This window comes from Oncorhynchus mykiss, chromosome 9, assembly GCF_057628025.1.
Source record: "Oncorhynchus mykiss isolate SJ-2025 chromosome 9, ASM5762802v1, whole genome shotgun sequence".
Lineage (NCBI taxonomy): Eukaryota > Metazoa > Chordata > Actinopteri > Salmoniformes > Salmonidae > Oncorhynchus > Oncorhynchus mykiss.
The window spans coordinates 51,144,521-51,432,878 of NC_143030.1; the positions used below are offsets into that span (position 1 = coordinate 51,144,521).

At 41.4% G+C, this 288,358-nt stretch overlaps 7 protein-coding genes and 1 non-coding gene across 11 annotated transcripts; 6 read left to right on the top strand and 2 right to left on the bottom strand.

Moving 5' to 3' along the window:
• The first annotated feature begins 2,780 nt into the window (after positions 1-2,780).
• LOC118966055 (tetratricopeptide repeat protein 34) lies at positions 2,781-6,897 on the top strand. Its single transcript, XM_090185802.1, has 4 exons — positions 2,781-2,858; positions 3,701-3,968; positions 5,896-6,101; positions 6,526-6,897. Exons 1-4 carry the CDS (start codon positions 2,781-2,783, stop codon positions 6,895-6,897), a joined length of 924 nt encoding a protein of 307 aa, XP_090041928.1.
• A 948-nt stretch (positions 6,898-7,845) lies between these two features.
• alas2 (5'-aminolevulinate synthase 2) lies at positions 7,846-20,664 on the bottom strand. Of its 2 annotated transcripts, XM_021615925.3 has the most exons (10): positions 19,942-20,664; positions 18,148-18,512; positions 16,450-16,542; positions 15,484-15,706; positions 13,055-13,239; positions 12,494-12,673; positions 12,009-12,173; positions 9,945-10,213; positions 8,874-9,036; positions 7,846-8,542 (listed from the first exon to the last, which is right to left on the bottom strand). In XM_021615925.3, the coding sequence occupies exons 2-10, from the start codon at positions 18,488-18,490 to the stop codon at positions 8,379-8,381; spliced, it is 1,785 nt and encodes a 594-aa protein (XP_021471600.3). In that variant the 5' UTR covers positions 18,491-18,512; positions 19,942-20,664; the 3' UTR covers positions 7,846-8,378. The 2 variants fall into 2 exon arrangements, with proteins under 2 accessions (XP_021471600.3, XP_090040581.1); XM_090184455.1 differs by lacking the exons at positions 7,846-8,542; positions 8,874-9,036; positions 9,945-10,213 and adding an exon at positions 11,456-11,583.
• Positions 20,665-20,673: 9 nt separating this feature from the next.
• On the top strand, positions 20,674-56,636 carry LOC110532219 (N-terminal EF-hand calcium-binding protein 1). The gene is made up of 13 exons (XM_021615926.3): positions 20,674-21,016; positions 27,230-27,254; positions 38,332-38,440; positions 39,655-39,680; positions 39,845-39,942; positions 46,981-47,117; positions 47,984-48,105; positions 48,492-48,574; positions 53,061-53,114; positions 53,522-53,634; positions 53,977-54,054; positions 54,487-54,578; positions 54,816-56,636. Exons 1-13 carry the CDS (start codon positions 20,897-20,899, stop codon positions 54,842-54,844), a joined length of 1,086 nt encoding a protein of 361 aa, XP_021471601.2. The 5' UTR covers positions 20,674-20,896; the 3' UTR covers positions 54,845-56,636.
• A 5,762-nt stretch (positions 56,637-62,398) lies between these two features.
• On the top strand, positions 62,399-62,653 carry LOC149981246 (RNase MRP). Its single transcript, XR_016483562.1, has one exon.
• A 436-nt stretch (positions 62,654-63,089) lies between these two features.
• LOC110532220 (large neutral amino acids transporter small subunit 1) lies at positions 63,090-73,710 on the top strand. The gene is made up of 12 exons (XM_021615927.3): positions 63,090-63,725; positions 64,163-64,548; positions 64,717-64,888; positions 65,282-65,407; positions 67,258-67,363; positions 67,748-67,792; positions 68,310-68,433; positions 68,628-68,731; positions 68,881-68,977; positions 69,342-69,491; positions 70,173-70,347; positions 70,870-73,710. The coding sequence occupies exons 1-12, from the start codon at positions 63,647-63,649 to the stop codon at positions 70,977-70,979; spliced, it is 1,674 nt and encodes a 557-aa protein (XP_021471602.3). The 5' UTR covers positions 63,090-63,646; the 3' UTR covers positions 70,980-73,710.
• Positions 73,711-89,145: 15,435 nt separating this feature from the next.
• On the top strand, positions 89,146-93,979 carry LOC110532221 (E3 ubiquitin-protein ligase TRIM35). The gene has a single exon (XM_021615928.3). It carries the CDS (start codon positions 89,366-89,368, stop codon positions 90,644-90,646), a length of 1,281 nt encoding a protein of 426 aa, XP_021471603.2. The 5' UTR covers positions 89,146-89,365; the 3' UTR covers positions 90,647-93,979.
• Positions 93,980-95,545: 1,566 nt separating this feature from the next.
• On the bottom strand, positions 95,546-216,986 carry LOC110532223 (TOX high mobility group box family member 2). 3 transcript variants are annotated; one of them, XM_021615929.3, is made up of 9 exons: positions 216,342-216,986; positions 160,465-160,560; positions 140,529-140,588; positions 122,453-122,713; positions 102,261-102,488; positions 99,844-99,924; positions 97,959-98,330; positions 97,458-97,594; positions 95,546-97,033 (listed from the first exon to the last, which is right to left on the bottom strand). In XM_021615929.3, exons 1-9 carry the CDS (start codon positions 216,429-216,431, stop codon positions 96,991-96,993), a joined length of 1,368 nt encoding a protein of 455 aa, XP_021471604.2. In that variant the 5' UTR covers positions 216,432-216,986; the 3' UTR covers positions 95,546-96,990. The 3 variants fall into 3 exon arrangements, with proteins under 3 accessions (XP_021471604.2, XP_021471606.2, XP_021471605.2); XM_021615931.3 differs by lacking the exon at positions 160,465-160,560 and adding an exon at positions 215,337-215,438 and having other exon boundaries at positions 216,342-216,933; XM_021615930.3 differs by lacking the exon at positions 160,465-160,560 and having other exon boundaries at positions 216,342-216,966.
• Positions 216,987-283,359: 66,373 nt separating this feature from the next.
• On the top strand, positions 283,360-288,220 carry LOC149981247 (uncharacterized). The gene is made up of 8 exons (XM_090185803.1): positions 283,360-283,456; positions 284,310-284,447; positions 285,114-285,251; positions 285,930-286,076; positions 286,375-286,512; positions 287,167-287,313; positions 287,608-287,745; positions 288,171-288,220. Exons 1-8 carry the CDS (start codon positions 283,360-283,362, stop codon positions 288,218-288,220), a joined length of 993 nt encoding a protein of 330 aa, XP_090041929.1.
• The last annotated feature ends 138 nt before the right edge of the window (positions 288,221-288,358 follow it).

The following is a 288,358-nucleotide window of genomic DNA, read 5'->3' on the forward strand; positions in this document are numbered from 1 at the left end:
AACCCATGTCACTCTGCGCTTTGGTCTGAATTTTCTTACGACGATCGTGACAGCCAGCTAAGCTATGTAGCTAGCCAGCAAGCTAGCAAGCAACGCTAAAGGGATTGCAAACAGTTTAGCATAATTCTAGCCCAAAAAATGTGTTTCTAAATATTGGCTAGCATTTATGAGTCCCACAAACACGTTCCTCGCACGCTAGGAACGTATTTCCTCCAACGTTATAATGAAACGGTGCCTCTCTGTCCCAAAAGACATGTTTTCTGGAGACTTGTGAGAGGAATGCTGATGTCACCCCTACTGTGTGCGCTTTTGGTAGCATGATTGCATCCAGACTGAGGAGAAATACGCACTCAATGCATCCCTGACCACCTCCTGAAGTGGTCAGACAAATCTGAAACACAATTAGAATACAAAGTGTCTTTTGTGCTTCTAGACCCATCTTGTCAATGCGACCTTCGTGTTCTGAAAGCAGAAGTGTAGACTCGACCTGAGAGCACTTTTTGTCTATGATGCCATATCCTGTCTAACGGGTTGCAAAAGTTTTTAAAATGTCAGTTTGTAAAAAGTTGGATTTTTTAAATTTTTATTACTAAACAACTGTATCGTTAGATTGGTGTCATATTTATTTGATTGATTTCAGATTTGAATAGCAGAGCAATAAAGGAAGATTTCATACTCTAACTTTTTATTTAACTTGTTGGGAAAGTTGTCAAAGTAGGTGATTTGTGTCAAAAGTTGCATTGTTGCATTCATAGTGAATGAAATGTTGGAAGTCATGATGTTACAATGGAAGCTTTAGAACATTGAAGAAATCCCATGAAAGTGGATGAGGTTTAATAAGTTAAAAAAATATAAATAGCAGTTGTGTAAAGTACTTAAGTAAAAATACTTGAAAGTACTAAAGTTTTTTTTGCTATCTGTACTTCACTTTAGCTAACTAGCTAGCTACTAGTAGCTGCTAAGTGTGCTACCTAGCTACTACCATGGAACTATAACCTCCCACCTCAAACAAGCAACAAAAGAACAACCGAAACAGCTCCGTCAGGTGCAAAACATACTAAACAGAAAACAACTACCCACAAACACAGGTGGGAACAGGCTACCTAAGTATGGTTCTCAATCAGAGACAACGATAGACAGCTGCCTCTGATTGGGAACCATACCAGGCCAAACACAGAAATACAAAACATAGAACAAAAACATAGAATGCTCACGCCCTGACCAAACCAAAAATAGAGACATAAAAAAGGAACTAAGGTGACAACTGCACTGTCGGAACTAGAAGCACAAGCATTGCACTACACTCACTTTATTATCTGCTAACCATGTGTATGTGACCAATGACATTTCATTTGATTTGAAAGGGTGGCTACTTTCAGAAACTCAAATATCAAATTTGTTTAACCTGTGTGCAGCTGCTTGGCAGTGGAAACCCATTTCATTAAGCTCCCACCGAACAGTTATTGTGCTGATGTTGCTTCCAGAGGCAGTTTGTAACTCATTGCACATGGTGATCTTAGGCTTGTGTGCTGCTGCTCGGCAGTGGAAACCCATTTCATAAAGCTCCCGCCGAACAGTTCTTGTGCTGACGTTGCTTCCAGAGGCAGTTTGGATCTAGGTAATGAGTGTTGCAGACAATTTCTACGCGCTACGCTCTTCAGCACTCAGCGGTCCCATTCTGTGAGCTTGTGTGGCCTACCTCTTAGTGGCTGAGCCGTTGTTGCTCCTAGAAGTTTCAACTTCACAATAACAGCACTTAAAGTTGACCAGGGCAGCTCTAGCAGGGCAAAAATTTAACTAACTGACTTGTTGGAAAGGTGGCACCCTATGACGGTGCCACGTTGGAAGTTACTGAGCTCTTCAGTATGGGCCATTCTACTGTCAATGTATGTCTATGGAGATTGCATGGCTGTGTTCTCAATGTTATATACCTGTCAGCAACGGGTGTAGCTGAAAAAGTCGAATCCACTAATTTCAAGGGATGTCCTTTCTTCTCTTCTACTTCTCCCAAATGTGCCATGATAAACTAATAAGCTAATAACTGTTATCAATCAATCAATCAATCAAATTTATTTTATATAGCCCTTCGTACATCAGCTGATATCTCAAAGTGCTGTACAGAAACCCAGCCTAAAACCCCAAACAGCAAGCAATGCAGGTGAAGAAGCACGGTGGCTAGGAAAAACTCCCTAGAAAGGCCAAAACCTAGGAAGAAACCTAGAGAGGAACCAGGCTATGTGGGGTGGCCAGTCCTCTTCTGGCTGTGCCGGGTGGAGATTATAACAAAACATGGTCAAGATGTTCAAATGTTCATAAATGACCAGCATGGTCGAATAATAATAAGGCAGAATAGTTGAAACTGGAGCAGCAGCACAGTCAGGTGGACTGGGGACAGCAAAGAGTCATCATGTCAGGTATTCCTGGGGCATGGTCCTAGGGCTCAGGTCCTCCGAGAGAGAGAAAGAAAGAGAGAATTAGAGAGAGCATATGTGGGATGGCCAGTCCTCTTCTGGCTGTGCCGGGTGGAGATTATAACAGAACATGGCCAAGATGTTCAAATGTTCATAAATGATCAGCATGGTTTTCAACTCTGTGCTCAGGACCTTTCTATTCTGTTCTCTCTCCGACTGCTGAAGAAGCTGATCCAGTGTGGCGATACAAGCTGCTTGCACCCTCTGCTGGCCTTAGTGTCTCCCAAGGACCGGCTGCTGCTGCAGGGCCACTGCACATGAGACGAGAGCGCACTGAGGGAACCCGTGGCCTATCTGTTCATCACCATCATGGCCTCTGTTGACCATGACCATGTACAGGTCCTCTGTGGACGAGGCTTCACCTACCTCATACTAAACCAGCAGAAGGTACTAGGACCCAAAAATGGGAGATTGTTGTCTGACTGTAAATGCAGTGCTAATACGAATTTAGAATTAGAATCAGAATGACAGCAATTGGTTTAAGGCTGCTATATCCACATAGACAGCTTCTCATTGACACATGATCTTGATGGGCCAAATTGAGGTCATGATAGGGGCAGCACCAAATGTTTGATGTATTATAATAATTTATTACAATATGTTGTATTAATAGAAGGGGAGGGGCTATGGGACCCCTCCTCCACTACATTTATAGGGTACTAGACTACAGATTAACAATATATATATTCATTGTAAAGTTTTAGAATTGTTCCACAGTCTTTTCTAAGCCTCTGTCTCATAAAGGTAATGGTCTGTGAGAAAGCATTTCAAAGATAAACATAGAGCCCTGCGGGGGAGTAGAAGAGATAAGAGGCTAGTCAGACATACCACTATAAATCAACTTGGGGGAGTAGACATTTACTGCTGAGGCCTTATAAAACACTGGAACTATTGTATATTTTGCAAGGTTGTATAGCTTGGTATAGCTGCATGGGCTTGGTCTGAGGAGTAGCAGGTAATGACGTATGCAGTGACATCACAGGGGGTTGACTACAAGCAGGATAAAAGCAACTTGGACTTTTCCTAGGGGGCAGAACTCATGAGAGACATCAGTTATATGTGTGATGTTTGATCTTTGACTTCTGTCTACAGCTGTATTTTGATAAAAATTGTTATGATTTATAAGTGCACATTTTGAGTGTTCCTTATTTGTTAAGTAAATAAAACAGAGCACAGAAATACGGAACCAACCATCTCAACATGATTGTAAACATTTCTTTGGTTTCCAGGAATGTACTCAGGATATACTGTCCGAGCATCAAATAAGCGCCAACGCCATCACCAAAGACATCCTGTCGCTCAAAGACAAGACCAGGAAACTGGTCTGTGATTGGCTGCAGCAATACTGCAGGACCTATCTGACGGAGATCCTGGCGACTAAGGCCGCCACCTGCCAGGAAGAAGAGCTCCGAGAGGCCTGTCATGACGGGCCTTTTCGGGTCAGGTTACCGTGGATCATAATCCTACAGAGATATCTCTCACACCCACCAGCGAGAGGTATGGAATGGGGAGTTTTATGACAACTCCCGCTCATTGTAAATCTTAAGGCAGCAGACAAAATCCCTTTTGTCCTGTCAGTATGGAGGGAGGGAATGTATGATGGACCTATGGAGAACCTACCTCTGAACATTAACATGCAATAAATGGACTTTGGGACAATATGTTTCGTCAGCCAAAATGGTAGTAGTGACGATAGATGGAATATGAAAATGAATGTCCTTTTTGTTATGTTATTAAAAGTTAAATGACGACGTTATAACGAAAACATTGTAACTTGAAGAGTTTTCACAAGATATGCCTGATGTTTGCATATTGTACGTCGTGTGGAAAATGTCCAGATCAAAGATCATGTTTTTGTAAAGATGAAATGTTAGAAGTTAGTTGTCTAAATTGGATCTGAGTAAAATCCAGACCTTGCCTCGTCGTAACTAGTTACGCCCAGAGAACTTGCCCTAAAGACAGAAACGCCCATTTCTGACCCAAGGGTATAAAACATGTGAGTTAAGAAGTAACATCAGACTAAGTGACCACGAGCTGCAGCCAAGGTTCAAATTAGTTGTAACCCAAAATTCAACACGAGGTTGAAGAAGACAAAGGAACCTTTTCACAATCTATGCTACAGATGAGTAGCTGTGTCTAAGAGGGTGAATTCAAGCAGGACCACCCGGTTACCACTCTCCAAGGAATCAGGTGGCTACACTGCTTTCATTCCCACGCTGGAACCATGTACACGGCTGATTAGCCGTCCTCCGAAGAACCCTTTTCAGAGCAAAGGCGAGGAAACAGACCCCTAATAGAAAGGACACTGACATTGTGTAGACAAACAGAGAGTTACACCCGGTAACCGAAGACGTGCCGTCATCAGAGAAGTCGGAACCGAGTCCACGAAGAGAAACCCCATCGGAGACCTTCAACACGTAATTACATCATTGTATTCTGACCCATAAGAGCGGAAGTTCGGGGCAAGGTTAGGGTTAAAATAAGCATAGTTGACAAATGTACCCAAGTGTGTTTCTCTCGTGCACTCTCTCTCTTTCTCCCTCTTTCGAAATCCCCATTTTGTGTAACACATGTCATATTCTGTTGGCCCGCTAGGGGCCTGTTTCATTGTACTAAGTTCTAATCAATAGACTCAACTGTGTGTTTGTGTATGTATATCTTATATTATCAATTTAGCTTGTTAGTAAATGAATAATCAACTCAATTGGTGTGGTACGGACTTATTTAGTGAGACTCAGGTTTGTGCAGATTCCCGGATTAAGCGACGTTCAGAATGAGACTGTAGAGGAAATTAATCAATTAGTGACTGTTGTAAAATCGATATTCTGATATTCTTTGAGTTAATTTGGGAAATAGAAACTCAATAAAGCCCAAACTTTCCCATGGTGCCCCAGGTTAATGAATTAATAATTCATTACTGATTAATTTAATCACGTAATTATAAACCGTTAATCATTCGATGAGCAGCAGTTGCCACATTAATCAATACAACGTTACGACAGCTCTTTCTAATTGGAGGAGCCCTGATGAGGACAGACTGCCGAGACTCCAGATGGCATTGTCTCTATGTGGATATACTACTGACCAAAGGTGAGATCATTGGCACTTGGCCAAAGGATGCTCCCTTATCTATCATCAGCGGATACTTTCTTTAAATTCATTTGCCATATTCCCTAGACCATATGCCCTATGATTACACCTTAAGCCTGTCAAGTTATCTCAGATCTCCAGAAGTGCATAGGGCTCAGGTTTTATGGGTCGATTTGGGATTGGGCCTTTGTCCTGTTCTGCTCTGCAGATGACACAGTACGGGCACCACTTTCTAAGCAGATTAACCTTTATGAAGGTTTTGTTCAAAACGTCTGCTGGACTGTGCACAGTTAGTACGTGCAACTGTTTTGTAATATCTGCCTCTGTGTACCAGGTGAGATGAAAGCAGCAAGAGCTCACCTGACTCAGGTGTTTAGCCAGGAACCCTGGGAGGCTGCAGCTCAGGCCAGGATAGACGTGGTGGAGTCCTGGCAACAGAAGTACCGCAGGGCAGCTGGCAGGCTGGCCGAAAAAGAACCCTCCACTTTCGACTTCCTGCTGAGCCTCATTCCCCCGAGTCACAGGAAACGCATGGCACAAGTAAAACCAAATACATGACAACTATTTAACTAGTTACAAGACGAAACATGTAAGGACAAACAATAAGGACAACTAACACCTACCGACCAATCAGATTGCTTGGTCTGAACTAAACGTTTTATCTCACGCAAGACAAAGTTATCAACTCTTATTACAAGACAAAACAATAAACTCTTATTGCAAGACAAAACAATAAACTCTTATGACAAGACAAAACAATAAACTCTTATGACAAGACAAAACAATAAACTCTTATTACAAGACAAAGTAATCAACTCTTATTACAAGACATGGTAATAAACTCTTATTGCAAGACAAAGCAATCAACTCTTACTACAAGAAAACACAATTAACTCTTATTACGAGACAAAACAGTCAACTCTCATCATAATACGTACTAAAACAACTGTCTGTGTTACTGTAGGCAGCAGCCCAGGAAGCAGGGAGTGCCCTTGCTCTCATGACCGTGGCTGTGAGAGGGGCGGGCAAGCTCCAACCACAGTACCTGTGTCAAAGGGCCTCTTGCTTCACCCAGCTTGAATTGCATGAACAGGCCGTGGCTGACCTGGATTGGGTCATCCAGAGCCATGGGGGCCCCTCCGACGCTGCTTGCCGAGCCTCAGAGGAGCCGCAAATCTGGATCGAGGACCTGTGCCAGCGAGGCCGCAGCCTGGTGCTGTGCTCCTGTGAGGGGCCTGCCCCTGATGACTTCACCCGGGCCCTGGCACTCCATCGTTGCAAGGCCCTGCAGTGTGTGGAGGCCGGGCTTGTGACTTTCAATGCGGCACCGTCATAGGATGCCACCTTTCCAACAAGTCAGTTCTTCAAATTTCTGCCCTGCTCGAGCTGCCCCGTTCAACTGTAAGTGCTGTTATTGTGAATTTCGAAACGTCTAGGTGCAACTACGGCTCAGCCGTGAAGGCCACACAAGCTCACAGAATGTGACCGCCAAGTATTGAGGCGCTTCTTCGGTTGCAACATTCACAACCAAGTTCCAAACTGCCTCTGGAAGCAAAGTCAGCACAAGAACAGTTTGTTGGGAGCTTCATGAAATTGATTTCCATGGCCGAGCAGCCTCACACAAGCCTAAGATCACCATGCGCAATGCCAAGCGTTGGATGGAGTGCTCCAAAGCTCGCCGCTATTGGACTCTGGAGCAATGGAAACGCTTTCTCTGAAGTAATGAATCAAGCTTCACCATCTGACGGACGAATCTGAGTTTGGCGGATGCCAGGAGAACGCTACCTGCCCCAATGCACAGTGCCAACTCTAAAGTTTGGTGGAGGAGGAATAATGGTCTGGAGCTGTTTTTCATGGTTCGGGCTAGAACCCTTAGTTCCAGTTAAGGGAAATCTTAATGCTATAACATACAATGACATTCTAGACGATTCTGTGCTTCCAACTTTGTGGCAACAGTTTGGGGAAGGCTCTATCCTGTTTCAGCATGACAATGCCCCCATGCACAAAGCGAGGTCCATATGTGACTATTCTGTTACTTATATTGTTCCTGGTATTTAATAGAAAATTACGTGGAAACAATGGGTATCCCTTGGTGCTTACAAAGAACAATACTTCAACACAATATTGATACCTGGTACCATTTGTTACCATGTGGTGCTTGTTTGAAAGAATGCCAAAGGAACAAACAAGTAACATAAATTATTGCTGTGCAATTACATTTAGCTATTTTACTACATAACTAGTAAGATGGTAAACTATTTTCAAAAAATGTAACTACACACACTTTTTGTTTTATTTCAATTTATTTTTTTGTATTTTTGAATTCCTGTGTAATAAACCAAATCGCTTCTACAGCAGTATTTTTATTTTTACATTCAATTTGTTACATTCAAGTTGAATAGTGATTCTATTTCATATTTTCAGTTTCAATGACATTTCAGTGAGACAACTCATGATTGTGGTCTTTCACTATTACGGGTGACCAAAGCACAAGACAATTGATACAGAAATCTATACAATCCAAAATATCACCTTGAGATTAAATTGTTATTTTAGAAAGTGCCCACGTGCAGGTTTTACGTTTTAAGTCACTATGTGAAAGGGGCACACATTTTAGTTCACGGAATTATGAATGTAATCTTAAATATTTTGGGGATAGCAAGTTACTTTAGAAACAATAAACACAGAAAATAAATACTGAATGAGATAAGATTAAAATGTGTAGTCTACATAATATGTACGTTGTTTGAATGAAACCTGGTATGAAATAAGAGCAATGATGTGATGATAATGATGTATAATGAATGGAGTTTTGTACTATGCGGACACAGTGATGTATTGAGGCTCCATGTTGCCAAAGTAGGATTTCTCCCACTCACTCATCAGGTCAAAGTGCAGTGGGCGATCACAGAAGGTGCAGGAGACAGTCGCCGGCCCGTTCAGAAGGAGCCCCGTTTCTTGCCACACCTCCACGAGCCTCTCTGTCAATCAAAGTGAAATGGGTCAAACGCAAAGAAACTTGAGTCACGGCTAACACAGCTAGTAGTATTGGCTGGAGTATCTTATTTTAAGATTATTCAGAGATTATTCAGGGATCACATTTTTATGAATACACTGAGGAAGGATACTATTGGTAGTTGAAGTTCTCTTTCTCCGGACCCCCTGATGTGTCGACCATTGACCATTAATGGGTTGAACACCACTGGACGTATTCACAAAGAGTCTCATCTCCTACTCGGAGATGCTTGAACACAGGCCAGTTCTACGTGAAACCCTGTCAGAGCAGTAGCAGCAAGTGGCTTGGTCACTCACCCACAAAGTACTCCATCATTGCAGGGTTGTGGTGAGGGGAGGGAGCCAGACGCAGCAGCTCCTCGCCTCGGGCTACTGTCGGGTAATTGATGGCCTGGACGTAGATGTTGTGTCGCTCCAGCAAGATGTCACACACCTTGGAGTTGAGCTCCGCGTTACCAACCTGAGAGATGACAATGCATGCACACACACATAAATACAGTCTATCATCTCGATAATGAACTTAGTGTGCTGTGCTCAAACAGGTTCAAAGTACATCCTTGCATCACTGCTCTCTTGCCAACTCCGTATGTAATACAATAAGGGTTTGCAAGAGAGCATACAGTAAACAGACTGGCACTCAGGCTACAGAGGTAGTTTGAGTGGTCAAATATTTTGATAATAGATTACATGTTGTTTCTGGGGTAGGTATACCAGTAAGTCTTATACCTGTGGAATAACAAAGCTGGTATGATACAGTACCTCCTGCACACAGTAGTAATGACTAGGGCCTTTTTCTCCACTACCTGGCCTACTATGACATCTTCGACCTACAACTATACTCAAGGTGTCACTGCAGGCTTTTTCAGGCACTTCCACAACCTTCTTACTCATTAGATAATTAACACATCAGACAATTAAGTCAGATAATTAATCTCTAGAAATGTTATATCCCTTTAGTCATGGAAATTACCCAGTTAAATGAGAGGTGCACAGACAATCCAAATGCTTAGAAGCTTAATTTGTGGCAACTAGATCCTTATTTGAGATGATTCAACTATCAAGATGTGATGATAAAAATTGAAAAAAGTTTAAAAGGTGTCAGTAGAAGGAACTATCTATGTCTTGGTGCAGGAGGACAAAACTACCAGAGAAACAAGAAGCTGAGAAAAGGGCAGGGCCCTAGTAATGACACAGTAACTCTCATAACTGGAGTGACATAGCTAGGGTATCCACTGCCCTTAACGCTGTAGTAGTAATAGAACATGCACTACAGTACCCATAATTCTCCGCTCAACATATCCAATCGTCTTCGTCCTGTCTCCTTATCATCGCAAATGATGTAGTAGCAGTGTAAATTTCTTACAGTACCTTTATTGGGATGATGTGGCTGGGGCAGTTGACCACAGGCAGTCCCTTCTCCAGGAGCAGCTGTCTCATGTGTTTGACATTCCTCTGGTGGGCCCTGCGCAGCGCCTGGCCCTCGGAGCTCTTCAGGACTCTCACAGACTCCAGGGCCCCAGCCAGCACCATGGGGGGCAGCGAAGTAGTGAAGATGAAACCTGCAGCGAAGGAACGCACCGTGTCCACCAGGGAAGCGCTACTGGCAATGTAGCCCCCCACGCAGCCAAAGGCTTTACCTGCAGCAATGGTGAAGAAGAAGAAGAAGTAACAGAAAAAGAAGAAACAGAAGAAACAGAAGAAGAATAAATAATTATCAAATGGAATGATTTGTCTACGGTGCCAGTCATAAGTTTGGACACACCTACTCAATTCAAGTGTTTTTCTTTATTTTCACTATTTTCTACATTGTAGAATAATAGTGAATACATCAACACTATGAAATAACACATATGGAATCATGTAGTAACCGAAAAGTGTTAAACAAATCAAAATACATTTTATATTTGAGATTCTTCAAAGTAGCCACCCTTTTCCTTGATGACAGCTTTGCACACTCTTGGCATTCTCTCAACCAGCTTCATGAGGTAGTCACCTGGAATGCATTTCAATTAACAGGTGTGCCTTGTTGAAAGTTCATTATTCTACACTGGGGAAAATAGTACAAATAAAGAAAAACCCTGGAATGAGTAGGTGTGTCCACACTTTTCACTGGTACTGTATATACAATAAAAGGCATATACAATATCTATAACTTATTATCTGTTATTATATATTATAACAAACACACCTCAAATCACAATGAACCATTATGCTTATTGGAGTTAGTGTACACTATTACTGGATTTTGCAAGCGATGGAGTATTCCTAGTTCAAACAGTGTTGATCAAGTTTGAATGTGACCCCAATGTGACCTAGCTAGATTGACAACCACATACTCTGAAATAAGTAGGGCTAAGACTAGATTTACTTAATACCACCTTGTCATCTAAGGTTGCCTTTATAAGCGCTGATCTGAAGTAACATTGAGTTCTAACTTCAAATGGTAACGGTTAGGATTGAAAGAAGGTAAGCTGACCTTAGATCTGTGCATAAGATGCAACTTTTCACAGAAACTGCTCCTAGAGAGACTTATCAGTATGACCAGACTGGGTGTGTGGGAGCACTTCCACAGCTGATATGTATATCCCCTGGCCTGTAGCCTCTGCCGTTCCCTCCATTAGCCAACACCAGAGCATGATGAAAGCTGTTACTGCGATGTCAGCGATATAAATGTCAGTTTGTGCCTGATGACAGCAGGTAGCCTAGTGGTTAGAGCGTTGGGATAGTAATTGAAAGGTTGCTGGATCAAATCTTTGAGCTGACAAGGTAAAAATCTGTTGTTCTGCCCCTGAACAAGGCAGTAATCCACTGTTCCCCGGTAGGCTGTCATTGTAAATAAGAATTTGTTCTTAACTGACTTGCCTAGTTAAATAAAGATTGAATTAAAAATGTATTTAATAAATGACCGGCATTAATTGGTTAAATGTGACCTCTTCCAGGGGAGACTCACTTGGCTCAATCAAATCTCTCTCTGCTGTGAGGGGCATTTCCCTAGCTCTGTGACAAGCTAAGACAGACAGAGACCAAATGGTTATAGCCATGATGGAACCTGCTTCATTGCAAGTGTGTATAATTAAATTAATTCATAAACACATATTACTACTTCAGTTTGTGGTAGCAAATCCAGGATTTTTTAGATCCTTGAAATAAAACAAATGAAATAAGTGGGAATCAACTGGTGTCCCTCGTTGGCCTAGTCAAGAACTATCCTTGTTACAGCAGACACATCTGTTAATTTTAATTATTTACATTTTATTAAACCAGATTACCATTGATATATTCATCTCTTTTTTAGGTGAGCCATGGGCAAGAGGAAGCACCAATAAATAGTACAGAATAAAATGCAATACAACATGGTACAAAATACACTTATAAAAACAACAACAAATCCATAAAACATAGACACTCTTATCAAACCTGTTTATTTCTTACCCAAGGTTCCAGAGACAATGTCAATCTTGTGCATGATGTTGTCTCTCTCTCCCACACCGGCCCCGTGGGCTCCATACAGGCCCACAGCATGGACCTCATCAACAAACGTCAAGGCCCCATAGCGATGGGCCACATCACATAGCTCCTCCAGGGGACATATAGCACCTGAGAGCGAGTGAGATGAAATAGGATGTACCACCTTTTACTGTAAATAACTGAGAGACCGTTGATATTATTACTGAGGCACTAAGCAATACAGAATTATGAAATGTGTAGCACTCAAAATCAACACTGACTGGGATATTATGTTTTTAGAACTAGAATATGAGAGGACGTAACATAAAATATTAGCAACAAATAAATAATACTGCTTGCTTATCACATGTTAAACCACCACAAACCCCTAGCAAAATATATATTATGAAAGACAACCAAAGACGAACTAACATGCAACCTGACTGTGTAGCCCGTTTCGTGACACTTACCATCCATGGAGTGCACGGTCTCAAAGGCCACGATTTTGGGTGTCTTGGGGTCGGAGCCACTCAGCAGTTCCTCCAGGTGTTGGCTGTCATTATGGCGGAAGATGAAGCGCTTGGCGCCGCTGTTCCTTATGCCCTGGATCATTGAAGCGTGGTTCCCCATGTCAGAGTATATCTCACAGCCTGTATTTCAAAGCAGAGAGCCCACAAGGCAGAATGAGCTTCTAACTCTATGTCTTCCAGAAGTGATAGAGTGTGTGCGTTATAGTACAAATAACTTATTTTGGAATATAGATTGGTGCCACTAATGTAACCACATTGCCCTTGAAAGCAATGCTGAAGTTCTGATTAGAATGAAATGCTATAAGTATTGACTATTCTTCTCATTGCTACCTCTCACCTAGCCTGGTCCCAGATCTGTTTTGCCATCTTGTCAACTCCTATGGTCAATGTCACAAGTTAGCAAGATAGCACAAACAGATCCTGGATCATGCTACCTCTCATCCTCTGTCAATGTTTGACTTTCAGCTTGGAGACCCGGGAGGGCCCTGGATTTAGGCTAACCTGGCAGCATTTTGGCCAGGGTGAAGAGGGTGGAGTCGTTGGCCACGAAGCAGGATGAGAAGACCAAAGCTCCGTCTTTCTGGTGGAGCTGGGACAGTTCTTTTTCCAGCAGCACATGGAAGTTACTGGTGCCAGAGATGTTCCTGGTACCTCCGGCACCTGCGCCATGCCTCTTCAGGGCATCCCTGAGATAATACAAGAAGAATCACAGTCAAACATCACATCTTACCTCAGCTCCAACACATCAAAGAAGGTATGTTTTGAATATTTTGTTTTCTTCCCCATAACAATTATAAGGACAAATTGGTTTTAATTGTATAAATATACCAAATACCAAATAGCAGCTGGTACAATTATCATCAGAAAATGCAGTTCATGTGTAGTTAGCATTAAAACTTGGTGACAAATAGCAGCAGATACAATTTCATAAAACATTTATATTTTCAGAGTTTTTTAGATAAACAAGTACAATTATTATTTTTATCGCCCGATTCTTTGGAGGTAAAAGGTAGCTAAATTGAGCATCAGTCTGAACCCATGGTGTCTGTCCAAAGTCCAAGGCATCAAATTGCGAGTTTGGGCTGACCAATAATGAAAACCTTGATTCATTTATTTTTTTAATAAAACAAAAAAAAGTAAACGGTAAATAACAGGTCAACATTTAAAATAAATAATTACATCTGGAAAGACAATTCAGCTTGATTAGGTTTTTTCTTCCAATCATAGTTACTGGGAGACTGGACCAACAAATCAGGTCTTCATTCATTTAGATAATTATTTAGAACTGGGGTAACATTTATTCCCAAATAGTTTAATCCATTTTGTTTCCAAGAAAAGGGACAGACCAAACTCAACTCATCTGTTAGCTGGCTATTTAGCAAACAGGCATTAGATTTGATAAGATTAGCCTTGTATCCAGAGAATTTACCAAATTAGGCATTAGTATCAACGATATGTGGAAGGAGTTCACTGGATTGACAACATACAATAAATACAATATAATCTGCATATAAAGATAGCTTATGTTCCTGATCTGCATTAGGGGGACCTGTGGTACTCTCATTAGAACGTATGGACTCTGCCAGCGGTTCTACGGCCATGGTGAAGAGAAGGGGAGACAGAGGACAGCCTCACCGGGTCCCTCTACTCAGGGGAAATTCTTGTGACCTTAAACCATTGGTAGAGACCATAGCTCTGGAAATTGTATAAATCGCTTTGACCCATTTGATGAAATTAGCAACCATATGACATTTTTGCAAAACAGAGAATAGGATATTCTATTCAAATCTGTTGAACGGCTTCTCAGCATCTAATGACAACAATATAGGAGGAGTCTTACGCTCATTTAAATGGTTGATAACATCAAACAGTCGTCTAACATTGTCCGGTGAATACCAGTTTTTTATAAATCCCATTTGATCGGGGTAAGCGAGGGTAATAGAGCCTCTACCTCTGGCTATCAATTTAGTTATCACTTCGGAATCAAAATTCAACAAACTTATCGGTCTGAAAGAAAAGCATTCTAATGAGCCCTTCCCACTTTTAACCAAGACACTCATAGAAGCTACTGGTATATTCATAGAATAAGGCAAAATTCCCTTAACACAAAAGTAATCTATCATGTAAATATAGGACAGGGTTCTGGCCAGAACTGCTTGTAAAATTCACCTGGGAAGCCGTCTGGGCCTGGGAATTTATTATTAGGCATAGATTTAATTGCTGCAAACACTTCCTCAAGGGTAAAAGGATCATTGAGAAACAGAAGCTCTGGTTAGGATAGTTTTGGGAGAGAACTGCTGTCTAAATATGATTTTAATTCATGAGGTGAATAGTTGGATTGCAAAAATTGGGTCATAGGTGACTGAGTTATTCTGTAAGCTAATAACATTAATCTTGCGTTCGGATTTTTCCTTTTTCAATTGATAGGCAAGGAGCTTGGTTTATTACCATACTCGTAATGCTTTTGTCTAATGCAGAACATTTTGTCATGAATACAGCGAATTTGTTCAATATTCAGTTTAGCCCTTGCTACGGTCAACTGCTTTGAACTTTATAATACAGTACTTGAACTTTCTTGAACATTCTAATACAGTATGAACATTGAACTGGTCGGTTTCTAGACGAAGCTTTTCTTCTGGGGGTAGCGTAAGAATATAATGTACGAGCCATACATTTAAGCAGAATACCTAATTGAATATCTAAGGAATTGATTCGGTTGAATTTAGTCTTTGGTCTTTTTGCACTACATCATGGGCTCAATCTGTATTTGTCTTTCTGTGATTCCTTGCATCCTATCTCCTTGCCTTCTTCTCAACCATATTGGAAGAGAAGGTTCAAACTCCCTCCCCTTCTCCAATGCACTTTGAGGAGAGAGGATGTGAGGGATCAAGGAAAGATGAATTGAGAAAGAATCTTGATGTCTGGCTTACTGAATTCCGTTGAGGACCCGGGGGTGGCTACCCATGCCCAGGTAGTCGTTACTGCACCAGACAGACACCTGGGAGCCTTCCCGCCCAGCCATGGAGTAGTCTTCGGCAAAGGGAAAGACGTCAGCTCGCCGATTCACTGTCTTAAAGATGCGGTAGGTGTGGTCGTTCTTCTTCTCAGAGATCGTCCTGTCGAAGAAGCCATCGTAGTCGAAACTGGGGCCCACTGTAGGGGTTAAAAGTATAATAGTGTCAGCAAATGATTTGGTGAAAGACTTAAAATTATTCAAGAGACATTCATATAGTTTCTCAAGTTACATGTGATTCTAGATCCAATAACTTGTTTAATATGATAAAGAATGAATCATCATGTATCCATTGAATGAAAATAAAATTGGGTCCCACTTTACATACCAGTAGTGATACCTGAATGTGGCAAATTCTTATTTACATTGACGGCCTACCCCAGCCAAACCCAGACGACACTGGGCCAATTGTACGCCGCCCTATGGGACTCCCAATCACAGCAAGATGTGATACAGCCTGGATTCAAACCATGGACTGTAGTGACACCTCTTGCACCAAAATGCAGTGCCTTAGACTGCTGCGCCACTCGGGAGCCCATTTACAAATCAACTCAAATTGCTTGCGTTTAAACCTCATTTTGCTGTGCATAATTACTGCATGAGATTACGCGATTGTAAGTAGGCCTATACTTGGTAATCCGTTCCCTTTAAAAGCTGTGCAAACAGATAAGTTGCATGTAATACAACTTGTGTAAATGTATTTACACAGTACCTGCCAATGCAATAATCATTAAACTGGTATCAAATTACCACTTAATATAACGTGTGACTGAAAACAGTTCTGTTATGCACTGTATCATGTCAATATAATTTCTTGTAGAATTACAGTGCAACTTCTCCTCTGATTGAGTGAATGCAAACGAGTCACACTGGTCTGATTCACCTATATTGTCCTTCAGGAGGTGGGACACGCTGGGGGTTTGGACCTTCGGCATGACGGAGTCCTCGAGTTCCTTCAAAAGAGATCTTTTCAAACCTGTGACAGAGAGCAGGGGTATAACAGTCTGTACTATACTGTAAAGTATTTCTCATTTATGCTATGCTCGTCCATTTTTACCCCAGTTTGTTTCTTTGTCTTCAGTGATGCTGGTTTTGATAGGTTTTTGTGGCAACTGTACATTTTTTCACTGTGTTTAGAACTTGGACTTGTTGTTTGTGTCTACCAAAGTGTGTCTGCTGTGTTTGCACTGGTGTTTGTGTGTCCATTGAGCAAGTTTTGGAAGCTAAACTCCTAGGTATAGATGGTAGATGGTCAATTATCATGGTCAAGTCATATTGACAAAGTTTTTGTGAAGATGGGAAAGGGTATGTCTGTTATAAAAATATATTTTTTAAATAACACAAAACTCAACCGTACTAGTTGTTCAGGATCTGGTATTGTCTCATCTTGATTACTGTCCGGTAATAGGGTCAAGTGCAGCAAAGAAATATCTAGCAAAGCTGCAGCTGGCTCAACACAGAGCAGCACACCTTGTCCTTAACTGCAGACACAGAACTAACATCAACAACATGCATGCCAGTCTTTCCTGTTTGAGGGTTGATGAGAGATTTTTATGTTTTTATTTATAACATTTATTTATCTAGGCAAGTCAGTTAAGAACAAATTCTTATTCTTGTCAAATTCTTATTTACAATGACGGCCTACAGATGAAGTGAGACAGGTTTAGACCAGGTTAGATGAGGTGAGACAGGTTTAGACCAGGTTAGATGAGGTGAGACAGGGTTAGACCAGATTAGATGAGGTGAGACAGGGTTAGACCAGGTTAGGTGAAACAGGGTTAGACCAGGTTAGGTGAGGTGAGACAGGTTTAGACCAGGTTAGATGAGGTGAGATAGATTTAGACCAGGTTAGGGGAGACAGGTTTAGACCAGGTTAGGTGAGGTGAGACATTTTTAGACCAGGTTAGATGAGGTGAGATAGATTTAGACCAGGTTAGGTGAGACAGGTTTAGACCAGGTTAGGTGAGGTGAGACAGGTTTAGACCAGGTTAGGTGAGGTGAGAAAGGTTTAGACCAGGTTAGATGAGGTGAGACAGGGTTAGACCAGGTTAGGTGAAACAGGGTTAGACCAGGTTAGGTGAGGTGAGACAGGTTTAGACCAGGTTAGATGAGGTGAGATAGATTTAGACCAGGTTAGGGGAGACAGGTTTAGACCAGGTTAGGTGAGGTGAGACATTTTTATAGTATATACATTTATACTAGTACATTTATATAGTTTTTTGAGACACAACCTTTTGCTTTCAACGTAACTCTTGAAGTATTAATCTGAGTTAACTGCTTTAAATTAACTTCTTTAAAAAACATACCATGGAACGGCAGGGAATGTGAGGGGACACACACACAGACACACTCTAACACACTAATTTATTTTGTTGTTGTATTGTTTGTATTCTTTTTTAGTTGTATTGTTTGTATATCATTGTATTTTAATTGTGTGTATCTGCCCTTGTCTATCAGTGTATCAGTGTTTTGTTATTTGTCATGTTTTTTTTTTGTTGACCCCATGAACAGTAGCTGCAGCTTCTGCAAAAGCCAATGAGGATTCAAATAAACAAATAAACTACCATTGTGTTGTCTTTACCTGGGTTAGACTCCGTCGGGACGTCCTCCTGAACCTCAGGGCTCGCTCTTACCATGCCAATCTGATTGGAGACAAAGGGACATCCCTTGGACATGGAGACAGCCACCTGGGTTGCTGATTGGGCAAAATGACGCTTTGAGTCCACACTCAGGGGCAGGATGCCTGCTGACTGGGTAGAATGGATGGTTGTCTTCCTCTCCTTGGGGATTGAGGCACAAACAGTGATCTGGCGGGCGATCATGGGGCATCGGTCGGCCATAGAGAGGAGTGCGGCCCCAGTTTTCAGCAAAACAGGCTTGGGGGCCGACTTCAGGAAGGGGCAGTGGTGAAGGAAAGCGGCCATGGCTCTTGAAGCAGTTTTGAATCTGGATCAACACATGAGACATAGGACATAAGACCTTTAAAACATAACATTCTGACACTTTGTTATAGTTGTAGTTTCTATGCTAAATGCTATTTACACTAGTTTAGACCTACAGTACTTTTCAACAGACAGCAACAGCAAGTTTAAGGTCACTGTAGGCTAATGTACAATAGTCCTGAAGTAGCCTATGTAATGCTATTGCCACCATCTTCCAGAATCTTTCATAACCTAACATTTTAAAGAGGAAATTAAAACGAAATATAGGACTATGTCTACTATGTTCAAGAGAGAGGGGAACACACTTTGAATCAAACTTTCAGCAATATAAGGTTTTAGTGATTTGAAATTGTTTCCGAAATGTGTGAACAGTGTGGCCCATTATTTACGTTTGAAGAAAATAAAGAGAGTTGATGGAATAGGTGCGCCTGCGGGCGCGGCTTATCTTGTCTGTGCAGGCGCGCTTTTCATGCTCTGCAAGGTGCTGAAGCAAGATTCCGACAAAAAGACGTCATTGCGCAGGGACTGTGGACGATTATTAGTGAGCGTCGGTGTATTTAAAAATCGAATCTCATGAGACGACGTGAATGTCTTTTAGTTTTTGATGGCAAAACACAGACATATTTGGCCTATACTATTTCTGTCACCGTGACCAAACTAGTTTCTAAATCCTAATTAATTCAAAGTCCAAGCCAGCCATTTCGGATTATAATAATAATCAGAAGAATAATGGTTTCCGCACTCATTGTTTTAATGGTTGTTTTGTTTGGAACTAAATAATCCTTAGCTTGATCGAGCATTTCATGTAAAGAATAGAACCCCTATGGCTACTCAGCTGGTCTGCGGTTAGGGGATAAGAAGACAATTCTCAGGATCTGTAGTTTATTCTTGTGGTATGAGGTTATCTGACCTCCAAGTTAGTCTATCTAGATCCACAGCAGCTGAGCATTATGAGACCGTTATTCGGTCAAACGTCCCAGGGAACTAAACCATTGACACTAATGCTTGAGGAGTAACGACCAAACACAGTTTACGTTTATTCACATTTCAAGTGACACGCTATGTGCATTCCTGTAGTCCATCTATGGTTTTAGGGTTATCTTCTTCATGTATTGTTTATAGCTTTCTTTACATCTTTGTTGTTGTTGTTGTTTTTTCTTTTGCAATTAGAGATGATACAATGAGGAGCACGACATAAAATGTATTTGACTGTTATATATTATTTAGGTAACAGTCAAAACTCTTATCTTAACATTCCTGAACTTGAAATGCAGGCTAGCTGTCAACGACCCTATAGACACACAGCCTGCCTACTTATGGGTTCCTTTAGTATATAAGTGCAAAATTGCCTAATTTGCAGTATCATACGCAATAATATAATGCTAGCTAAATTGCATAGGGCCAAACAAATAGAATAATTCTGAACATCTTACCTGTTGACCTGCACTGAGGACGAACTTCAAAACAGTAATAGACAGAGATGAATCTGTCGTCAAAAGTTCGGGCAGTGACGTTGTCAGCAATTCTTCGAAAATTATTATTGTTCACACCCATACGTTGTCACGTAGGGGGCCAGGCAGGGGACTGGGAGCAACCAAGTTGTAAAAAGACATGATGCATTTGAGGATAGGCTAGCCCAAATGCTTTTTTGTCTAATTGCTACGGTTTGTGATCTAATTAATAAAGGTGTAATTACTGTTAAATATAGGCATACAAAAACAAACACTTCTGTGCAATTTATATTTAACCTTAACCTTAATATACCGTATGAATAATATACAGCTTCAGACCAGCCTATAGTGGTATCTGAATGTTACATTTGTGTTGAACATCTTGTCATACCAACGACACAAAGTGCTCTATATTTTTCATCTCTCTCTCTCTCTCTCTCTCTCTCTCTCTCTCTCTCTCTCTCTCTCTCTCTCTCTATCACTCACACACATCAGTATCATACAATTAAATAGAACACTTTTATGTAATTATATAGATGTGGTAATATAATGTATCTCTACGATCATCATAACCTGCTTAAATATGTCCTCCTTTTCAATTGCAGTTTATTCAAAAACTCTCGTTAATTAGACAGGTCGGGTGGCATGGCCTTAAAAACTGTAAGCTACACAAGAGCTCGCCGGCAGATGGTGCATTCCACATATATTTTCATCAATAGCAATTCGAACGTGACAGTGGAAAGGCGGGTCCGGAGTTTCTTATGTTGTCAAATCAAATTGATGTGCAAACTGGAGATCAGCCTCCTCGAACAGAAAGCGAGGCGATAGCCTATCGTCATATGAGCAGCATCAGAGGATAGACCACGGACATCATAACCAGGACCAAGGATTGTCATTCATTCAGAGTTAATACATTGCATCCAAAAATATTTTCAAGATGCTGGCATGCACAGAAATGATCACCATATGTCTTCAGTCTGCGAAACATGACCACCACAGGAAACAGCAGCAGCTCCAGCAGAAGAACCAAAATCAAGGAATCTCTATCTTTCAAGATGTAAGTAGCCCAGTCTGCATCCATCGTCAATATAAAAAAAAAAATGGAAGCGTTTTTACTGAGTATGTCGCATCATTTGACATAATTTGTTATCATGTGGTCAAAGTGCATAATGTGGTCATTATGCACTTTGATATTACATGCCAGGCAGCTGTCAAAGCGTCCAAAGATGCTGCAGGTCGACATATTCGAGTAGTCTATTTTAATCTAGGGCTACCTTTAATCTGTTGAACCAACAAAAAAAGACATTAGACATGATATCAAATAATGCTATACTGATTTTAAATTGCCTTTGTTGCACTCTTGCATGTTATTATATGATAACAAGGTGAGGGGTGTTTAAAGATCATTGGTGTGTGAAAATCATCTGACGTTAACAATACCACGAAATCTCACATCTAATTAACACATCTGCTCGATGTGTTATTTATGACCCATAACAAAAAACGGCTATAGGCTCTGTTATGTATATATATATAGCATATAATTTTGCCTACCGTTGGATCTCACATGGTCATAAGGGTCATGACATTGGTGATAGAATGAATGAATGGATGATCAAAGGAATACGTTAAATAATGAATTAATAAAATATTAGCCAATTCACTAATTCAAGATCATCGTTGACATAATGCTTTTTTTCTTTGTTTAGTTTTCCTTTTTGTCGTTTTTGTAAAAAAAAAAAATGTATGTGATATGTTTTTATAGTAGATCACAGGAATGAGGAGGACTATGGAAACCTTGCATGTCTGAAGTGTTTGGATTTTACCACCATTAACTTGTCCTAGATTGACAATGGTCTGTTGAGGCATCTTGCCCAGACTTTGGCTTGGATTGGTCATGCTTGCCCCAGCAGCATAAAAATGCTCATTATTAATGTTACTAATGATCTAAATGAAAAAAAAAGAGTCGCCTGTTCTGATAGGCCTGTAGCAAGAATTATTGGTCATGAATCATGTACATAATAGCCAGCCTACAGTACACCATTGCCTTCATGTCCCTTTTCCGCAGTAAAACCAGTTCAATCTCTTTATAGAGTTCATGCTGAGGGGAATGTAGCCTACACTGTTCTGGTTAGTAACAGTTAGGTGATGGAGAGCTTTTGCATTCGCATTTTGATTCTATATTTGCCTTTAGGAAGGTTATTACATAATAAATACACCTATAATGAGTGAAAGGCATGATATTGTAACCAATGGAGGACTTTTGCGTGTGCATTTTAATTGTTAGCCTAAAGGTAGACTATTACGTAATAAGCATATGATGAAGAGAAGATGACACTGTAAGTAACCAATGACCCTCAACAGCATCACTGTCTTGTTGCCTCAGCCAGATATCCCTCCAATCGGATACAAAGATTAGCATTTTCCACATTTCATTGAGGCAGGTACTTGGCCAATAACAGGAGCAGTAAGTGCAGTAATGGAGGACTTTTGCGTGTGCATTTGAATTGTTAGCGTAAAGGTAGACTATTACGTAATGAGCATGTGATGAAGAGAAGATGACACTGTAAGTAACCAATGATAAGTGCACATTAAAGGACGAAATGCAATCGACTCGCATTCAGTGAGTCCACTGTAATGTATGAGACGGCATCTCCAAAAATAAGCAACATTTCCTAAAGGCCTTCTCTATGGGTGGGTAGTGGATGTTCATCTATCCTGCAGTACTGTGTCCTAATGAGTGCACATTGAGCAGTTTGCATGCATAGAACAATCTGTGCTTGCCGTCTAACCATATAAACCCGACAGGGTTGCTAATTTAATGTTCTCCAGCTTGACGAAGACCAAACCATTTAAAGCACAGTTGGCAGAACTAACAATTCACTTGAATGACACATGGTGTTATTGCTTTATCAACACATGCATTGTTTTCCAGCTAGATTAAGCAGTTGAAGCCGAAAAAACCATCACAGTAATGCAAAACGCAAAACTGTCTCACCTCAGTTTATGTGGTCTGGATAATTCTGTCACCACCACAGGAGATGTTTACAATCTGGCTATGTCATGACAGCGACAGTAAGAGTAAAATAATAAAACCAAGCCCAACAAATAGCCTACCATGGCGGGGCATTAATGATATCTTACGGTTTGTGGGCAATAAGTTCAAAGTGCCTAGTGAAAGTCTTCACAACTCTTTCACAGTTGTCACATTTTGCTGCTTCAACCTTCAACCTTTACCAATCGCATTACAGTTGCATTTGATAGTTTGTTGAACGTTTAAACATGTAGACTAGAGACAATCTATATGGGACTATCCAATACATTGGGGTTTAGGGTTCCGCTAATGAGGATACTTAATGACTAATAAAAAGTGAACAAAGGGTTAGTAGCTGTGTAAAAACCAGTAAGTATGAATATGTTAAAGATAAATAGTACTGTAGGCTAGGTCTGCACATGAAAGATGTAGCAACGAGTTTATTCACTTTTCCATGTTTAAAACGATTTTCACTGCACATGGGGATGGGATTGTATACAGACATTTTGGCTACAGTAAAGAGCCTTCTTCAGTGTGTAAGCCTTTGTACTTCTACGTGTAAGCGTTCATGCATCTGTGTATGATCCCCTCCCCTACGTGCAATTGGCAGAACAATAGTTCAGTTGAATGGCACATGCTGTCATTGCTTCATAAACTACACCCCCCCCCCCCCCCCAGTGAATGTGTGAACTCTTTATGCCTGATGCTTTCAGTGGTTGTTTTCCCCCTCGTTGAGTTTTCCCTCTGATTTAATGTGGGAACGACTCTGCACTCTCAGTACAGTGTTGCAGGGAAATGTTCCTACTTATTTATTCTGCCTTCTTCTCAAAGGACTCATTAGAGTTGATTAAGGGGTTCTATTCAATCTCTGTCGCTGAAGCGTTACAGATTGCGTGATGAAAATGTAAAAGTCTTTCTGATTGAGCCGACATGCAGCATTTACCTGAAATGCAGCCTCCGCAAACTCTGAGACATTGCATTTACATTTCAATCACGCTGTAACTCTGAACTTCCGCAATACGGATTGAATAGTTTCCTCTGCCTCTCTCTATGATTTTATTGGCGGTGATGCACATTGCGCTGAAGGTTTCCAGGTTGGCTCACTAAATGTTGCTGAGTAGGCTAATAAGAGTTTATGATAAACAAGCTTCAAGACATGTTGCGCAACACAATTTTCGTTTGGAGCTTAATATTTCCATCTGAAAGACTGTTGTGTGAGCGGTTAAAACCCTAAATTGGGGTGTCATCTGTTGACCTGGATAAGAATCAGCAGGACAGGCTCACAGTTTGTCACCATGTGGAATGTCCGAGGGTCAGTTGGTAGATAGCATATCAGCCCCTCATGACATGGACAAAAATGTCCGCAGGAGGTTTCTGAGACCTGCACTGTGCGATGCTTAGACAACCTTTTATAGGACGGTTCAGATGTAATTTACATAGATATGTACCAGGGTTGGGGTCAACTCCACTTCAAGTCATGAAGCAAACTGAAATTCTACTTACAATTACAATATTCCTCATTGAAAAGCAATGGCAATTGGATTTGGGATTTCAGTTTACTTCCTGAATGGACTGAATTGAAATTAAACTCAACTCTTATAGCAGGGGTGTCAAACTCATTCCATAGAGGGCCGAGTGTCTGTGGGTTTTTGGTTTTTCCTTTCAATTAAGACCTAGACAACCAGGTGAGGGGAGTTCCTTACTAATGAGTGGCCTTAATTCATCAATCAAGTACAAGGGTGGAGCAAAAACCACAGACACTCAGCCCTCCACAGAATGAGTTTGACATATTCTTTATAGGCACCCCAAAATAGCTAGCAGGACATATCAACCATTAGAACTTACCCACTGGGCACAGCCTTCAATTCAATGTTTATTCCACGTTGGTTCAGTCATTTCATTAAAATGATGTGGAAACAACATTGATTCAACCAGTGTGTGCCCAGTGGGTACCAGCCATTAAGCTAGAGTTGAACAATGTTGGGAGTTAAGGAGCTGGTCTTAGGTGTTTTCTGAGACAGTTATTTACTATGGGATGCTCAGTAGATCTCACTTGAATGAAGGTATAATGTTGTTTTAAATGGACACCCAGCAGTGCATGTCTTGGCTCCACAGCCGAGTGTGTTTGATAGGTAGCCATTATGAACCTGTGTGCAAAGCTCAATACTGCACTCAGCCAACCATTGGACTTGTAACAGCTTTCTTCCGTCGAAGGAGAGGAGGACCAAAATGCAGCGTGGTTATTGTTCAACATCGACGATAAACGAGAACGCTACAAAATTCATAAACAACAAAAGTGAAAACCCAAACAGTCCTATCTGGTGCAATGACAGAAGACAATCACCCACAAGGTACCCACAGAATATGGCTGCCTAAATATGGTTCCCAATCAGAGACAACGATAGACAGCTGCCTCTAATTGAGAACCAATCTAGGCAACCATAGACATACAAAACTACCTAGACAGGACACCACCCCATAAACATACAAAACCCCTAGACCAGACAAAACACATAAATCCCCCATGTCACACCCTGACCTAACCAAAATAATAAAGAAAACAAAGATAACTAAGGCCAGGGCTTGACAGGACTAGTTCTTTTAGTGGATTTTGCTCTGACTTAAATACACATAGGAGTTTCAATGGCTATAGAGCTGATTTAATTGTACAAAGTGTCACTAACGTAACACTTGATGAAGGGCCTGATTGGACTAGAAGTGCAAACACAACATTCGGCCCTCATTTGTGCAAATATGTTCCCTGCGGTGCTTCAGCCTGGTCTCCGAGTGAAAAGTATTGTATTTGACAAAATCAGCGCCTCTCCATTTAGTGTCATTTTTTACTTTACATTAGGTTACGTTACATTGGCCGACATAAATCCTGGACACTCTTAATTAATATGATTTGTTACGTTTGGTATAACAATAGGTTACTTAATGGTGAAAACAAAAAGAAGGGTGGTTGGTCAGGGTGGATGGGTACAACGCAAATGTCTAGCAACCCAAAGGTTGCGGATTTGAATCTCATCACGGACAACTTTAGCAACTTTGGAAATGCTTTACAAATACTTAGCATGTTAACTAGCTCTTTAACTCCTAACCCAAAACCTAACGTAGCATATCATACTACAACAGTCAAACGTAATGTATCATACTAAAGCAGTCAAATGTCATATATCATACTAAAGCAGTGAAATGTCATATATTATGCTAAATCAGTTGAACGTAATATATCAAACTAAATCAGTCGAACGTAATATATCATACTAAAGCAGTCGAACGTAATATATCATACTAAATGTGTCAAAGCAAACTGGTGCGATCAAGACGTAGGATACTATACATCCTACAATTCGTATCATATTGTACGACTGCTATTACATTGGTAGGGCAATGTAATGTAACCAGACGTAAAGTGCATATCATACTAAATGGAATGGCACAGATTTGAGTCAAATCTAATACGTTTTGCTCTGAGACCAGGTTGAGTGCTTAGGCAACCTTTCCGGAACAGCTCGATTACAGTGTTGCTGTCACGCCCTGGCCATAGATAGGTTTTTATTCTCTATTTTGGTTAGGCCAGGGTATGACTAGGGTGGGCATTCTATGTTCATTTTCTATGTTTTCTGTTTAGTGTTTTTCACCTTTCAGGACTGTTTCGGTTATTCCCTTTGTTATTTTTGTATTTAGTGTTCAGAGTCAATAAAGAAACATGAACACGTACCACGCTGCACCTTGGTCCTCACCTTCTTCCACCAACAGTCGTTACAGTTGCCTGGTAAAAGACCAATGTTCCTCAAATGACCAAGAATCATTTGCCTAGCAAATGACCAACTTTCATCCAGAGCTGCATCCTGCTAAACATTTAACATCATCATTTCCTGAGATGACATCTCTCTCAGATATATATAAAAAAAAATGCTTGCAGATATTATAGTTAATCTTTAATGTTTTCTTGTGCACAAATGCAGCATACCAAAACATGTATCATGATATTATACATGGTCTATGAATCATACATACATTATCTTCCTAACGTGCCTCAGTTCTTTTCCATCCTGGTTTATTTGTCAAGGTAGAATCTCACCCTTATATTTTGTGTATAATTATCCACACAATGCAGTTTTCCAGATTTTTTGTGCCACTTTTACTGCATGTTTCACCGTATTGTTATTTGCTTTAAACATTAATTATGTCGATTGTTTGATTTAATGTTTGTTGTTTTTTCATTTCCAGATATTTCGCCGTGCAGACAAAAATGGTGAGTACAATTTATGCTATTAATAAGATGGTCACACAAAGGATTTGCTTTCATGGTTTTTCAAATGGCCTCCTTGCAAAAACTGTATATGTCTACAACCTGGTCTCAGAGCATTTGGTATTATTCTGTAAATCCGAGACTCTCCATTTAGTATGATATGTTACGTTTCATATGTATGTATTAATTTGTGGATGTCCATCATCCATTTCGTATGATATGTTACGAATTCCAATTTCTTGTGGCTAACGTTAGCTTGGTGTCCAACGGTAGCTAGGCTAGGGTTTATGGGTTAAGGTTAGGGTTACGGTTAAGGCCAGGGTTAAGGTTAGGGTTAGGTTAAAGGGTTAAGGTTAGGGTTATGGTTAAGGCCAGGGTTAAGGTTAGGGTTAGGGTTAGGTTTAGGTTAAAGGGTTAAGGTCAGGGTGAAGGTTCGGGTTAGGAGTTAGGTTAAATTAAGGTTAGGGGAAGAGTTAGCTAAGTAGTTGCAAAGTAGCACCTTCCTTTAGTTTTTTCCTTAAGTAGGCTTCTGTCTTATGTAACCATACCAAACGTAACATATCATACTAATTTGATTGTCCCAGGTTTACGGTTACTACAGTATGTTACATCTAATCTATGAGACCAGTCTGGTGACTGTAGTCTGACGCTCTTCTTGATATTACCAATCATTAAAAACATCCTTCATTGTTTGGGGCTCTTAAAGGAGCAATTTTAGTTTATTGTAGGCACAGAAAATGAGGGACTGTGATAACTTCATTTTGAGAGACTGGTTAGATTAAAATCTAAAGCCTAGGGTAATGTTCATCGGGTAATGTTCATTCTTGTTCATCAGATACAAAAGCAGCAGAGCCTTATCTATCTACTTTGCTGATATCTTTCTCAGACTTGGGAGCAAAATCTTGCAGCGATGGCAAAGGGGCGGTTGGTTGTATATATGAAACATGAGGATTGACAGGGCAGGCCTTGTGGAGATTCAGAGATTCGGTGGATCCCCTTGACTGAGCCTATCCACCATGCAATGCTCAAGTCAGGCATGTAGTCTGTTGTATAAATTGTCAGTGTTTTTTGGACTGTAATTGTTATCGGAAAACCCCAGACAGATCATTTGCTCTTGCTTTGTCATATCTTGTGCAAACATGGAAAAAAGAAACATGGTTGGACCTGAAAATGTTATTGAGTGAAATGCAGCACAAACCAATAGCATACTAGACTATAGCATCCATGTTCCAACACCTTTAAACAAAATGTTTTCTCTGGTTTTAGATTTGTTTTAACTTGATTTATTTGTGATTCAAACATAAAGTCTTTAAGTGAGTGCCGTCCCTAAACTCCACGGGGAAAAACACATTGAAACGTTTGGCTTTGGGAAATTACAGTGACAAATAGGCATTTGTGTTTCCTTCTCATGTTTTATTCATGCCTTGCATTAGAGCGTAATGGGATGTGAAATGTAATAAGGATGGTGATTAATGCATGTATGAACGCAGGACAGCTTTAGCTGGAGAGCGTTGTTATATAACAGAGTGTTAATGATGCAATACATACTCCCTTGAGCAAAGGTAATCCAAGGACACTCCTGGATTCCTCGCAACGGCTCTCCTCGCCTCCTTCTCAAAATGCATTATAGCATTTTGGGCCGAGGGACCTTGGATCTTCTCCTCCAATATGGACAGAAGGAGGCAAATAGGATGCGAGGAATCACAGAAACAAACCCATTGGTCGATCATGTCATTCAAGACATGCAGCCCTAAAATATGCCCTTTTGCTGGTCAGTGAGATGGGCTGTTGTGTATAGGAGAGGCAGAGAATGTACAATACTGACGTTCAGGAGAAAAGACGGACTCTTTCCTTATTATAGATTTGACCCGTCTCTGCCAGAGAGTGACTCTTTGGCTCTGTAGGATAACAGAAGAGCAGCATATTGTAGCAAGTGGTGAACTAAACCTGTGACTTGGGTTGGACATTGGTATGGAATACATTGCAGTAATGAGCCTAGCATTTAACATTAACATGTCGGATGCTGTCTAGCTCCTTAACAACCTGGATTTTTATCCTCCCCTGAAAAAACATAAATGAGTTGCTTTTTTCACTTTGCTGTGAAAACAGAACTTGAGTGTGTGTGTGTGTTGCACTAGTTATCTTCAAATTGCAGTAAAAAAAAAAAGCCTTCCATGGTTTTCATCTAACTCGCTGAGCCGCGCACCCTGGAGGAAAATGTATGCTTCTGAGCAACACTAAGTGGGCTGCCATGATACGCCGTGAGCACTGCAGATTTACCACATTATGAGAGCTGGCTACTTGCCAAAGCAAGTCCTTCTCCCTATGCTATTGTAATGAATAATGGACTTTCTTAAGGAGCTCAACAATCCGCCATTTTCTCGGTTTGATCCAATGCAATATCATAATGTGTTTAAACAGGATGAGGTCCACTTTTTCAGGATAGTTAAATTGGGCTATGATAAAGTGAACAGTTAAAGTGATCTGCTCATCAAATGAAGGGCTTTAACGAAATGCCTTAAGTGCCTTAGACATGATTTTCTGAGGGCCAACTGAGGGCCAATGGAGGCCATAACTCTGGCATGTTTCCTAGGTTCTGACCCAAATGGCACCTTAGTCCCTATATATAGTGCAGTTATTTTGGTCAAAACTAGTGCACTATGTAGGGACTTGCCATTTGAGACACATATTATCGAGTCTGAAGACAAAGAGAGAGACTTAGCTATGGACAAATCCTAACTTGAAATACTTGTGCATATTTGCATGAAAAATCCACTTATGAGCATAAAAATAGATGTCTAATGAAATGACAATGCCCTTAAATACAAACTTACATACATTTGTTCACTTATTGTACTTGGCTGTGGTCAAATCCCTAAGACAGTGTATGGATATGTATTTTTGCTTTCTTAGGTATTTGACTTTATTGCTGTTTAATCCACTTTTGAATTGTTTTATGATACATCAAAACATTAAATTCTCTGTCGGAGTCTGGTCTAGTGGTCTAGTGTAGTGCTGCTGCCTCTGGACCACACATTGCCCCTTATGGTATGGGTTCAACCACTGCCTGCGACTTCATATCTATGTCTACCCCTCTCACTCATGACTTTCTATCTCAGTACATAGAAAAACACTTAAAAACCTTAACATCTGAAAGTGATTAGTTGTATTGCTGTGTTTTTTTAAAGGTGTTTTCAGGATGAATGGGACTCTATGGTGATACTGACAACACACAAAATGACTATCAAATATTATTTATGTTTGAAATAAAAATGTATTCAAAAAAAGTATTGGGGATTCGACTACAGCCATGGTAAGTGGAGAAATAAACTAAGGTTGTATTTTGGTTGGAAGATATCTTTCAAATTATAAGTTGCTATATAAAATGTATTAAAGGATTAACTTCATATGACCTGGACAGGCAGAAACTCTGGTCGTGGCCCAGTATTCATAATACATTCCACACGGCACGGCATATTCTCTTGAATCATGCTTAATGTCACTAAGTGTTGTCATAGCCAATGGATGTATTTGCATACCAGGTGTATGTTGTCTATCACATGAGTTGATGGGCAGTATCAATTTACAGGTGTGTGGGTGAGGGCATGGTTGTGGGTATAAGTCAGTGTGTGGGTGAGGGTGTGTTGTCTGTACTCAAGCCAGACAAGAAGAGAACTTCATCCATTCAGGTTTGTTCATTTTGGCTCTGACTTAGTTTTTTATGTAAGAAACAATGAGAAACAGTGCAATATTTGTTGAATTGATTCATTTCAATAGATGTGCACTAATAATTTGATATTAAACTGATTATGGCAAGAATAGGCTGAGTATGGCATTAGTCATGTAAACGCCTTATTCTGATTATCTTAATCGACTTGAGGTCATAATCAAAGTAAGCATACAGCGATTACAACACCTAGATTTGTTTATCAATCATTCGAATAATAGGACATGTAAACACCTTAATCATAATTCCTGCTGTGCATTCAACCTGGTCTCATAGACTAGGACGTACTATAGTAAATGTACATTTAAGGACACTCAAATTAGTATGATATGTTACGTTTGGATACTAAGGCAGAAGGTTATTTAAGGCAAAAACAAAAGGCGAGTGGCTGGTCAGGATGGATGGGTGGGTATAGGAATGTCTAGCAACCCAAAGGTTGTGTGTTTGAATGTCATCATGGACAATTTTAGCTAATTAGTCAACCTTGCAACTAATTACAACTTTTTAGCTACTTTACAAGTACTTAACATGTTAGTTAACCCTAACCCTAACCTTAACCCTTTAACCTAACTCCTAACCTTAACCCCTAGACTAGCTAACATTAGCAACCTAGCTAACGTTAGCATTTGCCACCTAGCTAACTTTAGTGTTAGTCACCTAGCCACTAGCTATAGTTAGCAACAACAAATTGGAAATGGTCGCTGTGATAGAACGTTTATTTTGATGATTTTCTGTATTTTTCAGTCCCATCAGGTAGCCTGATTATCAGATGTGTTCATGCAAACAGGATTATTAAGGAGATCGTTCTTCTTGCAAAAGCATGTAAACATTTTAATCAAACTGTTACATTCATTTGAGTATTCACAATAGTTGTGTGCATGTAAATGTAGTTATTGAGTGACAGTAACACATAGCATGTTGTGCCAATATTGATGCATGTCTTGAATTGACTGACTTCAAATGGAATTGAACCCTGGTTAATTTGATTGTCTGATTTACTGTGCTGTTGCAACAGGAAATAATCAGAATGACAACTCTTTATCGTTGAAGAATATCGACGCTCACACACCAGTACAGAAGGGGAAGACATGAATATCTCAAAGACAAACAGCTCTTCAGCAGCTGATCGTTTAGAACACATCTACACTGCCTCCTGTGCAATCAACATCATCCTGGGTCTCCCCACCAATGTGTGTGTCCTGTGGCTAATAGTGACCGGAACGGGAGGAACGGTGGCCTCACAGTTCTTCACTCTCAACCTGACCGTGTCTGAAATCCTCTACTGCCTGTTTTATCTTGTCAGATTTCTCTGCAAGCTCATCCAAACAACTGCAGTTACATATATTGAGGCATTTTCAATTGGTTTATTGCACACTGGCCGACCTCTGTTTCAATGCTGCATCTGTGTGGAGCGCTACCTGGCTGTAGTCCGACCTGTTTTCTTCCTGAAATACAAACCCCTCAGATACAGGGTGGGGTGTTGTGGTGTTGCCTGGCTGATTGTGCTTGGCTCCTCTTTGTTCTGTATGGTTCCTCTTAAATTGTCTTTACTCACAAGCCTATTCAACTATGCTATCTTGGTTCAGGACCTCATCCTGATGTTTGTGGTATCATTCTGCTGCCTGTCAGTTGTCAGGGCTCTGAAACAGCCTGGGCTGGGAGACAGGGACAGAGAGAGGGAGAGGACAAACAGCATGAAGATGAGGGCGTTTAAGATCATTTGGATTATCCTGGTGGCTATGATGGTGAATTACCTCCCTGAGATGGTAATTATGACTTTGTACGATGTCCTCGATGAGGCTGTGCGACTTTTTTCATTCGTTATTTCTGACTCCATCACTATGATTTTTGGGATTGTGCAGCCCCTCCTCTACCTCCACAGAGTTGGAAAACTTCCCTGTATCAGTGGTCTCTGAGAAAGAGGTGAAAATCTAGTATGGGTTGCTCACACAACTCACAGTGGCCAAGCTACCTAAAATGTATAATTTTCTATTGGAGGAGACTCAATGAGTCATTCAGCAGTTTAACCGTTGGTGACTAGATAGCTTGTGACCAAAGTTGAAAGTTCAAACTTTAGGTCAAGTGATCAGTGATTTTGGTTGTATTGTTTATCACAAATGCATTCACTGTATTTTAAAAAACTATAATGGCATGTTAGTAGTTATTACTCTGTAGATTACCCTTCCGATTTCTATTTTCCAATAAAGGTTCAAGATGAACTACACATGCTTGTCTTTCTTCATAGATTACAATACATGCATCATTTTAAAGGGTTGTGAGTATTTTATGGAACCAACATTTATACTGTACATTGAAACTATGGAAAATGACTAGCCTCTTCATGTAAATATGACTCATCTTTATAATGGATTCTTATTGGAGACATTGTTAATTAACTAATAAGGATGGATTAGTGCAGCTTTTTCATGATGGTCGCTGATCAGTTGGTGTGGGAAGGACAATTGAGTTGCCAATGCCACCAATTCCAGTTGACAGTTTGAGTATACTGGGACATGAGATGCTTTAAGCTTTCTGGCTATGATACTCATATATCCAGTGTCCCCTTAAAACTAGGCTGGGGATGGGGCTTATGAATTATTGAATGTGCTGCTTTGGTCCAGACTCTGAGAATCCGTTTTTGTCTGCCTTACTTTAGCAGACCCTCAAAGAAATATGTTTCTAGTAGGATTTGGTTAGAGAGACAGTGTTGTAGTGGTAGATTGCTTTGATTTATGCCAGGGCTTTCCAACCCTGTTGCTGTAGAGCTACCTTCCTGTAGGTTTTCACTCCAACCCTAATCTAGCACACCTGATTCTAATAGTTAGCTGGTTAATAAGCTGAATCAGGTAAATTGCAACTGGGGTTGGAGTGAAAACCTTCAGGAGAATAGCTCTCCAGGAACTCTTACCAGCAGTGGTTTAATATAAACTTTTCAGCCACAAAATGTTTTGAAGGAAAGTAAATGTAATTAATGTATTCCTTACTATTATAGGTTGCCATGGTGCCGTGAGGCCAGCTAGGCAGAGAGCTCCTGTAAATGTGTAAATATTTGACTATTTTACTGTTTTTTTATAAAAAAATATTGAATATTATTTTTATTTCGTTAGCTTAGTAATGATTGATTATTTATATATTGATTCAACGGTATATTGAATACAGTACAATATTGACAATTCTAGCTAGCGTTTGTTTTTATTTGAAACTGGAGATGGCACATGCTTGGAGAACACAGAGGATTGTTGTAATTTTGAGTGCATCGCTCACTCCAGAAAGGACTATCCCAACTATTGATGTGTACCCCCTAGCAAAATCAAATGGGCACAGGCTTCAACCAGTTGGGTGCTACATGTTGTTTGAGGTGTATCTACCCATGAAGTCGGCAGAGAAGCTGGGAATGACAAGGGGTGGCCTGATGATTTTACTGCTGGGTGCGACCACTGATTGCCCCCTACTCAAGCCTGCTTCAGGGCATCAGAGGAGCTGAGAATGGTGTGGCGGGGAGGGGGCTTAGGATGGAAAGTGAAGGCTCTTCTTGATTGACTTTCAGGAGACTGTTGTAGCCAGGCTAGACCTTTGTGCAGCCCACCAGAGTTGGATGTAACCTGGACAGCCCAAGAACTACATGTGCTTTTGTTTTTTTTTCATCTTTGAAATTATCTGTATAATGAAAAGGATAATAATATTATTATTATTATTATCAATAATAATCACAATTCAATTTCTGACAGATGAGTGATGGTAGTTTTTCTCAAAGAGCTTGTTTGGTCAGTTAGCAGAAACCTGGCAGATTGAAATATGGGCAGTGCCTAACTTGGGCCGGTCCACGCCGGTACAGAGTATGGGCACCACTAATGTTCTTCTGCTTCTGTAACAGTACTGGTGCCTCTTTTAGAATATTCATTTTAAAATATGAACACTGGTAATGTACAGTATATTTAAAGTGAGTACAAACACCTTTTACTTCCACTTCCAAGCACTGAATAGCGTTTTTCTTCTTCACTACCCTTGGTGATGGGACAGTAAACCTAAAATGTGCAGTGTAGCTTGGCCGACTTGATTTGAGGGCGAAAATAACAGTAGTCGTCACCTAATCATGCTAGCAGTATTAGCCCATCACTATTGGGAACATGCTTGGATATTGTGCAATCTGGATTATGTTGTCTGATTACACATTTAGGTATGTAATTGGGTGTGAAACTAGAACAAAGAGATTGAAGCATATAGTAGTGAAACTACTTTAGCATTCTCCCTAAGCAGTTACTGTACATCTATGAATGAAATAGAGCAGGCTTTGCGTTTGGAATACTAAGGAAGTTTGAAGAAATTGGTTTGGTCCTTTATTTGTCCGTTACTTTATTCTTACAATTTGAGGTCAAGCCAGATGAAAAATTCTAGTAGGAGTTGTGTCAAACCTTTTTCCTCTCCCAGAGCTAAAATATCTTTCATCCTCATATGCTCTAAAAGCAGCATTTTCAAAAGTTGTCGTGCATAAGAAATTAAGATTAACAATATAATTTCATAAATGAAGCCCACTTGGATGACATTATGGTTGCTTAAAATGACTTGCCCTCATGAATTAAATTCATGACATGGCATTAGGCCAGAATGATGGCAAATTTCCTCACATATGTAATTATTTACTGTAGGCCTAGCTGTCTGATGTCTGTTGACTGGTGGATCTCTATCTCTCATAGCTCAGTCTCTAGTGGTAGTCGGAGTTTGTGGAGCAGAGCTGGGATAGATCTCATTAATCCACAGTCAGCCTGTCAGTGAGCCCAGACCACTCTAATCACCCCACACTCTGCCTGCCTGTCCCCCAGGGCCTCCACAGGCTCTCTGCAGAGCCACCAGCATGACTTACCATAGGAATACACTGTACTTAACTTTGTTTTACAGACAAGTGTTTGTGACATGGTTACATGGCTGCATATTCATTACCTTAAATGGATAGCTCACTTATTTACATTTATTTGATTTTGACAGGCAATAAATGTGAACAACCTCTTTAAGACTATATGTCACGCCTGTTCCCGCTTCCCCTCCTTGGCACTCGAAAGTGCCAGGCTCCCCAGCATTACGCACTCCTGCCACCATCAGTACGCACACCTGTCTTCCCCCGTCACGCGTATCAGCGTATTATTGGACTCACCTGTTTTTTACCTCCCCTATATTTGTTAGTTCCTCATCTCTGTTCCCCGTTGCTGCATTGATTGTCGTTTGTCGTTGTGTGCTGACGCTGTTCCTGTCTTGCTCTTTGTCTGTTCCTCATTAAATGTCAACTCCCCGTACCTGCTTCTCGACCCCAGCGTCGGTCTTTACACTTTAAGAGAATGTTGAAATATTAGAAGATGAAGAGAATCAAAGGGATTGTCAAATGTAAATCATAATTAAATTGATGATCAAGTTATTCCTTCCATATCATTGGAGAAGATGAGAGACACTGATGTACTGTAAAGTAAGAAAGGGGAAGACAAAGAATCTGAATTCTGCATACTTCAGTTTCAAGAGGGAAAACTCTTTAAATCAAATATTGCCTTGAGAAAGGGTTGCCATTGACAACAGTGGTTTTGTCTTCTGAATATTTTGTTTCAGCATAGGGAGTTATGTGAAATAATTGGAATTTATACAACGGGTGGGTCTAATCCTGGATGCTGATTGGTTAAAACCGCATTTCAGAGGATGTCTATTCCACACGTTACCCCCGGCTAAATCTATGATGTTGAAATGCCCATTTACTCTGTTCCATCCCGCTGTCTCATCAGCTCAGACAGGCAATTGATATACTATATAGATCTACACTGTAAAAAGCAGTGTAGACATTATCTCCCATTTCTTTTAGACTAACATTTAGTTTTCAACAGTGGAGATTTGTACAAACCTTGCTGTCTGTCTCTCTGACATTTGCAACATTGTTTCAAAATTGAAATTTGAACTCCAGCTGTCATATGGTAATGAACTCATGATTCAGCATCATTTGTATTGATTTACAAAGAAATGTCCATATAAAAAAACGAAATGCAGCAAGTTTGCAAGTCATTCCAGCTTCAGTTTATAGTGATTGTGTTAGCTGTGTAGTTGGCTCTCTGAACAGTTGCTTGGTGAGAGAACAAATGTTCTATGCCAGGCGAAATTCGCTCATTAGCTCATTTTTATGGATGTATCCTAAAAAAACAATCACAAGAAAACAGCTTAAACAAATGCAAATGCAGCTACTTTGCTGTTATTCTGGCCTCACTGTTTGACATGACTGTATTAGTCAAAGTTGGCTAGCTAGCAAGCAAGGGATAATAACGTTGCCAGCCATCATGGCAACGGAACACTTAGAATGTACGACTGGGTCGTGTCCATAGATTTAGAATAAAAATACGTAACGACCAGCTGGCTTGTGGCTTGGGTAGCAACCCTAGATTTGTGTCGGGACTATATCTCGAGGAAGGTTGAAATAGCATGAATAATTTCATCAAAATAAAGTTTTTAAAGAAAATATGTCAATCATTATTTGAATATGTTCATAACCCATTGTATAAAAGTGATAATGCTCTTTATTCACGCCTGGCTTTATCTCAATTAAGTGATAATCCCCTCAAAGCTGGTGTTTGTCGGATATATTGGTACAGTTTGTTGGCCCGAGACAAATACCCATGCAAATATATCCTCCAAACACCAGCTTCTTGGGCATTATCACTTAATTGAGAAAGCCAGGCGTGAAGAAAGATATTCCTGTACTTAATTTATATAGTGCACTCGACTCACTGAGACAGTGTTAGGTACTAATTCTCAGAGAAAATAAACTCTACGGACACTATGAAAGCTCAACCAAGTTTATTTTCCCAGAGGAGCAATACAGCTGCATTAGACAACATTTCACCCAAGCACTGATATTTAACCCTTCCTCCTGAGTCTCCTCCTACACATCGGTACAAACATTGTTCTTTACTGCTAGGCAGGACACTAAATGATACGGGCCATAAACTTTTATTTCTCCCTTAACATGACCTGACCTGATCTCGACCCCCCTCCATCACTAATCCATGGCTCTCTCCCGTTATCATTGCCTGCCACATGTGATCGCTTCCCTGCACTCAACACAAGGCTGTGTCTCTTCTCCTCCCAGAGGATCCCTCCCATAGGATCCCTAATGGCTAACAATAACATATCCTGACATAATGTAAACGTTATACGTTACCCTCTCTCCCTCAGTGACATGAATAAGTATATTTCCTATTCTCAGAACCCAACACAGTTATTTAGTTCCAGTAACTTGAGTCTTGAACAAACTGAGTCATGAATACTCCTTTATCGTCTTCTCTGTTTCAGTAGGTAGTTAATATGTCCCTGGTTTCCCTCTCTCAGACGATGGCAAGCTATCCCTGGAGGAGTTCCAGTCGTACTTTGCCGACGGTATCCTCACCCCAGAGCAGATGCAGGAGCTGTTCTACTCAATTGACAGGCAGCAGACTGAGTGAGTGCGTCTTATTTGCCTCTGGGAATCCTATTCAGTCACTGCCACACAGGCGGGACGTAACTGCCACACAGGCGGGACGTAACTGCCACACAGGCGGGACGTAACTGCCACACAGGCGGGACGTAACTGCCACACAGGCGGGACGTAACTGCCACACAGGCGGGACGTAACTGCCACACAGGTGGGACGTTTACACTTCAATGAGGATGTGTCAATATTTCATCAAGGGAGCTTAGAATCTGTACCCACTGGGCACAAAAAATGTCAACCTGTCATTGGATTTAGGTTCAAGGAGGACTTTTTGCAAATCCAATCAGTTTTCCACGTTGACTCAATGTCGCCACATTTAATTATTTTGTTAAAATGAGGTGGAAACAATGTTGATTGAACCCGTTTTTACCCAGTGGGTATTTTTAGTGGTCTATTGAAGGCTCCAGGAGGGGTGAGGAGTGAAGCTTGAAGCTGAGGGTGTCCTAAAAATGTACACCTGTACCCCAGCATGTTTATACACAATAGGTTATAAAGACAGAGGGGAAAAAATGAAAGACAATGTAGTCAAACGATGTCCTCATAATTGATACCGTTGGTCAGGAAAAGTAGAGGTATAAGGCTTTCTTTGAAGACAATGTGTGCATTATAAAAGAAGATACACATACTATGTAATAGACTTTTACACAATCCTTTGTTTTCTTTCTTTTTGCTCCTTTGTATCTCTAGGGAATGTATCACAGGATAACAATAGCGGCTTTTCTCATGGAAATGTCTTGACCTGTTGTCCTTACCTGCAGTCAAAGGACCTAGTGGCCTCATGGGTGGAATATTATTCATATTATTTGTGATAAACATACATTTAAAAAAACACGCAGAAAATCCGGTGTTTCTATGTCAAACGGTTTTGTTATATTTCATTCTTTTGTGATCTATATAAAATGTAATATTGGGATCCAATCTCAAAATTGAATACATATCAACTCTATATCTGGCATGGTATAGGTAGGTGTCTTCTTTGTTTACGCCCATAACCATGTGTGTGAAGTGTATACTTTTGTTTCAAAGTAGATTTGTTTTAGACTACCAAGAAATACCTTGTGTGATCCTGATTTAGCCCACTACAGTAAAAGGTTAAAGTGGTTTGATGAGATTTCTGGTCTTCCCTGATTCCATTAATGTTTTTGTCATCTTCTTCCTCTGCCAATTTTCATACCTCTCAGCAACCTCGACACAGACAAACTCTCAGGTATTTCTCTCTGACTCTTCTCTGTTTTTATTGACTGTTTGCTGTCGAAATGCTCTCTCAAGGCCTTTACCATAATCTAATCTCGTCTTTTACAGGATTTTAAATTACAAAGGCTATGAATATTCAATATTGTACCTGACAGCTCTTTGTATATCCACCCCCAGAATACTTCTCTCCACACCTGGGGGAATATCTGAACGTCCTTTCTGCTCTGGAGAAGCTGAACGTCGCCATCCTGAAGGCCATGGATAAAACTAAAGAGGTTTGTGGCCAATACAGCATGTTTAAAAGGATAGTTCCGTGAAATGACATATTTAGATATGTGTTTCCTTACCTCGAAAATAGTCTCTGCACAAAGTGTGACTGAGATCCACACTTTGCTTTTGTTAAACTAGCCACTGCCAATAAACGCTAATATTGCTGAATTATCTCTTTAACATTACAACCAACTGTCTGGGATTCTTAACTGCAGAACTCATTTGGTAAAAGAAACTCACTTGACCATCTCTTTCCATTACATTTCGCTGTTGTTACCGTTCGCCATTACATATGTTTCAAGCAACATATTGTTGATGTCTACTGAGAATATTAAGTGAGCAGCAAGACAATAGCCAGTTGATCCGCCCCTTTCCCCAGTAGGATTTTGCATAGGCTTTTGTTACCTTTTGAAGCGTCTCAGATTTCTCAGCTGTGACAGTGATATGACAGTATGGAAAGTAGATCTGCACAACTGAGTCCTCTTCCTCTTTCACACTGATGCTGCATTTGAAAACATTGGGCTGTAACCTGCAGGGACCCTTCCCTAACACTTCAGCTTCAACCATGGTGGTATAGATATTTTTATTGTGAACTGTGGTGTCTGTATGAGGACCAACATATCTCTAGTTGGACAGGTGCTGTAAATTCGGAAGAATCCCCTCCAAACACAGCAAAGAACTTCTGGTTGGTAATTTCTGGCCTATCTTGGGTCACACCCTTTAGTTAGTATTTCAACAGTTTAAACTACTATCAGGGTCCAAGCATGAAGTAAAGCATATAAAACCATGGCTGCCTTCTCTGTCGGGCAAAGGTGGCTGGTGGCAACTTAATTGGGGAGGATGGGCTCAGAGTAATAACTGGAACAGAATAAATGGAATGGTATCAAACACATCAAACACATGGTTTCCATTTCCATTCCACTCCATTCCAGCCATTATTATGAGTCGTCCGCCCCTCACCAGCCTCCTGGGTTAACTGGGCATTGCTTCCCAAAACTAGACACTTCAAAGAATCATGCTTGGTTATGAAGAAACAAACTAAAAAGAGAATTTTTAATAATATTTTTGAAGACATGAAGCAGAACGGTGTTAATTTGGTGCAATCTATATAGGATTTCTGCTCAGAGCTCATACGGAGGAAGCCTGGAGCCCTGGGTGAGCTTAGTAAAATGATGATTCTAATAAGCACTGCGTTCAGATCAACATCAAAGAACCCCCGATAAGACTTAATCGATACCACTGCGTACACTTCATCAGTCTCATCTAATTCTTGATATTGGGATCAGGCTAAGCTTTATCGTTCTTCAATTTCAAAAATGATAAGCGGATTGTGCTGTGAAAAGATTAAGGCAACTTGTGTGAACGGATGCAGATGTACATTATTGATTGGTCCTTGGTACAATATGCTGTGTCTACCCATCCCCACTTTGTGCCATTTGTGTCGGTATTGCTATAGTGACACAGCAGTGTGTATGGGTGGGTTAAGCCATTATTTCCAAAACTCAGTCCTGACCCCCCCCCCCGGGGTGCACATTTAGTTTTTTTCCCCTAACACTACACAGCTGATTCAACTAATCAAAGCTTGATGATGAGTTGGTTATTCGAATCAGCTGTGTAGTTCAAGGGCAAAAAACAAAACGTTCACCCAGGGGGGACCCCAGGACCGAGTTTGGGAAACCCTGGGTTAAGGGACAGCAGTATATACAGTGCATTCGGAAAGTATTCAGACCCCTTGACTTTTTCCACATTTTGTTATGTTACAGCCTTATTTTTTTTAAAGTATTACAGTATATTGTCCCCCCCCCCCCCCCCCCCCTCATCAATCTACACACAATACCCCATAATGACAAAGCAAAGCCTCAAGTCTTCTTGGGTATGACACTACAAGCTTGGCACACATATATTTGGGGAATTTCTCCCATTCAGATCCTCTCAAGCTCTGTCAGGTTGGATGTGGAGCATCGTGTACAGCTATTTTCAGGTCTATCCAGAGATGTTAGATCAGGCTCTGGCTGGGCCACTCAAGGACATTCAGAGACTTGTCTGGAAGCCACTCCTGCGTTGCCTTGGCTTTGTGCTTAGGGTCGTTATCCTGTTGGAAGGTGAACCCTCACTCTGGTTAAAGGGTCTGAAAACTTATGGAAATGTGATATTTCTGTTTTTATTTTTTCCAAAAGTGCATCCACAAAGTACTGAGTAAAATACGAATTAACATTTTTTTCCAAAGGTGCTTCAACAAAGTACTGATTATTAAAGGGTCTGAATATTTATGTTAATATAATATTTATATATTTTTATTTGTAATACATTTGCAAACATTTCTAAAAAATGGTTTTTGCTTTGTCATTATGTGATATTGTGTGTAGATTGATGAGGGAAATGTTTGATTTAATCCATTTTAGAATAAGGCTGTAACGTAACAAAATCTGGAAAAAGGGAAGAGGTCTGAATACTTTCTGAATGCACTGTATTTGTGCTATGTAATGGTTTTGAGGGCTGTGACCATGGTAACAATAAAGATTGTGATAAAGATTGTGATCTCATCTGTGAACGGAGAATGACGTGACAATAACCAATGCTGACATGAACCCCCCCAGCACTCCTACTGTCTGACGTCAAACATACTCTAGAGATAGATCTGCACCAGAGCTACAAAGCTGGTTATCGTCTTTCTTTCTCTCCCTCTCTCTATCTACCTCTTTCTCCCTCCACCCCTCACTATATATCTATCTCCCTATCTCTTTCACCCTCCCTACCCCTACCTTTCCCCATCTATCCCTCTTTCTCTCTATGTAGCTATTTCTTTCTCCCACCCTCCCTATTCCCCCCCCCCCCCTCTCTCTCTCACACAGTCCTCCTTTGCCTTTTCCATTCCGTCATTATTCTGCCCAATGTCTGTTTTGATTCACTGCAAGGAGAAGTTATTGCCTTGAGGGCTATACTGGGATCAACCTTGCCCTCCCCCAGTCCTAGCTTGACTGACTTCAGGACAAACCCTATCAACACTCCTCTTTATATATCAGTACTAGTTAATATGTCTCTTCTTGGAACACTAAAGTGGGGGTGAACACTAAAGTGTGTCTCTACAGCCATGGTGTTGATAACATTCAATCAAATGCTTTCCACAGCGCTGGTCCCATATTCTCAGAGTAGAAATGCTGATATATCAGGTCCCGCCTATCCATACAATCGTATTCAGTATGATCTAAAAGGCAAAACTGGTCTTACAGTATATCAGCCATCCTATTAGGAGACACAGAATGTATTTTATTGATTTTATAGAAAGAGCAGCATGGATTTTATCCATGAGGAGTTACAACTGAATACTGTAGAATTGTTTTCTTTCTTTCAGTGCAGTGCTGAGATAAAAAGATAAAAAGAATAAATCACCCATTTTCAACAGAAAATCTGCAACTCTGAGAGAAAGAGAGATTTAGTAAAACATTTCAAATTCTTCCTTACTCCTGAAGTATACAGGATGCTGGGAGGGAGAAAGAAAACATTGGAAAGGAATGGGAAAGGGGGATACCTAGTCAATTGTACAACTGAATGCATTCAGAATAGGGAAGGAAGAGATACAAAACAATGTTTCCATAGGTTGCAATTTTGGCACACCTTCAAGGCACTGCACACTCAATTTCGATAACTCCATTTCATAGCGCCATGGGGCATTTTCAGTACCTACAAAAATAAAACCAATAGAATCATACAGAGATCGGTGAGAACACAGCAGGCTTTCTCAGCTAGTGAAGTGATAAAAAAACAAAAGTATAATGAAAAATAGTTTTACGATGTTACTTGTCACACACCGTTACACATGACACCTGGCACCCCGTAACATTTTCACATTAAGCACATTTAAGATCAATTTAGCTCATTTTTGGTGTGTGAAATTCCTCAAAAACGACACAGGCCGGGATTCGATTAAGTGCCGATAGTAGATTTCCAGATAGTGCTGTCAGAAGTGAATGCAAAATAATGTATTCAAGGTTTGCAATTTCCACTTTGTCAGACTTAATTTGCCCTGATGAAAAGTGTATTAATCTCTACAAAAAAAATTATACAAATTTCCTGTTGCTGCAGGACTATTTTCCTGCTGTAGCAAACTTCCTCAAATTAAGATCCGACATCTGTATATATACAGTACCAGTCAAAAGTTTGGACACACCTATTCATTCCAGGGGTTTTCTTTATTTTTACTATATTCTACAAATGGGAAGACCCTTTTGCGACCAAGCTTTAACTTCCTGACTGATGTCTTGAGATGTTGCTTCAATATATCCACATAATTTCCCCCCCTCATGATGGCATCTATTTTGTGAAGTGCACCAGTCCCTCCTGCAGCAAAGCGCTCCCACAACATGATGCTGCCACCCCTGTGCTTCACGGTTGGGATGGTGTTCTTTGGCTTACAAGCCTCCCCTTTTTCATCCAAACATAACGATGGTCATTATGGCCAAACAATTCTATTTTTGTTTCATCAAACCAAAGGACATTTCTCCAAAATTGTCCCCATGTGCAGTTGCAACCTGTAGTCTGGCTTTGTTTTATGGCGGTTTTGGAGCAGTGGCTTCTTCCTTGTTGAGCGGCCTTTCAGGTTATGTCAATATAGGACTCGTTTTACTGTGGATATAGATACTTTTGTACCTGTTTCCTCCAGCATCTTCACAGGGTCCTTTGCTGTTGTTCTGGGATTGATTTGCACGGCTGTGTGGTCCCATGGTGTTTATATTTGCGTACTATTGTTTGTACAGATGATCGTGGTACCTTCAGGCATTTGGAAATTACTCCTAAGGGTGAACCAGACTTCTGAAGGTCTACAATTTTTATTCTGAGGTCTTGGCTGATTTATTTTGATTTTCCAAGGATGTCAAGCAAAGAAGCATTGACTTTGAAGGTAGGCCTTGAAATACATCCACAGGTACACCTCCAATTGACTCGAATGATGTCAATTAGCCTAACAGAAGCTTCTGAAGCCATGACATCATTTCCTGGAATTTTCCAAGCTGTTTAAAGACACAGTCAACTTAGTGTATGTAAACTTCTGACCCACTGGAATTGTGATACAGTGAATTATAAGTGAAATAATCTGTCTGTAAACAATTCTTGGAAAAAGTACTTGTGTCATTGCACAAAGTAGATGTCCTAACCGACTTGCCAAAACTATAGTTTGTTAACAAGAAATTTGTGGAGTGGTTGAAAAAAGAGTTTTAATGACTCCAACCTAAGTGTATGTAAACTTCCGACTTCAACTGTACAGTCGTGGCCAAAAGTTTTGAAAATGACACAAATATTAATTTTCACAAAGTCTGCTGCCTCAGTTTGTATGATGGACATTTGCATATACTCCAGAATGTTATGAAGAGTGATCAGATGTATTGCAATTAATTGCAAAGTCCCTCTTTGCCATGAAAATGTTCTGAATCCCCCAAAAAACATTTCCACTGCATTTCAGCCCTGCCACAAAAGGACCAGCTGACATCATGTCAGTGATTCTCTCGTTAACACAGGTGTGAGTGTTGACGAGGACAAGGCTGGAGATCACTCTGTCATGCTGATTGAGTTCGAATAACAGACTAACAGCTTCAAAAGGAGGGTGGTGCTTGGAATCCTTGTTCTTCCTCTGTCAATCATGGTTACCTGCAAGGAAACACGTGCCGTCATCATTGTTTTGCACAAAAAGGGCTTCACGGGCAAGGATATTGTTGCCAGTAAGATTGCACCTAAAACAACGATTTATCGGATCATCAAGAACTTCAAGGAGAGCGGTTCAATTGTTGTGAAGAAGGCTTCAGGGCACCCAAGAAAGTCCAGCAAGCGCCAGGACTGTCTCCTAAAGTTGATTCAGCTGCGGGATCGGGGCACCACCAGTACAGAGCTTGCTCAGGAATGGCAGCAGGCAGGTGTGAGTGCATTTTCAAACACAGTGAGGTGAAGACTTTTGGAGGATGGCCTGGTGTCAAGAAGGGCAGCAAAGAAGCTACTTCTCTCCAGGAAAAACATCAGGGACAGACTGATATTCTGCAAAAGGTACAGGGATTGGACTGCTGAGGACTGGGATAAAGTCATTTTCTCTGATGAATCCCCTTTGTTTGGGGCATCTGGAAAAAAGCTTGTCCGGAGAAGACAAGGTGAGCGCTACCATCAGTCGTGTGTCATGCCAACAGTAAAGCATCCTGAGACCATTCATGTGTGGGGTTGCTTCTCAAGATTTTCCTAGAGCTGGCCGCCCGGCCAAACTGAGCAATCGGGGGAGAAGGGCCTTCGTCAGGGAGGTGACCAAGAACCGATGGTCACTCCGAAAGAGCTCCAGAGTTCCTCTGCACTGATGGGAGAACCTTCCAGAAGGACACCCATATCTGCAGCACTCCACCAATCAGGCCTTTATGGTAGAGTGGCCAGACGGAAGACACTCCTCAGTAAAAGGCACATGACAACCCACTTGGAGTTTGCCAAAAGCCACCTAAACGACTCTCACACCATGAGAAACAAGATTCTCTGGTCTGATGAAACCAAGATTGAACTCTGGCCTGAATGGCAAGCGTCACATCTGGAGGAAACCTGGCATCATCCCTAAGGTGAAGCATGGTGGTGGCAGCATCATACTGTGGGGATGTTTTTCAGCGACAGGGACTGGGAGACTAGTCAGGATTGAGGGAAAGATGAATGGAGCAAAGTACAAAGAGATCCTTGATGAAAACCTGCTCCAGAGCACTCAGGACCTAAGACTGGGGCGAAGGTTCACCTCCCAACAGGACAACGACCCTAAGCAACGCAGAAGTGGCTACGGGACAAATCTCTGAATATCCTTGAGTGGCCCAGCCAGAGCCCGGACTTGAACCTGAACTAACATTTCTTGAGAGACCTGAAAAAAGCTGTGCAGTGACGCTACCCATCCAACAGAGCTTGAGAAAATCTGCAAGGAAGAATGTGTATATATTTATTATTATTATTAATAATCATTAAAATTACCATTGAATAGGATTTCTTTCATTGAAGCTTTCTTCCCACTCTACCCCACCCCTCACCCCCTCCCTGTTCAGGAGTACCAGGGCTCATCGGTGTTGGGACAGTTTGTGACACGTTTCCTTCTGCGAGAGACCAACACCCAGCTGCAGTCCCTGCAGTCGTCATTAGACTGCGCTATGGAGGCCGTGGATGAGCAGAGCTGCACTGGCAGGTAGAGTAGCACCGCAACGACTATCTATGATACTCTGCGTTCTCCCTTAATCACTCTCTCACTGTGCACTGCTACTGTATTTCAGTTGGTAAAGCATAGCGCAAGCTTTGGAGTTTGCAACTCCAGGATTTTTTTGGTCTGTAAAGCTAATTATGTGAGAAATGAAAATGGAAACGCTTTTATGTGCAAATATTGATATAATAACCATAATTTCAAAGTCAATTTGATATGTTGTGTGGTCCTCCCACACAAAGCATGCAGTTTAGGCTACAGATTAAATAAATTATGAACTTCAAAGGGTGCTGAAACTGCACAGTGATGAGCTTGATGCTCCTTTCCAATAAGATATTGAGGGTCTTATTCTGGTGACGTGATGATCAACGTTTGGCTACCGTTTGACAAATAAAAATAATCGTTCTCTTTTGTCCATAATATTCTCATCATATAGGCGATACCCGCACTGTATCTGCGAGCTGTTGGCACGTGCCAAGACCAGAGTGGGCACATTCGCTATATAATGCAACTGTTGTTGTGACAAGATCATCATTAGTGTTGAAAATGCATTGGAAACCCATTTAGCTTGTATCTTTTATTTCGTACATGGGAATTTAACCGCAAAAGTTATGTGCACTACGTCATCACACACAGCCTTTTATCTGACCCAAGTCAATATGATGGAAATACATATCTGGTGGGAAAATGTGCATATTGTTTTTATGCAGATTTGTTAATATTCGCATGAAAATCTGTTGCCAATTGGATAGTAACCTAGCTAGTAACAATGATAAGGATGATACTGCTGTTGATGATGATAACAATGTTGTTGTTGATCAGGATGACGTTGATGATGATTGTGTCCACTGCAGGAAGATGATAAAGAAGCCAGAGGATCTTTCCCTCCAGAAAATCGCCAAACGCCCAGGCCGTCGCATCCAAAAGAACCTGTGTCTCTCCCCCACAGACCCTTACTCTGGCATGCTCACTACAGGTACACATTGACACCTGTGTTTTGCCTCATTCTAAGGGTCTGTTTCAATTTAAAGGTAGCAACATGTTTTTGATTGCAATTACGCATATGGCCTATAGATCTATGGCAATTTAGGAAAATATATTTAGTGCCGTTTTGAAATATGAAATTATACGATTTAATTGTTTGCCACATGGACCAAAGGTTAGGTTCCCCGAAAACATAAAGATCACCTTCAGCACTTAGAGCATCTTAAGTGCATTGGTAGGCAATGGACAAACAATGATCTTATTGGTTAAGATTATCTTCATTTTTTGGGGGAAATTCACCCGGGATCAGTTATTTTTCACTTCATGGCACAAGCCATGTGTGTAGTGGTGATCTGACATTCTGTTTCCTTGGTTAAGGTGTCAGTGTGGAGCCAGACAACCACCACTGGAGCTCCCAGGTCAATCGCCTGCAGCAGCTGATAGACAAGCTGGAGTATGAGGTATGAGGTTCAGTGGTTAGCTGGAGTATGTGATACAAAGTTCACTATTTGTTAGCTGGATCATGGGGAAGGAAGTTCACTATTTCTTAGCTGGAGTATGGGGAAGGAAGTTCACTATTTGTTAGCTGGGGTATGGGGAACTAAGCTCACTATTTGTTAGCTGGAGTATGACGAACAATATTCAGGAGGCCGTGTAAGGGCTATTTGACATAGAAGGAGAGTGATGGAGTGCTGCATCAGTTGATCTGGCCTCCACAATCACCCGACCTCAACCCAATAGAGATGGTTTGGGATGAGTTGGACCGCAGAGTGAAGGAAAAGCAGCCAACAAGTGCTCAGCATATGTGGGAACTCCTTCAAAACTGTAGAATGTAGAAAATAGTAAAAATAAAGAAAAACCCTTCAAGGCTTTTTCTTTATTTTTACTGTTTTCTCCATTGTAGAATAAGGCTGTTTTCATCTCATCCAGAGGTTAACAAATCATCGGCCATAGCGTCAAGTGTGCGCTCTGAACGCAAGGAGATGGGTGGGGCTAAAGCTTAAGAGGGTGTGAACGATGCTGAATGGGTGTAGACAAAGAAGAGCTCTCTCTCACCGAAACACTAAAATGCCATGTTCTCAAAAGTGAGTATACAAGTTTATCAACTTTCAAAGTAGAATTACTTTTCCCATTGTTCCTAAAATGCAGTGTATAACATACCATTTTGTAGCTTTGAGTCTTTACTTTTATCCAATGTAAAAAACAGAAATTCTAATTTCGCTACATAAGACCGAATCCAGGGTGTGAGTCGCAAACTAACTTTTAACTTTTAACAAGGCACACCTGTTAATTGAAATGCATTCCAGGTGACTACAGTACCTCATAAACTGGTTGAGAGAATGCCAAGAGTGTGCCAAGCTGTCATCAAGGCAAAGGGTGGCTACTTGGAAGAATCTCAAATATAAAACATATGTGACACTTTTTGGTTACTACATGATTCCATATGTGTTATTTCATAGTTTTGATGGCTTCACTATTATTCTACAATGTAGAAAATAGTTAAATTAAAGAAAAACCCTTGAATGAGTAGGTGTGTCCAAACTTTTGACTGGTGTTGTGGAAATTTCCTCTATTTACCAAATCATGGGAGCAAACCACACACACAAGTCAGAGTTAGTTATCAACGTCCATTTTTAATTATATAAGCTCTATAGCATTTTGACTTTCAACAGTTCAGTATCTCTAATGAAAAGTTGAGAGTCCCCACACAATGGCAAAATGGGATCCTTTATAGCAAAGATCACACATAGTCAGACAGCATAGACATAATTCATCGTTCAGCTTTGTTTCCTTTCCCTAACCCCAGAACCATAAACCAATCCTCCAAATCAACAGGCATATATCAAACTGTCATTTAGATACAACAAACTCAAAATACAACCAAACCTGGACAAGCTTACGGAGAGGAGAGTGAGGCTATAGGTTAAGATAAAAGGGAGCATGAGAATGATTCCAGACACTGCCACCCTCCTTTCCCCACAAGAAAAAGGTAGGGAGTAAAAGATATGTTTACACATGATGACACTTTGACCTCTCCCCTCTCAGCGGACCATGCAACTTAGTCTTGACATAGAACAGATAACTGCAACCTCGCCACAGTATTAAACAAAAATACCATTCTGATGAGAAGTAACTTACACCCATTTGATAAATATACAACATCTTACATATGTTACAAACAAATTCTGAATCTTCCACGACACTGGTACTGTATATATACACGTGTTTTTTTTTTACAATTATTTGATTAAATATTGAATTGGGTCTTTACTAATATAGCGAAATAGAAACGCACCGGATAACACATTCATTCATGAATTTTTTTTAAATTTATTTATTTTACCTTTATTTAACCAGGTAGGCAAGTTGAGAACAAGTTCTCATTTACAATTGCGACCTGGCCAAGATAATGGCAAAAAAGACAATAAAAAAATAAACCACAAGGAATAAGGTTTTGACGTGTCTGTCCTATGTCGAAGAGATATATGAAATATTTTTGTTTTTTGGACACATTTAACCCCTTATATTTGATGGCACAAAACTACCTCCACACTTCCATTAATTTGTATGGGTTATCTTCAGACGAGTCCCGTGACACTTGTGCAAAAAGGAGACCACCATCTTGCACTGCATCGCAGTGCTAGAGGAATCACTACAGACCCGGGTTTGACCCAGGGCTGTATCACAACCGGCCGTGATCGGGAGTACCAATTGACCCAATTGACCCAGCGTCATCCGGTTTAGGGGAGGGTTTGGCTGGGATAGGCCATCATTGTAAATAAGAATTTGTTCTTAACTGACTTGCCTAGTTAAATTTTATTTTTTAAAATACATGTTTCCATAGAGTGGTCATCATTTTTTGTCATGGTCTGACAAACACCACTGTTGCTCTGCCACCTTCCACCGCAGATGCGGAAGACCGACATAGGCGGAGGGGTGGATTGAGACGCAGCCCATGCAAAAAATATATCTCTAGCTTAAACGGGTGGATTTTGATGGGGATTTTTTTATTATGTTACTTAGACTGACACACACGGGTGTGTCAATAGACTTAAGGATTTATTAACTGTTTGTCACAAGTAAAAGTCCTGGGTGGCGAGTTGATACAATTCCATGTCTGGAAGGTTAAACCACCCTCAGACGTAGGAAAATGTAAAGCCTTCCTTTTTATTCTATGACTTTTATTTGCCCATATAAAGTCTGTTATGACCGAGTATACTTTTTTAAAAGAATGTCTTCGGTGAGGTAGTTGGTAATATCGAGAATAAATATAACAACTTTGAAAGTCATGCCATTCTGAGGAGGTTTATTCCACCTGTAAGATTTATGGGCAGATTGTTCCATTTAATTAGATCCTCATATTGTTCAGTAATGGGATAAAGTGATCTTTATGTTTGTAACTTATTAACTATCTTAAATATTTTATATTTTTGTGGTCCACTTAAAAGATTGCTGAAGATCATGAGTTGTTATTTGAATTTTTCTTCTTGCCATTATTGTATGTTATTTATATATCCTGAGATTTCTGAGTATTCTGAAAACATTTTTAGCAAGGTTCAGTGGTGATTAGCTGGAGTTTGAGTACAAGGTTAAGTTATTATACATAGATCATTCCATTTAGTCTTAATGATGTGTTGTGAGTCTCTAGTCAAACACTACCCTCGCTGATCAGTGCCCACTGACTCATTTATGCTTAGTCGACAATTAGCTTAAGTCACAACATCGCCCCTCCTGCTGGGAAATACTAATATTTGATAGACAATGACAACTAGCGAAAGTGCTAACTGCCAAATTCTCATCTTATTACCCAAGCTCTCAAAGCTCAATTCAACCTGCTAAAGGCCGATACAAGCTTCACTCCGTACAAGTAAGCGTCTGTGCGCTTGTGCGGTCCATGCATTTCTAGACCCCAGAATAGCAACAATCACAAGGCTATATAGCAGTGATTTTCTTGTTGTCTTCCCATTTGTGGTAAAAGCGAAGAATCATGTTGAAAACATCATCACCACTGTTACCTAATTTCAAATAATCCATTGCATATTTGAGTAAATGCTGCATGTATGACATTTTAGGTTTGTTTGACATTACCTTGTTTTATGCCTTCCAGTTGGCTGTAGGCTACTCGACTAGCAGCTTGCTAGCTAGCTGCCTAAAAACATCAAGCATGCTAGCCTTTTAGCTTCCCACATCTTCCCCATGTGAAATAATCAGATTTATAATGAAATATTATGCCCTGGCAAGTATTCTTATACTTACCGGTGTAACATACTATAATTATCCCAGTTTGACATGCTGCTTCAATGTATTCGCTCCCATATCAGTTAAAAATAGAATGTCATCATTTTTGCTCACGGCAGCAGCTGTTTTTACCGTTTCAAAATAGCCTAGAATCACATAGTTATTACTTCGAAACAAAATACCTTTTGGGATGATTATAATAAGGCTACAATGTTGATTGGTTTATTGTTTAAACACTCCGATATTATATTTGGTTATCAAGGCAGAAGAGACTGCTTATTTGACACAGCCTATAGTTCAGATCAAGGAACCAGGCATGTTTGGCTCAGCTTCATTGCCTACACAGCACTGTACCCACGGTAGCGTATGGAATGATATGTTACGTTTCAATATTTGAGCAGAGTAATTCTGCGTAGCAGGCATCGTAGGAGCTGCCCATTGTACTAAAAGGAGCCGCCCATTTTGTGACGAAAAACGACATTACAACACTGTGCTATGCTCCAAATTGTCAGTTTGCTTAGGGTCTGTTTCTCGCTTTAGGGAAATATAATATACATACAGTATATCAATCCATTCCATATCAAAGGCAATGCTCTGTGACGTACTGTTACTAGAAGTTCATACTTGAGCTTGATTTGGTCAGGCTCGTTCTGTTGTTACAGCATTTCTTTTCATGACTGACTGAAATATTTATGCCTCCATTTGCAGAGTCCACATCTGGAACCACTCAAAGAGGACACTTTAGCCGGAACATATAACTCGGTGAGTCCAACTCGGATGGCCACTTCCTTTTAGATTTGGAAAAGTAAGGTTTCAATGTCTATCAAAAGGTGTACCCTAGATTTCAATGACAACATGGTGTGATACATCTACTGTATCTGTCAAACTATATAATTCTCTGCTACAGCATTGTTAATTTGTCTTTCAAAAATACTAGAATGACAAAACCAATGCACTACTGTGGTCCTCCAGATCCCCAGTGTTGGCTGCTTTTCTCTTACCCATGTCCCTCTAATACTTACAGTAGTAGAGGATCGTGTTTATTAGAGCATGCAACAGAGAACAAGTGTCTTATTGGACCAGACCAGGTTTTCTTCTGTCTGGTGCCCAATGAACATAACCCAGATGCCACTGGCCTGAACCATTTCCCCCTCTTTCCTTCTCAACAGAACATCCTGCTGGTGCAGAGACAGATGTCTGTGAAGGACAAAGACGCAGAGGAGTTCCAGCAGGCTCTGAAGATCTACACAGAAGCCACAGCCTGCCAGACTAACAATCTGCAGTAGGTCTCTCTTCTACATTGAATACATTGCCCATTGTTTTCAATTAGGATTTTACCTATTGTGAATGTAGCCGCTTTTCCTGGCTAGTCACCCTAATCCTGTAGCTACTCTGGATTTTGTGAACACACTTTGGCTGTATTTCAATACTAAAAGGGACTTTCTTTCCATTATAACTATTGTTTTGGAATACTGTCAAATAGGTGACAATAGTTCAGACTTTTGTGATGAAGAGTACAGACCCTACTACAAGGAACTATGGCACTACTACAGGGAACTACAAATGTTTGTCATCAAAATGCCAATTTCATTAGCAATATACTTGTGACTTCCTTATCCCACAGTGTGTCTGTCCAGACTCTTCCAGAGAGATCCTGCTTCATCATGTACGAGTTCTGGCAAGACCGTCTCTCCTGGATGAGGTACATAAATAGAAAAATATGTTTATTTTGGCTGTCCCCATAGAATAACCCTTTGAATAACCCTTTTTGGTTCTAGGAAGAACCATTTTGGTTATGGGTTCAATGTAGAACCCTTTCCACAGAGGGTTCTACCTGGAACCAAAAAGGGTTCTCCTATGGGGACAGCCGAAGAAACCCTTTTTTCTGAGAGTGTAGTCCCAACAGTTTCAAATGAATTGACTGAATGAAAATGGATTTGCACCCAGATATAGCCATTCAGAATTCTTCCAAATTCAGTTTTCCTACAAAATGCCTTGATTAAGATGGGATGTTGCAATGCTGTTGGACTTAAAGACATTCTACAAAGCCTTATTGACGGTATGACAAAGCACTGACAGTCCAGGGCCACCCATTGACTCCTCTGTCCCCGCTCTCCATCCCTTCCTCCTACAGTTACCTGCAGTCCCCCATCAGCAAGACATTCCAGCGCTGTATCATTGACGTGCTGGAGGACCCTGAAATGGTTGCCACCATGCTCCTCCCAGGTAAGTGTCATATGGGGGATGGATTTTTGGGAGTGGATGAGGTAGGGATGGGTGAAAGGAGAGATATGGAATGCCTCTGGGAGCTCAGAGGGACAAAGACTCAAACCCACTGGAGAGGATGTGGTAATGCATACCGTTTTTTGATGTTCATACAGTATATTGTTGTCAATAGATTATAAATATGATGCTCATATGTAAACGATCAGTCTATTTATTTTGTTAATTTGTTTTTTTCAGCATCTTGGTGGATTATGAATAACAACTGACAGAAGTAAAGTTCCCATTGAAACCATGATATTCAAAACAATAAGAGGAGGAGAAAGTGTTTTATTCTTACATTTGACTGTTTCTACTGATATGCTTTGCTTCCTTTGTTTACCGCAGCATACTAATGACTATTTCCTAGACAATATGCTGTGTGTTTGCTGTATTGTCAGAATTTGAGATGAACTTATGCACGACTTAACTATGCCTGTTCAGTTAAATCAGTCCAAAAACATAATGCGTTAGAGAGAAAGCGTTTTGAAATATTGCAATAACTATTGTGTTATTGAAATCCATATCATTATAATAAGTATTTTTTGCTGTGCATCTTTCGATACATTGGCATGTCTTGTATGAGTTTAGATGTAGAAATAGATGTACAAGAACAAAAATATTTGCATGAATTTGAATGATTTCCCAATGCTACTTTGTTACTAGCTTCGAAATAGACATTGTTTACTAGTAAGCTAATTGATACCACATTGCTTTAGCATTCCATGATGTACTTTGTTAGTTACCTCAAATGTGTATACATATTGATCATTCAATATGGTCATTCAGTACTCACATTCCTACTAAAATAACAGCAGATTACTAACTACAGAGGTAGAGTTTACCAGTGTCCAATTGTTCTACCTGTTGTATTGTGCAATGTTGAACCCTAGCTCATAAAAAAAAGGTAAAATAACAAAGTACCACTACAGTGATTTCCAATGTGCTTCTTAGATATAATGTTGTCACAGAACCCTGAATTGGATATCGTATTTATACTTACTGTATGTCACTCATGCACTTTAGTTGTGAATGGAGCTATATTTTACAGATGCTATGGATATGGATGGATAAGTATGTGGACGGATAACATGGTAGGTTTTCAGTAACTTTACTACATTTGTAATATTAATAATGTAATCATATTTAATGTCGCACTCCAGTATCCGATTCATCTCGTTTATCACCTGATTTACTCAACAAAGGCACATCTCAATAGGTGGTCCAGATATCCTCATTACATGGTACAAGTGAGGGGGTGGGGCTTTCTTCTTTTGTTCTCTATTGCCCCCTATTGTTCCCGTAAGCAAGGGGGGAGGCCGATGACATTAGAAGGCGCCATAAGACCAACTCCTTGAATGGCCTACTTAATGAAGTTTGCACATGTATCTGAAAAACACTATTTTGCTCAAAACACATTTTTCGACCCTTACGTGTGTCTACATTACTGTGTTCATATGTGGGATATTGGTTTTCAACAGGAAATGTTAAAACATTTGGAGTGGATCTTTAATATGCTATATTAAATCTTTAATATTATTGAAATATCAATTCCAATGGCTGAACCTGCACTGCTATCCCTCAGCTTAAACAAATCAATGCCATCAACATTATTATCCAGCATTATTTATGGGATTGTTTGTTTTCTGTGGTGAAAAAAAAAAATGCAACCAACATTATGTGTGCAGAACAAAACAAACCCACATTGTATTTTTTGAATAGTTTATCCCTGTTAGTATGAGAGTAATCATTTATGGATAGAATACAAGTCTGAGAATCTTAATGAAACTGAAGGTAATTCACATATTGTTAATGATTATTAGTAGATATTTTGTGATTTGACGGTTGATCATGTCAAATGGGGATGAATTAGTCATGTCCAATTGAGGATGAATGAATATGTCCCTGCTATTCTGTACTGTAGTTGTTCTTCAGTCATCCAACATTTGAAATCAATGTTACAATAAATATGTGGATGCTATGTTTTTTTTTTGTTGGCATGAATTAAAGCTAATGACTTGACCATTTCACATCATTATTGATTCACACCAATACAGCTAAGTGCATGCACAGTGCTATGGGTATATGGTGCAATTCACAGACAACTCTAACTAGAATTTATAATAATGTGTCATATGATATCACATGATCATGATATCATCATGATATGATATCACATGTCACATGATATCAAATATGTCATGAGGTGAAAACCAGTATTTGACCTCATTGATTTGTTTAGCATACAGTGATGGTTTACATTATGGGCTCGACTCAATCCATATTGTGGATGTTTAGTGCTATAGTGTGATTGAAATGTAAAGATAATGCTCCCGTGTTCGCGGAGATGCCTTCATATGCAGTAAACGCTGCATATGTGGGTTCAATTCAAAATTATCTTTACATTTAAATTGATCTATAACACTGAACTTCCGCAGTACTGAGCCCTATATCCCTGTCTGGAGGACTGAAGTATGACAACAAGAGATGCATTAAACCCTGTACATACCATTATTCCACAACAACAGATCAATTCCTCAGTAACTAATCCGAGAGGTTTCAAAAATGGTGCTTTACCTCCAGCTGTCTCAGAATCCTATTTAGAATAGCTTTTTGAAAATAAAAATGTATATACTATAAACCTAATAATAGGTCTATAGTATAAGCAGCTGCAGACTTTGATTTTAAGAGCTCCGAGTTGAATATGGAGCAGTTAGTGGACTTGGTTCCATGCTTCTGGATTTCTACTGATGTTTAAGCCTATTAGGGAGCCCAATTCTGATATTTTGACCAATTATTGGCAAAAGATCAGATCTGATTGGTCAAAAGACCAGTTAGTGACAAATGAAACCATTTGTCTTGCTCGTCTCTCATATCTTAGTTCAGCATTTGGCTATAAATCCAGAACCATGAGTCAGTCACGTAGACAAAGGGGACGTTTTCTGGCAGAGGGAGCAAGTCTCATTAGTACATTATATGACTTTAGTTAAATGGCTAGATACACTGGATAAACAATATAACAGCAATTTTCCACCACAGACAATAATCATTTACAATATGTTAATCTGTTTGTCCAAAGCATTAGAAAAGACTCAAGTTATCCAATACTTGTAGGATTGATGGGTTCTCTTATGTTTCGTATCAAAGATAACAATGAATCATTCCACTATGACAGAACCAGTGGAAATTCAAGATTGCAGAGGCGGGCAGAGGCAGAACAACAGTCTGATACAGCAGCAGCAGGCATCCACTGAGATACAGTAAATCCTTCCTCTGTCCCTAATCCCATCCCTCTACTATCTTATCTGACAAGTTTTCTATATCAGCCAATGTAAGGAACTGCTAGCTTCATAGGCTATTCACAGTATGCCCATAACTATAATAAGGTGATTATTGCGTGTGTGAGAGAGAGAAAGAGAGAGAGAGATCTGGGAAGATGAGATGCATCAACATAAACAGAAGGGGAACAATCCTCCTGGTTCCCTACTGGATAAGCCACAAAACAGCTGAAATCTGGAAAACTACAGAGGAAGGATTTGTCAGGGAAAGTACTTAACCCCTTATTTGGAGGTCATTGCCATTTGAGTTTGAATTTTAGATTTGGCTATGTCATCATAGGTACACTTCAACTATGACAGACAAAATGAGAAAAAAAAATCCAGAAAATCACATTGTAGGATTTTTAATGAATTTATTTGCAAATTAAATTCCTAATTAGTGACCTTAATTCATCAATCAAGTACAAGGGTGGAGCGTAAACCTGTAGACACTCGGCCCTCTGTGGAATGAGTTTGACACGTGATCTAGCTGATCTAGTATGTAATTATTAGTCCAAAATTTCAAATGAGAGGATTCTATTGGACGAATTCAGGTATGTTTATCCCCGTTTCGTTCCGTTTACTTGAGTTTGTGTTAGAGTTTTTTTTAAAAAATTTTACAGGAACATTGCACATTAATTAACGTTTCAGTAAAAGTGCTGGTTTTAGCCAGCCAGCTAATTTTCAACCGCAGTCCCTGGGAAGGTTATTAAAAACAATTACAATAACAATACAGACAATCATTGTGCAGTGAGCACACGCAGAGCAACATAGAACAAGCAAGACGTAGAATGCAGACAGAGCAACATAGGACAAGCAAGACGTAGCATGCAGACAGAGAAACATAGCACAAAAAACAACAAGACAAAATATATAAAAGCAACTAAATGTTTCTAAACCTCACAAGCTACAGACAACATGGAAAGCGACAATACACAACTAGGGATTATGTTCACAAATCTGATTGGCCTTTAGCCATGTCTTCATGTTTTTTGTGAAAGTGTGATGGGTGGTGCAGTTACAGTATGTGTGTCTGATGGCAGTGTATTCCAAACATGTGAAGCTCTCACAGAGAAAGCAGATTGACTAAAGGTGCTTTTGCTTAAGGGAACTATACAGTCACCTCTCATGGCAGACCTTGTGGATCTGCTGCTATATGTTTGGGTTTTCTGTTTAACAAAAGTACTGAGTGGAGGGGGAGCCAGGCCATTTAGGATCTTGAATACAAGACATGTGTCGGTGTATTGCACAATCATTTTCCTACTTAAGAGCTCATGCTTCCTGAGGATGTAACAGTGATGATGGCTATTGGGCTTCCTATCAACCACTTTGAGAGTCTGTTTGTAGACAGACTGAATGGGTTTTAATGCTGTACAGCAAGCTTAGGCCCAACTAGTCAAGCAGTATGTTAAGCGAGGGAGTATCATAGATTTGAAGTACAGTTTTGCTACCTCTGTAGTCAAACAATTTCGTATAAATTGGAAATTAGCTAGGTTGAATTTGGTTATTTGAATTACCTTTTTCACCTGCTTTTTAAAAGAGAGGTTGGAATCAAGTACGATGCCAAGGTACTTCAAATCAGATACCACCTGGAGCTTCTCCCCTGACACATAGACATCTGGCTCAGTAGCATCAGTTGCTCTCTTTGTGAAGAACATGCAGACAGTTTTTTTCACATTGAGATGCAAACATGAGTCACTGAGCCACTTTGTAACCTGGACTATTACAGAAGTGAGTTCTTGTGCAGCTTGTTGTTTGCTCTTTGCATGCACATATATCACTGTATCATCTGCATACATTTGAACTTCAGACCCAGTACAGACAGAAGGCAGATCATTAATGGACAGGCTGAACAGAAGGGTCCCCAGTATTGACCCTTGGGGCACACCCACATCATAGCTAAGAGTGGGCGACAGCTCATTGCTCACTCTGACACACTGAGTTCTGCCTTCAAGGTATGATTTCATCCATCTCAAGGCATCGGGGGAAAAATTGAACTTGGACAAATTGGTGATAAGAACAGTATCAAAAGCCTTCCTTAGGTCCAGAAACACAGCCCCAGCAACGCCCCCCCCCCCCTTGTTATTATGGCCGACATGCATACCCTTGGAAACATCCTCCATACCCTTGGAAACACCCCCTAGTTTTTAGGAAAAGTAGAGTCCAGCCCAAACACATCTTTGGCTTTAATGTTCTTTAGTGGGCTAATCATCTTGTTCACCTCTTACTCAGAAACCTCCCTTATGATGAAGACAGGTTGAGTGTCATTCACTAGCCCTGAGCCCAAGAAACCAGTGGAGGTGTTCTGTGTCAGTACCCTGACAGAGTCAATAAAGTAGTAATTGAAGGCTATTGCTATTTCGACTGCATCCTGTGTAAGATTGTCATTCACCATGATTTCTAGTCTTTTTGCGGTGTTACTATGGTCTTTCCCTCTTTTTTAGGAATCTCCCAGATCAATATAGAATTTCCCTTTCCTTCACCAACTATGTCAATAAAAAAGTTTGCCTTGGCCTGTCTGATTTCTTTCATCACTTTATTTCTCAACATGGTAAACCTACGTCTGTCATGATCTAATTTGGACTTTAGGGCTGTTTTTAGAGCATGATCTCGTTCTTTTATCAGTTTCCAGATTTCTCCATTTAGCCAAGGAAGAGTGCTTGTTTGGCCAGGTTTGGATTTGATTTTCTTTAGGAAGACATTTATTGTAGTCTGGATTGTGGATAGAAAAACCTGACTATCAGTTTACATCACATCATTATAGGACAAGATATCATTCCAGTTAATTCCCTTAATTCTGTTCAAGAAACGTTTTTCAACAGAATCGGTGGAATGAATACACCCTTGATCACACACAAACACAGTTCACTTTCATAGCAGCCACATACAAACAACATGATTACTTCTCTAGTTAATTCCTTCTCGCATCTACGCACTCCTCCTCTCACCTTTTCCCTTTGCTTCAGTGCACAACACTTCAGCTGTCTGTGACCAGGCGAAAAAACCTTTCCAAGCCAAACCTTCCTATCATAACCACTACACACAGCCTACATAGTTGTCACCATATTAGCTAACATCAGTCAACATAGCTAATAGAACTAACACATTAGTAAACCTGCTACAATCATGCAGTACAGTGTACAGTTAGCAAGCAGTTTAGCAGTTACACCAGCAGGCCCCGGTGGCAATAAATTAATAAAACCAAAAGCTTTCCTTGACTTGGAAAAATTCCAGTGTTGGATAGCCATAGCCAGCTAGCTAACATAGCATCCCTCTCTGTTTGAGCTGGGTGTTTCAGTAGGCTAAACTAGCTAGCAGCATTCGCTAGCTAAGTGAAAGTTTAATCAACTATTGTCTTTCTCTGTGTCAACTACTCAACACATTTTATGCACTGCAGTGCTAACTAGCTGTAGTGTGTGCTTTCAGTTCTAGATTCATTCTCTGATCCTTTGATTGGGTGGACAACATGTCAGTTCATGCTGCAAGATTTCTGATAGGTTGGAGGACATCCTCCAGAAGTTGTCAAAATTACTGTGTAAGTCTATGAAAGGGGGTGAGAACCATTATAACTTTTTAAAAGATTCACTGTTTCAAATTCACTGAGGACGATGGTCCTCCTCTTCCTCCTCTGAGGAGCATCCATTGGTGGTGGTGGTGGTGGTGGTGGTGGTGTGTGTGTGTGTGTGTGTGTGTGCGTGTGTGTGTGTGTGTGTGTGTGTGTGTGTGTGTGTGTGTGTGTGTGTGTGTGTGTGTGTGTGTGTGTGTGTGTGTGTGTGTGTGTGTGAGAGAGAGAGAGACAGAGAGAGAGAGATTTATGAAAATATTAAATATCCTCTGTATAATGGAGTGGCCAGTCTCTCTTTTAATTAATTTTACTGACCGAGTTAATGGCAGGAGAAAATACAGTTGTTATGATCGTCAGATATGACTGTACAGACACTGGGAAACATGGATCAAGTTACCCCGTGCTTTAGTAGATGTGGAGAAGGGAGGGAGGATGAGGTGCAGCGTGTAATTCCAAATGGAAAACAAGATCAAGGCATGGGAGCATTGCAATTGGGGTTTGAACAAACTCTAATTATAATCAATTAATCATAATACTCAGAAAAATTGATTAACTTGAATCAAAACAAATGAGGTGATTGTTGCTTGAGTAACAATCATCAAAAAGGTGTTGAGAAATTGACTTAATATGTTAGTTTAAAGACGACTGTTCTTTTTCCTATAGGCGCTGTCTCTTTAAATTTACCCATGATCCTTTTAGAATTTTTGTCTGGATTTTAGAAGTAATTTTAGTATTACAACTCTTACAATATTATTTGTGAGTAAGTCTTTGCAATGAATGATCAATGTTGCAAAAGGGGATCCTATGCCCCCAAAAATTCTACTTCGATAGTTATACACCGTTAGTTAAACCTATGTTACTACTTCAACCTTTATAAACGTTTTAGTCGCTTGTTAACATACGGGCATTCAGAAGGCTTGTTGACTAGGCTACTCGCTGAGAACGACGTTTCTCCATTCTCGCCTAGGGGAAAGTCCCCGGACACATGGCAGAAAGTGCCCTGCGTTGGTTCGCAGTTACTCGGCTTGTGCGTTACCATTTGTGGCTAAGATGTTCCATGGGACGGAGCTTGGTTCTCACGAGTCTCATTTGTCAGTGCGATAGAAATGCAAGTAATACTAGCGCATGAACAGAACGGGGCTCATTCTCAGAATGCACTTTTATGAAATTGGTGAAAACATACTTATGCGGCCAGCTTGGATGTAGCAAAACAGAAATGACCAGCAAGCACAACCATAATCAGGTTATCTAGGTGAATGCATATTAGACTGCCATCTAGTGGAGATAAGTAAAACACACACAGTGTGGTGGTATATATGGTGATGACTCAGAATATGACAGCCAAGGTTTCAATGTCATATTCAATCATCACACGTATCCATATATTATTAGGGGTTAAAATGTTTGGTTACCTCCATATTCATAGTCATTGGTTAGGTGGGTCAAAGAGTAAGAAGCAAGGATTGTACCCCAAGGGAAATACAGTAGCTCCCTGTATGTATTTAGACAGTGCTTTCTTAAGCTTTATACTCCATCAAATAAATGTTCATCCTCTCTATTTGACCCATTCTATTTCCCCCATTAATCTTTCAGCAAGGGAGAGAGAACAAAGACATTGGATTTTCCCATCATGGCCACTAGATGGAGTGCCGGAGCTTTTGCATCCTTTGTCCATGTGTCACGCTCGCATCAAAGTACATAGCCACACGCACGCACGCACACACACACACACACACACAGCCCAAAAGCTGACAATGACCTAGTTCCACCCTCTCTGAGCTGAGCTCTCTATCTCTCCCATCATTCATCATAAGTGGGCGTAGGCTAGGTAGCAGCATCACTATCACCACATCAAGCACCACACTAGGTCTGCTGCCTCCTCTCCTGCACTACAGTATCACACTGGCGAGAGGGAGAGAAAGGGGATGAGAGATAGAGATAGAGGGAGAGAGCGAGAGCGAGAGAGAGACAGAGTGTATGAGAGAGAGAGCGTGTGAGGGTAAAAGAAGGAGGTAGACATCGGAGGAGAGAAAGAGAGAGGTGTGAGGAAGACAGAGAGAGAGAGAGACAGTTGAGGGGAAGCGTAGGGAGGACGAAGAGAGCAAAAATAAAGGAAGGAAAAGGAGAGAAGGGGGCTAAAGGAAGACAGGATGGCAGAGCCAGAGCTGAAATCACAGAGCAGCCTGGAGAGCTTGAAGAAGGCAGCCGAGGGCCAGGAGAAGATGGAGGGTAGGTACACCGCTACAGAATAACACACACACACACAAACACACACACTGTAGCCTAGCCTAGACACCACATGGTGCAGGGTTGCATCAGTCGCTCATAGGCTGCTGCATGATCTGGTGCAGCAATGGAAGCATGCATTTATGGATATATATATGTATTTGTCATGCACAGCTATCAGGCTATTACTCAGGGAGGTGGTTTGGGGGTCAGCTAGGGTTTTCTAATATAATGTGATTCCTTGCAGGGATATGTTATGACCCCCCCATGCTGCTTGCATCCTCTTACTTTCCCTTTATGGCATAGCCTTCAGTCTATTTACAATACAGGGGCATGTAAAGTCCATGTGCTACTCCTGGACTATCAGTGTGCCAACAATCCCTTCTCGTGAACTCTCCTCTGTTCCCACTTCCTCCTACACCCTGTTCCTCCACCTGCAGCTGAGGCGGTTCCCGACAACCCAGACAAGCCTCCTTCACCGGACAAGCATCCATCCAAGCCTCCGTCCCAATCCACCATTACCGACACCGTGGCAGCCACCACCCCTACTGCAGATGCCTCCTCCCCAGCCAAGGCAGCAGGCGGCAAGATCGAGCTGAAGCGCAGCATCACGCTCTTCAATGGCGTGGGCATGATCATCGGCACCATCATCGGCTCGGGCATCTTCATCACGCCCACAGGGGTGGTAAAGGAGGCTGGCTCGGCCGGTCTGTCGCTGGTGGTGTGGGCCGTGTGCGGTGTGGTGTCCACCATGGGCGCCCTGTGCTACGCCGAGCTGGGCACCACCATCACCAAGTCGGGTGGAGACTACACCTACATCCTGGAGGTACATGTGTGTGGGGGGTTGTGTGTGTGTGTGTGTGTGTGTGTGTGTGTGTGTGTGTGTGTGTGTGTGATGTGTGCTACTGCATCTGGAGCGGTTGAGATATGAGCAGAAGCCAAATCTCTGTTGTTCACAAATGGATTAAAAAAGTTGTACTGTATTGTATTGTAGGTGTACGGCGAGCTGGCCGCCTTCCTCAAGCTGTGGGTGGAGATGCTGATCATCAGGCCGTCCTCCCAGTACGTGGTGTCACTGGTGTTTGCCACCTACCTGCTCAAGCCCCTCTACCCAAACTGCAGTGTGCCCGACAGCGCCGCCAAGCTCATCGCTTGCCTCTGCCTCAGTGAGTATAACCAGCACTGCCACCAGAATCGGGTGGCCTGTACATTGCAGAGATAATACTTTTTTATATATAGTGAACTATATACAAATACTGACACAAACTGTAACACACATTGACCAATCAGGTCTTTCTCAGCCAGCTGCTTGAGTAGATATTTGTTACAGCTACATCTGTATTCGCTACAGTATTATTGCTGCAATACACAGGCCTCCTTTTTGTCTTATTTTGGACTCTCCCTGCTGTAAAGGGACCTTTTTCCCCCACTGATCTTCTCTCACTTCTATTTATTTTCTAAAATAACAAATGACACGAATGAAACAAAATAAATAAAAACGTATGCAATTTAGCTTTAAGAGGTGCAATGATGTTCTCCCTTGCGCTTCCCTCTCTCAGCATCATTGACCTTTGTGAACTGCATCAGCGTGCGGGCTGCCACCAAGGTCCAGGACTTGTTCACTGCGTCAAAGCTCCTGGCCCTGATCATAATCATCGTTTTCGGTTTCATTCAGATCGGTACAGGTAAGGTCAACACCCAGTTCACACATGTACTGGTGTATGTGTGGGTACGTCTGACACGCGTTTGACACACACTCTCCTCCTGTCTATAGGTTAGTGCTTGTGAAAGGTATTTTGCCACGGCTTAGCTAGTTACATGTACTTTAATCATCTGGGTTTTCACCAACAATGTCTTTATAAAATACCAAAGTAAAGCTAAAATTGATTTGGATATTTCTATTGTAATATGTTCATAGACCTATTTGCTATAAAGGTACGCTATCTGCACCCACCTCATGAATTCATAGCAAAATACCTTTATATGTAAAGACAACCCACCCGTCCCAGAGATATAATGTGCAGCCATCTTTTTCTTCGCACTACATCTGGTCCCGCTGCCACGCCGGCTAACATGGTGCTGCATGTAGGGTTGCTATGGAAACTAGGCGGTGAGCTTGTCGTGCTGTGCTTTTTAGATTCTGAAGTCTAGAGAGGAGGACAGGGGGAAAATATCATTCATGATTATTTTTTTAAACTCGGAGTAGGAAAGATAGGACCAGAATTGGTCCAAAATCTTGATGAGATTGCCATTTTGCTGTGTTGTAACACCCTTTTCATCTTATTTTAACTGTGCCTTTGATGTAGGATGACCACGAATATACACAACTCATAAGAGTCTCATTGTTTGCCTCTACAGATGATGTTAATATATTCCAACATGGACAATAAGGACCAAATGCTTCATTGGTATGCGCCCTCCTGCTTGTTCAGGGACAAGAGAGAGAGCGAGACAGAGACAGAGAGAGAGAGAGCGAGAGAGAGAGAGACAGAGAGAGAGAGAGAGAGAGAGAGAGAGAGAGAGAGAGAGAGAGCAATATGGCAATATGTACATTGTTACGTCATGCCAATAAAGCGAATTGAATTGAATTGAATTGAAATTGAGAGAGAGAGAGGGAGCGAAACATATGTACAGTATGCAAAGCAGATTCTCTGAGTTGATATAACACATGGACCATGCAATGCTCCAAATCTATTCCAAGTAATGGAAGCCATGCAATTTACACCTGAAATGAAGCGGTAGACAAGACAGTGGAGTAGAAAACAACCTTCTTCTTTATCACAAAATAAAGTCAATCCTGACAGCATCTTCCCTCTCTGATGTAGGCCTCTATAGTAGGCTTAACACTGGACTGGACATTGTGTGAATAATTGAGTGGATAGATGTTTCTTATCATCGAAAAGGTCTCCCTCCTCATGTTGAAATGTCAACTGCCAAACATTATGTTTTCAGTGCATCAATGGCAGACGGACTAACCCAGGGTTAGGTGTTTGGAGGGTGCAGCCTGTGTCAAAGAAAATATATTTTCTTTCATTTATTTCTCAAAATGTCATGTCTTTCAGTCAAACATAGTCACACATACAGTCTTAGGGGGGGGGGGGGGGAGATGCTATTTGGAACCTGAAATGGTTCATCAGCTGTCCCCATAGGAGAACCATTTGAAGAACCCTTTTTGGTTCCATGTAGAACCCTTTTGGTTCCAGGAAGAACCCTTTTGGGTACCATGTAGAACTCTTTTCACAGAGGGTTCTACCTGGAACTAAAAAGGGACAGCCGAAGAACCCTTTTTTCTAAGAGTGTAGCAGGTGTGCAACGGCAAAATATATTGGGCCAAATCACTGCAACAATTGTGATTTTTTTTGTTGATGTTTTTGTGTGTGTGTGGACATGTGTGTGTGTGTGTGTATCTACCATATTCCATGCAGCAAACATTCATGCATGTGATATACTGTACTGTTGATATTCTCAGTTTGTTGGAGTCAGTCCCTTTTGCCAAGCAGTGACATCAATGCTCCTCTCTTGTCTGTCTAAACAGGTGATGTGCCATACCTGACACCAGAACTGGCGTTTGAAGGCAGCAAATGGGGAGTCGACAACATTGTGTTGGCTCTATACAGTGGACTCTTTGCTTTTGGTGGCTGGTAAGGCCTTTGCAACACAACTTAGGGCATGTTTACACCCAAGTCGTATTAGGTTACAACATAGTAAAATGTTTCAAAATGTTATGCAATGGAAAGCGTAAACAAGCGCTTCTTATTGGATAATTTTTAATAGTGTGCTTCCGTTTTCTTCTGTTTTGTGCCCAGTGAATACGACCCCGGTTTTGTCATCTGACTTTCATCAACCAATAAAGATTATCTGATCATATAGGATGCTTCTTACATACTATGAATGTAATTCCAGTTTTGCAGACTGTAGAAGGTTGATGTTATGCTACTAATCTGATTTAATAATCTAATATTATACTTTTTTATACAATGTTGTTGTACTATATAATGCGTCCTATTCTGTTTCCTCTCCTTTAGGAATTACCTGAATTACGTGACAGAGGAAATGATCAATCCAGAGAGGTGACTTCCCACTGGGCACAGACGTCAATTCTCAATGTCTATTCCACGTTGGTTTAATGTAATTTAATTGAAATGACGTGGAAACAACGTTGATTCAACCAGTGTGTGCTCAGTGGGTTATGTGTTGTGAAGGTTTTATTGAGGATTGTACAGAGTTACCACAACTACCCTGTAAATATGTCTATCACTATGTGTAACATGTGTCCTAACATTTTGATTGTGCTTAATTGCCCTCGATTGACTGCATGAGGGTGTTTTTCAATGTGATAATGACAGATCATGACATTTCAGATAGCAGGAAATTCACAGTACTAGTAATCTTATATACAATATTTTTCAAATATCACATTCATACAATTTAACAATAGAATAATCACATTGAATACAGTCATGAAATTGCATGAAATGAAACACAAATTCAGTTGGCTCAAATAACCTCAAATTGGATTGGCTGACACATTATGAGTGCTTCTCCATGACATCATCTGTCATTGTTGACCTTTGACCTTGATTCCAGAAACCTGCCACTGTCCATCATTATCTCCATGCCCATTGTGACTGTGGTGTACGTACTGACCAATCTGGCCTACTTCACCACTATCCCCCCGAGTGTGATGGTCGAGTCTGAGGCAGTAGCTGTGGTAAGGATGGCTTTATTAAAACATCATGTTTTGGGAGCAGGAAAACAGTGCACTGATATTCCCTTTTTCATTCATAATGTGCCTGTCGTTTATTTTGCTAACAAAAAGGCAACAGGGGACAGCATGATAATAGCAAAGATAAAGAGATTGAATGTGAATTCGGAGTATTGAATGGTAACGCTTTCCCATTACAGATCTTTGGGGAGTACCATCTTGGTGTGATGTCCTGGCTCATCCCTGTCTTTGTGGGGCTGTCCTGCTTCGGAGCGGTCAACGGAAGCCTGTTCACCTCGGCCCGGTCTGTATCTGTTCTACACACAGATAACTCTGCAAAGAGTGTGTGTAGATCTGTGTGTGGTTGTGTGTGTTTAATCCAGTCATTTGATACTTTAATTAAAGATTGTATCAACATGCTCAATTATGAGGGTTTGCCTGTCTGTCTCATAGGCTGTTTTATGCTGGCGCTCGAGAGGGTCAGCTCCCTGCTGCACTGGGATTGGTCCACACTGACCTCTTCACTCCAGTGCCCTCCCTCATTTTCACGGTGAGTCCTGCCATTGGTCCATAAATTGGTTTAAAATGTAAATTGGTTTCAAATTTTGAGATCCAATTTGAGAACTCACAATTGGGCAAGGCTAAAATCATAGTCATCAACTCAAATCAATCTGGCATAGATCATTAGTTGGTAAATACAGTACATCACAAAATTTTACATAGCAACCAAGTAGCAGTTATTCCCATCGCAATGCATTTTTTATTGTCTTTTAAAAAAAGTGTCATGGTAATGTTTTACAGAAATAAAGGCACATTTATAGTCAAGGTACATAAACAACGCAAGAATGCAATTACCTACCCCACAATTTGACTACAGATTAGGTTTAATACATCAGCCAAATGTCTTCCTGCAGTGTTTCCTGTCCATGCTGTATGCCTTGTCCAAGGACATCTTCTCGGTCATCAACCTGTTCAGCTTCTTCACCTGGCTGTGTGTGGGCATGGCCATTGCCGGCTTGCTGTGGCTCCGCTGGACCAAGCCAGAGCTCAGGAGACCCATCAAGGTACTGTTACTGTAATAAGACCTGTTTGAATACTCTTCAAATGCATCCTTCCTTTATCCCTTCCTTGAATTAATCACTAATCTGATATGTCTGGATTGGTGTACACCAGATGTCCTATGCATTGCTTTCAGCAGTTACTGTATGTCATGTCAGATCAGTGATTACTTTAAGGAAGTGAGAAAGGATGGATGCATTTTAAGATGATAAAACAGGGCCTACTTAAAGATGCACTATGTTGAAATTGCTCTGCCATTTCCTGTTTGGTAAAATTCTAATAGATTGCTTAATTTTAATTTATGCGACAGGAGAATAATTGTAGCATCTAAACTGCTGTGAAATATATTTTCCATAACTAAAAACATTGTATTTTCAGCAGTTTGAAGCTGGTGTACAAAAAAACAAAACTTAAGAAAGGGAAGCAGAGAAATAGCCCACATAGAACAGATCCACTGCTTCTTAGACTTGTTTTCAATGAGAATGACAGATCTATAACTCACATTTTTATGTGAATTTAGTTGGGTGACCTAAAACGTTACAATTAAAATGAGTGACCGGAAAAGGCATAAATAATATTTTCCATGCAACAAGATAGCACGATTGAAGTGATATGAAGCCGAGTTTCTTTTAGTTCCATCCTGTAACCGTTGGGTTTGTGTACATTCATCTAATTTTCCCTGGCAGATTTGGTTGGTGGTCCCTGTGGTGTTTGTGCTGGGCTGTGTCTTTATGATCGTGGTGTCCTTCTGGGCAGCTCCCTTTGAGTGCCTGATAGGCAGTGGGATCATCCTCACTGGTATCCCCGCCTATCTCCTGGGGTACAAGTGGAAGAAGCCCCACGTTGTAAAGAAGATCCTAGGTGAGCTGGTCATGTGGTTTCTGTTACTGTTACTGGCTTAGTTCAAATGTGGGTAGCACAACTGATGTACTGTATGTGGAGGCAAACTCATAAATCACAATGTATCACTCCTGATGTGTCAAATGTGTCATTATACATCAATTGCTTGAGTGTGAACTAGGCCTTTATGTAATGGGTTGTCAAAGCTGGAGATACATTTGTGACTGGTTATTTGATATTACCATTAGCAGCCATTTCTGTTTTTGCACTTCGCAAACTGTTTTGTGTCTAAGGTTAATTAACATCCAGTTAAATCGGTTTCCAACCGATTTACTTCTTTTCACTCAGATAAAAACATTCCATGTTTCCCCAAAATTAAATAAAACAAAAAGTAAAGAGGTTTAAAGGAAGAAAAAACATAAAAAAACATTGAATTTTAAATAGTTACACGTGCTTTCCATTGGTGCAAATGAAATGTGTGCTTCGGAGTGTTAAAGACAACTAAAAATGAAATAATGCGAAATGGCTGTTTTCTTTCCTCAGAGATCTTTACTCTGTTCTGCCAGAAGATTTTTATGTCTGTTCCAGAAGAGCGGGAAGAGAAGGAATCCGTCGAAGTAGCTGAAGAAGTCGAAACAACAAAGGACGACTGAGTCAATCTATTAGTTGGAACATTACATGTTTACACTCATTATTGCTTTTGTGACAGAGTTCCATGACTCTTGATAAAGTAGGGTTTATACATATAGGGTTGATATGTATGCTTCAGTGTACATATTTTGTATTTGACATGCATTTTCATACTGTATCATCCCTTTGTACTCTCTCCAGTAATTCAATTCCAGTTATTCTACTTTCCAGTCGTATAGAGTACTTCAAACATCCTCACATTTTATCTTACCTAACCTAACCTTACCTTTTATTTTTTTACCTATTTTGTTCTTCAGTATTCAATAGACCTGAATTAAGCTAACAAAAAGAGGAGTCAGGAAACAGACAAAATAGTCATATTTTCATCAAGTTTTGGTATGCTCCTCAGACAATCATCCAAATCTAGATAACTACACTACCGGTCAAAAGTTTTACAACACCTACTCATTCAAGGGATTTTCTTTGTTTTGACTATTTTCTACATTGTAGAATAATAGTGAAGACATCAAAACTATGAAATAACATGGAATCCCATAGTAACCAAAAAAGTGTTAAACAAATCAAAATATATTTTATATTTGAGATTCTTCAAATAGCCACCCTTTGCAATGATAAAAGCTTTGCAAAACACTTGGCATTCTCTCAACCAGCTTTCCCAACAGTCTTGAAGGAGTTCCCACATATGCTGAGCACTTGTTGGCTTCTTTTCCTTCACTCTGCGGTCCAACTCATCCCAAACCATCTCAATTTGGTTGAAGTCGGGGGATTGTGAAGTTCAGGTCATCTGATGCAGCACTCCATCACTCTCCTTCTTGGTAAAATAGCCATTAAACAACCTGGAGGTGTGTTGGGTAATTGTCCTGTTGAAAAACAAATGATAGTCCCACTAAGCCCAAACCAGATGGGATGGCGTATCGTTGCAGAATGCTGTGGCAGCCATGCTGGTTTAGTGTGAATTCTAAATAAATCACAGACAGTGTCACGAGCAAAGCACCCCCACACCATAACACCTCCTCCTCCATGCTTTATGGTGGGAAATACACATGCAGGGATCGGCTCAAAAATCATCTCAATCTCAAAAATAACAAAACTATTTCATAGTTTTGATGTCTTCAGTATTAAAATACAATGTAGAAAATAGTAAAAAAAAATAAGAATAACCCTTGAATGAGTATGTGTTCTAAAACTTTTGTAGTAGTGTATGTATTTAACTGTTGATTTATATTATTTATTAACCCCACTTTAACTGAAGGTATGTATCTAACTCAGTGTATTTGAATGAACTATCTAGTGCTCACTTAATGTGATTGAACAATGGCCATCCATCTATGAGAAACACATCAATTGATTCAGGTAACTCATACAGCACATTCTGTCCCTTGATTTTGTTGGAGTGTAATGTCCTTTATGTAATGTTAACATGATTTATTTGTGCACTGTATTGCTACAACCAGTTTAAAATTCGATGTTTGGAACACATAGTAATTTCCCATACTCAAATTCACTTTGAAACATTTTCAAGTTGAATCGACAGAGCACTATTTGAAGCACATTAGTGGATTTCTTCCGTGTTGTATTCTGATGTGTTGCCTTAAGGTTATTGTTACACAGGTCAGTTGCTTGTATTGATACTCAATGCCCTGTTACTTCTCAGTTCCTACGTCAAACCATGCATTCATGATATTGTTGTAAGCATTGTTTTATGTTATTCGATACAAGCAGTTGTGAATATGGCATCAAGCCAGTCAACCAACTTCTTGTGTCTCAACTTTCTACCATACATTTTTAACCATTGTATTCGGTGGAGACATTTGTATCAATGTTTTGTATTGTTTGTACTCATCAGACACCATGCCAGATGTCTGATGTCCACATTGAGCTAGCATGACTATTTCGCTACTGATGTATATCTTTGTCATGTCAGTCCAGAATTAATGTTGTGAGCATCGTAAGTGGATATTGGAGGGTCTTTTCTCTTTTGAAGGAGCGATTGCTGTAAGCGCAGATCTAAGACCAGCTGTCCCTACCACAGTCCAAACCTTGTCTCACCCCAAGCCAGACCAGTTCAAGCCAAAAGACAAAAAAAAAAAGAAAGAAAAATACCTAAATGAAATTCTGGAGGGCCTTCAGTACAAAATATTAGCACAAACATGTACATGTTACTGAATTATGGACACGGTGAAGTATAGAATGTTAACTGCTCCTATTATTATAAAATATCATTTCCCCCCATTTGATTATTGAGAGGCTTTGAAAGTAGGCGCAATAGGTCAAAAGCACAGTAAGTCACTGGAGTTACAGAAAGTACAAACTGTGAAGAAGCTCGACAGGCACAGAGGGAAATAGAGTTGACAGGAAAATAATTAACGAATCGGACCTGGAAGAGTTTACAGAAAGAGTAAATAATGAAGTATAAGGAATAGGGAAGTTTAAATAGATTACTAATATATCTGTGTCTTGTCAGAGTATATTCATGATTGGCGGCATGAGGGAGAAACTCTTGGGGCACCTTCCAAAATTTTGTGGCCTAAAATGTATCGCACAACACAGTTCAGGTGTGTACAAAGTCTTGCGTATTATGTACTATAAAGTCTTTAATTGTATTTAATGTTATGGTAAAATACTTATTTGTTATTTGAATTGGAAGAAACAATTGTATCGCTGTCAGCTATTGTAACTTATATGTCAGTGACCATATCGGGTACATCTACCATTAAACTATTTTTGTTCAAATGGTCTGTGTCTTTGAGGTGAAATTAAGAAACACATTATTGTTCACACATTTCATATTTTACTCACTGGCATAGCACACGCCCCACAGGGGAACTCAGAAGCCCCGTGAAGAAAAATGTGTGTAGAATAGCAAGAAATTAGCTCAGCGACTCTTGATCATCCGGACAATCCTTTTCAAGCAGTAAAACTTAATTTTTATACATGCATTTATTTTTATTTTGTTGCATTATTTGAGCATAGCATTTACATTTGGGGGAATTTTATAAGGAAAATATTAGTTTGGGGAATTTTCCAAATACTTTCAATATTATTAAGTTCCATGTCGGCTCTATGCCTGGAAATGCCCTTGTCTGGAGCAAAGCATCCCAATTTTAAACGTTCCAAAAAAAAAGTTTCAAATTCTAAAAACAGGCAATAATGGATATTAACTAATGGATATAAACTTCATCAAGAACGAGCAGGGTCAGCTATACCATAAGGACGCCTTATTCATGTCCTCAATACATGTACTGTAATTCTACAAGATCACTAATGGTCTGTAAAGTTTTCTACTTTTGATAGATTTAAACAAACAATATTGGAATCACCATGGTCACAGCCATAAACTTTCAATTCCTTCTGCTTGGTAGATTATGATAGAATATGAATTTTGGTTCAAATATGTTTCATTAGGTTTAGAGTCATAAAGCAACTGAGGGAAAAAATAAATTGCTACTGTGGATACCACTTGAATGAAGAAGAAAAATGATAATTTGTCAACTCCATGAAACATTAACTCCGTTAGATTTCTGCCTAACGTCGACTCCATCTGAGTGTCAAAATATCTGACATAATGGTTATGTTTTTATTGGGGATTTTTCAGTGACAGATTTTCCATATTTGACAAATGTTTGTATTGAACTTTTGATTTTTAGATGCAAAATACGTCTGTGTTTGAGTATCTGCTATCAACTCCGTCACTGATGGCTAACCCCCTTATTAAGATACATTTTTTGTCAATATTCTGAAACAACATTTTAATCACTGATCTGCGACATACAGAATGCTTAAACAATTGAAGTTTGTGCTGTGCTAGAGCTAAGGGATAATGTTTGCTTTAGGTTCTAAATCTAGAAAAACATGCCAAAAAGCTAAAGACATTTGCCCTGGAACATTTAATAGTGCTATAAAACAAAACAAAATAAGTTTTGAGATTTGTATTACATACAGTATTTGAATAATCTAATGTTAGAATTAAACAATCCTTTAAACAAGGCCTTTAAACACTTGTTGGATGATAATTGTAAATATGAAATGCCTTTTATGGTGTCCGACGGAGTTGACATAAATCCAGTTAGTTTTCATTTTATGTTTTTTTTTTGAATAATTAATTTGGAGCTTGTTCCTTTACATGGCGTGGTAGCTGAAACTTTGGTTTTTCAAAATATATATCGAATATGTTGCTAATATTAAGACAAATACTTGTGGGGAAAAAGTTGAGATTGTCCCATCTTTCAAGAATCCCTGACCTATAAAACAACATTTTCTCTCAGCCTCATGGCAAAATGTGCTTTGCTCGAACCTTGAGGGTGGGCCCAGCAAAACTGCGCTACGCCACTGATTTTATTGTATATTCATTCTAATTTTCAAACCCATTTGGGGAGTGATGTTGGAAATAAGCACAAGCTAAAGCATGATGGTGCAATGCATCAGACTCTTGATAATGCAACGTGTCAACATCTTCATTGCATCTGATTACTTCAAATAAATAAGGATTTGTATTATTATGCACAACTTCCATGGGAAACAAAGTCAGCTACTGCAGAACTCAGTAGCCACTGGATGCATGCAGACAACAACCCATTATCTGAGCATAAGGGAACCCACCAAATCATACAAAAGCATGGCACAACTAGGTAACAACAAGATAACATCTCCAAAGAAGAATATTGCCTATATGAGGGTCTCAGAATACAACCATGATACCAAGTACTCCGTGCAATATGCTCTGTTTTGTCATTGTCTCTCTGATGATTTATTTCCAAGGCTAGTATCAAAGGCATGGCGCAATGAACTCTGTGTTCATTGATTCCCAAACGGTGATAAGATTGAGGCCTGTTCTGGGTGAGGAGTTCATATCCGCCAGGGAAGGAAATTAGGATGCTGCCTCTGTGATTGGGAGCCAGTCGCGGATCTACTGAAGATCATATTAAAAGATGGAAGATTGTCTCAGTTCATAGAGTTGGATAGAGGGTGCACTTGCCACAAAGCCTATTTTAGCATGGCCTGCACCATTTAGGACTTTCACCATTTTGAAGTAGTCAACTGGGTCAAATGTTATTTGTCACATGCTTTGTAAACAACAAGTGTTGACTAACAGTGAAATGCTTACTTACGGGCCATTCCCTATAATGCAGAGAGAAACATACAATGACAATAATAATAATAATAATAACATGAGGAATAAATACACAATGAGTAACTTGGTACTGGTACCCCATGTATATAGCCAAGTCGATGTGCAGGGGTACGAGGTAATTGAGGTAGATACAGTATGTACATATACAGTAGGTAGGGGTAAAGTGAGTAGGCAACAGGATAGATAATACACAATAGCAGCAGCATATGTGATAAGTCAAAAGAGTTAGTGCAAAGAGGGTCAATATAGATAGTCCGGGTAGCTATTTGGTTAACTATTTAGTAAGACTTCTTATGGGTTAAAGCTGGAATCCGCATAAGGTGAAACAGTGCCACCTTTGGCTCCCAGCACCTCTGTTATTGTTTTTGCTTTGTTAATGAAACAGAGGAGAGAAATGTCCAGCATTGTGGTAAAAAGAGTGCATTCGGAAAGTATTCAGACCTCTTGACTTTTTCACATTATGTTACTTTACACTTATTCTAAAATTAATCTACACACAATACCCCATAATGACAAAGCAAGAACTGGAATTTAGAAATTTTTGCAAATGTATAAAAAGTTAAAAACAGAAGTACCTTATTTACATTAGTATTCAGACCCTTTGCTATGAGACTCGAAATTGAGCTCAGGTGCATCCTGTTTCCATTTATCATCCTTGAGATGTTTCTACAACTTGGAGTCCACCTGTGGTAAATTCAATTGATTGGACATCATTTGGAAAGGTACACACCTGTCTATATAAGGTCCCACAGTTGACAGTGCATGTCAGAGCAAAAACCAAGCCATGAGGTCGAAGGAAGTGTCCTTAGAGCTCTGAGATAGGATTGTGTCGAGGCACAGATCTGGGGAAGGGTACCAAAAAAAATCTGCAGGATTGAAGGTCCCCAAGAACACAGTGGCCTCCATCATTCTTAAATGGAATAAGTCTGGAACCACCAAAACTCTTCTCAGAGCTGGTCGCCCGGTGAAACTGAACATTGGCTGGCAGATCCTCAAAGTTCTACAGCTGCATCATTGAGAGCATCTTGACTGTCTGCATCAGCGCTAGGTATAGCAACCGCAATTGCGCTACAGAGGTTAGTGTGTACGGTCCAGTACATCCCTATCCAGGACCTCTATACCAGACAGTGTCAGAGGAATGCCCTAAAAAAATTCCCTCCAGTCACTCTTCTCTCTGCTACCGCACGGCAAGCGGTACCGATGCACCAAGTCTGGAGCCAACAGGACCTTGAACTAATATCTAATATTTAAACATTTATACATCTACGTTTAGATTTGTGTGTTGTTGTGAATTGTTAGATAATGTACTACTGCACTGTTGGAGCTAGGAACACAAGAATTTCGCTATACCCGCAATAACATCTGCTAAATATGTGTATGCGACCAATACAATTTGATTTGATTTGAGAACAGCTTATACCCCTAAACCATAAGACTGCAAAATTGTTAGCGAAATAGCTGCATAGACCCCCCCCCCCCTTTGCACCAACTCTTTTGACTTATCACATATGCTGTTGCTACTGCTCTATATCTATCCTGTTGCCTAGTCACTTTACCCCAACCTACATAATGTGTCAGTGGCTGTCAAGCCCTGACCATAGTAAGCTGTTTATTCTCTGTGGTGGTTGGGGCATGATAGTGACTTGGGTGGGTCATCTAGGTTTTTTGTATTTCTATGTTGGCCTGATATGGTTCCCAATCAGAGACAGCTGTTTATCGTTGTCTTGATTGGGGATCATATTTAGGCAGTCATTTCCCCTTTGTCTTTCGTGGGATCTTGTCTATGTTTAGTTGCCTGTCAGAACTATTTGTATAGCTTCACGTTTCGTTCGTTGATTTTGTTCGGGTTTTCATTTATTAAAAGAGAATGTACGCATACCACGCTGTGCCTTGGTCTCACTCATACGACGATCATGACAGAAGATCCCACCAAAAATGGACCAGCAGCGTGTACAGAAGGAGTGAACTTTGGAGGAGATTTTGGATGGTAAAGGACCCTGGACGCAGGCCGGGGAGTATCGCCGTCTGAAGGAGGAGATAGAGGCAGAGAAAGCGGAATGGCGACAATACGAGGAGTTAGCTCAATGAAGCAAGCACGAGAGGCAGCCGCAAAAAAATATTGGGGGGTGGCACACAGGGAGATTGGCGGAGTCAGGGTTCAGACCTCAGCCAACTCCTCGTGCTTACCATGGGAAGCGTGTGACTGGTCAGGCACCGTGTCATGCAGTGATGCGCACGGTGTCTCCAGTACGCATTCATTGCCCGGTGCATTCTGTTCCAGCTCCCCGCAGTTGCCGTGCTAGATTGGGCATTCAGCCAGGACGGATTGTGCCTGCTCAGCGGTGCCTCCGGTGCGTCTCTTCGGCCCAGAATATCCTGCGCCAGCTCTACTCATGGCATCCCCAGTGCGCCTTCATAGCCCAGTGCGTCCTGTGCTAGCTTCCCGCACTTGCCGGGCTGGAGTGAGCATCCAGTCAGGAAGGGTTGTGCCAGCTCTGCACTCTAGACCTCCAGTGCGCCTCTACAGTCCAGTGCGTCCTGTGCCTACTCCCCGCACTCGCCCTGAGGTGCGTGTCAGTCCGGTGCCACCTGTACCGGTCCCACGCATCAAGTCTCCTGTGCGCCTCCACAGTCCAGTGCGTCCTGTGCCTACTCCCCGCACTTGCCCTGAGGTGCGTGTCAGTCCGGTGCCACCTGTACCGGTCCCACGCATCAGGCCTCCAGTGCACCTCCACAGTCCAGAGCGTCCGGCGACAGTTCCCAGTCCAGAGCTTCCGGCGACAGTTTCTAGTCCAGAGCTTCCGGCGACAGTTCCCAGTCCAGAGCTTCCGGCGACAGTTCCCAGTCCAGAGCTTCCGGCGACAGTTTCTAGTCCAGAGCTTCCGGCGACATTTCACAGTCCGGAACCTCCTGAGACGGTCTATGGTCCGGAACCTCCTTAGACGATCTACGGTCTGGAACCTCCTGAGACGGTCGGCGGTCCGGAGCTTCCAGTGACGGTTGGCGGTCCGGAGCCTTCAGCAGGGGTTCTCAGTCCAGAGCCTCCTGCGACGATCTACGGTCCGGTTCCTCCGGCGACAATCCATGGTCCGGAGCCTCCGGCGACGATCCACGGTCCGGGGCCTCCGGTGACGATCCACGGTGCGGGGCCTCGGAGCTTCCGGCGATGCACCCAGCACCGGAGCCGCCCCCGACGCCCTGCGTCACCCATCATGTATGCCCACCCGGACCCTCCCCTATTGAGTCAGGTTTTGTGGTCGGAGTCCTAGACTGAAATATCATAAAAATCTGTTTTCGAGTGCACTTGAAATATGCAGCATGCAATACGAATGGTCTTGATCATATGAAGAGGTAACTCCGTTGACCATTTAGCCAATGTATTGAAAGCTAGCCAATGTTACAGAGTAGCCAGCTAGCTACTGTAAATGTTAATTTGTGTTTCGTTTGCTATCTCTCAGTGAATTCAATTGTTGAATCATGTTTTGGCATATTTATATGTCTAATTTCAAGTATTTAGCTGCAGGCTTAAAGAAACATCCATATACTGTAGCTGCCCAATACCATGGTGGGCATGCATAATGTTGGATGCATTGGAATATAAGGTATATGGAGAATGATAAATCTAATCAAACAACATTTTAAAATCAAATAACATACACGTGTTTAGCAGATGTTATTGTGGGTGTAGCGAAATGCTTGTGTTTCTAGATCCGACAGTGCAGTAATATCTAACAATTTCACAACATATACCCAATACACACAAATCTAAGTAAAGGAATGGAATTAAGAATATATAAATATATGGACTCCACTTTGTCTCTATACTGGCGTTTTGCCTGTTTGATTACCATGCGGAGGGAATAACTACACTATTCTGCCATGTTCCCAGTCACCTTGTCATGGTTAAATGCGATGGTTTGTGTTTTCCGTTTGGGGGAATGCTGCCATCTATCCACAATTTCTGGTTAGGGTAGGTTTTAATAGTCACAGTGGGTAGAACATCTCCTATGCACTTCCTGATAAACTCAGTCACCGTATCAGTATATTCGTCGGTGTTATTATCGGAGGCTACCCGGAACACATCCCAGTCCGCGTGATCAAAACAATCTTGAAGCATGGATTCCGATTGTTCAGACCATCGTTGAATAGTCCTTACAACAGGTACTTCCTGTTTGAGTTTCTGCCTATAGGAAGGGAGGAGGTTGAAGTAGCAGAGGCAAAGTGTTTTAGCAGCAAGAGTACTTCAGTCAATGTGTTGATATAACTTCAGCAGCCTTTTTCTCAAAATTGCTTTGTTGAAATCCCCAGCTACAATAAATGCTGCCTCAGGATATGTGGTTTCCAGTTTGCATAAAGTCAAGTGAAGTTTTTTGAGGGCCGTTGTGGTATCGGCTTGAGGGGGGATATACACGGCTGTAACTTTAACTGAAGAGAATTATCTTGGAAAATAATACGGTCGGCATTTGATTGTGAGGTATTCTAGGTCGGGTGAACAAAAGGACTTGAGTTCCTGTATGTTATCACAATCCCACCATGAGTCGTTAATCATGAAATATAAACCCCGGCCCTTTTTCTTCCCGGAGACATATTTATTCCTGTCTGCGCGATGAACTGAGAACCCAACTGGCTGGACGGACTGTCAACTTTTGTTGACAGTATATCCCAAGAAAGCCATGTTTCGGTGAAACAGAGTATGTTACAATCCCTGATGTCTCTCTGGAAAGAAATCCTCGCCCTGAGCTCGTCAACTTTATTATCCAGAGACTGTGAACATTAGCGAGTTATATACTCGTAAGCGGTGGGTGGTGTGCGAGCCTCCTAAGTCAAACTAGAAGACCACTCCGAGTACCTCTCCTCCGCTGGCGGTGTTTTGGGTCGGCCTTTGGAATCAGTTCAATTTCCCTGGGTAGTGTGAACAAATGATCAGATTCGGGAAAGTCTTATTCCTGGTCGTAATACTGGTAGTGCTGGTGAGTTACTGTCGCTCTGATATCCAGTAGTTATTCCCGGCTGTATGTAATAACACAACAAATGTTCTGGGCTAGTAATGTAAGAAATATACACTGCTCAAAAAAATAAAGGGAACACTTAAACAACACAATGTAACTCCAAGTCAATCACACTTCTGTGAAATCCAACTGTCCACTTAGGAAGCAACACTGATTGACAATAAATTTCACATGCTGTTGTGCAAATGGAATAGACAACAGGTGGAAATTATAGGCAATTAGCAAGACACCCCCAATAAAGGAGTGGTTCTGCAGGTGGGGAGCACAGACCACTTCTCAGTTCCTATGCTTCCTGGCTGATGTTTTGGTCACTTTTGAATGCTGTCAGCGTAGTGTCCAGAGCATGGAGGCGCTACGAGGAGACAGGCCAGTACATCAGGAGACGTGGAGGAGGCCGTAGGAGGGCAACAACCCAGCAGCAGGACCGCTACTTCCGCCTTTGTGCAAGGAGGAGCACTGACAGAGCCCTGCAAAATTACCTCCAGCATGCCACAAATGTGCATGTGTCTGCTCAAACGGTCAGAAACAGACTCCGTGAGGGTGGTATATGAGGGCCCGACGTCCACAGGTGGAGGTTGTGCTTACAGCCCAACACCTTGCAGGATGTTTGGTATTTGCCAGAGAACACCAAGATTGGCAAATTCGCCACTGGCGCCCTGTGCTCTTCACAGATGAAAGCAGGTTCACACTGAGCACATGTGACAGACGTGACAGAGTCTGGAGACGCCGTGGAGAACGTTCTGCTGCCTGTAACATCCTCCAGCATGACCGGTTTGGCGGTGGGTCGGTCATGGTGTGGGGTGGCATTTCTTTGGGGGGCCGCACAGCCCTCCATGTGCTCGCCAGAGGTAGCCTGACTGCCATTAGGTACCGAGATGAGATCCTCAGACCCCTTGTGAGACCATATGCTGGTGCGGTTGGCCCTGGGTTCCTCCTAATGCAAGACAATGCTAGACCTCATGTGGCTGGAGTGTGTCAGCAGTTCCTGCAAGAGGAAGGCATTGATGCTATGGACTGGCCCACCAGTTCCCCAGACCTGAATCCAATTGAGCACATCTGGGACATCATGTCTCCCTCCATCCACCAACGCCACGTTGCACCACAGACTGTCCAGGAGTTGGCGGCTGCTTTAGTCCAGGTCTGGGAGGAGATTCCTCAGGAGACCATCCGCCACCTCATCAGGATGCCCAGTGTTACGTTCCCCAGTTTATGTGTTGTAGTTTGTGTATTTGCATGTGTTTTATTTCAGGAAATGGCTTCCTGAAATCCCTCAAGCAGCTGATTGGTCGACTCCAGGACTAATTGGAGAGCTGACCCCGCCCCCTCGTCAAGACACAGCTGTCTCCAATTACACATTCATTCTGAAGCTACATAAAAGCCAGTGTTCTGTTCAGGAGAGGGAGATGTTGGAGGTAGGGATTGCTGAGAGAGATTTTGCTAGAGAGATTTTGGAGGTAGGGATTGCTGAGAGATTTTGCTAGAGAGATTTGGAGGTAGGGATTGCTGAGAGAGATTTGCTCTGATGTCATTGCACTGAGGTCATTGCAGAGCGATTGTTTGTGATAGAGATTTTTGCTGGAGGTTGATTGTGCTGGGAGTTCATTGCTGGGAAGTGGTATGTTCTATGAGTTTGTTGCTCAGATGGAGCTTATTTGATGTCCTTTGTTAGTTTGAAATTGTTTAATATCCTGTTTCATTTGTTCCCAGGGGGAAAGGGGAAGGCACCTTGGGAGTGCTTAGGCAAGAGGCCCGCGGGCATACATATACCCGTAGTATATTCATTGTCTAGGTACACTAGGTAAGACCTGGGCGGACCACCCCCTGTATTTTGGTTAGGGCACCAGGTGGTGCTAAATTAGGTAAGTGGTGGGTAGGCAGGTAAGATAGGAGAGGGGGGCTTTGAGATTTACTTTCTTTGCTTTGGTTCCGTCCAGCCCCTTTTCCCCATATTACCATGTACAGGAATAAAGTCCTTGTAAAACGGTACCACATTCTGTCTGTTGTCATCCTTACCCGCACCTACAGTCCATACCTCTTTCACTTCACAGAGAGTTTAGTTGTAGCAGGGTGTTGCGTTCCCTCTTCTTAGAGGCGTGCGTAACACCCAGCCATTGTAGGGAGGTCATACAGGCACATGGAGGCCACACACACCAAATCCAGACCTCCATGGGTCGATAAATTTGATTTCCATTGATCATTTTTGTGTGATTTTGTTGTCAGCACATTCAACTATGTAAAGAAAAAAGTATTTAATAAGAATATTTCATTCATTCAGATCTAGGATGTGTTATTTTAGTGTTCCCTTTATTTTTTTGAGCAGTGTATTAAAAAGAACAAAATACTGCAAAGTTTCCTAAGAGCTAGAAGCACGGCAGTGCTCTCGGTCGGCATCATTTTGATCTTGATAAGGAGCCTGTAGTAGGATTATAGAAAAATCCGTTGGGAAATTAACGTTTTAGTTTCAAAGAAGGCTTCTAAATGTCGAGTGAATGTGAGTATATTTAAGTGGATTAAATTATTTAAACTTTCCTATGAACCTAAATGTTGACGAAGCCAAAATCTTGCCAATCCATTCATTATTCTACTAACTTATTCTACTTATTCTGCATATACAGTGCATTTGGAAATTATTTAGACCCCTTGACTTTTTCCACATTTTGTTACGTTGATTAATAGTTTTTCCCCCTCAAACTACACACAATACCCCATACATTTACACAAGTATTCAGACCCTTTACTCAGTACTTTGTTGAAGAACCTTAGCAATATAGCCTCGAGTCTTCTTGGGTACAATGCTACAAGCTTGGCACACCTGTATTTGGGGAGTTTCTCCCATTCTTCTCTGCAGATCGTCTTAAGCTCTGTCCGGTTGGATGGAGGAGCGTTTTCAGGTCTCTCCAGAGATTTTTAATCACGTTCAAGTCCAGGCTCTGGCTGGGCCACTCAAAGACATTCAGAGACTTGTACCCAAAACTATTCCTGCGTTGTCTTGTCTGTGTACTTAGGGACGTTGTCCTATTGGAAGGTCATCCTTAGCACCAGTCTGAGGTCCTGAGCGCTCTGGATCTCTCTGTACTTTGTTCTGTTCATCTTTCCCTCAACCCTGACTAGTCTCCCAGTCCCTGCCTCTGAAAAACATCCCCACAGCATGCTGCTGCCACCACCATAGGGATGGTGCCAGGTATCCTCCAGATGTGACGCTTGGCATTCAAGTCAAAGGTGCCTTTTGGCAAACTCCAAGCGGCGGTCATGCACCTTTTACGGAGGACTGGCCTCTGTCTGGCCACTCTACCATAAAGGCAAAGGGTCTCATAGCAAAGGGTCTGAATACTTATGTAAATAAGGTCTTTGTTTTTTTATTTGTAATACATTTGCTTTCACTTTGTCCTTATGTGGTATTGTGTGTAGATAGATTTAAACAATTTTTTCAAATCTGTTTTAGAATAAGACTAACATAACAAAATGTGGAAAGACAAAGGGACTGTACATTCAAACAAAGAACACCATCACGAATAGTGTTTCACCATTTATTGATTACGGAGACAATAGCAAAGGTATTTGAAGTATCTAAATATAGTATAACCTACAGTACCAATCAATATATTTCAAGTGCCGGGGAGGGCACAATCTTACAGTCCAGTAATGAGAGCGTTACCATCTATGCCAAAAGCCTGAGCCTCTGAAGGAGACATATCAATGCATCCTTCAGTATTCCTCCTTCTTTGTGTGCTTCGTTGTGTGCTCAGACCCCATAGGCATATCAAATGTATCCCACCCTGGTCAGCGATGTGGAGAGACATTTACATTACAGATTTTTCACCTAGTCGGCTCAGGGATTCAAACCAGCAACCTTTCGATTACTGGCCCAATGATCTTAACCGCTTCGCTACCTGCCACCCTAACACTATGTAAGACAAACCACAAAGAAGAAAAAAACAGGCAAATGCAATGTCTAAATCGTGACGACAGGGCTAGTTCAAACTGCAGGACTTGGTGAATAGATCACAGGAGACAAAAGTGAAAGACAATTAATAAATATCCTCAGACAAGCACATGTATCTGTAATGGGTGTTCTTCAATTCTAAAATGCACCAGACTAAGACAATATGTGGTCCCAATGTATAAATACTGACGGCAGGGTTAGTTCAAACTGCAGTCGGATGGTTCTCACAGGTGAGTGAATCAGCCCATGCTTGGTGAATAGCACTTGGTTGATCTCTGGGAGCAGGACACAGGAGAGCTGAATAGGTCATGTGAGACAAAAGTGAGAGACAAGAATGAATAAAATAAATCACAGCAAAGGAATGTCGTTTGTAGCTCGAAAATGAACATCCTGAAAGCTCTGCAATCATCCTACTCCAACTATTGACAGGGATAATGTGTTATTTCTTATTTGTCAGTATGAATAAAATAAGTGGGTCCTGCCTTGATGACTGTAGTATATTTATACTACTTGTCCTATAGATTTTTGTAGTCCTAAATTATTACTTGGAGTAATCTGAAAGCTAAAACGATCATTGTCCCGGAATGACAAGCTAGCTCGTTATAATGCTTTCTGCTCCTGCTAGCTAGCAACAGATCTACTTGTTGTAACTACAGTAGCTAGCTAACTAGCTACATTACTAAGGTTGCTGTGATCTAAGTTGAGAGTCATTTTACAGCTTGCACTGATGGTATCATGTTTCTAAATAGCTAGTTAAATACAAATTAAATAAGACTTTACCTGATAGCAGTTTGATGAACGGAGATCACCAGTCTACTACCTTAGATGCGGATAACGTGATCAGCAGAGATACTACCATGGATAGTACACAAGTTTGAATTGGTTTACATTTTAGTAGGCGGCGGCGTTTGCCTGTCCATCTAGCGAACATAACATCTGCAAGAATTGACAGTGCCAACAAACTGAAATATTTTCATAATAAATAAATATACACAATATGTAAAAACCAGCTCCTCCGTCCACAGAGATCGATCATCTCGAAAACTTAAGCAGACGGCTTCCTACTGCCAATCACCTAATAGTGAACATAACACCCACATCAAACCCATTGATCAAACCACACCCCCAAGATAACTCCCGTTTGTTTCTTCTTCGATAGGGTTTAACAGCAGTTGGCATCCAATAAATGCTGTATTACCACCAGCTACTAGACTGGAGTATAACTCCCTTATATTTTTCTTAAAAAAATAAAATATATAAACAAATACCCAACCATTTAATTCTACACTCACTAAAACCCACCACCCTACTCCACTATTTAAGTCAATCTAGTCCTCCCTTAGGCCAACAGCCTGAAAGGACGGGACACCACCACTCAACACAGCTGTAGCTCTTCTGACGTCAAGTCTTGTACACTCAAATACCTCTCTGCAGCTGCCACCACAACTTCAATATTCTGTGATTTTTGTTACATCCCTGCAGTATAGTTGATAACCGTTGCTATAAATGCTAAATATCCAGTCATACTGAAGCATATATCCCTTGTTGGCCTATCCCTCTGTACTGGTACAGATCTACTACTCACATCACTCCTCTCAGGATCCCTCCCCCTTGACCCATCTTCCTTTACTTTCTTCACTGCCTCAGCATACCACAACTTCTGCACTATTCGGTCCCTGGTAACCTCAACCTGCCTCTCTCACACTGGGCATTTCTTCTCCTCAGCTCCATGGGCACCCCTACAATTAACACATACCACTACTTACCCCAATGCTACACATTATTTTGTCTCATGCCCATAAGCTTGACACCTGTAACGACGTAATGTATTCGACACAAAAGCTTGTGCGGGATAACTTCTATATCCTAACATCACTTGGTCAGGCAAAGACTCAACATCAAAACTTGAAAGAACAGACGACTCTTCTGTTTTAACACTCACGCTACCCTGTCTGCGTCGCACAAAAGGACGCGCATCAAACATCAAACACTGGGAATCTTCCGCTTCAGTTGGTAAACTTTCACATTTACTGCTACCACAGTAATAACTCCTTTCAATGGCACCCTTTTCATGAGAGCAAAACAAAACAAAATCTCTTGTCCCCATGTTTAACGCAGAGTGACTGCTTCCTCTGACCAGCAGAAATACATAACTTTCACAAGACCACTTCTGGTTACCTTCACTGATTCCACAGCACCCAACTCTGTTTTCACCCACCCTGAAAACACAAATGGATCATCTAAAAAGGCAAGGGTCCACTTTTTCCAAAAATGTCACTCCTACCGTCACAGACTCATCTTTTTCCTGACCCTCGGTGCAAGCCACGGACTCTGAGAACTTCACCACACTTACCACCTCTGATACTTCGCCTCATTCACTTCCATTTCTCCTCCTGTCTTTGATCCGGTGTACAGCTCACTCTGCTTACACTTCCTACCATTCTTCTTTAACAAACCATCTCCCCTTTTTCCAATTGAAGCTCACCCTCTTCATTCCCTCTCTTCGACCTCTGCCTCTCTTTTTCCCTCCATTCCTCATCCGTACTCCAAGTATATCTTATATCTCCTTTTGATAATACTCCACTTCTCCTAACATACATCTTGTTCTTGCCCTCTCAAATGGACGCCATTTTCTTAGGCCTAATACCATAGGTAGTAAATTGGTTAAATGTACTTTAGTCAGAAAAAGCCCCAAAACTACCACAACTCAGGATATGACCAAGTTGCAGACACAGGAAACAGAAGGTTCAATACACAGAGTAGTTTATGAAACTACAGGAGATGGGCAAAGGGCAGGTCGAGGACAGGCATAGGTTCGTAACCAGGTCAGAGTTCGACAGGTACAGGGCGGCAGGCAGTCTCATGGGTAGGGCAGGCAGAAGTTCGGAAGCAGGTCAGAGTCAGAAAAGTACAGGACAGCATGCAGGCTCGGGGTCAGGGCAGGCAGAAATGGTCAGAACCGCGACGACTAGTAACTATAGCAATAGGAGTATGGAAAAACATGCTGGTAGGCTTGCCGAGACAACAGACAGACAGAACGCAGGTTCTGACAGACAGAAACGCAGGTATAAATACACAGGGGATAATGGGGAAAATGGGAAACACCTGGAGGGGGGTGGAGACAAGCACAAGACAGGTAAAACAGATCAGGATGTGACAAAGCGTGTGCTATCCGACGGGCAAGTACAAAGGCAAACCTCCCGATTGTTCTGGTGAGGTCTCCAACGAGCGCTACTTAAACTCTAGATTGGCTTCTACTGTAGCATTTCTTAATGTGGGGGTGAAAAAACGAACAAAAATCTGCGAGTTCAGCCCCCTTTAAGGAAGGATCACATAATTCCAACCCCCTGAGCAAACATTTGATAGTTGTAGCTGGCAGTAATTTACTAATCTTGGCTTCATGCCTGTTCAGACAACACACTCTAGGTGGCGGTATGCACCCTTCAGTTTGTCTACCGACTGTCAATAAACTCATAGAACTAGAAGAAGAAGACATTGACTACTGTACTTTAAAATTGAGATTGCCCTCAATGGCACTGCTCATAATGTCACAGGAGCCATAATGGAAAAGATGTGGCATCTATCCAACACTTGGGTACACAACTATATATGGTGCCACACCTTTCGGCCAAAGGTCTTCCTCGGGCAGCATTAGAAGGTTAATGTGTCACTAGGTGGAGCATCAACATTACATGATAACTATAGTATTTTTTAAATGGAATCTTTATTTAACTAGGCAAGTCAGCTAAGAACAAATTCTTGTTTACAATGATAGCCTACCAGGGAACAGTGGGTTAACTTCCTTGTTCAGAGACAGAACAACAGATTTTTACCTTGTCAGTTTAGGGATTCAGTTAGTTCAACCTTTCGGTTACTGGCCCAATGCTCTAACCACTAGGCTACCTGCCGCCCCGGTATAGCAACAGTATGTATACATATATAACACAAATAAATAATAGAAAGAAAAAGTGTGTGTGTAAAGGTATGTGCTGCATAAAGGAAAGTAAAGTCAAACATGAAAGTTTAGCACAACCTAGAAGCCCCTCCCACCTATGTCTAACAGGAAGAAAGCTGTCGAAAGTGAAAATAGATTTGTTCCATCAGAAGTCATTACAGAGACTGTTTATAACTTTCACTCTCACTGCGACACACAACTGGAATGTTTCTCCTTACAAATACCAAGAGACTAAACAATTACAAGGACATACCATCTAAACTGTCAATTCTAAGCGCAGCTGTTAAAAGTGAAGGTTGAAAAGTTGATCAAAGTTTATTGACTGTATTTTAGCTTCTGGATAATCTACAATGGCAACTCCTGCTTCTGTCCACGAGCTGCTGCTGGACACTCTGGATAGCTTGGTCTCAAGCGAGCTGAAGAGATTTCAGTATCTACTGACTAAGAACATGTTAGATGGCTGGTTTCCTATTCCTAAGAGCCGTCTGGAGAACGCTGACAGGGAGGACACCGTGGAGAAGATGGTCAGTGCCTACAGCCATGAAGGAGCAGTGAAGATCTCACTGACGATCCTGAGGAAGATGGGCCAGAATGATCTTGCTATGAAGCTGGAAAGAGGCACTCTAGAAGAGGTACCAGCACTGAAAAAGACTGTGTCTCATCAAAAGGAAGAACTGAAATCCAATTTAGAGAGTCTTCGAAAGAATCAAGAAACGTACAAAAGCATGGAGGTCCACATTAAGAAGCAACGTGCGGACGCAGAGAGGCAGATGAGGGAGCAGTTTGAAAAGTTCCACCGGTTTCTGCGAGAGGAAGAAGAGGCCAGACTGGTTGCGCTCAGGGAGGAAGAGGAGCAGAAGGGCAGGGCTATTGCCAGCGAGATGGAGAGAATTCTCAAGCAGATCTCTTCTCTTGAACAGGACCTGCAGAAAGACGACCACACATTCCCTGTGAGCTACAAATACCAGAACAGCACATTGCCGGGTACACAGCAGGTCTCAGGGGTGCTTATCGACATGGCCAAACACCTGGGAAACCTGCAGTTCAGAGTGTGGGAGAAGATGAAGGAGATAGTCCAATTCACTCCTGTGATTCTGAACCCCAACACTGCAAACCGCTGGCTCTCTGTGTCTGATAATCTGACCAGTGTGAGATTTAATAACATAGGTCAGCAAATCATTGACAACCCAGAGAGGTTTGCACAGTATGCCAAGGTTCTGGGCTCAGAGGGCTTCAGCTCAGGGAAGCACATCTGGGAGGTGGAGGTGGGGGACCATCCTGAGTGGAACCTGGGAGTAGCTAAAGAAACCATTGATAGGAAGGGGGAGATTCTTGCTTCACCAGCTTATGGAATCTGGGCTATACTGAACAGGAATGGTGTGTATCAAAGTGGAAAGGGTGAGCCCCTTGCTTTTGAGAAGCTGAAGAGGATCCGAGTGCAGCTGGACTTCACCAGTGGGGAGGTGTCCTTCTACGACCCCAAAGATATGACACACATCTATACTCATAAAGACACGTTTGCTGAGAGACTGTACCCATACTTTCTTGTTGGACTGGCTGGTGGTGCCAACAACCCTGATATACATATCTGCCAATCAGAGGTGTCTCTGACAGTAATGGCATCTCAGTGAGGCATGTGATCACATCTTACAATTGAAACTTATCAAAATGATTTCAAAGGCTAGAATCTTGTGCTGAAAAAAAACCCATTTGGGATAATGATTTGAAATAATGCCTTGAACAGAACAGTAATTTAAGAAAATAAATAAATAACATAATTTATGCTTAGCTAATCCCCGTCTGTGAGACTTGTGATGTTAATCGTAGGGGCTCGATTCAATCCATTTTGCTGAAGTTCAGTGCTATATGAAATCTAAAGGTAATTCCAACTGAGCCGGGATATGCAGCTTTTACCGTGAATGCAGTCTCCGTGACCGCGGAAACATTGCCTTTCACATTTCAATCACTCTATAGAGCTGAACTTCAGCGATACGGATTGAATCAAGCCCGAGTTTTGATGTAAAAAATGTGACCAGAATTCAGACTGCTTGATTGGTTAGTGGCTTTCAGTACGACATGATACACATGCATTCTTGTATATTTTTCCCATTGCTGAATTCTAACCTCAGTGTAATAGCATGTTCGATTTCAGGGCTGTGCTGCTAACCTCAAAACATTTGACCTGGGTCATGTTCATTCGATACCAAATGGAAGGAAACAGACTGAAACAGGAAGGTGAGACCTGGACTTTTAGTTTTCTGTTGCAATAGGGGCCCTGGACATATACCCCAGCACACTTATCACATCCCTTCCAGCAGATGCCATTAGAGTATAACAAATGGAAGACCAATTCAAATGGAAAGGTCAAATCAGTTCACCTCAGGAAATAGTGAGCACCAATTTGCTTTTGTGTTTTCTTCTATTAGATTAAAGAGATCCTCTTGTACTTTTGTATACTTTTAGCCAGTAGTTCTGAAAGTAATGCTCATGAGCCTAAAGTTTCATAGTACGCCACATACACTGTGTATACCAAGGAACACCTTCCTAATATCATCATCATCATTATCGATCACATATCTCCCTGTTACAGAACACTTACTGGAGATGAACCTTGAACAGGTTCCTCCTCTGAGTATGTGTTTTATATAGGGGCTTTGGGTTATATGGAAAATAATGAAAAACACGTTCCACGACTCGCCAGCCCCCTTAGAAAAAGTACTTTTAATAGAAAATGACTCAAGTCAAAGTTAGTCACCCAGTAAAATTCTACTTGAGTAAAAGTATTTGGTTTTAAATATACTTAAGTATCAAAAGTAAATGTAATTGCTAAAATATACTTAAGTATCAAAAGTACAAGTTAAATAGTTACATTTTTTTTTTTTTTTTACGGATAGCCAGGGGCACACACCAACACTCAGAGATAATTTACAAACAAAGCATTTGTGTTTAGTGAGTCCTCCAGATCAGAGGCAGTAGAGAGGACCAGGGATGTTCTCTTGATAAGTGCGTGAATTGGACCGTTTTCCTGTCCAGCTAAGCATTCGAAATGTAACGAGTACTTTTGAGTGGCAGGGAAAATGTATGGAGTAAAAAGTACATTATTTTCTTTAAGAATGTAATGAAGTAAAAGTTGTCAAAAATAGAAATAGTAAAGTACAGATACCCCCAAAAACTACTTAAGTAGTACTTTAAAGTATTTTCACCTAAGTACTTTACACCACTGATCAGAAACGAATATTCAACAATGCCATGGTATAACTAACAGTAAGGCTGCGATTCAATCCAAGTTATAGAGCAGTCTACTGGACAGCTGACAACTGCCTTTTAAAGGTTATTCATGCCGATGTTCTCAGTGTTTACCATGAGTATGATCCTGGCTAACGCCTGTAAAAGTAAGATTTCCCGTGCGCTGCTCTATGATTGAATAGCACAGGTTTGTCCCAGCCAGGCTGTGTAACCTAGGAGACGGGGTGGTCTGTGTCACACGGCCTGTGTCTTTCCTCTCTACAGAGGCTGAGGAGGTGGAGGAACAGAGCAGGAGGTCATGTCCCTCAGGCTGGTCCAGGCTGGTTTGTTCGTACCCAGAGAACATGGCTTGAGGGAGAGGTATGCCGATATTTTGACGCACCTCTTCCACTCGCAAAGACTCCATGGTCTACTACTCTACACGGAGTCTAAAAGATAAATTGTAACAGACTTACTTGTCAGCGCTGACTCTGTCTCTCAGCCCTCCTATAGCACTTTGAGGTGGACACATCAGATGATTTAACCTTTGCCTGGATCGGAGGATTGGACCACGTTCAGTGCCCATGTATTGTGTCACACCTTGCTGTACAGTAGGTTTGGGAAATGTTAGAACAGAACCACTAAGGCCCTGTACACCACTCTGATGTTCAACACATTGGACACAATGGTTGTGATTACAACTGATCTCTGTTTTGATACGACATAAAGTTTGGGCTCGATTCAATCCGTAGAGCTGAAGTTCAGCGCTGTAGCTTGATTGAGTGTTAAAGGCAATGTTCCCGCGTTCACGGAGACTGCATTCAAGTCAAACGCTGCACATGTTGGCTCAATCGGAAATTACCTTAACATTTTCAAGAACACTATAGTGTTGAAATTCGGCGATACAGATTGAATTGAGCCTTTTTGTCTGTACAGAAATCTTCACTCAACCATTTTGTGATGTCTCCACAAAGCTTGTGTTATTGTCCCCCCCCCCCCCCCCCCCCCCCCAAAAAAAATGTATTGTATGGGGCTTAATTTTGAGGCTTTAAAGGGATCTGCTTGTTCTCTGGTTAAATAAATAAAATGTTCCCTACAGAACTGGGTGTGACTATGGAGAGACAGGTCTAGATTGGATTACACTAGCTGGCACACAGGAGAACTCAACAATTACAATGGCAACAGAAAGCCTTGTTTCGTGAACGTGGGAGGGACAGTACTGTCATTTGATTCTAATCACTCACCTCATCTTCAAATTCACTTAATTTCAATTGGAGAGGTCATTTTTTTATATCGTTGTTTCCTCGATAGGTGAGAAATGCTGTAATGTTGCAAATTACGAAAACAAATGTTATTCTAAAATAATCTGTTATTCTAAAATAATCTGTTAAATCCTGGGAAATGTAAACTGGACACAAAACTGAAATGTATGTAGTACATATACCAGATACTCTATATAGTATAATGTTACAGGCTTTGGTAACAATATCCTACATGTCTTTACACTCAGTGCTCTTCAGAATCTTTGTACAGCATCACTGCTCTTGTCTGAACTATATATTGACTCATGACTGAAATACAATGTAAATCTATTTTTCTTTCATCAATAGCATTTCATTAATGCTGCCTTTAATGCCAAATGTCATTGATGTAACTGCTAATAAATGCATGATGTATTTTCTGTAAAATGTCCCAAGTGTCATTAGATATAAGATTATAAGATTAAAGGGATAGTTCAATGATTTTACAGTATTATGTGTTATTGTTTAAAAACATGTCCAAGGCTAACACTAGAGGGCACTACATTATCATGTTTTACAGTTTCAGGCTGTGTGTCTGAGAGAAAGAAGAGCAAGAGAGAAAGAGAGATTCGGACACATTAGTTTTACCTGTTGACAATATTAGGCATTATTGTTTAAAAATATGTCCAAAGCTAACACTAGAGGGCACTATATTATCATGTTTTAAAGTTATAGGCTGAGAGAGAGAGAGAGAGAGAGAGAGCGAGAGAGAGAGAGAGAGCGAGAGAGAGAGAGAGAGAGAGCGAGAGAGAGAGAGAGAGAAGGGAAAATATTTTTGCAGAATTCTGCATGCAGTCTCAATTTGGTTTTTGTCCCATTTTGTAAATTCTTGGTTGGTGAGCGGACCCCAGACTTCACAACCATAAAGGGCAATGGGTTCTATAACTATTTTTTAGCCTGATCCTAGTTCGTATGTCAAATTTTATGTTCCTTTTTGATGGGTAAAAATGTCCTCTGTGTACAACGTAAAACACCAACTATTTGCACATATTATGACATTTGAGATGTCTTTCTTTATTCTTTTGGAATTTTTGTGAGTGTAATGTTTACCATACATTTTTTTATTGTTTATTTCACTTTTGTTTGTTATCTATTTCACTTGCTTTGGCAATGTAAACATATGTTTCCCATGCCAATAAAGCCCTTATATTGACAATTGAATTGAGAGAGAGAGAGTGAGAGAGATTTGGACACATATTTTTTTAGGTGTTATTGTTTAAGGTGTTATTGTTTAAAAACATGTCCAAAGCTAACACTAGAGGGCACTATATTATCATGTTTTACGCCTTTATTTTACTAGGCAAGTCAGTTAAGAACAAATTCTTATTTTCAATGACAGCCTAGGAACAGTGGGTTAACTGCCTTGTTCAGGGGCAGAACGACAGATGTGTACCTTGTCAGCTCGGGGGATTCGATCAAACGCTCTAACCACTAGGCTACGCTGCCGCCCTGTCTGTTGAGGTTGAGGTTGAGAGGTAGAGAGGTATAGAGAGAGAGAGAGAGAGGTAGAGAGGTAGAGAGGTAGAGAGAGAGAGAGAGAGAGAGAGGAGGGATGATAGATTAAATGTATTTTCTAACTCTAATCCATCTGTGAAATTCATAAGTGAGAGCCTGTGTTTTTTTTCCCCAGCTAGGCCTAGCAGTATCAACTCTTATAGTCGTCTAATCTTCATAGTCTAACCTGATGAAAATGAAAACATGCTAAGTGAACAAAGACATCTACATTGGTTCAGACAACTAGCATCTAAATAACTGATATGTGCACATAACAAAACATACAGGATTGGTATAAGCATTGGTTGGGTGAAGTTCCCACCATTGTAAAATCCTCGCGAGACAGTGTGCAAATGCACACATCTCAGAAGGGTGAAAAATTTGGACTCAACCTATCACGCGAGGCTGCCAAGCCTTGAGAGGCACTAGCCTTTCACTCACTCGCTAGCCTCACCATGTAAATGTGATAAACCTAATAAGAACATGTACATTATAAGCAGAGGCAAACTGTTTATTTTCCACTTAATTTTTTTTATTACACACAAAAGAAAACAAAAGAAGCATTGCAACACACAATGAACCAAATGCTGACAAAAAGTCAATGCACCAGGAAGAAGTGATGTACAAATAATAATTATTCAAATTACCATGGAATTTTAATAATAACAATAATAACAATGCACCCTGATGAAAACAAGCCAAAACTTTACTTCATATCATTCATAAATAGATTAGAAATCTGTCAACCGAATTAAATAGCATTACAACATTGTGAAACATGTTCTGCAACTAAAGGAAATGGGTTCTCTCATCGCTGTCTTTACAAATAAAATAAGTCATTTTTGCAGGTTTGTGCGCAAATGAAATATCTACCTGGCAACCATACCATAGAAACTTAAATTGTGCTACAGTGAAAAACTAAAATGTTTAAAGAATTAAATGCATTATTTATTTATTTCACAACAAATTATAAAGATTAAAATCAACACAATTCTAAAACACCTAATGAAACTAGTCAAAAACTTTAAAACCCACTGTTATGTTTTTATCTTTAGTAACATTTCACATTTAGCAAGTGGTGTTGGGGAGTGGGGGGGGCATGGTCCGCTGGACCAGGAGAGGTTTAAACTAAGGGAGAGGTTTCACCTTTGACCTCTTCAGTCCAGTAACATCCTGAGGCCAGTGCAGAGGGTGTCCAAAATGGCTCCCTATTCCTCATCTAGTGCACTACTTTTGACTAGAGTAGTGCCCTAGATAGGGAATAGGGTACCATTTCAGACGCAGACACTCTCTCTCAGAGAGCCCCCAATAACAACTGGGGAACTGAATCATTTGCAGTCTTTGTTTTTCTCTCTTCATTAGAGAGGAGTTAGCCTGGTCCCAGATCTATTTGTGCTGTCTTGTCAATTTATATGGCCATTGTCACCATAGAAGTTGCAAAGACAGCACAAACAGATCTGGGATCAGATTTAGTGTGTATTCCCTCACTGAATCCAGCCCGCACAAACATCACATAACCAGACAAAATAATGTAAAAAGCAAGGGGATTGCGGTTAGATACACACATCTGGGCATAAGGGGCCAGGTTCCATCTTGGTAGATATTTACAATCACTCTGAGAAAAGAAAAATGGGACACTTGTGTTTCTCCCCTCCAGACCAACAACGACCCCTTTGTCAAAACAAAGACAGACATTTTTTGGGGGGGGGGGGTTCGTGTATGGTATGTTGATGTGAGCTTAAAGCTCAACCCCCCCACAAAATGGAACATTCATGGAAAAAATAAGCAAGGCTCCTGTCCAGTCTAAGTGCTTGGCAAAAAGGTGAAGTAGTAGCAGTCTTTGGGATTTAAAAAATCCTTCAGAAAAAAACAAGCTGGAGGAAAAAGATACATTGACGTTGTTAATGAATGTTGGAAAACTCCCTGGAGTCTTGACTTATGGAGGTCCACCAGCTTCAAGTGAGGTAGAGAGGCTTGTCCCGAACTCCCATGCCACTGCTGATGAAGAGAACAAAGAAAAGATGCTGTTAAAACAGGCAAATGTTGGTCCAGGAACCAAAGCATCGAATAATAGTCTTAAAACTATTTATTCAATTCTGTATGACTTATTTGGTGGCAAAGTAGTTGTGTGTCACTAGCATAGCAGTGGAAGTGAATGAACAGTGACGCTGCATGATCTTGTGCTGGAAGAATGCATGCATGCTCAAATGCCTACATTCCATATAACAATGTGTACTAAGTCAAACAAAGGGAAACTTGATTGGATGTCACACTTTCTCACAGTGTAGGGAAAAGTGTTATTTCACTACTACCGCTTTTGAATAAACAGCACGACTCAGCCTCAAGCCTCACTCATCTGCCAAAGCACTATTGATAAAACTGTTCCTCGTCCCAGTATACTAGGTTATCACGACGTGCTCACCTGCAGTGGTTGGGCCCACAGTCCCGGTTGCAGTACTCGCCATCCCAGTCGGGCTTCTGTCCATGCCCTGGGTTGGGCGCCCCCGGAGACTGAGACCCACCCACACTGTTCTGGTAGTCCTGAATGTGAGAGAACCCCTGGAGCAGAAGAGGAAACAGAAGAGTGCTCTCTTAAAAACCACTACAATTTCAAATGTTCCAATGTGGTTGGAGTGCCCAATAGGAAGAGGTTCACATCCACAGCAGGCAATGGGGTAATGCTCAATTTACTTTAAGTTAAATTCGAAATGCTTCATTTCGAATTGATCCCTAACCCTGGTGCAGATCTAGGATCAGAATGGATACCATGGTCTTTAAGATTTTTTCCTATTATTAATAATAGTCCAATCACCCGGTGTTATGAGATCCTGAAAGTAAACATTATATCAGTGCTCTATCACCTATTTCAAATGTTTCCACAACAATACAGGGCTGACCACTAAAGAACAGAGATCGGACTAACCTGTTGGCTGAGAGGAGGTGAGTGCAGAGACCCCTGGAGCCCCATTGAGTGTGACTGGACCTGCTGCATGCGCAGAGAGCTCTGGTGCAGGGCGAGCTGGGAGGGATGAAGGGGCGGGCTGATCTGGAAGGGGGAGGGGGGAGAGGCACTCATGCTGGGCGGCAGCATCTGGGATTTGCTGAGGGTCCGAGTCAGGGCATGGCGGGGCGGCCCGGCGAAGCTCTGCAGGTCTGACAGGGGGAAAGAGCCAGGGCCCAGACCGTAGGGGGAGGAGGGCTGCGGAGGCATGCTGTACAAGGGCTGCTTGGGGGGCAGCATGTGGGAGGGTTGGCTGCTTTGGGCACTTTTTGGTTCGACGGGGTCGTCGTAGGTCTGGAGGGGAGAAACAAAAGAAATAGGAAGTAGGAAGAGTTAGAGAAAGCACAAATAGTTATATGTGTAAATGTGTAAAAAATGTCATGATTTCAAATACTGTTGGAGAGTGGACTCTCCCCCTAAAACTCATCTCTCATCTATGGGATAAATTAGTCAAACAGATTCATTCAACTCTTCCCATTATCTTTGACTACAATGGCCACAGCAGAAAGAGACGAGTTTACAAGCCCTGGCCCCAGTCAGTGTTATTCAGGATTGTATTCATTAGGGCACAACATAGTAAAACATTTTAACATTTTGCGTGATGCAAAATGTGAACCAATGTTTCTTATTGGACAAGTTCAGGTAGTACCTCCCCTGTTTTGGCCTATTTGCTTCCGTATCGTACCCTAATGAATGCAACCCAGAACTGCCAGGTCATGTATCATGCGACTTATAGGCAGGCTCCTTATGTATATCGTGGGTGAATCATTCAGAGCAGGTGCAGCCCTCGTCTCGCCCCCGCCCCCCGCCCCCCAACCCAGACCCTATGATGAGCTGTCAGATTGCTTATCTGCACCTATCAGTGTTGATTACAGGGGTAATGGAGCCCATTTGTATGAATTGTGCCGCCATATAATGATCAGTGGACACCATGACAGTTGGATGGGAATAGAGAGAGGGCGTACACACACACACACACACACACACACATAGAGAGAGGGAAATGAGACTGTGTGCCAGGAGAACAAATGGAATGACAAAAGGAATCTCCCAGACGCTACATTGTGGCCTGTTAACGCGACACGGCACTAAACAATGCAATTCCACCATTCCTTCCTTCCTTCCTGTCCATGTTGCTGCACCGGAGATAGGGCGCCATTACTCATAGGCAAAAAGGAGAAAGCCATAAATCTAAATTAGCAGTGGGGTGTCACGCAGAGAAAATGCAACAAAAACCCAATTATGTGTAGTACTGAATTGGATGCACATTCTTGTATAAGCAGTGAAACAGAAGACATGATGGATGCATCAATAACAAGAATAAACCATTAGTTCCATTCATGTGTCTTGTATGAACAGGCATAGTTCAACTGTAGAGAAACATAGGACTATGTCTGGACAGACCAGATAGAATTAACATTTCATGTAACGACAGACAAAGATATTGGCTCAATGGAATACGGTGTACATATAGGGCATACATACATACATACATACATACATACTGAATACACAGGGCATACATACAGTATGCTTCGCAAGCACTAAAATCACTAAACTCCCTTTCTAACAAAGCTTTATAGCTTCATACCCTTTGGTGCATAAGGGAGAGAATAGTATGACCTTCCTCTATCAGAACAACTGTCCCAACCCCCAACCTATGGAAATAAGGTATTGTCCCCATGGTATACAGTATTGTTGCAACACCCCACCTCCACTCTTCTTTAGCCCCTCCCCCGCCATTAGCCAAGATTTTCCATCCAATCCATCATCACTCTAAGCAAGCCTGGTGTGTCATAAGTGTTACCTTGGAAACCAGACTCGCTCTGTACGTGGCAAGGGCTTTCAGGTACTCTTTCTTGGCCGCCTCGGTTCTCCTCTTGTACGCCTGGAAATCAAAGAAGAAGGAAAATGAGAAGAGGTCTACAGACATACTCACAAATGTCTCCCTTTCCATACATCATTTCAAGAGGTCTTCCTCCACAGTCATTTAGTACACACTCTTATCCAAAACAATTAGAGTTAAGTGCCTTGCTCAAGGAAACAGATAGATATTTCACCTGTCGGCTCAGGGATTTGAACCAACAATCTTTCAGTTACGGGCCTAACGCTCTTAACCGCGAGGCTACCTGCTGCCCACACATTGTTTATATAGAAGAAAAATTAACTCGAACTCTCCATAATTTTAGCGCTACAATAGACATTGCATCACACACTCAAAAGGTTTGTGCAATTCAAAAAATGCCTTCGTGCTCCAATCAAGTGCATCAGTTATGTTTAAAATAATATTGTGTGTCTGAGGTCCTGATCTCTCTGGAGCAGGTTTTCATCAAGGATCTTCCTGTACTTTACTCCGTTCAGCTTTCACTCGATCTTAACTAGTCTCCCAGTCCCTGTAGCTGAAAAACATCCCCACAGCATGCCGCTGCCACCACCATGCTTCACCGTAGGGATGGTGCCATGTTTCCTCTAGATGTGACGCTTGGCATTCAGGCCAAAGAGTTCAATCTTGGTTTCATCAGACCAGATAATCTTGTTTCTCATGGTCTGAGAGTCTTTAGGTGCCTTTTGACAAACTCCAAGCAGGCTGTCATGTGCCTTTTACTGAGGAGTGGCTTCCGTCTGGCCACTCTACCATAAAGGCCTGATTGGTGGAATGCTGCAGAGATCATTGTTCATCTGGAAGGTTCTCCCATCTCCACAGAGGAACTCTGGTGCTCTGTCAGAGTGATCATTGGGTTCTTAGTCACCTCCCTGACCAAGAAAACCATCGTGTTAGTGAGAGTCTCATCTTTCAATAGAAGGGTCATAATAGTTTGTAGGCCAATTTTGTGAGAAGACCAATTTTCGGGATGTCACATGGTCTGACAAGCATCGCTCTAGCTCTGTCAGCTTTCACCACAGATGCGGAAGTGTGACATCGGTGGATTGAGACGCATCCAATGATCTCTCAGATCTCTCTTAAACTGACATATTTTTATGTGACTTTTGAATGACTACCTAATCTATGTACTCCACAAAATCAATTTTCTGTAAGGAATTTCAAACACAGATTCAACCACAAAGACCATGGAGGTATTAAAATGCCTTGCAAAGAAGGGACCTATTGGTAGATAAATAACATTTTAAATAGCAGACATTGAATATCCCTTTGAGCAGGGTGAAGATATTAATTACACAACATTGTCATTATTTCACAATACTAACCCATATGACAGATCGAAAAGAAGGAAGCCTGTACATAATAAAACAATTCCAATACATGCATCCTGTTTGCAATAAGGCACTAACGTAAAACTGCAGTAAAAAATAATTTAACTTTATGTCCCGAATACATGTTTGGGGCAAATCCAACACAACACATGACTGAGTACCACTCTTCATATTTTCAAGCATGGCGGTGGGTGCATCATGTTATGTGTATGCTTGTCATTGGCAAGGAACAGGGTGTTTTTTGGATAAAGAAAAAAAAGAATAGAGCTAAGCACAGGCAAAATCCTAGAGGATCTGTATGCTTTCCAACAAACTCTGGTAGACAAATTAATCTTTCAGGAGGACAATGACCTAAAACACAAGGCAAAATATACACAGGTGTTGCTTACCAAGATGACATTGAATGTTCCTGAGTGGCCTAGTTACAGTTTTGACTTAAATCGGCTTGAAAGCTGTGGCAAGACTTGAAAATGTCCCCCATCCCTCCCATCTTTGTATCCTACATAATAAAATGTAGCTTCAACTGTTTTCAATTGAAAATCCAGATGACAACAACTGCTGTGGGTGTCGCTTCAGGCAACTTAGTTAGTACCTTGCCCTACAATACAATATAGGGGAAACGTAATATTCCATTCTAGATTAGAACTCACATGATAGGCTCTGCTCTATATCAGCTGCTGTCAGCACAGTTAGAAGGAGGTACACCATTGCAGTGGGTGTTTTTTCTGTCAAAAACAGGTTTGTCTGTAAAACATCTAACTTAATTTGACTACATCAATTACATTTTCTACTGTTGCTGCTACACATGGAGGCTCTTCTTGTGTTTCCTCTTTGGCTCAAATACATTTTTTAATGAATAAAATAAATTTAATGAGAGTCAAGGGACCGGGGATAAACAGACTGATTTTCTTGAGAAAAGAGCAGAACTAGCTCATTAAAGGTGAGTTCTATCTGCTAGTGCACGGGCTCCATCTGCTGGGAACTCAGCAATGTGCGTATGTGTGTGTGTACCTGTTTCTGCTCCTCCCCCAGGCTGTCCCACATGGAGGCCACGATCTTGGACACATCCCCGAAGGTGGCGTTGGGGTTGGAGCCCTTGATGGCCGCCTGGGTGTCCCTGAAGAAGAGGGCGTAGGCTGACACGGGCTTCGACGGCTCGTTGGGGTCCTTTTTCTTCTTCTTCTTCTGCGGTTTGGGCTTGGGCTTCGTCATCTCCGAGGAGGGCCGCTTCTCCCCTATCTGGAAGGGCGAGAGGAAAGGAGAGGGGAGGGGGGGGGGGGGGCAGAGAGAGGATTGTAAGCAACGACTGACATAAAAGTGCTGATCTCAATAAAAACGGTTTATAGTCGTTAGTCATCCTAAAATGATAACAGATAACTGTGGAAGCTGAGATGTAGATGGTACCTTAATCTTTTGTTTTCTAGGTAAATGGTAGGTAAGGGGGCCTGTCATTGTAAAAGCCCTGTATCGAAATAAACAGAACTTGAACCAATCTTCTCACAATGGTATCCCCAACAAGACAGTGGAAAGACAGGTCAGATATTTCCTTGTAGGGAAAACCTTCGACAAGGAAGGAGAGCAACACTGTCGTATTAATCACAAATACGACATCGATGGAACAGGACTGATCGGTCAGTACCCTTCACAAACACAAAGAACAGATTAGAGAAGGAGGGTTCTGAGAAACCAAGAGCCCCTTCTTCTGAGAAGAGAAAGAAAACAAATCAGTTACTGAGAACGAGTTTGAATGGCGGCTGACATTTCTGGACACCTGAGTCTATCTACCTCCCCAGAGTACGGTTACATTTTAGGACACGACCTGAGGTAGAGAGACTGGGCAGAGTGCCATGGTCTGAAGGAGAGAGGAGGACACTAGGTAGAACCTTATCACAACTAAATGCGGTTTTATACTACTCATTCACACTATATGCTTGACTCTGCATTTGTTTTAAATGTTTTCGTTTCTGGGTGAGGAGAGAGGATAAGTGAGTCAATTGAATGCTTGGGATGGTTAGGTGGCCATGATATGAGTGCCAGATGAGAATATCAAAAGGATTTGAGCAGACGAATTTCAAACTGCAGCTCTAAATAGTAATTTGCAGGATAAGTAAGACCACATGACACCTTCTTGTAAGAGCTAACCGCTTGTTTCATTAAGAATAATCATAAACAGCCATCATAATATATTTTCCACAGTAAAGTACAGCTTTAGCCTATATTTGACATTGAAGTCTATCAAATGTTTATGAATACATTAGTCACCTGGCACATAAAGCTTCGAAGAAGTCAAATCCAGGTCAACTTAGCCTCGGTTTGATTCTTTATGGAAATTTCATTCCTCCTGATGTGAGTAGAGCCCATCAACCATTTGAGGAGAGGGAGAAAAACATAAAGTGGAGTGAGGCTGTAGCTAATGGAGGATGGAAAGGAGAAGTGACTGTGGCTTGATGTGCCATTAAGAGTCCTGGTGACCATAAAGAAAAATAATCACATTTGATAGCCTACATAATTACCAAATATATAATGATCATCTATGATTGTGTGGATTGAAAGATGCATGCATTCTTAATGTAAGGCTGAACCCATGACTCAAGTGACCATTTTAAGGGCTTTTTTCAGGTAGCATAATCACCGTCATATAAGACTATACAATCTATTTATCTCCAAATGTCATGTTTATGTTACCATTGTGTCAGATTTGACAAAATACAACTACTTTGAAAATGTTCTGTGAAAAAAAACATTGATCCATACTGCTCTAGTATTAACAGGCAATCAGGGACACAAACCATGTGAGATAATTCTGAATGATCACTTAACTAGCAACTATCAAACGGCAACTCTAGGATGTTGAAAGCATTCCCATTTCATACAATCATCATTCCTTTTAACTGCGCTTTCTAAACAGAAATGATTGCCTTTGAAACGGCATTGTTTAAGAAACCATTTGAAACAATATCTTCCACACACAGCATGAAATTAGCTAATCAGAATCGGAGACTCGCAAACGCTTTGGGTATAAAAAAGGGTCACTTGAATCTAACTTTGGATGTGATGTGGATGCGGAAATTAATGAAGATACCCCATTCAAAGTGAAAATGCACTCATGCCTGTTCTCTCTCTCTCTCTCTCTCTCTGGTTCGGATAGTATACATTTTTTTCTCCGTGAGTGTGTGGTTTCATAAAAATAAAACAATCTTCCACTTTTATGCAATTAGGCAAAAAAAAAAAGCTTTGAAATGACATCTGTTCCCCTCTGCCTTTGATGTAAAAGCTGAATAAATTGGAGGAGAGCTAATGAAATGACAAACTGAAAAGCAAAATAATCTCCAGGAAAAATCATTTATACTTATAAATGGCAAAGCACAGCAACCCGTCAGAGAGAGAGAAAAAAAAAGGAAATTCTCTCATTGCACCATTTTCTCTCTGTATACAGTATGATAGTTGGCTACACTAGATAGAGAAGAAACAAAACGTCAAAGGAACATCGACTCAGATGGAATAGAATACTGAGGAAATGGAACGGATGAGTATCATTTGTAAAGATGGGTAGCCTATACGTTCAAGTGTCAATGCCGTTGTACAGTAAACGCAGCTAACTGATGGCATAAAAGCAAGATGGTCGTTCAAATGAACTGAACCTGCAGTTATAATATGTGCAGTCTTGTTCACAGATCAAAATAGAAATGGCCACTCTCCAACCACTACACCACACAGTCACAGACTGCTGATTGCACTATACTATAAACATATAACAAAATTGTATATAAATGGTAAATAGATTTTCAGTTCGCAAGTCTAGGCCTGGATTTGAAAGTGTCAGCTCTAGGCCCATACAATCAGCATTGCTGTTGTCAGAAATGTGGAGAGGAAGAGAGGGGAAGAGGACGATGGGGAAGGGGGGAGGGGTTGCTGTAATTCTGCATGGACAGCACTGTGCAGAGAAGATGAGATTAGATTTGACAGCCTGATACCTGCGTCACTGTCAAAACTGGAGAGAGGGGGGAGGGAGAGAGAGGGGGGGAGGGAGAGAGAGAGGGGGGAGAGAGAGAGAGAGGGAGCGGTTGTTTAATCAGAGGACCCAGCACATACGTATATTTACACATCAAATGAAAAGCAAAATGGAACCCAGAAAGGGTAAGGTTATCTCTAAAACGTCTCCCAAGGGCTGTGTATCGATTTCAAATGGGTGAGAATGTGTACAGTGCCTTCAGAAAGTACATATTCATACCCCTTGACTTATTCCACATATTTGTTGTGTTACAGTCTGACTTCAAAATTGATTACATTTTTTTTATTTCTCACACAATACCCAACAATGTAAATGTATTGAAAATGAAATACATAAATATTTCATTTCAATAAGTATTCACACCTCTGAGTCAATACTTTGTAGAAGAACCTTTGGCAGCGATTACAGCTGTGAGTCTTTCTGGTAAGTCTCTAAGTGCTTTCCACACCTGGATTTTGCAACTTTTACACATTCATCTTTTCAAAATTCTTCAAGCTCTGTCCAATTGGTTGTTGATCATTGCCATAGGTCTTGCCATAGATTCCAAGTACATTTATGTCAAAACTGTAACTCAGGAACATTCCCTGTCTTCTTGGTAAGCAAGTCCAGCGTAAATTTAGCCTTGTGTTTTAGGTTATTATCCTGCTGAAAGGTGAATTCACCTCCCTGTGTCTGGTGGAAAGCAGACTGAACCAGCTTTTCATCTAGACTTTTGCCTGTGCTTAGCTCCTTTCCAATTATTTTTTATCCTGAAAAACTCCCTGGGCCTTAACAATTACAAGCACACCCATAACATGATGCAGCCACCACTATGCTTGAAAATATGGAGAGTGGTACTCAGTAATGTGTTGTATTGGATTTTCCCCAAACCTAACATGTTGTATTCAGGACAAAACAATAATTGCTTTGCCACATTTTTTGTAGTATTACTTTAGTGCCTTGTTGCAAACAGGATGCATGTTTTGCAATATGTTATCACTGTGTCAACTAGTTTATTATTGTGGAGTAACTACAATATTGTTGAACCATCCTCAGTTTTCTACTATCACAGCCATTAAATTCTGTCACTGTTTTAAAGTCAAATCAAATCAAATGTTATTTGTCACATGTGCCGAATACAACAGGTACAGTGAAATGCTTACTTACAAGCCCTTAACCAACAATGCAGTTATAAGAAAATACTTTAAAAAAAGTAAGAGATAAGAAAAAAATAATAATTAAAGAACAGCAGTAAATAAAAATATATACAGGGGGTACCGGTTCAAAGTCAATGTGTCAATGTGCGGGGGGACCGGTGTTGAGGTAATTGAGGTAATTATGTACACGCAGGTAGGGTTATTAAAGTGGCTTTGAAATAGTCTGGGTAGCCATTTGACTAGCTGTTCAGCAGTCTTATGGCTTGGGGATAGAAGCTGTTTAGAAGCCTCTTGGACCTAGACTTGGAGCTCCGGTACTGCTTGCCGTGCGGTAGCAGAGAGCACAGTTTATGACTAGGGTGTCTAATTTTTAGGGCCTTCCTCTGACACCGCCTGGTATAGAGGTCCTGGATGGCAGGAAGCTTGGCCCCAGTGATGTACTGGGCCGTACACACTACCCTCTGTAGTGCCTTGCGGTCGGGGGCCGAGCAGTTGCCATACCAGGCAGTGATGCAACCTGTCAGGATGCTCTTGATGGTGCAGCTGTAAAACCGTTTGAGGATCTTAGAACCCATGCCAAATTGTTTCAGTTTCCTGAGGTGAATAGGTTTTGAAGAACCCTCTTTGCGACTGTCTTGATGTGATTGGACCATGTTAGTTTGTTGGTGATGTGGACGCCAACGAACTTGAAGCTCTCAACCTGCTCCAGTACAGCCCCGTCGATGAGAATGGGGGCGTGCTCGGTCCTCCTTTACCTGTAGTCCACAATCATCTCCTTTGTCTTCATCACGTTGAGAGAGAGGTTGTTGTCATTACACCACAGGTCTATGACCTCCTCCCTATAGGCTGTCTCATCGTTGTCAGTGATCAGGCCTACCACTGTTGTGTCATCAGCAAACTTAATGATGGTGTTGGAGTAGTGCCTGGCTGTGCAGTCATGAGTGAATAGGGAGAATAGGAGGGGACTGAGCATGCACCCATGAGGGGCCCCCGTGTTGAGGATCAGCGTGGCGGATGTGTTGTTACTAACCCTTAAAATCTGGAGGCTGCCCGTCAGGAAGTCCAGGATCCAGATGCAGAGGAAGGTGTTTAGTCCCAGCGTCCTTAGTGATGAGCTTTGAGGGCACTGTGGTGTTGAATGCTGAGCTGTAGTCAATGAATAGCATTCTCACATTAGTGTTCCCTTTGTCCAGGTGGGAAAGGGCAGTGTGGAGTGCAATAGAGATTGCATCATCTGTGGAGTTGATGCGGTATGCAAATTGGAGTGGGTCTAGGGTTTCTGGGATAATGGTGTTGATGTGAGCCATGACCAACCTTTCAAAGTATTTAATGGCTACAGACGGGGAGTGCTATGGTTCGGTAGTCATTTAGGAAGGTTACCTTAGTGTTCTTGGGCACAGGGACTATGGTGGTCTGCATGTTGGTATTACAGATTCAGACAGGGAGAGGTTGAAAATGCCAGTGAAGACACTTGCCAGCTGGTCATCTCATGCTCGGAGTACACATCCTGGTAATCCTTCTGTTGACCTGTTTAAAGGTCTTACTCATATTGGCTGCAGAGAGCGTGATCACACAGTCATCTGGACCAGCTTATGCTCTCATGCATGTTTCAGTGTTACTTGCATCGAAGCAAGCGTAGAAGTTACGTAGCTCATCTGGTAGACTCATGTCTCTGGGCAGCTCCCGGGTTGTGCTTTCCTTTGTAGTCTGTAATAGTTTGCAAGCCCTGTTTGCAAGCTCAAATCCAACGAGCGTCAAAGCCGGTGTAGTACGATTCAATCTTAGTCCTGTATTAACGCTTTGACTGTTTGATGGTTCTTCGGAGGGAATAGCGGGATTTCTTATAAGCTTCCTGGTTAGAGTCCCACTCCTTGAAAGCGGCAACTCTAGCCTTTAGCTTGGTGTGAATGTTGCCTGCAATCCATGGCTCCTGGTTGGGGTATGTACGTACAGTCACTGTGGGGACAACGTCCTCGATGCACTTATTGATAAAGCCAGCAACTGATGTGGTGTACTCCTCAATGCCATCAGAAGAATCCCGGAACATGTTCCAGTCTGTGCTAGCAAAACCGTCCTGTTGTTTTGCATCTGCTTCATCTGACCACTTTTTTATAGATATAGTCACTGGTGCTTCCTGCTTTAATTTTTGCTTGTAAGCAAGAATCAGGAGGATAGAATTATGGTCAGATTTTCCAAATGGAGGGCGAGAGACAGCTTTGTATACGTCTCCGTGTGTGGAGTAAAGGTGGTCTAGAATTTGTTCCCATCTGGTTGCACATTTAACATGCTGATAGAAATTCTGTAAAACTGGTTTAGGTTTCCCTGCATTAAAGCCACCGGCCACCAGGGGTGTTTGCCTCTGGATGAGCGTTTTCCTGTTTGCTTATGGAGGAATTACAGCTCATTGAGTGCAGTTTTAGTGCCAAGTTCGCTATGTGGTGGTATGTTGACAGCTACGGAAAATACAGATGAAAACTCTCTAGGTAGATAGTGTGGTCTACAGCTTATCATGAGATACTCTTCCTCGGGCGAGCAAAACTTTGAGACTTCCTTTGATATCATGCACCAGCTGTTGTTTACATAAATGCATAGGCCCCCGTCCGTGTCTTACCAGAGGCTGCTTTTCTGTTTTGCTGATAGAGTGTATAACCCGCTAGCTGTATGTTCTTAATGTCGTCGTTCAGCCACGACTCTGTGAAACATAAGATATTACAGTTTTTAATGTCCCGTTGGTATGATATACAGGCTTTCAGTTCATCCCAGTTATTTCACAGCGATTGAACGTTAGCTAGCGGAATGGAAGACATGGGCAGATTAGCCACTTGTCGCCTGATCCTCGCAAGGCACCCTGATCTTTTGCCTCGAAATCTCTGTTTCCTTCTCCGGGGGAATCACGGGGATCGGGGCCTGGTCGGGTGTCTGCAGTATATCACTTGCATCCGACTCATTGAAAAATAACTCCAATTTGAGGTGAGTAATCCCAGTTCTGATGTCCAGAAGCTCTTTTCGGTCATAAGAGATGGTAGCAGCAACAATATGTACAAAACAAGTTCTGAACAACACGAAAAAACTAACAAAATAGGATGATTGGTTGCAGGAGGTGTTCTTATTCTCCATGGACTTTACAGTGTCCCAGAACTTTTTTGAGTTAGTGTTGCAGGAAGCAAATTTCTGCTTGAAAAAGCTAGCCTTGGCTTTTCTAACTGCCTGTGTATAATGGTTTCTAGCTTCCCTGAACAGCTGCATATCACGGGGGCTGTTCGATGCTAATGCAGAACGCCATAGGATGTTTTTGTGTTGGTTCAGGGCAGTCAGGTCTGGGGAGAACCAAGGGCTATATCTGTTCCTGGTTCTAAATTTCTTGAATGGGGCATGTTTATTTAAGATGGTTAGGAAGGCATTTAAAAAAAATATCCAGGCATCCTCTACTGACGGGATGAGATCAATATCCTTCCAGGATACCCCGGCCAGGTCGATTAGAAAGGCCTGCTCGCTGAAGTGTTTCAGGGAGCGTTTTACAGTGATGAGTGGAGGTTGTTTGACCGCTGACCCATTACGGATGCAGGCAATGAGGCAGTGATCGCTGAGATCTTGGTTGAAAACAGCAGAGGTGTATTTAAAGGGCAAGTTGGTTAGGATGATATCTATGAGGGTGCCCGTGTTTAAGGCTTTGGGGAGGTACCTGGTAGGTTCATTGATAATTTGTGTGAGGTTGAGGGCATCAAGTTTAGATTGTAGGATGGCTGGGGTGTTAAGCATGTTCAAGTTTAGGTCGCCTAGCAGCACAAGCTCTGAAGATAGATGGGGGGCAATCAGTTCACATATGGTGTCCAGAGCACAGCTGGGGGCAGAGGGTGGTCTATAGCAGGCGGCAACGGTGAGAGACTTGTTTTTAGAGAGGTGGATTTTTAAAAGTAGAAGTTCAAATTGTTTGGGTACAGACCTGGATAGTAGGACAGAACTCTGCAGGCTATCTTTGCAGTAGATTGCAACACCGCCCCCTTTGGCAGTTCTATCTTGTCTGAAAATGTTGTAGTTTGGAATTAAAATGTCTGAATTTTTGGTGGTCTTCCTAAGCCAGGATTCAGACACAGCTAGAACATCCGGGTTGGCAGAGTGTGCTAAAGCAGTGAATAGAACAAACTTAGGGAGGAGGCTTCTAATGTTAACATGCATGAAACCAAGGCTATTACGGTTACAGAAGTCGTCAAAAGAGATTGCCTGGGGAATAGGAGTGGAGCTAGGCACTGCAGGGCCTGGATTCACCTCTACATCGCCAAAGGAACAGAGTAGGAGTAGAATAAGGGTGCGGCTAAAAGCAATAAGAATTGGTCGTTTAGAACGTCTGGAACAGAGAGTAAAAGGAGGTTTCTGGGGGCGATAAAATAGCATCAAGGTATAATGTACAGACAAAGGTAAGGTAGGATGTGAATACAGTGGAGGTAAACCTAGGTATTGAGTGATGAAGAGAGAGATATTGGTTGAGTACTCAAGACAATTCAGCTTTTCATTTTTAATGAATTTGTTAAACAAATATTAAAACATAATTCCACTTTGATTTTAGGGGGTATTGTGTGTAGGCCAGTGACAAACAAGTCTACATTTTATTAATTTTTAACTCTGTAACACAACAAAATGTGGAAAAGGTCAAGGGGTGTGAATACTTTCTGAATGCACTTTACCTGTCATGGGTTTGGTGGATGCCAGGAGAACGCTACCTGCCTGAATGGATAGTTCCAACTGTAAAGTTTGGTGGATGAGGAATAATGGTCTGGGGCTGTTTTCATGGTCTAGGCTCCTTAGTTCCAGTGAAGGGAAATCTTAATGCTACAACATACAATGACATTATAGAGGATTCTGCGTTTCCAACTTTGTGGCAACAGTTTGGGGAAGACCCTATCCTGTTTCAGCTAGACAATGCCCCAGTGCATAAAACAAGGTCAATACATAAATGGTGTGGAAGAACTTGACTGGCCTGCACAGGGCCCTGACCTCAACCCCATCGAACACCTTTGGGATGAATTGGAACGCCGACTGCAAGCCAGGCTTAATCTTTCAACATCAGTGCCCGACCTCACTAATGCTCTTGTGGCTGAATGTAAGCATGTCCCCGCAGCAATGTTCCAACATCTAGTGGAAAGCCTTCCCAGAAGAGTGGAGGCTCTTATAGCAGCAAAGGGTGGACCAAATCCATATTTTTGCCCATGATTTTGGAATGAGCTCTTCGATGAGCAGGTGTCCACATACTTTTGGTCATGTAATGTAGATGTGGAAGGGGGGGATTCAATGTATTTCGTAAGAAGATACTTTCGAGAGCTGTATTTTTGTATTTGTATTTTTTAAATACCTTTCTACATCATTTTTTAATGCGGTTCACCATTGTGTGGCCCCCTTTCATCCGGCATTGGTATCAGAATTCTGATGACACTATGGTGTGATAAGAGCGTCTGCTAAATGAACTAAACATACATGTGTAAGTAAGAATAGACCATTACAAAGCATGGTGAGTATTATTCTAATGAGCTCATCCCCGTAACAAGGTTTTGTCTAGAAGGGATACAGCTTTTGTCAAAATTGAATTTTTGTAGCAGGTTTAAGAGAACTAGGTCACGCTGTATGTCATCTAGACATGACCCTGAAACGAGGACAATAATAATACTTGTGCTTTGCAGTTAATTTTGGTATGTTCATTTTCACATATACATTTACTGTACATTTTGGTAATTTAGCAGACACTCTTATCCAGAGTGACTTACCGTCAGTGCATTCATCTATGGTAGGTAAACAACAACATATCACAGCCATAACAAGTAAAACATTTCTGTAACCATTACTGAGAATGTCGTTGCTGTTCGGGCCGGCTACTTGCAAATGCATTTCTGTATTTTAAAATACAAAATACATGTATTTTGATTAAATACATTTCAAAATACAAGTATTGGGTAGTTTATTTTGATACATTGATCTTTATGGTATTTTGTAATTGTAGTTTGCCATTTTATTTTCAAATGTTTGCCCATCCCTGGTTATTGTACCCCCTTAGCTCCCTGGAAAATGGACTCTTCCAACAACTGACTTTTATAAGGAGTGCTTAATGCAGATGTTGTCTATAAGCCTTTGCAGGTTTAGAAAAAGCAAAGTGGGCATGGCTTGAACTGTGGTGACTGGTTATTGGTTTTTCCTGGTTATAGATTGGCAGAGTTTTTCCTAGTCAAGTCACATGGTCATAGCCCTACCTATACCAACAAGAGACTGACGTTTATGCTTTAACTATATACCACACACATCTGGAAACTCATGTCATACTGTTCCTCTGTAAGTAAGTCTGACTGAACGTCATGACCCTGAGTATATCCAGGCATATGTGCAGAGAACCACACAAATCAAAAGGAAATACTGTTCAGACCAAACAATTATGAAGAGGAAGTGTAAATGTATGTGGCACATGATATTTAAGACATGATTATATTGGTTGGAAATTAATATCATAGCCCAGGCTCTTTGGCTTAGGAAATTGCAACCAAGGCAGGCATTCGGCAACGGAAAACCTCAGAACTCTTGATGATTTATGGAAAAGATATTGACATAGTTTTCCCTCAAACATACAGCATACAGACAAAACTTGCACACCAGACATGACATCTACCAATAACCTCCATTTAAAAGGATAACAGATTAGGTTGACATGAACTAAACCTACAAAATATGAATGATGGGTTGTGTGTGGCTCTGTTCAAATCCCACTGTGGCACTGATATAAAAAAGTATGCTCTCAATGTAAGTCTCTATGGATAAAAGCATCTGCTAAATGGCATATATATACACATGGTTGGGTACATTACTTTCTAAATGTTACCTGTCCCAAATTGTAAACAGTAACTGCACTTTTGATTACCCAAACTCAGAAATGTAATTGGATTACTTTCAGTTAGTTTTGGATCCATCAAATGCATTTGGTGTGTAACAGACTCGCTCAGGTGGAACAAACTTAAACTTCTGCCTTTTTTTCAATGCTGAATTGAATGTCAGTGAGAACACAGAAAGGTAACACAACGTATTTTTTTCCCACATACATAATTTCTGAATCTAAAAGTAATCTAAGGAGTAATCCTCTAGTTTAACAAAAAGCATTTGTAATCTGATTACAATATTTTTGCTGGTATTACATGTAACCAAGGATGGAAATGTAGATGGCCCGCTAGCCTGAGGCTAGAACTTTTGTAGTAAAAAATGTTCTCAACTAGCCTGATGGCTAGTGCCCAAAATCCTTAAATTCCATTCCTGCATGTAACTGATTACATTGCAACCAAGGCAGGCATCTCGCAATGTAAAACCTCAGAATTCTTGATGATTTCTGGAAAAGATACTGACATAGTTTTTTACATTTAATCAGTTACTCCCAAACCCTGTATATATAATTATATTATGTACAATGGCACTACTGTCAACCCTAAAGGAGACATTTTTAAAAGCCTTTGCCCAGTGGTGGACCTAACTAAGCACAAATTGCTGAGCCCTCGTATTTGATAATGTGGTGAAAACAGTCCTAAGTGAAAACTAATTACATTAACACTTTGCTAACGAGCTGTTGGAGAGGCCCCTGGAGGTCGGCTCTTCATAAAGAGTGGCAAAGCATCTGCCACGCACTTCCTGACTGCTCACATTCTAATTGGCCCCAGTGGGTTTCTGTACACAACCATGTTATTTAGAGGTGGGGGAATTAAATGCTCATTTTCAATCCAGGTAGGCCTACAGTGGATCTGGAAAGTATTCAGACCCCTTGACTTTTTCCTTATTTTGTTACGTTACAGCCTTATTCTAAAATGGATTTAATTACTTTTTTCAGTCATCAACACACAATACCCCATAATGACAAAGTGAAAATAGGTTTTTATAAATGTTAGCAAATGTATTAAAAAATAAAAATAGAAATAACTTATTTACATTAGTATTCAGACCCTTTGCTATGAGACTCGAAATTGAACTCAGGTGCATCCTGTTTCCATTAATCATCCTTGAGATGTTTCTACAACTTGATTGGAGTCCAGATGTGGTAAATTCAATTAATTGGACATGATTTGGAAAGGCACACACCTGTCTGCAGGGATGTTTTTCAGCGGCAGGGACTGAGAGACTAGAAAAGATGAACGGAGCAAAGTACAGAGAGATCCTTCCAACAGGACCATGACCCTAAGCACACAGCCAAGACAACGCAGGAGTGGCTTCGGGACAAGTCTCTGAATGTTGAGTGGCCCAGCCAGAGTGGCCCAGCCAGAGCCCGGACTTAAACCCGATCAAACATCTCTGGAGAGACCTGAAAACAGCATTGAGTCCCAAAAAGTAAAAAAAACTTGATTTGGATGATATTTTCTTTGTTTTCTATCTGACATGGCACTCTGAATGGAGCTTTGCAGACCGAGAAGCAATACAAGAAGATAAAACTATTACTCAAACATTAACTATTAATCAAATGCTGCTGGGTTTCCATAGCAATAGCCCGATGGAAAAATGTGGACCCTTTAATGGCCATTTGCTATGTTTCTCTGTAAACATCAGACCAGCAGGAGAGATGTCAGGCAACAGAATGTCAGGCAACAGAGGCATCACAGGGCCACAACCTATTGATATCAATCAAACTTTCATTTTCTATTGAAAAAAGAAAGGAAAAACACTCCATAGCAATATTCTGCTGCATATTGACATGGCATATCTGCCTTAACACTTTAAAGGCACAATATGTAATTTCACCAGCCTGCCTCTGCCACTTTGTTTGGAAAATAGAGGAGTGGGGTTAGGTAACTACTCTTACAGTACCACTGTAACTACCCTTCAATTCAAATGTAACTACTCTTAACTACACTCCATGAGATCAACATGAAGCTATGCATTGTGGTGTCAAGACTCAAATTACATTAAAAACATAAATAAACAATGGCGTACCAGAACTATACATTTCAGGTTATGACAGGGTAAGCCAGCTGTACTCAGCCAGTGTTTCCCCTGGGATATTTTTCATCAGCGGTGGCAAAGTTAGCGGGGGGAGTAGGGTGGTTATCCAACCAATTTTTTTTATGTCCTACTCTTGGCCGCAGAGACAATATGTTATTATTTTAAAGCAAATTGCCTGCAATTCTACACAATTTGCCATGGCTTAGGTCGTGCTCTTATGCTATCTCAGTGACTCAAAATATTATAACAAAATCAATGGTGGCCCCATGCCATGCCATTTTAAAAAATGAATATAGGGGAAACACTGACTAAGCTCATAATGCATTTAAAAGGTTAGATGTCTATAAGTTCATAAAGGGACGCATATTTTTTAGTGAACCATACGTTCCGATAACAATGCAAACGATGAGGTCTCCCGGTATCCCTAATCAACTTGGCTTGGCTTATGGCTGTATAGGAGCTAACTGCTCGCTTCCACCTGCTGCTGTAGAAAGCCTAGCTGCCTTGAGCTGCTGGCGTACCCATTAATTCAAGTCAGGGGTTATTTTCCAACTTCTTTCCGCTCCTGCGACGAGCATAAGTGAGCTTAGTCAAAACTATAATCTCCTCCATGTGCACACCTTATGCAACATGCTCTGCCAGTACGACTCATTCCGCTTTCTCTCTGCACCCCTCAATGAGATGGTACAGAGATGGTGTATAACAACATAACAAATTACTAATTGTCAGGATGGGGAGGGCTGTTGTTGGTGCAACAGGCTTTGTTTGGCTGCTGATGTGCACTGTCTCATACGAAAAGACTAGATGGAAAATGTGTGTCAAATTCACTTGTAGCACAGCACCATTTATTTGGATCCCCTTCAAACACGATTTAAAGAAAGGGAAAAGGAAGACAAGAAAATGAGCAACGCTCCGGGTTCAGGCCTATTATTCTCTATAAACTTCACTTATGCTTTGAAATAACATTCAATCAATTCCACAACAGAAATAACAGTCAAGTAAATTGTGTAGGCCCTATTGTGTTCACGCCCCAAAGGACGACACGCGAGATAATGTAAATATTAACTTGCGGTCGTTGGCATGAAGAAATGGTCATGCACTGAATGTGTTATGAAGTCGTCGTTATGAAGCCCTTTCAAATAAAGTGTTACTGGTTGTACAGTAGTCCTACAGTATGTATGCTACACCCTCTCTTGCTTGTAGGCCTACAGCAGCTGTGTTGAGCGAGCGCTACTGCTGGCGAAAGCAGATAGTAAGGCCTAATCCTGCGAACAGATTGTCTAACCCTAACCACAGTCGCTCCCTGGGTGAGAGTGATGGCTTCCCCGTGCGCGGGGCCGCGGCTGCTATTGTAGAATCACAGAGCGTTTAATTTAAACAAATGACTATAATAATGACTTGTTGTGTGCTGGGCTTAATTAGCATTTCAAAGGAAATGGCAAGCCCCTTTTAAGTGGGCTTTGTGTCCCACTGTCTATGTGTACTGTAAGCAGGTTCCCCTCTTCAGACTAGCATGGAAAAGCAACATGTTCAGTCTGTGTAGTCTGTCAGTGCCCTTTCTACTCACTCTCTGGGGTGCGTATCAATTTGGTAAATCGCTTCCTTCCCTCTGCTCTTACTTGCTGGATACTGGTGTTATAATTGTACTAGGTTTACGTTAGTTATACTAAATAGTGAGTATGCTTCTCCCTTTTGTGCTTCTTCTCTCCATGATAAAATCTTACCTTAGAGTACTTTACTGTACTGGAACTAATATGTACTGCAACATGAAAACATATAACTATTTTCATCAGGATAAAAAGTGGTTCTCCAAATTCAATTGTTTACTCAATTATAACATACTCATAATCTCAGAAAGTCAGCTATAATGCAATGTTACAAAAACTCTACGACCATGCTGTTTTAAATATTCATTCGTCTTAACAGTCGCCTAAGGTTATTTGAATTAGCAGCATGAATATTCATGGCTGCAATGAATGCTCATTTGTTTTTGATGTTTAATCCTGTAACACACTTCTTCATTTCTTTACTCTCATCCATGCACAAGCATCCAAAAGCAAAGCTTTACTTCTATTAAACACTGAATCATAGTGCCCTGACTATTATTGAGTTCCTGTGAAAGCGAAACAAGATGTCATATATGTTCCAGTTGAAGGCAACGGTGCAGGCAGGTCATATTAGATGTGTCTCAGGCCTGCCCAGACTGTCTGGAATGGGACTTCATTGCTAACTTCACTTCAAACAGCAGAAATCGTCCATTTCTAGCCCCACATGTAATCATTATTATTCATCCTGAGGTTATGCTGTTTGAATATGACCATTCATGTTTCTAAGATCAGATACTGATTTGTATAATATGTGACTGGCTCATTCTGACCTTGTTAAACATTTGATTCGCCTTCCATGTACTATGATTCTGTCAATAACTGCAGCCATCGATACACTTTTTGTGTTGCTGCTTTTAAAATGGTTGTGTTGTTTTTCCCTCGCTGTCTATGCCCCGGTCTATGTCCTAAAGGCCAAGTGATGCAATACACATTTCCTTTAACATATTAAATTAAGTTAAGCTAACATTCAGTGAGTCTGACTAAAATGTATGCCCGAAAACACACAGAAACAGCCACAGACAGTTTCAAAACTAATACTTTGTGTAGATCTAAAACGGGTTATAAAGAACATCTAGAAGTACCAGTAAAACACCCCACATGATTAAAGTGATAGTTCATCCAAATGTAAGAATTGTTTATTGGTCCCTTACCCTGAACGGAGTCTATGGACAAGGAGACAGTATTCCAAACTTTGGCATGTCATTTAAAACATGTGACATTGAGTACATTGACTTCCATTTAAACACATTTTCTAATATGGATGAACTATCCCTTCAGTGTGTTATTATTGGGTAGCAGCATAGTCAACTATTTTTTACATTGATAAAGCAAGTATGGCCTTCAACAGTCAATAACATTGGCTTTGCATCACAACAGTAATGCCAACTAGACACTATTCATAGTCTAACAATAACACAAATTTAAAGTATTTAGACAACAAGAGATTCCTGAATACGGGCAGCCTGTGGTCTAATGACAGATGCACCCTGCCAAAAATAGTTACGTAGCTCCACATGTTTAACTAGATTGAACAAATCCCCTAATTCGAATAATGTGAGTTCTACATTAACTTGCAGATTATACTGAGCTTTTGTGGCGGTGGGCAGTTCGCCAAACCACCCTCATTATGCTTGTAAGGAGACGTCGGCTGGCGTTCAGTTTTAATATTTAAACGTCCCGGCGTCCCCCTTGGCACTGTGCCTGTCCCCATCCTCGACACATTGCCGCCTGCCGGAGAATTCCCTCCTCTTTTTCAAATAATTCCCTCCTCTTCTTCTTGCAAACATAAGCCAGACGATCCAGGCTCGGGATCTGGTGGCCAGTCAAACATGACGCCCCCCACAGTAGCACACTGAGAAGAAAGCAACGTTGACAGTGATAGGTCTCCATGCAGGCATAATGAGATCTCCATCAAGCTTAGAAATGAAGTATTGTTCAATGTCCCATTCAAACTTTGTGTTCGTCTGCCCTTAGACAACAGAGTTTTTTGGGCAGGGGGGTCAGAACGTTTCTTGAACATCACACTTGGGTAAACACCTTACATCCTCCTATAACACTATCCAGCTAGCAAATACCTATCGGACCACTAATGGCTATGAGGCAGTACACCACTGTGAGCTGATATTGTACCAATGTCGATAGACTTTACTCTATAAGTAGTGTCGGCTACTGCCGTCTGACCACTGGAAAGCACATCAGCCAAATGAGTAGTGGGCCGCTGACTTTACCGATAACAAGCCACCGTAAACTTCTAATTAAGGATAACATATCCGAACCATTCCCGCATGTTTTGGAAACTTATTTTGCTGGCTGTTTAAACGTGTGGTATGTCATTATTGTAATTAGCAACAAAGGCAGAGTTTGTTGTCAGCTACTACATACAAATGCATTGTAGAAAGGCAGGCTAAGATTCAAAGTCTCAGATGAAACATACAGTAGCTTGACGTAAATAGGAATTTCATTTAACTGTCGTAAAAAATACTACTACTTTCATATTCAAGTCAAAAGCTACATATCGTATCAACATTTAGTTGCTTCAGCCCATTTTCCCCCCATCTCCTGCAGATCATCCTGTGAATTAGCAGCTAATTATTTAGCCTTCTGAGCAGTCAGAATGAACTGAGAGGGAGGAGCCTGTCAAAGATGAGATTAATTCATAGAAAAAAAGATTACGTTTCTAAATGAGTGGAAGGGTATTATCATGTGCTCCACCAGTGACCAGAGATTTGGGATATTTGTGCCACTGCTCTCAGTAATAAAAAAAAATCAATTTGAGACATCTATGACAAGAAATGAACAAGTGGGCTTATATGACTATGTCTATTTCTAAAATTATGTTGATGCTCATGGTCAGATCAACTGCTGACAATACTGTAATGCCTTAAATCTGGGATGTTAAACTCATTCCACGGGTTCAGTTATTTTTGTGTCTGTGTTTTTTTTTCTCCTTTCAATTACGCCCTAGATAACCAGGCGAGGGGAGTTCCTCACTAATTAGTGACCTTAATTCACCAATTAAGTACAAGGAAGGAGCGAAAACCCGCAGACCCTGGGCCCTCCGTGGAATGAGTATGACACATGTGCCTTTAAAGGGATAGTTCAGCAAACGTACATATTTAAAAATAGTGGCTAGTTTAACAAAAGCAAAAGGATTGCAGTCACTCCTTGTCCTAAAGACTGCTTTAAAGGTAAGACAACACATATTAAGAGTATGTAATTTCCCTGAACTATCTCTTTAAAACTGTTTGCGATGTGAGACCATGAGGTGCATGGAGAATCCTAAAGCAGAGAGAAGTTTCCTGAGCTTTAGCCTTAGGCTAAATGTTGTACTCAAACCAGCAACATCATCCCCAGAGATGAGCAATGTCTATTGCTTCAGCTGAGCTTGTAGTTCTGTATTTGTAAAGGAGTTTACATACCCTGTAGGATAGTTATCATTGCTGATATGAACAGTATGCTTGAGGCATTGCTGTTGAATCAACTAATTTTCTTATCGGTTACAGTACAGCTACAATGAAAGAAAACACTTGACACTGAATTATAATGTTTCAATTTAATAATAATAATGATCAGCATATGCCTTCATCGAATATTAAGGAAACCTTTATGTTTTGCATTCCCCCACGTTGCCAAAACCGCACTTTCTGCCTTTTTCGACACAGTATGTTCCTAAAACACAAATACCGTGCTGTGGCTATGACAAAAATATGAATTTCATCTGTCAATTATGCCTTTATTGGCATGAAATTAAGGTTCATTGACATCATAGGAAAAACGTCAAATGAAACATCCTCATCTTCAATTCCTTTAAGATATTTCATGCTATACGTTTCCATGCCTCTGCCTGAGAAATAAGCTCCTCTTGTCCCCAGAGATAATAAATGAATTACATTTTTTTCCTTATCGGTTATCTTTTTTTCCCAGAGTAAGCTATTACTTGCTCAGGTTGCTAGGCAACAGGAAATATTAATAGTCACTATTATTAGCCAGGCTCCAGTAGAGTAGTACTAAAATGAGGAAGTGGAAAACATGAATGTGTTACATAAATCTTTGGACCGTTCACGGTGTGTGCAAGTCTCTGTTTGTGCAGTGATTTATGGCGATGACGATTCATTTATGAGAAAAGGGGGTGTGAAATAAGAAAATGGAACATTACCCTGAAGGACTACTTGAAAATAAATTATAGCAAAGGTGAAACAAAAGCTGTTAAAAAACCAGGACTCTCTTTCTCAAAGAAATGTTATTGGCCTAATACACCAAGTAGGAAAGAGAGCAGCTTTCTCCCATACGTAAATGTCTATGTTTGTGCGCGTAGGCACATACGCATGGCATGCACATTAACATGCACCAATGCATGCCTCATTCCAATTGTGTCAATTAATGCGGCCTTTGCTATGACAAATAGTAGCTCGAGCATTTTCTGACCACTGGTATAACTAAAGAAAAAAAAAAAAAACACAATACGTAGCCTACTATATATCACTATACCACCCATATTCAGCTCACTGGTATGTTCAACACAGTGACTTAAGCCCAGTCTGCCACACACATAAAATGTACAACATATGCACTTTGATTCCAAAATCTCATAAGACCTGATTAACCAAGGATAAATGCCACGGATGCTCACATTAAACCATGAATATTTATAACCCAAAAGTTATATTTGTGTCAGATGAAAGTATATAAAACTGAATTATTCACACGCAGGTCATCTATAATTCATCTCGTTCGATTTCGTGATTAAAAAACTTGAATGTGTACGCCAGGGGTGTTTGCATGTTCAGTGTGAACCATGTTTAACACATGAAATAGACGCTTACTGGCGTTGGAATGGAGGTCCTCGGCATCCTTATGAAGGAGAAAAGTAGCTGACAAGGGAGAACCCTTGTCTATTAGAGAGTGAATGAAAATGTGCACCGCACAGCTCGTTGCTCTCTTTCTGTGTTCACTTTGAGCGAATCAAATCCTTTTGAGTTTGACGATTTGAATAGACATCTGTCGCAAAAGTCTGGGAGTTAAAAAGCATCACGTGTAAAGCAAAATTGTTGCATGTGTCTGCTGGGGTCTCCGTAAGCTTTTGTTCCACACTCTGTAATAGGCCTGTTAGACGGTTGCTAATTGAAACGAGCGTGTTTCCCTGTTCTAAAACCAGAACATGTCCCTTATGAAGCCACACTGAAAATATGTGGCAATTAACAAAACATTGAATTGAATCCTACTCTACATTGGCAAACAAATACTGGTTATACCTTCATACCAACCCTAACAACAGTCCAGCGACGACAAAACAACCAATTAAATTATCATACATGCTCATAAACAAGTTGTGCAATGCATTATAACTTCATCCTAATGTGTTATACCTGCAGGTTTTAAGAAAAGTGTTAGCAAACGTTACATGGCGATATACATAAACCAACCTGCAGCTCTGGATGAGTGAGGAGGAGGAAGAGGAAGAGACAGAAGAGGAGAAAGACTGTAACTGGTGAATCTTACCGAGTGCATGTTATGCCCCGAGAGAAGATGGCTATCTTGGCTCAGCATGTTGGACATCATGAGGGCTGCGGGCAGCTCCGGGTAGGAGTAGGGGTTGAGCAGGCCGTTGTGGGGCAGCGAGTGAAAGGTGTAGCCTGACTCGGGGTCCATAAGGTGCAGCAGAGAAGGATCAGCGTGGTTGGGGGGCGTAATGGGGGGGATCTCGTAGTCTTCATCCCCTCCTCCTCCACTGTTGCTTCCTCGGCCCTGACTGGAGTAGTTCTGAGAGGGGAGACAAGGTGATGGGATGAGTTTCAAGTTCAAGGTTCACATTTTCAGTTTATTTTCCATTTGTGATGAACACATTGGGAACCTTGCTAACTCGAGTTCTTACGGTAAAAGGTCGAGTTCTTACGGTAAAAGGAGTGATATGGTGAGAGTGTAGAGCATAGGAGTTGAGATAATGAAATAGAGCATAGGAGTTGAGATAATGAAATAAAAAAATAACAGCAAATGCCATCGTTCATGATGCCACAAATTACAGTCATCTATTAGGAGATTAAACTACCATGAATTCACCTGGAACCACAACTGCACATGCTTCTCTACGTAGGAAGACATGAATATACAAATCCTACTTTAATAACCAATACTAATGTGCTCACTCAGCTTTTGAAATCAATCCTAGAGCATGTTATAATGCAGAATGATGTAAAGCTCTCTCTGACTAGGGGGCCTCAGTGTCAGCCCAGAAAGCAGGAGCATGTACAAACAAAGAAATCTGTTTGTGATGATGAAAATAATTTACTTCAATGTCTTTTGAAGATTAATGGCTTACTAATCAAGAAGTCAAACAAATCTTTACTCGTGGAGCACTGGCAACAAACACCAGGGTTGCGGTCAATTACTTTAACTCTTTGAATTAAAGATCCTCACATTGACTAACATTTCTCTATGTTCTGATTAATAATGGGATTTCAATCAATTTCCTGAACTGAATTTGGTTGAGATGGAGTTAACTAAATCCCCATGACAGTCTTGACGTCATGAGTTGTATCTAAGGTGACTAAATACCTCTTCTCTCCCTCTATCAGAACAAGGTGAAAAACATTCTCATGATTCTGCATATGCAAATCAGGTGGTAGAGGAGGAAGCCTCACTGTGGTATCTTCAAGGGCCATCTTGACATAATATTATGCTGAGAAATATGGTTTTGCACTCTCAAAAGCACACTGAGGGTATTCACCAGGGAATGAAAAGCAATTTTGTCAGAGGCAATCTGATGCTGACTCCCTTTATAATGACTGGGGAAAATTAATCATCACAAATGGTATTCCAGTGTCAGCCATTCAAGAGCTTTTTAATAGAATTTTTATGATTCATGTCTCGGGGTACACATCAAGCAGTCCGTTCTGCAACATTTCAGAAATCAATTCAATATCATCTTCGTGTAGGCCGTCACCTCGCCTGCCAGAGCAGCCATTTATCTTGCAAACAAATACTTTTAGCAAACAAATGGAAAGAAATACTGAGGAAAATAAAGCCTGGTCCAACAGGCTGTGTTGGTGCATGGAACCAAGATAAAAGGCTGGGTTTTTTTCTTGATGTTTTCATGACATACACTTTACATGTGTACGGGCTGATAACACAATACTACAATTACTATTGTATTCAACTTCAGTGAGAGCTCGTATTCTCACAAAACAGGTTAATGACAACCCATATTTATTTTCTACTTTGTCCATCGGAATTGCCCTTCTCAAAACACTTTCAAGGACAGTGCTACTATAGTTTTGTCTAATGAGCGAGATAAATATAGCATATTATTGTAATATATTTGGATTTCTTGAAAAAAAGGCAAATATGTCCACTTAGCAAGTATTTTCAAGTATGTCATTTGGGAACACCATAATTAGACTACTGCAGAAAGTCCTATGAATTTATCTGGCTCTAATCAGTCCTATTATTCTCTGAATGAACCTACCAATGGTATTGAAGGGATACTTTATGGGACTCTGTGTGGTTTGTCATAACTTGGCTATACAGTAATATGAGGTAGTTTACTGTGCATTTGAACATGTGCACAACAATGAAAGAACAGCTGTTATTAAGACACGTTATGACATCAAGTATCAATTAGATACTTGTATCTAGGATACATTTATTGACTGTTACACTATATGTACAAAAGTATGTGGACATCGCTTCTAATTAGTGGAATCGGCTATTTCAGCCACACCCGTAAAATCGAGTAAACAGCCATGCAATCTCCAAAGACAAACATTGGCAGTAGAATGACCTTACTGAAGAGCTCAGTGACTTTCAACGTGGCACCGTCATAGGATGCCACCTTTCCAACAAGTCAGTTCGTCAAATTCCTGCCCTGCTAGAGCTGCCCCGGTCAACTGTAAGTGCTGTTACTGTGAAGTGGAAACGTCTCGGAGTAACAACGGCATGTAGAGTGTAAAAATCGTCTGTCCTCGGTTGAAACACTCACTATCGACTTCCAAACTGCCTCTGGAAGCAACGTCAGCACAAACACTGTCATCGGAAGCTTCGTGAAATGGGTTTCCATGGCCGAGCAGCCGCACACAAGGCTAAGATCACCATGCACAATGCCAAGCATCGGCTTGAGTGGTGTAAAGCTCGCCGCAATTTAATGGGATTTATTTTGAGTAACAGACATATACAACAAAATGTACAACGTAGAACCAGAGGATATCATTTGAAAGTATTAATTAAAATGCTTGTTTTTCCAAAGTGGTCCTCGATGGTAAAAACAATAACACATATAATGACAAAAGGCAAGACAAAATGACAAACAACCATAAATACATTCATTTATATTGACATCCTAAAAAGTGTCACTATTCACTGCACTTCTCCCTAACCTTAAAAATCAACCATTTTATTTTCACATTAAAACACTCTATCCATTGCACATCATACAGGTAATTCAAATAAATACTCCTGACCAGCAGTAGGGGGCACAAGGGGCAGTGGAGTGGTTTCTCTTACTTAGACAACCTTGTCCAAATGAAAATTTTACAAGACATAACACTAGATCTGGTATTGTAACTGTGTTGGTTATCGAGCATATCAATGTGGTTCTTCATATAACCTGGGGCACGACCATTTAAGATGTCAAACATAATGATTAAGTTTAATTAAGTTGGACTCCAAAGGCAACATGCCCACCTCCCGGAAGTCCTGTACCCCTGTGTGGGTCCTAGGGGGGACATTCAGCATATACCTGATAACATTATTTTGCAGGCCCTGCATATAACTTTTTTGATAGCCCACTATACCAAGCAGAGCAGGCATAATCAAAATGACATGGGATCAAGGTTGAGACAAGCAGTTTCTTAACTTTGATGTTAAATATCAATAATTTCAATTTATTCGCCATTTTAGAAATAATTTCAGCAGCAATCAGGTCTCCAGAAAGGGATTGATCTAGGGACACACCAAAATAAGTTACACTTGTTTTAGGTTCAATCTCCTTGTCTGCATAGTTTACCCTTATATTGTCAGCCCTAAGCAATCTACGTTTTGTTCCAAACAAAATCACTAAAGTGTTTCCCAAATGTAGCGACATATTGTTGTCAGTCAACCAATCTCTAACAAAATGCAATTCTTTACTCAGGGTTTCCTTTATGTAAACTGTATCCATCCCTGATACCAGTATGGCTGAGTCATCAGCATAAAGCACTTTACTGTACTTGGCATATCATTAACGCATATAAGAAATAAGAGAGGCCCTAAAATTGATACCTGCGGTACTGCACAGGATATTTCTTTGGCCTCTGACAGAACATCGCCAACATTACACACTTGTGTTCTGTTGGTCAGATAAGACCCAAACCAATTCACTGCTACACCATTTAGACCCATGCATTTCAGTTTCATCAGGAGAATATCATGGTCCACTGTGTCAAAAGCTTTCTGCAAGTCTAACATGACCATTCCTGTATAGTTCCCCTTCTCACTTTCCTGCTTGTGCGGTCAAAAAGGTGGATAAGGCAAGTATCATTGGAATGAGCATCTTCTAAAGCCAGATTGGACTCTCGAGCAGTGGAAACGCATTCTCTGGAGTGATGAATCACGCTTCACCATCTGGCAGTTCGACAGACTAATCTGGGTTAGGCGGATGCCTGGAGAACGCTACCTGCCCCAATGCATAGTGCCAACTGTAAAGTTTGGTAGAGGAGGAATTTTGGTCTAGGGCTGTTTTTCATGGTTTGGGCTAGGTCCCTTAATTCCAGTGAAAGGAAATCTTAACGCTACAACATACAATGACATTCTAGACGATTCTGTGCTTCCAACTTTGTGGCAACAGTTTGGGGAAGGCATTTTCCTGTTTCAGCATAACAATGCCCACGTGCACAAAATGAGGTCAATACAGAAATGGTTTGTCGAGATTAGTGTGGAAGAACTTGACTGGCCTGCACAGATCCCTGACCTCAACCCCATCGAACACCTTTGGGATGAATTGGAATGCCGACTGCGAGCCAGGCCCAATCACCCAACATCTGTGCCCGAACTGACTAATGCTCTTGTGGCATTAGTTCCCGCAGCAATGTTCCAACATCTAGTGGAAAGCCTTTCCAGAAGAGTGGAGGCTGTTATAGCAGCAAAGGGAGGATCAACACCATATTAATGTCCATGATTTTGGAATGAGCTATTCAACAAGCAGGTGTCCACATACTTTTGGTAAAGCAGTGTATGTTGCTAAGATGTTACGAAACGCTAGCTTCTTTGCTTGTATGGATTCACCACTTCTTAAATGCTTAAAATGGCTAAAGCTTCCCCTGCATTTCATCCAGCTTTTATCCGAACTACCACAACATGTATTTCAGACAATTCATTCTCCAAGATTAAAGTAAATTGATGTAGGATTCATGTTAGAAGATTTGAATGCTGCAAGAGGCGATTTTACAATCAGGTCTTCCATTCTTTTAACAGCTCTGTTGGATGCCCTTGAGGATAAAATGTGGGACAAGGACATTACAAGTTTAATATGTTCAAATACAGATAAATAATTCATATATCTACTGTCTTTCAGGACATTGCGGCTGCGGAGAAAACAGAAGGGGTCAAAACTAAATGTAAAATTCAACCTCGCTACCCAACCATCATGAACCCATACCCAACCCATGAAAGGTGAAATGTTTTTTTTTTTTTTGCGGAGAGAAAAATGCTTGTAAAGCTCTGAGGACACTACACAACTCCTCCTCTCTACAATTCCATTCCACATGTAGGCTGTCCACATATGCGATAATCTAACACCGGTGATTATATGGATTAATATCAATGTTGAATAAAAATATTGGATAAATCCACTAGTATTCCACAGCATATATGACAGTTGGATTAGGATCGGCTACTCAAACACAACACAACATAACATTCTAGGACTAGATCCAGCAGCCAAGAAGGGCCTCTTGAGCAGAGAGAGGACAAAAACGACACTCGGCAACGAGAACGAGTGCGTGTTTCAGAACGATGGTTAAAAAGACAAAGGACAGTGCTTTGGGGCACGTGACCTATCCACCAGGCTTTCAATTGACACAAAATTCCATTGGGTTTTATGCATCAGCAGAACCAGCCCTCTACAATAGATGGCAATGGCAATAAATGGCCCTCGATTGAAAAAGAGCAGTTGATGGATTTCAGAGCCGGCTGACTGACAGCCAGGTAGAACTGGGATAAGTAACCTGAAAAGGGGGCGGTTTTCACCATCCAATCCCGTGTCAGGGTCACAGGTGATGTCCTTCAGAAGCCGTGGGGAGGAGTGCGGTATCTTCCATCCTGCTCCCCTCACTGGCAATTCCCTCAAATGTCACACCAAAATAGATCTAATTTAGTTGGGTAAAAGACCCCTCTCCACACTCCATTACAGCTGTGTGTGGCCTATTTGAGCTGAGCTCGATCTCCACCAAAACCACATCAAAATAAATTACATGTGGAAGACTTTTGACCAGAGTGGAAAAAGAAACACACCATAATAAGCTGACAGTCCCCTGAAATCTGGCACTAGAATTACCCCCAATGTTTTTGTATATGTTTACATCACTTATTTTCTTGATTTCACACCATTTCAGAAGTCACAAGACAGCCATCCTGGGATAACATCAACGTCCTCTGTCGAATACTCGTGTATTTGCCTTTCTCCGGTGGTCGGCTGCATCATCAGATTAATTTACATTATTGCTTCTTCAAAGGACATTCAGCGTAGTACGTGATGGATGTGTTTTCAGAGAGAGTGGTGAAATCAAGTTCACTGCAACGTTACGTCAAAGATAAAAACATTTATTCAGCTCGACTGCTTCACCGCACAGACGTGGCAACGCAATCGTTGAATTTGTCTCGAGCAGGTGGATCGAAATACAATAAATAAAAAGAATGCGACGTACCACCTTAAACCTAAAATAAGTAACAAAGTCATTTTGTGTGGAAGTCAAACATTTGTTGTACATCGGAGGCAGAGACATTGCATATGCTTTACATCGCCCGTCTCCCCTTGTCTATAGCAGGGACACACGCTGTTTAAATGGCCCAAATGTTGATTTAGACAGTCAAAAGTTGTTATTTTTGTGAACATCACTAATGTCATGATACATTTGGTAAAGTAATAAAGAATGTGAATGATCTTGGGTAGATGTTTCTACAACAGATTATAACTATATATGGACATATTATAAATGTATGAAAAGGCTTTATTCCTTCACATTGTTTAAATATTGATGTATATGTTTTATTATACTTTTATTATGTACTAGATCATATGGGTTGAAAAGTGTTTTATTTTCTCAGACGGGGTAATAAGTGTATGTATAAAGAAATAAAGCTCTGACAGACTCCTACAATTGTTTGAAACATCCAGAAAGCATGATCTTTGTCAGGGGCCAAAAACAGGGATATTTGTGGTGCCCCACATTTCCGTATTTCATCCATTCATTGTGGTTAAAATCACAAGAATAAATAAAAGATGTCAGCCTGTAGTCACTCTTCCCACTAGGGGAATGTGGAAGCCCTGGTAATCACATATGGCACAATAGCCTACCCATAATCCTCATTTATTTTTTATTTCCGTGATGTCATTCTCTTTAAGCCGTGGCAAACGGGGTGGGGGGGGGGGGGGGGGGGGGGTGATCCCTCATGTTCTTTCTCTATGCCCTCATTCCAGTCAGGGTAATAAGAGAACATTGTGATTTACTTCCACTGAACCGCGAGGAGTGCATCAGAGAGAATCTACTGCGGCAGGGCCATTCATATAGATTTAACTTTCCACAGTATTATACCAGATGTCTACACGTCTATTGTATTTCAGGCATGACCTTGGTCTCCATATGATGAGAAAGATCACTGGGGGGGGGGAGAGAGAGAGAGAGAGAGAGAGAGAGAGGGTGGGGGGAGAGAAAAAGCTAAAACTATCTAGTCCTCTCTAAATCCCTCCGCAACAGCAATACTGCATATGGAGTGGAGCTGAAAATAGATCCAAGGTTTCAAGTTCTCATAAAAGAGTGCATGAATCATTCAGTTTACTTCCCCTGCTGATAAGGTGGTTTTAAGATGTTAGCACGATGTACATTTAGATGAGGAGGACCTAGCGAGTCACAGTCAAAGGAGGGCGTTCACTAGATCATCCTCATGCACTTTACTCCAGACCTGGGTTCAAATACTATTTGAAATATTTCAAATGCGCATCTGTCTGGAGTACCAGATCTTTTGCAACTATCCTATTGGTTCCATTGTGCCAGGCAAGCTCAATCAAGCCCAGCTTAAAAGCATTTTTAATTATTTGAAATAGTATTTTTGAAGTCTGCTACAATACTAAAGATATTGGGATAGTCTTGTATCGGTCCTGTTGTCTAGTCTAGTAGAACCTGAAACATAAAGGGAAATCTCAGCTAAAACTGGAACGCACTCGCAGAGATTGTGGTGACCCTAGGCCCATTTCTTCTTTCATTTCTACTCCTTCAGAAGCTGATGATAATTGGATTTATTGGCTGACATAGGCTGACCTACATAAGACGACCCTAACAAATCCTCTCAGCGTGGGTGTGGGCATCCTATTCCCTCAATGCTGTCTCAATGTTGTCTCAATGTTGAAGGATCATATTTTTGGGGTGTAACTGCTTTAGAATAACAGTACACAACAGATAGAGCTAGACGATAAGGCTTTCATCTCCACTCTCTCCATTGTTTTATGCATCGCACAAAGTGTTCTAGTTGGGCTCGGGAAAGAGATGTGCGTCACCCTTTCCACATGATTAGTCATCTACTCATGCAACTTTTCACATTACCAAAAAGGAAAGATGATGAGAAGAGACCTGTATATGCACATCCACTGAAGAGGGAAGGGGAGTGTGTGTGTGTGCGCGCGCGCGTGTGTGTGTGTGCGTGCGTGTGTGTCTGTCTGTCTGTTGTGCTCAGACTATAAATGGTACACCATGAGTCACCATTAAGTAACTTTGCTCTCACCTCACCATCACCCACATGTGGTGTATGTGCTACCAGAGTGTCTCTGCTCCCTGCGCTGTGAGTCAGTCAGTGGAGATGTGTGTCGGAACAGCGCAGGGCCAGAGAGGCCAAACAACATCTGCACGGACCCTATGGGCAGCGCACTTGACTGGACGAAGCTGCTGTGTTGTGAGAGGGGAGGGATATTGTGTCTACGTTGAGTGCATTATGTGTGTGTCGGTGAGAGGGGTGAATGAGCGAGAGAGATTGGAGAGAGAGAGAGATAGGGGAGAGATGGAGAGAGACAGAGAATAAGAGAGAAAGGGGAGAGAAAGACAGAAAATGAGAGAAAGGGGACAGAGAGAGAGAGAGAGAGAGAGAGACAGAGAGAGACAGAGAGAGAGAGAGAGAAAGAGAGAGAGAGAGAGAGAGAGGGAGAGAGAGAGAGAGACAGAGAGAGACAGAGAGAGACAGAGAGAGAGAGAGAGAGAGACAGAGAGAGAGGAGCCACTTTATCCAAGTTTCTATTCTAATCTAGACCATCAGCAACAGCTCCCCTGTGGTCGTGACTATATAAGAGCCCCACGTTGTCTTGCATTCTCAACAACAAAAGAAACAAAGGCACAAACACAAACAAGCTAAAACTAGCTGGTTCTTAAAAGACCCTGGGTATCTTTCTACAGCAAGGCAGGTTCGGTACAAAAGTGAAAAACGAGGTAACAGAGAAAATCATTTCTCTATCATTCTTTCTCTCCCTCTACACACCAGATCTGGGTTCCAATTCTATTTGAAATTACACTGAGTGTACAAAACATTAAGAACACCTACTCTGTCCATGACTCTGTCCAAGTATTTAGTCAGGTTATTTTCCTGACACCACACTCTGAGGGCCCTCACCTCCTCCCTGTAGGCCGTCTCGTCGTTGTTGGTAATCAAGCCTACCACTGCTGTGTCGTCCGCAAACTTGATGATTGAGTTGGAGGCGTGCGTGGCCACGCAGTCGTGGGTGAACAGGGAGTACAGGAGAGGGCTCAGAACGCACCCTTGTGGGGCCCCAGTGTTGAGGATCAGCGGGGTGGAGATGTTGTTACCTACCCTCACCACCTGGGGGCGGCCCGTCAGGAAGTCCAGTACCCAGTTGCACAGGGCGGGGTCGAGACCCAGGGTCTCGAGCTTGATGACGAGTTTGGAGGGTACTATGGTGTTAAATGCTGAGCTGTAGTCGATGAACAGCATTCTCACATAGGTATTCCTCCTAGTGGGTCTAGGGTGTCAGGTAGGGTGGAGGTGATATGGTCCTTGACTAGTCTCTCAAAGCACTTCATGATGACGGAAGTGAGTGCTAGTAGTAGTAGTCGTTTAGCTCAGTTACCTTAGCTTTCTTGGGAACAGGAACAATGGTGGCCCTCTTGAAGCATGTGGGAAAAGCAGACTGGGATAAGGATTGATTGAATATGTCCGTAAACACACCAGCCAGCTGGTCTGCGCATGCTCTGAGGGCGCGGCTGGGGATGCCGTCTGGGCCTGCAGCCTTGCGAGGGTTAACACGTTTAAATGTTTTACTCACCTCGGCTGCAGTGAAGGAGAGTCCACATGTTTTGGTTGCGGGCCGTGTCAGTGGCACTGTATTGTCCTCAAAGTGGGCAAAAAAGTTATTTAGTCTGCCTGGGAGCAAGACATCCTGGTCCGTGACTATGCTGGTTTTCTTTTTGTAATCCGTGATTGACTGTAGACCCTGCCACATACCTCTTGTGTCTGAGCCGTTGAATTGCGATTCTACTTTGGTCCACCACCCAAAGGGCATCCAGACAACTTGACACAACTGTGGGAAGCATTGGAGTCAACATGGGCCAGCATCCCTGTGGAATGCTTTCGACACCTTGTAGATGTCCATGCCACGACGAATTGAGGCTGTTGTGAGGGCTAATGTTCGGTATACTCAGTGTTTTTTGAATACTGGATCTGTGATTGATTCAGCCTGTCGCAAAGGAACCAATAGAAAAGTCTCAAAAGTGCTTTATTTAGCCTCCTTGCACTCCAGGTAGCAAACGCAAAATAATTCAAATCGTTTTTTAAAAACTCAGGTCTGCTCTCCTTACACTGATTATAACATAGAGAGGAAGTTATAAATCCAGTCTGTTAAAACCCTATTGTAAATGAAACCCCAGTGGGACAGGGACTGTAAAAACAGAGAGGAGGGCGACAGCAACGTAAACACACACTGGCTCCAGTCTGTAATCACCCAAACGGATCACCCTCACCGCTCATTCCAGACCAGTCCCAATCAAAGCATTTCCTGTCCGTCCCACTGGCCTGATATCCAATCAGCCTGATTATTTGGGGCACCACTGGATTCTCAATGCACTGGGCAGACACAGGCTAGAGCAAGGTTTCCCAAACTTGGTCCTGGGGCCCTCCGTGGGTGCACGTTTTCATTTTTGCCCGAGGATTACACAGCTGATTCAAATCATCAAAGCTTGACGATGAGTTGGATTTTTGAATCAGATGTGTAGTGCTACGACCAAAACTAAAATATGAACCCAGGGGGGGCTCCAGGACCAAGTTTGGGAAACACTGGGCTAGAGGAAGGCTCGTATTAGGACAACTACACTACACTACTACACTACCCATGATGCCACAGGTAATATGGCGACCATGATTGTTGATGTAAATCCACAATATGAACTACATTTATTTTACATGTACAGTGCCTTGCGAAAGTATTCGGCCCCCTTGAACTTTGCGACCTTTTGCCACATTTCAGGCTTCAAACATAAAGATATAAAACTGTATTTTTTTGTGAAGAATCAACAACAAGTGGGACACAATCATGAAGTGGAACGACATTTATTGGATATTTCAAACTTTTTTAACAAATCAAAAACTGAACAATTGGACGTGCAAAATTATTCAGCCCCTTTACTTTCAGTGCAGCAAACTCTCTCCAGAAGTTCAGTGAGGATCTCTGAATGATCCAATGTTGACCTAAATGACTAATGATGATAAATACAATCCACCTGTGTGTAATCAAGTCTCCGTATAAATGCACCTGAACTGTGATAGTCTCAGAGGTCCGTTAAAAGCGCAGAGAGCATCATGAAGAACAAGGAACACACCAGGCAGGTCCGAGATACTGTTGTGAAGAAGTTTAAAGCCGGATTTGGATAGAAAAAGATTTCCCAAGCTTTAAACATCCCAAGGAGCACTGTGCAAGCGATAATATTGAAATGGAAGGAGTATCAGACCACTGCAAATCTACCAAGACCTGGCCGTCCCTCTAAACTTTCAGCTCATACAAGGAGAAGACTGATCAGAGATGCAGCCAAGAGGCCCATGATCACTCTGGATGAACTGCAGAGATCTACAGCTGAGGTGGGAGACTCTGTCCATAGGACAACAATCAGTCGTATATTGCACAAATCTGGCCTTTATGGAAGAGTGGCAAGAAGAAAGCCATTTCTTAAAGATATCCATAAAAAGTGTCGTTTAAAGTTTGCCACAAGCCACCTGGGAGACACACCAAACATGTGGAAGAAGGTGCTCTGGTCAGATGAAACCAAAATGTAACTTTTTGGCAACAATGCTAAACGTTATGTTTGGCGTAAAAGCAACACAGCTGAACACACCATCCCCACTGTCAAACATGGTGGTGGCAGCATCATGGTTTGGGCCTGCTTTTCTTCAGCAGGGACAGGGAAGATGGTTAAAATTGATGGGAAGATGGATGGAGCCAAATACAGGACCATTCTGGAAGAAAACCTGATGGAGTCTGCAAAAGACCTGAGACTGGGACGGAGATTTGTCTTCCAACAAGACAATGATCCAAAACATAAAGCAAAATCTACAATGGAATGGTTCAAAAATAAACATATCCAGGTGTTAGAATGGCCAAGTCAAAGTCCAGACCTGAATCCAATCGAGAATCTGTGGAAAGAACTGAAAACTGCTGTTCACAAATGCTCTCCATCCAACCTCACTGAGCTCGAGCTGTTTTGCAAGGAGGAATGGGAAAAAATGTCAGTCTCTCAATGTGCAAAACTGATAGAGACATACCCCAAGCGACTTACAGCTGTAATCGCAGCAAAAGGTGGTGCTACAAAGTATTAACTTAAGGGGGCTGAATAATTTTGCACGCCCAATTTTTCAGTTTTTGATTTGTTAAAAAAGTTTGAAATATCCAATAAATGTCGTTCCACTTCATGATTGTGTCCCACTTGTTGTTGATTCTTCACAAAAAAATACAGTTTCATATCTTTATGTTTGAAGCCTGAAATGTGGCAAAAGGTCGCAAAGCTCAAGGGGGCCGAATACTTTCGCAAGGCACTGTATGTGTAGCAATTAACATCATTGCACTTGAAGTGTGTGGGTGTGAATAATGTGCATCCAATGATAGATAGGAAGGATCAAATGACAGGTGTGATGCTTTTTCTTGGAACATCTCAATCAGGATCATTGAACGAGCCATTAAAAATCCTGGATTCGAATCAAACGCGGCACACGGACGCGAGTCAATAGGGTGAATTAGTGATATTATGAGTTATACTGGTACAGTATGCAGTAGGAAAACACAGGTAACACTGATCAACAACCATGTCATGTTGATAAACTAAATAGGTCACCCGCAAGAATGTCAACTGGTAAACAAACCAAAAATGACAAAGTCCCTTACATGTACAGTAACATCAAACAAATGAATACCTTTGTGAAAAAGCCACTGAGTGACTAGACCTGTTTCCTAGCTTAGAGTCAATGAAAGCTGTTTTTGTTTAGTGGCTTTCTCTTGAAGGGGCCTGAGATACTGTAATCTCCTGTCTCTGTGTTGAAGGGTGCTACTTAGACACAACAAAAAGCCGTGGACACAGTCACAAAGGCGACTCTGTACTAGACTCCACATTTTGTACACAGACGTAGGACACAACATTGATGGGCCATCAAGAGTAACCCACATTAAGGGCAGAACAACTGTTTTGGATCATTCCCCATCCTTTTAAAATAGGCCATTAGGCATACTATATGTGCTTGAATTTGCCAATGATTCCACCTGAAAAGATCAGGAAAATAAAGGCCCTGATGTGACAACAACATATACTCCCAAAATCACCAAAAACTGGAGATGCAATAAACAAAAGAAAACAAGGTGATGACTAAAGGGGTCCTGGCTCATATTGCCACATAACTACATCGGAGCCATTATCACGAGCCCATCCTCCCCAATTCAGGTGCCACCAACCTCCTGTGATGGGTTGGAATAATGGTTCATTGTTTAGCTAGCTAGCTACATGTCTAAACAAAAGACTCCACAGATGATTACATGACCCCTTCTAGTTAGCCAGGTGTGTCTGGAGGTGATTACGGCCATATTTTGTATAATAATGATAAAATATTGTATCTGTATATTTGTATCTGGAATTTGTCTTTCAGCATCAGTAGAACCCGACTGACTCTCCTCCACCAGTCATTCAAGGAGAATGGTCTAATGCCTCCCATCAAAAAGAGAGTCGGCCCAAGCAAGCACAGGTCACACCTGAAGCATGAGGACTTGCAGTGAGTTGTGAACTTCGTCAACAACTATGCAGAGGATAAGGCAACAGTATTACCAGGACGCCACCCAAGACACAAACATTTTGGTGGAAAGCTGCTGCCATCTCATGTGACAAAAGCAGCAGTGTGGCGTCTCCACAAGGAATCGATGACAACACTTGGAATGTAAAGCATAAACAACACGTTTTCATTATTTCATTTACCTCCAACATGATTGGCACTACTTTAATTGATCTCACATTATTGTGTATTTTTCACAGGTACATGTAGTCAGGCTGTCTTCCTTCAGGAATCTGTGGAGAAATTGCTGGTGTGGTCAAGGACAGCACTGTGACCGGGGGTCAACATCCCACAACAGGTTGGACTGCAGAATGGTATGGTGCTGATGGAAAGTTATGGCTGGCAACAAAACATGACTGCGTACTTCAGGCCGCAACCACAGATCAAGTAGTACCAGCACTTCAGGTGAATATCATGTTCATTGCATTGTATGAGGTTATTCTTATTATCTATACTTGGGAGGTGAATTGATGTTATGCAAGGTTGTAATGTCATCTACATTTTTTTTGTCTATTTTCCTGTTTTTTACAGCTTCAATGCTCTGGTGTTGTTGTCTGTCACGACTTCCGCCAAAGTCGGCCCCTCTTGTCACACCCTGACCATAGTTTGCTTTGTATGTTCTATGTTTTGTTTGGTCAGGGTGTGATCTGAGTGGGCATTCTATGTTGGATGTCTTGTTTGTCTGTTTCTGTGTTTGGGCCTGATATGGTTCTCGATCAGATGCAGGTGTTAGTCATTGTCTCTGATTGGGAGCCATATTTAGGTAGCCTGTTTTGTGTTGGGTTTTGTGGGTGATTGTTCCTGTCTCTGTGTTTGTTTGCTGTTTCGGGTTTTCACATTTATTGTTTTTGTATACTGTTCGTGTTTTCATCTTTATTAAAGATGTATACAAATAACCACGCTGCATTTTGGTCCTCCTCAATTTCGACAGAAGAAAACCTTAACAGAATCACCCACCAAACTCTCAAAGAATATGGCTGCCTAAATTTGGTTCCCAATCAGAGACAATGATAAACACCTGCCTCTGATTGAGACCACTCTAGGCAACCATAGACTTACCTAGACAACTATACTATACCACAATCCCATAACCTACAAAAACCCCAAGACAAAACACACCACATAAATAACCCATGTTACACCCTGGCCTGACCAAAATAATAAAGAAAAACACAAAATACTAAGACCAGGGCGTGACACCTCTCCATGTTCGGGCGGCGTTCGACGTCACCGGCTTTCTAGCCATCGCCGCTCCATTTTTCATTTATCCATTTGTTTTGTCTTGTTCCCTGCACACCTGGTTTTCATTCCCCAATCACACTACATGTATTTATTCCTCTGTTCCCCCTCATGTCCTTGTGTGAGATTGTTTTGTGTTTCGTGTCTATGTTGATGCGCTTTACTGGTATGCGTTTATTCCGTGTTTTATTTCACGAGGTATGTTATTGTGTTTATACAATATTATTGTGACCGTTTGCGCGTTTGTACTTTTGCATTGGCTGGAGGTTTTGACGCAGTGGCGTCCGTCTGTTGGTTTCTCCTGCCTTAATAAAGTGTGCGCCTGTTCACAACCTCTCTCCTGCACCTGACTCCGCTCCCAGTACGCACGCCATTGACATTGTCGCCAAGGAGCGTTCGGACTCAGTCAGGACCAGGTTTCAGCTGCTGCGCAACGCTGACGTCCTTCCTCCCATAGATGGTCTGACTGGACACAACTAGACAAACCTATCTTTTTTTAGAAGATCAGGGAGTTTTGAACATCACAATCTCCCTACCATAAATTGCACATCTCTAGCCATAGCCACAGAAAAACGGTATAGTTAGAATTGGTCCGTAGTTGCATTAGTCAGTTTTTTTGTCCAAAATATTGAGTCATTGAAACTGAAACAGTGCATCCCGAATGGTTGAAGGCAGCAAACAATGTACCAGGCCAGCTGTGATTTACAACCTGATAGCAATATTTGCTGGACTACCAAGAAATGTATTGTTGAATTTTATTAATCATGCATTGAGCTGTATCCATCTATTATACCAACAATGCCTTACTCTACGCCATGGAATTTTTTGTCAACTATAACTTATTTTTAAAACCTCTTATAAACTTGGTTTTGTAGCATAAACTGGGAATTTGATATGTATGACTGATATTATGATTGTCTTTTTGTTTCATATCTGCAAAGTAGTTCAAACGCTCTCTGTAACACTTTAAAGTACAGTAGGTGCTGATTGACATATGATCAGTCTGACCGACAATAGTGCCGAACAGTTTACAAGCAACCAATGTGTGTCCTGTGATGTCGTCAGGCAAAAGCACGTAGTCAACACGGTAGACCTTGTGCTTCTGCACTGAGCAACCAATAAGCTGCTAAATCTATCCTTCAACCCCTCATTTTACGCAGTCAATCAAGACTTAAAAGAAAATACAAACTTACTAGGAAAGGTGGAGAGGGGCTTTGCCTCATGCTCTCCTTCTCTCCCTCCACCTCTCTCTTTCTCTCTCTCCCTCCCTATTCCCCTCTCCCCACCCTCCTTAGCTCTCTCTCTCTCTTGCGCGCTCTCTCTCTGTGTAGGCAAGTGCTAATTGATGAGTAGTTGGAACCTTGTTATGTTTTGTTTAAACACCAAGGCTTTGCCTCAGTATCAACAAAGCCTGGAAGATCTAAACACTGCCATATGTCAACCAAGACGTTCTAACTCTGGCTGTGAGTACTCTGCTCCCCTCCCTCGGGTCCAAACCGCAGGTTGACGTTTATTGTCATGAATCTTGCCCTGGAGGCAGAACTGAGCGATTTCCGCTAGATGGGCCAGCTGCAATGGGCCAGCTGCAAAAAAAAAAAATGGCTATATTGTAAAAATTCATGAACACAAAAGTGTAAGGTTAGAGTTAGGCATTAGGGTCAGTTGTGTGTTTAAGGTTAGGATTAAGGTTAGGGTGTCACGCCCTGACCTTAGTTATCTTTGTTTTCTTTATTATTTAGGTTAGGTCAGGGTGTGACGAGGGTGGTATGTGTTTTTTGTCTTCTCTAGGGTTTTTTGTATATCTATGGGGTTTTAGTATGTCTAGGTATATGTAGGTCTATGGTGGCCTGAATTGGTTCCCAATCAGAGGCAGCTGTTTATCGTTGTCTCTGATTGGGGATCCTATTTAGGTTGCCATTTGCCATTTTGGTTTTGTGAGTTATTGTCTATGTGTAGTTGCATGTCAGCATGCAGTCTAGATAGAGTCAAGGTTTGTTTAGTGGTCTTTCTTTAAAGAAGAATGTATTCATATCATGCTGCGCCTTGGTCTCCTCTATACGACGAACGTGACATAGGGTTAGCTTTAAAATTGTATGACTTTGTGACTTGTGCTAACTTGTGACCACTCTGTAGAGCGGCCTCCAAGATTCATGACAATAAATGTCAACCTGCATCCAAACCACTGGAGTGAGTGTCGGTCTGCTCCTATCTTACACTCCTGGGCCCGTATTCACAAATTGTGTCAGAGTAGCAGTCCTGATCTAGGATCTGTGGCACTGTGGGGATACGGCCCCTGACCTCCCAACATCCTAGTTAGACACAAATCTAACACCTTCAAATACTGTAAAACCTCACAACACCAAGTCTGCTGGAGGAAGTTTGTGTATGGCCTATGCCCTCCAAGGAGCAAATGGGTTTGAGACAAGTAAGTGAAACCCATTTTGGTAACAACAAATCTACACTTTACCTTACCTGGAGTAGGTCACACAGCTATGGGTTTTGGGAACTACCTAAGAACTACACAATAAATAAGCAGTTAGGGCAACCTTTCGGGTGGCATTATTGGTGTTTAACAAACGTATTGAATGTTTCTAGAAGAGAACTACAGCATGGATGACCCCCAGCGGGGTAGTTGCACTGAATCAGTATCATTCCTTTGTTTGTGCTTTCCATACTTCGCTAATAGATATTTGAATGCTTATGTTAAGTCCCCTAATCACCACAAAGAGAATGTCTCTTGACCATAATGGAGGTATAACCTTTAGGATGAACCTTGGACCGGACTACTCACCTGGCTTGGTGACCGAAACTCCTGGTTATTGTCATTCATGTACATGTTGTCACCATCAAACTGTGAACAGAAAAAGAAAATAAAAACATTGTGTGAATAATAAGCAAGATAGCAGTCCTCCAGAGTGGTGCAGCGGTCTAAGGTACTGCGTCGCAGTGCTAGAGGCGTCACTACAGACCCAGGTTCCATCCCATTCTGTCACAACCGGCCCGTGATCGGGAGTCCCATAGGGTGTCGCACAATTGGCCCAGCATTCGGTCGTCAGTTGAACGTTGTTTCCGCCAACACATTGCTGCGGGTTAAGCGTGCAAGTGTTGAATACGCATGACTTGACCTTTGCCTCCCAAGTTGCAGCGATGAGACAACAAGATTGAAATTGGGAATTAAAAAAGGGGGTAAAAAATGATTTTATAAATAAGCAAAGAGAAGTAGTGATGGCTCTACGGGAGGCAAGGAGCGTGAGTCTAATGACTTTGTCACATTCACTAAACCTCGTTGCGGTGGCTTCGGTAATTACTGTTCGTCAGTGGGGCGGTAATTAGTTGAGCCGAGTGAGCCCGTTGGGCTTCCCCTGTGGGGTTGTTCATACCGTGCGCGCGTGTGTGTGTGTGCGCGCGCGTGCATGTGTGTACACTGTCTCTGTGTGCGTGCATGTCCGAGTGCTGTTGAAGTTAGGTGATCCATGTCTCTCACAGGTAGGTAATAAGGAGTGTTCTAGTCATGGAGAGAACACTTCCTGCAATGCCAAAACACAACAAGTATGTTTTAATAAAGGATTAATACACAAGGGGGCGTGAGTCATTGTGGTTTTAGAACTGCTGTGCTCATACAGTACGTATGAGACAAAGCCAAGGCTTCGCACGCCTCTTGGCCTATCAGATTGCATGGCAGAATGTTATGATATGGCCCTAAATGCCTAAAACTGGTTTTAACTCAGTATGTTGCTATGGTTTGCTTAACTGACTGGTCACTACTTAACAACCCCTGGGAAAGATACTCAGAGGCCCGTTTAAGGGCTCTGGGCCAGATATATCAAGCATCTCAGATTAGGAGTGCTGATTTGGGATCAGTTTAGCATTTTTGTTCAAAATTAATAAGATTACATTGACAGGGAGGACCTGATTCTAGATCAGTACTACTATTAAGTTGGAATCGTCCTGCCTATCTGAGGAAAGATTGATGGTTGTGTGCTCAATCACAAAGGCAGTGGTGGAAAAAGTACCCAATAGTCATACTTGAGTAAATGTAAAGATAACTTAATAGAAAATGACTCAAGTAGAAGTAAAAATCTAAAAGTATTTGGTTTAAAATATACTTAAGTATAAAAAGTAAATGTAATTGCTAAAATATACTTCAGTATCAAAAGTAAAATTCAAAATCATTTTAAATTCCTTATATCAAGCAAAGTAGATGGCACCATTTACATTTTTTTTTTTTTAGGACAGTCAGTGGGACACTCCAACATTCAGACATAATTTACAAACAAAGCATGTGTGTTTAGAAAGTCCGTCAGATCAGAGGCAGTAGCGATGACCAGGGATGTTCTGTGATAAGTGTGTGAATTGGACAATTTAAGCATTCAAAATGTAATGATTACTTTGGGTGTCAAGGAAAATGTATGGAGTAAAAAGTACAATATTTTCATAAGGAATGTAATGAAGTAAAAGTAGTTAAAAATATAAACAGTAAAGTACAGATACCCCCAAAAACTACTTAAGTAGTACTTTAAAGTATGTTTACTTAAGTACTTTACACCAGTGACGATAGTCATCTATAGACTCATCTTTTAAGAATTGGGAAAGTTCACAAAGCCCAAACTGAGAACACTACAAAAGAATAAGATGGTAGCAATTGTGATGGTGAAAAAAGTGTTATTGCCCAACAGAAGGGAATGTAAATATATTCCCTGTGCAACCTTGGACTCTCCATAGCACTCAGCTCTGTAGTGAAGCGGTTTGATAAACCTTGACAGTGACCTCACCGCCCATCGGGTAATACAGAAAGTTCATAGACACATATCAACGCCAGCTCTCAAACTGCTGTGGAAGTGCTGAAAGACATGAAGAAGAGCCAATGTTTTCTTGTTTATTGACAAAAGTCATTCTTTGCATAGCGCATATCACCTAGCGCTGTGTAAAATGGAACAGACAGACCGCAATGAAAACATGATCAAACTAGACAGCATTCCATTTCAAATTCCGGAGATGTGGAGATACATGGCGATTCGGTGTGTGGTATTTTCCGAGCCAGAAGACATGGACTGAAGGTTTACTACCTAGATAAACAGAAGAAAAATATCAGGGAACACAAATGGGCCACTACAATTAGCTAAGAAATGATGTCCTGAGAGCACTAATGGATACAATTCAGGGTGAACGAAAACACCCACAATGGAAGACATTAAAAACTATTTCATAAGAGGGGAGAGTGGTAGATAAAGAGAGAGAGAAAGATGTGATAGATACAGTGCCTTCAGAAAGTATTCACACCCCTTGACTTTTTCCACATTTTGTTGTGTTACAGCCTGAATTTCAATTGATTACATTGAGATTTTTTTCACTGGCCTACACACAATACCCCATAATGTCAAAGTGGAATTAATAAAAAAGGAAAATATGAAATGTCTTCATTCAATAAGTATTCAACCCCATTTGGTATGGCAAGCCTAAACATGTTCAGGATTAAAAATGTGTGTAACAAGTCACAAGTTGCATGGACTCACTCTGTGTGCAATAATAGTGTTTAACATGATTTTTTAATGAATACCTCATCTCTGTAGCCCACACATACAATTATCTGTAAGGTCCCTACAGATTCAAACACAAAGATCAGGGAGGTTTTTCAATGCCTCACAAAGAAGGGCACCTATTGGTTGATGGGTAAAAACACAAAAAGCAGACATTGAATATTCTTTTGAGCGTGGTGAAGTTATTAATTACACTTTGGATGGGGTTTCAATATACCCAGTCACTACAAAGATACAGGCGTCCTTCCTAACTCAGTTACCAGAGAGGAAGGAAACCGCTCAGGGATTTCACCATGTGGTCAATGATGACTTTAAAACATTTACATAGTTTAATGGCTGTGATGGGAGAAAACTAAGGATGGATCAAGAACATTGTAGTTACTCCACAATGCTAACCTAATTGACAGAGTGAAAAGAAGGTAGCCTGTACAGAATTTTTTTTTCTCTAAAACATGCATCCTGTTTGCAACAAGGCACTAAGATAATACTACAAGAAATGTGGCAAAGCAATTCACTTTTTTGTTCTGAATACAAAGTGATATGTTTGGGGTAAATCCAATATAACACATTATTGAGTACCACTCTCCATATTTTCCACCATAGTGGTGGCTGCATCATGTTATGTATATGCTTATAATTGTTAAGGCCTGGGGAGTTTTTCAGGATTGTCACGACTTCTACCGAAGTCGTTGCCTCTCCTTGTTCACTCCATTTGACTCTCCTGCGCCTGACTTCCCTGCCACCTATACACACAACTCTGACAGAATCTCTGACCATAAAAATATGAAGTCAGCAGGAGAGGACACGCTCATGGAGGTGGAGGAATGCGTCCGGGAACAAGCGGAGGAGATTGACTGTTTGAGCTCCGTCATGAATCGCATTGTCAAGAATATGGACCGCTGGAGAGACAGGGAGTTTCTCCAGCGCCTCCACTACCACAACCGGGATCTCCCCTGAACGCTTTTTCCCCTCCTGAACCGAACAAGATCCATTTACCCCTACCCACGGGATACAACGGAGATACTGCCGGCTGCCAGGGTTTCCTCCTTAAACTGAACTTGTTTCTGGCCACGGTCTCCCCAGTACCATCGGACCGTGAGAAGAGTTGCGCCCTCGTCTCATGCCTCACCGGGAAAGCCCTGGAGTGGGCCAGCGCTGTGTGTAGAGAGGAGGATGCGGCGTTGGACCATTTTGAGGAGTTCACCCGCCATTTCCGGATAGTATTCGACCATCCACCCGAAGGCAAAGCGGTGGGCGAGCGCCTCTATCATCTGAGGCAGGAGACGAGGAGTGCACAGGAGTTTGCTTTGGAGTTTAGGACCTTGGCTGCCAGCGCTGGATGGAGCGACAGGGCCCTGATCGACCCTTACTGTTGTAGTCTAAGCGAGGACGTCCGTCGGGAGCTGGCCTGTAGAGACACCACCCTCACATTCGACCAGCTGGTGGACATGTCCATCAGGCTGGCTACTTGTGGACGTCTAGATCGGGGTCTGGTTGTTCCATCCTCCCGCACCCTCTCTCCCGAACCTATGGAATTGGGAGGGCTGGTGCGCAGGGAGACCAGAGGGGGTTCCCGCTCAATCACCATCTATGGTCGCAGAGAGCACACTGCTGGTCGGTACCGGGTTGGTTCCTCTGGGACTAGAGAAGGCAGGCAGGGCACTCTGGCATCACCCCGGGTGAGTAGGCACCATTCTCATCCAGAGCCCTCTGTTGCACTAATGTTTGTCTCTGTCACTTTTCCGGATTTTTCCCTGCATTCCCAGTATAAGGCGCTAGTAGATTCAGGCACGGCTGGGAATTTCATTAATAAAAATTCAGCTCATAGTTTAGTGATCCCTATTGTTTCTGTGGATATGCCTTTCACTATTCATGCCTTAGATAGTCGACCATTAGGGTCAGGGTTTATCAGGGAGGTCACCGCACCTTTGTGTATGATAACGCAGGAGGGTCACAAGGAGAAGATTAGTCTTTCCCCTATTGATTCTCCTACGTATTCTGTGGTGCTAGGCCTACCCTGGTTAGCTTGTCATAACCCCACCCCAACTCTTTGAGTTTCTTTTTTGTGAAAAATAAGGATGGAGTGTGTACAATCTGGTGCGTATTCGGGAATGGTGATGAGTGGAAGACGGCATTTAGCACCACCTCAGGTCATTATGAGTACCTTGTCATGCCATATGGGTTGATTAATGTTCCATCACTCTTCCAATCATTTGTAGATGAGATCTTCAGGGACCTGCACGGGCAGGGTGTAGTGGTGTATATCGATGATATTCTGATATACTCCGCTACACGCGCCGAGCATGTGTCCCTGGTGCACAGGGTGATTGGTCGCCTGTTGGAGCATGATCTATATGTCAAGGCTGAGAAATGTTTGTTCTTCCAACAATCCATCTCCTTCCTAGGGCATCGGATTTCCACTGTGGAAATGGAGAGCGACCGCATTTCAGCCGTGCGTAATTGGCCGACTCCAACTACGGTAAAGGAAGTGCAGCGTTTTTTAGGGTTTGCCAATTACTACCGGAGGTTTATCCAGGGTTTTAGTCAGGTTGCTGCTCCCATTACCTCACTGCTAAAGGGGGGCCCGGTGCACTTGCAGTGGTCGGCTGAGGCGAACAGGGCTTTTGGACACCTGAAGACTCTGTTTAACTCGGTGCCTGTGTTGGCTCATCCGGATCCCTCTTTGCCATTCATAGTGGTGGTGGACGCATCCGAAGCTGGGATAGGAGCAGTGCTCTCTCAGCGTTCGGGTACGCCACTGAAGCTTCGCCCCTGTGCTTTCTTTTCGAAGAAGCTCAGCCCGGCGGAGCGAAACTATGATGTGGGGGACCGGGAGCTGTTAGCTGTCGTAAAAGCCTTGAAGGAGTGAAGGCATTGGCTTGAGGGGGCTAAACACACTTTTCTCATCTGGACTGACCACCGCAATCTGGAGTACATCCAGCAGGCGAAGAGACTGAATCCTCGCCAGGCAAGGTGGGCCATGTTTTTCCACTCGTTTTGTGTTTACTCTTTCTTTCTCTTTCAAGGCAGACGCATTGTCTCAGCTGTATGACACAGAGGAGCAGTCCATGGATCCCACTCCCATACTCCCAGCTTCGTGTTTGGTGGTGCCAGTAGTGTGGGAGCTGGACGCGGACATTGAGCGGGCGTCACGTGCAGAGCCCTCTCCCCCTGAGTGTCCAGCTGGTCGTCTGTACGTTCCGTCTGCTGTCCGCGGCCGATTGATCTATTGGGCTCACACGTCACCCTCCTCTGGTCATCCTGGGATAGGTCGGACGATGCGCTGTCTTGATGGGAGGTACTGGTGACCCACTTTAGCTAAGGACGTGAGGATTTATGTTTCCTCCTGCTCGGTGTGCGCCCAGTGCAAGGCTCCTAGACACCTGCCCAGAGGTAAGCTACAACGTTTACCCGTTCCTCAACGGCTGTGGTCGCACCTGTCGGTGGATTTTTTTGACTGATCTTCCACCTTCACAGGGTTACACCACGATCCTGGTCGTTGTGGATCGGTTTTCGAAGTCCTGTTGTCTCCTCCCTTTGCCCGGTCTCCCTACGGCCTTACAAACTGCAGAGGCCCTGTTTACACACGTTTTCCGGCACTATAGGGTGCCTGACGATATAGTGTCTGATTGGGATCCCCAGTTCACATCAAGGGTCTGGAAGGCGTTCATGGAATGTCTGGGGATCTTGGTTAGTCTTACCTCAGGTTTTCACCCCGAGAGTAATGGGCAGGTGGAGAGAGTTAACCAGGGTGTGGGTAGGTTTCTGCGGTCTTATTGCCAGGACGTGCCGGGGGAGTGGGCGAAGTTCGTGCCCTGGGCACGGGGCCCTGGCCACGGGTCCGCGGTTTGTGGGAACGTTTAAAGTCCTGAGGAGAGTGAACGAGGTATGTTACAGTGCCTTGCGAAAGTATTCGGCCCCCTTGAACTTTGCGACCTTTTGCCACATTTCAGGCTTCAAACATAAAGATATAAAACCTTATTTTTTTGTGAAGAATCAACAACAAGTGGGACACAATCATGAAGTGGAACGACATTTATTGGATATTTCAAACTTTTTTAACAAATCAAAAACTGAAAAATTGGGCGTGCAAAATTATTCAGCCCCTTTACTTTTTCACTCTCTCCAGAAGTTCAGTGAGGATCTCTGAATGAATAGGTTACAACTGCCCACTAATTACCGTATTAACCCCTTGTTCCATGTGTCTCTCCTCAGGCCGGTGGGGCTGGCCCGCTCCAGGAGGCTGAAGTGCGTGATGTTCCTCCGCCTCCTCTAGACATCGAGGGGGTACCGGCGTACTCTGTTTGATCCATTTTGGATTCGAGACGTTGGGCGAGGGGCCTTCAGTACCTCGTGGACTGGGAGGGGTACGGGCCGGAGGAGAGATGCTGGGTTCCGTTGGAACACGTGTTAGATCCTTCCATGTTAAAATAATTCCACCTTCTCCATCCGGATCGCCCTGCACCTCGCCCTCCGGGTCGTCCCCGAGGCAGCTGCTGGAGCCGCGCGTCAGGGGCGTGGTACTGTCACGACTGCCTCTCTTTGTTCGGGCGGTGCTTGGCGTTCGACGTCACCGGTCTTCTAGCCATCATTGATCTATTTTTCATTTTCCATTGGTTTTGTCTTGTCTTCCCACACACCTGTTTTCAATCCCATTCAATACATGTTGTCTATTTAACCCTCTGTTTCCCCTCCTGTCTTTGTCAGAGATTGTTTATTGTCAGTGTTGTGTTTATTGTATAGGTGCGCGACGGCTCCTCGTACCCATGTTTGTTTATATTCATTTCTTATTAGTGTTATGGAGTATTACGTGGACATTCATTAAAAGACTCCATTTTACACTCCGTTTGACTCTCCTGCGCCTGACTTCCCTGCCACCTATACACACGACTCTGACAAGGATAAAAAATAAACTGACTGGAGCTAAGTACTGGCAAAATCCTGGAGGAAAATTTAGTTCAGTCTGCTTTCCACCAAACACTGGGAGATTATTTCACCTTTCAGCAGGACAATAACCTAAAACACAAGGCCAAATCTACACTGGAGTTGCTTACCAAGAAGACAGTGAATGTTCCTGAGTGGCCGAGTTATAGTCTTGACTTAAATCTGCTTGAAAATCTATGGCAAGACCTGAAAATGGTTGTCTTGCAATGATCAACAACCAATTTGACAGAGCTTGAAGAATTTTGAAAAAAAACTATGGGCAAAGGTTGCACAATCCAGGTGTGGAAATCTCTTAGAGACTTACCCAGAAAGACTCACAGCTGTAATCACTACCAATGGAGATTCTAACATGTATTGACCCAGGGGGTTGAATACTTATCTAACTAAGATATATTCATGTTTTATTTGTCTTTTTTTTTTATAAACGTTTTTTTTAAATCCACTTTGACATTAGAGTATTTTGTGAAGATCGTTGACAGAAAATGGCACTGTAGATACAGTAGATAGATGAGTTACTACAGACAGAGCGATAGAAAGAGAGCGAGAGAGAGACAGGGAGAGACGGGTTGTGTTCGAATACCAATACTTGCGTTCTAAATAGTAGGCATTTTTGGGATGCGAAAATATAATGTTTCATAGTGTGTGAAATTTCAAAAAATGTAGTATGTTTTAAATGCCAGGATGTCAAATCAAATCAAATTTTATTTGTCACACATGGTTAGCAGATGTTAATGCGAGTGTAGCGAAATGCTTGTGCTTCTAGTTCCGACAATGCAGTAATAATCAACAAGTAATCTAGCTAACAATTCCAAAACTACTACCTTATAGACATAGACACCAGTGTAAGGGGATAAAGAATATGTACATAAAGATATATGAATGAGTGATGGTACAGAGCGGCATAGGCTAGGGTATGTAAACATTATATTAGGTAGCATTGTTTAAAGTGGCTAGTGATATATTTTACATCATTTCCCATCAATTCCCATTATTAAAGTGGCTGGAGTTGAGTCAGTGTGTTGGCAGCAGCCACTCAATGTTAATGGTGGCTGTTTAACAGTCTGATGGCCTTGAGATAGAAGCTGTTTTTCAGTCTCTTCAGTCTCTCGGGGTGAACAGGCAGTGGCTCGGGTGGATGTTGTCCTTGATGATCTTTATGGCCTTCCTGTGACATCGGGTGGTGTAGGTGTCCTGGAGGGCAGGTAGTTTGCCCCCGGTGATGCGTTGTGCAGACCTCACTACCCTCTGGAGAGCCTTATGGTTGTGGGCGGAGCAGTTGCCGTACCAGGCGGTGATACAGCCCGACAGGATGCTCTCGATTGTGCATCTGTAGAAGTTTGTGAGTGCTTTTGGTGACAAGCCAAATTTCTTCATCCTCCTGAGGTTGAAGAGGCGCTGCTGCGCCTTCTTCACGATGCTGTCTGTGTGGGTGGACCAATTCAGTTTGTCTGCGATGTGTACGCCGAGGAACTTAAAACTTACTACCCTCTCTTACTACCCTCCCTCTCTCACTACTGTTCCATCGATGTGGATAGGGGGGTGTTCCCTCTGCTGTTTCCTGAAGTCCACAATCATCTCCTTAGTTTTGTTGACGTTGAGCGTGAGGTTATTTTCCTGACACCACACTCCGAGGGCCCTCACCTCCTCCCTGTAGGCCGTCTCGTCGTTGTTGGTAATCAAGCCTACCACTGTTGTGTCGTCCGCAAACTTGATGATTGAGTTGGAGGCGTGCGTGGCCTCGCAGTCGTGGGTGAACAGGGAGTACAGGAGAGGGCTCAGAACGCACCCATGTGGGGCCCCAGTGTTGAGGATCAGCGGGGTGGAAATGTTGTTGCCTACCCTCACCACCTGGGGGCGGCCCGTCAGGAAGTCCAGTACCCAGTTGCACAGGGCGGGGTCGAGACCCAGGGTCTCGAGCTTGATGACGAGCTTGGAGGGCACTATGGTGTTAAATGCTGAGCTGTAGTCGATGAACAGCATTCTCACATAGGTATTCCTCTTGTCCAGATGGGTTAGGGCAGTGTGCAGTGTGGTTGAGATTGCATCGTCTGTGGACCTATTTGGGCGGTAAGCAAATTGGAGTGGGTCTAGGGTGTTAGGTAGGGTGGAGGTGATATGGTCCTTGACTAGTCTCTCAAAGCACTTCATGATGACGGAAGTGAGTGCTACGGGGCGGTAGTCGTTTAGCTCAGTTACCTTAGCTTTCTTGGGAACAGGAACAATGGTGGCCCTCTTGAAGCATGTGGGAACAACAGACTGGGATAGGGATTGATTGAATATGTCCGTAAACACACCAGCCAGCTGGTCTGCGCATGCTCTGAGGGCGCGGCTGGGGATGCCGTCTGGGCCTGCAGCCTTGCGAGGGTTGACACATTTAAATGTTTTCCTCACGTCGGCTGCAGTGAAGGAGAGTCCGCATGTTTTAGTTGCGGGCCGTGTCACTGGCACTGTATTTTCCTCAAAGCGGGCAAAAAAGTTATTTAGTCTGCCTGGGAGCAAGACATCCTGGTCCGTGACGGGGCCGGTTTCCTTTTTGTAATCCGTGATTGACTGTAGACCCTGCCACATACCTATTGTGTCTGAGCCGTTGAATTGAGATTCTACTTTGTCTCTATACTGACGCTTAGCTGGTTTGATTGCCTTGCGGAGGGAATCGTTACACTGTTTGTATTCGGTCATGTTTTTGGTCACCTTGCCCTGATTAAAAGCAGTGGTTCGGGCTTTCAGTTTCACGCGAATGCTGCCATCAATCGTTCTAATGAACTCGCTCACCGAATCAGCGTATTCGTCAATGTTGTTGTCTGACGCAATACGAAACATATCCCAGTCCACGTGATTGAAGCAGTCTTGGAGTGTGGAGTCAGATTGGTCGGACCAGCGTTGAACAGACCTCAGCGCAGGAGCTTCTTGTTTTAGTTTCTGTCTGTAGGCAGGGATCAACAAAATTGAGTCGTGGTCAGCTTTTCCGAAAGGAGGGCGGGGCAGGGCCTTATATGCGTCGCGGAAGTTAGAATAGCAGTGATCCAATGTTTTTCCAGCCCTGGTTGCGCAATCGATATGCTGATAAAATTTAGGGAGTCTTGTTTTCAGATTAGCCTTGTTAAAATCCCCAGCTACAATGAATGCAGCCTCCGGATAAATGGATTCCAGTTTGCACAGAGTCGAATAAAGTTCGTTCAGAGCCATCGATGTGTCTGCTTGGGGGGGAATATATACGGCTGTGATTATAATCGAAGAGAATTCCCTTGGTAGATAATGCGGCCGACATTTGATTGTGAGGAATTCTAAATCAGGTGAACAGAACGACTTGAGTATGTTGTATGTTGTTATGATCACACCACGTCACGTTAACCATGAAGCATACGCCCCCGCCCCTCTTCTTACCAGAAAGATGTTTGTTTCTGTCTGCGCGATGTGTGGAGAAACCAGCTGGCTGCACCGACTCCAATAGCATCGCTCCAGTGAGCCATGTTTCCGTGAAGCAAAGAACGTTAGTCTCTGATGTCCCTCTGGAATGCTACCCTTGCTCGGATTTCATCAACCTTGTTGTCAAGAGACTGGACATTGGCGAGTAGTATGCTAGGGAGTGGTGCACGATGTGCCCGTCTCCGGAGTCTGACCAGAAGACCGCTCCGTTTCCCCCTTTTACGAAGTCGTTTTTTTTGGGTCGTTGGCTGGGATCCATTCCGTTGTCCTGGGTGAAAGGCAGAACACAGGATCCGCTTCGCGAAAGTCATATTCTTGGTCGTACTGATGGTGAGTTGACGCTGCTCTTATGTTCAGTAGTTATTCTCGACTGTATGTAATGAAACCCAAGATGACCTGGGGTACCAATGTAAGAAATAACACGTAAAAAAACAAAAAACTGCATAGTTTCCTAGGAACGCGAAGCGAGGCGGCCATCTCTGTCGGCGCCGGAAGTCATACTGTTTCGGTTGTCATCCACTCCAAATTCACTGCATGCTATTGAGGAAGAGAATAATCTATTCATAACCATGATCAGATTAGGGGACGTGCTGTACCAAAATGAATGAATGGCGGGAAACAACGCAATTCCACATTAGATGACGCATGTTGATATTTGTAGCTTACTGCATACAATTTTTTACTAAACAGTGTGTTCTAAATAGTACGTTGTTTGATCAGTACACAATATGCAGTTTTAGTAAGTAGTAGGCAACATGGATTTCAGACACGGCCAGGGAGAATGAAAGATACAGAGAAAAGGAGAGGGAGAGAAAGAGAGGGATTCACAATTTACACCAAATTATTGCTAGTAATGACTGGGAAAGGAGCAGTGGCCCGAAGCAAGGGTTGGTTAATGATGCATCTCAAGGAAACCTTGTGAGGATCGACTTGCTTATTCTAATAAACATTAATATTCGTCCCTATAGATTCACCACCCAGACACATAAATAAGATGTCTTTATGACACCTCAGTTTCTTGTCTCCAATAATATATTTAACACATTTTAGCATGGCACGAAACACAATCATAATTCATTTTGGGGGTCAAAAGTTTGGACACACCTACTCATTCAAGTTAATATTATAATTTTGTATTTATTTAAAAAAAACTATTTTCTACAATGTAGAATAATAATAATAATAATATTGAAAACTATGAAATAACACATATGGAATCATGTAGTAACCAAAAAAGTGTTAAACAAATCAATATATATTTTAGATTCTTCAAAGTAACCACCCTTCCCCTTGATGACAGCTTTGCACACTCTTGGCATTCTCTCAACCAGCTTCATGAGGTAGTCACCTGGAGCACCTTGTTAAAAGTTCATTGCATTTATTATTATTATTGAGCCAGTATACAGAAGATATCCCTATTTGGTAAAAGACCAAGTATATATTATGGCGAGAACAGTTTAAATGCCAAGCACCTATATTCTGTTCACTTTGAATAGGTATGATATGTTCAGACATTTAGCTTGGTGAAATCATTGGCCTATCTCCTTTCAAAACTGCACAACATACATTATGTGTACAATACCTTGATCAATGAGCGGTACGGGGTGATATAATTGTTTCATGAAAGCCTCTCCAGTACATCAACATATGAGTTGAATTTCATCTATCAAAAACCACTGTAGTCGGCAGTTACATAAAGAGGTGAGGCTGGAAGAGACTCAGTCTGGTCTCATGTCAGGTCTCATAGTACAGTCAACAAATACAACAATTTTTAGATCCTTTTACCCTCTTCTTTTGAAAAATGGATACAAAATGTAAGTCTTTATCTGTGTAGTCACAGTCTTGTCTTTTCAACACTGACTTGGGACGATATCTGACGTTCAAATTGAATCCAACCGACTACCAATCAACCACCAAAAGGCCCCAGTACAACAGAGAAAGGTCAGCCATTTTGTGGTTCAACATGGCTGCACATATATTCCAATGTAAGGATTTTTCTCTGCTCTTCTAGCTCTCCTTGCGCTGCCTCTCTCCCTTTTAAAATGCCAATTTATCCTCGGCAGAATGCTATCAGCGCAGCCATTACTCCACATTCACTGCAGAAACCCCTCTCACTCTCTCTCTCTCCCCCTCCCTCCCGCTCTCTCCCCCTCCCTCCCGCTCCCTCCCGCTCTCTCCCCCTCTCTCCCGCTCTCTCCCCCTCCCTCCCGCTCTCTCCCCCTCCCTCCCGCTCTCTCCCCCTCCCTCCCTCCCGCTCCCTCCCGCTCTCTCCCCCTCCCTCCCGCTCTCTCCCCCTCCCTCTCCAGTGGGCCCCGGCAGTGCTTCCCCATTTCCGGTCTAATTGTGCATTCGGCTCAGACAAGGGGCTCATTAAGCAGTAATTACACACATGTTTTCGGGAAACATCTCAATTTGGATTGCTTTGCATGGTAATTGTTCAGCAGGGACCGCCACTTGCAATGTTTCCCAGTGTGACATGTGGTGGAGAGAAAAAGAGAGAGAGAGAGAGACAGGGAGAGTGAGGGAGAGCATGTATGAGAGATGGAGTGAGAGAGAAACAGGGAGAGAGATTGCTGTTGGTTGCTGTTATTGCTGTTGGTCCCACCATTTATTTATATATAAATATATATATATTTTATATATTTTATTTTTCGATATGTATACTTGACAATGTAAGTAATAATGAACTTGGCATGTCAATAAAGTCAATTGAATTGAATTGAAATTGAGAGAGAGAGAGAACACCATTGTAAATACAACCCATATTTATGTTTATTTATTTTCCCTTTCGTTAATTTAACTAATTGCACATCATATGACATTTAAAATGTATTTGTAATGAGTGTAATGTTTCCTGTTAATGTTATTGTTTATTTCACTTTTCTTTTTAATCTACTTCACTTGCTTTGGCAATGTTAACAAATGGGGGGAGGGAGGGAGAGAGAGAGAGAGAGCGAAAAGTGGAGGGAGAGCGAAACGGGGGGAGATAGCGAGAGAGAGATGGGGAGAAAGAGAGAGAGAGGTAGTCAGAACTAGGTCAGGCTTTACCATCATCGATGAGCATGGAGCTTCAAAAATAATGAACTTCAACTTTAACTATTTGCACATAATATGACATTTAAAATGTCTTTATTCTTTTGGAACTTTTGTGAGTGTAATGTTTCCTGTTAATTGTATTGTTTATTTCACTTTTCTTTATAATGTACTTTGCTTTGGCAATGTTAACAAATGGGGAGAGGGAGACGGGGAGGGAGAGAGAGAAACGGGAAAAGTGAGACGGGGAGAGAGAGAAATGGGGAGAGAGAGACGGGAGAGAGACAGAGATGGGGAGAGAGAGAAATAGGGAGAGAGAGACGGGAGAGAGACAGAGATGGGGAGAGAGAGAAATGGGGAGAGAGACAGAGATGGGGAGTGAGAGAAATAGGGAGAGAGAGACGGGAGAGAGACAGAGATGGGGGGAGAGAGAGAAACGGGCTGACAGAGAGAGACGGTGAGAGAGAGAGAGAGACGGGGAGGGAGTGAGAGACGGGGAGGGAGTGAGAGACGGGGAGAAAGAGAAATGGGGAGAGAGCGAGAGAGAGATGGGGAGAAAGAGATTGAACGAACTGGGAAAGAGAGCGAGAGAGATTGGGAAAGAGAGAGAGAAGGGGAGAGAGAGGAAGTCAGAACTAGGTCAGGCCTTGCCATCATCGATGAGCGTGGAGCTTGAAAAATAATGAACTCAGAGGTGGAAGTAATGTTAACTAGCTTATACATGTAATATTTACAGAGATGTAATGGTCGAACACAATGTTGCTGTCTTCTCATCTTGGCTTGCGCGATTGTTCAATGTTATATAATTTCCTCTTGAATATCAACACAACTATCTCATAGATCTGGCTTAAAACTTTATTTACAATCCTTACAAATACTTGATCTGGATTTGGTTGAGCTCGCCTGGCGCAATAGAACCAATAGAGTAGATGCAAAAGTGCTAACCCTTGGTACTCCAATCAGGCTAAACTAAACGCTCAAAGTATTTGAAGATTTTAAATAGTACTCAAACCCAGGTCTGCTATCCCACCATGACACCAAAGAATCCATTCCTGTTGGTGGGCTAGCCAAGCGTGAAACACAAACACCTTACATAGCCCTACATTACATGACTTCACATTTTACCTTGCAGCATAGGCCTACTGCTGAATGGCAATAAGAAAACAAATAGGCTGATCGATCAGACCACTCAACTGGGTTGTATTTGAGGCACCAATCAGAAAAAGGACTGAGAAACTGAAGGCGTTATGGCGACACGTTGAATGTGTTACTGAAATCTCAATCACAAGCGAGGTGGCCTCGGAACCATTAACATTGGTGGCTACAATGTGTCGCAGTTTACCATGGAAGAAGGAAAATATTTTGACAGTGATTTATTTTTTGTCAATTTATATAAGACAATCTATAAAGAGCAAGTGTATGATACTTGTGACTTTAAAAGCTTTTGCCAGTACAGTACACTAACTCTCCAAAAATAATTCTCTCACCGAGCGGAATTAACAAGCACTGCTCAGCCATTCTGTGAAGAACGGGGTGCGGTGGAGGGACTCATGCAATATGCATGTCGGTTTGAGCACTCTACTCCTCCATCTTCCTCTTCTCCCCTTCTTTTCCTGTGCAATTAACTGAAGGTCCTCGCCAGCTTCAACCTGAAACAATTCCTGAAACAATGTGTGACTGAATTTTGAGAGGGCCCAACCTGTCACAAAGAAAATAAATAAATAAATAAAAAAGGGTTTATTGCACACACACGAACACACACACACACACACATGCACAGACACACACCCATACACCGTAAGCCCATAAAGAGTGCAGCCCGTGGCCATGGCGACACACGCTCTGTTGTCGTTAGATAAGGGGAAACGGGGCCTCTTCCTGGGTCTGACTGCTTGATCCTAACTACACAGACAGAGCTGCACCAGCACTGCTAGGTCAAATCCACCAACAGTGCCTCAAATCCACCTTTTGTTTTCTCCTCTCTACCACACAATTCATTTGCGCATGCAAATATTTATTTCTATACCTAGTACACAGATCTATATTACAGATACATTACATGACCAAAAGTATGTGGAGTTGGTCGCCTCTTTGCTGCTATGACAGCCTCCACTCTTCTGAGAAGGCTTTCCCCTAGACGTTGGAACATTGCTGCTGGGACTTGCATCCATTCCGCTACAAGAGCATTAGTGAGGTCGGGCACTGATGTTGGGAGATTAGGCCTGGCTCGCAGTTGGCGTTCCAATTCATCCCAAAGGTGTTCGATGGGGTTGAGGTCAGGGCTCTGTGCAGGCTAGTCAAGTTCCTCCACACCGATCTCGACAAACCATTTCTGTATGGACCTAGCTTTGTCATTAGGGCAGTGTCATTCTGAAACAGGAAAGGGCCTTCCCCAAACTTGCCACATAATTGGAAGCACAGAATCGTCTAGAATGTCATTTTATGCTGAGGGGCCTAGCCCGAACCATGAAGAACAGCCCCAGACCATTATTCCTCCTTCACCAAACTTTACAGTTGGCACTATACATTCGGGCAGGTAGCGTTCTCTTGGCATCTGCCAAACCCAAATTCATCCGTCGGACTGCCAGATGGTGAAGCGAGCATTACACCACTCCAGCCGACGCTTGGCATTGCGCTTGGTGATCTTAGGCTTGTGTGCGGCTGCTCAGCCATGGAAACCCATTTCATGAAGCTCCCAACGAATAGTTGATGACGTTGCTTCCAGAGGCAGTTTGGAACTGTGTTGCAACCGAAGACAGACAATTTTTACATGCTACACTCTTCAGCACTCGGCAGGCCCGTTCTGTGAGGTTGCGTGGCTTTCCACTTCACGGCTGAGACGTTGTCGCCCCGAGACGTTTCCACTTGACAATAACAGCACTTACAGTTGACCGGGGCAGCTCTAGTAGGGCAGATATTTGACAAACTGACTTGTTGAAAAGGTGGCATCCTATGACTGTGCCACGTTGAAAGTCACTGAGCTCTTCAGTAAGGCCATTCTACTGCCAATGTTTGTCTATGGAAATTGCATGGCCGTGTGCTCGATTATATACACCTGTCAGTAACAGGTGTGGCTGAAATAGCCGAAATCCACTCATTTTAATGGGTGTCCAAATACTTTTTAAAATATAGTGTATGACTGTCTATAATTAGCACTCAACACAAGTTAGTAGGGCGAGTATCAAACTGTGTGGCATTATACCCGAATCCCACAACAATTTCAATGAAAAACTGTTTTAACTAACCTTAGGATCAAACTACTACCAGTAAGCAAGGTTGGCCTAATGCTCCAACAAACTGACTTGAAGACAACAATATTCAACTCTATGACAATAAATACAGAGACTCAAAGAGAATATATTCTGTTGGTAGCATTATTTGGTCGACACATCAATGTAGTGCTAACGCATAAAATAATGTTTTCATTCTAAAATAATGATAATTTAAAGAGCAAAAGAAGGATGACAAACTATGGAGGCATGTTTACACTGCAAATATGTAAAAAGAAAATGGCAGCCAGCTGAGATGGTTGTCATCCATCCACTTGCTGTTGCAGTCGAACCACCACAACACAGCCGAGGTTGAACAATAGAGAGATTGAAAGAGAGATTGAAGAGAAAGGCGCTATGGAATGGGGTTGGGTGGGGTGGCGCTAAATAAGGTCTTGTTTTCACTGTGAGCGCGTACAATAGGATAAAAATCTCCCATTCAAGCAACGCTCACAGGTCAATAGTTGAAAGAAAGATGGAATCAGTTTTGAGAGATGTTTTTTTCTTTTTGCCCGATTTGATTTGGCCACTGTGACCATTTTCAACTCTAAGCTTTTCAACTCACTCCCATTATAAAAAATAATAATTTCACAATACTGGTGGATAGAGTTTGGAGTTAAGACAATAGTAGAGAAAAATATGTTCAAAACACAAGGACTAGACAAGATTGAAGCATAAAGAGTATCTAATTCAAAACTACTGCCATAGTATAACAAAAGGCCTCAACAGCCCACAATAGGGGATATGAAATGTAAAATAGCTATATAATAAATACAGTTTATATTCAGTGAGTTCTTGGTCTATGTTTGCAAGTCTTTTATGTGTGTGAGGGTGCATGCATCCGTGTGTGCTTCTTCATGAGCTTGAGTGTCTGTTGCTTTGACAGTCTGAACAAGGATGTGTGTATACATGAGAGAAAGTGAACGTGAGTAAAAGAGCCCTTATAAAACATCCCCCTGAGTCCCCTGGAAAATGTGTTTCACCCAATCTGTCTTTACCCATCCAGCCAATATGGCCTCTGACAGCCCACCTATTAACCTGTGTCGGGGGAAACACTTAGAATTAATGAGCAAAATATAACTAGCCTGCCACTTTAGTCTTAGCATGAACAGGGGATAAGAGGACTTCCTTAGGTTCAACTGTGTTAGCTCATATACTGTAGTGTGGGCTAACCTGTGAACTATCAGAAACCTAAACATGAGCATGCATAGGGTAACAAGTGGAGAGGTAGATAAACACTGAACACAGACACTGAACGCCACACACACACACACACACACACACACACACACTGACACATAACACAAACAATTGGTATATCTACTTCACCCATCCACAGACACACATTCTAATGTAACGTTAAGGTGCAGCCATGGAGGGGGAAGGGGATGGTGTAAGTGTGAGCGGGTGTCTGCCATTTCTTTGTTTGTGTGTGTGTTTGTGGGTGTATGTGTGTGTGCACGTGTGCGTGCATGTTTGTGTGCGCGTGTACACGTGTGTGTGTGTGTGTGTGTGCGCGCGCATGTGTGTATGTGTCAGTGAGGTTTCTCTGGCGGGGTAGAGGATGTACAGCAGAACCCACTTTTAACTGAATCTGGCAAACAGCGATGGGGAGATGAAGGGCAGAGTGAATGTCACATTACCCCAGCTCTTTGCCTCTGCTCGCCGCAACATCAGATAGGGGGGGGTACGTTAGTTTTTCTCCAGCATATAATTGGTTATCTGAATGCGATCTACTGCTCTCGTGCCTCCCTGCACCATATGAACGTATGAAAGAGAAAAGGAATAGAAAGAAGAGAGGAAAAAAAGCACAGCTGAAGTTTTGACTGTTCTGGCAGTGACAAAAAGAAATCATTACCAGCAAGGGAAGCGTATCAGTCTATTTACATCTCAGGCTTCTTTTCTCCCTGCATGGTTCCGTGTGAAAACAACCGAGAACAACCACGGGGGAAACATAAGGGATGGTTACAATGACTACTAGAGTGTTTGGAGTCTCGATGAGTACGGAGCAGTGTGTGTGTGCTTTAAATATGATTTCCATATTTACTATCAATGGGAACCCTCTAGAATATAAATAATTGGAGCACAAGAACAATATAAACATACTCTCAGTGCAACTTCCAGTGAGATGTCCTATAAAAATTACCCGGCCGTATAAAACGTCACAAAGATCCTTTGAGAAAGCCCTACATGTGTTTATGACCGTGATATCCTATTAAATGTATAATAGACAACAAAAGTAGAACATACAAGAAGAGCATATTAGCTAAACTGCTACTCGTTCTCTATGGTAAATAAATAAATGGTGTGTGTACCTGCCCTGCATATAAGTGCCTCTGGGTTTGCTTGTTGGCATGCTAGAGGACCACTAATGTGCTAACTCTAGAATCTAGGGAGTGTTAATTCATGGATAACAACCTTCTGAACCTACAAGGGGCTCAGTACCAACCCCTGGGGAACACCCTCTGGGGATTTAGCATAGAGGTAGGAGGCTAGGGGGGCCTTAGCCATATCTCACCCCAGCAGTGGGCAGTCTTTTCCCAGCTGGGTTGGAGCCTGGGGGTGGGGTACCGTGGAGGAGGTGAACACCTCTTCCACCCGCACCGTACCGGGCCTGTGGTGAGAGAGACAGGAGGTAGAGAGAGAACAGAAGGAGGGGGAGGAAAGGAGAGGGAAGCCCTTTAGATCGGCGTTACAAGCAGGGCATTTTCAAAAGGAATATATCAAGCCCCAAAATATACTCCCCTCTCTCACCCTTCCCTCCCCACGCGTGCAGGGGAGCTGAGGGGTAATGACATGGGTCTCAAACAGTGGTTCCATACAGTGCCACGCTGCACGGGAAAGAATGGAGCTTAATGAGCTGACATCCTCTGCCACCCCCTCTTCCCGGTGCCCCCCCAATTCCCAGAAGAGTCGGGTTGAACACTGACACAGAGCCAAGGCTTTGGAGACTAGGGAAGAGCCATGGAGCTCCCAGGCCTCATAGTAGTGGCTGTCTGACCAAACTAGAGCAGTCTATACGGGTTAGGATGAATGATGGAAAAGAGGGATCACTTTGAACTGTAGAGGGGAGAGTAGAGGATACATAATCAAACATACATACACAAACACACACACACAAACTCACACATGAGAACAGACACCTCACTCACAGGCACACACACACACACACACAGGCACACACACACACACACACACACACACACACACAAAAACACACATGAGAACAAACACTACACACTCACAGACACACACATAGGCCTACAATCACACACACACAACCACCACACAAACACAGACCAACACGTGTCATAATGTATGCACACCTCTGAGCACCACACTTATGCACATCTACCAACACAACACTGCTTTACTGTAAAGTAGTTTGGAACACAATTTGTGAAGCCGAGGCACACATACCGAAACTCGGGCCTCAAAACGTGGTGTGGCTGTGGCCTATCACCTTAAAGGACACTGCAAAATAACCAATTGAGGCATTGACAGCTGCCCCATTTCTCGTTTGTCACATGGTTTGTGGGTGAATAAAATGTTAAATAAAGTCTCAGCGGCCTTTTATGTTGCATCACCGGAAACTGAAGATGCCACCCCCACACTGGTACTGCTGAGACTCAATGCAAAAGTACTCTGGTGATACAAAGAGAGAGAGAATGCGAGAGACAATAAAAAAAACATGAGGCAAAGAGAGGTGAAACCTTCATAAAACTCATATGGGTTCGCAAACGGTTAAGAAAATAGCCTGGTGTTAGCTAATGTAAACAAACTCCATTTGCGAGATCCTCCCTGAGGTAAAAATTAAAGAAGAAAAAAAGACGCTGATTCACTCAGCGTTGGCAGAGGGTAGATGTGTTTGTTTGCCAGTGAGGCTTCCCCTAGGAGAGCTGGCGCGTGTGAGCCCTGGCTACTTATCTACCGGCCTGTCGCCTGCCTGGCTCAATGAGGAGCTCCATTACCCCCTATTGGGAGAATAAGTGGATCAATCCAAGTGGGTCCCAAAATGGAAATCATTTTTAAGAAACTCTTCAAATACAATTTCTTTGAACCTTTGAAGAAGGTTTTACTTGCAATGTTTGTATGATATGGTTACTTCTCATTATTTGAATGCACTTATTGTAGGTCTCTATGAACAAGAGAGTCTCCTTTAATTACTAAAATATAAATGTTAAAAATAATGGGTGTAGTTAGAAATATAGAAGGCACAGGAGATAAAGGACATACCAAGCTATCCTCTGTACTAGACAAAGACGAGACAGAGGGCAACATCACAATTTATCAATTTGAAACAATATGGAGCTGATTGGGTTGTTTTAAAGGCCCATAGCAAATCATTCTAGTGAGTAATTTGTCAGAGGGCTGTACATTTTTTATAATCCTAACTGGAAAGCCCTAGGAACACAAACTTTATAAAATAATAAGAGGCTAATTTCACCTTGGTGATACACTTTCCAAGCCGCTCAATTATTTACAGTTAATGAATATTGCCTCGGGTTACATTTCTTTCAAAGTATCAAAGATCCCTATGAGACAGTAAATCATCTCTGTAAAATACTTCACTAGATTGGTTCAATTTTCAATTATACCCGGTTTAGCAAATATGACTAACACGAGCGGATGTTCGCTTCCATCTCATCTCTTTTCCATACCAGGCGACATATTGATGCTGGCCTTCTAGGTAGAGGTCTTGTGTCCAGTGTTTGTGTTCTTTTGCCCATCTTAATCTTTTATTTTTATTGGCCAGTCTGAGATTTGGCTTTTTCTTTGCAACTCTCAACTCTGCCTAGAAGGCCAGCATCCCGGAGTCGCCTCTTCACTGTTGATGTTGAGACTGGTGTTTTGCGGGTACTATTTAATGAAGCTGCCAGTTGAGGACTTGTGAGGTGTCTGTTTCTCAAACTAGGCACACAAATGTTCATGTCCCCTTACTCAGTTGTGCACCGGGGTCTCCCACTCTTTCTACTATTGTTAGAGCCAGTTTGCGCTGTTCTGTGAAGGGAGTAGTACACAGCGTTGTATGAGATCTTCAGTTTCTTGGCAATTTCTCGCATGGAATGCCCTTCATTTCTCAGAACAAGAATAGACTGAAACGTTTCAGAAGAAAGTCCTTTGTTTCTAGCCATTTTGAGCCTGTAATCGAACCCACAAATGCTGATGCTCCAGATACACAACTAGTATAAAGATTGCCAGTTTTACTGCTTCTTTAATCAGAACAACAGTTTTCAGCTGTGCTAACATAATGGCAAAAGGGTTTTCTAATGATCAATTAGCCTTTTAAAATTATAAACTTGGATTAGCTAACACAATGCCATTGGAATACAGGAGTGATGGTTGCTGATAATGGGCCTCTGTACGCCTAGATATTCCATAAAAAATCTGCCGTTTCCAGCTACATTAGTCATTTACAACATTAACAATGTCTACACTGTATTTCTGATCAATTTGATGTTCCTTTAATGGACAAAAAATGTGCTTTTCTTTCAAAAACAAGGACATTTCTAAGTGACCCCAAACCTTTGAACGGTAGTGTATATATATCACTGAGTTAATAAAGCTGCATATAAACATGGTCTTTTTTTTTTTGCTTTCTTAAGTAAGGCAGCTCAGGCCAGTGCTTCTGTGGTGGTGGGGCAAGCCAGCAGAAAATACGGAGCGTTGCGCCATGATTGGCTCAGTGTTCTGTCACTCATGGGGAAACTACGTCACCGCAAAGTCTAAGGGGAGACCTCGAGAATTCGAGCCCTTTGGGTATTGACATAGGAATACATTAGAAGTGCCCATCCAAGAAGGCTCAAGGTCATTGGGTACAGATAACATTACGTCAAATCACGTTATATGTACAGTAGCTTCGATTGGACTGATCATGTCAACATCATACATTCAAAATCTTAGCTAGCAGTCAGCATCATGAATCAAGTCGACAATCTACTGGCAAATCCTTTTCAAAACCTCTTGTCATATGAAGAGAAATAATGAAAAGAAATTATAGATAAAACGTATCGGTGCACATCGGCCATTGGACATAAACGTTACACAAGAAGTTGGTAATCGCAAATTCAACAACCAGATCAACAATGAGTTTACACAAGGTGAGTCCAAAAATGTCTTGTATGCTGCTGCATCAATTATGTAATATGCCAGGGAGATATGTATACTGTAGCTAAGAAAGTAATACTAAGCGTATGTGGTGTAGCAAGCTGTTGCCCATGTGCCTCACGCTAATTAACCATTTGGTCCCTTTTCCCCTACTGTTCTGACTTGGTGGTGCACGTGCACCTGTAGCCTATAGCCTGTTTTAGAGAAATGTAATCATTGAATATTGTCTGCTTATATGGCCCGTTATTTATCCTACGGGTCTAACTTGGTGTACAGGGAGAATACTGTAAGAACGGCCCATGTTTTCGATTTCGATCGCTATACATTTAAAAAGTGCTGAACAAATAGTTATATTGACAACGTCCATCCTAGCTCGCTCATTAATGTCTTCATAGAAATGACAGATTGCCTCTTGTCCGCTCGTCATTCCCTTATGCCATAGTTTGCACATTTTACATGTTTTTTTATTTATTTAACTAGGCAAGCCAGTTAAGAACAAATTCTTAATTACAATGACAGTCTACCAGGGAACAGCAGGTGCATCAATACCAGTATACAACCGAGTAGGTTAACTGCCTTGTTCAGGGGCAGAACAACAGATGTTTACCTTGTCAGCTCTGGGATTCAATCCAGCAACCTTTTGGTTACTAGCCCAATGCTCTAACCACTAGGCTACCTACCGCCCAATGGTGGTTTCAAATGTGGTTTCAATTGTCAGTAGAAACCACATTTATTTAAACAAGTCAGCCATATCAGCTATGTTTTTTTAAAGGCAGTACTGTTTCGCTGCCAGACAAGGCTCTGCTGATAGCCAGGTGGAGCAGTGGTAAGGTGTTGGTAGTGCTGTTGGGACAGCTTTATGTAGGCCCTAACAGTTTGTGGGCACCGTTGTAGTGCAATTAATGTAATGTTTAGTGTTGTGGCTTTGCTGACATGCATAATTTGTTTTTGCCCCACCAAGATTTACATGCTCAAATCGCCGCTGTTCCTGTCACTCAAACTCTAATTCAAATGCTACAGCCTGTGCAGTGGCCAATTCAATTGCAATTTCAACTCATGGGTTGAATGGGAGTCAATTCCAAAATTCAGAATTAAGCCCAACCCTGGCACACATACTATTTGAAATCATTTCAAATACACTGCTCAAAAAAATAAAGGGAACACTAAAATAACACATCCTAGATCTGAATGAATGTGACCAACAGAACAATCCCAATGACCATAACAACTTCAATTAGAGAGGAATCCAGCCCCTCCTGGACCAATGATTCCAGATAGCAATAACCATATTTATTTGATGAGATCCATGATTTTGTTTTCCTGTGTTCCCCATACTCTCTTTTCTTACCTGACAGATCATGATGAATGATGAATGATGCTGTAATGTCTGACAGTATCTTTTCTTACAGCTACTTTTCTTTGTGGACCCTGCTGCTCTCTCCACTGAAGTGTTTGTTATATGTTTGCAATGTGCAAAACGTCATAATAATGAGTGACAAAGTTATGTCAGTAGGACTGGGCGGTATACTGGTATTGATGCAAGGACCGGTTTGAATTTTTACTTTACTTTCTATAACAGTATTTGAATGTTTGGTTTGTTAAATGTGATGTGCCGTGTGTAACATCCATTTTTATAGTTTACTAAGGTACTTGACTCATCTCTCTCCATGCCGCTTTCCACACAGACCTAGCCCCACTCAAGGAGCCCATTTGTTGTTTCTCAACCACGAGACACTTGCGTTCAGTCTGCATGGTCAATGCAGCACATGCAACAACATTGATGACAAGATGCTGTTTTTACTTTGCTTCTTAATATAAGTCCACTAGGATTCTATAATTACACTATTAGTTTGTGTTTCTTACATCTACAAACAGCTAGTTTGGGTCTAAATCTTGTTAGCCGCTAATGCTAATTGCTAGCTAGCTAATAAATGTACTGAGTCAGAGCAAACGTAATTAGCTATACAGCCTGATAATACCAGTGATGGTGTAGACGTAAATCAGCATATTGTTTGTGCAACAGTATCTTTTAATTCAAAGCAAGAAAATGTTCTTCTTCGTCTTCTTCTGTGGGTTTTATGGCAGACTACAACACAAAAGGTGTATTGCCGCCACCAACTGGACGGGTTGAAAAAACAAGGGGGAAAAAAATCCATACGTGATAGGGAAAAGTTACTTAATCCACCCAAATAAAAAAAGTACATTGACAAAACAAAACTAAACTCCCACTTCTTCCTTCTTTTAAATCTCCATAGCTCCCTTCTCAGGCTCTAGGGCCTGAGAGAGTGGTACGGCTTGTGACAATACTCCATGCAACTCATCCGCCGAGAGATCTTTCAGTCCCAGGAACCACTCCGCCGCATCCACAATGATATCTACCTCAATCTCTTTCACCCTTGTCGGGCATTTCAAAGACATGACTTCATGGGTTCCTACAATTGCAACATGTCACATTTTCAGCACTTTTAAAATACATGACATAGCCTGGTTCCTCTCTAGGTTTCTTCCTAGGTTCTGGCCTTTCTAGGGAGTTTTTCCTAGCCACCGTGCTTCTACACCTGCATTGCTTGCTGTTTGGGGTTTTAGGTTGGGTTTCTGTACAGCACTTTGTAACATCAGCTGTTGTGAGAAGGGCTTTATAAATACATTTGATTTAATGACATGATCTTTCGACAACTTGGACATCTCGGCATCTCCCTTCTGCAAACACTTGAAACATGTCCAAAACCTTTACAGTGATCTTGCTGCATTGGTCTTGGGATAAATGCTTAGACTCTGTAGTTTATATACCCCAACTATACTTGAGTAGGGAGAGACTCCATATCAAAAAACAAAAGAACTGATAGACTCTTCACTTTTTAATCATTCACAACCAGATTCATCCAACGTGCATCAATCACTCCAGGAATATTTTTCATCTCTTCAACATTGACTTCCTACGAGACGCCAGATATTACCCCCTTGAGGGGTGCCCTGTTCCGAAGAGACACACACGACACATCTAACTTGTCAAATCGGATGAGACACAACACACGTTCCTTCTGATCCTCAGAACTACAAAAGATCTAAACAAGTCGCCTCTCGTGATCCTCACAGCCTTCACTTTTCCCAGCACTCTCTCCACCAGTTTGGATATCTCAAATGGATTCTTCAATCCAATCAGCTGCTCATTAATAAACCGTAGTCCTCAGAAGGTCATTCTGAGGACTATACACTACTTTGCTCCGTTTTCCATTATTTTGGACAATATTCCAATTCTCCTTGATTCTACCGCCATTCGATTCACAATCCACATCAGCGTCCGCTTCAACCATCTTAGATGCATGAAATTGTCGATGGTCAAACAGCGATTGATAAAAATACTCAGCCTTCTTATACGCTACCACAGCTGCAAGCCGATGCAAAATATGTTAGCTACATGAAGTAGCTAAGAGAACATTCAATGTAGCCAAAGATTATAGGGTAGCTGTTTAGTCCCCTTGCTTTTTTCAATCTTTACTAACGACATGCCACTGGCTTTGAGTAAGGCCAGTGTGTCTATGTATGTGGATGACTCAACACTATACACGACAGCTACTACAGCGACTGAAATGACTGCAACACTTAACAAAGAGCTGCAGTTAGTTTCGAAATGGATAGCAAGGAATAACTTAGTTCTAAATATTTCCAAAACTAAAAAGCATTGTATTTGGGACAAATCATTCACTAAACCATAAACCTCAACTACATCTCATAATGAATAATGTGGAAATTGAGCAAGTTAAGATGACTAAACTGCTTGGAGTAACCCTGGATTGTAAACGGTCATGGAAAAAACATATTGATACAACAGTAGCTAAGATGGGGAGATGTCTGTCCATAATAAAGCGCTGCTCTGCCTTCTTAACAACACTGGCAGATCCTACAGGCCCTGGTTTTGTCCCCCGAGACTACTGTTCAGTATGTGGTCAGGTGCCACAAAGAGGGACTGGCCCTAAAAAGGACACTGAGAGCTAACAATATTGATGTGCATGTCAATCTCTCATGGTTCAAAGTGGAAGAGAGACTGACTTCTTCATGACCAGTTTTTGTAGTTGAATGTACCGAGCTGTCCGTTTAAAATACTAGCGCACAGCTCGGACACCCATGCATACCCCACAAGACATGCCACCAGAGGTCTCTTCACATTCCCCAAGTCCAGAACAGACTATGGGAGGCGCACAGTACTACATAGAGCCATGTCTACATGGAACTCTATTCCACATCAGGTAACTGATGCAAGTTGTAGAATCATATTTAAAAAGCAGGTAAAAATTGATTGTAAATTAAAGATAAACATTTTTTCTAAAATAATAATTATATTATTGATTGATTGACTATGACTTTTCAAATCACCCAGTATTGCTATCTGCAGCGTTAGTTCTAGATAAATGTTGCAATTCTTCAGCCATTCCTGGACCTGTGACCAAAAACGAGCTACATATGGACAGTACCAAAATAAATTATCTAATGACTGCCTCCTCACAGCAAAATCTGCAGAGCTGGGAAGATTGTATCCCCATATATATATATATATATATATATTCTATTGGTTGCCAGCATTTTGTATAATAATTTAAATTGAAAACATTGAAGTTTTGAATCTGTCGTTGTTTCATAAATCGTGTGCCATGGAATAGGTACATCGAAAATCTCTTCCCAACTATTTTGCAATTTATTTGGCACAGCTGTCAATTTTTGGGTCCCTAAATTAAATTGGTATATGTTTTTATTTATCACAATTTTCTTTAACCATTTATGGTCTTTAATCCAGGGCCAACAGACAAGTTCCTTACTTTTTCCCCCTTCTACTTGCCTCTTCCATTTTTGTTGCAATGCTGCAATTAGTCAGTTGTAATTTTGGGTAGAGCAGAGATTTCCATATGTCTGTGTTAGCTGCATGTGTGACATAATTCCACCAGTCCTATTTATGATATAATTTTCAAAAAGTATACCTTTTTTAAATATTTCATTGAAAAGTACTTTTTTTTTAATCAATTAGTATTTTTGAGTTTAACCACAATATTTGTGGTATTATTTGTTCTGTCTTTTCAGGTAGATTAAACTGAAATTGCAACAAACTGAAATTACAACAAAGGCTTTTTGTTCTTAAACCACGGATTTCTAATCCCTTAATATTATTATTGGATCTAATTTTATCAGCTAACATTTCGATGGCAATAATAAATAGATATGCCGATAGTGGACAACCTTGTTTTACTACTCTTGATAGTTTAAAAAAATTCTGAGATGTAGCCATTATTTACTATTTTACACCTAGGGTTACTATACATAACTTTAACTAATTTTATAAGAGATTCTCCAAAATGTAAATATTCTAGGCATTTATATACAGTGGGGCAAAAAAGTATTTAGTCAGCCACCAATTGTGCAAGTTCTCCCACTTAAAAAGATGAAAGAAGCCTGTAATTTTCATCATAGGTACACTTCAACTATGACAGACAAAATGAGAAAAAAAAATCCAGAAAATCACATTGTAGGATTTTTATGAATTTATTTGCAAATTATGGTGGAAAATAAGTATTTGGTCACCTACAAACAAGCAAGATTTCTGGCTCTCACAGACCTGTAACTTCTTCTTTAAGAGGCTCCTCTGTCTTCCACTCATTACCTGTATTAATGGCACCTGTTTGAACTTGTTATCAGTATAAAAGACACCTGTCCACAACCTCAAACAATCACACTCCAAACTCCACTATGGCCAAGACCAAAGAGCTGTCAAAGGACACCAGAAACAAAATTGTAGACCTGCACCAGGCTGGGAAGACTGAATCTGCAATAGGTACGCAGCTTGGTTTGAAGAAATCAATTGTGTGAGCAATTATTAGGAAATGGAAGACATACAAGACCACTGATTTTTGCCCCACTGTATAAACCCCTGTCGTACTTTATCAAAAGCCTTTTCAAAATCAGCTTTGAAAACCAGGCCTGGTGTCCCCGATATTTCATAATATTCTATTGTTTCCAGTACTTGTCTTATATTATCTCCAATGTATCGTCCCTGTAAAAAATAACTGTCTGATTAGGATGAATAATATCTGACAATAAACTTTTAATTCTATGCACCAAGCATTTAGCTCAATTTTTTTTATCACAACACTGAAGTGTAAGACGCCTCCAATTTTTTTAAATGGACTGGATTTTATATATACCACTTGGAACCTGTTTCAGTAATAATGAAATCAGACCTTCTTGTTGGGTGGTAATCTACCATTTATATAGGAGTGGTTAAAACATGCTAAAATTGGTCCTCTGAGTATATAAAAAAAAGTTTGGTATACTTCCACTGGAATGCCATCCAGCCCTGGAGTTATCCCAGCCGTAAAGGCTTTAATTGCATCAAGAAGTTCCTCCTCTGTAATTTGTCCTTCACATGAGTCTTTCTGTACAGATGTTAATTTTACATTATTAATAGGGAAAAATCCATACAATTAACTTCGGTTAGTGGAGATGGAGGAGACTGAAACGAAAACATATTTCTAAAGTACTTTACCTCCTCTTTTAAAATATCATTCGGTGAATCATGTGTGACACACTGGAGAATTTCTTGAATAAGTTCCTCCATGCCTGTTACGTTCGTGCGATGAATTAGACCAAGGTGCAGCGTGGTAGGCGAACATCTTACTTTATTTAAAATTAACACCGAAAAACAACAAAATACAAAATGACCGTAAAGTTCTGCAGGCTACCCAGCACCTATACAAAATCAAGATCCCACAACTAAAGGGGAAAAAAAGGCTGCCTAAGTATGATCCCCAATCAGAGACAACGATAGACAGCTGCCTCTGATTGGGAACCATACCAGGCCAAACAAAGAAATAGGAAAACTAGAATGCCAACCCAAATCACACCCCGACCTAACCAAATAGAGAAATAAAAAGGCTCTCTAAGGTCAGGGCGTGACAATGCCTCTATGGTACAGTTTTTATTTCTATCTAACTGTACTGTTAGTCCATCAACATCCTTTGTAAAGATGGACTCTTGATCTTTTGTTTTATAGATGAGTACTGAATTGCATAGCCTCTAAAGGCACATGTAAAAGTGTCCCATACAATAAGGGGATCTGCTGTACCTATGTTATGTCGGAAAAAGCCAGTTAAAAAGTATTCTGTCCTAGTTATAAACAAGTTATCATCCAGTAGGCTATGATTACATTTCCAATATCCTCGCCCACGTGGAAATTCTGTAAGAGTAATATATATGTCAAATACGTGTTGATCCAACCGCATTCTGTCCCCTAGCAACACTTTTTAAATTTTTGGTGCCAGAGAGAATGACATCAGAAAGTAATTGAGACAACCAGCTTGATTAAGCCTCCGCCACGTATATCTCACTAAGTCAGGGTATTTAAGCTTCCATATACCGTTGAAGTCGGAGGTTTACATACACCGTAGCCAAATATATTTAACTCAGTTTTTCACAATTAATTCTAGTAACAAGACCCTGTCTTAGGTCAGTTAGGATCACCACTTTATTTTAAGAATGTGAAATGTCAGAATAATAGTAGAGAGAATGATTTATTTTAGCTTTTATTTCTTTCATCACATTCCCAGTGGGTCAGAAGTTAACATACACTCAATTAGTATTTGGTAGCATTACCATTAAATTGTTTAACTTAGGTCAAATGTTTCAGGTAGCGTTCCGCAAGCTTCCCACAATAAGTTGGGTGAATATTGGCCGATTCTACCTGACAAAGCTGGTGTAACTGAGTCAGGTTTGTAGGCCTCCTTGCTAGCACACGCTTTTTCAGTTCTGCCCACAAATTTTCTATAGGATTGAGGTCAGGGCTTTGTGATGGCCACTCCAGTACCTTGACTTTGTTGTCCTTAAGCCATTTTGCCACAACTTTGGAAGTATGCTTGGGGTCATTGTCCATTTGGAAGACCCATTTGCGACCAAGCTTTTACCTGACTGATGTCTTGAGATGTTGCTTCAATATATCCACATCATTTTCCTGCCTCACGATGCCATCTATTTTGTGAAGTGCACCAATCCCTCCTGCAGCAAAGCACCCCCACAACATGATGCTGCCACCCCCGTGCTTCATGGTTGGGATGGGGTTCTTCAGCTTGCAAGCCTCCCCCTTTTCCCTCTAAACATAACAATGGTCATTATGGCCAAACAGTTCTATTTTTGTTTCATCAGACCAGAGGACATTTCTCCAAAAAGTAAGATTTTTGTCCCCATGTGCAGACCGTAGTCTGGCTTTTTTATGGCGGTTTTGGAGCAGTGGCTTCTTCCTTGCTGAGCAGCCTTTAAGGTTATGTCGATATATGACTCGTTTTACTGTGGATATAGATACTTTTGTACCTGTTTCTTCCTGCATCTTCACAAGGTCCTTTGTGTTGTTCTGGGATTGATTAGCACTTTTTAAACCAAAGTACGGTCATCTCTAGGAGACAGAACTCGTCTCCTTCCTGAGCGGTATGACGACTGCGTGGTCCCATGGTGTTTATACTTGTGTGCTATTGTTTGTACAGATGAATGTGGTACCTTCAGTCGTTTGGAAATTGTTCCCAAGGATGAACCAGACTTGTGGAGGTCTACAATTGTTTTCTGAGGTCTTGGCTGATTTCTTTTGATTTTCCCACGATGTCAAGCAAAAATGCACTGAATTTAAAGGTACATCTTGAAATACATCCACAGGTACACCTCCAATTGACTCAAATGATGTCAATTAGCCTAACAGAAGCTTCTAAAGCCGTGACATAATTTTTTGGAATTTTCCAAGCTGTTTAAAGGCACAGTCAACTTAGTGTATGTAAACGTCTGACCCACTGGAATTGTGATACAGTGAATTATGAGTGAAATAATCTGTCTGTAAACAATTGTTGGAAATATTACTTGTGTCATGCACAAAGTAGATGTCCTAACCGACTTGCCAAAACTATAGTTTGTTAACAAGAAATGTGTGGAGTGGTTGAAAAACGAGTTTAAATGATTCCAACCTAAGTGTATGTAAACTTCTGACTTCAACTGTATCCATTAATTCCAATATATCTATGACATTCATGATTTCCTTAATTGCCTGAGGGTGATAGTTTGTAGTGTGATTTCCTTTCCGGTCCATAGAGATATTTAATACCGTATTAAAATCCCCCAACATAATAACAGAGTCTAGTGTTGCTTGTAGAGTTGATAAATTCTTACATATATTTTCAAAGAAGCTTGGATCATCATTATTTGGACCATATAGGTTAATAAGCCATATCTATTTATTGTATAATTACATACTTAAAATTATCCATCTACCACCTACCTTGGATCAAAATTACTGTTAATTAATATCAACACACCTTTTGAATTTCTTTGCCCATGGGAGAAATATATTACCCCCCCCCCCCCCCCCCCCCCCCCCCAGTCCATTTTCCACAAAACTTAATCTAAAATTGTTGAATGAGTTCCCTGTAAACAATATATATTATATTCCTTCTCTTTTAGCCAAGTAAACACTGATTGCTTTTTCTTATTATCTGCTAAGCCATTACAATTATAACTGGCTATACTTATTTCACCACTTACCTTAATGAGACACAAGTTTCAATTCTATTTATCAAAATATATGTTTGTAAACATACCATTAAAAAGTAACATGATGATTGAGTGTCTATATAGCTGTACCATGATATTTGCATTGCTACTAAGTAAATCTCCAATTGGTCCGCACTATTCCACCCGCTAAAAGCCCTCTTCATCCCGAGTTGGGTTGTCATCCCAATGCCCGGAAGACCACTCCCAACCCCCCGGATCCCATGGTCCCGGAGAGACCAGGACCCATCCTTCGAAAAGAGCACACAGTGCCACCCACAGAACAGAAGCAGAACAACCAGCAAATGCATTTTCATCGACCTCACATCGATTTTTAATTATATATAGCCATTAAATAAATATATATATTTTTTAAATCATGTTCATCTTATTTTCCATAATTAGGCATTAATATTTGAAGTAATGTAGGGAATTTATGCAAAGGATTTTTACCTCTCACCAGTCTCGCCATTACCATAATTACATTATGGCAAGCAATTATTATATAAGCAAACAATTATTGTGAATCATCCTATATTTTGTCTCTAAAATATTTTACTCCCTCGCAACAGTTGTGGGATACACACTCATACACACTCAACCCCTTTCCCCCAAAACAACCATAGACTCAGATTCACAACAGTTGCACCATCCCAGAACCCAACTCAAGAAAGGTCTTGATTTACGAATGCATATACAGTTGCAGCTGTATGAGAAGGCCTGCAAAACTGTGCAAAAAATGGGCAGAAATGGGGAGATTTGATTAACCATTGTCACATCCTAGATGATGGAGGTCAGATACACCCACAACATGGCCCCCCGTATTGACCATATTCCCAAGCATCTCCATGCAGTCAGACCTTTGATTTTGTGCCACCAGGGCCACAATAATATGCCCCCTCTCTGAATGTCTGAGTGTGACCCCCTCCCCATGGGTTACTACAGCTAGTGTTGCCAGCACTGCCACTGCCTGGGTGGGGGCACCCCACCGGAATCCCCACCGGCTAGGTACAAGGTCATCAAGGTTCTCATTAGCAGCTTTGAGAATTTCCTTGTATATTATGCTCTCCCCTCAGGGGGCTTTGGTTTTGCAGGACCAAACCTGCCAAGCAGGCTCAGAATCTTGAGGGGGCGGTGCTGCTCTAGGTCTCTGACCGCATTTTGGCTTCATACAGGCGGCTTACAGCAGGCCCATAAAACAGTTAGGGACTAGTATCTGGGTCATTCAGGTGTGTGTCTAGGGTATAGGGTTGTGGACCATTCCATCAATATAGGACCATAAATAAATACATTAGATGTATAATTTATATTAAAAAAAATTAAACGCTGTTCCACCATGATAGGACAATAAATAAATACATAAATAAGTATAATGTATAATTAATTATAAAATGTATAGCCCTCATCTGAACAACATGAAAAGCTCTCTCACAACCCCTGCTCACAGCAAAACTTTGGCTCTGAGATATGCAAACATTTCATTTCCCATTCAACGCCACACTTTCCCAAACACCAAAAAGCACACGCCACACCATCCATCCACACATACTGTGCCTTCTTTTTACTGAGTTTTTATCGTGGTTCCTACCCTGTCACAATACCTCCCTTTTGTTTTCATTCATTTTCATGTCAAACAACACTGTTGTTCACAAAGTGATTTAAATCAAATCAAATTTGATTTGTCACATGCACCAAATACAACAGGTGTGCACCTTACTGTGAAATGCTTACTTCCAAGCCCTTAACCAACTATGCAGTTTTAAGAAAATAAGAGTTAATAAAAGATTGACTAATTAAACTAAAGTTTAAAAAAGCTACACAATAAAATAACAATAATGAGGTTGTATACAGGGGGTACCGGTACCGAGTCAATGTGCGGGGGTACAGGTTAGTCAAGGTAATTGAGGTAATACTGTAGGTAGGGGTAAAATGACCACCTACAGTATAATACTATGAGTGCAAAGAGCTTTTCTCATCGGTTACCTTGGAGTCTATAGAGGATAACTGACACAAGAGACTTGATGTGTGGGCCTCCACCCTGTTTCAATTGAAGGTTCTAAATACAGTACATTTTCTACAGTATCATCACTGTCAAACAACCTTTCCAAAGGTGAATTTATTTGTGTGGGTATAATTTTTTAAACTCTGTAAATACTCAAGATAAAAATAATTCCACAGTATCATCACAACTGTCATTATCATAACCATCATACAACATTTGAAAAAGGAGAATTAATTCAGTATGGTTTTGACCAAACTGGCTCCATTCCATGTTACAGTGATGTAACTATTTGCTTTGCAGTATAACACTGTGCCACAGTGGAATTAAAGTGCAAAGGATCACATTCCTAGACAGCTGGTAGTTGTAAATTCCTATCTGGAAAGGGGGATGGCGTTACTTTGAAGGAAAACATATACTTTTTTCATTTCAAACTGCTTTAGGGATTAGGGATTCAGATCTAGAAAAAAATGCATTAAAATAATCCACCATTTGCACGTTTTACATTCACAATGGAACCCCAAGCCCAGCACCCTCCTCTCACCCCCTCCCCCAAGAACACACACACACACACACACACCAACCTGCAGCCATCTGCTCCGTTTGCTCTCTACAATCCTAGCAGAATACATTATTCACCACAATTACATCCCTTCACATCACAGAGACGCAGTCTCTATGAACAGTGAGAGAGAAGATTCAAGCGTGTTTGATTTGGTTTTTGCGTGAAACAAGGTCGTCAGAGAGGGTTCTACCTGTTATAGCTAGTGGGCAAGATGAAAGTCATTGACAAGAAGGTTACTCTGCGAGTGCCCATAATGCACAACGGATGAAAAAGGTTTACCTGGAGCAGGAGCAGGAGCGTGTGTGTGTGTGTGTGTGTGTGTGTGTGTGTTCTTGACTACATTATTGTCTTGACTTGTTTTGCATCCACCTGTTAGTGAGCCAAACCAAACATTTTCCACTGTCTGCTTGTAGCGCTCCTGCCCTGCCATCAACTCCAGTGCAGAGTGTGTGAATCTGCCCATTGGTGTGTCAGGTGCAACATTCAACGCCCTAGTCTTCCTCTGCACTGAACCACACACGCAACACCTTCATTTCATCACAACAACGCACCAATGAAAACACACACACTCTTAGAAAAAAGGGGGGAACCATAAAGGGTTCTTTGACTGTCTATGTGTAGGAGAACCCTTTTTGGTTCCAGGTAGAACCTTTTCACCAAAAGGGTTCTAAGCAGGCACATGCCCCTTTGTCCTCCCAGTTTTCAAAGTGCCCTTTTGGGTGGTGGTATAATCCCCCCCCCCCCCCCCCCCCCCCAAATACATTTTTAAAAATACATTTTTGTCATTGTTGTTCTGAACCCACTACCCGCAAGTCATCATCAAGTTCACCCCCACCACCCAGTCCGTTGGTTGTGCCCGTTTCCCCCAGTCTACCCTGTATGGAGATTGTGCGCATCCGGTATCCAAACATGCATGGCTTGAGAGATGAGGTCACCCATCGAGTGTGTGTAGCTACCTAGTTTAAATATCAACATTACTGCCACACAGCAGCACAACATTTGATAACACTTGATTTAGCCTACATCATCATCAATATTCTGTCTGGTTGGCTGATATGAGCAGCAGAGAGAGGCAGAAAGACATAGAGGTAAATCACAATCTTACTAGTAGATTTACATCAATCATCAACAATCAGCTGATAGTCCACCCTCATTTGATGAGTGTGTTGTTGCAGAAATAAATAGCATTACGCAACAAACTAAAAAATAACATCGCTACAGAGTCATTTGGTATGTAATCATTTTGGCTATTAAATCCAATGTCAAATGATCAACCAATCATAAACATCACATTTTGTAGTCCCATATCCATCCACTGTGCTGGTATGAGGTTGATTAAAACAACTCTACATGGGACACACATTGCCTCCTTAGCATAGATGGCAATAAGCCTCGGGAGTCCATTGAAGTTCACAGTCATTTGACTGTCTGAGTAACAATTTGAATTGGAGAGAAAGTTGCTGTGTCAGGCGATTCACTTGCTTGGTCCTCCCCTTCCTTCCTTTCCTTTCCTCTCTTCCTCATCTCTCCTTTTTTCCCACCCTCCCTCCCTTTTTACCAGATGCTCTCCTGGCACTGCCTCGTGTTTGGCCTGAGACTGTGAGAGGTCACCGGCTGCCTTGTTCTCACACGTGGAGTGTGTGAGTGGGTCGGGGAGTCGCTAACTCAGTGCCAGGCCTCTCTAATGAGTCTGTCAAGCGCTGTTAGCAATGGCGTGCTCCCCTGGCTCACCTCGCTCCCACAGACAGACTATGATTAGCCGGGCCAAAGGCACACCACTGGGCCAGATTAAACAGTCACTGTGCGCACACATACACACAGCTATCATCTCCAGCATTAGCCTGCTTTGATATAATAACTCACACTTGCCCCCCAGAGTAAGGAAATGATGTCACTGGAGTTATGGTTGGATGTAATATATGCTGGCTAAGGCAGGCAGCGCATGTACAGTACTGAAGCTACTTTGCCTTGCTTACATTGCATAGAAAGCCTGCATAGAAAGACAGGTTAGAAGGCGTCTACTGAGAGCTTAACTTAGCGTACAATATACGTCTATGGGGATCAATGGCCTAAATATATAGTAATCAGGTCAAATGCTGATTTAGGATCAGTTTTTCCTTTTACATCACAAATAATAAGATTAAATGGACAGGGGAGACCTGATCCTAGATCAGCAATCATACTCTGAGACACTTGATACATATGGCCCCTGATGTGCATGCAAAACAAGTAGCCCACGCAGGCTTTAATTAATTCGAGTCATGCCCCGTCTTGCACATCATTCAGAACCTGGACTGCTCCTTCTGGCAGCTCTAAACATCCTCATTAAGAGGAATGATTCACTAATTACAGGTAATTACCCATTAAGGAGGAGCGCAGATGAATGGGAAAACCTGTGGAGATGGAAGTGATCTATGTGGTTGTTTTCCCTGGGGGCTACCTGTTTGACCCTTTTTACATGACCAGAACGTGACCTCTGTGAAACCGTACTCAGATTGGTGTAAATTCATAGGCTGGTTCCAGATCTGTTTGTGCTGTATAGCCCACTCCTATATGGTCGAACAGGCTAAGAGAGTTGCTTAATGTAAACCTTGAAACTACCACACAAGAATATACAGTACGCCACCTTTCCAAAAGAGGGGTTATGAGTAACACTAGGCCCTTGGTAAGCCGAACAACATTCTTGAACAATTTTGGAGACAATAAGACAAAGATGAAAGATTGAACTGAAAGCCCACACAGACACCGAAGGGTTAAGTTTCTTATCTTTGCTCCCCAGAAGAAAGTCCCTGCTAGAAGCCACTGTCCACTAACTTCCTGCCCCTCTCTCCATGCCCTATTTTTACTCTCTGCTTTACTGTGTGCAACTGCCAGGGTGTTCCTTGTCACCGACACGTTTCCTGTCATTTCAGTGTTGGCTCACAGTACAGTAGATGTGCTGACCCAATTCAACCGCTTTTCAAGGAGAGTCTCTCGTTCTCGCTCTTATCATGCCTTTACCTCTCTATATCCACTCTCGTCTCCATGAAGCAAGTTGATTAGTCATCATCTAACAATGACCCATGTGAGGAAATACATTTCTGAAATATGCCCCTGATGGTTCAGTTATTTCCACCTATAGGTACATCCATTTTAAAGGTTGTGTTTTTACTTGCACTGCAGTGAAGGCCAACTTTTGAATGCCCCCGACTGTACTATGAGCAACATACATTGTGGACTAGAGAGTTTGAGTTTCTGCGTTGAGGCAAAATAGAACTTTAACTCACTGCCAGATAGTATTTTTGGATCCATGTTATAATTGTCGCTGATACACTATTTATTTACCACATATCAGCCTTCCCAAACATACCAAGTAATGATCAAATCAAACCAATCGTCAATATTTAAATTCAAACCCTTTTCGTGCCTTTTTGTTTCTCGCAAATATTCACAGTCATTATTTTTCAGTTCACTTCCCTTTAATATAGAAACACTTGAACTGGAATATCTTTTTAAAAATAAGCCATTGTTTACAGTATGTTAATCCAGTCATCACACTATTGTTCATTCAATGTATGCCTTGACAGAGAACCACCACCACCCTCCTCCTCTCAACCATATTGATCATGATGCCACAAAAAACAGTGCCTCTCTTCTCTGCCTGAAATGTGCAAAATGTGATATACGGCACAGCACATTGAGTAATTATGTTTTTCCCTCGAGGGAAAATGACGGGGGAAGGGGGAATAACTGAAGTATGTCTGCATTGCAGCCTCATAGCTGCGTGGAAAATAGTATTGTAGACACATTATGAACTACCTGATTTCTGCACTATAAATTATGTGATGCCAAGAAAATGTTATTGAGTTCCATGGGCTGCTTTTAGTAGCAAATGGGACATCAAGCAATATTACCATATTACTACGGTGACTCTTAATAGACACTTTGCTTTAAAAAATGCAAGTCTATATTGCCACCTCTGAATTTTAAAGGAAGTGTAGCACTTATTTCTCAGTGCCAGAAACACATTTAATAGTTACTTAAACTTCATAAAAAGTGGGATACATTTGTAAGAATGAGGCGGGCGAATTGGGCATCTACTCGTCCATCTGCGGGGCACATTTCATCCTTGAGAACTTCCACCGCTATCAACCATGGAAGGAGTGCTTCAGTAAGAAGTTGCTTCTCAAAGTGGATGCTGTCCCTACCATCAATGTGGCTTCTAAAGCATCTCAAACAGCCAGCAGAGGCAGGGCATTATCATGGGCTTCAGTGAGCATGAAAGTCCACCTGGTAAGTGAAATTCAAAGAGCTAGCTTGCTACCTCTATGCTAACGTTAGCTAGCAATAGCCCATTTAGCTCACGTCTTCCATCTAAACAACACTGATAAAACTAACCAAAATGTAAACATGTCTGCCAGCTGTTGGTAGCTAACTGCAGATGCTGTCGTATAGATATTACAAGCCTATGGTAAAGAGTAGATTTGGCCGCAACGGAGGTCACTGTTACTGTATAGAGCAAGTTTTCAATGTGTTTGTAGGGCTGCGCGTTGCGAGCTAAACTGAAATGCATCACTTCGGCTATCGATCTGATTGAAGATCAGGAGGCATTTTGGAGAAGCCCCAGAGCCACGCTATTAAATATCCTAAACATAGCCAGCTAGATGGCAAGCTAAAACCAGGGAAAGAGGGAGGAGATAATTCACTTTCTGTTTTTTATTTATTTTACCTTTATTTAACTAGACAAGTCAGTTAAGAACAAATTCTTTTTTTTTGTGGTTAACTGCCTGCTCAGGGGAAGAACGACAGATTGTCAGCTTGGGGGTTTGAACTTGCAACCTTCCGGTTACTAGTCCAACACTCTAACCACTAGGCTACCCTGCCACCCCATTTTCTGTTTCATCTGCTGCTGGCTTGCTAATGTTCACTGAAATAAATGTATCACATTATTGATGTAATTGTGTCAATATGTTGTGAATATTGTAGAAAAATCCTCACTTGCCACTTACAGCTTACCAAGTACAGTAGGCTACAAGCAATATGTTCCTCCACCGTGTGAGTCATACAAATTACAATCATGCGTTCCGAGCTTTTCGTCAGTCTTCGTGGTTTTTATATGCGGGGAGCACAATTGTACAATTGTAAACTAACAAATCATTAACAAATCATTTTTGTTATGTATATGAGTTCATATACAGTACCAACTACATAAATATCTATTAGGTTCCATTATCTGCCACGTGGACTTTTAACAATGCGAGCACACACATTATCCCTCTCATTTGCCCCAACACAAATATAAAAAAATAACATGGCCACCTGTATGTCCAAATAGGAACATGTGTCAAAGCTACTCTTTTGGTAAAATAGACCCAGCTGGCACCAGATTCATATCAATCAAGTTGACAGACAGCTATCAATGCCAGCACAGAAAAGTGCTGTTTATTGTGGAAAAAAATAAGAAGGTCTAACTGGTTTCAAAATAAAGCTGTTCCAAAAACAGCTGTGAAGCGATAAAGGTCATAAAACATATTTATATGTCAATAAAATGATCCGGCAAAAAAGAACATAAATAAGAAAACATACAGTAAGAGCTGCCCACCAGTCTTGAACAAACAAAGTGGCAAAAATCTATTTCCTTCCCGACAGGATATCCTCTCATGATAGAATTCTTAATGACCACAGCAGCTGAAAGGTGTAAAAAACCTAGCATGTTTCAACTGAGAAACTATCCATTTAGTTACAAATCTACCTGATCTAAGTGTGGTCCTGTTTAGCTCTGTTTGTAAAGCTGACTGCAATATGTCATCAGAACTTACTATTTAGAATATGTGTTGGACGCTAGGAAGAAAATCTGTAACATCAGACACACACGGTCATATTATCTTATCTTATTAAAGGTGGTAAAATGGTGTATTAAAAAAGCATGCATTTTCTGCAAGTGAAACCCTCTTAAAAAATGTCCCCCTTTCTTAGTTCCTCTAAAACCAATGCCATCACTTTCCTTGAGAGGAACAATCTCATTACCTTGTTTTCCTGGCAAGAGGGAATAAATATTATTTTGAGTGTGGCAATCGGCGGGGGGAAATATTCAATCACACATCGCCGGTTCATTTTCCGTGTAATTAAGTCAGTTAAACGTTATAAAAACATTTAAACTCATCAATGACCTTAATCCATTTGCATTCTTAATCATGCCAGATTAACTGTAATAAACTAGTCAGTGTGTGGCAGTGACAGAGCAGCCTATTGTCTGTCTGTCACAGGCGTTTAATTCTGCCATTACATTCCCTATCCTATTAGGCTAATTGGCTCCTCTTTATTAGGGTTTATTTCTCAATCAACAACCAGCTGAGGCTATTAACTATCCATCTCTGAGAAGTGCACTTTCTGCCTTTAAACATCATTGACTTCATGTCGTTTCACAAAGAGAACAGGGTGTGAGTGGCTCAGTTTGTTTTAATTTTAAGTCACGAATGAAACGAGAAATGCTTTGAAATGTTTTGCAGCAGAAAACAACATTTTCTGTTTCTTATTGGACAAGTCCAGATAAGTCTTTCCTGTTTCAGTCCGTTTTCTTATGTTTGGTGCCTAATGAACACAACCTACACAGCACTCATGTTCCATCATCTTCCCATAGGGGGGAATTAAAGTACCGTTCAAAAGTTTGGGGTCACTTAGAAATGTTCTTGTTCTTGAAAGATAAGCGCATTTTTGTCCATTAAAATAACATCAACTTGATCAGAAATACAGTGTAGACATTGTTAATGTTGTAAATGACTATTGTAGCTGGAAACGGCTGATTTCTTTATGCAATATCGACATAGGAGTACAGAGGCCCATTATCAGCAACCATCACGCCTGTGTTCCAATGGCACGTTGTGTTAGCTAATCCATCATTTTAAAAAGCAAATTAATCATTAGAATACCATTTTTCAATTATGTTAGCACAGCTGAAAACTGTTGTACTGATTAAAGAAACAATAAAACTAGCCTTCATTAGACTAGTTGATTATCTGGAGCATCAGCATTTGTGGGTACGATTACAGGCTCAAAATGGCCAGAAACAAAGAACTTTCTTCTGAAACTCGTCAGTCTATTATTGTTCTGAGAAATGAAGGCTATTCCATGCGAGAAATTTCCAAGAAACTGAAGATCTCATACAACGCTGTGTACTACTCCCTTCACAGAACAGCGCAAACTGGCTCTAACCAGAATAGAAAAAGGAACGGGTACAATATTCATGTAAATTTACACTCTTAGGTTTATACCACATGTACCCGTAGGCTTCCACTCTAAAGAAAAAAAAAACGTACAAAATACATACAGAGAACTGATCATATTTATCACGCAGGATTTTGTAATAATAAAATTGCTATGTAAAGAAAAAGAAACAAAAGGGAGGTGGGCCTACACCGCCAACTCCCCATCCCATTCCCCCCAGCCCAACATGTCTCCATCCCCTTATCAACCTAGGATGCTTTTACATCCACCCTCCCCCAAAAAGAAAACACTGCCCATAACACCCCTTTCCTGTGGGCCTGGAAGCAAAGAAAGTAAAAAATATGAAAATAAGTACAGTACCAGTCAAAAGTTCATCCGTTCACCTACTCTGCGTCTCACAAAGACACGGCGGTTGGAGCCAAAAATCTCACATTTGGACTCATCAGACCAAAGGACGGATTTCCACCGGTCTAATGTCCATTGCTCGTATTTCTTGGCCCAAGCAAGTCTCTTCATCTTGTTGGTGTCCTTAAGTAGTGGTTTATTTTCCGCAATTCAACCATGAAGGCCTGATTCACGCAGTCTCCTCTGAACAGTTGATGTTGAGATGTGTCTGTTACTTGAACCTTATTTCTGAGACTGGTAACGCTAATGAACTTGTCCTCTGCAGCAAAGGTAAGGGTCTTCCTTTCCTGTGGCGGTCCTCAAGAGAGACAGTTTCATCATAGCGCCTGATGGTTTTTGCGACTACACTTGAAGAAACTTTCAAAGTTCTTGACTGACCTTCATATCTTAAAGTAATGATGGACTGTCATTTCTTTTTGCTTATTTGAGCTGTTCTTGCCATAATATGGACTTGGTCTTTTACAAAATAGGGCTATCTTCTGTATACCACTCCTACCTTGTCACAATACAACTGATTGGCTCAAACGCATTCAGAAGAAAATAAATTCCACAAGGCACACTTGTTAATTGAAATGCATTCCAAGTAACTACCTCATGAAGCTGGTTGAGAGAATGCCAAGAGTGTGCAGAGCTGTCATCAAGGCAAAGGATGGCTACTTTGAAGAATCTCAAATATAAAATAGATTTAGATTTATTTTAACACTTTTTGGTTACTACATGATTCCAAATGTGTTATTTTATAGTTTTTATGTCTTCACTACTATTCTACAATGTAGAAAATAGTTTAAAAAATAAATAAAAACCCTTGAATGAGTTGGTGTGTCCAAACTTTTGACTGGTACTGTATATGCACTGAGCATACAAAACATCTTTCCATAACAGACTGAACTGTGTAGATGATGTTAAAGAATGGTTTTTAAGCCTTAAGACAATTGAGACATGGATTGTGTATGTGTGCCATTCAGAGGGTGAGATTCAAGGAGCTGTCAATGCAACGCATTACATTTTAACATTCATGCACTTCAAAATAAATGTTGTAACTTTGTCCTAGAAGCATTTAACTGCAGGGCACTCCCACATCATATGAAGGAATGTGTCTACCTGATTTAGGGAACACAGTGAACAGTTGGGAGCTGGGGCCAACTTCATCTGAAAACGTTTCTTTGTCGTTAAATACAGTCTGTGAACAAACAGGATGCCAAGGTCATATTTTTCCATATTCTGTTCCATTTAAAGGGTTGTTATTCACTTAGATCTGTGGACCATACTTTTTTAATGGCTAGCTCAGAATATGAGCTTTCCAAAAGCTGTTTATATATTATAGAGATCAGTCCTTCTGGGAGCCCAGATAATTTATTTATAAATCCCATCATTGGACAGTTTGGAGTTGCCTGGTAATGTATATGTGTCTTTCAAATCTTGGAATGTTCTCAAACCATTACTGTCCATCATATCGACAATGGTACAGATTCCACATGTGGACCATTGCGGGGGATGCAAAAGGCAGCCCTCCAGATCGCAAGGCATTATAGTGAAATAATGGAGTACAGGCATGCCATTTTGATTCCCAGTTAGATAGCTTTTTTATTTTGAGGCTAATATAAATGTTGTGAGCAATACTAGGACCAAAGAGTAGTTTACATTGATTAAGGCACCTCTTCAGGGCAAAAGAAGACACCAAATTGCTCTCTATACTCAGCCAGGGGGCAGAAGAATCACCTGATGGTCACTCTGATAGAGATCCAGAGTTTATCTGTGGAGATGGGAGAACCTTCCAGAAGGACAACCATCTCTGCAGCACTCCACCAATAAGTCCTTTATGGTAGACTGGCCAGACAGAAGCCACTCCTCTGTAAAAGGCACATGACAGCCCGCTTGGAGTTTGCCTAAAGGCACCTAAAGACTAAGACCAAGAAAACAAGATTCTCTGGTCTGATAAAACCCAGATTGAACTCTTTGGCATGAATGCCAAGCATCAGATCTGGAGGAAACCTGGCACCATCCCTACGGTGAAGCAGGGTGGCGGCAGCTTTATGCTGTGGGGGTGTTTTTCAGAGGTAGGGACTGGGAGACTAGCCAGGATCGAGGGAAAGATGAACGGAGCAAAGTACAGAGAGATCCTTGATAAAAACCTGCTCCAGAGCACTCAGAACCTCAAAATGGGGCGGCGAAGGTTCACCTTCCAACAGGACAATGACCCTAAGCACACAGCCACGACAACGCAGGAGTGGCTTTGCAATACGTCTCTGAATGTCCTTGAGTGGCCAAGCCAGAGCCCAGACTTGAACTCGATTGAACATCTCTGGAGAGACCTAAAAATTGCTGTGCAGCAACGCTCCCCATCCAACCTGACAGAGCTTGAGAAGAACTGCAGAGAAGAATGGGAGAAACTCCCCATATACAGGTATGCCAGACTTGTAGCGTCATATCCAAGACTCGAAGCTGTAATCACTGCCAAAGGTGCTTCAACAAAGTACTGAGTAAGGGGTCTGAATACTTATGTAAATGTAATATTTCTGTACATTTTTTATAAATGAGCAAAAATGTCTTAAAACCTGTTTTTGCTTTGTCATTATGGGGTATTGTGTGTAGATTGATGAGGGAAAAAACAATTTCATACATTTTAGAATACGTCTGTAACGTAACTTAATGTGGAAAAAGTCAAGGAGTCTGAATATTTCCGAATACTCTGTATGACCATTCTAGTCTATCAAAAGCTTTTTCTGCATCAAGAGATAAAAAAGTTGACGATTTTAATAGTCGACGATTATACGACAATAAAAAAAATTTATAAACCCGCTTTGGTCTATGTGGACCTCTTTGGGTAATTAAGTCTCAAGACGGGATGACAACATTTTGGAAAGCAGTTTAATAACGGTGTTTATCAAAGATAGGGGGTGATAATGAGAACAATGGGTGGCATCCTTACCTTTTTTTATAAAAGCAAAAATTGTGCTCTATTCACAACTCTCCCAAATGAGCCTTTGTGAATTGCTGTTCTAATCATTTTAAAACACCTAATTAGTTCCTAAATGTCAAATAGACCTCAGGAGGAATATCTTTATTCACGCTATCCAATGCCCTTTTCAGTTCATTGAAGAAGATTTGGGCTCCCAGCGCGGCGGCTTGCTCAGTTGAGAGAAGAGTAGTTCTTAATTATTTTAGAAAGGACTTAGTCTTGATGTGGATTAGGGCTGGGCGATATATTGAATTCATTCAATTAATTCGAATGTATGTTTTTCCACGATATTCCAAATGCCTGTTTCGCTGTATTTAGTTTTCTTTGTATTTTTCGTTTTTATGAGCGTTTATGTCCTCTTGTTGTCATGTTAACTTTTTGGTCTTGTCTCGTTCGCTCCTTCTGTGCTGTGCTCCTTCCCATTTACACCAGAGATCTGTATATAATAACGAGATGCTCATGTCTCAGCCCTAACAATGGGAGTGGTTGTCCCAAAGGCGGGAAGGCAGGTGACACGCTTAGGTTTAAAATAAGAGCATAGAAACGCATTGGGATTATTTTGGACAGACTTTGGCGAGAGTGAAACCTCTCGCTTCGCCTCCATCTCCTAAGAGATCACTTCTTCCTCTCTGACAAACAGTTTCAACTCGCTATTTGTATTTGAGGTTTGGTGCAACAGAATCGGTCATATGGACACCGAAACACTTGGAGACATTATTTTACTGTAATAGAGGAGAAGCTAACTGTTCAAACCATTTCAGCTCCTCAAATTTCGAGCAGACACTACTAAAGCGGACGTACCAATGAACACTCATTCTGGAAAATGTATGCTCAGTTTGTCGCACGCTCATTCCGGCACCATGTATCGACAGCAGCATTTCAGTCAAATAAAGATCGCTATACTAGCTGTTGAGACTGTGTTTTATAAATGTGCAATAAGCATGAAACAATTATATCAGGAATTGGCAACTTATTCTCATTCTGAGAAATACGGTAGGCCACTTGATTTCAACATCTTAACAAAGTGGACAGGCTAGCACGCTGTTCAAACAGTTGGAGACGGACAGAAGATTGTGTTCATAACAATTAAACCGTTTTGCCTTGTTAGCTGAATTCAGAGCTTGTGAAATTATACCTAGACCTAAGTTGGCTAAACTTGAAATATAAATATTAGCTGACTACTCACTAGCACGTGGGCTTGTGCTTGATAGATTGTTTATGAGACCCGTGTTAATTTTCTATAATGCCTGCAACATTATTATTATTATATGTTTTATTTATTGAACCTTTATTTAACTAGGTAAGTCAGTTAAGAACAAATTCTTATTTACAATGACAGTCTACCAAAAGGCAGAAGGCCTCCTGCGGGGATGGGATAAAAAATAAGAATAGTATGCGGTAGTACGCGTGATGTTCAGACAAGCTCATATGTCAAATTTACATTTTCTCAGGAGAATGTTTAACAGTGCCTTCAGAAAGTATTCATACCTCTTAACGTATTCCACATTTTGTTGTGTTACAGCCTGAATTCAAAATGCATTAAATATTTTTTTCTCACACCCATCTACACTTAATACCCCATAATGAGAAAGTGAAAACATGTTTTGAGAAATGTTTGCAAATCTATTCATAATGGAAAATAGAAATATCTCATTTACATAAGCATTCACACCCCTGAGTCAATACTTTGTAGAAGCACCCTGGCAGTGATTACAGCTTTGAGTCGTCTTGGGTATGTCTTTATCAGCTTTACACATCTGGATTTGGGGATTTTCTCCCATTCTTCCTTGCAGATTTTCACAAGCTCTGTTAAGTTAGATGGGGAGCGCAGGATAACAGCATGGGATTCAAGTCTGGGCTTTTGCTGGACCACTCAAGGACTTTCACATTCTTGTTCTTTAGCCATTCCAGCATTGCTTTGGCTGTATGCTTGGGGTCATTGTCCATTTAGAACATAAATCTTCGCCCCAGTCTAAGGTAGTTTGTACTGAAGCAGGTTCTCATCAAGGATTTGCCTAAATGTGGCTCCATTCTTTGTTCCCTCTATCCTTACCAGTCTTCTAGTCCCTGACACTGAAAAGCATCCCCATAGCATGATGCTGGCACCACCACGCTTAACGGTAGGGACGGGTGATGGGCTGTGCCTGGTTTTCTCCAGACATAGTGCTTTGTATTTAGGCCAAAGACTTAAAGCTCATCAGATCACGGAATGTTTTGCCTTAGGATCTCAGAGTTTTTCACGTGCCTTTTTGTAAACTCCAGGCGTGCTGCCATGTGATTTTTTCTCAGGAGTGCCTTCAGTCTGGCCACTCTCTCACAGACCCCAGATTGATGAAGTGCTGTAGAGACTGTTGTCCTTCTGGAAGGTTCTCCCATCTTAGCCAAGGATCTATGTAGTTCTGCCAGCGTGGTCATTGCGTTCTTGGTCACCTCCCTGACCAAGGTCCTTCTTGCATGGCTGCTCAGTTTAGTCGGACGGCCAGCTCTAGGCAGAGTCTGGGTAGTTTCATATTTTATCAATTTCTAATGATGGAGACCACTGCGTTCTTGTAAACTTTCAACACTCTAGAAATTGTTTTATACCCTTCCCCAGACATATGCCTCATCACAATTCTATCTCAGAGATCTAGGGACAGTTCCTTGGACTTTATGGAATAGTTTTTGACCTGACATGCACTGTCAACTGTGGGACCTTATATAGATAGGTGTGTTTCTTTCTAAATCATGCCCAAACAATGGCCACAGGTGGACTCCAATCAATTTGTAGTGACATCTTAAAGATGATCAAAGGATATTGGATGCACCTGTGTTACAGCCTTAAAAAAATAGAGATTTTGTGTCACTGGCCTACACACAATACCCCATAATGTCAAAGTGGAATGATGTTTTCAGAAATGTTTTTGAAAATGAAAAGCTGAAATGTCTTGTTATGGCAAACCTAAATAGTGTAACAATTTGCTTAACAAGTCACAATATAAGTTGCATGGACTCACTCTATGTGCAATAATAGTGCCTACCTCATCTCTGTACCCCACACATACAATTATCTGAATTTCAAATACAAAGACCAGGGAGGTTTTCCAATGCCTTGCAAAGAAGGGCAACTATTATTAGATTGGTAAAAATAAAAATAAAGCAGACATTTAATATCCCTTTGAGCATGGTGAAGTCATTAATTACACTTTGGCAGATGCATCAATACACCAGTCATTAAAAAGATACAGGCTACCTTCCTAACTCAGTTGCCGGAGAGGAAGGAAACCGCTCAGGGATTTCACCATGAAGCCAACTGTGATCTTAAAACATAGTGGCTGTAATAGGACAAAACAGAGGATGGATCAACAACATTGTAGTTACTCCACAATACCAACCTAAATGACAAAGTGAAAAGAAGGAAGTCTGTACAGAATACAAATATTCCAAATATGAATTAAGTTATATATATATTTGTATTTTTTATTTTACAAATGTTTGAATTTTCCTTCCACTGATATTAAAGTATTTTGGTTAGATCATTGACACAAAACAACAATTAAATCCATTTTAATCCCACCATGTAACACAACAAAATTATGGGAAAAAAATCAAGGGGTGTGAATACTTTCTGAAGGCACTCCACATTGTGAAAAACAAAACAGTGTTTCCCAACTCCAGTTTTTGAGTACCTCAGCAGTCCCAGCCTAAATGAATGCTGCATTTTTAAGTGTCACCACTGTGGCTTGTGCCATGTAACCCTTTTCGGAAGTGGCGTAAAATGTGTGGTTAGGGACATTTTGACCCAAAATATGTGGTATTTCTTAAAATGAGTTGATATTCAACTAGAAATATGTCTATATGAACGGCAATCACAATGTTAAACGGTTCATGTTTTTCAGCAAGGGGTAATCAAAAATAACCATGAACACTAGAGAAAATTAAGCATTTTCAATACAAGTAAGATGAGAAGCATGCACATTTGGATGGAAAATTACTGAGGATAATAGTGGACGATATTGCCACTCCTTTTTGTCATATCTTCAATCTAAGCCTACTAGAAAGTGTGTGCCCTCAGGCCTGGAGGGAAGCAAACACACTACCCAAGAATAGTAAAACAAACTTTACTGGCTCAAATAGCCAACTAATCAGCATGTTACCAACCCTTAGTAAACTTTTGGAAAGAATTGTGTTTGACCAGATACAATGCTATTTTACTGTAAACAAATTGACAACAGACTTTCAGCACGCTTATAGGGCAGGACATTCAACAAGCATGGCACATACAGAAATGACTGATGAATGGGAGAAATTGATGATAAAAAGATTGTGGGAGCTGTTTTGTTAGACTTCAGTGCAGCGTTTTACATTATCGATCATAGTCTGCTGATGGAAAAACACATGTGTTATGGCTTTACACCCCCTGCTATATTGTGAATAAAGAGTTACCTGTCTAATAGAACAGAGGTTGTTCTTTAATGGAAGCCCCTCCAACATAATCCAGGTAGAATCAGGAATTCCCCAGGGCAGCTGTTTTGGCCCCTTACTTTTTTCAATCTTTACTAATGACATGCCACTGGCCTTGAGTAAAGCCAGTGTGTCTATGTATGCGGATGACTCAACCCTATACACGTCAGCTATTACAGAGAGTGGAAACACTGCAATACTTAACAAAAAGCTGCAGTTAGTTTCAGAATGAGTGGCAGGGAATAAGTTCTAAATTTTAAAAAATGAACTAAAAGCATTGTATTTGAGACAAATCATTCACGAAACCCTAAACCTCAACTAAAACTTGTAATAAAAGATGTGGAAATTGTTGAGGTGGACAAAACATGCTGATGCAAGAGTCGCTAAGATGGGGAGAAGTCTGTCCATAATAAAGCACTGCTCTGCCTTTTTAACAACAACATCAACCAGGCAGGTCCTATAGGCCCTAGTTTTGTCGCACCTGGATTACTGTTCAGTCGTGTGGTTAGGTGCTACAAAGAGAGACCAGCACGGCTGACCCTTAAATGAACACGGAGAGCTAACATTAATAATATGCATGTAAATCTCTCTTGGCTCAAGGTGGAGGAGAGATTGACTTTTTGTAAGAAGTGTTGACATGCTGAATGCACTGAGGTGTCTGTTTAAACAACTAGCACACCGCTCAGACACCCATGCATACCCCACAAGACATGCCACCAAAGGTCTCTTTACAATCCCCAAGTCAAGAACAGACTATGGGAGGCGCACAGTACTACATAGAGCCATGGCTACATGGAACTCTATTCCACTTCAGATAACTGATGCAAGCAGTAGGACCAGATTTTTTTTTAATCTATAAAAATACACCTTATGGAACAGCTGGGACTGTGAAGAGACACACCCACATGCACAGACACACATACACATGATAAGCCATGCACTCTACACACACGTACACATGGATTTTGTATTATAGATATGTGATAGTAGAGTCGTGGCCTGAGGGAACACGCTTAATGTGTTGTGAAAAGTGTTATGAAATGTAATGTCATGTAATATTTTAAATTGTACATAACTGCCTTAATGTTGCCAGATGCCAGGCAGCAGCTAATGGGGATCCTTAATAAATACAAATACAAATAGCTATCTTATTTGGCATATTTTACCACTCTACTCAACATAGATACCACAGTCTAAATGTATCAGTATTTTCACATGAAAATCCTAATTAAAATCTAAATGAAGTTTTTATTGAGATAAAGAACATTCTGAATCTAATCACATACAGTACCAGTCAAAAGTTTGGAAACACCTACTCATTCCATGGTTTTAATACTTTTTTACATTGTAGAATAATAGTGACGACATCAAAACTATAAAATAACACATATAGAAAGAATCATGTAGTAACCAAAAAAGTGTTAAACAAATCAAAATATATTTTATATTTGAGATTCTTCAAAGTAGCCACCTTTGCATTGATTACAGCTTTGCACATTCTCTCAACCAGCTTCATGAGGTAGTTACTTGGAACGCCTTGATAAAAGTTTATTTGTGGAATTTCTTTCCTTCTTAACGTGTTTGAGCCAATCAGTTGTGTTGTGACGAGGTGGGGGTGGTATGGGATGAAGTGGACTGCAGAGTGAAGGAAAAGCAGCCAACAAGTGCTCAGCATATGTGTGAACTCCTTCAAGACTGTTGGAAAAGCATTCCAGGTGAAGCTGGTTGAGAGAATGCTAAGAGCGTGCAAAGGGTGGCTACTTTGAAGAATCTGAAATATAAAATATATTTTGATTTGTTTAACAGTTTTTCGTTTCTACATGATTCCATGTGTGTTATTTCATAGTTTTGATGTTTTCACTATTATTCTACAATGTAGAAAATAGTAAAAAATAAAGAGAAATCCTTCAATGAGTAGGTGTGTCCAAACTATTGACTGGTACTGTAAGTATAAAATCGTTATGAAAGCCCCTTTCTTTGACTTAGTTTTGTGGTCTCTTGTTGCCTTCCCCACTGCAGGGTAGTGGTGCAGTCTTCTCACTCAAAAACCGACCATGAAAACTATTGCTAAATATAGCCTCTGAAAGCAGAAACTTGTCAATGCTGATTCAGCCAGACAGGTACAGGAAAGTGTATTCATTTTCTCGTAAGCCAGGAAAGTGCTTTTCAACGTTTCAATACCCCCCCCACTTTGTTCATATTCTTTTGCATTAGGGGCATTTTCCGAAGTCCCTTGAGGTTTTTGAAAGGGAAATAACCCGAATTTTCAAACACTTAAAAACAACCCCCCCATTGATGGCAAGACAAATATAAGACAACTGTGCACTACTGTATGACCACTATAGTCATTACCCATACATACGACTGCAAAGAGAGCCTCATCATTGACAAGCTCTCAACTCACAAACCTATGCGTATGTTTTCCCTCTTCTTTCAACTCGTACACTAAACTACAGTCACTTGGCTAGTACACAGTCCCTTATACAAACAATTACAGATCTATACTTATAGAGGCCTCGTTTTGTGGCCTGAAGCTATAGCCTCACTATTTACAGTACATATCACTCTATCCATCTCTGTTGACCTCAGTTATAAGTTCCCCCGGATGTAGAGAAAGTGTGAACGTTACTATGGGGACGTGGAGTGTTCCACTGCTCTGTGGCACAGTGAGGCTGTTCCATTGTGGCAAGAAAGAGAGCAAGAGAGAGAGAGAGAGCGAGCAGCTGTCTTTACCTTTGGCAGGCAAACAGGCTCATTAAGGGTGGCCATGTTTGTTTTTGTGCCCGATACCTAGCCCTGAGCAAACATTGCCTATCTTCTCTCTGCAGCCCTCACAGTCTCAACATTTCCTTTCCTATTGTGAGGCACTGGCGGTTCGAAGCCAACCGTGCGTTTCTGTGCAAGTCACATGCGCCGAATACAACAGGTAGACATTACAGTGAAATGCTTACCTTAACCAATAATGCAGTTTTAAGAAGAAAAAATAAATTAAGTAACAAAAAATTAAAGCGCAGCAGGAAAATAACAATAGCGAGGCTATATTCAGGGGGTACCAGTACAGAGTCAATGTGCGGGGGCACCGGTTAGTCGAGGTAATTGAGGTTATATAGACATGTTGGTAGAGTTATTAAAGTGACTTATGCATAGATAATAACAGAGAGTAGCAGCAGCGTAAAAGGGGGCGACAATGCAAGTAGTCTGGGTAGCCATTTGATTAGATGTTCAGTAGTCTTATGGCTTGGGGGTAGAAGCTGTTTAGAAGCCTCTTGGACCTAGACTTGGCGCAGTCCCTTATACAAACAATTAAAGGTCTATACTTATAGAGGCCTCGTTTTGTGGCCTGTACCGCTCGTTTTGTGGCCTGTACCGCTTGCCGTGCGGTAGCGGAGAGAACAGTCTATGACTAGGGTGGCTGGAGTCTTTGACAATTTTTAGGGCCTTCCTCTGACACCGCCTGGTATAGAGGTCTTGGATGCCAGGAAGCTTTGGCCGTACTGGGCCGTACGCACTACCCTCTGTAGTGCCTGTAGTGCCTTGGTATATGATATTGATCCGTCCTTTATCCGATGTACAGTTAGTTAAAGTTTTGAAATGGCTTTTCTTCATTTGCTTGTGTTTGCAGATGACATAGGTCTGTATCTATCTTGATTTGCATGTTTGACCTTCTCTGCACTGCCAATGCTTTTACAAATACGTTTTGTAATACATTCATGAGAGCGTTCCTGTCAATGCCATTCCCCGTTGATGAACTATAGTACAAGTATATAGACTAATAGCTATTGACTTGACATTATTTGACAGAAATGCATGATGCACTTCTGACTTGTAAAAACCCAACCCCCCCAAGCCCCCTTTTCCCATCATTTCATGTCTTGGGAATATATTTCTCCAGAACGAGCCCTCCCCACTTTTTTATTTATTTAGTCTCTTTCCATCGTTCGTCAAGCAGCCGAGTCACAATGCATTCCGAAATGAGTCCTTAATGTGGAATAATGAGGCTGTCATGGCGGAGCAATCTCTGCTTGTTTGAGTTTGAGTCATGTTGTAGATTCAATTAAAATCAGCCGAAGTCAACCTGGCCTCAGGCCAAATCGGTAATGGATGACCTCATTCAAACAATGCCTCTGACATGTTGAAACAATAAGAGGAAGAGCCTTGAGCCAGTTGCAAACCCGACTCTAGTGCGCACAGTAAATGACATTCACTATAGTCTTTCTAGAATAATTAATTTGATGGTGCAAAAGTATTGCCAGTGGATTTAGATCGGGTTCGGCTTCATGAAGAAATATAACACACAGTATAGGCCAAGTCAATCCTTTTTTCAAAACGTTTTGAATATGCGATAGCAATGGACTAAACAAAATCTAATAAAAAGGCTAAAGCATGTTATGTAAGCTAATGAGATTATATTAACAATTCAATGTTTATTTAACTGCTATCTTTTGTCTTGCCCATTCACCCTCTGAATGCCACACATACACAATCCATGTCTCAATTGTCTCAAGGCTTAAAAATCCTTCTTTAACCTGTCTCCTCCCCTTCATCTAAACTGACTGAAGTGGATTTAACAGGTGACATCAATATGGGATCATAGCTTTCACCTGGATTCACCTGGTCAGTCTGTCATGAAAAGAGCAGGTGTTCATAATGTTTTGTATACACAGTGTTCTGAACGTATCACGGAAAACAATCTAGCATATTTTGTACAGCTGTTACTTGTCTTATTGGAGGTTTATTTTCCCACACAAGTCGAAACGGATTTGTTCCAATGTCAAACTTACCGGAATCTAAATCATTAGACAAACATTCCCAAGGCAATGTAAACACATTCAATGTTACAATCTACATGCATGGTTTCTAGGCAATAACTTTGACGCCTGAGGCAAAGGCACTTTCTCCACTTTACTAAGGCGGAGCGGGCCCACCTCCCTCACCCAGTACCCTTGTTATTACTGTAGCAAAATAAATGATTCAACACGGTTGAAAGGCACAACACCCTAGAACAACTAAGACGTTAGCCTTGGAACAGTCGTAAAGCATTACATTGAAAGGAACTCGGTTATTATCAGTCCATAACTGATAATGGAATACAAGTTCTTGAACACCACAAATCCACCCAGCTAGAAGAATCCGGAAGTCTAATCAAATTTTGACGGATGATGAAGTGATGAAAGCAAACAGTACTCATACAGAGTCAGTTGATCTTTAGCTCTGAAGCAGTTTAACACACACACACACACACACACACACACACAGCATGCACTTCATTAAGCTCTGTTCCCGCTGGTCCTTATTCTATTAGAAATTAAAACTCAGGACAATTAGCTCCAGATTGGTCTCAGCTCGGTGCGCAACTCATGCGCTCAAGGCTCTGAGATGACTTAATTACAGTCTCATGTGGAAATCACACGGGGGGGGGGGTCCTGTAGGGGTCTGATATGTACAGTTCTAATTGGGAAATCGTATTAACTCTATCGTAACACCTGCTCTAATATAATAGGCCCTAGGCCAGTGTTTCGGTAAGAAAGCACCAGTGGTCTGAAGTCCTATGTGTAAACCAAGGACACACTGTATCAAGTGCCATTGTTTGGGTAAGAGTAAACGCTGAGCACTTGCCCGAACGGATTAGTCATTCCTTTAACAGCCGCAATCTCTGAAGCACGGACACGGCTGTTTGTTTGTTTGTTTTTGGTCTTAAACGGTGCCAGCTTATGGGAAGCATGCAGTTCAATGAAGAGGGAAAGTAGGGAGGTTGATGAGAGAGAAAGGAGGATGGGGAGGAAGGGATTAGATGGGTGTCATTTTCCCCTACAACATGATCTCTAATTTCCCACAAAGCACTGGGTAACCTGAGCCAGAGATTAGCCCACATTATCTTGTTCAATAAAATATGACAACGATCTCTTTGTTGACTCCATTCAGTTTCACTTGATATCACATGACCTGTCGGACCGCAAACATTTGCTCCTGTTTACGACAGGAACCTCTTAGCCCACTTTCAAAAAGCGTCTCAGTGTGGGAGTGCTGATTTAGGATTCGTTTTCCTTTTTTGATCATAATGATTTAAATGGTATGGATAGGGAGGACCTGGGATTATATCCACAAAGTGTCTCAAAGAAAGTGTGCTGGGCTAGGCTCAGTTTTGCCTTTTAGATCACAATGAATATGATTGTATGGTCAGGTCCTAGATCAGCACTCTTACTCAGAGACGCTTTATGCATAAGGGCCCCCGGTGCTTTATTTTCAATGAGAGGGCCCAACGATAGCCCTTATTCTGACAATATAATCGATATTGACCTGCTCTTTCTGATGAAATGAGTCAGACATTCTTATTCCACGGGCCTTGTTTCGGATCATCAGAGCTCTTCATTGAATTATTGATACTCATCAAGCCCAAAACAGGACGGTTATTATGTTTTCATAAGCTCTTTTTAGCCTTGCTGGCATTGTACCCTCAAGCCTCTATACTCTCTATGGGTTTTTACAACAGGGTAAGCAACAGAAAGGGTGAAGAGGTACAATTGACCAGCAGCCTATTTTCGTCTATAATCAGTTAGGCTTGATTGGTGTGTATTTTTAGACCTGTGTAGTGAAGTAAATCCCACCAAATATCGTATTGACCTCAGGCCTCATGGTTGCACTGTTTATGAAGGAAAGGACTCAAGAAAGTAAGTAAGGAGTCAAGCATGTTTTGCCATTTGAGTACTGGGTACCAGTGCATACCCAAAACCTGCTGTTCAGTAAATTCAAATGAGTTGGAGTGTTATCTTCCACATGTTAAATCCATTGATACATGGGCAATTCCATGTTAAACAAACCACACAACTCTATGCAAAATGACTAAAGTTCTCCCTCTTTATGTTTGAGGTACATTTTAAAGTGAAAAAATCTGAGTCTCCACATCACTCTGTTACCTTGGAATTGCCCACATATACTATGCTATTTCAGATATTCAAAGTCACCACGTACATTGGAACGTCACGAATTTAGACAACATGAGGTCCTGCAGGACACTGAGCTGCTGAAGAACAGAGATCTAGCCATTTTAGTAAACAATTCGGGTTTTATTTCAGTTTCATATCCAGGCTGAAAGGAGCAACTGTTCAAATGTTCTCATACATTCCTCTTTCAGCATCTCTGTTTCTCTCTCTTCCCAACACACATACACATGCATGTGCACAAGCGTGCACACACAGGCAGTGTTTTTTTCACTACTGTCTACTGTGTGATTAACAGTTCTATAAAAAAAGATATGCTAAGGGACTCTTTCCTGTGTTTGCGGTGTTAACAACAATTACTAAGTTGTCATGGTGTTGTTTCGACGAAACGGAATCAACTGAGCACAACACGGTGTTACACTTTATTTCCTCTGTATGTTTTTCTTACATCCCTCAACAGGATGGCTTGTCTGGCTGAAACTAAACAGCCGGACAAAACAAAGACAAATAAGGCCTCTCTCTCCGTCTCTCTCCCTCTCTGTTCTGCCACACCACTTCATTACAGAAATGCTGTGAGGAAAAAGACGGCTTCTGCTTGGCTCTGCCATACGCTGTAATGTTTCTCTTTGCCCATTGTGAATTCATCTCATCATTAAGTCTCAATGAAGAAGAATGAGCCACAGATTCGATCTCGCTGTCGCGCTGCCGGCGCCCTCTCCAGTGACTCCATTGGATGGGGCTATCATCACCTCGCACAGGCAATTATATCTGCTAGCTAAATATGTCACACACAATAAATCCGGCATTCCTAACAGACGAGGGACAAGGCAGGAGACACAGCCTCGTATAAGAGAGAGGCACAGTCATTCAGGTCCATCTCCTACCTGACAACCAATGGGATCGATAAGCCCAATGGATTTCTGAAGGAGACTGATACTAAATATAACACACATTCTATGTCATAGTGATGGATTGCATGTATGCCATTTATCAAGGCTGAGGGTAACACACCACGAGCTAAACATATGTTGGATGTACAAGGGATGATGCAACACCGCCATTTTGCAACAGAACAGCGCAACATTACGACAAAACGTATCTTTGGTGTCTAGATTTGAGCCTTTTAAATAACTACTTGAACTGTTAGAACAGTTGGATAAAATGTAAGACTTCCCATATGTTTGTTTGTTTGCATTTGGAGCTAGATCATTAATGAATGTAACCTTTTTCGTTGATACCATCCCTCCAGGCCACAGTGCAAACACAGCATTGACATTCACCCGATAATGTTTGTAAAGGATATTCAGAAAAAACAAGTGTGGGAAAGAGCTTTTAAGCCAGATGAAGAGCTTGCCATTGCTTATACTATTTGTACAGGACATACCTCAGGAGGCTGAGACAACTGTGAATGTTTGTCCAGCTCACAGACTCTTCCATACATACACACAGCCCGAGCAGCTTGCATTCCTCCCCATTCATTAATAAATTCATTAATTTCTCGTATTATCTCCCTCTGTTGGTTGATCACTTTAACTAGTGTCGATGTCCCCGCGGAAATGTAATTAACATAATAAAAAAATCTGTTTGCGTCTCAATCCACCGCATCCACCAATGTCGCACTTCCGCATCTGTGGTGAAAAATGACAAAGCTAAAGCTGTGTTTGTCAGACCGTGAGACATCCCGAAAATTGGTCTTCTTACACAACCGTCTGTAGCGTCCGAACGGTTTGGCCTGCAAACTATTATGGAAAAGATGAGACTCTCACGAACACGATGGTGTCACGCCCTGGCCATAGAGAGGCTTTTATTCTCTATTTTGGTTGGGCCAGGGTGTGACTAGGGTGGGCATTCTATGTTCTTTTTTCTATGTTTTTGTATTTCTTTGTTTTTGGCCGGGTATGGTTCTCAATCAGGGACAGCTGTCTATTGTTGTCTCTGATTGGGAACCATTCTTAGGCAGCTCTTGCCCACATGGGTTTGGTGGGTAGTTGTTTTCTGTATTATTAGTTTCCTTACAGAACTGTTCATTTTCCTCTTTGTTATTTTTTCTTCTAGTGTTCTGATTTTAAATAAATATCATGAACACGTCTCACACTGCGCTTTGGTCCAGTCATTCACAGGAAGAGGATCGTTACAGACGGTGTTTTCTGTTTTGCTCTACGACCCCCACAAGCGTCTTGGGACTCGTCTGAAGTCGGTACAGACGATATGCCAACTTCTGTCTGTAGCATCTGAACAGTTTGGACTAAGGCCCACAGGCCTTAGAAGACTCGTCTGAATATCCCCAGATAACAATTTAAAAAATGTATGGAAATATACACTGAATATACCCCCCCCCGCCCTCAGAACAGCCTCAATTCGTTGGGGCATGGACTCTACCAGGTGTCGAAAGCGTTCCACAGGGATGCTGGACTATGTTGTTTCCCATGGGTCTTAAAATTCTAAATCAAATAGCTAAACAATTCCATATAGCTTAGTGTACATCTTTGACTTTGAAATCCTCTACATTGCAGCCGGACTGGGCAGAATCACTGATCTAAAAATCATCTAGCCTCAGAAGCCCAGGAATTTCTAACAGAATAGTCATATTCCAATAGTCGTGTTAAAGAGGCACAATTTGTAAGGTTGGCTTTGTGAGACTGCAAAACACCTACATCCCAAATATCTGTTCATTATGTGATCAGGATTATCGGTTTTGTCCCTCACCTTGCTCAAACTGATCCCCTCAAATATTCTACACAACTCAACCCCACACACAAATGGCTGAAGGATACCAGAAAGGTCTATGAACATGTCAAGGCTAGTAGAACAATAGCTTCCTTGTGATTCTAAGACATCCAAAATGTTTGTCCATGCTTCTGTCCTCATGCAGCAAGAAGTGGAACCAACGTGATGGACATACACTGTTATTAGCGCATCCATTTTAACAACCCCAGCTTTTGACTTCTCGGCGCTCGTAACCATTAACAAACATAATCAACGCTTAACACTACACCCAGGGGCCTAACCCACAGCAGTTTCTTTCTTTTCTGCAGGTAAAATTAGAGTGCCGTGGAGTTGCCCCATGGGAGGCTCGTTCTGACGAAGTCTTACTGGAACAGGCCGGCTGGTCTTAATTATGCCAACAGCCGCTCCGAGGAACAGACTACTCCCCCCTCTCTCTCTTACAACAACAGGCAGCAATCCATGGCTGCCAGTCCCACTAATTAGTGCACGGGTATTCATTTTTCTGTCTCTCTCTCTTTATCGCTTTGAATCTCTCTCTCCCTCTCCCTCACACTATCCAACACACAGAGAGACGCTCAATACAAACACTACATGCACAGTACGGACTAGAGGTCGACCGATTATGATTTTTCAATGCCGATACCGATTATTGGAGGACCAAAAAAAGCTGATGCCGATTAATCTGCAGATTTTTAAAATGTATTTGTAATAATGACAATTAGAACAATACTGAATGAACACTTATTTTAACTTAATATAATACATCAATAAACATCCATTTAGCCTCAAATAAATAATAAAACATGTTCAATTTGGTTTAAATAATGCAAAAACAAAGTGTTGGAGAGGAAAGTAAAAGTGCAATATGTGCCATGAACAAAAGCTCCACTCCACTCCTTGTGGAGTGCAATGAGAGGCAGGTGGTTAGAGCGTTGGACTAGTTAACTGTAAGGTTGGAAGATTGAATCCCTGAGCTGACAAGGTAAAAATCTGTCGTTCTGCCCCTGAGCAAGGCAGTTAACCCACTGTTTCTAGGCCGTCATTGAAAATAAGAATGTGTTCTTAACTGACTTGCCTAGTTAAATAAAGGTGTAAAAAAATATATAACTTTTTTTTTTAATCGGCCAAATCGGTGTCCAAAAATACCGATTTCCGATTGTTATGAAAACTTGAAATCGGCCCTAATTAATCAGCCATTCCGATTAATCGGTCGACCTCTAGTACGGACTGATCATTCCTTTGCTCTCTCTTCAGGCTGATTTACATAAGTCCAACTCTTAAATAGGACTAATCCCTGTTCTAAGATGAGCTGCATGGAGCTCTTCTATGCTGTAATTACTCTCTTGACGATATTACAGTTGACAACTAGAGGTGTTTTATTAAAACTTGGCAAAAAAGTTCACAAATTCAAATGGATGTCTTCTTGGAGAATCTAAAGCTTGGGGCAGAACAAAATTCGCTCAGTTAGAGGTTCAAAATGAGATGGGGGCCCGAAGACTTTCTCACATCTAACAAAAATAATCTAGTGAGTCTCCTGTACAAAATATCTGCCCCATGGATGATTTCAAATGGTACAAATTCCCAGTAAAATCTCCTTGGAGCACAAGTGATTTACTGCATGTTGTTTCTCCTGGGCCCTCTGTGTCATGAGTCCACACTGTGGTATGCATGGCCTTCCCCTTCACAGTCTAGAAAAGCAATTGTGATTGTGATGTCTAAGTCAGCAAAACCAGTGAATGGCTGAGGTCAGAGTGAGAACACACTGGCTGAAATCCAAATGGCACCCTATTCTCTACACAGTGCAATACATCGTATGAGCCCTGGTCAAAAGTAGCTCACTATATAGTGAATAGTGTGCCATTTGAGACACACACACTGTCCACCTGCTGTGTGGCACTGATTATTTCAACCCATTCCACTCGCTCTCCCTTCACCACAATAGGGCTTGTTATTAGCTAATAGCTACATTACTACATTTGCTGCCCTAGGATATAAAACCGTACCGTAGCTTGAATTATTTCCTGGCATCTAATGGAATTAACAATATTACAAATGCTTCAGACCAACAAGTTTTGCATTGGTTTCATGTGTGTGAATATACACTGAACAAAAATATAAACACAACATGTAAAGATAAAATAAAAGATCCCAGAAATGTTCCATAAACACAAAAAGCTTATTTCTCTCATATTTGGTGGACAAATTTGTTTACATCCCTGTCAGTGAGCATTTCTCCATTGCAAAGATAATCCATCCACCTGACAGGTGTGGCAGATCAACAAGATGATTAAACAGCATGATCGTTACACAGGTGCACCTTGCGCCAGGGATAATAAAAGACCGCTCTAAAATGTGCAGTTTTGTCACACAACACAATGCCACAGATGTCTTAAGTTTTGAGGAAGCGTGCAATTGGCATGACGACTGCGGGCATGTCCACCAGAGCTGTTTCCAGAAAATGAAATGTTAATTTCTCTACCAAAAGCCGCCTCCAACGTCGTTTTAGAGAATTTGGTAGTACGTCTAACTGGCCCCACAACCGCAGACCATGTATGGCATCGTGTGGGCGAGCAGTTTGCTGATGTCAACATTGTGAACAGAGTGCCCCATGGTGGTGGTGGGGTTATGGTATGGGCAGGCGTAAGCTACGGACAATGAACACAATTGCATTTTCTTGATGGCAATTTGAATGCACAGAGATACCGGAATGAGATCCTGAGGCCCATTGACATGCCATTCATCCACCGCCATCACCTCATGTTTCAGCATGATAATGCACGGCCCCATGTCGCAAGGACCTTTACACAACTCCTGGAAGCTGAAAATATCCCAGTTCTTCCATGGCCTGCATACTCAATAGAACTATCACCCATCGAGCATGTTTGAGATGCCCGGGATCGACGTGTAGGACAGTGTGTTCCAGTTGCCGCCAATATCCAACAACATCGCACAGCCATTGAAGAGGAGTGGGACAACATTCCACAGGTCATAATCAACAGCCTGACCAACTCTATGTGAAGGAGATGTGTCGTGCTGCATGAGGAAAATGGTGGTCACACCAGATACTGACTGGTTTTCTGATCCTAGCCCCTACTTTTTTTAAAGGCATATGTGACCAACAGATGCATATCTGTATTCCCATTCATGTCAAATCCATATATTAGGGCTTAATGAACATATTTAAATTGGCTGATTTCCTTTATACTTTGTGCATGATTCACTGATTCACTTTTATAATTCACTGTATCACAATTCCAGTGGGTCAGAAGTTTACATACACTAAATTGACTGTGCCGCTAAACAGCTTGGAAAATTCCAGATAATTACGTCATGGCTTTAGAAGCTTCTGATAGGCTAATTGACATCATTTGAGTCAATTGGAGGTGTATCTGTGTATTTATTTCAAGGCCTACCTTCAAACTCAGTGCCTCTTTGCTTGACATCATGGGAAAATCAAAAGAAATCAGCCAAGACCTCAGAAAAAAATGGTAGACCTCCACAAGTCTGGTTCATCCTTGAGAGCAATTTCCAAACGCCTGAAGGTACCACATTATTCTGTACAAACAATAGTATGTAAGTATAAACACCATGGGACCACGCATCTGTCATACCTCTCAGGAAGGATATGCGTTCTGTCTCCTAGAGATGAACGTACTTTGGTGTGAAAAGTGCAAATCAATCCCAGAACAACAGCAAAGGACCTTGTGAAGATGCTGGAGGAAACAGGAACAAAAGTATCTTTATCCACAGTAAAAACTAGTCCTATATCGACATAACCTGAAAGGCCGCTCAGCAAGGAATATCCACTGCTCCAAAACCGCCTTTACCTTCTCTAGGGTAGGGGGCAGCATTTGGAATTTTGGATGAAAAGCATGCCCAAAGTAAACTGCCTTCTACTCAGGCCCAGAAGATAGGATATGCATATAATTAGTAGATCTGGATAGAAAACACTCTAAAGTTTCCAAAACTGTTAAAATAATGTATGTGAGTATAACAGAACTGATTTGGCAGGCGGAAACCAGAGAAAAATCCATTCGGAAATAGGATTTTTGTTGTTGTTGAAGTTTTCTATTCAATGCCATTACAGTATCCATTGACTTACGACTCAAATTGCAGTTCCTATGCCTTCCACTAGATGTCAACAGTCTTTAGAAATTGTTTCAGGCTTGTATTCTGAAAAATGAGGGAGTAAGAGCAGTCTGAATAAGTGGACCCTGCCGTGTCACAGAGCTTTTTCATGCACGCGACCGAGAGAGTGCCTTTCTTGTTTACCTTTTATATTGACGACGTTATTGTCCGTTTGAAATATTATTGATTATTTAGGCTAAAAACAACCTGAGTATTGAATATAAACATCTTTGACATGTTTCTATGAACTTTACGGATACAATTTGGATTTTTTTGTCTGCCTTTTGTGACTGCGTTTGAGCCTGTGGATTACTGAATAAAATGAGCGAACAAATGGAGGTTTTCGACTCTAAAGAGAGACTTTATCGAACAAAAGGAACATTTATGGAATAAATGAATGTCTTCTGAGTGCAAACATATGAAGATCATCAAAGGTAAGTGATTAATTTTATCTCTATTTCTGACTTGTGTAACTCTTCTACTTGGCTGGTTACTGTTTGTAATGATTTGTCTGCTGGGCTATGTTCTCAAATAATTGTAAGGTATGCTTTCGCCGTAAAGCATTTTTTAAATCTGACACCGTGGTTGGACTCACAAGAAGTTCATCTTTAAACCTATGTAAAATTGGTTTATCTTTTCTGAATTTTTACAATGAGTATTTCTGTATTAGAATTTGGCACTCTGCAATCTCACAGGATGTTGGCCAGGTGGGACGCTAGCCCTAGAGAGGTTAAAAGGCCAGACTACGGTTTGCAACACATTGGGACAAATATCGTACTTTTTGGAGAAATGTCTCCTGGTCTGATGAAACAAAAATAGAACTGTTTGGCCAAAATGACCATCGCTATGTTAGGAGGAAAATGGGGGAGGCTTGCAAGCCAAAGAACACCATCCCAACCGTGAAGCACGGGGGTGGCAGCATCATGTTGTGGGGGTGCTTTGCTGCAGGAAGGACTGGGGCACTTCACAAAATAGATGGCATCATGAGTAGGAAAGTTATGTGGATATATTGGCTTAAGGACAACAAAGGCAAGGTATTGGAGTGGCCATCACAAAGCCCTGACCTCAATCCTATAGAAAATGTGTGGGCAGAACTTAAAAAGCGTGTGCGAGCAAGGAGGCCTAAGTACCACCAGCTCTGTCAGGGGGAATGGGACAAAATTCACCCAACTTATTGTGGGAAGCTTGTGGAAGGCTACCAAATATTAATTGAGTGTATGTAAACTTCTGACCCACTGGGAATGTGATGAAAGAAATAAAAGCTGAAATAAATCATTCTCTCTACTATTATTCTGACATTTTAGATTCTTAAAAGAAAGTGGTGATCCTAACTGACCTAAGACAGGGAATTTTACTAGGATTAAATGTCAGGAATTGTGAAAAACTGAGTAGGTGTATGTAAACTTAAATATAATATATATATATATATATATATATATATATATATATATATATCCTACAGACAATGATTTACGCGGCCTTGGCTTGGTATATAAAGCAGGCAGACAGGCAGACAGGCATCCAGATGTCAGTTGTCGGAAAATATAGGACCTGGGTGTGGCCTCCACTTAAAGTGTTCAGCATACTGTAGGACAGAAGGACAGCTGCACTGTCTGATTTAGTTATACAAACAGTGGATTTGCCATTGCATACCCTTATTTCCCAAAACAAACTGAACGTGCTGGATGACAGAATAGAAGACCATACATAATTACAGCTGAACAAAACATCTAGAAGTGGCAGTAGAAAAAATGTAGTTCAACTCCATTATTTTCTATCGTTTACAGACAACCTATGCAGCAATTACTTGATGTGCTGAAAGCAAAGGTAGAGAACACTAAAACATAGTACTGGTTCATATTCCAAAGTAGCACAAAGACGGCAGTAATTACAACGTTTGATGTTATTTCTAGGCTGCGGGAGCACCACAGAGTAAGAGAGACGTATTATCACAGACATTATTCAGAGTTATTCATGGACATGTGAAAGTCTCAACTCCTTACCAATTCTCTTTTCCTTCTCCAGCAGCCCCTCTCGTGATAATTTCACAGAATTCCATTTGCCCTCAAATGTGCACGGTTCAGCTCCACCAGGTAAAATGGCTAGCTATAGGGTGTTATAGACATTATGGAGGAATTGACATGCAATGCTTTGGAGCCATATAAAAATTAAATCTGAAAAAAAGGCTTTACATTTTCTCTCATCAAGACATTTCAACCAATTATGGAGAGTGCCATGGTCAGTTGAACTGAATCATAGGGTCATTGATTAACCTCTTACTGAAATTAATTTCCTTGAAATACCTTTAAAATATGTAAGAGCAGTCACACTAAAATGAACAGTTGTATGCTAAAACAGACCCACACCATTCTTGATTCTCTGGATGCCTCATAAGCATGCTAATTAGTTACCATAACAAGGTTTGTAACCTATGTGGATTTGAAAGTAAGCAGTAAATTTGCTCTGAAAAAATGCTGGCAAAGAAACATACCTTTTTATCTATACCAGAAAATGTTTTATCGTGTTTTCCAATCAAGCTTTGGTGAGACACGTGAGACTTGTTAATTCAAGACCTATGAAAAGAAAAACGTTTCCTCAGGCTGCAAATTGCTTTTCAGGGGGATAGTAAGAAACAAGAATTGTTTATTCTCCCATATTTTCAGAGATGTGATTCGGCTTGAGGATGGATATTCAAGGGGCATATTGCAGCCAGCAAATCTTTCCGGGACCTTTTTTTAGGCAAATCAACTCACCGTTAAGCAAATCATATTCTCATCTCTCCTCCCAAAATACGTCATAGGTTTAACCAGGGATCACAATGTCTAATTAGGAAGTGTGCAACAAAAAACCTAAAACAGCACCTGTGTAGCTCAGTTGCTAGAGCATGGTGTTAAAAATGGGTTTGACTCCCACTGTGGCCACCCATATGATCATTTATACACGCACTGCTGGAAGTCGCTTTAAATAAAAGTGTCTGCTAATGGCATATTACCTTGTCATGGAAATGAGCGATCATGAGACTCTCTTGCCTCCTTTCCATCTCTGAAAGGGTATGTGTCAAAATTCCTGAGGATCTCGGCAGCAGAGCCCACCTAAAACGATTAGCTACTGATAGATCAGATATAGATATGGCCTACATTAGAGAGGTTGATGCAACTCTTAAATGAGACAGCCAGTTTGACAACGGTTTGAGGATAAGAAACTGACCCTGTGCACCTTGTTAACATGAGATCAGACGGTTCCAATGGTCTCCGTCTCATTTGTAATGCCAGTGAAGGCAGTTAATGTTACATGTGGGGTGATTGTAATCTCGCCTTGTGAGGGACCTCTCAACCAGAAGCATAGGCCACTTTTAAATATTTCAAATAAATACCTGAGATTCAAGGGACCGAAGACATATTTTGGAGCATTCCATTGTAGCCTATTATAGCCAACTTGATGCGTTCTTTCTTCCTGAGATACTGGCCGTGTCCTACTACCCATAATTGCATCCTAAATAGTAGGCCACTGGAGTATGCGAAAACAAAATCATGTTTAATAGACATTTCAAACACAAAGTATACTTTAAATGCCCAGATGTCACACTCACTTTGGCTTTGACAACAGCTGATCAATTAGATATGGGGATGCACTACAGAAATCAATTTATAGTGGGAAACAACGCAATTGTGCATGACACATTCTCAGTATGTGAAAATAGAAGTATGTGCATCTTTGAAAATCGACTATGCTTTAAATGCCAGGATATTATACTCATTTTGGTTTTTCATCTAGTAGAATTCTCTGCACACTTTTCGGGAATTTCACGGCCACAATACATTGGAAAAGGGAGGGCTGAGCGTTTTGATAGATAGCTTCACGTAAACAGCAAAACAACTTGGAGGATGGCGAATAGCGAACTATTTCATCATAACGTTACATCATTGAAAACAGATCTGCAGCCTGCTGCCTGCCGTGCATTTAGCTGGCTACGTGCTTTAGTAGGACTAAAAGTTATAACTGTTTGAACAGTGATGTTAGCTATAGGTTTACTTTCTTGTTGTTTAGCGATAACTTCATATTTGATATTAACCGAGTTAGCGAGCTACTTGTTGTAAATACCAGGGCTTGTGTTCAAACTGTTACAAGGTCTGATGACAATACAAGGCATTTAATTCAGTAGTGAAATCAGCAGGAGAAATGCCACAAGAAAAGGGTTTGAGTAAGTAATGTGGACATAGTTAGTCCTCTTGCCAATGCACTATGCATTGCCACTAGCTGTGGTGCTGGTCACAGCTCCAAAACTCTAGGTGGCTTTCTGCCCTCTCCCTAAAGTTCACAGCCATTAGCTTTGCCCACGACTGCCTCGTGTGAACTACAATCCCGACTTTTGAGTTTTAACGTTTAAAAACGTCAATAATCATTGTTTGCTATCTCGCTTTTGAAACATATGGCCCTTATCTTTCATCAGCGAGAAAGAAGATACACTTACTGTAGTAGTTTTGAACAGATCCATACAGCTATGGGTGTCTCCGTCTGACGAAACTACACTTCCACTACACTTCCTGAGTTACCCTTACACACAGGAGTTCGGAGCATGCTTGATAGCTAATTAGCACATGTGGCTGCCTCGTCTTCCATCTGTTCTCTGTAAACAAGTGCTACCGCAAGCGATGTGGGAATCTTAACAAAACTCCACCCAACAGAAGACACATTTGTCCAATGACTCTTATGTGTAATGTAATGGAACCGAGAGTCCTGATCAAGAGATAGCTAGTCCCAACACTTCTCTAATCCCCTAGTTCTCCTGATTTGTCACTGTTTATCTGTGTAGTTTCATTGCACATAAGCTGTTATGGTGAAAGTAATGGTAAAATGCACTCGTTAGTGTTTCACCTTCCAATTTTACAAATTATGTGGCAGTCTAGCTATGTTTTGGTTAATGTTGTACTTCATCTTATGCCTGTTAAGAATATATGTGAAGGAGTGTGAGCTGGAGGGGCAGCTGACACCTGCATGGGTGAAAAAGAAGTGGGAGAACCTTGGTCGAAAGTGTTCCACAGGGATGTTGGCCCATGTTGACCCTAATGCTTCCCACAGTTGTGTCAAGTTGGCTGGATGTCATTTGGATGATGGACCATTCTTGACACACAAGGGAAACTGTTGAGCGTGAAAAACTCAGCATCTTTGCAGTTCTTGACACAGTCAAACCAGTGCGCCTGGCACCTGCTACCATACCCCATTCAAAGGCACTTTGTCTTTCACATTCACCCTCTGAATGGCACACATACACAATCCACGTCTCAATTGTCTCAAGGCCTAAAAATCCTTCTTCAACCTGTCTTCTCCAGTTCATCTACAATAATTGAAGTGGATTTAACAAGTGACATCAATAAGGGATTATAGCATTAACCCGGTCAGTCTATGCAATAGAAAGAGCAGGTGTTCCTAATGTTTTGTACACTCAGTGTTACGTGTTAGAAACGTGCAAGTGTATTCCAGAGAAATGTACTGTAATTGGCATAATACGTTTTACAGGCCTTTACATGTAGTATGTTTGATGACTGAGAGCTATTCTTTTGCATATTTTCCAGGAGTTAAAAGCTCTCCCCACCGGAGTCGGCACGAGGGGAGGGGAGTTCACAGCCGCACACTGGAAGTGGTCCTTTTTTTAAACCCAAAGTGGATTTCTGTTTTCTCATTGAAAAGTGTTTCTTGTGTGTAATTAAATCATTTATTTGATACCGGTACATCTACTGTTGTTGTGTTCCATTTCAACATTCAAAAATGCACTCGCACATCTGAGCTATCTTGTTGCAGGTGCATAACAATTAAATATGTTAAAAGAAAACAAGAAACCCGCGCACTGCTCTTGCTAACATCACTTTTATATTGAAGCTTACGTGTCGGCCTCTTGGCCTTTGTTAGAGCTTTTTGCTTGAATAAACTATATTTGGTATAATAATAATTTGATGACATTTCTATCGCGCTTTTCATAATCTCAAGCACAACAAAAGCAAAAAACTAACAAGCAATAGATCATAAGTAGCCTAGCTATAGTTGGCTAGGTCAACCATACATCCTCCAAAGATGGAGATGAAGTGTCAGAGAACTGAAGCAGTGGGGTGTAAAAAGATGCGTCTCTAAAACCATTTTTGTATTCATCTCACAGTGAGACACCATGATTGGGACTCAGAATCATCAAAGATACGGGCAATATGGACAAATAGCCCATGGCCTATTTTGATCCAACATGCTAATTCATCTGACGGGATAGCCTCTCAGAACGAGAGCAGTAGCCTACCTACCGTACAAGGTGATTGAAAATAATCCAAGAAGGTATGGATTACAGCGGCCCAGAGAGGGTCTCAGACCCCCTGAATGAGACATGAGCCCCCCTAAATTAACGAGACGATAACTGAATGAATAGACCCAGAAAAATACTATAACTAAACAAAGCATTTTTGTAATTTCTGTTGACGGAAACGAAATGTTAACTAAATGTTCTCTGTGACTAAAATCTTACTAGTCAGTGGATTTGACAAGAGTTTTTGGAGACATTGAGAGCTTTTCAGTGTTATTTGTTTGGTCTAATCAAAAGCATGCATGACATGAGCAGGATTGTAAGGCTTTCTCATTAAATTGTTGCAATGCGGTGGAAAATATATACCATGCCCAGGTCATTCACGAGTCACCTCTCTGCCAGGCAACCGTTCTCCAATCTGGCGGCAACAAATCAATCATGTGAATGAAGCATGGCTACTCTCCCAGCATGGCTACTCTCCCTACTCTCCCAGGTACAAGCTCCTGGTAGAAAAAATAGCGACATTTGGAGCCACTTTACGTATAAGGTCGATTCAAACAAGACAAGAATGCAATGATTTCCACGGGAAAAGACAGCGTTTGTTATATCCCTGACAGGGAGACAGGTTGACAAGTTATATACGCTCAGGTAATAACAGATTGATAAGGCTAGCTAGTTAGCTTGCTGTAACCACTACTTATGACATAACTTTGATTACAACATAGCTACAGTATGTCAAAGGACAGGGTTCCAGACTGCGACCATTTAGTCGCATTTTGCGACCCTTTGACTTGGCTGTGCAAGTTACATTTTTAATTGGTCGCATCAGTGCGAGCTGAACATTCATTACATGGTCACCTCACTCAAAAGTTTCAAAACTTGTTTTTTTTCTGCTAAAAGCATGATTTGGTCAAACAATAAACTGCATTATCCTCATGATTTCTGTAATGAAAGTGCCTACTGTAGCCCCTTTGCCTGTTTCTCTGGGGCCTGCTTCTGTGATGAGCGAGCCACTTGATGTGCACTCTGGGAGAGGGAAAAAAGGTCAGTTATCAGTTGTATAACACTTCAAAATTCAATTGTGGGAAATACATAGCTTTGGAAGAAACGACTTTAATAATTACATTTTCATCTCTTAATATTAAGCTCAATAGGAACTATTTTACAACGAAGATATTTGATATGGCTTTAAGATACGAAGCCCGCAACATGACACAATTGCGCATTGGCCATTGTGAGTGTAGCGCCTTGCGGTCGGATGCCAACCAGCTGCCATACCAAGCGGTGATGCAGCCATTCAAGATTAGGGCTGTGGCGGTCATGATTTTTTGTCAGTCGGTGATTGTCAAGCAAATAACTGTCAGTCTCACGGTAATTGACCGTTAATCTCCTAGCTTCCATGCATAGCCTACAAGCCACTGATGCAGACTGTGAGTTGTCCTTATTTTAGGCCCTGATATGGCTACGCCTTATGGCTGTGGCCTACAGTAGTTCATTTATCAGACAAGATTTGCTTAGAATTATGTGGCATTATTTTTTATTATTATAGAGTATGAAGAATACAATTGAATTTAGCTGAATAAACTAGAAAGGATGTGCACATGCGACTATTCTGTGTTGAGCAGTTAACAAAGAAATAGGTCCTTAGTATTTATGCAACTTTAGTTGTGATACAAATGTTGGGTTATATGTTTGGATTTTAATAGATTCTAAAGGTTGCACGATGCGACAGTAATGATTATTTGAAAAAAGTGTTGCATGAAAGTCATGAGCTCTGATTTGTTTCTTGTGCAGGCTGCACACAACTCATCAGTCTCTCATTCACAATTTGACAAGCACTTGATAATATTTTCACCAGGCCTCCAATTTCCCGGCAGCATCCGGGTGGCCGTAATTCCCCCTAAAAATGATCTTGCTCAAACTTGAAACTCACTTGCCGCCTATGTATGCCAGTTAGGCTCTACACCAGTTGTGAAGTGGATTAATGTGCTTAATTTTAAGAAGTTATGTAGCCACTTTAGTTGTGATACAAACCTTATCAAAACATATAGGCCTATGGGCTAGGCTACATGAGGTGTGCGACTATTATTGGAAAAAGTCTGGGGAAAAAAGGCATGCGCTGTTTCTTGCCTTACTGCACACTATGGGCATCATTCACAAGTGATAATACGTCATTCACAAGTGACAGGCTAATATTTTCACCTATCTGACTATTCTGTATTTAATATTGTCTTCACATATACTAAATAATATATATATGAAATTAGTTTTGATTTAGAATGGACCATTATCATGCTCCTGTCTCGGAACAGGGGCATGGGAAAAAAAGGTAATATATGCCCATAAATAGCGAATGTAGGACGCTTGATAGGCTACTAATGACAATCAGCAGCATCAGAGCTTGGATAAGCCTAGTTACCGTGACCGTGAATTAGACTACGGTCATGACTCGTGTCCGCCAGTGTGGCGGTAATACGGTCACCGTAACAGCCCTAGTCAAGATGCTATCAATTGTACAGCTGTAGAACTTTTTGAGGATTTGAGGGCCCATGCCAATTATTTTCAGCCTCTTTTTTCACGATTGTGTTGGTGTGTGTGGACCATGTTAATTCCTTAGTGATGTGGACACCGTGGAAGTTGAAGCTCTCGGCCCGCTCCACTACAGCCCTGTCGATGTTGTTGGGGGTGTGCTTGGGCCTCCGTTTCTGTAGTCTACCATCAGCTCCATTGTCTTGCTGATGTTGAGGGAGAGGTTGTTGTCCTGACACCACACTGCCAGGTCACTGACCTCCCTATAGGCTGTCTCATTGTCATCGGGGATCAGGCCTACCACGGTTGTGTCGACAGCAAACTTAATGATGGTGTTGGAATCGTGTGCAGCCACGCAGTCGTGGGTGAACAGGGAGTACAGAAGGGGATTAAGCACGCAGCCCTGAGGGGCCCCCGTGTTGAGGGTCAGTGTGGCTGATGTGTTGTCGCCTACCCTCACCACCTGGGGACAGCCCTTCAGGAAGTCCAGGATCCAGTTGCAGAGGGAGGTGTTTAGTCCAAGGCCTGAGCTTAGTGTTGAGCTTGGAGGGCACTATGGTGTTGCGCACTGATCTGTAGTCAATTAACAGCATTCTCACATAAGTGTTACTCTTGTCCAGATGGCAGAGGGCAGTGCAGAGTGCAATAGAGATTATCTATTGAAGAACAAAATTCTGAAAATTCTGGAGCCCTATTTTAACAGTAAAATATAACAACAATACCCTATTGTCAACTCACAATTCATGACAATCACTGGATTAAGTTGCACATCAACATCTTTAATCATGCATTCCTGCTTGGACATGTTAGATGAAACAACTTATTTATTGAATAGCCTACCATCTCAGTGGTCTATTACAGAGCCTAAAGCCCTGTGAATGTCTTTCTACAGTGATTTAAAAAATAATTGTTTGCGTGACATGGAGGAAAAAAATTGGTGTGACCAAATCATGGGCTGGTGACATGGCACCAACTGAAAAAGTTAGTAGCACCACTTCCACCAGGGGAAATGTTAGTCTGGAGCCCTGTCAAGGGTGTGATTTAAAAAAAAATCTGCAGCAGAGTAATGCGTTCTTCTGCCAATTTGGCTGTTAGGGAGAGAATCATGCGCTAGGATGTTAGGCCGAAAAATATGTCGGCAGGACAAGGCTATGTATGTTTGTGCACATGAAAGTCAGTGATTTATGTTTATTATAGATTAATGAAGCAACACAAATGTGATGTAACTAAAAATGAATGGGCATTTAGTTGACTAAAATGGCCCACTGTTTTTGTCATTTTGACAATAACTGGACTAAATCCTTATTCAAATGACAAAAATGTGACTAAGCTTAACAGTATTTAAGTCAAAATGACTAAGACTAGACTAAATCTAAAAAAGATTGCAAAAATGAAGACTGCCCAAAATGTAAGAAAGCCAAACTTTGGAGGGGGTCTCTAAATAATGATGATTTAACCATTATCCTATTTGTTTAAAATGTAAATCGTATGCCAGCTGCTACAGTGGAAAGCTTATTCCAAATGAAACAACAACCCCACCTCTGTGTCATGGTTAAAAACATGTTTCCCCATGTGGCTGCACTCATCATCCAGAGACCATCCTGTATTTCAGCCCCTTTTCAGATGTCCCAACTGTTCTTTCTACAAAAAAAAAAGTAATTTTGTCAACAAGACTCAAAAATTAATTCAGGCAACAAGAAAGTAGACCCAATGACAATCGCCGAATGTCATAACAGTTAGGTGTTTTGTTACAGATGTCTCTTTCCATTCATTTAACGACGCGAGTGCATATTACTGTTTGGATGAAATTATTATTTTGGAGTGAACGAACATGAGCAGGTATCCTACTTTTTGAAGTGATATGTTTGACAATAAGACGAAACCATGACTGGCTGTGTTCATGCCAAATTAAAAGATAATAAATAAATTAAAATGTTTACCGTTAAATGACACGTCTTTACTAGTAGGCCCATAAAACATTTTATTGTACACGCAAGCGCGTTCACACAGGAGGTCCAGTGAAAGAAAACAGACCACCGAATGTAATTCGCACTCTGGTTATAAATGTTGGGTAACGTGAAAGTGCATTCATTCATCTGCAAGAGCAATGCATTATGATAACAGCGAGATGGTTTATCAAAAGTAACGTTAGCCTAGACTGATTCTAACAGCAATCATGTAGCCTATATATTGTAGCAGGTATCCAACTTGTGTTAAACATAGCCTAAAGCAAAATAGCTAAATGTTCTAGACTAGAATAGTTATATCATATGCCGAAAATGTTGACTGAATAAGATATGTGGTAGAGAAAAGCGTTGTTTAGGCTATGTGGAGGTGTGGGTTGTCAGGGAACGAACATCGTCTCAAAACATACTTTTTGTAGAAGGAAACAAATTAAGCTTTTAAACACCACATTCCATAGCCTACACGTGCATTGCGTAAATGTTGCAGACATGCTGAAGAAGAAGCGGGGGCAGGTGAGAAAACGTGTAGTCTTCAAACTCACGGTACTACCGCACGAGGAGGACTGCACTTTGTATTTACCTTGTTCGCGTGGTAATAGTCCAACGAGCTTAGACAACTTGGATCAGAACCCACACTTGACGGGTGCGTAGGATAAAATCTCACGTCCATGTCAGGGTCTGTGAGACTGACGGCATGAAATCAGTTTCAGTGTCTTTGACTTTGACTCTATTGTTTAGCCAGGAGAGAAAGAAAAGGGGGTTGAGGTTCTCAGTGCACTCTTCCCTCACATCCGTTCGCGGTCGAACTTCTGCACCAACTCGCGTCCCGGTGATGCACAGTCCTTTTTTCGCTAGATTACAAGATGCGTCCACTTTGGAGAGCCAAATGCAGTTATCACTCAACCGTAGAACAAAAGTAACTGCAAATATCCAGATCGGTTATACTATTACGTACTCCAGAACTAATTAAATATCCCCCCTTGGTTTATGTTAAAAATATATATTTTAAAAAGCGTAAGACTCTAATAATGTTGCTTCTTTTTCCCCCGCTGTTCTCATACTCCATAGGCTTTGTCACGGAGGTGCATATTCATACATTGGTTCCAGGACAGAGAAGTGGTTGGACTGTTCTCCATATGCCATGCGACCTCTGCTGATAAACGGGAAAAGGGGGAGGGGATATTGGGGGCTGCCTTGACAACCGCTCTCCTTTCTGCAACTGCGCGATTCTGATTAGCTGGAAATGTAGTAGTGTGCACGGCTGTGCATTATAAAGAACCCACTGCTACTACAAGGTCTACTTCTTTCCAAAGGTTCCATTTGTTTTAGTGTGCCAAGCTGAAAGGAACTCGTTTGGACCCACATTCTGCTGTCAATGCATGGTTTCTTCATGGTTTTTATTTATTTTCATACTTAAACACAAACCTCTTAAAGCACATATTTATGCAAAACCTAGAACCAACCATTTATTTCCAATTTAAATGCAGCTAGCATTTAGATTTGGAACCTGATCAAGAAAAGGGTTCCCTTGAAAATGATAATTTCCCTCAGCGGATTCTTCAGTACTGTACCTCATATATTTGTTACTATATTTATTATTACTATTAACTACTATTACTATGTATTAAAGTATAGCTAATTCAATTTACAATGTTTTTAGTAGGCTTTGCATCCTTTATGCAGATCTAAAGTATATGCTGCATGTTACATCCACTTTAGTAATGCATTTGGAGCTGCATTGCTTTTTTAAATCATTCATGTAACCAAATGTCATCCTACGGGTGGCAAAGGGGTAATGCCACATTTATTAAACCACCAAATTAAAAATGAATAATATCCTTTATGACTTTGTTTATAAATTATTGATAAATGCCCTATAAAGCCTTTATAAATTGAAGTTTGTTTAAAGAACAACTGAAAGGATACAGAATTATTATGCAGACAGACTGGTGTGAGACAATGGGGCATAGTATTATACGAACATGTCTCAGTAAAGACCACCTCAAACTCAACCATTTTTGCACTATTCGTCAACAGCAGTATCGTGAGCTTGATCACATTATCCAGCTTTTACAAATACTATTGTTTTAACCCCAGCCACAATACATTTTATTTTGCATTAAAGCGGGTAGTGTTTTTGTTCCATTAATTGCCATAGAGCATTTAGTAATTAAAGGACAATAAAGCTTTAGAAGTAATTCTATTATCTTGTTTGTTTGCTAGCCCATCAATTGTTCTTTAATAATACTGATCATTAGCATTCAGTGGGCAGTGAAGGCTGCTGGGGAAGGGAGCCCTACACATACAGCACTCCACATTCCATTCCCATGAATCTATGGCACTGGGCCACGGAGTTAACCCTGTGTGGCAAATGGCAAATCTATACAGTCCGGTCCACACGACACAATCAGCATGCACCATATGCTCCAGAATGAATCAGGTCCACAACCAATCATAAGGAACATCCATCGTTTACAAATACATTGTTGTTGTCTCCCGTCAAAATAACATTATCACTCGTACATTACCCTATAAGGGGAACATCTAGAGTTTACAAATAAACTGTTGAAGGCCTATCCTAGCAATATAGCATTATGACATAACCTACTGCAACTAAAAAATGTATTAAGATCCACATTCTTTGTTTTTTGGTTGATAAATGCAAATCACAATCATTCTAAGGACTGGTGTGGAAGGCTTGAATGGAAGAAGTCTGCCCTCTCTATTTGTGAACGCTGCAAGCAACAATATACAGTATGGAACAAATTGGGCACCTGAAATATTTACCTACTTTATATAAACATACAGTGCATTTGGAAAGTATTCAAACCACTTCACTTTTTCCAAATTTTTTATGCTGCAGCCTTATTCTAAAATGTATTAAATAAATAAAAATCCACATCAATCTACGCATAATGACCAAATGAAAAAATATTTTTAGAAATGTTTGCAAATGTATTAAAAATATTATCATTGAGATGTTTCTTCAACTTGATTGGAGTCCACCTGTGGTAAATTCAATTGATTGGACATGATTGGAAAGGCACACACACCTGTCTACATAAGGTCCCACAGTTGATAGTGCATGTCAGAGCAAAAACCAAGCCATGAGGTCGAAAGAATTGTCCTTAGAGCTCCGAGACAGGATTATGTCGAGGCACAGATCTGGGAAAGGGTACCAAAACATTTCTGAAACATTGAAGGTCCCCAAGAACACAGTGGCCTCCATCATTCTTAAATGAAAGCGGTTTGGAACCACTAAGACTCTTCCTAGAGCTGGCCTACCGGCCAAACTGAGCAATCGGGGGAGAAGGGCCTTGGTCAGGCAGCACTCCACTAATCAGGCCTTTGTGGTAGAGTGGCCAGACGGAAGCCACTCCTCAGTAAAAGGCACATGACTGCCCGTTTGGAGTTTGGCAAAAGCACCTAAGGGACTCTCAGATTGAGAAACAAGATTCTCACGTCTGATGAAACCAAGATTGAACTAATTTGCCTGAATGCCAAGTGTCACGTCTGGAGGAAACCAGGCACCGCTCATCACCTGGCCAAAACCATCCCTACTGTGAAGAGTGGTGGTGGCAGCATCATGCTGTGGGGATGTTTTTCAGCGGCAGGGACTGGGAGACTAGTCAAGTTCGAGGGAAAGATGAACGGAGCAAAGTACAGAGAGATCCTTGATGAAAACCTGCTCCGGAGTGCTCAGGACCTCAGACTGGAGCGAAGGTTCATCTTCCAACAGGACAACGACCCTAAGCACATAGCCAAGACAATGCAGGAGTGGCTTCGGGACAAGTCTCTGAATGTCCTTGAGTAGCCCAGCCAGAGCCTGGACTTGAGCCTGATCGAACATTTCTGGACAGACCTGAAAATAGCTGTGCACCAGCGCACCCCATCCAAGAATGGGAGAAATTCAACAAATACAGGTGTGCCAAGCTTGTAGCGTCATACCCAAGAAGACTCAAGGCTGTAATCTCTGTCAAAGGTGCTTCAAGTACTGAGTAAAGGGTATGAATACTTATGTAAATGTCATATTTCAGGTTTTATTTGTAATAATTTTACAAACATTTCTAAAAACCTGTTTTTGCTCCCTCATTATTGGGTATTATGTGTATATTGATGGGGGGGGGGGGGGGGATTAATACATTTTATAATAGGCTGTGACATAACAAAAATAAAAAATAAGAAGTGAAGGGGTCTGAATTCTTTCCAAATGCACTGTATAAGCCATTTTGTGCATGGTGCATGATCTGCTACAGACTAGTGGTATGATAATAACAACACAGCGCTGCAGAGTGTATTCTGTACTTTGCCTTGACATGATTGAAAGACAATGGTCCCATGGATAGGCCATTTCAACATCAATGTGCATGCACATCACAGGAGAAGGGAGCACAATCCATCACATTCAGTGAGCTGTCAAAGAGAGCTAGTTCGCTCAACCTTTCCCTATACATTTACACTCACTTGGCCATATAAGATCCAGCTCCTGTTCATATTTTGCACTCCTTTGAGAATGTACAATATATATCACCTTTCATGGCAGTAATCAGCAACGAGACCTATGCTCTGTTGTATTTATCTTCATAAATGCTCACCATTAAACCTACACCTATCTGTTATTGTTTTGATAAAGGTGGTGCTAATTGTTATACCATGAAATCATCTGCATAAAGGTAAGCAGAATTGGCTAAATATATATATATATACAGTGCCTTGCGAAAGTATTCGGCCCCCTTGAACTTTGCGACCTTTTGCCACATTTCAAGCTTCAAACATAAAGATATAAAACTGTATTTTTTTGTGAAGAATCAACAACAAGTGGGACACAATCATGAAGTGGAACGACATTTATTGGATATTTCAAACTTTTTTAACAAATCAAAAACTGAAAACTTGGGCGTGCAAAATTATTCAGCCCCTTTACTTTCAGTGCAGCAAACTCTCTCCAGAAGTTCAGTGAGGATCTCTGAATGATCCAATGTTGACCTAAATGACTAATGATGATAAATACAATCCACCTGTGTGTAATCAAGTCTCCGTATAAATGCACCTGCACTGTGATAGTCTCAGAGGTCCGTTAAAAGCGCAGAGAGCATCATGAAGAACAAGGAACACACCAGGCAGGTCCGAGATACTGTTGTGAAGAAGTTTGTGAAGAAATTTCCCAAGCTTTAAACAGCCCAAGGAGCACTGTGTAAGCGATAATATTGAAATGGAAGGAGTATCAGACCACTGCAAATCTACCAAGACCTGGCCGTCCCTCTAAACTTTCAGCTCATACAAGGAGAAGACTGATCAGAGATGCAGCCAAGAGGCCCATGATCACTCTGGATGAACTGCAGAGATCTACAGCTGAGGTGGGAGACTCTGTCCATTGGACAACAATCAGTCGTATATTGCACACATCTGGCCTTTATGGAAGAGTGGCAAGAAGAAAGCCATTTCTTAAAGATATCCATAAAAAGTGTCGTTTAAAGTTTGCCACAAGCCACCTGGGAGACACACCAAACATGTGGAAGAAGGTGCTCTGGTCAGATGAAACCAAAATTGAACTTTTTGGCAACAATGCAAAACGTTATGTTTGGTGTAAAAGCAACACCCTGAACACACCATCCCCACTGTCAAACATGGTGGTGGCAGCATCATGGTTTGGGCCTGCTTTTCTTCAGCAGGGACAGGGAAGATGGTTAAAATTGATGGGAAGATGGATGGAGCCAAATACAGGACCATTCTGGAAGAAAACCTGATGGAGTCTGCAAAAGACCTGAGACTAGGAGAGAGATTTGTCTTCCAACAAGACAATGATCCAAAACATAAAGCAAAATCTACAATGGAATGGTTCAAAAATAAACATATCCAGGTGTTAGAATGGCCAAGTCAAAGTCCAGACCTGAATCCAATCGAGAATCTGTGGAAAGAACTGAAAACTGCTGTTCACAAATGCTCTCCATCCAACCTCACTGAGCTCGAGCTGTTTTGCAAGGAGGAATGGGAAAAAATTTCAGTCTCTCAATGTGCAAAACTGATAGAGACATACCCCAAGCGACTTACAGCTGTAATCGCAGCAAAAGGTGGCGCTACAAAGTATTAACTTTAGGGGGCTGAATAATTTTGCACGCCCAATTTTTCAGTTTTTGATTTGTTAAAAAAGTTTGAAATATCCAATAAATGTCGTTCCACTTCATGATTGTGTCCCACTTGTTGTTGATTCTTCACAAAAAAATACAGTTTTATATCTTTATGTTTGAAGCCTGAAATGTGGCAAAATGTCGCAAAGTTCAAGGGGGCCGAATACTTTCGCAAGGCACTGTATTTTTACTTTAAGCTTAGATGAAGCATAATGACAAATGGCAATTTGTATTAGCTTATACTTTTATAACACTTTTAACTTTCCTTGTTCCAATGTGATGAATTTTGCCATGGTCTTTAACAATTGGTAGCTTCATAATCATTACTAAAATCGGAAAGCATGCAAACCTCATTCCTCATCTGCTTTGTCTGAAAGAACATTGGATGCTTTAAGGCAACATTGTTTTATCTTTCACATTAAAATACTAACAATGCCAAAGAGCTCACTCATCCTTTTGCTGTAATATAAATGGCATGGAATAAGATTACATTGTTGCAGGTTTCATCACAGCTCCGCTCTGTGTCCTTGGAAGTATACGTTTATGTGTAGACCTAATAGAGTGTTGAGGAGGAGGAGAACCATTTGTGTCCAGAAATAATTTAGCCATTCATTCATTGTAGCCTTTGGCTCTTTTGTAGAGTTGTCAAAGAACTCGTGACATTAATGGATTACTCATTCTACTAATAAAGTCAGATTTAATCAACAAATACGATAGTCATTTAAAATAAAGTTTTAAAATAAAGTTTGCCAACACAAGTCACTACATATCCAATCGAGCCAAATGGGAAGTTCCAAGACCAGTCAGAAACGTCCAGCTAACGCTACGCCAATGACGCAGGTGGATCTCAAAGCTGAACATGGATCCGAGTTAAAGTAATGATATCCTTCACCACCGTTGTCTTATGAAATGACAGATAGTTCAAACCAGTTATGACTATTCAACAAAACAATAAATAATTTAAAAGTTTCAGTCCAACAAATGACTTAATTACATGAATGTATAACTAGCAAAGAAGCATTGAAGTTGAGGGTGCAGTATTTTAGATTTTTGTCAATCAGGACGAAAACTAGCCAGCTAGTTTAGCCAGGCAAAACCGGGGAAAGCTAGTTTGGGACAGGATAATCTGGGCGCATATGCACACCAGTCTAATTCAGGACACAGACTGTAGTTTTTATGGCCTGATATCGAAAAGTGGCGAAAAGTTTGTTTAAACAATTCAGAGAGTGAAACGAATACATTAGATGACAAATAGTTAAAGATAGCGAATCGATATACAATCCCAAAACAGCTGTAACTGTCAATAGTAAAACAAAGCTTCAAACGATATTTGAGTGAACCTGAATCCAGAAAATGAATGGTGAAGGTGCATCTGGACACAGCAGACTCCTCCTCCTCACCACTCTGTAACTTCCCAAACCTGCATGTTTATGCAATTCTTGGAATTATATAGTTTAATTCTGTTTTATTTGATTTATTTCACCTATTTAATTTATTTTACCAGGTAAATTGACTGATAACTTGTTCTAATTTACAGCAATGACTTGGGCAATAGTTACAGGGGAGAGGAGGGGGGATGAATGACCCAATTGAAAGCTGGGGATGATTAGGTGACAGTGATGGTATGAGGGCAGATTGGGAATTTAGCCAGGGCACCAGGGTTAACACCCTTACTCTTACGATAAGTGCCATGGGATCTTTAGTGACCACAGAGAGTCAGGACACCCGTTTAACATCCCATCCGAAAGACACCCTACACAGGGCAATGTCCCCAATCACTGCCTTGGGCCGTCGGGATATTTATTTTTTGGGACCAGAGGAAAGAGTGCCTCCTAGTTGCCCTCCAACACCCCTTCCACCAGCATCTGGTCTCCCCTCCAGGACAAACTCTGCTTAGCTTCAGAGTTTCATTATGTTAATGTATTTAGTTTCTTGCACTATGCCTGAGAATGAAAGTGAGATTTGATTTGATGAGGTAGAGTGGTGCTTGGAGCGAGGAGGGAGGACCGCGAGGGAAATATGGCGTCCCTTGAGAGGGCAAGAACGAGATGCACAATGAGCTTCAAAAGTTTGGAGCTCACTGTATGTTAGGAGAAGTGCAATAGTATTATAAGGAGGAATGGAGGGGAAAAGAGAGGCGGAGGAGGTCGAAGAGAGTGAGGGAGGTAGAGGGTGAGCTTGAAACGGTTGACAATGGTGGATAAAAGGGAGATGGTTCGTCGAAGTAGAATGTGTAAGCAGAGTGAGCCGTAAATTGGATCGGGGTCTGGAGGTGAAATGGAAGTGAATTATTGGAAGTGGCAGGTGTGGTGAAGTTCTCGGAACCCAAGGCTTGCACCGATGGTCAGGATAAAGATGTTTCTGTGACGGTAGGAGTGCCATTTTTGGAGAAAGTGGACCCCTGCCTTTTGGCTGATCCATACGTGGTTGCAGGGTGGGTGAAAATGGAGTTGGTAGCTGTGAAATCGGTGAAGATAACCCATAGTGGTCTTGTGATCACTGTTTGTGTTTCTGCCAGTCAGAGGGATAGGGAGCTCCGCTCCACACAGATGAGGACAAGAGCTGTGACCTGTTTTGCGCTCAAGAAAAGGGAGCCATTGAAAGGAGTGATTACTGGTGTAGCGGTAAATGTGAAAGTGGACCAACTGAAGGGGAAGATTCGCAGTGTTTGAGATGCTCTTCGCTTGGTAAGACGCAGACAGGGTGGTGTGAGTTGTGAAACAGAAGAGTCATTGTCTGTTCTTGTGAGTTTTGATGTTGAGCCTTTGCCCAAAAAAGTTATCTGGCAGCTTCATTAAATTGTAAATAGTGCAAAACACCAGTCTCAACGTCAACAGTGAAGAGGCGACTCTGGGATGCTGGCCTTCCAGGCAAAGTTGCAAAGAAAAAGCCATATCTCAGACTGGCCAATAAAAAGGAAAGATTAAGATGGGCAAAAGAACACAGACTCTGGACATAGGAACTCTGCCTAGAAGGCCAGCATCCCGGAGTCGCCTCTTCACTGTTGACATTGAAACTGGTGTTTTGCGGATACTACAGTAATAAAAGAAAGTAGCAGCTTAGTGTGGGGGTGGGGGTTGCAAATAGTCTGGGTAGCCATTTGATTAGCTGATCAGGAGTCTTATCGCTATCGCTTGTGGGTAGAAAATGCTTAGAAGCCTCATGGACCTAGACTTGGCGCTCCGGTACCGCTTGCCATGCAGTAGCAGAGAGAACAGTCTATGACTAGGGTGGCTGGAGTCTTTGACAATTTTTAGGGCATTCCTCTGACACCGCCTGGTATAGAGATCCTGGATGGCAGGAAGCTTGGCCCCGGTGATATATTGGGCCCTAGGCACTACCCTCTGTAGTGCCTTGCGGTCGGAGGCTGAGCAGTTGCTATACCAGGCAGTGATGCAACCCGTCAGGATGCTCTCGATGGTGCAGCTGTAAAATCTTTTGAAGATCTGAAGACCCATGCCAAATCTTTTCAGTCTCCTGAGGGGGAATAGGTTTTGTTGTGCCCTCTTCACAACTGTCTTGGTGTGCTTGGACCTTGTTAGTTTGTTGTTGATGTGGACACCAAGGAACTTGAAGCTCTCAACCTCCTCCACTACAGCCCCATTCGATGAGAATGGGGGCGTGCTCGGTCCTCTTTTTCCTATAGTCCACAATCATCTCCTTTGTCTTGATCACGTTGAGGGAGAGGTTGTTGTCCTTGTACCACATAGTCAGGTCTCTGACCTCCTCCCTATAGGCTGTATCATCATTGTTGGTGATCAGGCCTACCACTGTTGTGTCATCAGCCAACTTAATGATGGTGTTGGAGTTGTGCCTGGCCGTGGAGTCATGAGTGAACAGGCAGTACAGGAGGGGACTGAGCACACACACCTGAGGGGCCTCCGTGTTGAGGATCAGCATGGAGGATGTGTTGTTACCTACCCTTACCACCTGGGGGCTGTTTAATCCCAGGGTCGTTAGCTTAGTGAGCTTTAGTGATGTGCTTTGAGGGCACTATGGTGTTGAATGCTGAGCTGTAGTCAATGAATAGCATTCTCACATAGGTGTTCCTTTTGTCCAGGTGTGACAGGGCAGTGTGGAGTGCAATAGATATTGCATCATCTGTGGATCTGTTGGTGCGGTATGCAAATTGGAGTGGGTCTAGGGTTTCTGGGACAATGGTGTTGATGTGAGCCATGACCAGCCTTTCAAAGCATTTCTGACTACAGACGTGAGTGCTTCTGGTCGGTAGTCATTTAGGCAGGTTGCCTTAGTGTTTTTGGGCACAGGGACTATGGTGGTCTGCTTGAAACATGTTGGTATTACAGACTCAGACAGGGAGAGGTTGAAAATGTCAGTGAAGACACTTGCCAGTAGGTCAGCGCCTGCTTGGAGTACATGTCCTGGTAACTCGTCTGGCCCAGCGGCCTTGTGAATGTTGACCTGTTTAAAGGTGTTACTCACATCGGCTGTGGAGAGCATGATCACACAGTCGTCCGGAACAGTTGGTTCTCTCATGCATGTTTCATTGTTACTTGCCTCGAAGCGAGCATCGAAGTTATTTAGCTCATTTTGTAGGCTTGTGTCACTGGGCAGCTCTCGGCCATGCTTCCCTTTGTAGTCTCTAATAGTTTGCAGGCCCTGCAACATCCGACGAGCATCGGAGCCGGTGTAGTACGATTCGATCTTAGTCCTGTATTGATGCTTTGCCTGTTTGATAGTTAGAGTCTCGCTCCTTGAAAGTGGCAGCTCTACCCTTTAACTCAGTGTTGTCTGTAATCCATGGCTGGTTGGGGTATGTAAATACAGTCACTGTGGGGGGGGAGGGGGGGGGGGGACGTCCTTGATGCACTTATTGATAAAGCCAGTGACTTATGTGGTGTACTCCTCAATGCCATCGGAGGATTCCCGGAACATATTCCAGTCTGTGCTAGTAAAACAGTCCTGTAGTTTAGCATCTGATTCATCTGACCACTTTTTTATAGACCGGGTTACTGGTGCTTCCTGCTTTAATTTTTGCTTGTAAACAGGAATCATGGGGATAAAATTATGGTCAGATTTGCCAAATGTAGGGTGAGGGAGAGCTTTGTACGCGTCTCTATGTGTGTAGTAGAGGTGGTCTAGAGTTGTTTTCCCTCTGGGTGCACATTTAACATGTTGATAGAAATTCGGTAAAACAGATTTAAGTTTCCCTGCATTAAAGTCACAGGCCACTAGGAACGCCGCCTCTGGATGAGCATTTTCCTGTTTGCTTAAGGCAGAATACAGCTAATTTAGTGCGGTCTTAGTTCCAAACTCGCTCTGTGGTGGTATGTAAACAGCTACGAAAAATACACATGAAAACTATCTGGGTACATTGTGTGGTCTACAGGTTATCATAAGATACTCAATCTCAGGCCAGCAAAACTTTGAGACTTCCTTAGATATCGTGTACCAGCTGTTGTTTACATAAATGTATTGGCCCCCGCCCTGTGTCTTACCAGAGGCTGCTGTTCTGTCTTGCCGATGGAGTGTATAACCCGCCAGCTCTATGTTCTTAATGTCATTGTTCATCCTGACTCGGTGAAGCATAAAATATTACAGTTTTAAATGTCCCTTTGGTAGGATATATGTGCTTTCAGTTCCTTCCCATTTATTTTCTAGCGATTGAATGTTAGCTAGCAGGACGGAGGGCAAGGGCAGATTAGCCACACGTCGCCTGGTCCTCACAAGGCACCCTGTTCTTTTGCCTCGAAATCTCTGTTTCCTTCTCCAGCGAATCACGAGGATCGGGGCCTGGTCGGGTGTCAACAGTATATGCCTCGCGTCCGACTCATTGAAGAAAAACCAAAGCTTTATCAGCACTATCTTGCACTGTAAGGACATGTCATTAATTTCCTCATAAAAAAAACATCACTGTGAGAACAATGAATACTTTAATAAAATATTACAATGAGAGGTGTTCAACATTCTTTGGGAACAACAATATCCTTTTAAGAGTCATTTCACTTAACTCCCCTCTCCTTCTCTACCTCCCTCCCTCTCCCTCTCTCCATCACTCTCTCACTCTCTCACTCTCTTACACACACACACATTTTGAAGGGTGATGCCATTTCCACTGAACACAGAAGCTGGGGGGAGGGGGGTAAATCAATCATATTTGATTGCATGGTGATGTAGATCATGTTCTCTCCCACCACAGCTTAGAGAAAAGAGACCACATCACCAATATTCATCATTCTCTACACAACGACCACAGTTTTCACTTATCGAAACCTTTCTCTTTACGTGCATAAAACCCAATGAAATTAATTTAATCATAAAACCCTTCTCTTTGACATTCATATCGGGTTGATTGCAAACCAAATACACATTACTCACACACATCCCTGTTTGCTCAAATATCACACAAACCCATTGAATGCCACGGTGATGTACCACACAGACACGTATGAAAACAAATTATTCCCATACAGAAAATATACATGAACTTAAGGTCTGAAAGCCACAGCTGCTTGGCAAGCGCAAACTCCTTTAGTCTTTTATCTTTTTCTGTAATGTGCACAGGTGCTGCTTAATTCAATTGGAGAACGTTGCCATGGTTTTGCATTAATATATTTCCATGTTACCATTACCACTGTTGTCATGGAAATCATAGGACCTATTTAAACCGAATACAAAGATGGTTTGTATGGGGGTATTGCACTCTCTCTGTCTTCGTGTCAAGTCACATGGTATGCAACCAGATTTAAAGCTTGACTTCACTTGTTGTTTTTTACTGAAGCAAATTCACTGTCGTTGAAACTGAGACTGGAATTCAATCAAACTTTAACTGATGTGCCTTGACAAAAATCATATTGTTCCTCCATCAAGTCATGCGGAAATATGTTTCCCCATGATTAAAAACACACATGGTAGGACTGCAATTATACGACAATGTTTATAATCTCAATGTTCACTCTCATGTCAGTCGAAACAATATTCACAAATCTCCCATATTGGTTCATATTGACTTATTTAATACTGGAATTTTTTGATTGACTGAATGCATTTGGATTCACACTGAACAAGCGACCACAACTACAAATAAACAAAGCTAAAAAGGATTTGCTAAAATTGAATTGATACTTCATAAAATGAAGAATCATTATGGTGATCCTTCTTTATTGTATATACAGTGCCTTGCGAAAGTATTCGGCCCCCTTGAACTTTGCGACCTTTTGCCACATTTCAGGCTTCAAACATAAAGATATGAAACTGTATTTTTTTGTGAAGAATCAACAACAAGTGGGACACAATCATGAAGTGGAACGACATTTATTGGATATTTCAAACTTTTTTAACAAATCAAAAACTGAAAAATTGTGCGTGCAAAATTATTCAGCCCCCTTAAGTTAATACTTTGTAGCGCCACCTTTTGCTGCGATTACAGCTGTAAGTCGCTTGGGGTATGTCTCTATCAGTTTTGCACATCGAGAGACTGAAATTTTTTCCCAATTCCTCTTGCCAAAACAGCTCGAGCTCAGTGAGGTTGGATGGAGAGCATTTGTGAACAGCAGTTTTCAGTTCTTTCCACAGATTCTCGATTGGATTCAGGTCTGGACTTTGACTTGGCCATTCTAACACCTGGATATGTTTATTTTTGAACCATTCCATTGTAGATTTTGCTTTATGTTTTGGATCATTGTCTTGTTGGAAGACAAATCTCTGTCCCAGTCTCAGGTCTTTTGCAGACTCCATCAGGTTTTCTTCCAGAATGGTCCTGTATTTGGCTCCATCCATCTTCCCATCAATTTTAAACATCTTCCCTGTCCCTGCTGAAGAAAAGCAGGCCCAAACCATGATGCTGCCACCACCATGTTTGACAGTGGGGATGGTGTGTTCAGCTGTGTTGCTTTTACGCCAAACATAACGTTTTGCATTGTTGCCAAAAAGTTCAATTTTGGTTTCATCTGACCAGAGCACCTTCTTCCACATGTTTGGTGTGTCTCCCAGGTGGCTTGTGGCAAACTTTAAACAACACTTTTTATGGATATCTTTAAGAAATGGCTTTCTTCTTGCCACTCTTCCATAAAGGCCAGATTTGTGCAATATACGACTGATTGTTGTCCTATGGACAGAGTCTCCCACCTCAGCTGTAGATCTCTGCAGTTCATCCAGAGTGATCATGGGCCTCTTGGCTGCATCTCTGATCAGTCTTCTCCTTGTATGAGCTGAAAGTTTAGAGGGACGGCCAGGTCTTGGTAGATTTGCAGTGGTCTGATACTCCTTCCATTTCAATATTATCGCTTGCACAGTGCTCCTTGGGATGTTTAAAGCTTGGGAAATCTTTTTGTATCCAAATCCAGCTTTAAACTTCTTCACAACAGTATCTCGGACCTGCCTGGTGTGTTCCTTGTTCTTCATGATGCTCTCTGCGCTTTTAACGGACCTCTGAGACTATCACAGTGCAGGTGCATTTATACGGAGACTTGATTACACACAGGTGGATTGTATTTATCATCATTAGTCATTTAGGTCAACATTGGATCATTCAGAGATCCTCACTGAACTTCTGGAGAGAGTTTGCTGCACTGAAAGTAAAGGGGCTGAATAATTTTGCACGCCCAATTTTTCAGTTTTTGATTTGTTAAAAAAGTTTGAAATATCCAATAAATGTCATTCCACTTCATGATTGTATCCCACTTGTTGTTGATTCTTCACAAAAAAATACAGTTTTATATCTTTATGTTTGAAGCCTGAAATGTGGCAAAAGGTCGCAAAGTTCAAGGGGGCCGAATACTTTCGCAAGGCACTGTATGTTTTACCATACCTACGGTATGTCACTGTACACAATGAAGACAGATATATTGTTTAGTCAATTAAAGTAATACTCTATTGTTACAAAATCGATACCTCTCCACATAGCTACCATTAATGGTTCTTTCAATGCATGTAATGTATTTTCAGGAACCATGTTGTGTAGGATATAAAAAAAGGAGGTTGATGAATGTTTTTGTCTTTTTGAGTGTGCTCATGGAATATCACCTAAGCTACAGTCAGTCACCTCGTCATCTCTTTATGCTTTGTTCACCATGCACTGCAACCTATTATACTTGTATCTAGAAAAAAAACACAAAGTACGTTTACTTTCTTTTATTTGTATTTTTTACATTTTGGTCATTTAGCAGATGCTCTTATACAGAACGACTTACAATCGAAGTACCCACATACTTTACTCCTTGCTCCAAAATTGGAGTGGAAATACAGCAAGAGTCATAACAGCAAGAGGCAGCAGGTTGGTAGCTAGGTTGGTAGCTAGGTTGGCGCTAAAGTAGGACCACGGTTCAAACAGTATAGCATTAACGTGCAGCACAGTATCAATGTTGTTCAGGTAGCGAGGCTGAGACTGGGGCTCAGTCCCATCTATGACTGCCTGTTGATAGGGTAGTGGAGCAACTGAGGCATCCTGCCACATGGCTGGTAGGCTTACAGGGTCGACTGTGTTTAACTTGACAGAACGTGCTCTCACTTTGGAGAGGTGGCTAGCATGTCGGTTTGTAGGTAACTTAACGTAGCAGGCGTGAAATAAATGCATGTGCAGCGTTTGCTTAATTCTGGTCCTGGCGAGAGAAAAACAAATGTCTGGGGAGGTCCTCTTCTCCACTGTTCAACCAATCCAGTAAATGTGGAGGAGGAGTTAAGATGGAGTGTTGCCTTGTTATCACAGAAATACTGGTTAACATCCAAAAAACGAAAGTCGCATCACAGGCAAGTTGGAAAACCTCTTCCCATTTCCCCTGAACACTGGATGCATCCGGTTGTTCCTGACCCGCTAAGGGTGGTCTGAAGGTGGTTGAATTTTGTGCAGATGTAATGAACCCTTTTCCTTCCAAGTGGAGATATAACTCTGGAGGCACAAACTGGGGCTTATTTTCTGTAAAGGATAACCCCAGTGGGCAAAGGGAGTCCATTAAAGCCCACACTTGGACTGTTTATGGGCTTTAGAATAGGCTAGCTTGACTTCCTACAACTAGGATGGGACTTTCAACGTGGGTTAACACTCGATCTGATTGAATCGGGGTCTTAGTGCAGTTTGGTAAGAAGAGGGTAGTAGAATCTTGCCATCCTAAGCTGCCAAGCATTTTGAATATGCTTGCTCTCTTTCCCTCTGTCTTTCTGTCTTTCTCTTACACACACACACACACACACACACACACACACACACACACACACACACACACACACACACACACACACACACCAAACTGGACCCAAGCACACTCCAAAAGGCAGACATACCCTAGTGTTTCAGGCTGATATTTATCTCTCTTTCCATCATTTTGCTGATAATGAAAAATCTCTGAAACAAAACTTGACACTCTCTGAAATAGAACACACAGCATTCTGTTATTCTTATACAAACACAATGTGACAAGATGGTTACTCCCCCTCTGCAGTGACAGTTCATTCCGGACTAGGGAAAATGTCAAAAATGTTTAGTCGCGCATGAATGGAGTTAATTACAGTCCTCTAGGCTGCCTCCAACTCTGCCACTAATGGTACTGAGCTACAGATAAAATTCCATTTACAAGAATGTTTTAGCTAAATATCTCATTTACGCAATATTACATATTTACGCTGATGTAATTACATTGCCAGTGTTTATCTTCTAAAAGAAGGGCAATTCTGCTGCTGTTAAGATCACCATTCTCTTAAAATTTATTTTAGATTTGTCATTACAGTTATCCTTATCAATTTCATCAGAATCAGCAGTAGTAATGGGAAATAGCAGTATTGTTGTTGATGATTTTGTTGTAGAAGTGTTTGTAGTACCACTGTAAGCAGAAACAACAGTGATAGTTGCATTGAAAATAAATTGTCGTAGGAGTGGTTCAATTTGTAATTGTTTGAGCTTCTACAATCATGAAGTCAAAGTTCTGCAAGTTTTACTACCAATAGAAACAACCATGCTTTCGCTGTCATAGACTAGAACATAGTAACATAGTAAACAAAAATCTGGGAAATTCAAATTAGTATAATATGTTATGTTTGATATGGTTACCAGTGGTTGTCAGTGCCTTTTAAGATAAGGGAGGACCATTTTTTTTTCATGAGCATGGCCTTATTTCTATTGTAGTTTATTGGATTGCTGTCATTCATAGTCCATTCATGCAGTTCAATGTAACAGTGACAGGTTTAGGCTACTGCATGATGCTCAAATTTCCCAATACCCATCATGAGGTTACTACAACCTAGTCCAACCTATGAATGAAAGTTTACAACGTAGGTGCACACAGGTCGAGAGAAAATGTTTAGGTGACAGACAGTGACACGTTCAACAACGAATTGCACACTCTTGCCTGCATCTAGCTGATCTAGGGTGTAATCATTAGTCCAACAGTTGCAAATGGGAGTTTCTATTAGACAATAGTTTATTTTGTTCTGTTTGATTCTGTTTAAGAAACGTTTTTTTTAACAGAATTGGCTGAATGAATACACCCCTGACCATCGGTATACACAGTTCACTTTCATAGCAGCTGTAACTCCCTCCAGTAACCACGAGCACAACTGTTCCTTGATTTTAACTGGCGGTTATATTCTGTACGTTTAGTCAGAATTATCACCTCTGTGAGAACTATAAAATAAATGAAAATACAGTTAAGCACAATCTTACAACTTTCTTGTCCTGTGAGTGACTTATTAGTTTAAATCTGAAGTGCTTATACAGTTGAAGTCGGAAGTTTACATACACCTTAGCCAAATACATTTAAACTCAGTTTTTCCCAATTCCTGACATTTACTCAGAGTAAAAATGTCCTGTCTTAGGTCAGTTAGGATCAACACTTTATTTTAAGAATGTGAAATGTCAGAATAATAGTAGAGATAATTATTTATTTCAGCTTTTATTTCTTTCATCACATTCCCAGTGGGTCAGAAGTTTACATACACTCAAGAAGTACTTAGTAGCATTGCCTTTAAATTGTTTAACTTGGGTCAAACGTTTCGGGTAGCCTTCCACAAGCTTCACACAATAAGTTGGGTGAATTTTGGCCCATTCCTCCTGACAGAGCTGGTGTAACTGAGTCAAGTTTGTAGGCCTCCTTAATCGCACACGCTTTTTCAATTTTCTATAGGATTGAGGTCAGGGCTTTGTGATGGCCACTCCAATACCTTGACTTTGGAAGTATGCTTGGGGTCATTGTCCATTTGGAAGATCCATTTGCGACCAAGCTTTAACTTCCTGACTGATGCCTTGAGATGTTGCTTCAATATATCCACGTAATTGTCTTTCCTCATGATGCCATCTATTTTGTGAAGTGCACCAGTCCCTCCTACAGCAAAGCACCCCCACAACATGATGCTGCCACCCCCATGCTTCACGCTTGGGATGCTGTGCTTCAGATTGCAAGCCTCCCCCTTTTCCCTCCAAACATAACAATGGTCATTATGGCCAAACAGTTCTATTTTTGTTTCCTCAGACCAGAGGACATTTCTCCAAAAAGTACAATTTTTGTCCCCATGTGCAGTTGCAAACCGTAGTCTGGCTTTTTTTACGGCGGTTTTGGAGCAGTGGCTCATTCCTTGCTGAGCAGCCTTTCAGGTTATGTCGATATAGGTCTCGTTTTACTGTAGATATAGATACTTTTGTACCTGTTTCCTCCTGCATCTTCACAAGGTTCTTTGCTGTTGTTCTGGGATTGATTTGCACTTTTCACACCAAAGTACGTTCATCTCTAGGAGACAGAACGCGTCTCCTTCCTGAGAGGTATGACTGCTGCGTGGTTGTATGGTGTTTATACTTGCGTACTATTGTTTGTACAGATGAACATGGTACCTTCAGGCATTTGGAAATTGCTCCCAAGGATGAACCAGACAATTTTTTATCGGAGGTCTTGGCTGATTTCTTTTGATTTTTCCCACAATGTCAAGCAAAGAGGCACTGAGTTTGAAGGTAGGCCTTGAAATACATCCACAGGTACACCTCCAATTGACTCAAATTATGTCAATTAGCCTATCAGAAGCTGACATGATATAATTTTTAGGAATTTTCCTAGCTGGTTAGAGGCACAGTCAACTTAGTGTATGTAAACTTCTTCTACAGTTGAAGTCGGAAGTCAGTAAAACTAGTTTTTCAACCACTCCACAAATGTATTGTTAACGAACTATAGTTTTGGCAAGTTGGTTAGGACATCTACTTTGTGCATGACACAAGTAATTTTTCCAACAATTGTTTACAGGCAGATTATTTTACTCATAATTCACTGTATCACAATTCCAGTGGGGCAGAAGTTTACATACACTAAGTTGACTGGGTTTTCCAAATGGACAATAACCCCAAGCATACTTCCAAAGTTGTGGCAAAATTACTTAAGGACAACAAAGTCAAGGTATTGGAGTGGCCATCTCAAAGCCCTGACCTCAATCCTATAGAAAATGTGTGGGCAGAACTGAAAAAGTGTGTGCGGGCAAGGAGGCCTTACAAACCTGACTCAGTTACACCAGCTCTGTCAGGAGGAATGGGCCAAAATTCACCCAACTTATTGTGTGAAGCTTGTGGAAGTCTACCCGAAACATTTGATCCAAGTTAAACAATCTAAAGGCAATGCTACCAAATACTAATTGAGTGTATGTAAACTTCTGACCCACTGGGAATGGGAATGTGATGAAAGAAATAAAAGCTGAAATAAATATTTCTCTACTATTATTCTGACATTTCACATTCTTAAAATAAAGTGGTGATCCTAACTGACCTAAGACAGGGAATGTTTACTCGGATTACATATCTGGAATTGTGAAAATCTGAGTTCAAATGTATTTGGCTAAGGTGTATGTAAACTTCCGACTTCAGCTGTACCATACCAAATGTAATATATCATACTAATTGGAGTCCAGGTTGGAATTCAGACATACTATGATCCTTGGGTTTCCTAGCTTTTTTCCACTGACAAAGAACTTTATCTTGGGTGTCTGTTTCATGCTCTTCACGTATTTACTGTAACATTTGAACATGTTACATGCATCACTGATAACAGAACCGTGGAGGAGTAGAATGTGTAAGGCATACAACAAGGCATACAACAAGGCACATAAAATAAATATCAGTTGACATTAATGAAAATGTATAGAAACGTGTCTGAACATAGAGCGGAGGCAGTATTATTTATTCTTAGAGTGTGTCTAATTGACTAGCTGTTGACAATGGAGCTATTTTCATATACTGTTTCCATTCAGTTCTCTGTTAACGTTGATTTTGCTACCACTTCACCGTTTGCTTGAGAACAAATCAACTTTGTCCTTGAGGCCAGTTTGTATAAACAGGGATGTCACACTCGCTGTTGTATAATAATGAGTATTACATATTGAGTATAACAGTACTGTGGACAACCACCCTTCACAATGTCATGCTTATGAAGCCTTTACAAATTGCACTTTTATAGTGATTCCATTGTTCGAAAACCAATGCTCCACTTGCATAGAAAAACTTGAGTCTTCCTGGCTGAGCACAGGCTAAATGAGGCAAGTTGGGTAAACAAAGCCACCCAACATCCCTCTAATTTTGTCTGATAGTCGGCCTCCCAGACAAACTGGTCTCTCAATAGAAGCTTAACAGTTTTTTATTCCACATAACATATCCTCACTTCATGAGGTGTACTGTATTTTTGTCACGGTCGTCCTCCTCTTCGTCTGAAGAGGAGAGGCGAGAAGGATCAGAGGACCAATATGCGGCGTGGTAAGTGTCCATGGTAAAATCTTTAATAAAGAAAGACTGAACACTATACAAACGAGTAACAAAAACAATAAACCAAATTCGACCGTGAAGCTACAAAATGAGACCTGTGCTGACACAAGCCACTAACATAGACAATCACCCACAAACAAACAGTGCAACCCAGGCTACCTAAGTATGATTCTCAATCAGAGACAACTAATGACACCTGCCTCTGATTGAGAACCATACTAGGCCGAAAACATAGAAATGCCCCAAAACATAGAAAAACAAACATAGACTGCCCACCCAACTCACGCCCTGACCATACTAAATAAATACAATACAAAGGAAATAAAGGCCAGAACGTGACAATTTTGATGTGCGTGGGTCCAGTTTGTTGTGTGTGTGTGTGTGTGTGTGTGTGTGTGTGTGTGTGTGTGTGTGTGTGTGTGTGTGTGTGTGTGTGTGTGTGAAATAATAATAATTGGGTGGATACTTATATTTGTCCAATTTCACCAGTGTTGGGGAAGCTTCTCTGAAAATGTAGTTTCAGAGTAGTACATAAAAAAAAACATGTTTCAAATGAGCATTATGCAGGTCTGATGATAAAAAAAAGAAAGAACATTCTTGCCTACTTCACACATATTTTATTTTTGCAAAATAAAGTTGTGTGTCTTTCCAGTAATTAGCTACATGTCTACAAGGTAAAAACAAACAAACAAATTAACTACTAAAAACAACCACCAACAAATGCATTTCACTACTCCACCAACACTGTATTTCACACAGGTACAAGTGTTTGCTCGGGGATTCGACCTAGCCAGCTTTCGTTTACTGGCCCAATGTTCTAGGCCATTGTTGCCCAACCCTGGTCCTTGAGTACCCTCTATAGTACACATTTTTAGTGTAACCCTGGACAAGGACACCCGATTAAACTTGTCAACTAATCATCAAGCCCTCAATGAGTTGAATGAGGTGCGTTTGTCAAGGGCCACAACAAAACTGTGTACTGTTGGGGGTACTGGAGGACCAGGTTTAGGAAACACTGCTCTAGGTTACCTACTGCCCTGTGTGTGTGTACGCTGCTGACCACAAATTACAACTTCTTAAATGTAATATCATTCATTACTATTGTCTTCATTAATGATTCTAGCAGGACGTTGTAATACATACACACATGATTAGATAGAGGACATTTGGAACCTCTGGTCTAAAATAATACATTGCACTACAAGACATCACAATAGCCGTAAAAACCTATCCAAGTTATTTCAACAGAGGCATCTACACACTGTACAGCCTCAATGCTGCACAAGGCGTTGAATGTGAGAAACAATTTTATGAGAAATTATGTTATGATGTTATGATACATGAGAATTGTGATTGACACTTACTGGCAAATGGTAACCGGTGTGTGTGTGTGTGTGTGTGCATGCGTGCGTGTGTGTATTTTATTGCCGGTTCTTACATGGGACCTTGATGATTCCACGCAAGGATAGCCCAGAAAGATTTTTGGTATCTCATGTTGTTTTGCCGATTTTCACTTACAAACTTAATTGGGAAGAAGGATGTTTGACATGCTTTTTACATTTGTATCACAAACCATCTTTGAGAAAAAGGAGGATAATGACACCAAGATGTTGTCTGTACCCAGTACGGTTCACAGATTATAGGGTTTTACAGGAGGCATGTATAGGTCTAAAAAAAAGGCCTCTAAAATGGCCCTTTTCATCACGATTTCCTCCCCCCAAAAATGTGTGTTAGGAATGTAAGAAGCATGTCAAACATTCTTCCTACCAATGACGTTTATATGTGAGAATTGCCAGAACAATCTGAGATACACAAAATATTTTCATGCTGTCCTGGCGTGGAATCTATCACCTTCTCTTTTCACACCACCCACATTGCAATGTTAATCATGATGGCAGTTTAGCCAGGCTTTGACTATCGGTTGCAAGTGTAAAGCTTCATGGACGATATGGGTGCAATACAAGTCAAGCTTACTTGCAACAAGTTGAGCTAAAATATATTGTAGTATTGAACTTAATGTTATCAAGCCAGCACAGCAGAAGCTGTGACTGACTGACTCCTCACATCACTGAGAATTCTATGTGGAAAACAAACAAGCTGACATCCGCAAGGGAAACACCAGTACCTCTTTCACATCCCTGCTTGCCAATTACAGCTTGCATGATTCCTCCCCTAAATGAAGAATTAGCTGAGATGAAAAATGCTTCTTGGCGTGTTGAGAGAATTCATTAGACAGCGAACAAATGAAAATATAATTAATTTGCGTTTTAATCCACCCTTAAACAGAGAGGAATAAAACGCGCTCACAGACATAATTTGGCATTTGATATATGTCGACAGGAATAGAGGGAGGAAATTGTGTCACAATTAAGGGGCTCAATAAGTATTCATACACACTACGTAGACATTCGAGCAGGATGACACTTGTACAGTAAGCAATGAATATCAATGCTGGGTTTAGATCCTTTCTTTGAAGGTTGCATGCATAAAGCCTTCATAACAATAGATGTAAAAATATGAATAACACATTCGCGAAGGCTTAAGTAACATTCATAAAGACCATCATTGTGCATAATGCATCTCATATACAGTACATATATACACACTGAGTTTACAATACTGAGCTGCACCCCATTTTGCCCTCAGAACAGCCTTAATTCCTCGGGGCATGGAATCTACAAGGTGTCGAAAGCGTTCCAAAGGGATGCTGGCCCATGTTGACTCCAATGCTTCCCACAGTTATGTCACGTTGGCTGGATGTCCTTTGGGTGGTGGACCATTCTTAATACACACAGGAAACTGTTGAGCGTGAAAAACCCAGCAGCGTTGCAGTTCTTGGCACACTCAAACCAGTGCGCCTGGCATCTACTACCATACCCTGTTCAAAGGCACTTCAATTTTTTGTTTTGCCCATTCACCTTCTGAATGGCACACATACCCAATCCATGTCTCAGATGTCTCAAGGCTTAAAAATCCTTATTTCACCTGTCTTCTCCCCTTCATCTACACTGATTGAAGTGGATTTAACAAGTGACATCAGTAAGAGATCATTGCATTCACCTGGATTCACCTGGTCAGTCTATGTCATGGAAAGAGCATGTGTTCCTAATGTTTTGTTCACTCAGTACAGTATATTCGGAAAGTTTGGCTTTTTCTTTGCAACTTTGCCTGGAAGGCCAGCATCCCGGAGTCACCTCTTCACTGTTGACATTGAAACTGGTGTTTTGCGGGTACTATTTAATGAAGCTGCCAGTTGAGGACTGTTTCTCAAACTAGACACTGTAATGTATTTGTCCTCTTGCTCAGCTGTGCCTCCCACTCCTCTTTCTATTCTGGTTAGAGCCAGTTTGCGCTGTTCTGTGAAGGGAGTAGTACACGGCGTTGTATGAGATCTTCAGTTTCTTGGTAATTTCTTGCATGGAATAGCCTTCTGTTCTCAGAACAAGAATAGACTGACGAGTTTCAGAAGAAAGTTATTTGTTTCTGGCCATTTTGAGCCTGTAATCGAACCCACAAATGCCTCAGCTCCAGATACTCAACTAGTCTAAAGAAGGCCAGTTTTATTGCTTCTTTAATCAGTACGACAGTTTTCAGCTGTGCTAACATAATTGCAAACAGGTTTTCTAATGATCAATTAGCCATTCAAAGGGATAAACTTGGATTAGCTAACACAATGTGCTATTGGAACACAGGAGTGATGGTTGCTTATAATGGGCCTTTGTACGCATATGTACTGTAGATATCCATTAAAAGCTGCCATTTCCAGCCACAATAGTCATTTACAACATTAACAATGTCTACACTGTATTTCTGATCGATTTGATGTTATTTTAATGGACAAAATGTTTTGTTTTTCTTTCAAAAACAAGGACATTTGTAAGTGACTCCTAACTTTTGATCGGTAGTGTACGTATCTACGGGGTACATATGTACCTCAATTAACTCGTACTCCTGCTCATCAACTCAGTACTGGTAACCCATGTACGTAGCCAAGTTATCATTACTCATTGTGTATTTATTCCTTGTGTTATTATCTTTCTATTATCTTTCTCTCTGCATTGTTGGAACGGGCCCATAAGTAAGCATTTAATTGTTATTCTACACCTGTTGTTCACATTGCATCTGACAAATACAATTTGATTTAATATTACATGGTACTACAGCTGAAACAGAGGGGCGGCAGGGTAGCCTAGTGGTTAGAGCATTGTGCTAGTAACCGGAAGGTTGCAAGTTCAAATCCCCGAGCTGACAAGGGACAAATCTGTCGTTCTGCCCCTGAACAGGCAGTTAACCCACTGTTCCTAGGCCGTCATTGAAAATAAGAATTTGTTCTTAACTGACTTACCTGGTTAAATAAAGGTAAAAAAAAAAAAAGAGCTGTACTTTAAATTAGCAAAAATGTGTCCTTACTCAAACCTAACAGTTATCATCAGCTTCCTTTAAATGAATGACTTAATATGCAGGATTGCACAACACAATTAGATAAACACATTTTTTAAGGTAACTTAGGATATGTATGTACTCTAAAAAAAAAAATGGAATACCAGTGAAATAACATTACCTTAAGCTTGGTGCAATGCATGCATAATAGATTGTTGATTTCACTGTGCATATGGTAGGAGTTGGATTAGCTTCAAAGTGCACAAATTTGCATGATTCGATTTGAGGGATTCTGGAATTACAGAAAACACCACTACCACCCCCCTTCACTGTGCTACAGAAAGGTTTCACATTCCCACAGATGGTGGAAAGCACTGTGGAAATATTACCATTTAGAAACGAAAGAGTAAACACATGAAATAAAAACACATAGAAGATTTTAAGCACAATTGTCATTTGTTCTAAGAAGGGCAAAGTATGTTTTTAAACCAAATAATTAAATCCTATTTCGTAAAAGTAACTTTAAAATTAAAGGTCTAATGCAGAATTTTTTTCCTCAATATCAAATCCTTTCTGGGTAAGAATTAAGTACCCTACTGTGATTGTTTTCAAATAAAATGGTCAAAATTAACAAAAATAGCTTCTTAGTACAGAGCAATTTCTAAGACTGTCAGGGACTGTCTGGGAGTGGTCTGAGTGGGGAGTGAAAAACTGAAAATTAGCTGTTATTGCCAGAGAGGTTTGGAACTCTTTTTCTTATTGGTCTATTAACTCATTTACAGCATGGTGATGTCACTAGACGTGCCAATACGTCCTACTAAAACAGGTGCACATTTTAGGCAAACTTTTCAGACAGCTCTTGCACTAAAAGGGCATTATCATAATTTTCACAATTTCACAGTATTATTCCAACCTCATAGTATGGAAATATATATATAAAACAAAAGAAAATCACATTTTTGACTGCACAGGGCTTTAAATATTGCCAATTTTATTAACATTTGTTTTTAGAGAATATGAATTAGAGTAGAATGCCACAGTAATAATGATCAATGCTTTTGGTCACTCAGTCCTACAATTACATACTTTTCACGTAAATGATGCGTTGATGTCAATGAGAGATTTGCACAAAAACTCAGGGTAGCCTGCACACCCAGATCTCAAGTTTTGGATTCCATCCTTAGAGAACCCATTGCATCAGATATATACTGTATGTTTAGTGTTATGACACCTAAGATGTGTCATTCAAAGCAAAAGCTGCTGAACCTTCTTTCCCGTTTGTTCCAGACAACGGAATAACTAGCATTTCCTAGCATTTCCCCAAAAGCTCTTGTCCCTCTCTATCACAGTCAATGTACTGTTTGTTAATATGATATGGTATCTAAATAAGTGTGACGACCATTCAAGCATAGCTTGACTTACAGTGCAACAAAGTCACAAGAATAACTGGTATAAATACAAAGTGATTTAAAAAAAAAAGTAAATGGCAGAAATTCATTTTTTTCACATTTTCATGAACGCAGACGGTTTGCTCCTTTCCGTGTGACTATTGTCACCCTCATCTTTTGGTTCCATTGTGATCTAGACTTGGGTGAAGGCATATGTCTCTGCAATGGGATTTTCACAGCAGTGTGTACACATGCTTTCATGCAAATGTCATGCCCGTCAATTCAGAGCTGTCCCTCTTCTCAATGGATAACCAGATTATAATTTAGATCAGGTCACCCATCTGTTTGCACACTCCCACACAGAGCGCTGTGTATGGAGAAGTAGTGCCACCTCATCATTTGCCCAACATCCACCTCAAACAATATGAGAGAACAGCCGTCAAAAGGTTTCTTATGCCTGCCTCTCATGGTAATGCTTTTCATTTACGTATATTTTTTGTTGTTTTTTTTCCAATATGAATGGATTTGTCGCTGAGATGACACTCTGAAAATGATACAGGCACGCAAAAACAATTTTTCTAAAGAAACCATGATAGCCTAAATCCATTTTGTCTCTCCAAATCAATTTAGTTTTCGATATGGATGATGTGCAGCTGTATTCTACGCAGTGTTTGACTGAAAAGTAGCATATTTTTAAAACGTGTCAAAATCAACAAAGGACTATAGAAAGGACAACATAAAGATAAGGAATAGGGATTACATACAGATGGAGGATCTTCATTTGAGCCAGTTTGTTACAGCAGGAAAATAATCCTGCAGCAACAGGAAATGCGAATTATTATGTGGATTATAATTATTGTAAATGTTTCGTTAGGGCACGTCAAGCCTGAAATTCTAAATTGAAATTAGAAGCCTTTTTAAAACTAAAATACACTACAAGTTGGCATTTCAGAAGAGTGATAAAATTAAGATCCTACATCTGTAGGGTATGCTGTCAAAGGACAAGACTTACAGTGCTTGGAATTCTGCCTATGAATTGACTACCAGGGTGCAAAGGTGATGCTATAGCATCTTGAGTTTGCCATTGGTAACACAGTCTATTGAAAACTGTGTAAGCTGTTTCCTTACTTGAGCAATGAACACGTCCAAGCAATGGAGGTGGTGGAGGATCCGAGTTGTGTGAATCATGGATAAATCAGAACATTGGATATACTTTACAAGTCCAGAGCCATACATTTCCAAGTAGAGCTCCTGAAAATGTCAGTTCAATTCATTTGAGGAAATGTGGCCAGTGGTTGCACATTCAGATTGATTGTTTTGAAGGAGATATTCTTATTCTCCCTCTGTTGGCTTTTCTCCAAAATTATTTCAGATTGAAGGTATTTTAAATGTAATTCAATGCAATTTAATTCAAAATTGGGTCTGTCTTATAGAGACTGAAGAAATCAAAGTGAGGCAAACTGGCCTGAAGTAATACTAATCAGCAGTCTGTTATCGTGGTTGAATCTTGTGAGTGTCCGTCTGGCCCACTGGTCTTGTGATGTTCCAGTCCAAGTATGTCCGGTGTCTTTTAAATCAGCTGATGATCAGGTGCTTTGCAAGTATTTTTAAGGATGAGGGTTTCCCTCTGTGACAGAGGCATTCATCCTCCTACCTTGGAGCTTCTATCTCTCTCTCTCTCTCTCTCTCTCTCTCTCTCTCTCTCTCTCTCTCTCTCTCTCTCTCTCTCCCTCTCTCTCCCTCTCTCTCCCTCTGTCTCTGTCTCCCTCTCCCTCTCCCTCTCTCTCCCTCTGTCTCTGTCTCCCTCTCCCTCTGTCTCATTCTCTCGTTCTCGCTCTCTCTCTCGCTTGTTCTCTCTGTCTCATTCTCTCTCTGTCTTTCTTTTTTTCTCTCTCTCTCTCTCTCTCTCTCTCTCTCTCTCTCTCTCTCGCTCTCTCTCTCTCTCATTAATTGACATCGCAACAGCCTTGGTAACTAATGAACAGAACATACTGTATATTCCTTGGTCTCCTCACACATATTGTCAGACCTGGCTTCTCATACCATAATTGAATGTATTCTAATGACTGCTGGCCTTACATGAATAATGCAGTTGCACATTGCTGAATCAGAACAGATTAATTTCCATAATAAATGCCCTTAATTAAATACAAGCAATTAAAATAAAAGCCCTATCAAATAGTGCCTGACTGTCAGTCAACACAGTGGCATGTAACTGAAAATGTCCCCTTTCTTTGCTCTCGGTTCGCTCTGTAATACGAATCCATTTAGAAACAGATCAGGTAGCCAGAACCCATGGGACATAGATTATACTTAATCAACTAATTGACACAACAAAGACCTTTTCTAATGTGTGTGTTCAATAAAAAGCTTATGCAGAATGTAATAACGTCTGGGCATCTTGTGTTAATGCTGAATTATTCAAGAGGAAGACTTGTATGTCCAACTATCCAGAATTTGGCATTTGAGTGTTGTTGATCTTTGGTATTGCTGAAAGAAAGAACTCTTATGGTTGCAAGGGTAAAGGCAACTAATATCCAGAACTATTGTACAATAAAATACATATGTAATGATGTGTTGAAACGTGTCTGCACATTGATTGACAAATCAAACCATGACTGCGGATTACTTTATTTGGATAGTAGTCTATATATGATCTCTAGATAATCAAACTATCAACCAACATAGTTATAGCAACTTAAAGGGACATTACACTTCAAAATAAAACATTTGCCGTTTTCTATACCTCATGTAGTCTAATATCAAGACAAAATCCACATCCCATTCAATCGATTGTGTAGATCCAGCTATGTGCCTCAGCCCCAAATGAATCGAAAGCATAAGCACCACATAAGGTACTTATCGTTTCCATTCATTTAGAAGAGTTGGATCTACAAAACACACTCGGACGTGGATTTATCTCGACAAGAAACCGCATTCGAGATTTTGGAGTGCAATGTCCAGTTAAACTGGAGTGATGTGCAAAAAATACAACATGTTCAGACAGGCTTGACTGTCCTAGTCTAGAGTGACCATGTGATCATTAATTTAGCTTCCCAGAGAACTATTTGCAAACACAGTGCCGGTGTCACGTCCTGAGCAAGTTCCTTTTGTATGTTTCTATTTTAGGTTGGTCAGGGCGTGAGTTGGGGTGGGCATTCTATGTTTTGTTCTCGTGTTTATATTTCTATGTGTTTGGCCTGGTACTGTATGGTTCCCAATCAGAGGCAGCTGTCAATCGTTGTCTCTGATTGAGAACCATACTTAGGAAGCCTGTTTTCCCACCCTTGTTTGTGGGTGGTTATTTTCCGTTTCAGTGTTTTTCACCTGTTTCGGTTTTTCTTTATTCGCTTGTTCGTTTGTTCTCTGTGTTCTGTGAAATAAATATGACGAACACTTACCACGCTGCATATTGGTCCGATATTTCCTACTCCTCCTCAGAAGAGGAAGACGACAACCGTTACAGAACCACCCACCACAACCGTACCAAGCAGTGTGGTAACCAGGAGCAGAGGGTTCTGGACTCCTTGACATGGGAGGAGATTTTGGACGGTAAGGGACCCTGGCCTCAAGCTGGGGAATATCGCCGCCCCAGGGAAGAGCTGGAGGCAGCCAAAGCAGAGCGGCGGCGATTTGAGGAGTTAGCACGGCAGCGCAACAGGGACGAGAGGCAGCCCCAAAAATATATGGGGTGGGCACACGGGGAGTGTGGCTAAGTCAGGTAGGAGACCCGAGCCAACTCCCCGTGCTTACCGTGGCGAGAGGTGGACCGGGCAGGCACCGTGTTATGCCGTGAGTGCGCAGGCTTAGCCCGGTGCGCTACAACGCAGCTCCTCGTATCGGCCGGGCCAGAGTGGGCATCGAGCCAGGAGCAATGAAGCCGGCTCAGCGCATCTGGTCTCCAGTGCGTCTCCTCAGCCCGGGTCAGTCAGGAGCTGCCAGAGCCGCCCGTCAGTCAGGAGCTACCAGAGCCGCCCGTCAGTCAGGAGCTGCCAGAGTCGCCCGTCACTCCGGCGCTGCCAGAGTCGCCTGTCACTCCGCCGCTGCCGGAGTCGCCCTTCACTCCGCCGCTGCCGGAATCTTCCGTCTATTCAGTGCCCGCTGCAAGGGTCCCCAGTCCGAGGTCGGCGGTGAGGTTCCCCGCCCTTAAGGCGCCACCCAAGGTGGAGCGGGGTCCACGTCCCGCGCCAGAGCCGCCACCGCGGACAGATGCCCACCCAGACCCTCCCCTATGGGGTTAGGTTTTGCGGCCGGAGTTCGCACCTTTGGGGGAGTGTACTGTCACGTCCTGACCTTAGTTCCTTTTGTATGTTTCTAGTTTAAGTTGGTCAGGGTGTGGTCCGATATTTCCTACTCCTCCTCAGAAGAGGAAGACGACAACCGTTACAACCGGCTACAGTTCTACTACTGTCATTCTACAGTTCTACTACTGTCATTCTACACAACAAAGCAACATAGAAATTGAATATGAATAAAATTGAATGGATTATTGAATGGTGTGTGCAGTATTCACAATCTCTAAAAAGTAGAGATGACATTTAACTCACCAAAGCTTGTCAGTGATGAAGGGAAGAAAAAAAGGGTTGGAGATAGATAGAGAAGGGGGGGGATATTATACCTCCTTTATTTGACATTGACAAACTCACAAGCTGGAGGAGTAACCATCCTTAGTGCTCGTCCTACTATATAGAATGGGGAGGGACTATAGCCTAATGTAGCTACAGGCAATCATTGTTGCCCTACAGATGAACTAATTGGCAATAATTGAGTTAAGGTGGAAAACAAATCATGTCATGAGTGCATGAAGTGGAAGGAGCCAACTGATTTATTTTCAAAACAATATAGCATGCCAGACCAAATCAGCTTTATGAGTGGTTTAGGGGGGTGGGGATAACACCACAGTTTTAATTCCGTTCACTAGAGTGGGATTCAAACCAGGCTGATGGTGCGTCAATGATGATAACAAAATGGCATCACAATAAGACTGTCAAAGCTAGTGACTTTTGGTAATTGGACATTAACTTTGTTTGAACTGAGGGCTGAGTTACTGTGCACCGTGTAATCTGAACTGGGCCCAACATTTTGATCCAAGTAGTACACTGTCGTGAGATGTTATGATATACAGTGGGGAGAACAAGTATTTGATACACTGCCAATTTTGCAAGTTTTCCTACTTACAAAGCATATAGAGGTCTGTCATTTTATCATAGGTACACTTCAACTGTGAGAGACGGAATCTAAAACAAAAATCCAGAAAATCACATTGTATGATTTTTAAGTAATTAATTAGCATTTTATTGCATGACATAAGTATTTGATCACCTACCAACCAGTAAGAATTCCGGCTCTCACAGACCTGTTAGTTTTTCTTTAAGAAGCCCTCCTGTTCTCCACTCATTACCTGTATTAACTGCACCCGTTTGAACTCGTTACCTGTATAAAAGACACCTGTCCACACACTCAATCAAACAGACTCCAACCTCTCCACTGTATGTCATGTTACTCTTGTTAAAACGTTTTCTGTGGTTATACCCTATTTTGTAATGTAGAATAATTGTAGAAAAGGCTCTAATTGTTCTTATACTTTTTAGGGAAACTGTCACTTAAATTGCACTTTTTGGTTAACTTTCTCTAACTGTAGGCACCTGTGAGCCATAGAGATGTATAGAGATCACAAGTATCAGTCCTTAATGGTGCTGCCCATGTTAAGAGAGGCTTTTGGACACCTGCAACCAATTCCCTTAATAAATACCTGAGTTCCCTTTGTCTTTTAGTTCAGTACCAAACAACCCATGCAGTTCTCCAGCATGTATCCCTTTTATTTGTATTATCTGTGCATCCAATACCCAACCACACACTTGTGGAAATGAAATGAGTAATTGAAAAGATAAAAGTGAAATCTCTCTCAACTGAAACCCCAAGTCTCTCTCCCTATCCTTGTCCTCTAACCGGGACACCTGCACCTGTATCAGCTTCTACCTCACCCAGTACATTCAGAATAGGCAGCCTGTCTTAACAATTAACAATGTTCTCTAAGGTCACACTTTCCATTTTTCTTCTCTGCATTCTCAATCTGATAGACTACTAGCCACAATATGGCAGTAAACCGTCCCTGTAATTGTTGATGAAAACAGTTAATGACTAATACCATTTCCTGTACAGAAGCTGCATAAATGACTCATTGCGAGAACACCATTATAAATGGGTTGAAGGGCATTTGGAGCCGTTGACATTCAACTGTTAGATATTGATTCACATTTAGATTTAGAAAAAGAGTAGCATGATGAAAGTAACAAAAGTTCTATTGGCTCTTGTCCTTTTTATGGCAAACAACTTCACAGACAATACTAATTGCGCTCAGATGAAAGTGGCCATAATTAATCCCCCCCACCCATAATGGCACAGATGCATCCATTTCAAAGAGAGGCTGCAACTTCAGATGAAATTTACTTGATTAAGTGTAAGTGGAGCGAGTGTGTGTGTGTGTGTGTGTGTGTGTGTGTGTGTGTGTGTGTGTGTGTGTGTGTGTGTGTGTGTGTGTGTGTGTGTGTGTGTGTGTGTGTGTGTGTGTGTGTGTGTGTGTGTGTGTGTGTGTGTGCAAATATTCACTCAGTATTTCTCATTGTTAAATATCAGGGCCTTCAAATTATATCAGATTGCCATTACTATTGGAATTACTCTTAGCTGAATTCAAATTGATTGAGAAGCCCACGCTATGGTCTGCTATACAATTCAACTGTTGGACGATATGGGTCCCTTTATGTCTGGCGAAAACCGAGCCCTGCATTCCACGATAAGAACCTCATACCAATGGTCAAGCATGGTGGTGGTAGTGTGATGGTTTGGGGATGCTTTGCTGCCTCAGGACCTGGACGACTTGCCATTATAGAAGGAACCATGAATTATGTTCTTTATCAGAGAATTCTACAGGAGAATGTCAGGCCATCCGTCTGTGAGCTGAAGCGCAGCTGGGTCATGCAGCAAGACAATGATCCAAAACACACAATCAAGTCTACATGAAAATAGTTTAAAAAAGCAACACATTTGAAGTTTTGGAATGGCCTAGTCAATGTCCAGACCTAATCCCAATTGAGATGTTGTGGCAGGACTTGAAACGAGCAGTTCATGCTTGAAAACCCACAAGTATCGCTGAGTTAAAACATTTCTGCTTCGAAGAGTGGGCCAAAATTCCTCCACAGCGATGTGAGAGACTGATCAACAACTACAGGAAGCATTTGGTTGCAGTCATTGCAGCTAAAGGTGGCACAACCAGTTATTGAGTGTAAAGCGGGAATTACTTTTTTTCACACAGGGTAATTGGGTGTTGTACAACTGTGTTAATTCATTAAATATAATAAGAATACATTTTTTGTGTTATTTGTAAACTCAGGTTCTCTTTATCTAATATTATGTTTTGGTTGAAGATCTGATAACATTCAGTGTCAAAAATATGCACAATAGAGAACATCAGAAAGGGGGGAAATACTTTTTCACGGCACTGAACACTAAGTAATTCACTGAGAATTTACTTGTCATTGTCAAGGATTGTGATTTTCCCTGTCAATTATTTTTAATAGCAGGCCTTGTGTTCCCAGGTGACAGCACATCTGGATGACATTAAAATAGAAGCTTGCATCATGGGAAAGTGTCCCATTTATAGTCTATGGCATCACATGGTGTCACATAGATAAGACATGACAAGGTTACAGTATTTTCCATCTTTGTGTATCTGAGAATCTCTTATGCGCCACTTCTCTTCAAATGAGAAGACCAGACCATGAAATGAATTACAGCTATGGAGTTCGGAGTTTAGAGTACATTTGGTCATCAGCTAGGAAGAACTTGACATTGGCAAATGTGCAAAAGGAAACAGAAACCAAACCACATGTATTTTAGTCAAATATTGTGTTATTAAACCAGGCAGCTAAAGTGGTGCTGCCTCACTGGATATCAAATGAAACACTGAGAACATGTTCTTGCCTTCAGTTCTTGCTAATTCTTAATTGTGTCTTACATGCATGATAACATCACATTAATTTACCTGTCATGTTTTTGCATTTAAGAAAGAACAGAACACACAAATAGATAGAAACATTGTGACTCAGTTGTGGTTTGCAACAGTGTTTTATGTAGCTCGTACCATTCTACCAATTCAACACTTGGCCTCTATTCTTGTGTTTTCTTTATGGGGCAAAGCATGGTGGGAAAAGGAGCGGCCAATGTACTGATTACTTGTTGTGGTAAGCGTTTCTATTGTTCCCTGGAACCCAATTATAGAACAAAGGCATGTCTATTGAAAGCGTTTGAGCTCAGGAAATAGTACAACGCAAAGAAGCACAATGTTAATGTGTGCTGCACTTTCCATTGTATACAGCCTGCATATACACACACCTTACATTTATATAATATGCAAGTGCATACTGTGTGTGTTTGCACTTGAAATACCTTTGGGGAAATGTATTTTCTGTGTCACTGTGAGGGGAAATGCATAGCTTTAGATACATAAATCATGTGTTTTAGTCCCAAATATAGCCAACATTTGCTGTTCAATTTATAGGCTGTTTAACGATGTAAACAGATTATTTTGGTTTTGTTTAGTTGACTGTTACAATAGAAATTGGACTTCTCTGATATACACTGTCGATAAAGGTATAGTTTAGCAAAATGCTTCCTTACCATGAAAGCAGTCTATGGACAAGGAGTGACTGCAATCTACAATTAGATTTTGTTAATAAACTAGCCACTATCAACAGACGCTAATATTAGCATTTTGGGACTTTAACCCCATTTAAGTCAATCTCCCCCATTTAGCATGTTTAAAATGTCATTCCCAAATCATCCCAAAATAATTTAAAATCCATTTAACCTGTTGAGTGTAGGGGGCAGTATTTTGATGTTTGGATGAAAAACATACCCAAATGAAACTGCCTATTTCTCAGGCCCAGAATCTAGAATATGCATATAATTGTCAGATTAGGATAGGAAACACTCTAAAGTTTCCAAACCGGTCAAAATATTGTCTGTGAGTATAACAGAACTGATATTGCAGGCGAAAACATGAGGAAAATCCAACCCGGAAGTGCTGTTTTTCCTGAAAGCTCTCTGTTCCATTGCCTGCCTTCTCTCCATTTAAAGGGATATCAACCAGATTCCTTTTCCTATGGCTTCCCCATGGTGTGAACAGTCTTTATACATAGTTTCAGGCTTTTATTTTGAAAAATGAGCGAGAACGATCACATTGCGTCATTGTATGGCTGGGTGCCAGCAGCGTTTTGCATGCGCAACAGCTTGGAGCAGACATTTTCTCTCTTTCTCCTATTGAAGAAGCTACAGTCCCGGTTGAAATATGATCAATTATATATTGTAAAAACAACCTGAGGATTGATTATAAAAAACTTTTGACATGTTTCTACGAACTTTACGGATACTATTTGGAATTTTCGTCTGCCTGGTCGTGACTCCTCGAGCCTGTGGATTTCTGAACATAACGTGCCAACCAAACGGAGGTATTTTGGATATGTGTTCCAGTCGGATGGATGTGTTCCAGTCGAATTTGATGATTTCAAAGTTTTCTCTATGAAAAATGTAGTTCATTTAATCTGAATGTCATAAGGTTCCATGACTTTGTCCACACAGTGCACCTGAACACACAAAATAAATGTTGATGAGTTTCATTACATTTTGGGTGTTTATTTAACTTTGGTGCACCTGTGGTGTTCCCGATCAAGAATGACCGGTCATTAGAAATGAATGGGTGAGACTACAATTAGTATATTCAATTGAGTTCAGGCACATGCCCATTCATCAGCTGGACACACTTCCTCTCCCAGACCCCCACATGGATTAAGCACACAAGAGTAATTCCAATAGTAATGACAATCTGTTATAATTTGAAGGCCCTGATATTTAACAATGAGAAATACTGAGTGATTATTTTCACACACACACGCACACGCACACACACACACACACACACACACACACACACACACACACACACACACACACACACACACACACACACACACACACACACACACCTTCTTGGCTTCCATGGCAACCCCCAAGGGAACCTTTCCCCAATATAATCTTTCCTCAACGGGAACCACACCAGTTGGCATTCTCACAAACAATCGCAACATTGTTTCAATAATGTCTAGAACTTTTCTCGCAACTCTGGTATTAAATGCTTTTTTGAGGCCTTGATCACAATTCATTCTGTGGCAGCTCAATGACCAAACGATATACTGTATGTGAGGCTCTTGATCGTATCTTTGATCATGACACTGGTGAGGAGGAGAGAGTCCTTATTCAACTTTGACACAAAGTAGTCTGTGATAAATATCACAACATGTTTCATATGAGTATTTGTTATAGTCAAAATAATCTATATATTATGCTTTTTTACTAAAAAAAAAAGTTGTATGAGCTCAGGTCAATGAGACCTACAGGCCATAAATAGCAAATAGAAGTTAAAAACTTGTAATGTTCACATTAACTTAAGTTGATAAAAAGATCTAACACCACATTAGGTGATAATATATGTATTGTTATGGATATATAATCAGCTTTAATGGGGGCGGACATTTTGGACTGGGAACACAGAATTAATTAACATGAAATGAACACAACAGGATGGTTAAGCAATCCCTATCTATGCAGCATGAATACAGATGTACAGCGCATTCGGAAAGTATTCAGACCCCTTCCCTTTCTCCACATCTTGTTACATTACAGCCTTATTCTAAAATTGATTAAATTAAAATAAAAATCCTTATCAATCTACACACAATAACCCATAACGACAAAGTGAAAACAGGTTTTTAGAAATTGATCATCCTTGAGATGTTTCTCCAACTTAATTAGAGTCCACCTGTGGTAAATTCAATTGATTGGACATGATTTGGAAAGGCACATACCTGTCTATACAGTGGTTCCTCCTTCAAAAGGGTCATCATACTGCAGCACACCTTGCGGGCTGCAGCAGAATTCTATGGCACGTTATTTAATTGTCAGCCATTGTTACCATTAATGCTAGTTTGACCACCAGAGGGCATCTTTGAGAAGCATTTGATAGCCTTCAAAAGTGTCTGTACTAGATAATTTAAAACCTTGTTTTGTAAGAACATAGGATATGGGATTGATTTTAAGAAATTTTGCTTAAATTAATTTGATTAATATTATGGTGTTTCTATTCCAAGAAAAACTAAACCCTCAGGGTTTCAGTTAGGATGGAACGGAAAATATGGCGCTGTACAACGTGACGGTCGGGAGTAGGCTACAGTACTAAGAGCATAACATTTCCACACTCTAATTGTAGTCTAATCAATACCCAAACAGAGATTCAGTGAAAGTAAAAATCTCATTGATTTATCAAGATCAGTCCCCATGCTTGTCTCAGAGCAGAGCAAAACAGTGCTGAAATAGTTGACCACAGCGGGTAGGCTATTGCTTCAAATCCTATTGCTTTTAACGTCAATGTGCTTTTTAAATAAATAACACCAACACCACTTTTAACAGCACATTACTCAACACTAGTGAGACTCATCTCGCCTACGATAGGCCTACAGTATATTACGTGACTCTCTGCCAATAGTTACATTTAGAGGGTTGGAAGATTCTAAATTAATATCTAAGGGGCATTTTTTGTTAGGGAAAATCTGATATGTGAGAATTTCTAAGGGGCTTTTATATCATTCTAAATGAATTAATAATAATAATTGCTTTTTTTTTTAAATACACAAAAAAACCTGTAGCCTAATGTATTTATTTTACTTTTATTATAGTATATAGGCCTAAATCGGGGATTGGCAACTCCAGTCCTCAGGGGCATGATTGGTGTCACACTTTTGCCCCAGCTAACACACTTGACTAATAATCAACTAATCATGATCTTCAGTTTCGAATGAAATTAGTTCAATCAGCTGTGTTTGCTAGGGATGAGAAAAAAGTGTTACACTACTCCAGCTCCCGAGGATTGGAGTTGCCATCCCTGGCCTAAATCATAATAATATTGCTGGATAATTCTACATTTTTATGACATGCCTGGTTTATTCCGTCTCCACAACAAATATCAGCCTACCATTTATCCATCGCTTATTTAATAGCCAAGCATGCTCGAAAGTAAGTAGGCCGGTAGTGTCACACCCTGATCTGTTTCACCTGTCTTTGTGATTGTCTCCACCCCCCTCCAGGTGTCGCCATCTTTCTCATTATCCCCTGTGTATTTATACCTCTGTTCTCTGTTTGTCTGTTGCCAGATTGTCTTGTTTATGAAGTCAACCAGCATTTTTGTATTCAACTCCTTTTCCCCAGTCCCCCCTTTTCTCGTCCTCTTGGTTTTGACTCTTGCCTGTCCTGACCCTGTACCCGCCCGCCTGGCCACACTGCTTGCCTGCTGTCCTGTACCTTTGTCCCTTTTGCTGTAATAAACATTGTTACTTCGACACGGTCTGCATCTGAGTCTTATCTTGATTCCTGATAGTACGAACTGGCCATGACTAACCCAGCAGACACGGGCCAGCTGAGCAATGCCATCTCCACCCAGGGAGCCACCATCGGCATGCATGAGGAATTGCTTCGTGGCCTTGTGGAGGGGGTCCAAACGTTGGCTGAACGCAATGATCGGGCATTGGACAGTTTGCTGGAGCAATTCCAAGGATTCTCTGGGAGACCGCCAACCACGGTGGTAATCCCACAGCGACTCAGCGACTCAGCTGCTGGCAGCGCCGTCTCATCGGTCACCGTGCCTTTTCAAGAGCCCCGCTTAACACCTCCGGAATGCATCAATGGAGAGCTGAGCACCTGTCGGCGTTCCTAGCTCAGTGTGTCCTCGTCTTCAGCCCTTCTCCTTCCCATCAGATCGCTCCAAGATAGCTTACCTCATCACGCTGATGTCCCGGAGGGCTCTCACCTGGGCTACTGCCATGTGGGAACAACATGCTCTAGTCTGGAGGGGTTCGTGGGAGAAGTGAGGAAGGTCTTTGATGCCCCGTTCTCTGGGCGAGAGGCCGCACGAAAGCTAATCCAGGTTCGGCTGGACTCCCGCAGTGTAACTGATTATGCGGTGGATTTCCACATGTTGCCAGGGAAGATTGCTTGGAATCAAGAGGCACTGTTTGATATGTTCCTGCACCGCGTCTCGGAGGAGGTCAAGGACGAGCTTGCAGCCCGGGAGTTACCTACGGGGCTCAATTCCCTCATCGCTTTGAACATAGGTATTGATGGGCGATTACAGGAACGACGGAGGGAGAGGAAATTGGATTTTGCTCGCATGCCCAGGGGTCCCACCTTGCCTCTGAGTCATCCCGGAAGCTCCCGTGGTCTCATTACTGAGAGAACCTGAGGCTTCCTGACCTCCCCAAAGGGCTGCTGAAGACATCCGAGTCACCGCTTCCTGAGCCTATGCCACTAGAAAGAGCTGGGCTGTCGCCAGCGGAACAGCAATACAGGATCGACACGAAGAGTTGTCTGTATTGTGGGACTCTTGGTCATTTCTTGTCCTTTAAAGAAACCAGGCTCACCAGTAGGAGCAAGTACTCTGGTGGGCCACATAGAGAACGTTCCTGTTTCCCCTGCTCGCACCCCTTTTCATGCCATTCCGCTGTGGAGAGACCTGTCAAAATCTCTCCGTGTTCTCATTGGCTCTGGGGCCGACGAGAGCTTTTGGACACTACCCTGGCGTCCGAGCTGAACATCCCCACTCAGCCCCTTTCCATTCCCATGGACGTTAGGGTGCTGGACGGGCCACTGTGTTTTCCAAGCTGGATCTATGGAACACCTACCACCTGGTGCGGATACGAGAGGGGGATGAGTAGAAGACCCCCTTCAGCACGACCAGTGGCCACTGGTCATGCCCTTTGGCCTCACCAACACCCCTGCTTTGTTCCAAGCTCTGGTGAATGATGTTCTCCGCAACATGTTGAACCAGTTCATCTTCGTCTACATTGATGACATCCTCGTTTTCTCCCGCTCCCCTAAAGAACACGTGCTCCATGTCTGGCAGGTCCTTCAATGCCACCTGGAGAATCAGCTGTTTGTGCGAGTTCCATTGCTCCACCATTCCTCAAGCTACATCCCTGCGCCTTCATCTCCCATCACCTCAACGCCACGGAAAGGAACTACGATGTGGGGAATCGTGACCTTCTCGCGGTGAAGATGGCGTTGGAGGAATGGAGGCACTGGCTGGAGGGGATGGAATGTCCGTTCGTCGTGTGGACTGACCACAAGAACTTGGAGTATCCCCACACTGCTTAGCGCCTCAACTCCAGGTAAGCCAGATGGGCCCAGCTGTTCACACGGTTCAACTTCTCTCTCTCATACTGGCCGGGATCCAAGAATGTCAAGCCGGATGTCCCGCTATAGCCCCACGACCACTACCACTACCTCGGAACTCAAAACCATCCCACTTTATGCCTGGCGACGGCACTCAGCTGGGGAATAGGGAAGCAGGCCAATGAGGCACAGTGTGTCCTGGATTGAGCCCACTTCTCCAGGCTTGCCTGCCACCCAGGAGCCCATTGGACCCTGGCCTTTGTGCGACAGCGCTTTTGGTGGCCTACTATGGTCCTTGACATGTCCACACTCATCGCTGCTGGCACGGTGTGTGCACAGAACAAGACTCCTCGTCAAGCTCCGGCTGGTCTCCTCCAACCTGTGCCTGTCCCCCACCGTCCCTGGTCTCACATCTCCCTGGACTTTGTCACGGGTCTTCCCCCGTCTGATGGCAACACCGCCATCCTGACCGTGGTGGATCAGTTTTCCAAAGCCGCACACTTCATTCTTCTCCCCAAACTACCCTCTGCCAAAGACGGCCCAGCTCATGGTGCAGCACGTCTTCCAGATCCATGGACTGCCCGTGGACATGGTCTCTGACCGAGGTCCTCAGTTCTCATCCCAGTTCTGGAAGGCGTTCTGCACCCTCATTGGGTCATCGGCCAGCCTGTCCTCCGGGTTCCAACCCCAGTCCAACTGCCAGTCGGAGCGAGCCAACCAGAACCTCGAGACTACCCTGCGCTTCCTGGTCTCCGCCAACCCCACCACCTGGAGCCAGCAGCTTGTGTGGGTTGAATACGCCCGCAACACCCTACCCTGCTCTGCCACCGGCCTATCTCCCTTGGAGTGTTGCCTGGGGTTAGGGTTAGCCCCCGCTCTCCCCTGAGCAGGAAGAGGAGGTCGGCCCAGATGTTTGTCCTCCGCTGTCGTCGTACGTGGAGGAGAGCCCGGTCAGACATGCTCAAGACCACCTCCATGCCCTTTCACACATGGTCAAAAGGAACAATGCTATTCATTGACTACAGCTCAACGTTAAACACCATAGTGCCCTCAAAGCTCATCACTAAGATAAGGACCTTGGGACTAAACACCTCCCTCTGCAACTGGATCCTGGACATCCTGACGGGATGCCCCCAGGTGGTAAGGGTAGGTAACATCATATCTGCCACGCTGATCCTCAACACAGGGTCCCCTCAGGGTTGCATGCTCAGTCCCCTCCTGTACTCCCGATTCACTCATGACTCAATGGCCAGGCACAACTCCCAACACCATCATTAAATTTGCAGATGACACAACAGTGGACCTGATCACCGACAACAACGAGACAGCCTATATGGAGGAGGTCAGAGACCTGACCGTGTGGTGCAAGGACAACAAGGCCTCGCTATTGTTATTTATATATATTTTGTGTGCCTTATTCTAATTTTGTATGATTATGATTTGCTGTGTTTCTTAATTGATTGATTGTGTATTCCTCACACTTTTCTGGTCTCCTCGGAAACGGGAGTTGGCCCAGGTCTGCCACACCTGGGCCTGATTCAGTTAACGAGCTCCATGCTGGTTATAATGGAGCTCCCAACTCACTTCTGGACTGTGGGGGAGAGGAGAGGAGAGGAGAGGAGAGGGGAGGGAATTAAGTAGTGGTGGTGAAGAATTGACTGAAAAGGAAGAGTGTTGAAAATTGAAAGGGATGATAAGTGTATGTTATACAAGGATTAGTTTTTTCTTGCTGTACGTGGATTAGTTTTTTCTTAGTGAGCACCTCCCTATGCATGTACAGTTGAAGTCAGAAGTTACATACACCTTAGCCAATTACATTTAAACACAGTTTTTCACAATTCCTGACATTTAATCCTAGTAAAAATTCCCTGTCTTAGGTCAGTTAGGATGACCACTTTATTTTAAGAATGTGAAATGTCATAATTGTAGAGAGAATGATTTATTTCAGCTTTTATTTATTTCATTACATTCCCAGTGGGTCAGAAGTTTACATACTCAATTAGTATTTGGTAGCATTGCCTTTGAATTGTTTAACATGGGTCGAACATTTCGGGTAGCCTTCCGCAAGCGTTCCACAATATGTTCGGTGAATTTTGGCCCATTCTTCCTGACAGAGCTGGTGTAACTGAGTCAGGTTCATAGGCCTCCTTGCTCACACACGCTTTTGCAGTTCTGCCCACAAATGTTCTATAGGATTGAGGTCAGCGCTTTGTGATGGCCACCCCAATACCTTGCCTTTGTCCTTAAGCCATTTTGCTACAACTTTGGACTTATGCTTGTGGTCATTGTCCATTTGGAAGAACCATTTGTGACCAAGCTTTAATTTCCTGACTGATGTCTTGATGTTGCTTCAATATATCCACAATTTTCCTGCCTCATGATGTCATCTATTTTGTGAAGTGCACCAGTCCCTCCTGCAGCAAAGCACCCCCACAAAATGCTGCTGCCACCCCTGTGCTTCACGGTTGGGATGGTGTTCTTCGGCTTGCAAGCCTCCCCCTTTTTCCTCGAAACATAACAATGGTCATTATGGCCAAACAGTTCTATTTTTGTTTAATCAGAACAGAGGACATTTCTCCAAAAAGTATGATCTTTGTCCCCATGTGCAGTTGCAAACCGTAGTCTGGCTTTTTAATTGCGGTTTTGGAGTAGTGGCTTCTTCCTTGCTGAGCAGCCTTTCAGGTTATGTCGATATAGGACTCGCTTTACTTTGGATACAGAAACATTTGTACCTGTTTCCTCAAGCATTCTTTGCTGTTGTTCTGGGATTGATTTGCACTTTTCACACCAAAGTACGTTCATCTCTAGGAGACAGAACGCATCTCCTTCCTGAGAGGTATGATGGCTGCGTGGTCCCATGGTGTTTATACTTGCATACTATTGTTTGTACAGATGAACGTGGTACCTTCAGGCTTTTGGAAATTGCTCCCAAGGATAAGCCAGATTTGTGGAGGTCTACAATTCTTTTCTGAGGCCTTGGCTGATATCTTTAGATTTTTTTTCCCATGATGTCAAGCGAAGAGACACTGAGTTTGAAGGTAGGACTTGAAATACATCCACAGTTATACCTCCAATTTACTAAATGATGTAAATTTGCCTATCAGAAGCTTCTAAAGCCATGACATTGTTTTCTGGGATTTTCCAAGCTGTTTAGAGGCACAGCCAACTTAGTGTATGTACATTTCTGACCCACTGGAGTTTTGACACAGTGAATTATAAGTGAAATAATCTTTCTGTAAACAATCGTTGGAAAAATTACTTGTCATGCACAAAGTAGATGTCCTAACCGACTTGACAAAACTATAGTCTGTTAACAAGAAATGTGTGGAGGGGTTGAAAAACACTTAGGTTGTAGTCATATGTAAACGAATGTGTAAACTTCTGACTTCAACTGTAAAAGTAGAGTATATTTGGGCATTTGTCCCAAAACCACTATAATGTAGGATTTGGCCATGTTTCAAGTGTGCGCAGACAGGTGGGGTGGGGGTGGGGGGGGGGGGGGGGTGTAGTATATATATGGAAGTTTGGAATGAGAAAAAAATACTTTTTAATTTTGTTTCGACTAGCTTATATATGCTGTTGCCTCATAAAATGACAAGGATATGAAGTGGGAGAAAAATAAACAGCCCTCTCCCTAGACTTTGGTATATATTATTTATTGTGCCTATACTGCTTATTCTTTAGCGGTGTAATAAGTAGGCTCCTTGTCAGGGAGCTCTTGTTTCAATCTGTTGCTTTAAATTACGTTTAAACTACTGAAGAGAATAGATTGTTTAGTGTTGACTATTTCTATACTGATTCTCATCTGTCACAAGACTGTAGATGGCATACCAGTGTGATGGACGTTGCTGTTTTAAAAATAAAAACAATATTTAAAAAATTAAGGTTTTCAGTCATTTTCCGCTTGAGCTCAACCACTGGCATTTCTAACTCGGTTTTTTGGAGCGCTTTGTCTCTGTCACAGTTACAACAGCAGCCCTTAGACTGTGGAGGTAATAGTCAACTTCTCTTTACTTAATAGATATTGGTTGCACAGCCAAACTTAAATGGAGGGACTAGCTGAACCTTTTTGTTTTCTGTTGCAAAACGACACTGCTATGGTGTCCCCTAATGAACGGCGTTCTCTTTTTCTCTAGATCTAATCTACAATGCCACCTTTTATTTATTGGATTCATCTCACATGGCAGTATTTAGATGTTGAGGTCCTATGAAGCTTTCAGGGCAGGGTGAACACAATCTTCAGAGGGAACTATTGTAAACTCAGCAAAAAAAAGAAACGTCCTCACAGTCAACTGCTTTATTTTCAACAAACTTAACATGTAAATATTTGTATGAACATAAGATTCAACAACAGACATACACTGAACAGGTTCCACAGACATGTGATTAACAAAAATGGAATAATGTGTCCCTGAACAAAAGGGGGGTCCCAACAAGTTCCCAGACATTTCTGGGGCGGGGAATGGCCCTAGCCCTCACCCTCTGATCCAACAGGTCCCAGACGTGCTCAATGGGATTGAGATCCGGGCTCTTCGCTGGCCATGGAAGAACACTGACATTCCTGTCTTGCAGGAAATCACGCACAGAACAAGCAGTATGGCTGGTGGCATTGTCAAGCTGGAGGGTCATGTCAGGATGAGCCTGCAGGAAGGGTATCACCTGAGGGAGAAGGATGTCTTCCCTTAACGCACAGCGTTGTGATTGCCTGCAATGGCCTCCCGGGTGGCGCAGTGGTTAAGGGCGCTGTACTGCAGTGCCAGCTGTGCCATCAGAGTCCCTGGGTTCGCGCCCAGGCTCTGTCGTAACCGGCCGCGACCGTGAGGTCCGTGTGGCGACGCACACTTTTCACCAGTCCTGTCTGGTCCAGCGACGGTGTGTTTGTGCCCATAGGCGACGTTGTTGCCGGTGATGTCCCTCAGTCCAGCCTCTCTCAGCCTATTGCGGACAGTCTGAGCACTGACGGAGGGATTTTGCGTTCCTGGTGTAACTCGGGCAGTTGTTGCCATCCTGTACCTGTCCCGCAGGTGTGATGTTCGGATGTACCGATCCTGTGCAGGTGTTGCTACACGTGGTCTGCCACTGCGATGATGACCAGCTGTCTCCCTGTCTTAGGAGTCCCACAGTGCGAACATTGCAATTTATTGCCCTGGCCACATCTGCAGTCCTCATGCCTCCTTGCAGCATGCCTAAGACACGCTAGTGCCTAAGACACGCTAGTCCGCAGATGAGCAGGGACCCTGGGCATCTTTCTTTTGGTGTTTTTCAGAGTCAGTAGAAAGGCCTCTTTAGTGTCCTAAGTTTTCATAACTGTGACCTTAATTGCCTACCGTCTGTAAGCTGTTAGTGTCTTACCGACCGTTCCACAGGTGCATGTTCATTATTTTTTTATGGTTCATTGAACAAGCATGGGAAACAGTGTGTAAACCCTTTACAGTGAAAATCTGTAAAGTTATTTGGCTTTTTACGAATTATCTTTGAAAGACAGGGTCCTGAAAAAGGGACGTTTCTTTTTTTGCTTAGTTTATGTACCAACTTCATGCAGTGACACAACCGACTGAAACATGCACACTTTTTTCTCTCCATGTCTACTAAAAGTTTTTAGTCTTTCTCGCTAACATCCTATCATCAGAGAATATTCCCACTGGTGGTGGTGTGGGTGGAGATAAGATTGTCTTCAAGCCCCTTCTGTCTTACATGCACCCTATATCTGTATGCATGGGGGAGGCGGAGGAGGCCTGCTCCACTTTTTATTTTGATTTAAAGGGGTGGTGGAGAGCATCATCACGGAATCTCTTCATCTTCTTGACTTTATTACACATTTGTTTTCATTTTACTTCCAAGGCTTGGGCTGAATAGATTTGAGATTTCCCAAGGGATCTTGGGATCCTCGCCTATATAGAAGATTATGTGGAGGATTTCTAAAAAGCATTGTTATCATCACCGTTATAATCAGTATTACTTTTGAATATTTATTATCATTAGTAGAAGTGGTTGAAGTTATTGTAGTTGTAGTAATATTGTAGCACAAAAAACTGTAGGCCTACAGTAACTGTAATCTGTTACGATACCAGCTAAAATGTTGTAATCAAATTACAGATGCTTTTGAAGAACTGGATGATTACTTCTAGGATTACTTTTAAATACAGAAAGGATGTTTGCGAGAGAAAAAAATGGACACCTTTCAGTCCTCTCAATGACATTCAAACCAGCATTGACAGAAGTTTAAGTTTGTTCTGCCTGAGTGAGTTTGACAACAAGTCAGAGACCACTATGATGACACACCAAATGCATTTGATGTATCAGGGAAAAGAGCAGGAATAGGCTTTTGTAGGCTACAGTCCAATGGTGCGACTGCTGTCAGCATCCAAAGATTATCCAACATGAATAAATGCTTAGAGTTAAGGATGACAGCAGTGGTGTAGCCTACATGCGATACAAATAACTTACTATTGATATCTACATAGCAGCAGTGCGATTCACATCAATGCGCTATCTCATTTAGCTATTAGGGCCTTCACTGGCGTACTACCAGTGGCGGATTTAGGTATAGGCGACATGGGCCCGGGGTGGCATTTTGCCGAGGGTGGCATGGGCGCCCGCACAAAATCATTCGGAATGGTGACATTTGCTCGATCGGTTTTCTATCGCTCATTTGCACATCACGTCAATGATATCATGTCACTATGTGGGACTGTGGGTCAATTAACCTTGTCGGAGTGGACGCCCTGATTCTAGTTTGTGAGCTAGGCAGGCTACTGCCTAGGAAGGTCTCCCACTGAAAAGTACAACATGGGGAGGGTGGCAGGGGTAGGTTGACCTCAGGTCTCCCCACTGGAAGCCTGAGGTAGGGGGATCGGGGGAATCTATCAAATTGCGCACCTCTAACTCTGTACAGTGCTAATGCAATTAGTAAAATCAGTCACACTACGAAATGCTACCAAATTAACCACAATTCTTTCATAATACTGTGAATATGTCGTTTCACAGACTTATTGTTGCATTTTTTTCTGTTTGTGTGCGAAATTATTAATAATAATATTAAACCAGTCTGCACATCACCAAGGTGAATTGGTTTAGTCTTGACTATTGGTTGACCGTGTTGGGGGGATGGGTAATGTATTGATGCTCCAGTGCCAAATCAAAACAAATGTACTTTATTTTTTATTTTCATACATATTGTTATATTTGTATAGTTTAAATGTTATGATTTAAAAAAAAAATGTTATTCCAAATGTCTGAATAAAAATTACAGTTAGTGCAGAATGGTGCTTCTTATTTTTTGGGTCGGGGGGGTGGCGCTGAAGTGGGGGTTCACCCAGGGAACCATGCAAGCTAGAACACCCACTTCGTACCACACACCACCACAGCCCCCGCATACAAACACAGACCTTGCGGGTACACCACTGTGCGCCTTACAAATGGATTGTGGTTGTTGTGGATGCCTGTTCAAAAATGTATATGTGCATTTTAACCAAATAATGGTTCAATTTAAGAAGTTTAAGCTGCCATTGTTTTTGTCAATAGCCAATGAAAAATGTGCTCTTGCAACAGCTACATAGTGCTGATCACGGCCTGTGGAATAAAAGTTTGAGGCAGTGCCTCCCTTCTAAACTCCTCTGTGGTATCAATCAAAAACGAGTTTAATTTAAGAACAACACAAGTGGAGCTTTTATTGTACATCTAACTCGTGCTGATTAAGTCCAACGGCCTAATGGACACATGCTCCGCAAACCTTTTTCCCATGCAAATAGCACGTTTTGGTAGTGCTCAAAGCATGCCATTCCATGAGAGCAGCCTTGTTTTTCAATTCAAAGCAATGAGCCCAATCAGTTCTCCATTGACAACAAAATCATAAACAACAGAGCAGGCTAATAAATCCTTAGTTTTTGAATTATGCTCAGGTAAAACAATTTGACTAATCTATATTTCCAAATTTCCAAGTATTCTTGAAGATCATGAAGGATTAAATTAATTGGATCGATTGGAAATCTGACATACATATTATTATCTGTAGTTAAAAGCAATGGGTTAGAAGAAGCCTACATAACCAATCCATAAACTAAAATGCAACATCCATTTATGGCCAGCTATGTAAACTCTAACATTGATTTATCCAGCAATCGATGTCGTTCAATTGGTAACGTACATTTTTTGTCTTCTTCTAATACCTCTTAAGGGGAAAGTAATCAGATTACGTTACTGAGTTTGGGGTCATCCAAAAGTCACTGATTAACATTTGACAGGTAACTAGTAACTGTAACGGATTACATTTAGAAAATAACATACCCAACCCTGGTAGTGATCATCATCAGCGGGCGATTCCCTGATCCACCTCTACGCAGACGACACCATTCTATATACTTCCGGCCCGTCCTTGGACACTGTGCTATCTAACCTCCAAACGAGCTTCAATGCCATACAACACTCCTTCCGTGGCCTCCAACTGCTCTTAAACGCTAGTAAAACCAAATGCATGCTTTTCAACCGTTCGCTGCCTGCACCCGCACGCCTGACTAGCATCACCACCCTGGATGGTTCCGACCTTGAATATGTGGACATCTATAAGTACCTAGGTGTCTGGCTAGACTGTAAACTCTCCTTCCAGACTCATATCAAACATCTCCAATCGAAAATCAAATCTAGAGTCGGCTTTCTATTCCGCAACAAAGCCTCCTTCACTCACGCCGCCAAACTTACCCTAGTAAAACTGACTATCCTACCGATCCTCGACTTCGGCGATGTCATCTACAAAATTGCTTCCAACACTCTACTCAGCAAACTGAATGCAGTTTATCACAGTGCCATCCGTTTTGACACTAAAGCACCTTATACCACCCACCTCTGCGACCTGTATGCTCTAGTCGGCTGGCACTCGCTACATATTCGTCGCCAGACCCACTGGCTCCAGGTCATCTACAAGTCCATGCTAGGTAAAGCTCCGCCTTATCTCAGTTCACTGGTCACGATGGCAACACCCACCTGTAACACGCGCTACAGCAGGTGTATCTCACTGATCATCCCTAAAGCCAACACCTCATTTGGCCGCCTTTCGTTCCAGTTCTCTGCTGCCTGTGACTGGAACGAATTGCAAAAATCGCTGAAGTTGGAGACTTTTATCTCCCTCACCAACTTCAAACATCTGCTATCTGAGCAGCTAACCGATCGCTGCAGCTGTACATAGTCTATCGGTAAATAGCCCACCCATTTTAACTTACCTCATCCCCATACTGTTTTTGTTTATTTTATTTTCTGCTCTTTTGCACACCAATATCTCTACCTGTACATGCCATCTGATCATTTATCACTCCAGTGTTAATCTGCTAAATTGTAATTATTCGCCTACCTCCTCATGCCTTTTGCACACAATGTATATAGACTCTCCTTTTTTCTACTGTATTATTGACTTGTTAATTGTTTACTCCATGTGTAACTCTGTGTTGTCTGTTCACACTGCTATGCTTTATCTTGGCCAGGTCGCAGTTGCAAATGAGAACTTGTTCTCAACTAGCCTACCTGGTTAAATAAAGGTGAAATAAAAATAAATAAATAAAAAATAGTAGAAGAAAACCCGGCAGTCATAGAACTACTAGTAGTAGTTGTCATAGTATTACACTATAACTATACACAATACATAGTTGGAGTGGCAGTAGGGGCTAGAACAGTATAACTACTCAATGCATTGAAGACACCTGCTCTTTCCATGACATAGACTGACCAGATGAAAGCTATGATCCCTTAGTGATGTCACTTGTTCAATCCACTTCAATCAGTGTAGATGAAGGGGAAGAGACAGGTTAAATAAGGATTGTTAAGCCTTGAGATTATTGAGACATGGATTGTGTATGTGTGCCATTCGGAGGGTGAATGGGCAAGACAAAAGATTTAAGTGCCTTTAAACTAGGTATGGTAGTAGTTGTCAGGTGCACCGGTTGTGTCCAGAACAGCAACGCTGCTGGGTTTTTCACGCTCAACAGTTTCCTGTGTGTATCAAGAATGGTTCACCACCCAAAAGACATTCAGCCAACTTGACACAACTGTGGGAAGCATTGGAGTCAACATGGGCCAGCATCCCTGTGGAACGCGTTCAACACCTTGTAGTGTCCATGTCCCGATGAACTAAGGTTGTTCTGAGGTCAAAACGGGAGGGGGGTCCTAATGTTTGGTATACTATTTATACATTGTGGCAGCCCAGGGGAGTCAGAGGTGAAACTCACAATAAAATAAGACAACAGGAGACCGTTTTGCGGTGCTCAAAACCAAGTTGTTGTTTAATAAAGGTTGGGGACAATGGGGTGGGGAGAAATACAATTGAAATGTCTCTCAGGTAACTCATTCTATTATCGCATACAGGCCCTGCCACTTGGCCAGGAATTTGCAGTCAGAGGTGGAGATGAGTACTAAGACCAGTGCGCCAGGAGATGGGCCCTCCTGTTGAAGACCCAGGCTTGGACCTGCTGAGCCTGGAGCATGTTTTCCCACATCAGAGGCAAGACTCTCGTCATGCATCTCTTTCATGCATTCAATAACTGACTGGTTAAGGGAGTGTTGTTGCTCCCAGGCATACTTTGCCAGGTCCAGCATTCCCCGGGGCCATCTGCTGTACAGCAGTTTGAAGGGTGAGAATCCTGTGGATTCCTGTGCACCTCTCTCATGGAGGACAGAACAAAGGGTATTAGCTTAGTCCCAATTTATTCCTCCTGCGTCAATGGCTCTCCTTAATATTTGATTCAGGGTTTTGTTAAATCATTCCACAAGCCCATCGGTTTGGGGATGGTACACAGAAGTACGTATTTTGCTCACCTTTAACATCCTGCACATTTCTTTCATTATCCGGTACATGAATCATGATACTTGATTGGTCAGGACTTCTTCTGCAATCCCAACCCGACTGAATAGAAGGAACAGGCGCTGGTGGCACATAGTGAGATGGCATCAGAGTAGCAGGTGCCAAAGTCCATGATTACCAAGATGTACCTATGTCCTCGATTGGACTTGGGCAGAGGCCCCTCTATGTCCATGGCTAACCTCTGAAAAGGTGTATTGATTATTGGTAAAGGGATCAACTGATTTTGATAGGTTACCTTTGGGGCTGTTTTCTGGAATTCCTCTCACTGCCGGCAGTAATCCTGGACAGCCCACTTCATTTCAGGCTTCATTTTGGGCCAGGATCCGATCATAGGTTTTCCCCACTCCTAGGTGTGCTCCAAGCAAATGTGAGTGTGGAGATGTAACATTTGGGCACTGGGAGTTGTTCCACCATTTCGTCTCCCACTTTCACAACCCGATAAAATAGATTATTTTTTACCACAAAATGTGGAAAGGAACAATCACTCACCCCCTCTACTGGTTTTCCACCGACAGCTCCCACACTCGTCCTCGCCTGTTCCAGGTTGGGATCGGTGAGTTGGGCAGTGCCAAACTGTCCCGGGGAGGTTCCCTTTCCCTCCTCCGCAAAGGGAAACTCTGAAAACATTTTTCCAGGGGTGTTCTCCTCCCTGGGGTTCTCTTCATCTCTGTCGGTGCCAGGAGGAGCCGTTGGGGGATCAGCTGGGGCCTCCACAGAGTCTGAGGAGGTGGGCGGGGAAGCGACGGCACAGGCTGGTATGACACTTCTATGTCGGGGAACCGTTCTCCTTTGCCCAAAGTAAAGCAACTGTTCTCCTAGGGGCTGTGGCCCCTCTGCTCCAGAATCTCTGGAAAATATGGTATGTGGATGGTGTAAATTCTGCATCTATATATGTAGTGCGTATATTCTGTTTATTGTCTCTATATTCTGTTTATTGTGGCAGCACCATTTCACAGAGTCAAATTCCTGTACATGCGAATAAAGGTGATTCTGAATCTTAGTGTTTGTACGACAATTGAAATGCCCTATTCAAGTTTTTTTCACTGACAAAGGGCCTTACTAGCCATATGACAGGAATGGAGTAATAACAAACAAACACGGTATAAGGCTGCTTTATCCCTCAATAAGCTGCATTTCTCACCTCACAGCAATGGGAACCATGTTTCCTACACAGCCAATCACAGCCAATCCCTTACACCCCCTGCATGTCCTGTATCCCTGAATTCCCAATTCCTGGAGATTGATATGACAAGCCCTTTACCATTCAAGTGCCTAACAGTTGTTTGAAGATGCCTCAGGGCAATCTAGGCTCCAAATCTGATTCCCTCTCTGCAAGATGACTGGAATGAGAAGAACATTAGAGTGCAGATAATATGGCAATTGGATTTAGCATGTGGGTCAAATCCAGGGCATGTACAGTGCTGTAATGTACATAACAGAATATTGTAGTGTGTGTGTGTGTGTGTGTGTGGTCAGGGGGGGGCAGGTGCATTCTCAAGAGTCAGAGGTCAAATTAGACTTGTTTTGGGTCTGTCGAAAGACAATGGATTCACAAAGCATTCAATAACAAGGAGCGTTGGTTATTACAAGAATAATATTACATGCAGGGAGTGGAGTATTGGTCTAAGTTGAGTTTACTGAATGGTACCATACTCTTCTTCAACCATATACAGTAGTTGCATCGATATCATTCACATAAATTGACATTTCAATCCTTACTTGTTATTAATTGCTTCACCTTTCCCTTTTTATTTTTTTACAATTCAGTACTGGGTCTTTCTATAAAACTAGGATGGCAGTGAGGATTTCCCATGCTGGACAACTTGTTACAGCTGTTTATAAGTCATAGATAATAATCTGCATTTTTTATATGTCATTACATTAATATATACTGTAAGTGGGGATCATAGCTATATTCAATCAAATTCACCAGTTGATTTTAACCATATGTTCAACTTTATCATGTTTGGTGTCTTGACGGATTTGTCCAAAATCAAGTGACATAAAAATGACTTTTCTATCCTTGCATTTATGGCATATCATATATTAAGCATTAATCAGTTAAATTAGACATTGAAATTGAACCCTGAAGAATCCTGGATCTAGCTGTCGGACAGTGTTTTGTGTAGATTTGTGCCCCAGAAATGCAGTGCAACTACTGTATGTAACATTTCTTGTCTCCTTTGTAAGGGGGTAAAAACTGTTTACATGGCGCACAAATCCAAAATCATGTATTCAATTGTTGCAAAATCGAATGCTTCCCACCAAAGAGTCACCGTACCTTGATACTTAAAACCTAAATCGATACTGTCATTAACGTGATTCTTCAATAATTATGCATAGTACTTGTTGGATGTGCATTTGGTTCCCAGCTGATTAGTTACACTGTGATATTTTCACACATCATCATCTAATCCAGGAAGACATTTTTAAACTAGTGAAGACAGTTGTGCCTGAATCCAAGTTGGATCTAATATCCCTAGCAAATGTATGTTGATAATGTGTTGTAGAGCAGGGACACCGAGTCTACTGTGTACAATTGTATAGACTCCCAATGTTATTCTTGCTAATTATTCTGGATATAATGACAACAAATGACATAGCCCACGGGGCTTATTCATGATAAGATCTGATAATGACAATTACGTTTTACTTTCCATGTTACACCTGAAATTTTAAACAATAGAAAGGGCTTAAGGAGCCTACTTGAATTTGGAACTCAGAAATTCAAGTACTGGAATAGGCATACCTTGAAAATTTGACATTTCCTCAATTTGTAGCCAATTGATAAGTTCTCTCTGCTCCCTTGTAATTATCTGTGATTTCTTTTTTTATCCGTTTTTGAGAAATGTGGCCATTTTTGCTTGTTTCCCGCAGCTTCAATTGAAGGGTGTTGCGCTACTCTGTTGCGGTAAAACCATGTGTGATTATTATGGTGAGATTAATGCTACCGTTATTCATGGCTTTATGACTGTCGGCCACATAGGCTACAGAAAAATCCCCATGCATCCAATCTATTTAGTCAGACAATGTCCACATCATTCTCACATTTTTTAGAATGTAATAATCATTTGAATATCAATGCATTGGCAAGGCCTAAAAATGCATTATTCTTAAAGTGGTAATGGCCTTCCTTTTGGAAACTTTTGCCATGCTTTTTTTGGGGGGTTAGGGTTAGGGTTAGGGTTAGGGTTAGGGTTAGGGTTGGGGGGGGGGGGGCTATATGTACAATTAAGGTCCTCAAAAATTACATTTAAGTGCTTGCATTTGATTTGCCAATGTCTGTATGAACCCTGCTTAAAGGATGAATAGTCTTAGTCCTATGTTGTTGTATAGGAGGAGTTATGGGTCAATTTGCATATATTCACTTTTATTAGTGTAAGTACACATGTGGAACTGCATGAAAATCATTTTTTTTGTTTACAACCAGTCTGAAATTTTGAAACGTCTATCCCAACGTTGATCCCACAGATTGCCCCCATTATTTAGGCTATAGAAAGACCTTAAAGTACACATACAAATGCCATACTTACAGTCCTATAATTTCCCCACTCACATACAGTATATTCAACATCCAAAATGACAAGTGAAAATGATATTATGTCAAGGACATGCAGCGAAGCTGTGTTACATGCATGAAGGCAGAAGGCATTCTGCTTTCCCATGATTGAATTCCCAAGGACAGAGAAAAGAGATGGTGGTGGTGGTTTGGTGGGGGAGGCCAGCTAGGTGTCGGGGTAAACGCAACTCACACGAGATGCAAATATCAATGAGGGGAAGACAATTGTGCATCGGGAGAGTCTGGAATATCATGTAAAAGTGGTGCCCTGGGTTGTATTCATTAGACACCAAACAGAAGAAAACAGACTTAAACAGAGAAGGACTACTTGGACTTGTCCAAAGAGAGACGGAAATATATGTTTTCCGTTGCATGCGCTGATGAATACCAATCAGGCAAACAAGATGGAGGAAATTGGCAATAACACATGAAAGTCCTGGCCTACTTCCTGGTTCAAGTCCCATACTGTTTTCTAATAGGTCATTTAAGATATAACCTATGTAAAATGATATTCGTATTTGTGGATTAATTGACGTTTACTCAAAATGAAGGTTTTTGATGAAAGAAAGAAATGCAATTGAAAACCTTCATGAAAGGCATCAAGTTTAAATGAATTCATCCATAAATATGAATATACAATTTTGCATATCTTAAATGACCACATTTTCATGAATTTGATATTAGCTTGAAGCCCATTCAAAAACAGTACAGGACTTGAACCAGGAAGTAGGCAGACTTTCTTAGCATATACCGAAACCAATGTGTATGGCAGATACTGTAGTCTACATGCAAAATAAAATATGTGCTGTGATGTGTGACTGAGAAGATGATGCTCTTACATAAGGCTCTACAAGAGCTAGTCTTGAACAGACTACAGCCACATTTCCATTGGTTACTGACTGTGCACTCTATAAATGCAGTCCTGCACTTTCTTGGCCTTGCAAATTGCATGGCCTTTCCTTTCTTGGAGATAAATTACTCCTCACTGCACCCTGTATAATAACACTGTGTGAGGGATCTGGGGATAGCTGTCAATCAAAATGAACACAGAGAGCTGCTTTCATTGAGACAGACAGATTGCAGCCACTGGCAGGCTTATACAGCCTTATGGGTTCACATATTGCATGTTAATGATATTTTAGGCATTTCTAATATGTTTTTTTCCTACACTGACTAAAGCTGTAAGATTTCAGAATAAGCCTTTATTTGCTACAGTAAAACCTGCGGAAGAGGTAAAAAGCAATCTGTGGCTCCATGTTCAAGCAAAGACAACCATCTACAGGAAAACGGTGGTACTGCAGTGGAATCAAAACATTGGCTCTTTCTCAAGGTTCTTCAATTCCTTGCATCTTCTCTCCTTGCTTCTTTCTTAAAACACATTGGAGAAGAAGGTCCAAGGGGAGGGACCTTGGATGTTCTCCTCCAATATGGTTGAGAAAGAGGTGAGGAGGCGAGGAAAGGACGCAAGGAATCATGGAAAGATTGAGTTAGAGACAGTTATCAAGTGCACTCATGCATGTTTATGAAAATGGAGATGCCGTTGTTGATGCAAGCCATGAAAATAATCAGCATTGACTGACTGTTCTGGCTCTAGTTATTGTTCATATTCCTGCCATTGAAGTCAAGTGGCAATACATGTAGCCCTACTCTCCAGAACAGAACCACACACATACAATTTCTTTGCAATTAGCTTACAATTAGCAATATAAAATACATTTTCACTGTCATTTTCATGACTTGGCTAGTAATCGAGCAGATGTAATGTGTCATTGTGTACTTAATATCTGTAGTGGCAGCTTTTGCTGTAATAGAACAATGTAGTGCTAACATAGGGTTTCTCTGCTTCTGGTGCGACAGGCAGACACCACTTTAAATCAAGATAAAGGGTCTGAATCAGAGCGACAGGGCAATCTCAGAGCGGAGAGTCCTATCTTCGTTCTAAATGGTTCCCTATTCCCTATATAGTGCACTTCCGTTGACCATGGCCTGGTCAAAAGAAGTGCACAATATAGGAAATATGGTACCATTTGGTACGTACACAAGCCTGGGTCTCATCTTTGGGAGACGTGCTTGTAAGCCTCTATCGCATATTTGGTGGGAAATAGGGGCAAAGATGTTGGATTCATCTTAATTTCCTCTCTAAGGAACAGACAGATCATCTGGAGTGCCTTCCGAATTTTTTGGGCCCGATGATAAAATGCTCTAATAGGCTACAAGATTGATTTGTGGAGCTTTATTGGACATTCTTATTGATTTATAAGCACATCTAAATTATTGCTTGTACAATTATGTCTATGACATGCAAAATAAAAAAATTAAAATTCTGCCGTATAATTATTATGTATCTTTTTTTTAAATGAGAGCATTATGGAAACTGGACAAATGTCATGGTATGTCAAATAAATGACAAACGTCTGTGGACTGCTGAATTGGAATAAAACAAGATTTTGAACACCAAGGGATTGATTTAATCCATATCGCTGAAGTTTAGCTTTGTAGCACGCTTGAAATGTAAAGGTTATTTCCAATTGAGCTGACATATGCAGCGTTTACCATTAATGCATTCTCCACTAAATATATTTGGGTAACACTTTTATTAAACGGTAATTATTACATTGTAATTACATGTGTACTTACATTGTAACAAGTATTGTAGTTTACTGTCACGACTCGTAGTTACAATGTAATAAAAACATATACCGGGTAGTAATTGCGGACTGTAATTACAGAAGTGTAACAACGAATACTTGTTACTATACTTGTTACAAATGGGCAGGTTTCCAGTGAATTCATCGACTTAGTGTTTTGCTTCTTCTCAGCTGCATCCGATAAATTAACAACTGTGACAAAGGTTAGGATCACTTACGGACGAGCTAGGTGTCTGAGAGATTATGGCCTATACTCAATAGGCTCTATACACTTAACCATGAATTTTCAAAATATATCTCTAGTCAACTGTTGTTGCTACTAGCAATTTCCCCCCAAAATAAAGAGTACCATCTGGGTTAACTTGGTTGAGTTTACGAAAACAGATTCCAGATGAGGATTAAGACATTATTTCAAAGCACATGTAATGTTAGTCTAAGTGCAATGTAATTACTAGTTGTTACACAGTATTTAGCTAGTTAAAATGAACTTGTAACTAATGTGTACTTATACAGTCCATTACCCATCCTGACATTCTGGCCCTCACCACAATTAAAGTGTTAAAAAATATTGTATAATGTATATTATTTACAAACAAAGAATTTGTGTTTAGTGAGTCCGCCAGGTCAGTGGGGATGACCAGTCATCTTCTATTGATAAGTGTGTGAACTGGACCATTTTACTGCCTTGCTACTGTAAGCATTTGAAATGTAATGTGTACTTTTGGGTGTCAGGGAAAATGTGTTGACTAAAAAGTAAATTATTTTTTTCAGAACTGTAGTGGAGGAAAAGTAAAAGATAACCCCAAAAACTACTTAAGTATTATTTGAAATGCACTCTCAAACTTTTGTATACATTCAGCCAGTAGTTTTAATGCCAAAAGTGATGCCCATTTTTTGCGTACTACGTCATCAATTTGTGTACTATGTCATCGATTTCGTATGATATGTTACGCCCCCCCAAAAATGTATAATGTGTGTTCAGTTTGTATGATATGTTACGAATCCAATTTGTACTATATGTTACACATTTGTTGTGCTTAAGATCCTGGAGTGCATCTTTAAGTACCTTAGTTTACACCACTGCTGATAGCATCGGTAACGCACCATATTTCAGAGTGCACAAACCCTGTGATATGTGTTAGCCAACTGAGAACCTATCTTCTCGTTGACACAACTCTGCTTAGATCACCAGGTAGTAAGTTAACTGTGGTTGTTTTGTTTACTGAAATGTGTTATGAAATGTAATGTCATGTAAAAAAAAAAAGTATTATACTGTATATAACTTCTTTATGTTGCTGGACCCCAGGAAGAGTAGCTTCTTAATAAATACATATACAAATAGTAGTTTAGCGAGCTAGCTAACACTGTCGCTGCTGGCAAGTACTGAGTTAGCTTGGCTAGTTAGCTAGTTGGTTAATAATGTTAAGTATACATACCTTCGTAGTCAGCTAAATAGGACCACATGGAGTTTAAAGCCATTCTCCAATTTTCTTTTCGGCACTGACGTTTTGACCTGGGTAATTCAGTGGACATTGTTTATGGTCACTGAAGGCACCGAGAGTAAACCGCCAGATTTGGTGGGTACGGTTTACTAAATACTGTAGTAATGTTAAATTGTTAAGGAAAGTTACTTTAACAATCAATTAAACAATTTTGGACACATTGATGAACAGTTATGGTTCAGATTGTGAGAGTAATTTGTGTTTGCCAAATTGTAAGCTTGGTAGAATAATGGTTTATAAATGCACTTAAAATGGTCATAAGTCAAACTCTTATTTCATCATGTAACCTTGCACTATTGAAGAACATTTTCACTTTTGGATGTGATGCAGTGGTGCAATAATTTTTTTATCCCAGGAATTAAGGCTTAAAAGGATCGGCCCCTTTTTATATTTTCGCCTAAAATGACTATCCCAAATCTAACTGCCTGTAGCTCAGGCCCTGAAGCAAGGATATGCATTTTCTTGGTACCATTTGAAACTAAACACTTTGAAGTTTGTGGAAATGCGAAAGGAATGTAGGAGAATATAACTAATTAAAAACAGGTAAAGGATAACACAAACAAAAAAAACAACCTTTTTTGTATTTATTTTTAACCATCATCTTTTAAATGCAAGAAAAGGCCATAATGTATTATTCCAGCCCAGCTGAAATGTAGATATTGGCCACTAGATGGCAACAGTCTATGTAAAATACAGTGTATTTTAGACTGATCCAATGAACTATTGCATTTATGTTCCAAATTTAGTATCAAGACTGCCCAATTGTGCCTAATTTGTTTATTAATAACTTTTCATGTTCAAAACCGTGCACTCTCCTCAAGCAATAGCATGGTATTCTTTCCCTGTAATAGCTTCTGTAAATTGGACAGTGCAGTTAGATTAACAAGAAATTAGGCATTCTGACAATATCAGAATGTCAATGTCCTGGGAAATATTCCTGTTACTTACAACCTCATGCTAATCACATTAGCCTATGTTAGCTCAACCGTCCCGCAGGGGACCCACCAATCCTGAAGAAGTTTTAATGTCTGCCAATCTGAGCAACAAGCTCGAAATTACAATGGCCTCAAATGTGTCCCTTTGTAAAATAACGGGATCGAGAAGGTCAGACTGCAAAATCCAGACATGACGGATTGACGCGAAATGAAAGAAGTGTTGTAGACGAGACAAAAACATCAAGACAGGAGAGAGAAAGTAAGTTTTGCATGCAATTTGTTTAATTTTGGGGGGAGGTACATGAATTTTGCTGAAGTATTTAGCATAGGAATTTAGCTATCTAGCTAGCATTTGCAAGATACCTAGCCAAGTGTTGGCTAGCTAGTTAGCAAACGTAGCTAGCTAGGTAGCAATGTTAGCTGGTGTTTTTGTTATGCCTACCAAATAGACTAGATAGCTAAGTATTTACCATAGCACATTCTACAGAATAGACTTTCCATGCAATCTGTTGGGTTTTGTTTGGATTAGCAAGCATGCTAGCTAGCTAGTTTTCTAACCTTGACTAGCTAGCTAGCTAAGTTACTTAACCTAAATATGGAAAATAGCTATGCTATGGTCGTTACTTGCTAGCTAACTATGGAGCGGAATAGAACTGGGCTGACATTTTGATGATTTTGTCATAGATTAAACATTTTATCTCAATGCAGTTTTCTGTTCCCAAAACTAGAATATTTTATGAACAGAGTGGACTCTGCCAAAGTTTCAAAAAAGGAAGAGCAAGGGCAAATTTAGTTATTGCACACACGCACTTCAAACACTAGCATTCCTAATGGAAATATGCAAATACATGCTAGAACGTGCTAAAAAGATAATGCTTGGCTCTGCCCACCTCCTTGCTTGTTCTGCCCACTCGACTCACTAGCTTCCCATTGGAAACAATAGGGAGTGGTCTATCTTGGGTTAGTTATACAAATCTTTGGCGTTACTGTAGCACGCACTTGTATAGCTGGATAACACAAGAACTAGCTAGAAAGCATGATGATGATAACTAGTATAGGGTAACATAGTGTCTAATGTTAAATTGTCATACATTCTTCTTCTCTAACACATATTTCCTCATGGTCTCAGAGTCCAGGAAGGGAAAATGCATACAAGAAAGAAGCATATGAAGACAGAGACAGAGTTGTTGATTTCCATTGTTACTGTACATGTCAATAATCTATCTAGGCCACTCACCATTATATAGCCTACAGATTTGTGTCACCACTAGAATAGTTATTTTTATGTTATAACTTTGTTTAATGTAATTAATCAAGTCATTAATATAACAATACAAATGCGTATTATTTAGTAAGAAATGTAAGGTATTGTTACATGTTTGCAATAACATTGACTAAATTAGAAGCTCATTTATTGTTTGCAGGTATTTTCACTTGGTAATGAGTAGTAGGCCTACACTGTAAATAATTATATAGAAATTGCTCAATTCTGTGTAACACCTAGTAACATTGTATTTATGCCGATGTTACATGGACTCTGTGGTGTGCCAGTGTGTTTATTTCTCACTTGGTTGGCGCTTTCCGAAGCTGACGATTAGATTGTCAGGATGGGTAACGTACTTTGCAGGTACACTATAATCACAAGTCAGTACCCCTCAAGATCAAGTTCATTTTAACTAGATCAATCCTGTGTATAACCTACTAATTACTTATGCAGATATTACATATGCTCTGTGGTGTACTAGTGCTAGCAACAACGTTGACTGGAGATATGTTTTGAACAGAGCACATTCATGGTTAAGTAATTAGAGCCTATTGAGTATAGGATATAATCTTAGACACCCAAAGCATCAACAAGGGATCCCAACTTTTGTCACAGTTGTTAATGATTGGATGCAGCTGAGATGAAGCAAATCACTAAGTTGGTGAATTTAGTGGAAACCTGCCAACTTGTAACAAGCATTCGTTGTTAGACTTCAAATCAAATCTAATCAAATCAAATGTATTTATATAGCTCTTTGTATATCAGCTGATATCTCAAAGTCCTGTACAGAAACCCAGCCTAAAACCCCAAACAGCAAGCAATGCAGGTGTAGAAGCACGGTGGCTAGGAAAAACTCCCTAGAAAGGCCAAAACCTAGGAAGAAACCTAGAGAGGAACCAGGCTATGTGGGGTGGCTAGTCCTCTTCTGGCTGTGCCGGGTGGAGATTACAACAGAACATGGCCAAGATGTTCAAATGTTCATAAATGACCAGCATGGTCCAATAATAATAAGGCAGAACAGTTGAAACTGGAGCAGCAGCACGGCCAGGTGGACTGGGGACAGCAAGGAGTCATCATGTCAGGTAGTCCTGAGGCATGGTCCTAGAGCTCAGGTCCTCTGAGAGAGAGAAAGAAACAGAGAAAGAGAGAATTAGAGAGAACACACTTAAATTCACACAGGACACCGAATAGGACAGGAGAAGTACTCCAGATATAACAAACTGACCCTAGCCCCCCGACACATAAACTACTGCAGCGTAAATACTGGAGGCTGAGACAGGAGGGGTCAGGAGACACTGTGGCCCCATCCGAGGACACCCCCGGACAGGGCCAAACAGGAAGGATATAACCTCACCCACTTTGCCAAAGCACAGCCCCCACACCACTAGAGGGATATCTTCAACCACCAACTTACCATCCTGAGACAAGGCTGAGTATAGCCCACAAAGATCTCCGCCACGGCACAACCCAAGGGGGGGCGCCAACCCAGACAGGATGATCACATCAGTGACTCAACCCACTCAGGTGACGCACCCCTCCCAGGGACGATATGGGAGAGACCCAGTAAGCCAGAGACTCAGCCCCTGTAATAGGGTTAGAGGCAGAGAATCCCAGAGGAAAGAGGGGAACCGGCCAGGCAGAGACAGCAAGGGCGGTTCGTTGCTCCAGAGCCTTTCCGTTCACCTTCCCATTCCTGGGCCAGACTACACTCAATCATATGACCCACTGAAGAGATGAGTCTTCAGTAAAGACTTAAAGGTTGAGACCGAGTTTCCGTCTCTGACATGGGTAGGCAGACCGTTCCATAAAAATGGAGCTCTATAGGAGAAAGCCCTGCCTCCAGCTGTTTGCTTAGAAATTCTAGGGACAATTAGGAGGCCTGAGTCTTGTGACCGTAGCGTACGTGTAGGTATGTACGGCAGGACCAAATCAGAGAGATAGGTAGGAGCAAGCCCATGTAATGCCTTGTAGGTTAGCAGTACAACCTTGAAATCAGCCCTTGCTTTGACAGGAAGCCAGTGTAGGGAGGCTAGCACTGGAATAATATGATCCATTTTTTTGGTTGGCTGCAAACTGTATTTAGCACTAACTGAAGTTTATTTAGTGCTTTGTCCGGGTAGCCGGAAAGTAGAGCATGGCAGTAGTCTAACCTAGAAGTGACAAAAGCATGGATTAATTTTTCTGCATCATTTTTGGACAGAAAGTTTCTGATATTTGCAATGTTACGTAGATGAAAAAAAGCGGTCCTTGAAATGGTCTTGATATGTTCTTCAAAAGAGAGATCAGGGTCCAGAGTAACGCCGAGGTCCTTCACAGTTTTATTTGAGACGACTGTACAACCATTAAGATTAATTGTCAGATTCAACAGAATATCTCTTTGTTTCTTGGGACCTAGAACAAGCATCTCTGTTTTGTCCGAGTTTAAAAGTAGAAAGTTTGCAGCCATCCACTTCCTTATGTCTGAAACACATGCTTCTAGCGAGGGCAATTTTGGGGCTTCACCATGTTTCATTGAAATGTACAGCTGTGTGTCATCCGCATAGCAGTGAAAGTTAACATTATGTTTTCGAATGACATCCCCAAGAGGTAAAATATATAGTGAAAACAATAGTGGTCCTAAAACGGAACCTTGAGGAACACCGAAATTTACAGTTGATTTGTCAGAGGACAAACCATTCACAGAGACAAACTGATATCTTTCCGACAGATAAGATCTAAACCAGGCCAGAACTTGTCCGTGTAGACCAATTTGGGTTTCCAATCTCTCCAAAAGAATGTGGTGATCGATGGTATCAAAAGCAGCACTAAGGTCTAGGAGCACGAGGATGCCATTAAAAGGTAATTTACCACCTTCACAAGTGCAGTGTCAGTGCTATGATGTGGTCTAAAACCAGACTGAAGCATTTCGTATACATTGTTTGTCTTCAGGAAGGCAGTGAGTTGCTGCGCAACAGCCTTTTCTAAAATTTTTGAGAGGAATGGAAGATCCGATATAGGCCGATAGTGTTTTATATTTTCTGGGTCAAGGTTTGGCTTTTTCAAGAGTGGCTTTATTACTGCCACTTTTAGTGAGTTTGGTACACATCCGGTGGATAGAGAGCCGTTACAGAGACTTCTGTAATTACAGACCGCAATTACTACCAGGTACATGTTGTTATTATACTGTACCTATGAGTTGTTACAGTTAACTACAATACTTGTTAGTGAAAGGACACATGTAATTACACTGTAATAAGTACCCCTTAAATGTAAGTGTAACCATATATATATATATACAATATATTATGGTGTGTATAAACATTATGGACAGTATATCAATAGAAAAGGCATGTACATCAGTAGTTATATAGGATGAGCCTTGACTAGAATACAGTAGACACTGTACATATGAACTGGGTAAAACAGTTTGTAGACATTATTAAATTGTTGGTGGCCCTTGACAAATTGTCAGCTGAATGTTCTGTGAATTGCTGTGTAGTAAGTAACATATGTTGCTACCCCTCTGAAGTCTCAGCTCGATTTTTACCAAATTCCATTTCCCTGAAAAATGCATTTGTATCACTTTATCAACAACAACATGTTATACACTGACTGAACAAAACATTATGAACACGGACTGATATAGACTGACCAGGTGAAAGCTACGATCCCTTATTGATGTCACTTGTTAAATCCAGTTTTTCACGCTCAACAGTTTCCCATTTGTATCAAGAATGGTCCACCACCCAAAGGACACAACTGTGGCATTGGAGTCAACATGGGCCAGCAAAAAAAAAAAAGAAAGTAAAAATAAACATGGGCCAGCATCCCTGTGGAACGCTTTCAACACCTTGGAATGCCCATGCCCCGACGAATTGAGGGCAAAATAACTCAATATTAGGAAGATGCTCTTAATGTTTTATACACTCAGTCTATACTGTATATTCTTAGTAAGCAATAGCCTATCCTCTCTTAAGCTTTTGTTTAGGCAGCCTATACGTTTGACCTAAGTGGAGTTGTCTCAGTCAGGCATATAGAATGTGATGAGTATAGTCCTACAACGTTATTGTGAGAGAATAATGTTAAGCATTTATTTAGTCCGCCAAATTGTTGTCAGCTCTAAGCCACAAGATGTCAGTGTAGTACAATTATGAACTTGTATAGGTCTGCCATTCACGAGCAAGACAGATGAGAGAAAATATTTGATAGAAATGTAAAAAGTTATTTTGGGACATGTATAGGCCTATTTCTTAAGATGAATTACAAGTAAAAAATCATATATCATGTAAACAGAGCCCAACCGTTGCCCAAAAATCAACCAATCAAGAGTGTTATAGCTCTCCACATACTGTACTTTGACACATTTCGTTATGAATCATTATACATTTTGTATTTTCACCTGCAGTTTAACAGAAATCCAGTCAGTCATTGAACGACAAACTCAGTTGAAGACACACTATGGACGTCTAGTTGTTAATTGTTTACATCAAATTTTGGCTTGAATTTTTTTTTCTCACCATTATTTAAACAGGTAGGCAGGTTTACAATTGCAATTGCGACCTGGCCAAGATAAAGCAAAGCAGTTTGACACATACAACAACACAGGATGGAGTAAAACAAACATACAGTCAATAATACAGTAGAAAAATAAGTCTATATACGATGTGAGCAAATGAGGTGAGATAAGGGAGGTAAAGGCAAAAAAAAGGCCATGGTGACGAAGTAAATACAATATAGCAAGTAAAACACTGGAATGGTAGATTTGCAGTGGAAGAATGTGCAAAGTAGAAATAAAAATAATGGGGTGCAAAGGAGAAAAATAAATAAATAAATAAATACAGTAGGGGAAGAGGTAGTTGTTTGGGCTAAATTATAGATGGGCTATGTACAGGTGCAGTAGTCTGTGAGCTGCTCTGACAGCTGGTGCTTAAAGCTAGTGAGGGAGATGTGTTTCCAGTTTCGTTTCAGTCATTGGCAGCAAAGAACTGGAAGGAGAGGCGTCCAAAGGAAGAATTGGTTTTGGGGGTGACCAGAGAGATATACCTGCTGGAACGCGTGCTACTGATGGGTGCTGCTATGGTGACCAGCGAGCTGAGATATGGGAGGACTTTACCTAGCAGGGTCTTGTAGATGACTTGGAGCAAGTGGGTTTGGCGACGAGTATGAAGCGAGGGCCAGCCAACGACAGCGTACAGGTCACAGAGGTCGCAGTGAATGTTGGCTGTATAGTTCATATTAATACATTTCTCTTTAAGTTTAGGCTAACAATACACCTATTTGCTTTTGCTCGTGGGTTTGGGGTGGTGTGCACCTTTCTGTGCAATGACGAAATTCTGTCCTATTTTCTGAACAATATCACTGTCCATTTGGGGGACCACTTTTGGATCCATATATCCTTCTTAATTATTCTCATTACATGTGACCTAAGCAAGTGTTCGGATCCGAACTCGGAATGTAAATTGAGTGGCATAGGGACCCTGCAGGTGCATTGTTCCTTGTGCATTCATCTTTTCTATGGTCTCTCCCCAATGATGTGTATAAACCCTGGATTGCTGGTGCTTTGTAATGGCCAATGAGAGGCTTTGAAGCCACTTGGCACTCTCCAGAAAGAGCAGTCCTCCATAGGAATGAATGGAATTCTACAATATTTCAATAAAATGTTTCAAGGGCACAATTTCATGTATTTAAGTATTTATTTGTTGTGGTGGGGGCAGTAACATTAACACTCTCAAAATATAAAATGTTCATGTTCAGTTCAATTAATATAATTTGCATGTGTGCATTAAGGTGTCTGTAACTGAATAGATTTGTAAAACAACCAATGTAGACATTAATAAATGCATTTCTATAGCTTTGTTTTACAATGAAGGAGGAGTACCAAAATGGCTGTGCGATGGCTTCAAAGCAGTGCCCCCCTCTTAGTCATCTAAGGTTAATACATATTATGGTCTCCTCCTCTTCTATTAAATTGATTTGGACTGCATTTGCTCTAACAGTCTTGAAGTCAGCATGGACATGAATTTGTCAGCGCGTTGTGCTTTGGTTCTTTTTCTGTTGGCATTTGTAGATTTGAAAATAGTCTCTGCTGCAGAAACGGGAGGCACATCTACAGGTGAGTTGTTCTAATTAGTCTACTTTGCATTATTTGTCATGAAACAAACTGTGACAATTTGATGATTTATTTTAAGAAGTCTGCTACACTTGACTTAGGTGTTATAGTCTACCTAATTGGTTATAAACAATAGCCTATAATTGTGCATAGCCCCTTTGCAACCTATTTTGTTGCAACCTTACAAAGAAATACAAGCCAGCCATTATGACTTTGAAACAATCCAGGCTACCCTTGGCCATCTTACGCATACACTGTCAAATAAATTCTAGTTGTTTCAACTAATTATTATGAAGTAAGTGGTTCCAAAGCCTTTTTCAGTTTATTCAACTTCTAGATAAAAGTGTTACCTGAACTTAACATTTTTAGTTGGCCCAAAGTTAGCTCCAACTTGAGAAAACGAATGCAAAAATTCAGTCAACATATGTGTTTGTCAATTTGTCTCATATGTTCATTTAACTAGAAATGATTATTTCTGCATCTTAATAGCACTGTTTGTGTGTCTGTGTGTAACTAGCTGCACAGCCCATTTTAGTTAACATACAATGTTTTCAACCTACTTATTTGAACCAATAGATTGTGAGTGTTCAGAAGGCTGTCATGCATTTTCATGGGTGTTATGGGGGAAACATTGATGATGGGGGACAAATGTCTCCAAAACTATTAATTAGACAATAAATTACTTGGAGTATGACCTACAAACTTTCCAGAGATGCAAATGCATATTTGTCAAATCCATCTCGACACAAATATGACAGATTTTCATGAATTGGTTCAGTCCAAATGTGTCTATGTTCATGTCTCTTTGTGGAAAGTTGGGTTCCCTGACATCTGCTCAAATTGTGTTGTCCCAAAGCAAAGCCTGGAGTGTGCCCTCGTAGACGATGGGGCACGGGGATATGTGCAGAGTTATGTTCCAATGACAGTGACTGCCCCAATGATGAAAAATGCTGCCACAATGGATGTGGGCATAACTGCATTGCACCTAACACAGGTAAGATATGGTCCCAGAGTGACAGATACACCCATCTATTGCATTCATTATTGCTGCATTACCCTGGAAACAAGAAAGCTGGAGATTGTAATGTACATTTCATACACATAGATCAATATATTTCACTTACACTCTCTATAGAGCTGAGAAACTCAATTAAGAAGTCACATAATAGAAAGACTTCATTGGGAAGAGTCAGTGTAGGCTGACAAGTTGCTACCATAAACCTATTTGTAATGGGGAAATGTAGGATCGCTAAAGATCATATTTAGTTGAGAGTGATCAACAAAACATTTAGCGTATACAGTTTATGTTATACACAATGGTTTCAGTATACTAGTTGTGACATTCAAGATGTGGGTTGATGGTCACTAGACTTGATGCTGAATGTTATGGATTGTTCTCATATCTGTTGATAGTGATTGACGCCAGACTGGAGGTCCCAGTAGAAGGACCGAGGACACACTGATTATTCACTGTTGTATTGTACTGATGACATTCTGTGACCACTGTGTGATTCTGTAGCAGCTAACATTTATCGTAACGATCTCCACACAAATATGACAGATTTTCAGAAAATGGTTCAGTGTAATTGTGTCCATGTTCATGTGTCTTTGTGGTAAGTCGTGTCCCTGACATGTCTGCTCAAATTGTGTTGTCTCAAAGCAAAGCCTGGAGTGTGCCCTCGTAGACCATGGGGCGTAGGGACGTGTGCAGAGTTATGTTCCAATGACAGTGACTGCCCCAATGATGAAAAATGCTGCCACAATGGATGTGGGCATAACTGCATTGCACCGTACACAGGTAGGATATGGTCCCAGAGTGACAGATACACCCATCTATTGCATTCATTATTACTGCATTACTCTGGAAACAAGAAAGCTGGAGATTGTAATGTACATTTCATACACATAGATCAATATATTTCACATACACTCTCTTTAGAGCTGAGACACTCAATTAAGAAGATTTCTGAGAGCCATGTAGGTATTTAGAGTTTTATATATACATATATATATATATATATATATATATACACCATAAACATTTTGTAATGGGGACATTTAAGACCAGTTAAGCTCATATTTAATTTAGAGTGATCAACACAATGTTTAGTACAGAGCTTCTGTAATACACATGATTTCCATTGTTCCTCTTGTGACATTCAAGGTGTGGGTTGATGGTCACTAGACTTGATGATGAATGTTATGGATTGTTCTCATATCTGTTGATAGTGATTGACGCCAGACAGGAGGTCCCAGTAGAAGGACCGAGGTCACACTGATTATTCACTGTTGTATTGTATTGATGACATTGTGGAACACTGTGTGATTCTGAAGCAGCTGACAATGTCACCGCTTTCTGTTTTGACTTCCTACAAATGCAAATGCCTATTTATCGTAACCATCTCCTCACAAATATGACAGATTTTCAGAAAATGGTTCGGTCCAATTGTTTCCTATTCCTCCTGCTCTCTCACAGTGCCGATCCCCCCGAAGGCAGGTCAGTGCCCGCTGCTTCTGAATGTCGTGCCGTCACACAAGGGATGTGTCCGCGATGAGGACTGTCCTAAAGATGACAAATGCTGCGTCTTTCACTCTGACGCCTTGTGTGTCCCACCTGACTTCAGTAAGAACCTGACTGGTTTACTAACAGTGTTCAGAAGGCTGCCATGCGTTTTCATGGGTGTTATGGGGGAAACATTGATGATGGTGGCCAAATGTCTCCAAAACTAATTAGACACAAAAATATTAAGGGTATACTCTGCAATCTTTTCACAAATAAAAATGCATATTTATCGTAACCATCTACACACAAATATGACAGATTTTCATAATTTGGTTCAGTCCAAATGTGTCCATGTTCATGTCTCTTTGTGGCAATTTGGGTTCCCTGACATGTCTGCTCAAATTGTGTTGTCCCAAAGCAAAGCCTGGAGTGTGCCCTCGTAGACGATGGGGCGTAGGGACGTGTGCAGAGTTATGTTCCAATGACAGTGACTGCCCCAATGATGAAAAATGCTGCCACAATGGATGTGGGCATAACTGCATTGCACCTAACACAGGTAAGATATGGTCCCAGAGTGACAGATACACCCATCTATTGAATTCATTATTGCTGCATTACTCTGGAAACAAGAAAGATGGAGATTGTAATGTACATTTCATACACATAGATCAATATATTTCATATACACTCTCTATAGAGCTGAGACACTCAATTAAGAAGATTTCTGAGAGCCATGTAGGTATTTAGAGTTTTATATATATATACACCATAAACCTTTTGTAATGGGGACATTTAAGACCAGTTAAGCTCATATTTAATTTAGAGGGATCAACACAATGTTTAGTTCAGAGCTTCTGTAATACACATGATTTCCATTGTTCTTCTTGTGACATTCAAGGTGTGGGTTGATGGTCACTAGACTTGATGATCAATGTTATGGATTGTTCTCATATCTGTTTATAGTGATTGACGCCAGACTGGAGGTCCCAGTAGAAGGACCGAGGGCACACTGATTATTCACTGTTGTATTGTATTGATGACATGGTGGAACACTGTGTGATTCTGAAGCAGCTGACAATGTCACCGCTTTCTGTTTTGACTTCCTACAAATGCAAATGCCTATTTATCGTAACCATCTCCTCACAAATATGACAGATTTTCAGAAAATGGTTCGGTCCAATTGTTTCCTATTCCTCCTGCTCTCTCACAGTGCCGATCCCCCCGAAGGCAGGTCAGTGCCCGCTGCTTCTGAATGTCGTGCCGTCACACAAGGGATGTGTCCGCGATGAGGACTGTCCTAAAGATGACAAATGCTGCATATTTGACTCTGACGCCTTGTGTGTCCCACCTGACTTCAGTAAGAACCTGACTGGTTTACCAACAGTGTTCAGAAGGCTGCCATGCGTTTTCATGGGTGTTATGGGGAAAACATTGATGATGGTGGCCAAATGTCTCCAAAACTAATTAGACACAAAAATATTAGGGGTATACTCTGCAATCTTTTCACAAATACAAATTCCTATTTATCGTAACCATCTACACACAAATATGACTGATTTCCAGAAAATGGTTCAGTCCAAATGTGTCTATGTTCATGTCTCTTTGTGGCAATTTGGGATCCCTGACATCTGCTCAAATTGTGCTCACAAAGCAAAGCCTGGAGTGTGCCCTCGTAGACCATGGGGCGTAGGGACGTGTGCAGAGTTATGTTCCAATGACAGTGACTGCCCCAATGATGAAAAATGCTGCCACAATGGATGTGGGCATGACTGCATTGCACCGTACACAGGTAGGATATGGTCCCAGAGTGACAGATACACCCATCTATTGCATTCATTATTGCTGCATTACTCTGGAAACAAGAAAGCTGGAGATTGTAATGTACATTTCATACACATAGATCAATATATTTCACATACACTCTCTATAGAGCTGAGACACTCAATTAAGAATATTTCTGAAAGCCATGTAGGTATTTAGAGTAAAATATTTATATATATATATATATATATATACACCATAAACATTTTGGAATGGGGACATTTAAGACCAGTAAAGCTCATATTTAATTTAGAGTGATCAACACAATGTTTAGTATAGAGCTTCTGTAATACACATGATTTCCATTGTTCTTCTTGTGACATTCAAGGTGTGGGTTGATGGTCACTAGACTTGATGATAAATGTTATGGATTGTTCTCATATCTGTTGACAGAGATTGACGCCAAACTGGAGGTCCCATTAGAAGGACCGAGGGCACACTGATTATTCACTGTTGTATTGTATTGATGACATTGTGGAACACTGTGTGATTCTGTAGCAGCTGACAATGTCACCGCTTTCTGTTTTGACTTCCTACAAATGCAAATGCCTATTTATCGCAACCATCTCCTCACAAATATG

Bases quoted from the DNA above. Each gene is read 5' to 3' on its own strand.
- LOC118966055 (XM_090185802.1), top strand. From the start codon at position 2,781: ATGGCCTCTGTTGACCATGACCATGTACAGGTCCTCTGTGGACGAGGC. The intron at 2,859-3,700 runs GTACTAGGACCC...TTTGGTTTCCAG, and splicing joins TCATACTAAACCAGCAGAAG to GAATGTACTCAGGATATACT. The intron at 3,969-5,895 runs GTATGGAATGGG...TCTGTGTACCAG, and splicing joins CTCACACCCACCAGCGAGAG to GTGAGATGAAAGCAGCAAGA.
- alas2 (XM_021615925.3), bottom strand. From the start codon at position 18,490: ATGGCCGCTTTCCTTCACCACTGCCCCTTCCTGAAGTCGGCCCCCAAG. The intron at 12,674-13,054 runs GTTAGCCTAAAT...TTTGAAATACAG, and splicing joins CCTGGCCAAAATGCTGCCAG to GCTGTGAGATATACTCTGAC. The intron at 12,174-12,493 runs GTAAGTGTCACG...ACTCGCTCTCAG, and splicing joins GACCGTGCACTCCATGGATG to GTGCTATATGTCCCCTGGAG.
- LOC110532219 (XM_021615926.3), top strand. From the start codon at position 20,897: ATGCTGGCATGCACAGAAATGATCACCATATGTCTTCAGTCTGCGAAA. The intron at 21,017-27,229 runs GTAAGTAGCCCA...TTTCATTTCCAG, and splicing joins GAATCTCTATCTTTCAAGAT to ATATTTCGCCGTGCAGACAA. The intron at 48,575-53,060 runs GTATGAGGTTCA...CTCCATTTGCAG, and splicing joins TAGACAAGCTGGAGTATGAG to AGTCCACATCTGGAACCACT.
- LOC110532220 (XM_021615927.3), top strand. From the start codon at position 63,647: ATGGCAGAGCCAGAGCTGAAATCACAGAGCAGCCTGGAGAGCTTGAAG. The intron at 67,793-68,309 runs GTGACTTCCCAC...CCTTGATTCCAG, and splicing joins GAAATGATCAATCCAGAGAG to AAACCTGCCACTGTCCATCA. The intron at 68,434-68,627 runs GTAAGGATGGCT...TTCCCATTACAG, and splicing joins AGTCTGAGGCAGTAGCTGTG to ATCTTTGGGGAGTACCATCT.
- LOC110532221 (XM_021615928.3), top strand. From the start codon at position 89,366: ATGGCAACTCCTGCTTCTGTCCACGAGCTGCTGCTGGACACTCTGGAT.
- LOC110532223 (XM_021615929.3), bottom strand. From the start codon at position 216,431: ATGGACGTGAGATTTTATCCTACGCACCCGTCAAGTGTGGGTTCTGAT. The intron at 99,925-102,260 runs GTACACACACAC...TTTGATTTCCAG, and splicing joins TGGGGGAGGAGCAGAAACAG to GCGTACAAGAGGAGAACCGA. The intron at 97,034-97,457 runs GTGAGCACGTCG...TCTCTTCATCAG, and splicing joins TGTGGGCCCAACCACTGCAG to CAGTGGCATGGGAGTTCGGG.
- LOC149981247 (XM_090185803.1), top strand. From the start codon at position 283,360: ATGAATTTGTCAGCGCGTTGTGCTTTGGTTCTTTTTCTGTTGGCATTT. The intron at 285,252-285,929 runs GTAGGATATGGT...GCTCTCTCACAG, and splicing joins CTGCATTGCACCGTACACAG to TGCCGATCCCCCCGAAGGCA. The intron at 287,746-288,170 runs GTAGGATATGGT...ATCTGTTGACAG, and splicing joins CTGCATTGCACCGTACACAG to AGATTGACGCCAAACTGGAG.